The following is a 288,358-nucleotide window of genomic DNA, read 5'->3' as shown; positions in this document are numbered from 1 at the left end:
CAGGGGCGAATTCCGTAAACGAAGCCCAAAGTTCAATTCGAGAGTTGCAAGCAGCCCTAAGTGCCTCCGGGTTTCCGCTAAGAAAGTGGACCTCGAACAACAAAAGCGTCCTTAAAGACGTCCCGGCCGAACACCTCCTTCATAGCGAGTTCCTCGACATCGATGCCGAAAGCACGGCCAAGACGCTCGGTATTCGGTAGGGCAAAGTCCGACGAATTCTATTTCGTTCCCCCCGACATAGTTGTGGAACCCTCCTATACAAAGCGAGAAGTGTTGTCCCAAATCGCTAGGTTGTTCGATCCTGCCGGGTGGCTCGCGCCGTTCATAATCCGTTCAAAAATGTTCATGCAGGAGATTTGGTTGCAAAACTTAGGCTGGGACGATAAGCTTCCCACTGAAATGAGTCAGCGGTGGCAATCGTTTTTAGATGAGTATTCCGACCTCAATCAGATCCGGGTTCCGAGATGGATCTGGTACCAGCCTGAGGTAATCATAGAGCACCACGGTTTCTGTGACGCGTCTCAGAGAGCCTATGGAGCGGCTATATACATCCGCGTCGAGATGGGGCAAAAGATCCTGACTCGCCTGCTTACAGCCAAAACACGAGTGGCCCCGGTAAAAACCGTCTCCCTTCCTCGGCTAGAGCTCTGTGGTGCCGTGCTGTTAACCGAAATGGTGACAGCAATCCTTCCGCACATGCCCTCCGCCAGTTCAGATATCCGCTGCTGGACAGATTCCACAATCGTCTTAGCCTGGCTACGAAAGCCTGCGTGCAACTGGACCACATTTGTGGCCAACAGAGTTGCCAAGATCACGCAGGCGACGCCAGTCGACTGTTGGGCACACGTTCGCTCAGAACAAAACTCCGCCGATCTAGCCAGTCGAGGCGTATCCCTACATGAATTGGCAGAAAACCATCTCTGGTGGCACGGACCAGAGTGGCTGCAAGGGCCCCGAGAGCTATGGCCAGCACAAAGCGACACTCTTCCAGTGACAGAGCTAGAGCAGCGCGCGGTCAAAGTGCATTTTGTCAAGGGCCCGTCCATCGACTTTCTCGAACGTTTCTCCAAATTGGACAAGGCCCTGCGAGTTCTGGTCTATGTTCAACGCTTCCTTAAACGCTGCCGCAAAGATTCGTTCTTGCCCAGTTCACGACCTACAAGTGAAGAGATCCGAGAGGCAGAACGAACTCTGACCTCCATTGCGCAGCGCAGAGCATATGGCCAAGAGCTTCAGCATCTGACCGAGAAAAGGCCTCTTCCAGTGTCAAGTCCTTTGGTGAATTTGTTCCCGTTCATTGACCAACACGGCCTTTTAAGGGCGTGCGGCCGTCTCACTGCATCCAAAACCCTGCAATATGATGAACGTCATCCGATTCTTCTCCCCTATGACTGTAGACTGTCGCGCCTCATCGTCCAATTTACTCACCAGATTACTCTTCATGGCGGTAGTCAATTGATCGTACGCCTGATCCGAACAAAGTATTGGATTCCTAAAATCAAGAATCTGGTGAAGGCTGTGGTCAATCCGTGTAAGATTTGCACGATTTACAAGAAGAGACTCCAAACACAGCTGATGGGCGACTTCCCGACAGATAGAGTCTCCTTCTCGAGGGCGTTCACCTACACGGGTATCGACTATGCCGGCCCTTTCGAAATAAAAAATTATACAGGGAGAGCGTGTCTCATAACGAAGGGATATGTTTGTGTGTTTGTGTGCTTTTCCACGAAGGCTATCCATTTGGAACCCACTTCCGATCTAACAACCGAGAAATTTCTAGCGGCCTTTGCTCGTTTCGTAGCGAGGCGCGGTTGTCCTCAGCGGGTCCATTCGGATAATGGTAAAACCTTTGTGGGGGCGGCAACTTTGATTTCCAGGGACTTTCTCCAAGCTATCAAAGAGTCCGTGACTGATGCATATAGCCATCAGGGACTCGTATGGCGGTTCATCCCACCAGGGGCTCCACATATGGGGGGTTTGTGGGAAGCAGGGTGAAAAGCTTCAAAACCCTGTTCCTTAAATCGACGTCAGTCCGCAAATATACATTTGAGGAGCTGGCGACGCTTCTCGCTAAGATTGAGGCTTGCCTCAACTCTAGACCCCTCTCCCCTATGTCCGAAGATCCCTCAGATTTGCTGGCCCTCACACCAGGCCATTTCCTTATTGGAGGGCCGTTGCTTTCCACGGCGGAACCCGAGATAAAGGGCGAGGCCAAGTCGATAATAAATCGATGGCAACACCTCAAGGCACAACATCAGCAGTTTAGTGCACGGTGGAAAGAGGAGTATCTCAAAGAACTCCATAAACGAAGCAAATGGCAATTTCCGACCAGGAACCTACAAGCCGACGATTTGGTAGTTGTCAAGGAGGACAATCTACCACCGAACGAATGGCGGCTCGGCAGAATTGTTTCTGCCTTTCCAGGAGCCGACGATCGCATTCGAGTCGTTGAGATCCGTACGTCTCGCGGCACCATAAAACGCCCTGTCCACAAAGTTATTCTGCTACCGATGGAGGACAAAGAGTCCTCCGTTCCTAGGGATTAGGGCACTTCCCCCATTCCGGGGCCCAAATAGTTGTCGGCTCACACCAGAGAACTGCAGCCCGCCACTGGCACTCTACGTCCACCCGATAAACACTCGGTCTCTAGGCACCCCGTCTTTTTTGACACCCTACTTGCGGCAACAGAAAATATTCGGGTGTTTTACCAACGTTGTGTTTTTGTTACGAGTAAAAAAACCACCCGAGGCCTGCTGCGCAAGAGCCGTATGGGTGAGTGGACGCACAGTCAACGATCGGCCGCAGGTCATTTTTTGTACGCCTAAAATTTGTATGGGTGGAAGCGCGACGGGTATAAGAAATGAAGGGTAAAAGGGAATACCCAAGAAAAATTTCGTGCTCATGTCGGGTGCCACCCGTTTCGAATCATTGCCTTACTAATTTTTCACGAGTCGCTAGCTGAATACTCTAATGACAAATATTCTTGCATAAATTCATTTTTGAAATGAATTTTGTGACATTATGTACATAGATTCGGCTATTAGCATTATTACTATTACTATTATTTTTACTATAATTTACATTTAAATAATAAAAACGTTAATAATATATATAATATATAATAATATATAATATATATATATATATATATATATATATATATATTATATATATATATATATATATAATAATTAAATTACATATATATATATATTTATAATATATAATATTATAAAATATAATAAATATATATATATTTATAATAAAATATAATAATAAGATGAAGGGCATATTTTACAAAGTATTCGACAAAGTCTAGAGCCACGCCGAAAGAATAGTGTATAAACGTATGGAGTGTAAAACGTATGGAGTTACGCATCTTGTCTGTGACTCGACTATCTACAAGAGTAGATAGACTGATAGAGACTATAACCCGAGTATTTTTAGAAACACCCGAGTATTTTTGGAAACACCCATGTGTTTAACGGTAAACCCACAAGTGTTTTTGTCACTCATCCCTTTTTAGGCATTTGTCTTTTTCTGACTGTTTGTCTTCTCTACCCTCCGTTATGGGTGCCGAGTATGATCGGCACCCGCGACGCAGGTCACCGTATTGATTCGGGTGCGGGCACAACGGGGTGTCTTGTCTACATGTGCAGATGTATACTGTGTGTTTGTAAGTACCCGCGATGTGCGTGGCGGGTAGCACCCGCACACAAAATTGTTGGGTGTGAGTCGAGTGGCTAAAAATGCCACCCTTGCAGTTCTCTGGCTCACACTAAGCTTTTTCATTTCTTTATTGGCAGACTTACTCACTTCCTCCAATAATGGCTCCTCGTCCTCGTGCCACCCAGTCGTTGGAGAGCAGACGTACTCGAGGTATTAAATCCTACCGCTGCCGAGTCTGCTCTGGAATCCATCCTCTTCGAAAGTGCACGAGGTTCCACAAACTGAGCGCTGAAAAGCGCCTTCGGGCAGTACTTATTAATAAGTACTGCTCGAACTGCCTCGCCCATCAGCACTCAGGAGGAGACTGTCGCAGCCAAGAGGGATGCAAGAAGTGTGGAGGAGACCACCACACCCTACTCCACATGCACGAGGTCCTCCCCGCTCCGAACCCGGCAGCGCTACCAGCTCCGACACGCAGAGAGCGCCATCCCGCTGCACCTCGTCCGGTCCGGATTTCCAGGACTCCGCCACCAGCCCCAGTCGCCAACAATTGCCCGCGTCAGCAGCAGCAGAAGGCTGTCCCCATACTGCCTACACCCATCGTCGTGCTGGACACGGGCTCGAAGACCTTTGAGACCGGGGCCATGATCGACCCATGCATGCCGGTGAGCAGCATCGACCGGTCGTTAGCGGCTGCGTTCCGGCTGCCCATCACTCGGCTGGGAGGCAACGAGGTCTGCTCGGTGACACTCCGGTCCCGAACAAGCACCTTCCGACTCAACGTCGTCCTGAAGATCGAACCCAGCCTAAGGATCCGGACACCCATCCGAGCTCTGAGCGACGCCGCCAGGGCCAAGTTTGACGGTGTTCGTCTCGCGGACGAGCGCTTCCACCGGCCGGCCTCCATCTCCCTCGTGTTGGGATCAGATGTATATGCCAATTTGATCCAACCGGGGTTCCTAAAAATTGAGGATGGGTTGCCCGTCGCGCAGAACACGGTGTTCGGATGGACCGTTTCTGGAACGTGCACGAAATGAAGAGGCCGATCCTGCTGTCTAGCCGGCCAGGGATACCTTTGCCTACGCAAGGGGGGGGGGAGAATGTTCACGCCGGAAGGGCGCAAACAGTTGAGCGGCAGTGTAAGCGGCCAATGCTTGTACTCAAAGCTCCTCCACGGCTCGCAAGCACCGCTGCTCGCGCTCTCCTTCTCTCCTCTCGCTCTCCTCCTTTCCCGCAAGGTATTCACCTCTCCGCGGTCCCGCGGTATTTCCACTGTTAGTGTTAAGGTAGTCTTAATTTACAAGTGCGTGAATAAAGAACGAAAAGTTGAAGTCAACCCCGCGCGTTTTTAATTTCTGGAGGAATCCGCAGCAGCCGCAGCAACAACAACAACAAACATTTCCGCCCTCTACATTTCATGGGGTATGCAATTTATTTTTAATTTAAAAAAAATTTCGCTTTTTTTTTTAATTTTCAATAACTAATTTTTTTATTACTTTGTTCTGTTACTTTTATTTATTTATTTTTTTTTTTTCGAATTTACGCAACAGAAAAACAAACGATATGCAATATATTTCGAATTATAAAGTCTCGAGGGTGTCGCTGAGTTCACTCATCAAACTTACATGTTTTCCTAAATTAACTATCCTGTTAGGTTAAATTGGTTTTGTAGGCCTGATGGAGTTAGGCCTCAAATATCTAATCCTGTCCCGCGTCGATGTAGGAAGCGTGGCAGGTTGAAGTGTAGTCCAGCGACGTTAGCTGCTATCCATGAATTCTGCAGTAGTACTGCAGTTGTGGGGGCCAGTCTTCTTTTGAAGATTAGGTTGAAGAGTTTACTTCCTCTCTAATAACCGGCCTAGTGGCTCGGCAATTATGTCAATAATAAGAGAAGGTTTTACGGCAATGCCGGAGCTATATTTTATTGATGAAGCGTAAGCTTTCGTATCTTAGACAGAACTGAAGTACAAAATATATTGAAACATAAGTCTACCCTAGCTCCAATGCACCACGCAATAAAATCGTGGTCGGCACGCCGACTCAGCATTTCATGTATTGCAATTTGGCACTTCGGATATCGCGGGGTGCTGAACTCATCTTGTTCGCGTCAGCATTGTTTGTGTCAATCTACTTGGTTGCTAGGGTATTATTTATGTAAAACTACTTAGTTGCCGAATCAGATATATCGAGTGTTTTTTTCAGATGAGGTTGAGAGGTCGCAGAGGTTGAGTATGTTGTTATTCCGATACGTTACTCTGCGCGAAAGTTTGCCTATCCTAGTGCCTGCCTGGTTATATTACGTGGTTTTCGTGCAAAGTGGTAGTGCGCAGGTGTTCGAGCTAACGATCGAGATGTGGGAAAGTGCACGACATCATAAATAGTTGCAAGAAAATTAAATTTGCACTTCTTTGTTGTGGACGGTCCAGCTGTTTAGCCACCTATCAGGGACCTATCGCAGTGTGCAATATGGATAGATCAGTATTGCCAGACTATCGGCGTTGCCAGATCTCCGGTGGTGATCGATATTGCGCGAAGATAATTCAAATTCCAATTTGAATTCAATTTGAATTTGTTTTCAAGTGGACCATTACTGAGTAAGCGAATTTATTGTTAAACTCAAATTATTGGCGTGGACCGACAGACTGAAAATCATTCTCTCACCATCGCGATCAGCTCGCGACTGTGGCCGATCGAGTCCGAGGTATGGGTGGACTACTGTGATGCCTAAGCGCCCAACAAGTAAAGTGAAAACATGTATTGAACAATATCGCTCCCTTAGGTCGGAAGCAAATGCTCTAATAGGACAAAGCTACTACGACGACAACAATACATTAATGACCTCAAGATCCAACTCAAATGAATCAATTGCTTCACACACCTCAAACCTAAAAACAATAATAAACACAACAGACTCAGATGGCACTATGGATGATGACTCTCAGTCCTAATCCTCTTTCATATGCACAAACTCATACACACACACCACAAATTAATAATCATGACAATTACTATATTAAAATGGAACATCCACGGTATTTTTAATAATTACAACAAACTGACACTACTTATAAAAGACCACGCACCCGACATTGTATTTTTGCAGGAAACCAACCTTCCATGAAATTAAAAAAAAATTTTTTGCCCCAAAGAATATACTGGTTATTTCCACAATTTTTCTTATAACACCTCAGCCAAACAAGGCATTGGTGTTCTTATTAAAAGGAATGTACCACTTACATACCGTAACATTAACTCCAGCATACTCTGCTCCGCATTGCAGCTTAAATTTGAACAGATTATTAATATTGTTAATGCGTACATCCCACCAAGTCAAATCTTTTCATCCTCTGACACATCAGAAATTCTACAAAATCTTAATGGACCCACAATACTCCTGGGTGACCTAAACTCATGGAATCCTTTATGCGGTTCGCCGCGCACAAACACAAACAACACGAAACAGCCTAATTGTTCTTAACGACGGTTCCCAGACTCACCTTTCAACTCACAACACTTTCACTCACATCGATATCTCACTGATATCTCCACAGATAGGCAGCTGGTCTATATCAGATAATCTCCATGAAAGTGACCATTTTCCTATAACCATCCACCATGCCTAAATGCAAGACAGACCTAGCAAACTGTAAACGCTTTAATGAAAGTTGCGAAAAATCAGCAGCATATTGGACTGACGGTTGCCGAAATCAGCAAGTCGCACAAGTGACGAAAGTCATACGAGTAGCTGCAAACTGCATCATTCCCCAAACGAAAGGAGTAATCCACAAAGCCAAAGTGCCATGGTGGAACGCTAACCTTCAACAGCTTACGGACCAAAAGCAATGCTTGTTCTCGTCCTACAAAGCCAATATGAATGATACAAACCTTATCAGGTACAAAAGAGGAAACGCCCTTTTCAAAAAAGCCGTACTTTTGGCCAAGCGTAACTCCCTTAAAAAAATGTACTTCCAAATTTTCCCCAGTATCCTCCACAAAAAAAGTCTGGTCCGATATAAAACGACTAGCCGCCATCCCTCCCACACCGTAGAAATACATCAAATCAAACTCAGGTACTCTAACTGGATCATTAAATATCGCCGAGGAGTTTGCCTTATCTTGATCAGAATACTCTTATGACCAAACTTTTTCAACAGAATATATACGAGAAAAAAATCATTATCTTTCAGAGTCCTATCTCATCGACTCACTTTCCCCATCGGCTACATGCTTAGATTCCAAATTCACATTGCTTGAAATAAGAAATTCAGTAGCAAAAGCAAAAGGAAGAAGCCGACAGAGATACCCTATGCTCAAAAACCTATCTCTCCACCTAAAAAAAAACTTTTGGATACCTTTAATCAAATACTGAGCACTGGAAAATACCCACATACATGGAGATCGGCTACCATTATCCCTATCTCATAACCAAACAAACCTCCTTCCGATATTAACAGCTACCATCTAATTTCTCTGCTATCCTGCCTAGGAAAAACACTAGAAAAAATATTAGCACAAAGACATCTGGTTCATTAAACGCCACAACCTAATTTCCCATAATCAATTTACTTTCTAAAGAAATCATAGCACAATAAACGTGTTATTGCGTATCCAACACTTCGCGTCGAACGCTTTTTCGACCAAAAATCACGTCTCTATCTTGGCGACGGATTTTGAAAGAGCCTTCGATCGCGTGGGGATTCATGCCGTACTTTGTATTGGTCCAAAGCTTTATAACCCAATTAAAGCCTTCATGACCAATCGGTCCCTCAGGGTTCGAATAAACAATGTCACATCGAACTCCCACATTTTACACAATGGAATCCCGCAGGGTTCGCCACTTTCGGTGGTTTTATTTATGATAGCTATCGAAGATATAAAGGACATTGTAACTCGGCATAAAGATATTTACATCTCACTTTACGCAGACGATGCAATAATCTTTACAAAAATAAAAAATATTAACACAGTCAGAGAAAAATTCTTAAAAAAAATTTTGCAAGAAATTAACTTGTGGGGAGCAACCTCTAGATTTAACATTATTAAATTTCTATCATCTAAATATTCTTATATATGTCGGAGCACAATTATTACTTTCAATTTCACGCAGCCAGTTTCGAAGACACCGAAGGCCTACACACAATTAATTTGTGTCACTCACTTCTTCTCCGTGCTAACCTTCGAACCACACTCGGCGACAGCGACCACACGCTGCCGCCGCGCTGAAACGGGAGATGCTAAAGCTACAAAAATAGAGCCGGCCAATAGCAACGCAGTATGCAATAATGCAATACGATGAAATACCAATGATTTCCCAAAATGATGACATTACTATTCTTGTGAAATATTCTAGCACATAAACTAGCTTACAAAAGTATGCGCCGACACATACATATTAAGACTCTCATAGATATTACGCGCTCATTAATGCTATCTAAAATTGACTACGGACTGCCAATTTTCGGTTGGTGTGCTAAATCACACTTAAAAAAGCTACAAGCCCCATATCACGGAGCGGTCCGTCGCGCCATTCACGCATTTCCCACATCCCCAGTAGCGTGCACATTGGCAGAATCGGGTCTTCCGTGTATTCAATCACGCGTAGAAGAAACTACATTGATGCTTATCCCGAAGCTGTACACCACGTCCAACTTCCTGCTAACCAAAGACTTCGGAGCCATATATAAACAAAAACGGAAATTTAAGTGCATATCCACTCTAAGACGTTGCGCCAACTACACCAAGCTACTTGACCTTCCCCTCCCTAAGCCCAGGAGGCCCTTCAAATCGCCAGCACTTTGGGGTTCCAAACAGCCAAACATAAACCTTCAAATATACAATGCTGCCAAAAAGGATACAGGTCGCCTAGAATACCAAAAACGTTTTATGAGCGCACAAGATGATCTTGGTGTGAAAAACTGGATCTACACCGATGGTTCTAAAGTCACCGGCGCAACCACTTTTGCGGTTGTTGACTGTAACCGTAAAATAATTGCAGGAGGTAGGCTTCCGTCATACAACTCCATATTCACAGTCGAAGCTTTCGCCATTCTCAAAGCATGCCAATTCGCTTCCAAAAACAATAGTAAATCTGTTATCTGCACAGACAGCCTCTCCTCTCTCTCCGATATACGCAACTGGAACCATAATGACCCCACAACACAAGAAGTTAGGCACATCCTAAGTTCTCATCCAACGAAAATCACCCTACTCTGGGTTCCCAGTCATCAAGGTATCCATGGGAATGAACTTGCTGACAAAGCCGCCCAAGAGATGAGGCTTACACCATCAATCCTTTTCACTCCGTTTAACTCCAAGGATTTCAAAAGCCGAATCAAGCTATACCTCAAAGAAAAGAAAATCTCCGAATGGGCACTATACACAGGTACCAGTTTACTAACCCGAATTCCATCATGATAATTTTTTTTTAAATAAGTTCACCGAATTTGATTTTCAAATCCTTCCTTAAGCTTTAGCTTACTTATATGTATAACTGAAAATATAATTACTGTAGCATTGGTTAATCAAAATAAAGTTTTTTCAATGTCTACATACGAACAACCAATATGCCCCTCTGTCTGTCGGTACTGTGATCAAGCTAGAAAGTTAAGATTAAGCATGAAGAGACGTAAACGCATGGAAAATTTTCTTCAGAAAATTTCCACGGTCACACTAACCGCCTATGTATGCATTAACTAATTCATATTGTAAATTTCTTTTCTTTTTTTTTTTTTTTTTTTTTTTTAATTTATTTATTAAGGCATACGGGGAAGTCTTGAAGCCCCTTTGTGTCCTTCTTATCTATTAATTCAGCCCATTTGGGCTCGCCGGCTAACTATAGTTAGCTTTTTCAAATTTACAGTAATTTAACTACAATTACATAACAATCACATATAACAAATAGGATTTAAGATAAGCGTCAGCTTCTGCGGACCCTTGTCAAAGGAGATCGGGTAATGAGATCCCTCGGTTGCCTTCTATTGAGCCTCCTTGGTGGGCGAGATCTGTTTAAAGCTCTGGCCAGCCGATTTCTGTGGCGCTCCAGCCTGTCATGGTATCTGCTCGAGTGCTTGTTTATTTCGTCAAATACCGTTGCGAGTTTCAGGTCTCTGTGCAGGGTGGTGTTTCGAACAAACCACTCGCAGCCGGTGATGAGTCTTGCTACCTTATTTTGAATAGCCTGGATCCTTTTGATGTGGCTGTCGCAGGCTAAGCCCCAGATTTGGCACCCATACTTCCAGTTTGGTGCTAGGATCTGTTTGTAAATTGTCAGCTTGTTGGATAGCGACAATTTACTGCGCGAAGAAAGTAGCCAGTAGTGCTTCGCCACCTTAGCACGTAGGCGCGTTCTGATGTCGGTCACATGCTTGGAAAATGTGAGTCTGCGATCCAGAAGCACTCCAAGGTACTTTGCTGCGTTCGGCTGTGGTACGGGGACTTCCTCTATGTAGACGGGCGGTGGCGTTCTCCGCTTTAAAGTGCAGCAGACGTTGTTGGATTTACTGCTATTGATGCCAATATTCCATTGTCTTGCCCATTCCGAGAACCGGTATGCAAAGTCCTGGATACCATCGGCTGCGTGCTCGCATCGGGACCTGTAGGTGACGCACACGTCATCGGCAAATGTGGCCAACATAGATTTCCCGTAAAGGCTTACATCTGGCTGCGGCATGTCGTGGCTATACAGGCAGTAGAGCAGGGGGCCGAGGACACTACCTTGTGGAACACCAGCTGCCACGTTGTGCTCGGTGGAAATTGCTGAATGAAAGCGCACAGCGAACCTCCTTCCTTCCAGGTACGATTTTAGCAACCCAAAATATGGAGCAGGCAGCGTCTGCTTGATTTTCAGTTGGAGTCCAATGTGCCACACTCGATCAAACGCTTCTCGAATGTCCAAGAAGAGGCTGTTACAATATTCCTTACAGTCGTAGGCAGTCAGAATTTGGTCGACGACTCGATGGAGCTGCTCGACAGTACAGTGGCCAGCACGGAAACCGAACTGGTGCTCAGGGGTAATCCCCTGGGCTTCCATAATCCTTACAATCCGGACAGCAATCAGTCTCTTAAACACCTTCGAAATTGAAGGGAGGAGACTGATCGGCCGGTAGGAGGCGGGCTCCCTTTCCGGCTTGCCAGGTTTGTGGATCATGGAGATTATCCCGAGCTTCCACTGATAAGGGAAGTATTGCAACCTCCCAATAGCGTTGAAAACCAACGTTATGTAGAGGATCGCTTGTCTGGGCAGGGCCTTCAATGTGGCGTTGCAGATGACGTCATGTCCAGGTGCTTTGTTGTTACTCTGGCGCACAATGACTTCGGCTACCTCGCAGGGTTCAAACGGCGTGATTGGCATACCCATTTGAAGCGCTTGGTTCAGCTGGTCCTGAGTTTCTTCAACCTGTTGCAGGCTGCCAAGCTTGAATGGTTGAAATCGCTCGGCGAGGTGCGCAGCGAATACCTCCGCTTGTCCCAAGTCGGTCCGACACCATGTCCCGTTGCTATCGACTAGAGGCGCCTTCCTCGTGCAACGCCTTTTGATTGCGCGCGTGGCCTTCCACAGCGAATGCGTCGCTTCGCTTTCGACTCCGGTATTGGCAAGCCTTTCGTCGAACCATGCGGCTTTGTGCAGCACCAACGCGCATCGGAGCCTACTCAGAGCTCGATTCCATTCCGTTTTGTCCAACGGGTGCCGAGACCTCATCCACCTAGTGCGTAAGCGCCTCTTCTCAGCTATAAGCAGCAGGATCTCCCTGGGTATTGGGATTCGATCTGCCGCGGGCTGCCGAGATATTCTGCGAGTTGCCAATCTAGCTGCTGACTTGATATTGTTGGTGAGCAGTTCGATAGCATCATCAACGTCCTGTCCAGAGTTTATGGCAGTGTTGAGGGGCAGTGTGGACTCCAGTTGCGATTGGAATACCTCCAGGTTAGTACGCCTAGTGATAAGCCGCTCCATCTTAGGGTAGGATATTGCCCCCGCATCCAGCGTAATTACCAGAGGCAGGTGGTCGGAGCTAAGCTCAACAACCGCACTTATGTTAGCGTGGATGCCCAGCACACCCTTTGTCAGTGCAAAATCGATGTACCCTGGTGACCCTCTACTGCCGTACGGGTATCTTGTTGGACCTCCTGTTGCTAGCGAGTCCACCTCCGAATTTAGGACGAGATTCGCTAATGCAATGCCTCTTTGGTTGCTCCTTCCCGCACCCCAGAGCCAGTGGGACGCGTTCCAATCGCCTGCAACAATGAACTTCGTCTGGAACTCTTCCAAAATGTCCTTAAACTCGTCCGTAGTCCATGCAAATCTCGGTGGGCAGTAGACCGCTCCAAAGCTTATAGGACCAAGTGCCGTTTCAATAACCGCCGGCGCAAGTTGCACCTTGGCAGTGGCTATTGGTGTTAGCGGAAAGTGGGCAAGGCTATTTTTGATTAAGATAGCTGCTCCGCCTTTGGCGTTGCCACCACTCGGATCATTGGCAGTGTAGGCTACAAATCCGAATAGCTTAGGCGTCTCTGCCCCCTTGCAGTGTGTCTCGCTGAGCAGTAATACATCGATTTCGTGACGTCGCACGAAGCACTCTACTTCAGGCAACTTCGTGGATACGCCGTCGGCGTTCCACACTAGGATGCGCAGCGGCATCATTATGGCGCTTGACGCGCTTGGAGAGCAGTGAGCAGATTGATAATCTGCCCCTGCTGATGTGACTGTTGTTGCTGTTGCTTCATCATCATCATCATTAATTCCATTTGCTTCTCTTGAATCGAGCGCAAAGAATTAATGTTTTCATTAAGCGCCTGCAGGATGGCTTCAATGCTGCTGCTAGCATCCGTCGAGCGCTGGAGTGTACCCCTAGACGCCCTTGTCCGGCTGCGGCTCCTTTGACGACTGGGGCTTCCATCATAGGGCTGTTGCTGTTGCTTCTGTTGCTGGTGCGTCAGGCTCATTGGTTGCTTGTGGTGAATGGACCCTCTAGCCACATCTGCATAAGATATTCCGCCTCGAGAAGAGGGGATCTCCTTACCTCCAGCTAAGCCCCGTGGAGTTGGTCGCTCGCTTACTTCTGTTCTTCCAGCCACTCCACTTCTGGGTCTGGATCGCTGCAGGAACGCTTGTAGCTTGCTGCAACCTTTATAGTTTGCAGGATGCTGACCGCCACAGTTGTAGCAAGTGCACAGCTCGATGCGTGGCCTGGTACAGTCCTTGGCTGGGTGTTCGCCGGCACATTTCACACAAATGTGGGCCTTACGGCAGTATTTGGCTGTGTGGCCAAACTGCTGACAACGATGGCACTGGACAATAGCGTTACGCTTGCGGAGAGGCTCAATAACTACTCTCATATGGCATAGTGCCTTCACCGCCAGGATCTCCTTATTGTTTGCCGCAGCAGCAATATTTAGGAAGAACATATTGACCGGCGACGCTTTTGAGGTACCCGGTTCGTTTCGCCTAAGCGGTGTGTGAATATCGAGAACCTTGTGCCCGATCTTTTCCAGCTCATCCTTGATTTGGTGATGTAGCGTACTGTGGTGCAGGCCTTTCACGCATACCCTGTAAGGCCTGTCCTCTTTAAGCTGGTAGCAGTGGAACTCATACTCTTCGATCTCGAGCCAGTTCACTATGGTGCGAAATGTATTAGCGTCAGCCGCGTAAAGCCTTAGGACACCGCTCATTGACGCCCTAGCCTCAACCTTTTCTAGGTCCACTATATTTTCGATGCTCTGCATCATCAGGCATACGTCGTCCACTCCCTCCATTACTATAGGAGGTGGTTTGGACTGCGCCTTTTTGGTTGAGCTAGTGGTACCAGCGGAGGCTGCATCCCGCTTAGCGGCAGCAATTGCAGCTTGATGACTGGTACTGGGCTGGTCATACAGATCGCCAATTTCATTGCCTACTTGTTTGTCAGCTGTGAGATGCGCAAGTAAACCAAATCGGTTTGAATTGCCGCCATATCTAGGTTCTGTAGCCGAAGGGTTTTCCCCTTGTTTGCCGATGGTTGATTTGGATTTTTTCCTTTCAGTCTCCGGAGAAGCACGAGACTTTCGCTTTATTTTTTGAAAGCGCTGCGGGGCAGCACATTGGGGGCTCGAGAGAAACGCAGTATCCAACGATTCATCAGCCGCAGCGGTTTCATTTAAAGTGTTCATATTGAAGTGTGCACCAAATCACCAGGGTTCTAGCCAAAACTTGAACCCTGGGATAGAAAGCTTTAAGCTCGCAAACAGCTGTTTGTGCGATCGCGTGGCAGCTGGGCAGCGGAGCCCCAGGTCGAGAAACTTAACTTTGTATTTTTGAATGAAAATGTTTTCGTTTCACTATTATTTCACTGTTAGTGACTTGGGGGGTCACTATTTGCTATGTGTGCCAGTATTCTGGTCTTGTCCATAAGTTTATTACCGCGAAAACTAATTTCACTTAATCCACTTTGTCAGGTGCGTATTGTTAGACACGAACCTTTTCCGCGAACTGTAAATTTCTAGCTTTGTCTTATGTAGTCGAAATGGAGAATGACCTTTATGCAATTTATATAACAAGCATCCGAAGATACACCAATCTGCGCACAAATATATAATGATGTACCATCAGATAGCACCTCTGGAGCAATATATCCATGAGTTCACACTGAAGCAAGCGGTTTCTTTTTTAAGAAGTCGCAAGCCAATCCCAAATCAGAAATTCATATGTGTCCGTTTTCATCGAGCAGTATGTTGGCGGGTCTTAAGTCTCGGTACACAATGGAACGTTTATGCACGTTATCCAACCCGTTAATATAGCCCCAGTTGATAAACAAATTTCAAACTCTCAGCAGCATTTCCTGTGTCCTTGTTATTGTCGCCAGCACTTAACCACCCGATAAATAACAAAATTTAAAGTAAACACCAGTCAGCAAATTTCAATTTCAACATGCTTTGAAATAATTTCAGTATAAAGCTTTTATCCTAAACATATTTGAAAGTTCAAGAAAATTGTTGAGAAAAGCTTCTGGCCGAGGTTGAGTGTATTAGGATTAAGATTTAGAAGATCAGTCTGAATCGGGACGAGATCGGTAACAGTTTCAAATTAGGGATAAGCAATAAAAAATTGTCTTCTAACAGCATAATTGAAAAAGTCTATTACCGAATAAATATTAAATTATAATAAAATATAAATAATTTTTTAAACACTAACAATTTTGATAGGCACCCAAAGTGGGGCGGCTTAAAAGTTCAAAAAAAAAATATTAACGCCAATAAGTTAAATATAAAACATAACACGCGCCGTCAACAACTCATATTTTAAGTGGAATTATCAAAACATCCACACTAATCCAACGACATCTAACTACTGTGACAGTGATCGTGGGAAAAACTTAGTTTGATAATAATTAATGTAATAATCCAATTAAGAAGTTAATATTTAATAAGGTGGACTAAATACCTAATACAAATTACAAGAACACAAGAATAGTAAAATTCAGACTCAACAAGGAACACAATTAAAACCAAAACAAAATCTATAACCAAAAATATTCAAAGAAGGAAGGAAGAGCTGATGGCACTCCAAGACTAGAACTGACCTAATTTTAAAAAACATTATATATAAAATTAAGATTAAGTTTAATAAAAAATATTCTAAAAATATTCGGTATATATATTGTAAAATTATTAAGTTGACAAAAACTAGAAATATATACTAGAAACAAAAACTATATTTGCACTGTGCCGTGTAGCTTACGTGCCGTGCCACTAATGAAAAATTTGTATTTGCAAAATTTTCCATTTGCTTAGTTTAATTTCTAATTTATTTACAACTACAACTAAATACAAAAAATTGATGGAGGACCTAAACAGATAATAATCAGGACAATTAAACTAAGGGAAGAGCCCAACAGAAAGTAATCAGGAAAACTAAACGGAAGGAAGCCTCAGTCGGAAAGTATCGTGAGCTGAAAATAATATTAAGTCGTAAAAAAAAACCAAAATTTAATAAAATAAGAACAGATATTGGGAATACTATAAAGTTGAAAATTAAAAATAAATAGTTGAAAATTTAAATTTAACAAAGGTAACCAACCTTTTCTGCATGCGTGATATCCAGCGCCCCTAATCTGACAATGGAATTAGTTAACCGATTAATAAATGTACAATTGGGTGAAGTGACCAGAAAAATTGAAGTGATAGATGGGCAGTTAAACGCTTGCAAAAATGTAGTTAAGGATTATAAAATCCAAACAATTGACCCAACTACAAAATGCGAAACTACCTTAGAGGTAGTTAAGACTTTACCAAAGTTAACAGGTGACCCAATATGTATTCTGGAGAGAAGCAGCAGAAACTGTCATGAGTCTATCTTAAATTCAAATATTTTATCACTTTAACAATTATACGTAATAAAATCATGGGAACAGCACATGATGCTCTAACTGACCATGGTAAAGTTTTAAACTTTCAAGCAATTCTTTCCAGATTGAATTATATTTATAACGATAAAAGACCAATCCATATCCTCGAGTCAGAATTAAGCATCTTTAGAATGGGGCGCTCGAGCATTACAGAATCGTTGTACGTAGTAAACAAAAAAATGGCATTACTCATAAAGAAAACTATAATGACATATGGAAAAGACATTGAAATAACCAAAGAAACTAATAAAACAATTAGGAGCAACGCTCTTAGAATTTTTATTTTTGGATTGAAAAGTTCAATCTCAAAAAGACTCTTTTCCTTAAACTCACCAGACTTGCCAAATGCTCTGTCAAAGTATCAGGAACTAGGGTCTAACAACTTACGAGTCCAATTTGCAAATAGGTATTATAAAATTAGGAATGAAAATAAAAATCAGGGAAACAACATAAGATTTAATCCAGTAGACAGTTTCAGACAGAATAATAATATATCAAATAGATTGAATAATAATTGGAATAATAATCAGAATAATAATTGGCCGGTAATCGGGAACTTTGGACAAAATAATAATTGGAATTTAAATAACAATTCTGTATGTATGGTATGATAAGGTATGAATCTTCCGAATAATAACTACAATCGTCAGAGTAATAATTATAGACGGGGGTATAATAATAACAGACAGAATAAGAATTATAATAATTTTTTGCAAATAAATAATTTCAATCGATATCTAGCACAAAAAACTGAACTTCACATTCCATTAAAAAGGGATGCAACTGGAAAAGGAATGAGAATAAATAATATTGATGAAGATTATTTTTTAGATCAGAACCCTACAGGTGAATGCCTCATATAAAAATAATAGACAGACATACAAGAAAAACAACTAAAAATATTACTTGACACAGGAGCCACATCTTGCTATATCAGAAAGGAAATTTATGAAAATAAATAAACATGATCGAACAGAACATGTTCGAACAGAAAATGTTCGAACAGAACATGATCGAACGAAAAATGTCCGAACAGAACAAGTTCGAACAGAACATGTTCGAATGATAAATGACCGAACAGAACATGTTCGAGCAGCACAGAACATGTTCGAACAGAACATGTTTGAAAAGAACATATTCGAACCGAACATGTTCGAACGAAAAATGTCCGAACAGAACAAGTTCGAACAGAACATGTTCGAATGATAAATGACCGAACAGAACATGTTCGAGCAGCACAGAACATGTTCGAACAGAACATGTTTGAACAGAACATGTTCGAACAGAACATGTTCAAACTGAACATGTTCGAACTGAACATGTTCGAACCGAACATTTTCGAACAGAACATGTTCGAACAGAACATGTTCGACATGTACTGCTCGAACAGAACATGTTTGAACAGAACATGTTCGAACAGAACATGTTCGAATAGAACATGTTCGAACAGATCATGTTTTTTTTTTTTTTTTTTTTTTTTCGCACGGGTCCCACGGCCACACCTCCCGCCCAACCGACCGAGGGGCGCTGCCGTGTATCGTACGGCTCGATTCGCGAGAAGATATAGACGCGATATAAAAAATAGAATAGGAACGAGGAAATTAATAACTATGTTAAATATTAGTGTTAGTAGGATCTAATTATGTAATAGAAAAGATAAAATGGATTGCTTTAATAGCGGCAGAGAGTCAAGATTACAGATAATAGGATAAAGTCTATTATAGTCAGAACATAAAACTCTGAAAGGGTCATGCAACTCATAATTAGATCTACAATGATTTAAGATAAGGGGTATATAGTTTCTAGTGACTCTACTTGGAACCGAGAAGTTAAGCCGACTAATCAAGTCGGGACTCTCAACATCCCCACGAATAAGCTTACAAATAAAGACTGTTCCAAGCATAGTTCTACGGTTAGCTAGGGATGGTAAATTAATTAAAAGTAGTCTACTGGAATAAGGAGGTAATATATGGTTTGCATCCCAATTTAGGCGCCGCAAGGCAAAAAGTAAGAAGTTTTTTTGGATCGATTCAATGCGGTCCGAGTGGACTGCGTATTGTGGACTCCAAACAGGTGATCCGTACTCGAGAATCGGACGGACTAACGAAATAAATAAGGTTTTAGTCAAGTAAGGGTCATCAAATTCCTTGGACCACCTTTTTATAAAACCAAGCACACCCCTGGCCTTATTGACAATAGACGAAATATGGTCAGAAAATTTTAGTTTTGGGTCCAGAAGAACACCAAGATCATTAACTCGTGTTATTCTGTCCAGAGAGCACCCACTTAGAGTGTAAGTCGTGCGTATTGGGTTGGCACGACAAAAGGTCATAACTTTACACTTGGAGCTATTTAAGTCTAATATGTTATCACGGCACCATATTTGAAATAGGTCTAGATCGGATTGTAAGTCCAAATGGCAAGAAGTGTCCTTGTGCTGGAGGCATAATTTAACATCGTCTGCGTACATAAGTACACGCGAATGTTTTATTATTAAGGGGAGGTCGTTAATGAATAATGTAAAAAGAAGCGGACCAAGATGGCTCCCTTGTGGGACACCGGATGTGACTCGGAGAATAGAAGATAACGAATTTTTAAAGAGGACTTGTTGTTTCCTGCCATTCAGATAGCTTGAAATCCAATTTAGAAGATCAACAGGGAAACCTATAAGGTCAAGTTTTTTTATTAGAAGGTAATGATTAACAGAGTCAAATGCTTTACTGAAGTCAGTGTAGATGACATCTGTTTGAAGATTATTTTTGAAACCCTGTATTACGAAAGAAGTTAGCTCCAAGAGGTTAGTGGTTGTAGATCTGCGTTTCATAAAACCGTGTTGACACGGTGATATGATTGATCTACAAAGGTGCTGCAAATGAGGAGTGATAACATTTTCGAAAAGTTTTGGGATAGCCGACAATTTAGAGATTCCTCTGTAATTGCTTGCATCCAGTTTGCTACCTTTTTTGTGAAGAGGAATCACAAAGGACTCCTTCCATATATGAGGGAATTGTGAAGATTCCAAAGATAAGGTAAACAGTTTCAGTAGAGGCACAGTGGTCTGGGCACGTGAGGGAAGTTTAATTCCCACGGGCACCTTTTTCTTATTTTTGATCTTAGCTTCAAACTCTTTTACCACCATACTATCCGGCCAAAAATCACCCGAACATATGGTCGAAAAGTGCTCGTTTGGGACAGTTATCTTGAAAGATGATATGTCCCTAGCATAAGAGAAGTTAAATTTTTCCACTTTTATATTATCGACTTTTGTTTTGTCTTGTATATAAGACAATACATCCGACGATGTTTGATCAGGGGCAAGCCGAGAAACAAAAATTTGTTTCTTTAGTGGAACCACCGCGAGGGGTTTTGGCGCTGCAGATTGTATTTCTGAAGCGCCAACTTGTGCCGGTAGTCCGGACTCAATGTTCCCTTGTGGTGGTAAACTAATCGAGACAGATGGAATCACTGGTTGAGAAACCAATGCGGACAATTCGGAATTTTTAGCAATCATAGGGTGGGGTCCATCCACAGCTGATTGATCGAATTGCTCCGAATCTTTTTTAGCTGCCGATCTTAGCAGCATATGTGGATTTGCTGCGATTGACAGCTGATCAGTTGTGGAGTCCTGTTGATCATTTGCCCGTGGTTGCGGGGCCTTAGGCAGCCTACCACCAGCGGCTTTTTTGCGCTTTGGAGATTCATCTAATAGCTTAAGGCCATTAAACTGTGAATTAAGCGCGGAAAGAAGATCATCGGCTCGACGAAAACTATCTCTAGCTACGCCAAAACTGTTGATCAGTTCTTTCAAGCCACCTTTAGTTTGGCGCATAAACGATTTCATCTCGTTCGCAACCACAAGGCAAGCATCACAACAGTAATTTAGATTTTTACCCTTTGCTAGGTCATCACTTGTACGGCCATTAAAACCAGCGCACTTAGTATGCACCATTCTATCACATAGCCAACAAGTCATTTTTGGCTGCTCAGGTTTTATAACCTGGCAACAATTTTTATAAAAGCAGACAACATTTACGGTTTCCATATTTAACTGAAATCAGACCACTGTGCGTGCACGAAAACACAAAACCAAAACTTTCAATCCAGCTGTTAAAAGAACCGCACGAGAGCAGTCTGCACGCTGAGAAATTTAGATTTTGTGTGGGAGAGCGAAGGAGAGAGAGAGAGAGAGAGTGAGAGCGAAAAGTGCAGTTTATGTGCATGCAAAAAAACAACACCAAACACCACTGCGACGCACAAAAAGGGAGAGTAAACAAAACAAAGAGACGAAAAATGCAAGCTACTTTGTATATTTGTTTAAACTACTGCACAAATCACAAAAGAATCACTCGCGAAGCGAACGGATCATTAAAAATTATGTTTATATATATGATAATTAAAGAAAATTTTTTTAAAAACCGCGGCTGGTTTGACAAACACAAAGTAAAAACCGGGGATCAAAAAAAACACGACCGTTCGCTTTGAAAGCTATAGACGTATATGTTCAAGCAGATCATGTTCGAACACAACATGGTCGAACAGAACATTTCGAACAGAACATGTTCGAATAGAACATGTTCGAACAGATCATGTTCAAGCAGATCATGTTCGAACAGAACATGGTCGAACAGAACATGTTCGAACAGAACATGCTCGAACAGAACATGTTCGAACAGAAAATGTTCGAGCAGCACAGAACATGTTCGAACAGAACATGTTTGAACAGAACATGTTCGAACCGAACATGTTCGAACCGAACATGTTCGAACCGAACATGTTCGAACAGAACATGTTCAAACTGAACATGTTCGAACTGAACATGTTCGAACCGAACATTTTCGAACAGAACATGTTCGAACAGAACATGTTCGACATGTACTGCTCGAACAGAACATGTTTGAACAGAACATGTTCGAGCAGAACATGTTCGAACAGAACATGTTCGAACAGAACATGTTCGAGCAGAACATGTTTGAAAAGAACATGTTCGAACAGAACATGTTCGAACAGAACATGTTCGAACAGAACATGTTCGAACAGAACATGTTCGAACAGAACATGTTCAAACAGAACATGTTCGAACAGAACATGTTCGAACAGAACATGTTCGAACAGAACATGTTCGAACAGAACATGTTCGAACAGAACATTTTCGAACAGAACGTGTTCGAGCAGAACATGTTCGAACAGAACATGTTAGAACAGAACATGTTCAAACAGATCATGTTCAAACAGATCATGTTCGAACAGAACATGGTCGAACAGAACATGTTCGAACAGAACATGTTCGAACAGAACATGTTCGAACAGAACATGTTCGAACAGAACATGATCGAATGAAAAATGTCCGAACAGAACAAGTTCGAACAGAAAATGTTCAAACAAAACATGTTCGTACAGAACACATTTGAACCGATCGTGTTCGAACCGAACGTGTTCGAACCGAACATGTTCGAACCGAACATGTTCAAACAGAACATGTATGAACAGAACATGTTCGAACAGAACATGTTCAAACAGAACATGTTCGAGCAGAAAATGTTTGAAAATAACATGATCGAACGAAAAATGTCCGAACAGAACAAGTTCGGACAGAACATGTTCGAATGATAAATGTCCGAACAGAACATGTCCGAACAGAACATGTTCGAGCAGCACAGAACATGTTCGAACAGAACATGTTCGAACTGAACATGTTCGAACTGAACATGTTCGAACTGAACATGTTCGAAGCGAACATGTTCGAACAGAACATGTTTGAACAGAACATGTTCGAACAGAACATGTTTGAACAGAACATGTTCGAACAGAACATGTTCGAACAGAACATGTTCGAACAGAACATGTTCGAACAGAACATGTTCGAGCAGAACATGTTCGAACAGAACATGTTCGAACAGAACATGTTCGAACAGAACATGTTCGAACAGAACATGTTCGAACAGAACATGTTTGAACAGAACATGTTCGAACAGAACATGTTTGAACAGAACATGTTCGAACAGAACATGTTTGAACAGAACATGTTCGAACAGAACATGTTCAAACAGAACATGTTCGAGCAGAACATGTTCGAACATAACATTTTCGAACAGAACATTTTCGAACAGAACGTGTTCGAGCAGAACATGTTCGAACAGAACATGTTAGAACAGAACATGTTCAAACAGATCATGTTTAAACAGATCATGTTCGAACAGAACATGGTCGAACAGAACATGTTCGAACAGAACATGTTCGAACAGAACATGTTCGAACAGAACATGTTCGAACAGAACAGGTTCGAACAGAACATGTTCGAACAGAACATGTTCGAACAGAACATGTTCGAACAGAACATGTTCGAACAGAACATGATCGAATGAAAAATGTCCGAACAGAACAAGTTCGAACAGAAAATGTTCAAAAACAGGTTTTGTTCAAACAAAACATGTTCGTACAGAACATGTTCGAACCGATCGTGTTCGAACCGAACGTGTTCGAACAGAACGTGTTAGAACAGAACATGTTCAAACAGATCATGTTCAAACAGATCATGTTCGAACAGAACATGGTCGAACAGAACATGTTCGAACAGAACATGTTCGAACAGAACATGTTCGAACAGAACATGTTCGAACAGAACATGTTCGAACAGAACATGTTCGAACAGAACATGTTCGAACAGAACATGTTCGAACAGAACATGATCGAATGAAAAATGTCCGAACAGAACAAGTTCGAACAGAAAATGTTCAAACAAAACATGTTCGTACAGAACATGTTCGAACCGATCGTGTTCGAACCGAACGTGTTCGAACCGAACATGTTCGAGCAGAACATGTTCGAACAGAACATGTTTGAACAGAACATGTTCGAGCAGAACATGTTCGAACAGAACATGTTCGAACAGAACATGATCGAATGAAAAATGTCCGAACAGAACAAGTTCGAACAGAAAATGTTCAAACAAAACATGTTCGAACAGAACATGTTCGAACAGAACATGTTCGAACAGAACATGTTCGAACAGAACATTTTCGAACAGAACGTGTTCGAGCAGAACATGTTCGAACAGAACATGTTCAAACAGATCATGTTCAAACAGATCATGTTCAAACAGATCATGTTCGAACAGAACATGGTCGAACAGAACATGTTCGAACAGAACATGTTCGAACAGAACATGTTCGAACAGAACATGTTCGAACAGAACATGATCGAATGAAAAATGTCCGAACAGAACAAGTTCGAACAGAAAATGTTCAAACAAAACATGTTCGTACAGAACATGTTCGAACAGAACATGTTCGAACTGAACATGTTCGAACTGAACATGTTCGAAGCGAACATGTTCGAACAGAACATGTTTGAACAGAACATGTTCGAACAGAACATGTTTGAACAGAACATGTTCGAACAGAACATGTTCGAACAGAACATGTTCGAACAGAACATGTTCGAACAGAACATGTTTGAACAGAACATGTTCGAACAGAACATGTTCAAACAGAACATGTTCGAGCAGAACATGTTCGAACATAACATTTTCGAACAGAACATTTTCGAACAGAACGTGTTCGAGCAGAACATGTTCGAACAGAACATGTTAGAACAGAACATGTTCAAACAGATCATGTTTAAACAGATCATGTTCGAACAGAACATGGTCGAACAGAACATGTTCGAACAGAACATGTTCGAACAGAACATGTTCGAACAGAACAGGTTCGAACAGAACATGTTCGAACAGAACATGTTCGAACAGAACATGTTCGAACAGAACATGATCGAACAGAACATGATCGAATGAAAAATGTCCGAACAGAACAAGTTCGAACAGAAAATGTTCAAAAATATGTTTTGTTCAAACAAAACATGTTCGTACAGAACATGTTCGAACCGATCGTGTTCGAACCGAACGTGTTCGAACAGAACGTGTTAGAACAGAACATGTTCAAACAGATCATGTTCAAACAGATCATGTTCGAACAGAACATGGTCGAACAGAACATGTTCGAACAGAACATGTTCGAACAGAACATGTTCGAACAGAACATGTTCGAACAGAACATGATCGAATGAAAAATGTCCGAACAGAACAAGTTCGAACAGAAAATGTTCAAACAAAACATGTTCGTACAGAACATGTTCGAACCGATCGTGTTCGAACCGAACGTGTTCGAACCGAACGTGTTCGAACCGAACATGTTCGAGCAGAACATGTTCGAACAGAACATGTTTGAACAGAACATGTTCGAGCAGAACATGTTCGAACAGAACATGTTCGAACAGAACATGTTCGAACAGAACATGTTCGAATGAAAAATGTCCGAACAGAACAAGTTCGAACAGAAAATGTTCGAACAGAACATGTTCGAACAGAAAATGTTCGAACAGAACATAATCGAATGAAAAATGTCCGAACAGAACAAGTTCGAACAGAACATGTTCGAATGATAAATGTCCGAACAGAACATGTTCGAGCAGCACAGAACATGTTCGAATGATAAATGTCCGAACAGAACATGTTCGAGCAGCACAGAACATGTTCGAACATAACATGTTAAAACAGAACATGTTCGAACAGAACATGTTCAAACAGAACATGTTCGAGCAGCACAGAACATGTTCGAACAGAACATGTTAAAACAGAAAATGTTCGAACAGAACATGATAGAACGAAAAATGTCCGAACAGAACAAGTTCGAGCAGAACATGTTCGAATGATAAATGTCCGAACAGAACATGTTCGAACAGAACATGATGGAACCGATCGTGTTCGAACCGAACATGTTCGAACCGAACATGTTCGAACCGAACATGTTCAAACAGAACATGTTCGAACAAAACATGTTTGAACAGAACATGTTCGAACAGAACATGTTCGAACAGAAAATGTTCGAACAGAACATGATCGAACGAAAAATGTCTGAACAGAACAAGTTCGAACAGAACATGTTCGAACAGAACATGTTCGAGCAGAATATGTTCGAACAGAACATGTTCGAACAGAAAATGTTCGAACAGAACATGATAGAACGAAAAATGTCCGAACAGAACAAGTTCGAGCAGAACATGTTCGAATGATAAATGTCCGAACAGAACATGTTCGAACAGAACATGTTCGAACAGAAAATGTTCGAACAGAACATTCACCGGCGCAACCACTTTTGCGGTTGTTGACTGTAACCGTAAAATAATTGCAGGAGGTAGGCTTCCGTCATACAACTCCATATTCACAGTCGAAGCTTTCGCCATTCTCAAAGCATGCCAATTCGCTTCCAAAAACAATAGTAAATCTGTTATCTGCACAGACAGCCTCTCCTCTCTCTCCGATATACGCAACTGGAACCATAATGGCCCCACAACACAAGAAGTTAGGCACATCCTAAGTTCTCATCCAACGAAAATCACCCTACTCTGGGTTCCCAGTCATCAAGGTATCCATGGGAATGAACTTGCTGACAAAGCCGCCCAAGAGATGAGGCTTACACCATCAATCCTTTTCACTCCGTTTAACTCCAAGGATTTCAAAAGTCGAATCAAGCTATACCTCAAAGAAAAGAAAATCTCCGAATGGGCACTGTACACAGGTACCAGTTTACTAACCCGAATTCCATCATGATAATTTTTTTTTAAATAAGTTCACCGAATTTGATTTTCAAATCCTTCCTTAAGCTTTAGCTTACTTATATGTATAACTGAAAATATGATTACTGTAGCATTGGTTAATCAAAATAAAGTTTTTTTAATGTCTACATACGAACAACCAATATGCCCCTCTGTCTGTCGGTACTGTGATCAAGCTAGAAAGTTAAGATTAAGCATGAAGAGACGAAAACGCATGGAAAATTTTCTTCAGAAAATTTCCACGGTCACACTAACCGCCTATGTATGCATTAACTAATTCATATTGTAAATTTCTAGCTTTGTCTTATGTAGTCGAAATGGGGAAAGACCTTTATGCAATTTATATAACAAGCATCCGAAGATACACCAATCTGCGCACAAATATATAATGATGTGCCATCAGATAGCACCTCTGGAGCAATATATCCATGAGTTCACACTGAAGCAAGCGGTTTCTTTTTTAAGAAGTCGCAAGCCAATCCCAAATCAGAAATTCATATGTGTCCGTTTTCATCGAGCAGTATGTTGGCGGGTCTTAAGTCTCGGTACACAATGGAACGTTTATGCACGTTATCCAACCCGTTAATATAGCCCCAGTTGATAAACAAATTTCAAACTCTCAGCAGCATTTCCTGTGTCCTTGTTATTGTCGCCAGCACTTAACCACCCGATAAATAACAAAATTTAAAGTAAACACCAGTCAGCAAATTTCAATTTCAACATGCTTTGAAATAATTTCAGTATAAAGCTTTTATCCTAAACATATTTGAAAGTTCAATTAAATTGTAGAGAAAAGCTTCTGGCCGAGGTTGAGTGTATTAGGATTAAGATTTAGAAGATCAGTCTGAATCGGGACGAGATCGGTAACAGTTTCAAATTGGGATAAGCAATAAAAAATTGTCTTCTAACAGCATAATTGAAAAAGTCTATTACCGAATAAATATTAAATTATAATAAAATATAAATAATTTTTTAAACACTAACAATTTTGATAGGCACCCAAAGTGGGGCGGCTTAAAAGTTCAAAAAAAAATATTAACGCCAATAAGTTAAATATAAAACATAACACGCGCCGTCAACAACTCATATTTTAAGTGGAATTATCAAAACATCCACACTAATCCAACGACATCTAACTACTGTGACAGTGATCGTGGGAAAAACTTAGTTTGATAATAATTAATGTAATAATCCAATTAAGAAGTTAATATTTAATAAGGTGGACTAAATACCTAATACAAATTACAAGAACACAAGAATAGTAAAATTCAGACTCAACAAGGAACACAATTAAAACCAAAACAAAATCTATAACCAAACATATTCAAAGAAGGAAGGAAGAGCTGATGGCACTCCAAGACTAGAACTGACCTAATTTTAAAAAGCATTATATATAAAATTAAGATTAAGTTTAATAAAAAATATTCTAAAAATATTCGGTATATATATTGTAAAATTATTAAGTTGACAAAAACTAGAAATATATACTAGAAACAAAAACTATATTTGCACTGTGCCGTGTAGCTTACGTGCCGTGCCACTAATGAAAAATTTGTATTTGCAAAATTTTCCATTTGCTTAGTTTAATTTCTAATTTATTTACAACTACAACTAAATACAAAAAATTGATGGAGGACCTAAACAGATAATAATCAGGACAATTAAACTAAGGGAAGAGCCCAACAGAAAGTAATCAGGAAAACTAAACGGAAGGAAGCCTCAGTCGGAAAGTATCGTGAGCTGAAAATAATATTAAGTCGTAAAAAAAAACCTAAATTTAATAAAATAAGAGCAGATATTGGGAATACTATAAAGTTGAAAATTAAAAATAAATAGTTGAAAATTTAAATTTAACAAAGGTAACCAACCTTTTCTGCATGCGTGATATCCAGCGCCCCTAATCTGACAATGGAATTTGTTAACCGATTAATAAATGTACAATTGGGTGAAGTGACCAGAAAAATTGAAGTGATAGATGGGCAGTTAAACGCTTGCAAAAATGTAGTTAAGGATTATAAAATCCAAACAATTGACCCAACTACAAAATGCGAAACTACCTTAGAGGTAGTTAAGACTTTACCAAAGTTAACAGGTGACCCAATATGTATTCTGGAGAGAAGCAGCAGAAACTGTCATGAGTCTATCTTAAATTCAAATATTTTATCACTTTAACAATTATACGTAATAAAATCATGGGAACAGCACATGATGCTCTAACTGACCATGGTAAAGTTTTAAACTTTCAAGCAATTCTTTCCAGATTGAATTATATTTATAACGATAAAAGACCAATCCATATCCTCGAGTCAGAATTAAGCATCTTTAGAATGGGGCGCTCGAGCATTACAGAATCGTTGTACGTAGTAAACAAAAAAATGGCATTACTCATAAAGAAAACTATAATGACATATGGAAAAGACATTGAAATAACCAAAGAAACTAATAAAACAATTAGGAGCAACGCTCTTAGAATTTTTATTTTTGGATTGAAAAGTTCAATCTCAAAAAGACTCTTTTCCTTAAACTCACCAGACTTGCCAAATGCTCTGTCAAAGTATCAGGAACTAGGGTCTAACAACTTTCGAGTCCAATTTGCAAATAGGTATTATGGAATTAGGAATGAAAATAAAAATCAGGGAAACAACATAAGATTTAATCCAGTAGACAGTTTCAGACAGAATAATAATATATCAAATAGATTGAATAATAATTGGAATAATAATCAGAATAATAATTGTGCGGTAATCGGGAACTTTGGACAAAATAATAATTGGAATTTAAATAACAATTCTGTATGTATGGTATGATAAGGTATGAATCTTCCGAATAATAACTACAATCGTCAGAGTAATAATTATAGACGGGGGTATAATAATAACAGACAGAATAAGAATTATAATAATTTTTTGCAAATAAATAATTTCAATCGATATCTAGCACAAAAAACTGAACTTCACATTCCATTAAAAAGGGATGCAACTGGAAAAGGAATGAGAATAAATAATATTGATGAAGATTATTTTTTAGATCAGAACCCTACAGGTGAATGCCTCATATAAAAATAATAGACAGACATACAAGAAAAACAACTAAAAATATTACTTGACACAGGAGCCACATCTTGCTATATCAGAAAGGAAATTTATGAAAATAAATAAACATGATCGAACAGAACATGTTCGAACAGAAAATGTTCGAACAGAACATGTTTGAACAGAACATGTTCGAACAGAACATGTTCGAACAGAACATGTTCGAACAGAACATGATCGAACATAACATGATCGAACAGAAAATGTTCGAACAGAACATGTTTGAACAGAACATGTTCGAACCGAACATGTTCGAGCAGAACATGTTCAAACAGAACATGTTTGAACAGAACTTGTTCGAACAGAACATGTTCGAACAGAACCTGTTCGCACAGAACATGTTCGTACAGAAAATGTTCGAACAGAACATGATCGAACGAAAAATGTCCGAACAGAACAAGTTCGAGCAGAACATGTTCGAATGATAAATGTCCGAACATAACATGTTCGAGCAGCACAGAACATGTTCGAACAGAACATGTTCGAACAGAAAATGTTCGAACAGAACATGATCGAACGAAAAATGTCCGAACAGAACAAGTTCGAACAGAACATGTTCGAATGATAAATGACCGAACAGAACATGTTCGAGCAGCACAGAACATGTTCGAACAGAACATGTTTGAAAAGAACATGTTCGAACCGAACATGTTCGAACGAAAAATGTCCGAACAGAACAAGTTCGAACAGAACATGTTCGAATGATAAATGACCGAACAGAACATGTTCGAGCAGCACAGAACATGTTCGAACAGAACATGTTTGAACAGAACATGTTCGAACAGAACATGTTCAAACTGAACATGTTCGAACTGAACATGATCGAACCGAACATTTTCGAACAGAACATGTTCGAACACAACATGTTCGACATGTACTGCTCGAACAGAACATGTTCGAACAGAACATGTTCGAATAGAACATGTTCGAACAGATCATGTTCAAGCAGATCATGTTCGAACAGAACATGGTCGAACAGAACATGTTCGAACAGAACATGTTCGAACAGAACATGGTCGAACAGAACATGTTCGAACAGAACATGCTCGAACAGAACATGTTCGAACAGAACATGTTCGAGCAGCACAGAACATGTTCGAACAGAACATGTTTGAACAGAACATGTTCGAACCGAACATGTTCGAACCGAACATGTTCGAACAGAACATGTTCGAACTGAACATGTTCGAACCGAACATTTTCGAACAGAACATGTTCGAACAGAACATGTTCGAACAGAACATGTTCGACATGTACTGCTCGAACAGAACATGTTTGAACAGAACATGTTCGAGCAGAACATGTTCGAACAGAACATGTTCGAGCAGAACATGTTTGAAAAGAACATGTTCGAACAGAACATGTTCGAACAGAACATGTTCGAACAGAACATGTTTGAACAGAACATGTTCGAACAGAACATGTTCGAACAGAACATGTTCGAACAGAACATGTTCGAACAGAACATGTTCGAACAGAACATGTTCGAACAGAACATGTTTGAACAGAACATGTTCGAACAGAACATGTTCGAACAGAACATGTTCGAACAGAACATGTTCGAACAGAACATGTTCGAACAGAACGTGTTCGAGCAGAACATGTTCGAACAGAACATGTTAGAACAGAACATGTTCAAACAGATCATGTTCAAACAGATCATGTTCGAACAGAACATGGTCGAACAGAACATGTTCGAACAGAACATGTTCGAACAGATCATGTTCGAACAGAACATGTTCGAACAGAACATGATCGAATGAAAAATGTCCGAACAGAACAAGTTCGAACAGAAAATGTTCAAACAAAACATGTTCGTACAGAACACATTTGAACTGATCGTGTTCGAACCGAACGTGTTCGAACCGAACATGTTCGAACCGAACATGTTCAAACAGAACATGTATGAACAGAACACGTTCGAACAGAACATGTTCAAACAGAACATGTTCGAGCAGAAAATGTTCGAAAATAACATGATCGAACGAAAAATGTCCGAACAGAACAAGTTCGGACAGAACATGTTCGAATGATAAATGTCCGAACAGAACATGTCCGAACAGAACATGTTCGAGCAGCACAGAACATGTTCGAACAGAACATGTTCAAACTGAACATGTTCGAACTGAACATGTTCGAACTGAACATGTTTGAAGCGAACATGTTCGAACAGAACATGTTCGAAGCGAACATGTTCGAACAGAACATGTTTGAACAGAACAATTTTGAACAGAACATGTTCGAACAGAACATGTTCAAACTGAACATGTTCGAACTGAACATGTTCGAACCGAACATTTTCGAACAGAACATGTTCGAACACAACATGTTCGACATGTACTGCTCGAACAGAACATGTTTGAACAGAACATGTTCGAACAGAACATGTTTGAACAGAACATGTTCGAACCGAACATGTTCGAACCGAACATGTTCGAACAGAACATGTTCGAACAGAACATGTTCGAACAGAACATGTTCGAACCGAACATTTTCGAACAGAACATGTTCGAACAGAACATGTTCGACATGTACTGCTCGAACAGAACATGTTTGAACAGAACATGTTCGAGCAGAACATGTTCGAACAGAACATGTTCGAACAGAACATGTTCGAACAGAACATGTTTGAACAGAAAATGTTCGAACAGAACATGTTCGAACAGAACATGTTCGAACAGAACATGTTCGAACAGAACATGTTCAAACTGAACATGTTCGAACTGAACATGTTCGAACTGAACATGTTTGAAGCGAACATGTTCGAACAGAACATGTTCGAACAGAACATTTTCGAACAGAACATGTTCGAACAGAACATGTTCGAACAGAACATGTTCGAACAGAACATGTTCGAAAAGAACATGTTGGAACAGAACATGTTCGAACAGAACATTTTCGAACAGAACGTGTTCGAGCAGAACATGTTCGAACAGAACATGTTAGAACAGAACATGTTCAAACAGATCATGTTCAAACAGATCATGTTCGAACAGAACATGGTCGAACAGAACATGTTCGAACAGAACATGTTCGAACAGAACATGTTCGAACAGAACATGTTCGAACAGAACATGATCGAATGAAAAATGTCCGAACAGAACAAGTTCGAACAGAAAATGTTCAAACAAAACATGTTCGTACAGAACATGTTCGTACAGAACACATTTGAACCGATCGTGTTCGAACCGAACGTGTTCGAACCGAACATGTTCGAACCGAACATGTTCAAACAGAACATGTATGAACAGAACACGTTCGAACAGAACATGTTCAAACAGAACATGTTCGACCAGAAAATGTTCGAAAATAACATGATCGAACGAAAAATGTCCGAACAGAACAAGTTCGAACAGAAAATGTTCAAACAAAACATGTTCGTACAGAACATGTTCGAACCGATCGTGTTCGAACCGAACGTGTTCGAACCGAACATGTTCGAACAGAACATGTTCGAACAGAACATGATCGAATGAAAAATGTCCGAACAGAACAAGTTCGAACAGAAAATGTTCAAACAAAACATGTTCGAACAGAACATGTTCGAACAGAACATGTTCGAACAGAACATGTTCGAACAGAACATGTTGAACAGAACATGTTCGAACAGAACATGTTCGAACAGAACATGTTCGAACAGAACATGTTCGAACAGAACATGTTCGAACAGAACATGTTCGAACAGAACATGTTCGAACAGAACATGTTCGAACAGAACATGTTCGAACAGAACATGATAGAACCGATCGTGTTCGAACCGAACATGTTCGAACCGAACATGTTCAAACAGAACATGTTCGAACAAAACATGTTTGAACAGAACATGTTCGAACAGAACATGTTCGAACAGAACATGTTCGAACAGAACATGTTCGAACAGAACATTTTCGAACAGAACATGTTCAAACAGAACATGTTCGAACGGAACATGTTCGAACAGAACATGATCGAACGAAAAATGTCTGAACAGAACAAGTTCGAACAGAACATGTTCGAACAGATCATGTTCGAACAGAACATGTTAAAACAGAACATGTTCGAACAGAACATGTTCGAACAGAAAATGTTCGAACAGAACATGTTTGAATGATAAATGTCCGAACAGAACATGTGCGAGCAGCACAGAACATGTTCGAACAGAACATGTTAAAACAGAACATGTTCGAACAGAACATTTTCGAACAGAACATGTTCGAACAGAAAATGTTCGAACAGAACATGATCGAACGAAAAAGGTCTGAACAGAACATGTTAGAGCAGAACATGTTTGAACAGAACATGTTCGAGCAGAACATGTTCGAGCAGAACATGTTCGAGCAGAACATGTTCGAGCAGAACATGTTCGAACGGAACAAGTTCGAACAGAACATGTTCGAACAGAAAATGTTCAAACAGAACATGTTCAAACAGAACATGATCGAACCGATCGTGTTCGAACAGAACATGTTCAAACAGATCATGTTCAAACAGATCATGTTTGAACAGAACATCGTCGAACAGAACATGTTCGAACAGAACATGTTCGAACAGAACATGTTCGAACAGAACATGTTCGAACAGAAAATGTTCGAACAGAACATAATCGAATGAAAAATGTCCGAACAGAACATGTTCGAATGATAAATGTCCGAACAGAACATGTTCGAGCAGCACAGAACATGTTCGAACATAACATGTTAAAACAGAACATGTTCGAACAGAACATGTTCAAACAGAACATGTTCGAGCAGCACAGAACATGTTCGAACAGAACATGTTAAAACAGAACATGTTCGAACAGAACATGTTCGAACAGAAAATGTTCGAACAGAACATGTTCGAACAGAACATGATAGAACGAAAAATGTCCGAACAGAACAAGTTCGAGCAGAACATATTCGAATGATAAATGTCCGAACAGAACATGTTCGAACAGAACATGTTCGAACAGAAAATGTTCGAACAGAACATGATGGAACCGATCGTGTTCGAACCGCACATGTTCGAACCGAACATGTTCGAACAGTACATGTTCAAACCGAACATGTTCAAACAGAACATGTTCGAACAAAACATGTTTGAACAGAACATGTTCGAACAGAACATGATGGAACCGATCGTGTTCGAACCGAACATGTTCGAACCGAACATGTTCGAACCGAACATGTTCGAACAGTACATGTTCAAACCGAACATGTTCAAACAGAACATGTTTGAACAAAACATGTTTAAACAGAACATGTTTGAACAGAACATGTTCGAACAGAACATGTTCGAACAGAACATGTTCGAACAGAACATGTTCGAACAGAACATGTTCAAACAGAACAAGTTCGAACGGAACATGTTCGAACAGAACCTGTTCGAGCAGAACATGTTCGAACAGAACATGTTCGAACAGAAAATGTTCGAACAGAACATGATCGAACGAAAAATGTCTGAACAGAACAAGTTCGAGCAGAACATGTTCGAATGATAAATGTCCGAACAGAACATGTTCGAGCAGCACAGAACATGTTCGAACAGAACATGTTAAATCAGAACATGTTTGAACAGAACATGTTCGAACAGAACATGTTCGAACAGAACATGTTCGAACAGAACATGTTCGAATGATAAATGTCCGAACAGAACATGTTCGAGCAGCACAGAACATGTTCGAACAGAACACGTTCAAACAGAACATGTTCGAACAGAACATGTTAAAACAGAACATGTTCGAACAGAACATGTTTGAACAGAACATGTTCGAACAGAACATGTTCGAACAGAACATGTTCGAACAGAACATGTTCGAACAGAACATGTTCGAACAGAACATGTTCGAGCAGAACATGTTCGAACAGAACATGTTCGAGCAGCAGAGAACATGTTCGAACAGAACATGTTCGAACAGAACATGTTTGAACAGAACATGGTCGAACAGAACATGTTAGAACAAAACATGTTCAAACAGATCATGTTCGAACAGAAAATGTTCGAACAGAACATGATCGAATGCAAAATGTCCGAACAGAACATGTTCGAATGATAAATGTCCGAACAGAACATGTTCGAGCAGCACAGAACATGTTCGAACAGAACATGTTCGAGCAGCACAGAACATGTTCGAACAGAACATGTTAAAACAGAACATGTTCGAACAGAACATGTTAAACCAGAACATGTTCGAGCAGCACAGAACATGTTCGAACAGAACATGTTAAAACAGAACATGTTCGAACAGTACATGTTCGAACAGAACATGTTCGAACAGAACATGTTCGAACAGAAAATGTTCGAACAGAACATGATCGAACGAAAAATGTCCGAACAGAACAAGTTCGTGCAGAACATGTTCGAATGATAAATGTCCGAACAGAACATGATCGAACGAAAAATGTCTGAACAGAACAAGTTCGAGCAGAACATGTTCGAATGATAAATGTCCGAACAGAACATGATCGAACGAAAAATGTCTGAACAGAACAAGTTCGAGCAGAACATGTTCGAATGATAAATGTCCGAACAGAACATGTTCGAGCAGCACAGAACATGTTCGAACAGAACATTTTAAAACAGAACATGTTCGAACAGAACATTTTAAAACAGAACATGTTCGAGCAGCACAGTACATGTTCGAACAGAACATGTTAAAACAGAACAAGTTCGAACAGAACATGTTCGAACAGAACATGTTCGAGCAGAAAATGTTCGAAAATAACATGATCGAACGAAAAATGTCCGAACAGAACAAGTTCGAGCAGAACATGTTCGAATGATAAATGTCCGAACAGAACATGATCGAACGAAAAATGTCTGAACAGAACAAGTTCGAGCAGAACATGTTCGAATGATAAATGTCCGAACAGAACATGTTGGAGCAGCACAGAACATGTTCGAACAGAACATGTTAAAACAGAACATGTTCGAAGAGAACATTTTCGAACAGAACATGTTCGAACAGAACATGTTCGAACAGAACATGTTCGAACAGAACATGTTCGAACAGAACATGTTAAAACAGAACATGTTCGAAGAGAACATTTTCGAACAGAACATGTTCGAACAGAACATGTTCGAACAGAACATGTTCGAACAGAACATGTTCGAACAGAACATGTTCGAACAGAACATGGAATGAAAGCGAGCACGTATCATCATGATACCTAAAGCCGGAAAGCCGCCAACGCAGATCGATGCATATCGCCCAATCAGCCTGCTATCAACATTCTCTAAGATTTTTGAGAGAATACTCTTAGCCCGCCTGATGGAACTGCCGCAAGTAGTGAACCACATACCTCCACACCAATTTGGTTTCAGGAAGTCCCACGGCTGCCCTGAACAAATACATCGACTGGTAAACCAGGTGACGCATGGCTTCGAGCACAAACTCTACACGGTCGGCGTCTTTCTAGACGTGAAGCAAGCGTTTGACAAGGTGTGGCATGAGGGCCTTCTATACAAGATGAAAGCTCTCCTTCCTGCTCCCTACTATGCCATCCTGAGATCGTTCATCTCTAATCGGACGTTCGACGTTGCAGTGCGTGATGCTCGATCCAGCCTGGAAGAGATTCACGCAGGAGTTCCACAGGGAAGTGTTCTTGGGCCCTTCCTATATACCCTGTACACTGCTGACATGCCATCTCCCGCAAACAACGCCGAAGTCCCCACGGCTCAGCTGCTCCTGGCCACTTACACCGATGACACTGCCATGCTGGCGTCTCATCCTTTACTGCAAACTGCCTCCAACGCAGTCCAAGAATGTCTGCACGCAATCGAAAAATGGACTGCCAAATGGAATGTGGCCATTAACTCCTCAAAGTCAGCCTGTGTAACTTTTTCCCTGCGACCCGGAACCTGCACAGATCTGACCTTCGATGGAAGCCCTATCACCAATGCTAGATCGCACTGCTACCTAGGAGTTCATCTAGATCGGAGACTGACCTGGAGGGCCCACATCACGTCGGTCAAATCTAAGTCACTGGCGAAGCTAAAAAAGCTCGACTGGCTCTTCCACTCCAGCAAACTTCAAATGAGCTCTAAGGCTCTTTTAATCAAAGCCATTCTCGCTCCAACGTGGAGTTATGCCATCCAGGTGTGGGGAACTGCGGCCAAATCCCAGCTTAATAGGCTCCGTGTGGTCCAGTCGAGAGCTGCACGTCACGCATCTGGCCTCCCCTGGTACGTGACGAACATGGTCATCGAAAGAGATCTGAAAGTTACCCTTCTTGGGGATCAGATTAATTTCCACAGCAGCCGTTATGCCGACAGGCTTATGGCCCACCCGAACCGACTAGCAACTATCCTAGCTGATCCCATCTCCCTCCGAAGACTGAAGAGGGTACACCCCAGCGATCTCCTTACCCGGAGGATAATATAACATATTACATTTTAAGTAATTGATAACTAGACTAGATTTTTCTTTCTTTTGTACTTTATAATTATGATACCACTTGGTCTCATTTATCTTTATCACACATTAGGTTAAGTTCAGAGGAATTACTGAACGATTCCTTTTGAAACCTTAATAAATAGAATTAGTTACTAAAATAAAAAAAAAAAAACAGAACATGTTCGAACAGAACATGATCGAACCAATCGTGTCCGAACCGAACATGTTCGAACAGTACATGTTCAAACAGAACATGTTCGAACCGAACACGTTTTAACAGAACATGTTCAAACAGAACATGTTCGAACAGAACATGTTCGAACAGAACATTTTTGAACAGAACATGTTCGAACAGAACATGTTCGAACAGAACATGTTCGAACAGAACATGTTCGAACAGAACATGTTCGAACAGAACATGTTCGAACAGAACATGTTCGAACAGAAAATGTTCGAACAGAAAATGTTCGAACAGAACATGATCGAACGAAAAATGTCCGAACAGAACAAGTTCGAACAGAACATGTTCGAACAGAACATGTTCGAACAGAACATGTTCGAACCGAACATGTTCGAACCGAACATGTTCGAACAGTACATGTTGAAACCGAACATGTTCGAACCGAACACGTTTGAACAGAACATGTTCAAACAGAACATGTTCGAACCGAACATGTTCGAACAGTACATGTTCGAACAGAACATGTTCGAACAGAACATGTTCGAACAGAACATGTTCGAACAGAACATGTTCGAACAGAACATGTTCGAACAGAACATGTTCGAACAGAACATGTTCGAACAGAACATGTTCGAACAGAACATGTTCGAACAGAACATGTTCGAACAGAACATGTTCGAACAGAACATGTTCGAACAGAACATGTTCGAACAGAACATGTTCGAAAAGAACATGTTCGAACAGAACATGTTCGAGCAGAACATTTTCGAACAGAACATGTACGAGCAGAACATGTTCGAACAGAACTTGTTAGAACAGAACACGTTCAAACAGATCATGTTCAAACAGATCATGTTCGAACAGAACATGGTCGAACAGAACATGTTCGAACAGAACATGTTCGAACAGAACATGTTCGAACAGAAAATGTTCGAACAGAAAATGTTCGAACAGAACATGATCGAATGAAAAATGTCCGAACAAAACAAGTTCGAACAGAAAATGTTCAAACAGAACATGTTCGTACAGAACATGTTCCAACAGAACATGATCGAACGAAAAATGTCCGAACAGAACAAGTTCGAACAGAACATGTTCGAATGATAACTGTCCGAACAGAACATGTTCGAGCAGCACAGAACATGTTCGAACAGAACATGTTCGAACAGAACATGTCCGAACCGAACATGTTCGAACCGAACATGTTCGAACAGTACATGTTCAAACAGAACATGTTCGAACCGAACATGTTAAAACAGAACATGTTCGAAAAGAACATTTTCGAACAGAACATGTTCGAACAGAACATGGTCGAACAGAACATGTTCGAACAGAACATGTTCGAACAGAACATGTTCGAAAAGAACATGTTCGAACAGAACATGTTCGAGCAGAACATTTTCGAACAGAACATGTACGAGCAGAACATGTTCGAACATAACTTGTTAGAACAGAACACGTTCAAACAGAACATGTTCGAACAGAACATGGTCGAACAGAACATGTTCGAACAGAACATGATCGAACCAATCGTGTCCGAACCGAACATGTTCGAACAGTACATGTTCAAACAGAACATGTTCGAACAGAACATGGTCGAACAGAACATGTTCGAACAGAACATGTTCGAACAGAACATGTTCGAACAGAACATGTTCGAACAGAACATGTTCGAACAGAACATGTTCGAAAAGAACATGTTCGAACAGAACATGTTCGAGCAGAACATTTTCGAACAGAACATGTACGAGCGGAACATGTTCGAACAGAACTTGTTAGAACAGAACACGTTCAAACAGATCATGTTCAAACAGATCATGTTCAAACAGATCATGTTCGAACAGAACATGGTCGAACAGAACATGTTCGAACAGAACATGTTCGAACAGAACATGTTCGAACAGAACATGTTCGAACAGAAAATGTTCGAACAGAACATGATCGAATGAAAAATGTCCGAACAAAACAAGTTCGAACAGAAAATGTTCAAACAGAACATGTTCGTACAGAACATGTTCCAACAGAACATGATCGAACGAAAAATGTCCGAACAGAACAAGTTCGAACAGAACATGTTCGAATGATAACTGTCCGAACAGAACATGTTCGAGCAGCACAGAACATGTTCGAACAGAACATGTTCGAACAGAACATGTCCGAACCGAACATGTTCGAACCGAACATGTTCGAACAGTACATGTTCGAACAGAACATGTTCGAACAAAACATGTTCAAACAGAACATTTCGAACTTAACGTTGCAACAGCTGTTTTTAACACCTGATTTCTTTGTTTATTTCTGGTATGCAGAACTAAACATTTTTCAATTATGAATACATGTATTAAATTGACCGACATTCAGAAAGTGACTTTGGGACAGAAAAAGTGGGTTAAAGTGGGTCCCACATAGCCTAGTGGGAGTGGTTGTTGTGGTTGGTAATAGAGGAAATTGTGGAACGGGATTCGGCGCATATGAGGTATTTGCCTGGCATCTTGATGCAGATTTTAATAGCTACTATCTCGCTCGAAAGGACTGAGGAGAACTTACGCAGAAGACCCACGTTGACTGTGAAGGATTCGAAAGTGTTGTCATAAGATGCTACACCTCTGAATTTGGAGCCATAGGTGTATGTTAAGGGCTTTAAAGAGATGGTGGAATACTATTGAAGGTGTAGAGTTTTTATTGTACTTTGCTTGGGTGGTGTTGCTGGCTATAATGATATTCGGCGTGCTTTTGGGCTTCCTTGGTACGTCTCCAATTAAATCTTATTGGTAATCTCAATTATAAAATATTACCATATATTGACAATATATAAACGTCTATTTTAAGAAATAGAAGGTTTAGAATCCGTCTTATTAATTGGGGACCATCTATTAATGAAAATTGGAGCTAAAATAGATGCAGAAATAGAATAGATGGAATGTAATGGAAAAACGAAAAGCTCGGTTATTATGACAATGAGGAAAAAACGATTTGTGTTATATTGGGGGAAAAATCCTCTTCCATTAAAAGAATATTTTATAACAAAATACGTTGATGAACAAAAAGTATTCAAAACCAAAACGGTAATGGGTGACGGAAGTTTATGTATCCTTTATAATCTAAAAATAATTTCAAATCAAACAAAAAGATTTCGAAAATATGATTATGAATAAAACTGAAAAGGAGCATTCTAAAATAAATATGCAAAAAATTCGAACAGATATTCGATGAGAAATAAATACTGACAATGATATGGCAAATTATAGCAAACAATATCCTTATTCTATGTGAGACGCAGATTTCGTTAATAATGAAATCGAATGCTAAAACAAATTATAATACCAAGAAGCCCATATAATTCACCAGTCTTAATAGTACCCAAAAAGAGTCAAAATGAAGATGGAACTCTAAAGCATCGACTACACTGGTGGGAATAAGTATTTAGACAGGAAATATATTCAATATATTTGTTTGAAACTCATTGTTTACTTATTACTTAAAGGAAATTTTTTTAATAATTTTAGTAAATAGGTAGACAATCGTAGTTAAATTAAGTAAAATAAGCATATGGACAACTTAATTGTTGATTTAACAAATATAACGTTTTTACAAATTAGCAGTGGCATAAGTATTTAGACAAATTATTTAAATATTATAAATTGGAAAGAAATAAACTCAACTAAAAAATTATGATAAATTAATAAAAAATTTACCCTCCCTTAACATCTATCACCTTTTAGGTACGTTTTGGTACAGACTGTACCTAGCTGTGGATATACTCTATTGAAATATCCTTCCATAAGGCTTGTCTAAATATGTGTTTAGACATAAGTAGGCAAACTATAATTATGTTCTATTTATGGGCTGCAATAAAGATGTCACGGGACAGCATAAGTGGCAACTACAGATAAGTACGATTGCAGCGGCCTATTGCCGGAGTGTCAAGAGATATGACCACGCGGGAGGTGATAAGCGCGGTCATAGGCCTCAGACATAGATTTAAGAATAAAACTCAGCTGCATTTACCAACGCAGACTGCGGCGACTTACAAGCGCTGCATCATATAATTAGATGATAAGAACCTATGTAAGAATGAATAAAAGGCGAAGCCTTCGCAGCTTCGAATCAGTTAGATTCAAACACCCGAATTGAACTCATTAAGTGTACGCACAAGTTTATAGTGTAAACATTTTGGTCCTTCGAGAAATTCTGTTGTTTTCCCCCACCAGTGGTAAGAAACACAGAATAAAATAACAGCTCTTCAAAGTAAAAAGAGCAAGGCTATTCGAGTGATTCTGTTGTTTCCCCCACCAGTGGTAAGAAACACAGAATAAAAGACCACGCCTTAAAGTACTAGGACTATAAGGTGAAACATTGTGTTCTTGCTTTTCCTTGGCTGATCAATCAGCTGTGAGTCGAGGCACAGCTAGGTCAACTGGGCGACAAATCAAAAAATCCTCCAACGGATCACGCCAAAGAATACAAGCAGAAAGCATAAAAAAGTCACTGTGATTGTCTTCCCAAGATGTTGTCGGAAAGATCTGTGAAATTGATGCAAGAACAAGGAGAGCTGCAGAACAAAATACTGCAAGCCATCAAGGAAAAGGCATCTATATCAGCAATAGATGTATTCGTAGTCCGATTTACTACTAACAACAATGCGCTGGTAAAATTGGGTGTTGGCGATCATCTTTGGATGCAATCAAGGCCTACAAGGAGTCACTATTAAAGGTAGAGAGACTTGAAGAAATAAATATACCAAGCGGATCAAAATTATCTGATACCGCATCAGCTCGGAGCGCCAGTCCAGTTGATAATCTGGTTCAACTGGTGGATAGAAGAGCGGACAGGGTGAGGCAACAGATGAGCCTAATCTACGAAACCCTAGTGAGATTGAACTAGTAAAGCAGCTGGCAATGATGAAAAGTCATTGGTCCAACGTGACGGACACACTGAAACTGCTTGAAAACAAGTATGACAGAACTGCCTTTGATCAAGATGAGGCCGACATTCTGCAATCTGAAGTGGCCGCCTTAGAGATGGTACTTCAAATGAAGTTGGAACAGTTCAAAAATTCCAACTACGACGTGCCAGAACTCCCAAAAGTGGACCTTCCAACGTTCAATGGAAATGCGAAGGAATGGCCAACATTTTACGAGCTGTTCTCTGAGCTAATAGACAGCAGGAAGGATCTCAGCAACACAAGGAAGCTGGGATATTTAAGAGCCTGCTTAAAAGGAGAAGCTCAAATGGTGGTTAGCCATTTGATAACTGGATCAGCGGCTAGCTATACAGCAGCGTGGGAGCTTATCTGCATACGCTATGAGAATAGCAGAAAAATATTCTCCCAACACTTCAACAAATTAATGGAACTGGAGTGCTTGCTGCCCCATGATGAGAAAAATTTAAGAAAGTTTTTGGATACTGCGACTAAGAGCATATTCATCATAAAGGAAAAAGGAAAAATAGAAAGCTCTGCTGACGTAATTTTAGCAGAAATTCTACTGCAGAAATTTTCGCGAGAAGCCTTACAGCTGTATGAACAGCATGTAATAAAGGCAAGAACTATACAGTCCTTGCAAGACGTACTGGAGTTTATTGAGAAACAATACAACTCAGTAAATGCCATTACGAAAAGAAGAGTGCAAGTTAGATCGTGTGCCTTTTGCTCTAAGAATGGCCACGATATGATAAAGTGTCTCAAATTCAGAGCACAATCAAGTGAAAAAAGAAAAGAATTCGTTCAAAAGAACAGCATGTGCTTTAGATGCTTTGGAAAGCATAATGCTATCGACTGCAGAAAGGAATTTACATGCAATCGATGCTCCAAAGGACACAACAGCCTTCTTCATGAAGACACAAAACACAGTATCAACAGCAATAGCCTCAAGCAAGGCCAAGACACACTATTAGCTACAGCGGTTGTTTTAGTCAAAAACAACGCTGGAGGTTACAACGAGTTGAGGGCGCTTATTGACGGTGGATCCCAGAAGACGCTGATTTCAGAGGAAGCAGCACAAATATTAAGGATTCCCAGAATAAGAAGTACTATAGAGGTCGAAGGTATCTCCCAGGCTACTCAAGTATCAAAAAATAGCGTCCACCTGACGATCAAACCAACACTCCATAGAGCCCCTCCCAGCAAAAAGTTTGATATTGATATCAACAACGAGCCAAGCAGAATTGACATGGTGATAGGTGTGGACCTATTTCCCCTGAATATGATGGAGAAAATAAAAACCATGAATGGAGTCTTGGGTCAAAAAAACAGATTTGGATGGATTGTGTCAGAAAATATAACTCGAGCAGCAAAAAATAATAAGTGCCACTACAACAATAAATCTAAAGGATCTGGAACGCTTTTGGGAATTGGAAGATGAAGCCGATGATACGATTACAGACAATGCAGAATGCGAAAGAAAATTCCAAGAAACAACTGTCACCAACGAGAAGGGAAGATTTGTGGTTTCAATTCCATTCCACAAAGAGGCAAAGCTGGGAGACTCTCGCAAACAGGCAATGGCAAGGTTTATGCAAATGGAAAAGAAGTTTCAAAGAAACCCAAAGAACTGGGGTGCATACAACGAATTTATGAAAGAATACCTTAAGATGGGACATATGGAATCTGTAAAGACAAAGAGCCAAGGTAAATACTATTTACCCCATCAAGCAATCATCAGGCCTGGAAGCTTAATTACGAAGCTACGAGTAGTTTTTGACGCATTTGCAAAATGAACTAAACCTAAATGACGTTATTACAGCTGGTCCTAAGATTCAAATGGATATATTCGATATTCTAATTAAATGGCGCAACTGGCAATATGTTATGGTAGCTGACATTGAAAAAATGTATCGCCAAATAAAGGTTGCTGAGAAAGACCAAGAATACCAATATATCCTATGGAGAGATGAACCAAAATTGCCGATCAGTGAGTTTAAGTTAACAACCGTAACTTATGGCACATCGGCAGCACCTTTCTTAGCAGTCCGATGTCTACGAGAGTTGGCAGATCGCTTTTGCCAAGAGCAGAAACAATTAGAGACGACTTTTATATGGATGACCTCATAACTGGTGCAGACACAGTCAACGAGTGCTATGAACTTCAAAGGAAATTGAGACAAGTGATGAAGAAGGGCGGCATGCATCTGCGAAAATGGGTTGCAAATGACGAACGTATTTAAGCCGACATTCAGGACGACGGTGCTACGGAGAAAATCGGCATTGAGGAAAATGAATCGATCAAAACCTTAGGACTTCAATGGGATCCGAAGAAGGATACGTTTACGTTCTCGGCAGAAAACCCAATGCTAACACGCATAACAAAGCGGTTAGTGTTATCACAGCTGTCCAGAATTTTCGACCCACTAGGATGATTGGCACCTGTAACGATTCAAGGCAAATGTTTCATTCAGGAACTGTGGAAATTACCGATGACTTGGGACGTTGAATTGAAATCCAACTTAGCTAACTGGTGGATGGAATATGCTAAAGGTCTATCATGTTTAGAAGAAATTAGCATTTTACGCTGTACTGGATGCTCCAAAGGTATTATGGAGCTACATGGATTCTGCGATGCATCAGAGAAAGCATATGCAGCGGCTGTGTATACAAAAGTAGGCGACAGAGTTAGTTTGCTAGAAGCAAAAAGCAAAGTAAATCCTATAAAAAACAGCGAAAACAATTCCAAGGTTGGAATTATGTACTGCGCATTTATTAGCAAAGTTATTAGCGAAGCTGCAGGCTATATGGGGCAACAAGATCACAACGCATGCATGGAGTGATTCGCAAATTACTATTGCTTGGATACAGAACAAGCGCAGCAAAGATAAGTTCATCAGAACTAGAGTGGAAGAAATCAATAAACTAATTCCTAATGTCAAATGGAATTCCGTTAAATCGGAAGACAATCCAGCAGACGTGGCTTCAAGAGGGATATCACCGCAAGCTCTGAAAATCTGTGAAATTTGGTGGAGAGGGCCTAATTGACTAGCTATAGATGCACAACACTGGCACTGGAATCGGAAATTGTTGTGGTATCTACATTGATAGAATCCGAATATCTTCAAAATCTTTTATCGAAGTATTTATCGATCGACAAACTTCTTAGGGTAATGGCGTGTGTATTACGCTTCATAACAAAGCTGAGAAGAAAATCGCAACAGCCGTCACATCTTACGGTGGAGGAATTAAAGCTAACAAAGATTTCCGTGGTAAAGATACAACAACATCTGGATTTTGGACACGAAGTCAGACTACTCAAAAACAAAAGACCATTAGACCCAAAGAGTAAGTTACAGGCGCTAAATCCGTTTTTGGATAGTGATGGCGTACTTCGAGTTGGTGGACGATTGCAAAACGCAATGATACCTTATAATGTAAAACATCCAATTATAATGGATAAGTCACATTTGACTTGGTTAATTGCAAATAGAATACAGGAAAATATGCAAACGATCATAGAAAACGAAAAACATCTAATGGAATATGTTGACAATCAGACCTCGGTCATCAATGCCACGGAAGAATTAGTAAGAGCAACTACGATAGAAGCAAACCGGAATTTGGGAAAACTGACCCAACAAGTCAATATAATTGCAGAAACCATGAAGGAGCTTATGAAGGAGTTTATGGTATATAAGGAGTCAATTAAATTCCTTATGTTATCAAATCAAGTGTGAAACTGGATTGAAGAGGCAGAAAGCCTACAAGCAACAGCGATCTCAATGATAATGGACATTAGTGAAGGAAGAATCCATCCTACACTAATTGCGCCTAACAAAATGCTGGAGGAGCTCGAAAAAGTTAAGCAAAAATTAGGACGAAAACAAATGCTACCGGGTGGAAATTCAGTTATACAATTACCACTGATCTATAAACTGGTAAAGGCACAAGCCTTTACAATGTTGAAGGATAATGTCCTATTCATTGAAGCAAAATTGCCGATATACAACAATCAGAAAACAAATCTCTTTGAAGTAATCCCAATAGCACTGTGGACAAACGGAACAAAGCTTATTCCGAAATTGAATTCTAAATTTTTTGCGTTCAATACAGACATAAACGCATATCACCTAATGTCTGAAATGTAAATTAACCAATGCAGACAAGAAGATTCGACCACATGGCTTTGCGAAAAAAATTGGGCATGGAAAAACGCGGATGATCACTCTTGCGAAATATCACCATTGAAACCAAGCAAGGCACACTTATGCGAAATGATGGAATTCCAAGGCAATTCGTTCATCAAAGAGATAAGTGGATCCAACCGTTGGCTATTTAGACTGTTTCGGAATACAACAGCTAATATAACATGCAACGAACAGCATCAAGTTATAAGACTGCCCAATCAAGGCATTATACAACTACTTGCAGGATGCACAGCAATATTAGGGGATACAACAATAATTACTCCTCAAAAAGTAATTTCGACAGCGTCTGAAATGTCTATCTTTCCCAGTTTACGAATTATAGCTCTAGGGTTGACAACGATTATCATAATTATATTGGTCATTTATATCCAGAGGCAACGCATAGATGAGAGACGACTACTGGCCGTCACACTTCCCCGCCCCAAAAAAAGAATTTCCAAAAGCGTTTCTTTCGACATCTTTCGGAAACTGTTTAAGCAGTTTGGCCTTAACAGAAGGGAACATTAGTGCTGGAGTATGATGGACTCCCCAATCAACTTATCACCAGGGGGGACTGCATGAATATTCAGTATATATAAGTATTTTCTTTTCTTCATGTTCCATCAACAGGAACCAAAGCTCCCAAGGCAGTGAAGGCTACGCATCCCATAACATACTGGTGCCGCTTTTTTCCTTTATTGTTTCGGTAATTTAACAAAAATTTTTTTTTTTGAGCAGTGAAACTCAAAAGGTACTTCATCTCTTTACAAAACAGTATTCCAGAATGATGCAGGCTGGCCAACATATTTTTGGCAAAGTCGAGGCGCTTTAATTTATTTATAACTTATAACTCTGCTAACATATGTTCAAAAATCGGCTTCCTTGCGACGTCTTCGAACGGATCATTCACTGATATAGATTTCTGCTCCTTCTTTGGCAACCGATCGGGGAGTTTGTAGAACATTCTGCTTAAACTTCCGTAAAATATAACCATCGTCCTTTTGAGTTGTTTTACGTGGTCGGCCACTACGCGCAACGTTATTGGTTGTGAGTGTTTTTTATATTTATTTATTCGGTAATACACAGTTGCCCGTGGAATTTTGTATAAATCAATGATATTTTGTACCGAAATACCAGAGTTATACATAATTATTATTCTTTAATTTTTTATAAATACGCTCAGTTCCTTTGTTTTTCTAATGTTTAACAAATTTATGAATGAAATAAATGTAGGTAGTAACAGGTTATCAAGAACAAATGTTCAATTGATATAAAAAAAGTCAAAAATTTTATATTCTTCGAACAACAGACCAATGCGAACTAATTAAATGTGATGTCTAAATACTTTTGCCATCGCCCAACTCGTTGTCTGCCTAGCTTTCTTATCAGCAGACGGATAATTGAAATGATAAGCGGCAAAACATACCTCTCGCGTGCACTCTTTAGTTTATCATCAAGAGTTTACTATTTATTTGACTGTATTATGATAAGCTTGCAGTTGCAAGCTAATAGTGTCTATATACTTATGGCCACTAGTGTAGTTATTAACTAAAAAATGAAACGAAACCCCAATACCGCACAGATATCCGATGCAAGACCCGTCTGTAATATTATCTTACTTAGGAAGGTCAAAATAATTCTCAACAATTGATATGGAATCAGGATTTCACCAAATTTCAATGAAAGAGTCAGAAATTGAGAAAGCAGACTTTTCTATAAACAACGGGAATATGCTATTTGGGTTAATAAACGCTCCTAGAATGATCAAAAAGTTCCCGGAATTTATTCAGAAAATTAAAAATACAAGATTATACATCAAAATCGATATTGTCCCCTTCAAAGTACTCCCCATCGACTGCAACGCACTTATGCCAGCGCTTGATCCAATCCTTGAAACATTTTTCATATTCAATTTGCGGTATGGCCATCAAAGCCATCTCCGATTTTTCCATGATTTCATCCCGGGTGCTGAAACGTGTTCCACGGAGCGGTTTCTTGAGTCGACCGAATAGGAAAAAGTCGCAGGGAGCCAAGTCAGGAGAATTCGAATAGTACAAAATCGAGAACACGCACAATCGTAGATGTACTCAATACGGCGTCACTTTTACAAATGTCACACTATCAAGCTGAAAATTTTATAGAATGTCAATGAGGGTTGTGCCAACCTAAAAAAAAAAAGAGAACTAAAATCGGGTGACTGAAAGCGCCACACGGTGGTGATTCCGGGAACTTTTTGATCAAGGTATTATTTCTAAGAGCAATTGATGATATTTTTCAAATACAATTGAACATCATTATCCTCATCTAATTCAAATAATAAATATTTTACATTAAGCTAACATGAAAATCCCTCTTGAAAAATCTAAATTCATTAAATTAGAAACAGCTTTTCTTGGTTATATTGTTCCTCACAATGTAATTAAAAAAGATCCTGAAAAAATTTCCAAGAAACCGAACAACTTTAAGCCACAAATAAAAAAGAATTGTTAGCCATAGTGTGCGCTCTTAAAAATCTCAGTAACTATTTATATGGAGTAATCGGTTTAGAAATACAAACGAATGGCATTACTTTCCATTGAAACAGGCCCTTTCCTGGCACCGTAAATGCCGTATACTGCCGGCTCCCTGCTTCCAACGGAATCTGCTAGTATCGGTCCTTCAAGTCCAGAATTCTTATGTACTTTACCTCCCTTGACTTTTCCAGGATGTAGTTTATCGTCGGCAACGGGTACGCGTCCTTCACGGACCTTCCGTTTATCTGCCGAAAATCCACGCACAACCTCCATTGCCCTGTTTTCTTTTTCACCATCACTATCGGTGTGCTGTACGGGCTTCTAGACGGCTCGATACATCCTTTTTGTAAAAGCTCGTCGAATTTGGCGTTGATCTCCGTTGACCTTGTGCACTGCCACGGTTGATGTTCCTTATACGCTTCCTAAACTGGTCAACTCAGGAATTCGTCAAAATCTTTCTCCGAGAAGTCCGCAGCCCCCCGCTGAGCCAACTAGTTACGTTCAGTCCGTCGTAATTTATTCAAGCTCCCACTCTCGTTAGGAAATCCCAACCCAATACTAGAGCGTCGATTATATTGTGTAAGATCAGCAGTTGCATCCGAACGGTCCTCTTCCCGAGTCCTATGTTGACTTCGATCCGCGATGTGACTTCTTTATACCGTAAAACCTCTCCTGCCACCTGCAACCTGTCCTCCAGCTCCTCGCTAATAAAGCTAGCCGTGGCTCTAGTGTCCACCGTGGCCTTAATTTCCACTCCGTCTATGAGCACTGTGGCGGACAGTTGCCTTTCTTCCGCATTCAGGTTGACCATTAATTTTTCTGTGAGTCCGCTCTAGATCGAATCGTTCCCTTTGGGAGTGCAGCTCTTCGAACTCGTCGGCCAGGGCCATCAGGGCATTCAGGTGTCGGCACTCGTACGGGAGTATGAACATGCATAAGGCTGGAGTGTTGTTCTCCCTTATTCTCCCCAACGTCTCCATCTGCAATCTACAATCTACAATCCTAAGGGTCGCATTAGGGTCTGCATGTCCACCATATAGTCCTCGAAGATCTCGCCATGTCTCTGCTTCCTCTACCTGACCTGGTCCGCCAGCTTCGTCAGAAAGCCTCTAGGCAGGAAAAATTCCTGAAAGCTTTGTATGAACTCGGTCCATGTCTCCCAGAACTTAATGTTGGCAATGAACCACTTCAAAGCCCTGCCCTTTGGTAGTTCCGGCATCGCTCTTGGGATCTGCCACCTTTGCGTGATCCTGTCGTGCTGCCCTTGTATTCTCCTGCCTATCTCGGATGGCTTCCCGCCGCTCCCTTCTTTCGCGGCTGCCGTCTCGACGTTCCTATCTGATTTCTTGCCTTTCGGACAACGTCTTTCGCATATCCTCGACCAAACCTTCCAGCTTGATCCCAAGTGCAATTGTTACGGCGGGAAAGTCATCCTTCTTTAAGCTGTACAGCCACGACTTCCCCATCTTGCTCTATTTTCCTTATGCCCGGACAATCACGCTTGGGTGCCAGATGTAACGAACTGTTTTTGCTATTTCTGCTCGTTACGAATCGCAACGGCTAGCTCAGAGAGTTTGTGCGTTCGTCCCACCAAATTTATGACTGCCGCCGACTGCGGCGCTTCTCCTGCAACGCCTTGCCTTCGTTATCCTGTGATTCCTCGACAACGGGATTAGATTGTTATGGGGCAGGGTGTATTGTTTACGAGCGAGACAATGCTCGGCCTGGGACCACCTTTGCTGACCACTGACTCCACTGACCCTTTCAGACACGCCACGTCCTTCTCATCCACTCCCAGGATCACTCTTCACTTGCACTGCTCGTCATTCCGTGTCCTGCGGGCCTCTTACTGCCCGACGCTTCCACTGTTTGTTCTTTACCGACTTATCCGCTCATTCCCGTCCCGCTCCGTGCTTGCGCCGACCCTTTAAAGGCCGCAGTGATCCCGCTATTTCCCCTTTTGCGCACGGCCCGATCGGGTACAAGGTCCAACTATTGTACCGTTCATTCACTGTGCGTCCTCTTTGTCCAGTCGACCTCTGCGGCCTTGGACAGCTCGAGTCCGTTAGTTCACGGAGCGTCTTCTTTGCCGGGGTCCAAGGTCCATTAATTACCTTTTGACCCGACCGCCCTTGACTTCTCCTGCCTCGCGGCTGTTGCTAGGCCACTTCAGGAGATTTGTGGGGAGTTTTAAGACTCCTCACAAAGGCTTTATGCGACAATATCAGAAATCTACCGAATCGTTCTAGCAAAGGGAAAGGAGATGATCACGAAGAACTTTAGTCGGAAACAATGATAATGTACAATACGGCGATACACTCGATCACGAGTGTGGCACGGCTAGCCAGTACTCTTTGAGTGTTTTTTAGGTAGCGGTTTGAGCTTTATTCCTCTGTTTCTTGTTGTTATTTAAGAGATTTTTGGAACCGATTGGAGACTGATTGTCTTGGTGACGTTTTAAGTTTTGAAGGTTTGGGAGAGAGGATTGAGTTTTGTTTATTGCTGTTGGGTATTGAGGTTGCGGGCGCCATAATATTCGCTGAAGAAGAGCATGTCCGCATTGAAGCATAGAAAACTGTAGTTGTTGTTGCTATAGTTGCTGTAGTTGTGGTATTGGTTTCTGAAGTTGCTGAGAGCGGAAGAATTGAGAGTGGGGGAGCTGAGAGCGTAACTGCTGTAAGCGGGAGAGTTGAGTGTGTGTTTATTGGTATAGCGGAAGTTGTTGTTGAGAGTAACTTTTGGGTCTCCCCAATGCTGGAGAGCTATCACAAATTACACAACTAAATAGCAATACAGAAAGAAAGAATAAATTTAGGAACGAGAATATAGTCAGCACACATCAATAGAGACCAGGAGGTAATTAATAAATTTACTAACTCAAACCATAATAGAATTTTTAAAGAATTAAACACAGGAAAATAAATACATAGAACTGGGGCTTATTATACAAATTAAACAATTATTAAGTTATTTCAAATAATATTTATTTTTCTTTGTCAAGTGCATCAGAATAGGACTGATCACTTCTGAGCTTTGTTCAAAACTAAAGTATAATTTCATATTCAAATATTTATAGCCTCCTGACTTATCACACTACGACGTCCAGAAATGCTAACGCTGCGCCTGTGGGGACCGGTGGGTGTCCGTTTACAGTAACCGCAAATTCCTCTGATTTATCGCCATAGATTCGGACTGGGTACTGACTTAGCATTCAGTTCAGTATCATTGACCTTACTTATGATAACTTACATAGAATAGATATTAAAGATCTAGGTTGCTTGGTCCAGCGTGAGACGGATGACCATGCACATATGCAAAGAATTTGCGCACCAAATCTGTCTGTACGTTTGCATATATAATATATTTGAGTTATTGTGCCTGTGAGCACTAAATATGTACCCTTACCAAAAGCCGCAAGCCATCTACAAGTCCACAGCTCGCTGAATGTAATATTACTCATCAACAACACAGTAAACCTGACGATCACATCGAACTGCGCACCAAACAAAGTAGTGACCTGCTTGTTAATAGCAAGATATGACACATGTTCTATCCTGACAAACGGAACGAGATATGCCCACACTACGACCACAATAATAGACAAGGTACAGATGAGCAGAATCAAAGCCGAGGAGGTAAAGATTATATCCTTAGGAGAACCACTTGACCTACGAAAATTACACCGGAATATACTTAAAACCGAATGGGACGTCGCAAATGAAGCACAACGACGCCACCACACCTGACAATTATCTACATCCTGATTGCTAGCTCATTCGCATTGACAGTCGCCGCTGAGGATGTTAAATTATATATGCAGTATAAGGACCATTTTTGCCATTGGGAATTACAACCCGATCTGGATAGTTTTCAAATACGGCGCCGTAATAACGTACTAAGCTTAAATGGGTCCAAGTGTAAGGTTAATAACGTACTAAACTTAAATGGTTCCCGGTGTCAGGATATGACCTTTTGTCCTGTCAGCCATAATACATAATATGGAGATTATTATGAATCTGTTCAAATAACTTCTTCTTGTATATTACCTCCTTTTACCAGAAAACTTATGTTAAATAACTTACCGTCCCTAACTAACCTTAGAACGATGCTTGGAGCTGTCTTTGTAATCTTATTCGTGGTGTTGTTGATAGTCCCGACTTGGTTAGTCGGCTAAACTTTTCAGTTCCAAGTAGATTACGTACAGCTTATTTTCAATCACTGTAGATCTAATTATGAGATACATGAACTCAATAGAGTATTATGCTCTGAGTGTAATAGACATTATCATATTATCTCAAATTCTGACTTTGCCGCTTTTAAAGCGATTATTTCTTTTTTATCACAAATTAGAACTTACTTATTATACCCGATACTCGTAGAGTAAAAGGGATAGATTCTTTGAAAAGTATGTACCACGAAGAAGGAAGCGTTTCCGACCATACAAAGTATATATATGTAACAATAGTTATCGATAGGCGATGGTCGATAATCATCATGAGCGCAAGTAGTCATAAGAAATGGAACAAGCATAGAGAGAGTGGAAGTAGAGAAAAGCCGGGTTGAAAGTCGTTGTTAAAAAGATCTAAAAGCGGGAAGTTGTCGTGTCCGGAGTAAGACAAAGTTGCGTAATCGTCGTACGTCCGGAGATCAAGTGTTGGCACGAGTCTCCTTTTTATTTAATATCGAATATAATTAATATAATAAGCAAACTGTCATTGTTTAGCTATTGAGCTTTTTCAATAGCTGTTGCGAATAATAAAAAACCGAAGAAGTTTGTTTTTATTACGACAGTTTTTATTTTGCGAATTATTCTTCTTTTACGATAGCGACAATGGAATGCGTAAGTTTGGTCTTTTCCGAAACGCGATGAATTGGCAACTGGCGGGCAGGCAGCCGAAATGCAGCGCCCAAGCTTAACGTAGGTGGCTAACAACAACAAACAAGGAATGAGCGCCGTACAGATAAGTGCGTGCGAGAGCAGCGGTTTGCACTATGGGCATCGCAACTGCTACCACTGATTAATTTGACTTATAATATTAAAGAATATGATTAGTCTACTGCACAGTTTTGGCGGCTGCATGACCCAACATCCTCCCCCCATTGGAAGCTTGGCTTCCAACAGAGTCCTCAAGGGGAAGCAGACACAGCTTGTTCACTGCCTTGGTAACCGTCTTCCTCCCCCCAATAGGGCAATATTGGGATCGACTTGCATCCAGAAGAGCTCGAGGCTCGGCATGAAGATCGCTTTCATGGTAGTGCGAAATAATTGTTTTGTCAGGACAAACAGCTGTTGGCCAATCTCTTTCAGGCTCCGTAAGATAGGCGGGTCCATGCGCCCAGAGTGACGATTCGCTAGGCTCAGACGGCAGGGATCCTCTGGATAAGATGTCAGCCGGATTTGAAGCTGTTGGAACATAACGCCGAGCCGTGACATCTGTCAGCTCCTGAATGGCAGCAACCCTATTTGCCACAAATATGTTTTCCTTGCTGGCTGAAGAAGGAACGCGTGAAGCTATTAAGGCGCTACCGCAAGGGCGCGCGCAGCCTCCAGACACAACCCAGCCCAGACGAGTTTTTTGAAGCAGGGGCAGTCCTGGCAACAACTTTATCTGACCTACGCACAGCAGCTCATAAAACAGGCTAGCTCCTATTAACATGTCAACACGCTGAGCTTTATGAAATTCCGGGTCGGCGAGCTGCAGGTTTTCTGGAATCTTCCAGTCCCCGATGTCCACATTAGCACTTGGCTGGCGATCCGTGATATTGGGAGCGATAACTGCTGTTATGCTCGTTGAGAAATCCGAAGTGACAGACCGAATCGCAATTCCTACCGAGAATCCATCAGTCGCGAAATTGGAATGCCCGATTCCAGTGACGGAGCCGGACGACCTCGACCTCTTAAGTTGCAATTGATTTGCAAACCGAGAGGTGACCAAGTTCAGTTGAGAGCCAGAATCTAACAAGGCTCTGCAGGGAACGAACAGTCCCGATCGATTCTGCACTAGAACGGTTGCAGTGGCTAGCAGCACAGGGTCACTACCGAGATCCTGGGCAATTAGAGTAGATGAATTCGCAAGCGGGGCAGAAGGCTCAGTGTGGGAGCTTGAAGACACCGGAACACGTGGCTGCGAGGAAGGCCGACCATCCAGATGGAGCAGCGTATGATGCCTGATTCCACAGGTGCGGCAGCGGCTCGAGCTGCATTGCCGTAGCTGATGACCTGCCTTTAGCCAATTTAGGCATAGTGCTAGTCTCTTTGCCTCGCGCAGACGATCTACTGGCGCTAAGTCTCTAAATTGCTGGCAATGATATATGGCATGCTCTGCACTATGGCAAAGCATGCAACCAAGAGAATTTTGGATGGTAGCAACTAGCGTCGAACGATTTCTGCCCACCTGAACGCCTGGCGCATAGGTTGCCATGGCGCAATCCACGGCCTCCAAAGTCCTACATCGCTGTTCCAGGAATGCAGCCATCGATTCCCACGACGGAATAAGGTTGGCAAAGACCGGATCCTCCAAGCGCTCCTCCCACTTAGCTTGGCTCGCTGCATCCAGCTTTTGCAGCAGCACTTGCACTATGATGCAGCCAGCGATTTGCTCATTGGTGCCCAAACCCTTCAACGCACGAATGTGAGCGTTAAACTTGTCCGACAATTCGCGAAGCGATGCCACTGAATCATTCCGTACTAACTTTAAACCCAGAATCTCGGTAATGTGCGCCTGAAAAACGAGACGCCGATTATCAAACCTTTTTTGAAGCAACTCTAAAGCCGCTTCGTAATTGCTGTTTGAAATCTCCAATGATCGGATAGTTTCCAGCGCTGAATCCCTCAAACATGACCGCAGATGTTGAAATTTCTCAATGTTGGAGAGGTCCGGATGGCTGTCGATTATGCTCGTGAACACGGAGTAAAAATCAGCCCAGTTTGCGTATCCTCCGCCAAACGTTGGCAGCTGCACAGGCGGCAACGGCATCGGCCTCGGCCACGGCTGCGTTTGAGGACCACTACACTGGTGGGGCACAACACCTTCCGCAAGCGTTGAGTGCGGCGCGAAATGCACATTGCGTTTGGCTATTTCCGCGCGCACACTAGCTTTGAATTCAACGATGAATTCATCGAAAGACTCGCTCATTTCACTGCCAATTTCGTCGAGTCCAATTCCTCCAGTTCTGTATGCAGAACATTGAAGGCACTTTGCAGCTCATCAATCTGCTCCAGCCTCACCGTAAGAGTGGGTTCGTCGTATCCGCTTAGCGTCTCATTAGACAGCGACGTTTGTAGCCTCTGCAACCTGCTGAACAGCGCATTGGCTTTGCGCTTTAAAAAGGTCACCCTGTTTTTTTCACCTTCAGCGGGCATAGCAACAAATCGCCTTTGATTCGGTTCAGCGGGAAGATGAGCACAAAATAGATGCCGAAAATGCAAGCGGGGTCAATGCACGCAACGATATATGTAGCAATGTATGTATATATGCAATGCTAGCTCGCTTAAACACAGCCACTATCACCGAAATCTCCACTCACTTGTCCAACCGATTGCGTTTTAATGTATTTATATTTATTTATTAACGGGATAAGTGCATTAATTAATGTATGCAAATTAACACTATCACGTCGGGGTCACCAAATGTTTAGGTATTGAGCTTTTTCAATAGCTGTTGCGAATAATAAAAAACCGAAGAAGTTTGTTTTTATTACGACAGTTTTTATTTTGCGAATTATTCTTCTTTTACGATAGCGACAATGGAATGCGTAAGTTTGGTCTTTTCCGAAACACGAAGAATTGGCAACTGGCGGGCAGGCAGCCGAAATGCAGCGCCCAAGCTTAACGTAGGTGGCTAACAACAACAAACAAGGAATGAGCGCCGTACAGATAAATGCGTGCGAGAGCAGCGGTTTGCACTATGGGCATCGCAACTGCTACCACTGATTAATTTGACTTATAATATTAAAGAATATGATTAGTCTACTGCACAGTTTTGGCGGCTGCATGACCCAACAGTCATAATATAAAAATATTGCTAAGATAAACAATTGTATTAAACAATAAGTATCCTACATATATTCTTGACAAGGATCAATATCCGAGTCGATCCAGCCAAGTCAGTCTGTTCGTGTGAACGTCGAGATCTCAGAAACAATTAAAACTAGAAGGATAGAAGCATACAGGCAATACAAAATACAGACGCAGCGCTAGTAGCCCACAAACCCCCGGATCTACCACACTATTAAAAATGTTTTTATATTTTTATATATATTTTTTAGTCTTGTAATTTTCTATCGATTTGCCAACCAAATTTTGAAACGCCCACTCGCACAAAATTGCGGTGACCACACTTATACAGAGTGCTCTTATATTTTTTCATACCTTTATTGGAAATTTTTATTGATTTGCCAAAAAATTCGCCACGCCCTCTTTTACGCCTATATGATATTTTATCATATTTTTATTTGTCTTGTAAATATCCATCGACCTACCAAAAAAACTTCCGCGCCCACATCTTTGCAAAATCTTTTCATATTTCTTCACTTTTTTAAACAAACTAATTTTAACACGCCCACTCTGACGACCAAAAACCCCCGAAAATTGCCGTGCCCACACTTTTGCAGAGTGCTTTTATATTTTTTCATAGCATTATGGTAAATTTATATGGATTTGCAACACAAATTCGCCACGCCCTCTTTCACGCCTACAAACCGCCCAAAGCTTACACGCCCACATTTTTGCAAAATGTGACATTTTATCACATTTTTCTTTGTCTTGTAAATATTCATCGATCTACCAAAAAATTTGCCCCGCCCACAGGCCCCAAAAACTTCCGCGCCCACATTTTTGCAAAATGTTTTCATATTTCTTCATCTACAAACCGCCCAGAACTGTGATAAGTTTTCTTATTTATTTAGTCTTGTAAACTTCGAACGATTTTCAAAACAACTTTTTGCCACGCGTACTAATCGCTCAAAACTAACACGACTACACTTTAGCAAAATGCGATATTGTTTCATTTATTTATTTGTCTTGTAAATTTATATCGATCTGCAAAAATTCTGTTTGCAACACCCACTCCAACGACATAAAACCTCCCATAATTGCCACATTTTGGAAATTTTTTCATAATTTTATTAGTTTTGTAAATTTCTATAAATTTGCCAAAACATTTAGCCACGCAGACTCTAACACTCAAAATCTGCCCAAAACTGACACGCCCACATTTTGGAACAATCTTTAAATTTGTTTTCGATTTATTCACCAATATCTATAGATATCCCAGAAAAACTATGAAATTTTGAGTTCGCATTTTCACTAGCTGAGTAACGGGTATCTGATAGTCGATTATAACATTCTATCTTGTTTATATTATTATTCTTATATTTTCAATATTTTTATATACACATTTTTTAGCAAACTTTCAAGATTTATTATATATATTAAAATTGTTGTTTTATTTTTGAGTCGCACTAATGTCCCGTCAGTTGACTAAGGACAACGCCAAGAAATAAAAAAATAGTTTTTAGGAGAAATAGTTTCACGACTTTATTCTTTGGATCTCAGCTTAAGACTAAAAATCAAATTCAAATTGGATTGAGGAGAAGCCTCAGTATTTGAACAATATTTGTATTTCGGGAGAGCCTCGCTCTTGGGTTCTTAGGATTAGGAAGTGTTGAAAGAGGGCAGTCAAATATGCTTAGGTCAGGCTTTAGTATGTTTACAAGAACGGCTGCGCTGCCAAAGATAAACGAATGCTGCGCAGCTGGGATACATTATGGAAAATTACTAGAGTGCATTACTGTTTTCTTTGAAATAATAGAAGTGGCTGGTTTGGACCACCCAAACACGTCACTATATATACTCTCGAATTTGTTTATAATATTCTATATATTATATTATATTTATATTCAAAACCAACCAAACGGTTACTACCGATTCGAGTCAGTGCAGCTTCAAATTGGGCGCTCTATGACGGAATATGTCTCAATGCCTTGTAAGTTCTCAGTGATCCGGGCTAGGAGCCCGTTGACTATCGAACAGGCTCACGAAAGGGCAAAGTTTTATGTAATTTAATATAATTTTTATAATAATATAATTATAACATAATTTTTCTGGGATATCGATAAATATAGGGGAATAAAATGAGAAAAAATTAAACATTGTTTAAATTGTGACCGACTTTGAAAATCGATAGAAATTTAACCGACTAATAAAATTATGAAAAAAATATCCAACAATTTTTCAAAAATGTGGGAGTCTCAGTTTTAGGCGACCCAAAATGGGTCAACAAACTTTATAGTTCCTGAGATCTCGACGTTCATGCGGACAGGTATTTTACTACCTTGGACTTGCCAAGTGCGTTCCACCAAATCCAAATGACTCCCGGAGACACTGCCAGCATTCTCGGTTGAAAACGGCCACTATTAATTCACTAAAATGCCCTTCGGTCTCAGAAGCGTCCCTGCTACATTTCAGCGTGTCAAGGACAATATCCTGGGCAAATTAATTGGAGATGCCTGCCTAGTCTACCTGGACGATATCATGATATTCTCCGCCCGCATTTAGACGAAACCAGCACTGTTTTCAACCTACAAATCAAGTCGAATTTCTTCGGATAGAAGGACACGTGGTCTCCCAGAAGGGTATAAAACTGAACCCAAATAAAACTGTAACAATTATACCAATAACTTGGTGTGTGTGATGACCGAATATGCGTACATCAATCGCTGATGAGGCACCGGGATCATCCATAATCCATCCATAGCCGAGCAAAAATTCAACGAAGATACGAACTACGAACAATACGAACTCGGACGAAGACGCATTTGGGAGAGGCATACAACTTTTGTAATAAAGAGATTCATTCTCATTTCATACCCCAAATTGCTCAGTTGTTCTTTGAAAGCTTTCCTCCCTCGGCCACAGGATTGTAACTCGAGCAGAACCCTCAATGAAGCCGCAACCCGTTATTCAACAGAAGAAAGAAATTCTTTTTCTGCCTTTCCCCCTAGTTGACATCAATATGTCTATATTGGTTTTAGAACTGTTTTGTATAACACCACCTTGTAGTCCAAACTTAGTGAAGAGCGTGAGTTGATAAGCCAGTAAAACCTACTGGCTTTCCGCTTCAAATGCGATTTCTTGGCTTCAATTTGCCAAGTACGCCAAGTTAATCTTCTCTCTTGATGAACTCCGAGGTAAATGGCTTAATCACTTCGTGGAATTTGGACGTTATTTAGAGTTAATGGGGGACAACTATTAAGCGTAAATGTGACATGTTTGCATTTTTGCTCGTTGATTGCAATACTCCAGTTAGCCAGCCAATTCTCCACAACAAGTAGGTGACCAGCCAGGTGCATTTCGATCGGCTGATAATCGCGGTGTCATCAGCAAAAGATGATAGTGTTGTTCAATCAGATGTCAGCTGTGTATAGGAGATGATACAGTGTCGGACCAATAACGCTACCCTGATGGACTCCCGCTTCGATGACATGGTCCTCGGAGGTATTCGCATTGCACCTTACAGGAAATTTTCTTTTAAAAAGATAAGATTCAAGCAGCTTGTGTGTATTTGGTGGTAGGAGTGTTTTTATTTTATACATAAGGCCCTACAACCACACTCGGTCGAATGCTTGGGTGACGTCGAGGAACTCGGCTGTGCAATATTCCTTGTGCTCAAAAGAATTTCTGATCTCTGTTGTTATTCTGTTCACTTGTTCAATTGTCCCATGATTTTGATGGAATCCAAATTGATGCGATGGTTTGGTAGCTCCATAATCATTTTTGAAGATATTAAGTTATGGCCAGGTGCTTTTTTTGGATTCAGTTGTTCTCTGATAACTTTTTCAATTTCGTTCGGTGGAAAATTCAGTGGATCAGTAGGTTGTCAATCGGAGACGTGCGGGAGCGTAAAGCCATTTGTTGGTGGATTCGGCTGAAACACCTTTTGTAGATGAGTAGCAAATACCATTTCCCCATTTCCATTTATCCCGAATGGGCATCTCTGCTTTCATAGGCATACTTAGGCAAAGATTTGCCTTCCACAATGACTGCCTTGTGTTTGTCGGCGAGAGTTTCTCAATATACCGGCGATGTTCATTATCCTTCTCATTCTGTGTTCTGTGTCATTTCTGTGTTCTGTTCTGTGTCATTTGAGGTGTTGAAAGTCGCGATCGAACACTCTTTGAGTTTAGACGTGCCTAGTTTGTGTGGAAGCTTCTGCTTCAAAGTGATTGTGTTAGTGAGCACTGATAGTCCGTGCAATAGTCCATCAAAAGTTCAATCCATCTCTTGAAGAAATTCTAATAATTGCTGAAGTCTATGAGACAACCAAGACGATCGTGTCAGCCCTGAAAAAAAGAAATAAAACAACAAGAGAGAATGCTAAAGTCCAGTTCCCCGACTAGCAGATACCCGTTACTCAGCTAGTAGAAATGCAAACCCGAAAAAGGATCATTTTTCTAGGATATCGAGTAATCCGATCGACTCCTAAACAAAGAACTGATTGAATAAGTGAACGCTGTCGCTTCTCAATTCAAATGTAAGCAGAACGAGAAACTTGTAAACCTTAAGATCCAATGCAAAGTGAAATCTGAAATCTTCTGAGCAACAGATTCAGTAATCAATACGCAACGTACGTGCTGATTGCTAAACTAAAGCTGCCCCAATACCATTGCTGGAAAATTATAAACAGTGATGATTTTTGTTGCAAACCCAAGGAATGCTTCCAATTTCTTGACGTAGACTTCAACACTTCTTGTGTTTGATATAAAACAGGTTGAATATATTTTCCAGTCGAGCAAAGAAAAATAAGCCATAGGTGCCGTATTTTTATGGATTTATTTTGTATTTTGGAATTTCTGCCTTTTAAAAGCCGACCTATTGTAGCTACACAAAAAGAAAAGTTATAACAGATGGCGGTAGTAGGAAACCGAGCAAATTCCAGGCTGTCGTTTGGGGAGCACCTTTCGAAGCTAACAGAAAGGGTGACAACTTTGGCGATCGCGCTATCGAGTCTTGCTGAGTGCGTCGTCTGCAAGACGCTTTTAAGAAAAACAATATAAGCATAAAGTTTTATCTTCAAGGAGTTTCACATTTATTTTTATAAGATGTACCTCTACATTTTACATATTATAAATCTTTAGGCTTATAAACTGAATACAATTAAATATTAATTAGACCCGTTAGAAGTTTTCGTTGAGCAGTTCGCACCAAAAATATACATGGATTTGTTGACGTCTCTTTCACTGCCATATATTTTTCCAGCTTTTTTAGCCATTGATCCCAAGAGGTCTTGAGAAATTTTGTGTGCCGATCTTAGGGAAGATGACCATTCTTTTAATCCTATTTCATCCTAAAAAAAATATTGTATCTGCTTAAACGGTAAGAAAGAAAAGTAGTTATTTAGCTTACTGAGTTTGTCAAAATGATTCTGCCATCACGGGTTCCATCATTAATGCGAATTTGAATGCAATTCTCGTTTTTGTGCAGAATGAAATCCGATGATATATCTTCTACTTGGTCCATAAAAATTAGTTCTGGTTTATTATTTCCACTTTCCGAATGTAGCTCCAGCCTAAATGAAAAAGAATTTACTTAAAAAGAATTTATAAAACAAGGTGTCCTTTGTCAAATGATGCACTAAACAGTTTTCAAATTGTCTGTGCTCACAGTTACAAATTTTAAAGATCTGACGTATTAACGCTTTACCAAATGCCTCAGAAAAATATTTATGTCGCGGTTTACGTATCAATTACCAACAATAACAAACAACATTAAGGTATGCAAAATATTTAATTATTTTATTTATCATATAAATGATACATCAACGTTGCATGTAAAATTATTACATTAAAATTAGGACTTGATTAAGTTGAGCATGCATAATTGTGGAAATATAATGCACTATATATGGCTATTGTCAGGTCAAACTCAATACCAATAGCAATACTCAATAGCATTCGTCGGAACCGAATTTTTGAAATATGGAACTAACTTAGAATGTCCAGTGGACGTTGATCTTGGCCAATCCGGCTAATATTGTATCACGAGGAGCAACTACATCAGGATTCAAAGCATTTCCGTGGTCTTTAAACCATACATTTTGATGCAGTCATCTGCAACTTTGACAACTTCACCTCAAATCAAGGACATTTATGCGGACATTTATTGACAGTTGTTATTTGAAAATTAACAAAATCCGCTTGGAATGCTGGATTGTAAACGCTATAGATTTACCTTGTCGTATCATACACCCCTGTATGTCGTATGTTCACATAAGCACAAACTGGAAAACGGTTAAAGGGATCATTACCTGTTATACGGCAGCTTCCACAACAACCACACAAAAAAAGGGGCGGCGGAAACTCTTGTGGAGCAATCAACACAAACATACAAATTAGAGGAGAGGGTCTTAAAGTCTTATTTCGTCGTCTTTATTTTCATGGCAATGCTTTCAATTAATATCGACGGGGTTCATTATCTGTCGACCAAAGCATTTCTCGCACAATCGAAGAGAATAGTTTCATGGCGATCCTCCAAATGTTTTGGATGAAAAGGGTCAGCCGACTCCTAAAGCGAGCTACCAGGACGTACCGACTACAAAAGCGCGCTACCAAGACGAACAAAGTGGAAGAAACCAACACTAGAGTGGGCGCAACTGTCCTCATTCATGACGATAATCTTGCGCCTTACAATGAAGATCGGGCTAATCGATAGCGAACAATTATCCGAGTGGGCCACAATTAACCAGAAATGTATTATGCTGTCGACCTGTTGGTAAAACTTATTACACCTACTATTAACCTCGTTGTTTTTGAAATGTTTAATTGACTCTGTTATCCTTGTGTTCATATTTAGTAAGCTTCTCTGTGTTAATAAAGTCAGTTCGTTATGGACTTTGTCAAGCAGAACACAGAACCACCATGTTGTTATAAGGATTTACACCGTCCAGACTGATGTCTCATCCACCCCAAAAGAAGATGTGTGCCCTAAACAGCAATAATCGTGATAATATTGGGTTGCCCAAGAAGTAATTGCGGATTTTTTAAAAGAAAGTAAATGCATTTTTCATAAAACTTAAAATGAACTTTAATCAAATATATAATTGCCATTTTGTTCTTGGATTCAAGCGATAATGTTAAAATCTCTCTCTATTAATATCGTCTGCTTTCAAAACAAATGCCGCCAGGCTTGACCAGAGAAATATGACTTAGGTATGTGATACAATGGTGCACAGTTAGTACGCTGGTTTTATCGGCCGAACAAGGGATAACCTGTCTAAAGGCCCAAATCTAAAAAACTGTTGTGAAGAGGACTCAACAGCTGATCAGCTGTCGATCGCAGCAAAGCAATAATGCTTGTCTAGCGATTTCGAACGATTTGTTTTTATTGGTTTTAGCGAGCGAGGTTCTTCATCGATGCGATATGTTTCTCATTTTATTATTTGTCTTAAGTCACGTAGACGCCAGCAATCCCTAAAGATAACAAATTTGTAGACAGTTAAACTGTGCCGCACCTCAACCGTGCAGAAATATGTGCGTTAGCTAAGCTTCCCTCTCTCAAGTGCCCTCTAGTACTCTCGCACCTACACCTTTGACTTAGCGTTCCGCTGTTCGCTCTACATATAAGTAGTCGCTCATTATTATTTGCAATGATAGTCATTATTCATAATAATATCAAAACCCGGGAAAGATCGCAGAATTCCTTCATGTTACAGACCAATAAGTTTATTATCATGCCTTTCCAAACTGTTCGAAAAATGCCTTCTATCCCAGTCGATTATTTTGCCTTCAACGAAAATCATGGAACATGGAAAGCGATCTAACAGAGTAACATCAGAAATTCGTACAGCCTTCGAGAATAGTGAATATTGCTGCGCGAATTCGATGGTTATTAAGCCTTTGACTGCGTCTGGCTCAAAGGTCTCAATCATAAAATTAAACAAGACAAAATGCTACAGTCGAGTTCCCCGAGTTCTTATTTGTCGTGATGTTGATTGTCCCGAATTGGCTAGTCGGTTTATATTCTCTGTTCCAAGCAGATTCCCTAATCTTAAATCATTGTCGACCTGACAACGAGTTGCCTGACCCCCATAGCGGATCATGTTCTAACTAAAATAGACTTTATACTATTATCTGTAATCTCGACTCTCTGCCGCTCTTTAAAAAACAATTCCAACTTTTTTAAACTCATAATTAGATCATACTAATATTTATATTTATTATATTTATTTTGTCATTTCTATACACTTTTCTATATCGCGACTATCTTCTCGCGAATCGATTTGTGCGATACACGGCAACGCCTCTCGGACGGTTTGGCGAGAGGTGTCCGTGGACTCGCGCGTAAATTGATTTTTCCCTATGCTTTGACTGCGATTTTTTATTTTCTCAGAAGCAAATTCAATTGTTCAGCTTACAATGTCGAGCGCCGCCTAACAAGTGGGCCGGGTCTCGCAGCCACCAGAAATTGTTATTTGTAAACATGCCAATTTTGGAGACGCAGTAAAACTTTACAGCTTCTTCTTCGTTAGCTAAGCTCCTCTTAACCTTGGACTCTCGCGCTTGCACATTTGGCTTAGCGTTCTGTTCGCTCTGCAATTATCTTGCTCATATCACTCGCTTTCGTGCCTTTTGCATATACGCAGCGATGCAGACCCCGAACCCGACGTGATTTGTGCATAAACAATATATAGTGCAAATCATACAAAGCTGTTTACAACTTTAACTTTAATTAATTCGCTGTTGCTGCTGAGTGCTTTGTTGAACAACACATTGTGTCTGCAATATTAAAGGCAGTTAAAAGCGGGTTAAAAAAGGCAAAAGTTTTTTTTGCAAATCAAAAGAATATTACAAGCCTAAGAAAAATGTGAAAAAATGTTTGAAAACATATCAACACATTTTTAAAAACCGACGCAGGCTCTGTAGAAAATTAAGTTATCTACGCGCCAGGCAATCAGGTGGGAAATAACAAAACATCTGACTTGCGTAGGTCCGCTCTTTTTGCAACATATCTTAGCTATTCAACTTGTGTGGGAATCTTGGCCTCGCCTTTACCTCACAGCCAGGGGAAACGCTTGATTCTGACTAAGAACCCTCTGCATTGCCTGGATCTTAGTAAAGATGTTGTGCTTTGAAGAGCCTTTCTTGGAAAATCTCACTAAAGGATTCGCACAGCAATCTAGCTCAGGTGCCTCGCTTTCACCCTCTGTTGACCAAGATGGCCTTCGTCGAGTATATGATCAGCTAGAGAATTCTTCGATGGAAAACAATCAACGTGCTAAAGGATCATACAGCAGCAGGATCGACAGGGCGAGCAGCGAATGAGCTGCGTCTGCTACCCTTTAAAATTGCTATATAAACCTCGGGTTTTCATTGCCAAAGTGATTTGTGCATAAACAATTAATACTGCAAATCTTGCAAAGCTGTCCGCATTATTCAGTCAAAGTAAAAAGCAGTGAACATTGATAGGAACTTCTAGGGTTACGCAAGATTGGATATACATAAAAAATCAGAATTGTGCTCGTAAATAGCCAAATTACGGAAGCTGGTATAATTATAAATAATATTTAGTGAATACAGCATTAAAATATGAAAGAATCCTATAGTCGAGTTCCCCGACTTCTTATTCGTAGTGATGTTGATAGTCCCGAATTGGTAATTAATTAATTAAACAATTAATTCTAATTTTTTAACTCATGATTAGATCTTTCTAATATTTATTATATTTTTCCATCGATTCTATACTCTTTTCTATATCGCGTCTATCCTCTTGCAAATCCTAAGCCTTACAACAAACCATAAATACAAGTGAAACTCACACATAGCTAAACTTAAAACCGCAGAAGCAAGCGCTTCCGACTATATAAAGTACATATACTCCTGATCAGGATCAATAGCCGAGTCAATCTAGCCATGTCCGTATAAGCGTCGAGATGTCTGGAACTATAAAAGCTAGAGGGTTGAGATTCAGCATACAGATTCCAGGGACCAAGACACAGCACAAGTTTGTTGACTCATGTTGCCAGACCTACTCTAACGTTCACAAACCGCCCAAAACTGGCACGCACACACTTATAAAAAACGTGTTAAATTTTTATCGATTTGCAAAAAATGTTTATAAATAGTGCAATAGTGATTATAGTAAGCGCAATGGTAACAAAATGAGAGGGAAATTGTGACTAAGGAGTTTTCTTTATTTTGGGCCGCGTTGCTGATTTGTATTCTGTCAATGGAGATAGACTGAAAAAGACAAAAAACACTTATATAGTTGGACTTGCTTGAACCGCGTAATCTTCACCTAAATTATTTTGTGGCGCTATTAGATTTCGAAATTCTTACTGTTAAATGGACAGTCATCAATAGCTAGATCGCCTGAGTGCTTCCGATTAAAAATACTCTACAGGTTCGAAAACGTTTTCTTAAAACATTTTTACAAATTTGGTAAAGGGGTAACAAGAATTTGCAAGCTGAATTCTAAAGTTTGTTTTATATATATTATTTGCAGAGATTTTGACGCATAACTTAAGTATAACAGCTATATGATTGGTTCTGGTTAAGATTGAATTTTATCAATGTGATAACGTTTTTGATTACAATATTTTTCTTCATACATACCTATTTGGATATAACTTGGCATATTTTGTTTGCCATAAAGATGCAAAAGAGCCCCCAAGCTTTTTTATGTACCCATGTAATATACAATCGGATTCCTTTTCATCTGCATCGAAGTGCTGCTTTTGCTTTAATTTTCTTTTTTGTTCTAGTTTATCTGTCTCAGTGTTGACTGTATCAAATACTGTTTCAGAAACTTCCTGTTGCCACCTACAAGTAGATAAAGAGAACAAGAAATACAATTAATTCTTTTGAGAATTTTTGTGCTAAGGGTAATAATTTATGGATAACATATTATTAAATTGTGATTAAAGGTTAACAAATGAAGATTTTGATATCAATGTAAATATGATGAAATTAGTTAATAACTGCACCTATGAATCTATATTCTAAAATACATTGCCTAATAATAAGCACTATGTTTGTGGGAAAAACCAAAAACTCAGGTATTCTTAAAAATTCAACCTAGCGTGGGATACACAATTTTAAAATCAACGTTACATTTTTAGTTTACCTGGCCTGAAAGCTGTCTGTTATAGAAAAATAATGTCCCTGTTGCAAAGTTACTTAATACGTTTATAATTTCTGAACCATCTGACAAACTTGTGGTTTGTATTTAATAAATCGTTGTTATCTGTATTTACAAAATTTAACCGAGTCATTATATGTATATGTTATATGTCATTATATTATATGTTATTACAATCCAAAATTATTACCTGAATGTAATATTAGCATGTACACTAGTGGGCATAAGTATTTAGACACCATTAGCTTGCAACTGCCGGGCTATGCTTTTCATAGTACAGTCAAATAAATAAGTTAACTATTGATGATAAAACAAAGAGTGCCATTACAGTTACACGCGAGAGGTATGTTTTGCTTTTTACGTTTTTAATTTTCCTTCTGCTGATAAAAAAGGTAGACAGACAACAATTTATGCGGTGGCAAAAGTATTTAGACATCACATTTAATTAGTTCGCATTGATCTGTTGTTCAAAGAATATCAAATTTTTGACTTTTTTAGATCATTTGAACATTTGTTCTTGATAACCTGTTACTACCTACATTTATTTCATTCATAAATTTGTTAAACATTGAAAAACCAAAGGAACTGAGCGTATTTATAAAAAATTAAAGAATAATAATTAAGTATAACTCTGGTATTTCGGTACAAAATAACATTGATTTATACAAAATTCCACGGGCAACGGTGTATTACCAAATAAATAAATATAAAAAAAATCACACAACCAAAAACAAAAACAAAACAAAACAACTCAAAAGGACGATGGGTATATTTTACTGATGTTTAAGCAGAATGTTCTACAAACTCCCCGATCGGTTGCCAAAGAACTAAAAGGAGCAGAAATCGATATCAGTGAAAGAAAAGTTCGCAGACCTCTTAAGGAAGCCGATTTTTGAACATATTTTAGCAAAGTTATACCACTAATAACTCCACGAAATGAGTTAAAGCGCCTCGACTTTGCCAAAAAATATGTTGGTCAGCCTGCATCATTCTGGAACAATGTTTTGTGGAGCGATGAAAATTCTTTTGAGTTTCACTGCTAAGTTTCACCGAAGCAATATCGAAGCAATACCGAACCATGAATCAAAGAAAATATTTAGATGTCCTTAATAATCATGCATTCCCCTTTGGTGATAAATTGATTGGAGAGTCCTTCATACTCCAGTAGGATAATGCTCCCTGTCATAAGGCCAAACTGATTACGAAGTTTCTGAAAGATGTTGGCGTAAACACATTGGATTGGCCACCTCAAAGTCCAGACCACGACATAATAGAAAACCTCTGGTCATATTTAAAAAGAAAAAGGCGTGAAAACTTATCTAGAAGTCGCGAAGAAACGATTTTAGAAATTCAAACCTTATGGAAGGATATTTCAATAGATTATATCCACAGCTTGGTACAGTCAGTGGTACAACGTCTTCAAAAGGTGATAGACGCTAAGGGAGGGTATATATTTTATTAATTTGTCATAATTTTTTAGTTGACTTTTTTTTCAATTTATAACATTTAAAATAATTAAGCCACTGCTAATTTGTAAAAAAGTAATTTTTGTTAAATCAACAATGAAGTTATCCATATGTTTATGATATCTAATTTAACTACGATAGTCTACCTATTTACTAAAATTATTAACAATTTTGCTTTAAGTAAACAATGAGTTACAAACAAATATATTGAATATATTTCTTGTCCAAATACTTATGCCCACTAGTGTATGCTGGTGTTCTATAACGGGTAATGGGTAAAACCCATTTAAATGAAAATGTCTTGCCATTAACAAGAAAACGTTGTTCTGATCTATTTGCAGCCATTATATATTTATTACGCATTTATGTCAAAACAGATTTTTGAAAAAGGCATGTATAAAATAATTAATTTACGATTTGCGAGTCCCGGACTTTAATCAGCAAGGTTAAATATTCTTCCACCGTGACCAAAACATTTGCTGCATGAAGGCGATGCGCTTCGAGCCATTCACATTTGGCTCTATAAACGACGAAGACGATTAAGTTAAACATCAAGCTAAAACATCAAGATTAGATCGAGTCTAATGGTCGAGATTTAAATGACGCCGATATGTGGCAAGGAAGGGTATTCGGAGGTATGTATATCGGAGGTCAAAACTAATAATAAACCTATTACTGGCCCTAAAAAAGGTAGTCATTCGAGCTCGTTTAGAAACTTTCTAAATGTTTGTTGAAGCTTATCGATCAGCCTCACACAAAAAACGGATAAGTCAAACGAAACTAATTTTGAGCTTGATAAGGAATCCACTAGACGGGCCACTTTATTGCATATTGCAGTCATCTTGCACTTTAAAAATGTCACCCTGTGTGCGTCAGCGGTAACGTTTCCAGAATTTTCAGCAACCATGGGAATGGCTAACAACAACCCGACAAAACAGCTACTCGAAATTCGGCAATAGAGGGAAGATGAGCGGAATGAAAATAAGCTGCAGCAGTCCATTCCTTGACCAAGTAAGCTCCGAAATATACCTCTTTATGTATGCAATCTTGGGGGAATTACTTTTAATTTTGTAACGAACTGATTTTGTTGGTCTGCTCACTACTAGATACGTGCGGATAGCTTAGTAGATTTTGTGTGTTCGTCCCACCAATATATTAAATGTTAACAACCGGTTAACAATAACAGCACTTTGCAGTTCTCGTTTCGTTGATCTACACTTTGAGTGAATTTTCTTCCGATTGGGTGATGCTCCCCTGCCGCGCATGTTGGGTGCCAAGGAGATGCGCTGTTAGGCTTGACAAGCGTCACCGTACCCAGACTAGGGTAACCGGGTGCTGGGCTCTCAAGGCCAACGCCGCGCTAGTCGATACTGTGTGTCTTTCGCTCTGTCATGGCCTGTCCTGCCAGATGACCGTTCAGTTTCCACAAAATTTCTGTGCAATCGGCCCATACAAACGCAAACGGTCTTATTTGCTTGGTCTCACCCCCGATCACCAAATCCTCTTTCTCCAAGCTCCGTTCCTCCAAACTCTCGTTCGTTCCCACTACCGTTACTATGGACTGACATGTTGCGTAACTGGCAATATGCAGGCCTTCCTTCCGCAGTTGACATCAGCATTTGTGCTGTTAATCCTCACAATGTTCACTCCATTTAACCCGTTTTAAATGTTGGAGACAAACAGTTGAGAAAAATCCATTACTCGTAGAGAAGGGTATACTAGAATCGTTGAAAACTATGTAACAGGTAGAAAGAAGCGTTTCCGACTATATAAAATATGTATATTCTTGATCAGGATCAATAGCCGGTCGATATAGCTATGTCCGTATGATCCCAGGAACTGTAAAAGATATAAGGATAAGATTTAGCATACAGATTCTAGAGACAATGACAAAGCCAAAAGGAAGACAGTCATCTTCCCAACATATTCATCATAAATTTTCAAGTGAAAATGCTTCCTTACGAGGAAGACCTGGAGATCATACCGGCGAGATCAACCGGCAATATACCAGTGACAGCGGCGAGGGACCCCCTCTGCAGCAACCGAACTATATTATTTGGCGCCTAAATGTGAGGCCCACACTACACTGAATTATGTAAGTGAGGTACTCAACCCAAATTTACCTCCAAGCTGCATAATTAAAATATTTAAATATCTTTGCGGTTAAATAAAACTAAAATAAAAATGTACACTGCATTTTCATAACAATTAAAAAATCTGTGTGTTTTGTGCCGCTGCGCTGAAGAAATATTTAATTTTAAATATTGATTGACCTGGTGATGTGCATTTTATTCCAGTCTCGTGAATTACTTGAACACTGTCGCAAATTGACTTTGGGGTTTATATTTTATTGTGTGCATTTAATTCCACATTCGCATATGTCTGGACACTGTCGTTTTATTTGAACTTGAATTCTCTGCATTAGCTGCACAGCCGACTCGTCCTTTTTTATCGTTGCCCCGCTCCCCTTTGTTACACGAAACAGCAGCGCATGTATTGCTGCGGCAATTTTTTTGTCTTTCATATCTCTCTTTGTCTTTCCTGTTACGTTTTTTTGTCATTTATATATTTCTTTGGCTTAGCGGATGCCCGTTCCCCCTCACCTTACCGTTGCTGGACGAAGCAACGGCTTCGCTCAACGAGCCCTCGACCAATGTTATTAGAACGCCGACTCAGAATCGCGACCCCTCGCCGTACTGTGTACCCTATGGGCAAGACTGCTTGAGTATTTCTATACTCAGCTCCTCATGAGCAATTCATTCCGACAGTATAGGAATTAGAAACAATACGCCAGCAATGAGAGGTTCTTATGTTAACACCCACAACCAATAAACTGTCTTTTGGAGCGGAACAAACAGTTATTACGGCACTGCAAGAACAAGCTGCAGAAAGCCGTCGCAGAGAAACAGAACTGCGCCAAAATTTTGAAGAGCTTTCCAACCGAGTCGCGGCGGTACAGGTTAATCCTGCCCAGGTAGCAGCGCCTCCGATCAACTCGATTTCGGCCGATACACATTATCGAGCAAGAGCTAGGCACCCTTAGACAGGGAGACAGAGGTTAAGAAAAAACTCACCTTGCTCACCAACTAGGTGACTATGTCATACGAAGCGTCGTCAGCAACGGGTTTGTGCGAGAAGTTCCGGGATGACGCCTTGCGCGTTTTCGTCTCGGGACTCAGGCGCTACCTCAGGAATGTGCTATTTACGGCAAAGCCGAAAGACATGCCATTAGCGCTCGTCCTGGCGCAGGAAGTTGAATCCAACCACGAAAGATATACCTTCGCAACTTCATTTGCAAGAAGCCGGAAAGATAGGGACCCCAGACAGTATCCCAACGTGCAGGAGCGCCAACAAGCCCCTCCACAAGCCAACTCGCAGGGAAGGGCCAGGAAGAACCCACACTTTACTTGGCAGCACAGGGCACAAGTGCACTTTGCTCCAAGAAGCGACAGTGTGGCTCGAGGAAGCACACCGGAACCTATGGACGGAACGGAACGTTGGACGGTATGCGGTTAAAGAAATAAACATCTTTACCGACCACCAACCTTTGACGTTTGCGGTATTGGAATCAAATCCGAACTCCAAGACTAAGAGATGGAAAGCACAAGCCCGGAACGTCGTTGCAGATGCCTTCTCGAGACAACAACTCAACGTTGTTGGAGACCAGGAACAAGAATCGTGCGCGTCCACGGTTCACAGCGAACTTTCGCTTACACAAACGATCAAGTCCACGGACAAACCCGTGAATTCAGAACCAAATAATTTTAGAAGAGGCCCTTGGAAACTCACTTTTATACTGTTTGTGAATAAGAGGCGCCACTCGATCAACACCATTATCCCTAATAGTGTGAATGCCTTCCACTGTGATCTTCTCACGCTGGCACAAATCCAGGACGAAGTGGTTCGACAATTTCCGGCTACAATATTCTGTTATTGTAAAAAAAGAGTCACCGACTCAGTCGATTCAGTCTAGAACCATTTGAAAGCACCCCTCCTCCCATGAGTTGTAAGATGAATGTTTTCCCCAAAGCCAAAGCCGTCTACTGCGACAATGAGCCATCATTGAAATCGCAAACAATAGTGGCTATGCTGGAAAACCAATTAGGCGTCAGCATCTCGAATGCAGCGCCCGTCCATAGCGTCTCCAACGGACAGGGGGAACGCTTCCACAGCACGTTGATCGAACGATGTTGATCGTGCTGGCCACAGCCAGATATAACAAGTCTATCCACCCTGTCATTAACAAGAAACCGGACGAGGTCACGCGGGTAGATCCGGACGATCCACGGACGATCGGCGGAACAGAGTATTTCAGGTCGGCGATAAAGTCCTAGTAAAGTCAAACAGGCGACTAGGAGAGGAGAGAACCATCGAGGCAGACTCGGTGACCGCAGTCCTAATTAAAGGGAGGGTGGTCCACAAGGACAAGATCAGGTAACCCGAGCAGAGCCCAGTTGCGGTTCCCTCGGAGTTTTTGTATTTTCATTTTTCATAGCCACTTGGCGTAATATTTTTAGTATAATCAAATTTCCTACATCTTCACTTGGTGGTGGTCAACTGCTTACTGAGGCACGACTAATTAATGCACATAATAGTTAAATTGATACCAAAACACAAGTTCGAATTAACGAACTCACCGACACAGTCAATCAACTTTTAAAAGTTTCTAAAAGTGCACAAATTGATAAAGGCCATCTTTAAGAAATACTATTAACTCGCAATAGAATCATTTTTATGGAACAACAGAACCTTTTGTTAACAATTACACTCGCAAAAATCAACGTTATGCCAAGCTTCCTAGATCAGCCCTTCCTAGAGGAGCCCACTAACACCCCCATAAGGAATATTTTGTCCGTTGCGTCCGTGAAAGTCCTACAATCGCTTAACATTTTGCATATCATAATAAAATTCCCCCAAGACCACAATGGCCTAAGATCACCGTCCTTCCAGTGGCACAATATGATGCGATGTTGAGGTTAGAGGATAATTTGGTGCCGGAGTGCAACGGAGAAATCCGCAACACGAAGAACTGCTCCATATCACCCGGGGCGACGTTCTGCCAGTTATTTTCGGTGAGCTCGAGCCCCCAAGAACTCCACGCTGGAGTCAAAGACACTAGAATAACAAGATGCGTAACGGCCATACATTGGTTTGGCACTATGCAGCGACGGCCAAAATTGCTCTCTGTCCGCTCGCTTACGCTGAGAGCGTAAGAAATCTAAAAATAAAATTTGCTTCCTTGTGTGAGTAAAAACAAAAGACGAAAACGTGTATATGTGTGAGTACTTGTGCTAGAAGACGACTTTCGGGCCGAAATCAATTCTGATCGAAGAAACGAATTTACATGTTTGGAGTTTTGCCAAATATAAAATTGGAATATAACAAAAAAAAAAAAATGAAACTGAAAAACAACTGAATATAATGCGCATTTTAAATAATAAAAATTGATCATTTACATAAATCATATTAAGTCATATGACTTAATAAATAGACTAAATATTTAAAGCAAATTCAAAGGAAATTATTATAACTACTGTAATTTAAAAGATAAATTTTCCAAAAATAACACATTACATTGAGAAATAAATATTTCATAAAAATAATACGTAGTAGTAAATAAAATAAATAAAATTATGAAAACTGTTTATTCCAAAAGTCATATCTTGAGGCACGAAGTGCGGACACAAGCACTCAACAATCATTGCCTTATTAATTTTTCACACGTCGTAAGCTGAATGCTCTAATGACATATATTCTAATATAAAGTAATTTTTGAAATTTGTTTTCGTGATATTATGATTCCGGCTATTACTATCTCTAAGCTTTATTTAAATAATAATAACGTTAAGGCAATGCAAAACAAGAATTTTTCGCATGGTGCCAATTGATCAAAAGTAATATAGATTTAATGTCAAAGAACTTCTATGGTGAAGGGCATATTTTGTGAAATTTACAATGCATGAGCATACGTGTGCACACATACAGTTGTCTGGTATCACTGTATGCGTAGAAAAGAGCTCTCGCTCTGGAACAAAAATTCGAGAGAGCCTGGAGCCACCTCTAGAGCCGCGGCGAAAAAATCGTGTGCCAAAAAACGTATGGCGTTACGCACCTTATTATTCTAGTGTCTTTGCTGGAGTCATGGCACATTGCGACACACAACAGAGCGACCTACATCCGATCACGTCGATGGATACCGACTAAGTTATAGCGCTCATAGCGGGAGCAATTTTATGCGCCCTTTTCTGCTTCGGCCTAACCTGCCAGCGAGCCACGAGGGCCAAAAAATCCGCAGCCCAACTAAAGGAAGTCCTTGCCCAAAAAGGGTCGGCCGAGGGCGGCTTTAATCTTGAGGGAGGCGTAGTTAACTAAGTTAACCGGGCCGATCGATCGTCCGCTCACGTCACCGGTCAAAGCTCGCACAATGCCGGCAAAAGCATTGGCAGAGCCCGCTATGAGGCTTTTTCTATGTTAGCTTTTAAGTCAGTTCGTTTAGGGCAATCCAATAATAAAGGGCAGAAGCTCATAAAACCAAGTCCGGCAATCTGTCGTTATCATTATAAACTATCATAGCTATCTGAGACCCTAGGCCAGAAGCCAAAAGGAAGAGAGCCATCTTCACAACATAATCATCATAAATCTTCAAGTGAATTCACTACCCCTCCTTCCGTACGAGAAACACCTGGAGATCATCGACCAACCGGCAATAAACATGCAGCCCCCGAACTATATTAATTTGCATACATTTTGTTTTGAAAGTGCTCCAGAAACTTTCCAACGCTTCATGAACTTTGTCATAAAAACCTCATTAACAAAATTGCCTTGTATAGTTAGATAATGTTAACTACACAGCATCTGCCAGAGGACACTTAGAATCACTGTTGAACTTTTAACCTTTTTTATTAGCTAATATAATTTATTAGCTATGATTATGTTTTATTTGTTTATTTGAGCTAGATTTTGCATCGATGTGCATATGCATGAGTTACGAAGGCGAGAGTTGAGCGACTTAATTGAAGATCAAAAGCAGAACGCTAGGCCAAAGATGGAAGAGAGAGCGCGAGAGATAGAAGCTTAGATAATAAAAAATAATTGAACACTTTAGGTGCCCTAGAACTTAATTGTGTCTCATAAGTTGGCAAAAAACAAACATATGAATTAAGGCTAGGAACTGCTGGCGGCTTCGACACCCGACGCTCAATACAGGACTTTTTTTAGAAACTCGACTAGGCAATTCTTAAGCTACAGTTAGGCAAATGTGAATTTTTGAAAAAAATTCACACTAAAAGTGAAGACTACTCAATAAAGAGAAAGTAAAAGCAATCATATTACTTCCCATTCCTAAAACATAAAACAAAATTAAATCATTCTTAGGACATTACCGCAAGCTCTTTCCAGATTTGCAGAAAAACCAAAACCCCTTATTGGTCCTGATTTTACAAAAGCATTTTAAGTTACTAATATTGCTAGTAAATTCGCCATAAGTGCCGTCCTATCACAAGACCATAAACCAATAAGTTTTGCAAGCAATTTATGGTATAATAGATATTTACATTCGTCCATATTTATATGGATATTTTTTTTTAAATATGTACTAGGTCATCATCAACGACTTTTCATTAAAGAACTTAATATGAAACAAGAGAAAATGCTATAGTAGAGTTCCCCAACTATGAGATAAGCGTTACTCAGCTAGTGTGAATGTGCAGGCGAAATTTGATCATTTTTCTGGGATATTTATTGGCGAATAAAAAAAGAAATATTTAAAAATTCTTCCAAAGTGACCGGTTCGGCGTCTTTAGGACGTTAGAGTGGGCGTGGGATTTATCAAATCGATAGAAATTTACAAGACTAATAAAATTATGAGGAAATATCTAAAAATGGTTAAAAAATGTGGTCGTGGCAGTTTTGGGCGTAATTATCGGCGTGGCACTCAGTATTTCCGCACGCCGATAGAAATTTCAAAGACTAATAAAATTATAAAAAAAAATCTAAAAATATATTTCAAAAATGTGGGCGTGGCAGTTTTGTGCGGTTTGTGGGCGTTAGAATGGCCGTGGCAGCATGGGTCAACAAACTTGCGCTGGGTCTCTATAATCAGTATGCTAAATCTCAACCTTCTAGCTTATATTTAGTTGAATATTTAGTGAATACAAGAATGCTATAGTCATAACGGTTACTCAGCTTGTGTGAATGCGAACGCGAAATTTCATCATTTCTCTGGGATATCGATAGATATTGGGGAATAACATGAGAAAACATTTTAAAATTCTGCAAAAGTGTGGGTGTGACTGGCTTGGCGGCTTTAGTGCGTTAGAGTTGGGCGTGGCAAAAAGTTTTTTGGCAAATTATGAATAAATATCAAAACATTTTGCAAAAGTGTCAGTTTTTGTCGGTTTTAGTGCGTTAGAGTGGGCGTGGCAAAAAGATTTTTTGCAAACCGATATAAAAGACTAATATAAATGTGAAAAAATGTGTGAAAACATATCAACACATTTTTAAAAAGTGTGGGCGAGACAGTTTTATGCCGTTTAAGGGCGTCAAAGTGGGCGTGGCAACATGGGTCAACGCTGTGTCTTTGTCTCTAAAATCTGTGTGCTGAATCTAGCTTTTATAGAGTCTGAGATCTCGACGTTCATACGGACAGACAGACATATTTGATATAGTCGGAAACGCTTCTTTCTACCTGTTTTTTACGATTCTAGTATAGTAGTACTTCTCTACGGGTAACGGGTATAACAATGTTTAGAAACGTTAAAACCAATTAGCTTGCGCCCTAAAAAGACTCCCCTACTCGGAAAGAAGAAAAAATACAAAAATTGCTAGATGAATATTTAAAAGAGGGTATTATTCAACCTAGCGAACCAGAATATGCTTCACCAACCGTTTTAATCAAACAGAAAATAGGAGACATACGACCATGCATAGAATTTAGAAAATTAAACAAGGTGTTAATTAATAATTTAAAAAGCTTAAATTCATTAATCCTTTCTCAGATTAGCTCAAAACCAGACAATTTTTTTTTTTCGTACGACCTGTACACGGCCACACCTCCCGCCAACCGACCGAGGGGCGCTGCCGTTTATCGGCGCAATATAGAAAAGAGAACAAAAACGAAAAAATAAATATAATATAAAAAAGTGTAATAAATATTAATATTAGTAAGATTTAATTATGTATTAAAAAAGTTGGAATTGATTGCTTTAAGAGCGAAAGACAGTCAAGATTACAGATATAATAGGATAAAGTCTATTATAGTCAGGACATAATACTCTGTAAGGGTCATGCAACTCATAGTTTGATGTACAATAATTTAAGATAAGGGGTATATAGTTTTTAGTGAATCTACTTGGAACCGAGAAATTAAGCCGACTAATCAAGTCGGGACTCTCGACATCACCACGAATAAGCTTAAAAATAAAGTAACAAAAACAAATAAAAAATAAATAAGCTTACAAAATAAAGAATATAAAGTATTTAGGATTCATTGTAAATGGCCAATGCATTAGAGGTGATGATAAAGGCATATATGCCATAAAACATTTTTCAGTTCCAGACAGAATACAATCCGTTTAAAGTTTCCTAGGCTTATGCTCATATTTCCGTAGATTCTTAAAGATTTTTCAACATTGGCGAAACCATTATATGACCTTTTGAGAGAAGATGATTAATTTAAATTTGTAGAAAAGGAAATGAACTATTTTTAAACAGTTAAGGAAAAGATAGTGCAGGTACCGGTTTTAGCCGATTATAACTTTAATGACAAAATATAACAGCACTGTGATGCAAATGCTCTTGGTTTCGGTGCTGAGTTTTGTCAAAATAAAGAGGATAGAAAATTACACTCCATATTAAATTCTTCGAAGCGAACAAACGACACTGAAGCAAAATATCACCGTTTTGAACTGGAAACAATGGCAATCATTCACCCACAGCGAAGATTTAGATTAAGTTGTAAGAAAAACGCTTTAAAATCATTACTGATTTTAATTCTCTTACTTTAACGCTTAATAAGATTAACCTTAATCCGGTAATAGATAGAATAGTAAATTATTGATATTATAGTTAAAAATTAGAAATACACGGTTTAAAAATACATCGTTTATGTTTTTCTTATACAACTTTCGGTTTTACTCCACGCTTGCGACTGTCTCTATGAATTTCACAAAAGGAACGCCTTTTCTGTTCTCTCTTGTCTCCCTCCTTTTATTCTGCTGTCGCTTTTCCTGTTGCTCTGCTGTCGCTTCTCCTGCTGATCTGCTTTTACTGCTGCTTCCCTTGTCGCGCTCGGATCCTGCTTTTCTTCCGCGAACAATACTTTCCTACATTCAGGCATTTCTGACTAATCATCTGTCCGAGATGACCAATCATCCTCGTTGTCCTGGATATACTGACACAACTTCATCTAATCGCAGCTGGTAAAAGTATTAGATGGTCCTTCAAAATCTGTTGCTTTCCGAACGTCGTATCTACCATTCCGCTTGAGCCTTGAAACTTCGTACGGTCCCTTATATTCTCCAGCCAACTTCTTTCCCGCAACGAACTGAGTCCGGCGTATGGCGACTATGTCTCCTACTTTATATTCGACTGCCGGTTTCCGCTTTCCGCTGTCCACAAGCTCCTTATTCAGCCCTCCGGCTGCCGTCGCTCCGCCTCCCAGCTGATCCATCTGCTCCTTGCGCTTGCGCAGTTGGACGTCGAACTCGGCCAACTTCTTCTCCTTGTCCTCGATCTCCTTGCGCTCGCCCACGGTGGCCTTGGCCTGGTGGTCGATCTGGTCGCGTACCTCCTCCACCTGCTTCTGCTGCACGTCGTTGGCGCCTGCTCCCGCAAGGGCAGCATGCTGCAGTTGTTGCAATTGCTGCTGCAACTGTTACTCCTGCTGCTGCAGCTGAAGTAGGTACTGCTCTTTTAGCTCTTTGTAGGACTTGCAACTGTAGAGAGAGTTCCTAAAATTACTCCTCATGTTTAGGGCGTCCACAACAAATCGGATCATCGAGCGTTCTTCAATGTTGCCAAGTGAAGCAATCTTTTCCATCTGCCGTACGAATTCGTGAAATGATTACTGCTTGCGTTTCTTCCGATCGCGGAAATGTTTGTGCACACATATTGTTGGATGAACTCCGTCTCCAGCAGCATACGCATTTCTGCATATTGGTGTCCGAACGTATAATCTAAAAACATCATTTTGGCACGAGCCTGCATTCAGCTCAAAATTATCAAACCAATTCTTCGCCGGTATGGACTCCTCGTCCAACTCCAGAATGATTTTCGCAAAGCTTTCCGCCGTCATCTAGCACCGTTGTTTCGTTCATCCGCCCCATCTTAATAGCCAGCAGCTAAACTAAATCTATTAACGTTCTTGTGTTTTCCTCGATCGAACTTCTTTCAATTAAACCAGCTGCGCCACTTTGCTCACCACTTGCTGATATATACTCAACTTATAGTTTTGTTATAATAGTAAATTAATGATATTATACCATAGTTCCCAATTGAAAATCACACGGTTATTACAAAGTTTAGGTTTTCCTTTAACAACATTCGGCTTTACTGTCTTTCTGAATTTCACCGAATGCCCCATTTTCTCTCAGTTCTCTTTTGTCGCTTCTCATGCTGAACTGCTTTTACTGCTGCATCTCTGGTCGGTCTTGCTCAGACCAAAGACACTAGAATAACAAGGTGCGTAACGCCATACGCTTTTTTGGCACACGATTTTTTCGGCGTGGCTCTAGAGGTGGCTCCAGGCTCTCTCGAATTTTTGTTCCAGAGCGAGAGCTCTTTTCTACGCATACAGTGATACCAGACAACTGTATGTGTGCACACGTATGCTCATGCATTGTAAATTTCACAAAATATGCCCTTCACCATAGAAGTTCTTTGACATTAAATCTATATTACTTTTGATCAATTGGCACCATGCGAAAAATTCTTGTTTTGCATTGCCTTAACGTTATTATTATTTAAATAAAGCTTAGAGATAGTAATAGCCGGAATCATAATATCACGAAAACAAATTTCAAAAATTACTTTATATTAGAATATTTGTCATTAGAGTATTTAGCTAGCGACGTGTGAAAATTTAATAAGGCAATGATTGTTGAGTGCTTGTGTCCGCACTTCGTGCCTCAAGATACGACTTTTGCATTAAACAGTTTTCATATTTTTATTTATTTTATAAATTTTTATTTTCTACTACGTATTATTTTTATGAAATACTTATTTCTCAATGTAATGTCTTTATTGGGAAAATTTATATTTTAAATTACAGTAGTTATAATAATTTCCTTTGTATTTGCTTTAATTGCTTAGTATACTTATTAAGTCCTTCGACTTAATATTATGTATGTAAATGAACAATTTGTATTATTTAAAATGCACATTAGATTCAGTTCTTTTTCAGTTTCAGTTCTTTTTATATAGTATTCCAGTTTGATATTTTTAAAAAGTGCGCAATTTCATCATATTGCTACGAAATAGGCCAAAACTCCCCAAATATGTAAATTCGTTTCCGCGATCAGAATTGATTTCGTACCGAAAATCGTCTTCTTGCACAACACGCACACATATACGGGTTCTCTTCTATTGTTTTTACTCACAGAAGCAAGCAAATTCTATTTTTAAATTTCTTACGCTCTCAGCGTAAGCGAGCGGAAAGAGAGCAAATTTGGCCATCACCAAAAAAGTGGCTGCATAGTGCCAAACCAATGTATGGCCGTTACGCATCTGTTTATTCTAGTGTCTTTGCTCAGACCCTGCTTTTCTTCCGAGAACAATACTTTCTTGCATACATAGAGACGATAAAAGTATGCATGTTGATGCTTTTAGTAGATGCTCGAATATTTTGACAGTATAATCGAAAACGTTTAAAGTTAATTTAGTAATCTCCAAAGCTAACGATAAAAAAATTCAAGAAATTAAAAATGTGTGGGAGAAAAAAGAAGTTATTCAAAATAAGAAAGGGAGAAACAGATTATTATTTTATGTTCGTACAGACATGGAAGATTATATTACAATGAGGTCGGACACATAGGTAGAGAAAAAATGTTAGATGTCATTATACCCGTTACTCGTAGACTAAAAGCGTAAACTAGATTCGTTGAAAAGTATGTAACAGGCAGAAGGAAGTTTCTAACTATATAAAGAGTATATATTCTTGATCAGGATAAATAGCAGAGTCGATCTAGCCATGTCACTTTGTCCGTATGAACGTCGAGATTTCAGGAACTATAAAAGCTAGAAGGTTGAGATTCAGCATACAGATTCTAGAGACAAGTCCGTAGCGCAAGCATGTTGACCCATGCTGCCACGCCCAGAAACCGCACAAAACTTCCACGCCCACACTTTTGATAAATATGCTGATCGTTTTTTACATTTTATTAGTGTTGTAAATTTCTATTGATTTGCAAAAAAATGTTTGCCGCGCCCCGATAACGCCCTAGAGACGCCGAACCGGTCAAGCCCACACTTTGGATCAATTTGAAAATTTTTTCTTTTTTCATTCCTCAATATCTATCGATCTCCCAGAAAAATGATAAAAATTTCGCGTTCGCATTCACTCTAGCTAAGTAACGGGTATCTTATAGTCAGGAAACTCGACCATAGCATTCTCTCTTGTTTTTAAATCTTATTTGTGTTCATATAAAAAATTGCTTAAAATGTGTTGTGTTATCCCCTAAAACGAGTAGGAAAAGATTTCTGGTAGATCTAGGTAGATCCAAAAAACATATTTTTATTGTAAAAGACGGTTTTACGGTTCGTTTATATGCTACAAATATCACTAATACAGCAAGCCCTAATGCATCATTTCATATAGGAGAAGTTGTTTTAGTTCCAAGAAGTTCAATGATTTGTGTTCGAGTTTGATGTTAAGCATGTTGCAAGATTGCGACTGGATCACCCGAGGCGAACGGACAGGTTGAAAGGTTCAATATAGGTCTGGGTCCAATGATAGCGAAACTAGTAGGACCGGAGAAAGGTATATATATATTGGGCCACAGTAATAAATAAAGATGAGCACGAATTAAATAATACACAACACCGCATTATCAAGCAAACTCCAAGCAAAGTGATTTTGGTTTAAAGCAAAGGGGAAAAATACTAGACGAATTTAAAGAGAAGCTAAAAGAATAAGTTAATATTAAAAAATGTAGAAATTTGGGAAAAAGTAGAAGCGAAGCAGAAAAAATCAAAAAAAGCCCAAGCGTATAACAAACGAAATACAATATGATTAGATCGCCAGAAAGCCATCTGAATACAAAATGAGAGACAAAATGGTAAAGAATTTCGACAGCACAGCATATCATCTATAAAATGGATTCCAAAATGTAAAGGACGTACGTAACCCGTACCAAGGTGTCTAGAGAATTCAAAATATTAAACATTAGAAACGATCACACAATTAAGCACTAATAATAAAAAACAAATAAAGTATGTAAATATGTAGAAAAAAATACAAAAACATTATAGAACTACAAACAAGCAATTAAAACCGTGATAAGGGTATCAGTTAGTCAGGACGGCGGAGTTATGATAGGTAACTCAAAGACCCACTGTACCATGTATTTGCATAGTTTTAGGTAGAAATATGAATTATATTGTCATCTAGCTCTTACTTATAAGCTAGCATTTAGCAATAAGAATGTACATCTAGCTCACTTACACATACATACACATAGCATTCGGGGGCGAGTATTTGAACGGAGGGGTCAAATAAATGAAAATAAATGAAATGAAGACATCGAAACTATAGCAGCGTTCACATCAGATTTTGTTATATGTTGTATATAAGATGTTTGTATCAGCTGATGTTTGATTAGATGAAAGCCGAGAAACAAAAATATGTTTTTTTAGTGAAACCACCGTGAGGGGTTTAGACACTGCAGATTTTATTTCTGAAGGTCCCACTTGTGCCGTTAGCCCGGACTCAATATTCCTTTGTGGTGGTTAAATTGGTCCAAATCACTGGTTGAGAATTCCAAGCTGGACTCCCTCCACAACGGATTGATCAGATTAATTCGAATCTTTTGATTGACAGCTGATCTGCTATGGAGTCGCTGTGGGGCGTTCCCCTTAGGCAACCTACCACCAGCGGCTTTCTTGCGCTTTGGAAATTCTTCTAATAGCTTAAGACTATTAATCTGCGAATATAGCCCGGAGAGGAGATCATCAGATCCTCGAAAACTATCTCTAGTCCTTTCCAGCCATTACAACGGTTTTTTAAATTGGGGCCCTTAGCTAGGTCATTACTTGTTCGGCCGCTGGAACCAGAGCATTTAGTGTGCACCATTTTATTACATAGCCAACAAGTCATTTTTGGCTGTACATGTTATATAAACAGGCGGCATTTATTTTGAAAGCTGACAACATTAGTACTACCCATATTTTTTGGATTCGGACAAGTGTACAAAAACACAAAATCACATTTGCAAGCGAGTTGTCAAATGTACAGCATGAGCGCAGTCTGCGCGCTTAGAACTTTAGATTTTGTGTGATAGAGCGAGAGGGCGGGTGCATAGTGCAGTTTATGTGCATTCAAGAACAACACCAAACTGCGGACAACGCACAAAAGAGAGGGTACATCAAACACAAAGACAGATATATCAGAATAAAATTATTAAAGAATGTATTAAAAACCGCCACTGGTATTAACAAACGCAAAGGCAAATTCGAAGCGTAGAAAAAGCCCGACGTTCGCTTTAGAGTCTAAGAGAAAAGAAATATATTTGATATGCATTTGATTTGACTATTTTTCCTCGAACTCTATACGTGTTTGTCGACAGGTGAGACCGTCACATTTCGCACTGAAACCAAAAATGGGCATTCGATTAAAAATCTTACCTTTCGGATATAGTCAACGAAAACATTTTATATAGATCTTGATCGGCGTCGTTTAGTTTTATGCCCTTGGTATCTTCCTCATCAAATGATCCAATATCGAAGGCATCTGCGGCATTTACTTCCCCTCTAGGGGGTACTAAAGGTGGAGTATATTTTTGTATGTAAACCTGGTGCCAATCAATTCCACAGAAAAAATTGTGCATTTTTACTTCATCCGCGCTGAAAACCAACAGTAAGGGGTGACAAAAAGAAAATATATTAGTGCTCTGCGTTGGAAAGGGGAGCTTTACAATACGCATATTCCGAAAATGGTCACAAAAATTGTCCCTATTCCAAAACTCGGAGCAAAAGGAAATTTCGTAATTTGCGCAAATTTATCAACCATACTTTGGTTTTCATCAATGTAATTTTTTCCTGTTACACAATTATTCTTACCCATTTCCCATGCACCCAAGCCTTTTAGAGACGTCCCTTTGAAGTAACATTTCCAACAAATTCTTTAGTTCCAAAGAAAACGATTCTGGAAGTTCTACGTTCTGCAACAAATGAGGAATTATGTATTAGGATATACGTATTATCATTACAAAAACTTTTGAAGAAAGTTCATTTAAAACAAGAGGAAATGCTATAGTTGAGTTACACGACTATCAGATCCCCGTTACTCAGCTAGTGTGATTTTTTTTCATTTTTCTGGGATGTCGATAGATATTGGGAAATAAAATGAGAAAAACTTAAAAAAATTTTCCAAAGTGTGGGTGTGCCGGTTCGTCGAGTTTAGAGCGTTAGAGTGGGCGCGGCAAAAAGTTTTTTTATAAATCGATTGAAATTTTTACTATTATTATTATGAAAAAATATCGAAAAATGGTTCAAAACGGTTGTAGTTTTCGGCGGTTTTAGGGTGTTAGAGTGGGCTTGGAAATTTTTTTTTACAAATAGATAGATATTACAGGAAAAAATATTAAATAATAAAAATGTTGAAAAATATAACCATTTTTATTAAAAGTGTAGTCGTGCGGTTTTGTGCGGTCAACCAACTTGCGCTGCGTCTTTTTCGCTAGAATCTGTATGCTTAATCTAAACCTTCTAGCTAATATAGTTCTTAGATCTCGACGTTCATATGGACAGACGGATATGGTCGGCTATTGATCCTGATCAACAATATAAACTCTTCCTTCTGCCTGTTAGATACTTTTCAAGAAATCTACTATACCCTTTTACTCTACGAGTAACGGGTATAAAAAGGAAGCTCCGGAAATCAAAAGGTTTTATACCCTTTCAGAAACGGTCTATTTATTCCTGTCTAGGATCACTAGCCCTTTGAGTCTGTCCGACTGTAGGAACGGCAAGGTATCGGGAACTATAAAAGGTAGAAAGTTAAGTTAAGCATGTACATAGATTCTAGAAAATTTTAAAAACGTTTAAAAACTAGTTTTTTTCTTATTTCTCTTGCAAAATTTTTTTTTTCTTTAATATACCAAAAAAATTTTGGCAGAGCGCAGCCTAGCGCCAGTCTTACCAGTTACCATCGTCTTGTCTTACCAGTTTCTATCGATGTACCAAATTATTTTGGCCCACAAACCGCAAAAAGCTGTCTCACCATCAATTTTTAACAATGACTTTTTCCCACTCTAACCAAAGCTGCCAAAAGCCATCACGCATTTAAAAGGTATTGATTTTTTTCATGATATTATTTACCAATATTTGCCAATTTCTATCGATATCCCAACCAAAATTTAAAAATATTACTTCACACTTCTGAGCTAAGTATTGGGTATCTGATAGAGGAGGATATCGACCATAGCGTTCTCTCTTGTTGTGATTTTAATGATGAATTTTTTATATGAATCACAGGCTCGAAATTAAACCCGTTACTACTACTCATAAATTTGACAAAATATGTCCTTCATCTTAGAAGTTCTTAGACTTTATTAACTTTATTCACTTTATAGACGTTTATTACAAAGTTAAGTTTTCCTTTAACAACATTCGGCTTTACTGTCTTTCTGAATTTCACCGAATGCCCCATTTTCTCTCAGTTCTCTTTTGTCGCTTCTCATGCTGAACTGCTTTTACTGCTGCATCTCTGGTCGGTCTTGCTCAGACCAAAGACACTAGAATAACAAGATGCGTAACGCCATACGATTTTTTGGCACACGATTTTTTTGCCGTGGCTCTAGAGGTGTCTCCAGGCTCTGTCGAATTTTTGTTCAAGAGCGAGAGAACGGAGAACGCTACAGCTAACAGCTCTTTTCTGCGCATACACTGATAGCAGACAACTGTATGTGTGCACGCGTATGCTCATGCATTGTAAATTTCACAAAATATGCCCTTCACCATAGAAGTTCTTTGACTTTAAATCTATATTATTTTTGATCAATTGGCACCAAGTGAGTTTCTCGCAGAGCCAACAGTTTACCCCGTTGGGCAGGAGGAAGCGAAGGCAGATCTGTCATAAAGAGTACCGCCTCACCAGCAGACAGCAGCAAGAAGCTACAGTCAGCAATTGTTTAATGACTAGCAATGGTACCACCGAGAGCAAATAATTTTGGAATCCAACGAAAGACTGTTGGTATGTGATGCTTAAATTGACAACCTATCGAAGTTTAAAAACTGCTTCCACAGAATTCTTCAAGAACTGCTCAAGCCCTCGTTGGACTTCTCCCAGCTACCAAGAGCCAAGCCACGTTTTTTTTATTATACGAACTACGGTATGTGGCAAGCACGATTCATACGCCCTAGTGGAATTATGCCTACGTACTAAATCAAAAACCTCCCTGTGCTCTTCAGTCCTTACTCGCTCACCGGGACTGACAGTCAAGGTATGACTTCGATGAGCACGACGTGAAGCCAGAAGCCGGCCGGACTCGTTTCATTATATTAAGCTGTGTCCCAGCTCCCATGCCTCCCTGTTCGCCAACAATTGCTGAGCGGCACTGCTTTGCTGACGATGTGGCAATAAAAGCAGTCGCCAACAATTGCTGAACGCAGAACAGGCTTTGGGCTGACTCTACGTGGCTCCGGTCTTGTGCGCCGCGATTGCTAGCCCGGCTTTCTCGAACCAGTGGATGGCAGCTCAATCGTGGTGTTACATTTTTCTTGCAAGTCTGCAATTGATTTGGCGACTGCTTTTATTGCCACATCGTCAGCAAAGCAGTGCCGCTCTACTCTCTACTACTACTCTACTTTTTGGGCCAGCTTCCGTATCGTACCAGAGGGCACGGTCCCTAAAGTAGCTGCCAACGACCATCCTCAGGTACTTCGGGACCAAAATACTGTTCATGGCTCCGAGGATTACGGGCCATTTAGCGTTGTTGAAGGCGGTCTTTACTTCCAGAGTCTGAATTGCGCAGTATTCCTCTCTGTCTCCTAGCCATCTTTCACCAGGCAGAGGGGTCTTGGTTATGTTACTCACGGCCGAGAGAGCGTCCAGGGTACTCTATCTCTTCCGGAAGCCATATTGCTGACTTCGTTGATGGCCTCTAGTCGAGTATACAGTAGGCATAAAGGGCGGTAGCTGTTCGCAGCATGTGCTGGTCCCTTGCCTTTCGAAAACAGGACTAGTTTCTAGTTTTTTCACCTCGTTGGAAAGATTCCGCCAAAAAGACATTGCTGAAAGGTGGCCCTGCTTTAGGACTGCTATCGCATCGTTTGCGTTCATCAGCACTAATGATATCTGCGTCCCATCCCGCATCTGGAAATGAGCGGCCAGGCAGCCACTAGCTCCTATGTTGTCGTAGCCTCGTCCAGTCCGCTGCAGGATAGTGCTATTTATTGCGCACCCGTACGCACAGGGGCCAAATCTTTGAACGTCGCTTCTAGATCGCTCTTAAACTTGGAAACGCTTTCCGAGGCTATTCGCTCTACTTCGAGCAGCAGCTCACCTTGCTGAGTTCTCCGTATTTTGCGTACGTGTCTGCCCAGTTTGCTAAGGCTTGGGTCCGATCTTGGTTTCCGGAGCATCTCTGCGTACGAAGCCTCGCCCGTCTTCTTCACGATCAGTGGCTTTGGCTTTGCAGGCGCATAGGCTTCACCTTGGCCCAATCTTCAGCCGTGCAGATTCTGTCTTGGCGACAGATGCATAGCTGCCTTGCTTGGACTTGTTTGGTTGTCGGATTTCCTGCACCGTTGCTACCAGTAGTATGGTTGCTCGGCTTGGGCGCCTGAGCTTTGGGCACTTGCCCCTTTGGCACCTGCGCCTTCTTGCTAGGCTTTTGGACATCCGACTGGGTAGCACTGCTCATCACGGTGCTCGTTGGTGGTCCCTTCGTTCAGCTCTATCGTCCTGTTGTTAAGAGCTACGAGTTCAGATACTACAACCTTGGTCTCTCTTGTGACATGCCACTGGGTCTCAAAACCGGATAGCAGGATGTTTATCTTGCCAGTCATCCTTACGAGGATGCATTTAAGGTCCTCGTTCTGGAGTGCCGTGGTCAGGTCCGAAGACCAATGGGGATCCAGCTGGGGACCAGCCTTTTGCGATGGTACGGTAATCGTGGTCCAACTGCAGGAGCAAAGTTCTCCACCTCTACAGCAGCACTGATGTCGCTAGTCAACGGCGCAAGCCACCGCGGGAACCGCGATTCTGTCTCCCTGAGTCGGGTTTCGTCCAATAGTAGGGGATCTCGAAAGCCTATACGCCACCTATACGGGTCGTTGAGATTGGGGGACTGCCACCATTGCGCTATCCATCAACTCTAAGATGGCCTAAGGGGACGATTTTTGGTATGTCCGCGACCTTTGTGCCTTTTTCCTATTCTTAAAGAATGGTACGCACCAAAGGAACCAATATCAAATCAAATTTTAAGATTTTAATTTAAGTTCGAATTACGCGCTCTACGGTCGAAACTCAACACTGATCTCACCGTTGAGAGATCAGATCACTCCCACGATCACCCATTGCGAAAAGTTGCCAGCGCTATCAGCTGTTTTTATCAGCAGAAATGGCCAACTTAAAGTATGGCCTTTTACATGCAACGCACGGTCATTTCACTCGCCTAAGTAACGCGCAAATCTATGGCACAACTCCACCGTGTGGTTTTGTAAGTTTTCCGCAAGTACCGACCGAACCAACTCCGTAAACAACGAAAATTCGCGCAGCGTTAACACAAGACGTCCGTCTGCACGACAGTGTAGACTTGCATCTCGCCAAAACCATGTGTTCACATATGAACGTGACAAAGAATATTGGTTGCCTCACACCGTAAATTAAAAATAACAACAACAATAACATCTTATTTAGATCGTTCTAACATTTTGGTCCTTTGAACCAACTCTGCAGTCAGAACACAAGCACGTTAAAGTCTAATTTGTTGCGAGCGCATGATTAGCCACAGGCTGCTAACATGTCGGTTGTTTTGTTTTTCGAAATTCTCTGCAGTTTTTTCGCACCAGTAGTAAAAAACTCAGAGATTGCTAAAATTGTGGTTTTTTGCTTTTTTTGCGTAAGAAACTCAAAGATTTTAATCGAGAACCTAAGAGTCTGATTTGTTGCGAGCGCTCAATCAGCTAAAGGCGGCAAAAAAGTGAAAAAAATAAAAAAAATTACAAGTACAATTCTGGATGACAAAATAATAAACAAATTTCTTAGTTAATACACGGTTGTTGCGTGACGTTGGCGTTACGAAGGCCAGAAACTGTTCGGTGCGGCGGTGTTCAATAAATAAAAAGTTCAAAAGTGAAACACAAAAACTCCAAAACCCAAATAAAACGAGTTTAAAATTAATAAAAGAAAAGCAAGAGGCCGAAATTCTAAGAGATGAATATCTCGCAAACGACATTGAAGCAGCAACAACAAAACAACTCGCAAGTTACATTTTTAGTTCAACACCAATATCAAATTCAAGGCAACATCGAAGGAGCAAGGAAGATCATCTGTAACCACCTCCAACGGAAGCAGCAGATAAGTTAGCTTTTAATATATTTAGTGGACAAATTGAATTTATATCAGTATGCTATCTGAAACAATAATTAAGGTCCTAGCACTGGCAAGCCTAACAAGATAAATAAGAGTGATTTAATCTGGTGAAATAACTAGTGACTATATCAACCAAAAAATGTTTTCAGAAATTTTTAAAGTAATTGAAACCTTAAAGAGTAAATATTCGAGCCTTAAAGATATTTCTGGGACTAAAATAGAACCTAAGAAAATTGAAAGTGACCCAAACTAGTTGGCAGGGGTTTTCGACAAAAATTTCGACCAATTAAGAGAGTATTTAAAACTATAAAAAAAAACTATAAAACTCTTGAGGGGTCGCCGGGAAGTTTCCCTACTTAGAGCTAATAAAGTAGAATTTTTATGTAGTAGAACAAACAGTAAAATAAAAGAGTTCTACAAAAGATACAAAAATTATATCTCTTTTGACGAACCAGTCGAAGATTTAGAATTTGACGTCAAAAATATTTTAAACATACTAAACGAAAGGATGAATTTTTCCGAAATAAGAACCGGCACTAATAACGGGGTATTGGTAAAGAATGGAGTAGTTATGGATGGGATAGATGATACAAAAAGTATTACCAAAAATACAAGTTCCCACCTTTACTGAAGAAGAAAAAGAGTTGGACTTTTTCTCTGAATTATTTAAAAAATAAATCATACAAGATGATAGAGAGCATTTCTAAAGTATAATTATTTAAAACATGGGAACCAAGAGGAATAAAAATAGGAGAAAACAACACAGAATGCTATAGTTAAGTTACACGACTATCAGATTAATCAGAGTAATGGGGACTCAGCTAATATGAATGCGAACACGAAATTTCATCATTTTTCTGGGATATCGATAGATATGGGGAATAAAATGAGTAAAAAATTTAAAGAATCCGTTCGGCGGCTTTAGTGGCGGCAAAGTGGTTTGGCTAATCGATAGAAATTTACAAGTCTAATTAAATTATGAAAAAATATCCAATAATTTTTAAGAAATGTATGTGGCAGTTTTGGCGGTTATAGGACGTTAGAGTGGGCACGGCAAAAAGTTTTTTGGCAAATCAATTCAAATTTACACGACTAATAAAATTATGAAAAAGTATCCAACAATTTTTCAATAATATGGGTGTGGCAGTTTTGAGCCGTTAGAGTGGGCGTAGCAAAAAGTTTTTTGACAAATCGATATAACTTAACACGACTAATAAAATTATGAAAAAATATCCAAAAGTTTTTCCAAAATGTGGGCGGTAAACGAAGAATAATAGAAATACTATCCCTAAATTAAAACTTTGTGCTGCACATCTCCTCTCAAAATTAATAGATAAAGTCGGGACAGCAACTGGAGGTCAAACGAAGGCATATGGCTGGATTGCACGGATTAAAATGGGAATAATAAAGACAAATATATTCGACAGCAAACTGACGAGATTAGAAAAGTTAAGGAGATCGAGTGAAGACATGTTAAGTCCGAAGACAACCCCGCAGACATAGCATCTAGGGGTGTAAAGCCAGAAAAATTTCTAGATTGTAGAATTTGGTGGATGGTTATTTGGCTATGGTAAGCCAAGTCGAAAGAATACTGGCCAAAAGAGGTTGATTTAGATAGTATAATTATTAGTACTGCATTAACAGAAACCTTAAAATTATAGATAATTACTGTATATATCTTTAGATTTATTGAAATAAAATTAAAAAGCAAATCATTTCCCACATATCTTACAGTAAATAATATAGGTAGCAAGTGCATTAATAACAAGAAAACAGCAGGAAATTCAGTTCAGAGATGCATTGTTTAAACCACCAATAAGATATCGATACTAAAAACAAAATATTAGGATTGAACCCATTTTTAGATAAAGGCGGGCTATTAAGAGTGGGAGGTAGATTACAGAATTCCAGCGCTGAATTTGGAAAGAGGGAGAAGAGGATAATGTGTTTTCTGATAATGGAACAAATTTTGTGGGCACCGCCGGAAAATTGAATGAAAATTTGCAGAAAACTCAAAGAAAACAATAAAATTATTCAAATTTTAGAAAATGAACAAATTGAATGGCATTTAATTTCCCCGGCAGGACCTCATTACGGAGGTATTTGGGAAGCTGGAGTAAAATCTGTAAAATATCACCTTAAAAGAATAATAGGCGACAATAGTCAATAAGTACTATATTATTTATGAAGAGATGGCAACTCTTTTATGCCACATTGGAGCGGTGTTAAATTCAAGGCCTTTTTATAAAGCCAATAGTGACAAAGACGATTTAGAAGTTCTATTAACTCCACTACGGACGAAAAACTTGGAAGTTTAGATAGATAGACACTAATTCAGAAAATTATACGGGAGTTTTGAATTAATAGGAGAATGATTATTTAAACAAGCTTTACAAAGAAAAAAATGGAAAATATGTATGCATAATATTTATAAAGGTTATTAATAAAAGTTGAAAATCGTCACCCAGCAAGATGGCCCTTGGGGAAAGTAGAAAAAGTACATAAAGGAAAAGACGACCGGACCGAGTCAGGGTAAAGCTACAAGATGGATCACTTTAAAGGTTTACAAAGGTTTGCCCCTTAACTGGAATTGAGGCTAAGATACGGCCTATTCCTTTTAAAGAGGCAAAAGTTACTCGTAGTAGCTCCGGAATCCATAGGCTTAGAGTAATGGCTATAATGTTATTCCTAATGTTAATTTCCCAAGCATCGAATGCAACTTTACCTACACAAGGAAAACATATGTGGTCAATTGAAAAATTAAACAACACTAGTTCAATTTATCAATTTCTTCTAAATGAAAATGTATATTATAAAAATAATAATTCATTGTCGGTTTTATTGGTAGCGGCTCAGAAAATCAGCATTTCCCAGTTTGGATCCCTTACGGTAAACTATATCGAAGTTATTGAGGAATATAGAACGACATTCCGAGGAAAGCTTGTAATTGTTTTTTATATTTTGGTGTGGAAGCTTATTGAGTTGCTTTTATTTTGCCTCTAGAAGGCATTTATATTTAATAGATGGTTTACGAAAGTAACATTTATCTTTACGAAGGCGCAATACAGATTTTGCAAAACGTAATAAAACTTCCTTGAGTCCTTTACTAAACGTACGTATGTAAGTGTGTTGTCCCTTGGCGATCCCGCACGGCGACAGACGCGTTGTAGATGGCCTTTTATGCCGCATGAGTGGCAAAACACGAAATGGTCGCGCGACATTCGAAACAAAATTACAATTCCGTGCCAATGTGCGCAGTGCTGCAATGTAATTGTATGAAAATGGTAGAATGCGGTAATTTCGGAGGGGCGTGTGCCGAAATGATCTGTCAGTAATTTTAAAATTGTGATTAACTCCAGCTCACTCACTCTAGTTGGTGAGGATAATGATGCTGATAAGTCATATAGCGGCTCGCCGGCCAGCGTTTTATTTTCTTTAAATTTTGGTACGTTAAACTCTTTTCCACTGAGTTCCTTAGCCTTCATGGAAAATCCCAAGTGCTTCTACTTCAGCAAGGATTTCCAGTTCGTAACTAACTTTCTTTCGCCACCGGAAGTCTTTTTGCTCATGTAATATACAGGATGTCATTGATCATCGTCTGGGGATTTCTGTATCAAAACGGTGCCCAACCCCATATATAGTATGCAGCTCAGTCTCCTGCTGTTGAAGAGCAAGTTTAATTCCGTGCTTTTGTGTGATCAGCATCTAAATATTGTTGAAAGCAGACATCTCTGAATCATCAATGACATTTTTATACATTTTTGTATTAGTCTTATATATATATCTATCTATTCGCAAAAAAAAATTGGCACGCCCACTTTAACGCCCTAAAACCGCCCAAAACTGCAACGCCAGCATTTTTGAAAAACTTTTGAATATTATTTCATAATTTTATTGGTCTTGTAAATTTCTATAAACTTGTTGCCACGCCCACTCTAACGCCCTAAAACCGCCAAAAACTGCCACGCCCACATTTTATAAAAATTTTAAATTTTTTATCATTTTATTCCCGAATATATATCGATATCTCAAAAAAATAAAAAAAACTTCACTATAGCATTCTCTTTTGTTTAACCCGTTACCCGATCGATTCCAGAGACATAGATGCAGCGCAAGTTGTTGCCAAGCCCACTCTAACGCCCACAAGCCGCCAAAAACTGCCACGCCCACATTTTTGAAAAATGTTTTGTTTTTTCTTCGTTTTATTGTTTGACAAACATCACTATTCGCTTGCTGAGTAACGGGTATCTGATAGTCGGGGAACTTAATTATAGCTTTCCCTTTTGTTATTCCCCAATATCCATCCATCGATATACTAGAAAAATTATGAAATTTTTTGTTTCCGCTAGATGAGTAACGGGTATTTGACAGTCGGAAACTGGACTGTCTCTTATAAGGAAACAATAATTCAATTTATTTTTAATACTATTTGCCGATTTTTTAAAGCAGGCTTAGCGATTTTCATTTCCTCATTCGTCCCTCTCCATGGGATAAGTAAACTTTAGCTATATAACATATATAACTGTAAATATTATTATCGTAGCATTTGCCAATAAAAATTAAGATTTTTTGTTTTGTACATATGAATAACCAATATGCCCCTCTGTTTGTAGGTATAAGCACTGTGATCTTGAGAATATAAGCTAGAAAGTTAAGATTAAGCACGAAGAGGAGTAAATGCATCAACAACTTGCTTCAGAAAATTACAGGTTTTGTGGTTGATAAAAATATCTCAAAATATTAAATTAATGTATTTAAAGAATTTGTAAACATACCATAGTTAATGTCATTTTGTCAATTTCTAGCTTATCCTTTGTTTTATGTTGTCGAAATGGAGAATGACCTTTAAGCAATTTATATAACATACATCCAAAGCTAAACCAATCTGCGCACGAATCGTATGATGTTCCTTTAGATAGCACCTCTGGAGCCATATATCCATGAGTTCCCACTGAAGCATGCGGTTTCTTTTTTGAGAAGTCGCAAGCCAATCCCAAATCAGAAATTCGTATGTGTCCGTTTTCATCGAGCAGTATGTTGGCGGGTTTTAAGTCTCGGTACACAATGCAACGTTTATGCATGTGTTCCAATCCCAAAATCACCTAATATTTAAAAGGGGTTAAGTTGGAATAAAATATTTAATGGTATTTCTTACCTCAGCTGCATAAAATTTCATTTCATCCTCACTGAAAATACCATGTTGAGATAAATGGTAATGAAGATCACCACCGTTCATTAGGTCTAATATAAAACATAGTTTATCCGGCGTATGAAAGGCATACGTCATACACACTATGAACGGACAATCAATCTATGGAAATTTTTAAATTACTGAAGCACAATACTATTTATAAACGATCTTACTCCAGTGCTGACTGCTTGCAACATGTTTCTTTCATTAAGAGCTAGCATTTCTCCTTGTTTCATTTTAATCCGTTTTTTGTCCAAGCATTTCATAGCATACATTTTTCCAGTGTCAGCTTTTCGGCATCCATATACTTCTCCGAAACCCCCCCGACCTATTATTCTATGAACGCTGAAATCGTTCATAGTTAGCTGAAATATATCAAACGGCAATTGCGAATTAATATCTAAATAATGAAACACATGTACATAAAATAAAAAACATAGGGCGTAAAATTTAACAAGAGAGATTGCTATAGTCGAGTTCCCCGACTATCAGATACCCGTTACTCAGCTTGTTTACATGCGATCGTGAAATTTCACAATTTTTCTGGGATGTAAATCGATAGATATTGGGGAATAAAATAATAAAAAATTTAAAAATTTTTCAAAAGTGTGGGCTTGAGCGGCTTTAGGCCATTAGAGTGGGCGTGGCAAACAGTTTTTTGGCAAATCGATAGAAATTTACACGACTAATATATGAAAAAATTTCACACCCACATTTTTGAACCATTTTTCGATATATTTTCATAATTTTATTAGTCTTGTAAATTTCCATCGATTTGCCAATAAACTCCACGCCCAATCTTACGTCCTAAGCCGCACAAAACTGCCATGTTCACACTTTTTAATTATGTTTTGATATTTTTTCACAGTTTTATTTGTCTTGTAAATGTCTATCGACTTCCATAAAAACTTTTCGCCAGGCCCACTCTAACGCCCTAAAACCGACCGAAACTGCCACGACATATTATGTAAAATTGTACTTCTATTAGTTGCTTAAGATAATAGAAGATAATGATTAACAGAGTCAAATGCTTTACTAAAGTCAGTGTAGAAGGTTATTTTTGAAGCCCTGTAGGAAGATAGCTCCAAAAGGTTGGTGGTTGTTGATATGCGTTTGATAAAACCGTGATGATTTAATTTACACATATTTCTTGTTTTTTACACGTTCATCGTAGTGTAAAACGGTATAACTCGAAGAATACAAGAAAAATAAATTTTTAAGAGGACTCTTTGCGTTCGCCATTCAAATAATTTAAATTGCTATTCAAAAGATCAACAGGGAAATGTAATAAATAAAGTTCCCCTTCTAGAAGGGAATTATTAACAGAGTCAAATGCTTTACTAAAGTCAGTGTGGGTGAAATCTGTTAGAAACACTGTATTAAAAAGGAAGTTAGCTCCAAAAGGTTAGTAGTTGTTAAGCTGCTTTTCATAAAACCGTGCTGACATGGTTATATAATTGACCTACAAAGGTGCTGCAAAGTGATAACATTTCCGAAAAGATTTGGGATAGCCGACAATTTAGAGATTCCTCTGTAATTGCTTGAATCCAATTTGCTACCATTTTTATGAAGAGGAATTACAAAGGACTCCTTCCGGACAGGCTTAACATGATGAAGATCGTAAAACAGTGAGATTTTAGATTGGGACAAAACATTAAATTCGACTTTGATACCGCGTAAGAGTATAGCTGCTGGGTATGAGGTAACTTAGAATACGGTATTTGAAAAAACTTGGCAAATGGATCGGTTTTTGCCTGATCCGATGTTTTCGTAGTATTATCAAAAAACAACAAACAAAAACAAGAGGGAGAGAAATTGTTTTGCGCTTAGTGCTAACGAAATTAAAAAACTGTCTCGTATCCTGTGCTAACAGGAATTGTCGATTGTTTTCTTTGAAAGTGGGATAATATGAATCTTGAAGTTGAGTAAGAGATGCTACTCTGGACGAAACATACTTTCAGGAATTGTTCCAAGACATAGAAAAAAATCGACGAATATAGCTTCGAGTATAATTAACTTGCGATAACGATAAATCGAACAGACCGTCAGGAAAGTCATGTATATAGGGAAAAGGGATATTCGATTTTTCTTCTGGGGACCACATTAAGCCTGGTATATTCAAATCACCTAGAACTACCAATGGGCCCCTATCAGACCATCTATTTGAGACGGATTGAATAGCGGACAAATGATTTAGATATTCTGGGAATTCAGTAGACGGCGGCGGAATATAAGAGCACGTTACGTAAACAGATTTATAGGAAATTACAGCTTTCCACATATAAATTCTGAGTAACGGGACGCGTTAAATAGAACCTCCATAAACACGGTGTCCGCGGCCCTCCTTTCACCTACAAATTAGCCATGCATGCCCACACTTTTAAACAATTATTCAAGTTTTTTTTTCATAATCTTCCGCTTTAATATTATCGGCTTTTGTTTTGCCTTGTATATAAGACAATATGTCAGATGATATTTAATCAGGGGAAAGCCGAAAAACGAAAATTTGTTTCTTCAGTGGATCCACGTGAGGGGGTTTGACACTGCCGTACTGGCACTGTATTTCTGAAAGGCCAACTTGTGCAATATTTATTTTTGGTGGTAAACCGATTAAGAAACCAGTACAAATACATCGGAATCTCTAGCAATCCCAAGTTGGACTCACTTCACAACGGATTGATCGGATTGCTCCGAACCGTTTTTAGCTGCCGATCTTAGCAACATTTGAGGATTTGCTGTGATTAACGGCTAATCAGCTGTTGAGTCCTGTAGATCCCATGCCAGTGGCTGCGGGGTGTTCCCATTAGGCTGAAGGCAGAGTGCGCGCGAGAAGCGAAGCGAGACGCTATGAGCAAAAAAATTCAATAATTTATATAATGACTTAAGAAGCCACTCAAAACAGTTCTTTAACTATGCGCGAATATATATTTGTACTTTTGATTATATTTTATATAACGATGAATTACAAAAAGACGTGTGTTTTGAAAATAAACGAATACAACAAACATTCGTACGCTCTGAGCGACTTGAAGCGACAAAGCCGGTTGCAAACGGCTCTCTCGCTTTCTCTCTGACTCTGACAATTGCGCTTAAAAATACATGCGGTGGTTGATCCCTCGCTCTCACCCAATATTATCGCATCGCTTCGGATCCCGCGCGCACTCTGCCGTCAGCCTTAGGCAGCCTACAATCAGCGGCTTTCTTGCGCTTTGGAGATTCGTATATACCTAAACGCTACTAAACTGCGAATGTAGCGTGGAATGATGGTCATCAAATCGTCGAAAACAATCTCTTCCTACGCCAAAACTACATATCAGTTCTTTTAAGCCACCTTACGTTTCGCGCATACACGATTTCATCTCGATCACAAACATTAGGCAATCATCACAACAGTATTTAAGATTTTCGACCTTAGCTAGTTCATCACTTGTTCGGCCGCTAAAACCAGCGTACTATACACAGCGTATTAGTCTTTTAAATTTCTATTCTATCGATTTGTCAATAAACTTTTTGCCACGCCCACTCTAACGAACTACAGCTGCCGAACCGGTCACGCCCACACTTTGAAACAATTTTTTGCATTTTTTCTCATTTTATTCCTCAATATCTATCGATATCCCAAAAAAAATATGAAATTTTGCGTTCTCATTCACACTAGCTGAGAAAAGTGTATCTGATAGTCGGGAAACTTGACTATAGCATTTTATCTTGTTTCGTTTCGGATCACTGTACAAAGACACAAAATCAAAACTGGCAAGCGACTTGTTTTATTCCGCGCTCCCACTCACATTTAACAAGACAGTTCGCTTTGAAGTTAAAAACAGAATATGTTTTAATATGTTTATGCCGAAAGAAAATACATACATTGTCAGTTATCAGTTGTTACTTTTAGCTTGCTTTAGAAAAAAAGTGCGCGAAATTTTGTTTACATTTGTTTGTTTGGCGTCAATTTTAATATGGAGCCCACAAAGAAGCATTTTCGTCATATTTTACTTTATTATTTCCGTAAAGGAAAGAATGCGGAGCAGGTTGCTAAAAAGTTACGAGATGTGTATGGTGATGAAGCCTTAAAAGAAAGACAGTGTCAAAATTGGTTTTGGCCATCAAGGAGAAGCGACCAGAATTGGTCAATCGTAAAGGTGTCATATTCCACCAGGACAACGCTAGACCGCACATATCTTTGGTCACTCGCCAAAAACTGAGTGAGCTTGCCTGGAACCTTTTGACCTTGCCCCATCAGACTACCATTTATTACGATCTTTGCAGAACTACTTACATGGTAAAACTTTCGGCAATGATGAAGCTATAAAATCGCACTTGGTTCAGTTTTTTTGCATATAAAGGCCAGAAGTTCTATGAGCGGGGAATACTAAATTTGCCAGGAAGATGGCAAAAGGTTATCGAACAAAATGGCAATTATATATTTGATTAAAGTTCATTCTAAGTTTTATGAAAAATGCATTTACTTTCTTTTAAAAAATCCGCAATTGCTTCTTGGGCAACCCAATATTATTACGATTATAGTTGTTTAGGGCACACATCTTCTTTTGGGGTGGATGAGAAATCAGTCTGGACGGTGTAAATCCTTATAACAACATGTTGGTTCTGTGTTCTGCTTGACAAAGTCCATAACGGACTGACTTTATTAACACAGAGAAGCTTACTAAATATGAACACAAGGATAACAGAGTCAATTAAACATTTCAAAAACAACGAGGTTAATAGTAGGTGTAATAAGTTTTACCAACAGGTCGACAGCATAAAACATTTCTGGTTAATTGTGGCCCACTCGGATAATTGTTCGCTATCGATTAGCCCGATCTTCATGTAAGGCGCAAGATTATCGTCATGAATGAGGACAGTTGCGCCCACTCTAGTGTTCGTTTCTTCCACTTTGTTCGTCTTGGTAGCGCGCTTTTGTAGTCGGTACGTCCTGGTAGCTCGCTTTAGGAGTCGGCTGACCCTTTTCATCCAAAACATTTGGAGGATCGCCATGAAACTATTCTCTTCGATTGTGCGAGAAATGCTTTGGTCGACAGATAATGAACCCCGTCGATATTAATTGAAAGCATTGCCATGAAAATAAAGACGACGAAATAAGACTTTAAGACCCTCTCCTCTAATTTGTATGTTTGTGTTGATTGCTCCACAAGAGTTTCCGCCGCCCCTTTTTTTGTGTGGTTGTTGTGGAAGCTGCCGTTCAACAGGTAATGATCCCTTTAACCGTTTTCCAGTTTGTGCTTATGTGAACATACGACATACAGGGGTGTATGATACGACAAGGTAAGTCTATAGCGTTTACAATCCAGCATTCCAAGCGGATTTTGTTAATTTTCAAAGAACAACTGTCAATAAATGTCCGCATAAATGTCCTTGATTTGAGGTGAAGTTGTCAAAGTTGCAGATGACTGCATCAAAATGTATGGTTTAAAGACCACGGAAATGCTTTGAATTCTGATGTAGTTGCTCCTCGTGATACAATATTACAACATTTGTCAGACATATTGAGGAAAGTCGTCAAATTTGAATAGAGAGTTGCAGAAGGTTGCATTCAAACAGTTGAAAACAGCTTTAATCAGTAAACCAGTTTTGAAGTTGATCCGAAGTTGCCTGCGGAGATACATTCGGACGGAGATACATGTTGTAAAAGGATAGAGAAGACAGCCATTTACATACCGTCATGTACATGAGTCAAAAAACGAAGCCGTGTGAGGAAAAATATCACTCATACGAACAGGAAGTTCTAGCAGTCATTGCAGCTCTGACAAAATGGCGTGTGTATGGGAACACTGTTTAATATCGTCACGGATTGTAATGCGTTTGCAATGATGATGAAGACGAAAGAAGTTCCGTTGCGAGTAGCTAGGTGGGCAATGTTTTTACAAACTATGACTACGAAATCGAACATCGATCAGGAATAAAGATCAGGCATGTAGAGAGGCATGTATACGCTCTCAGTCGAGTGGAATGTTTTGTTTTGACAGAAAGCGGAATGCATTAACTAAGGGAAGCTCAGTTGGCAGATGATTGGATCAAGGCAGAAGCTTAGAAGCTACATAATAAATGAGATGTTGTTCCAGGATCCATGCAGAGAACTAATCGTCATTCAATATCAAATAGAAAGTGAAATCATTCAGACTGCTCATGGGCAAGGCTATTTTTCGACGAAGAAGACACAGGATCTGGTGGAGAAATCTTATCTCATTCCAATGTGTTGAGTGAATTTTAGTAAACTCAAAGCAGGTAGGCAGGAGGGATATCTCAATACAATTGATAAGGGAGACAAACCACTCGTCACTTATCATATAGATCACGTAGGACCGATGGAAAGAAACACGGGGCTAGAGGAGGTACTTTATTGCTTAGAGAGACAGGCGGTAAATTTTGGTAACCCATTCAGGAGTGTGTCAGACCGTGGTGCAGCTTTCACATCACATTTGTTCAGGGAATATTGCGAAAAACAACAGATTCAAATTTAAATTAACATTTCTTGGAGTTAAACTGTATTATTTCTTTGGCCGAGTGGAAGATTTGATTTAAACTGTTATATTTGATAAGCATTACCTTGATATTTCATATAGTATTCTAAAGTTATTTTCTAGAACTATAGTTAAGTTTGATAATAAACATGCAGGAGATTTTGACGAATTTGGTTTAAGGGTGTCATCGGCAGAGGTTCATCGTATACACTTCACCTATCGTACTTGTGGCGAAAATGAATGGAAAGAAACTTTTGTGCTGCACTATCGCAAATTGAATATCGATAGTTCAGATGGATGGCGTAATTGAGAAATTACAAGGAGGGACAATTTTCACAACATTGGACTTATTTCCATGTTTCGGTAGAGGCTAACTCCCAAAAGTATACCTCATTTGTTACACAAAAAAGGACAGTACAAGTTTTTGTACATGCCCTTTGTCATATCAAATTCACCAGCGGTGTTCACAAGATTTATAATGGTAGTTCTAAGATAACGTATTAAATCCCATGACTTGATAGTCTATATGAACGATATTATAATTCCGAGTAAAGTCGTAGAAGAAGGTTTGGAAAAGCTGAAAAAAATGCTGGTGGTGGCTGAACAGAACAGGTTAACTGATCGTTGCGAGTGTCAGATCTTAAAGAGCAGGTTAGAGTTTCTAGGGTACATAATCGAAAACAGTTAGATTTAGAAAAGATTTTTAGATTTTTCGAAATTATCATCAAGCCTGCACTACATCTCTACTTTTCTGAACTACACTCTTTCTACGTTCTGGAAAATAAGTCAGGAGAAGAAATTAGGGAAAACCAAAGAAACAGTTCGTCATGGCTTAAAGAATCGCAAAGCAAATATGTTAGGTCCCTCTGATTTGTGTGGCTTGAACGAATTTTTTGTCGACTAATGATCTAATCCTTGATGATATTTATAACTATAGCACTCTCTAGACTGGACCCATCATCAGCAAATAATTTTGGAATCCAACGAAAGACTGTCGGTACGTGATGCTTAAGTTGACAACCTATTTCAAATTATGGTATCGATGTCTAAAAACTGCTTCCATAAAATTCTTCAAGAATTGCACAAGCCCTCGTTGGACTTCTCCCAGCTAACAAGAGTCAAGCCAAGTTTTTTTTTTTATTATACGAACTACGGTAGGTGGCAAGCACGATTCATACGCCCTAGTGGAATTATGCCAACGTACTAAATCAAAAACCTCCCTGTGCTCTTCAGTCCTTACTCGCTCACCGGGACTGACAGTCAAGGTATGACTTCGATGAGCACGATGTGAAGCCAGAAGTCAGCCGGACTCGTTTCATTATATTAAGCTGTGTGGGAGCTGGGCCCATGCCTCCCTGTTCGCCAAAAATCGACGCAGAACAGGCATTGGGCTGACTCTGCGTGGCGGAACCGGAGTAGATAGGCCTGTAATCAGCCATGGTCCGTAAGAAATTGGGTTAGGTGGTAGTCCATACATTTGTTTTGGCACTGTGCCCATACCGCCAACTCAGGGAGGATAAGACCACCTCCCCGTTGCGACGTTTAACAACTTCTCTGCAACTCACCCAGCAGCAACTCGCGGGTAACCGGGATGTGCCAACCCGCATTACGCAGAGAGCCTTGATCTCCAGATCGATTGGCAGAGATATTGCCGCGTCTTCGGATATAGTCCTGCATCTTCTAATGAGGGCCATGGACCTTACAACCGAGCGCGCTCCTTTCAGGTATGATCCTCTACTAGTGGCGAAATGCAGCGTATAGCAGCGAAGCCTTTGCTACCGCCTCAAGCAGTTTCCTGGTTGGGTATCTTGGTCCACCGACGATGTGCATGAGTTTAGCCAAAGAAGAAGCTGTGATTGCTGCCTTCTTCCTGGTGTAACTCGCGTGGTCCTTAGTCTGTGGTTTATCATGACACCTAGGTACTTAAGGGACTCTTGTGAGGTCACCTGCGTCCCATTGACCGAGACCAGCATAGTTTCCACTTTTTTTCTGCCGTGATTGCTAGCCCGGCTTTCTCGAACCAGCAGCTCAATCGTGGCGTTACATTTTTCTTGCAAGTCTGCAATTGATTTGGCGACTGCTTTTATTGCCACATCGTCAGCAAAGCAGTGCCGCTCTACTCTCTACTACTACTCTACTTTTTGGGCCAGCTTCCGTATGGTACCAGAGGACACGGTCCCTAAAGTAGCTGCCAACGACCATCCTCAGGTACTCCGGGACCAACATACTGTTCATGGCTCCGAGGATAACGGGCCATCTAGCGTTGTTGAAGGCGTTCTTTACTTCCAGAGTCTGAGTTGCGCAGTATTCCTTTCTGCCTCCTAGCCATCTATCACCAGCTAGAGCGGTATTGCTGGATAGCAATAGATCAGCCGCCATACTCTCTGCATTTCCATTTGGTGCTACCAGGGAATCGATTTGGTATGCCAGCATGTCCTCATCGATCTTCCTGGTGTCCCATGCTTGCCCGGCTGTTCTTCTCTGCCGTCTCCAAGACGTGCCCTCCGGAGAAATACTAAAGGATATCTGAGCGTGGTCGCTCAGCTTTACGACGTCATGGACAATTCAGTTAGCGTTGAACGTCGCTTCTAGATCGTTCTTAAACTTGGAAACGCTTTCCGAGGCTATTCGCTCTACTTCGAGCAGCAGCTCACCTTGCTGAGTTCTCCGTATTTTGCGTACGTGTCTGCCCAGTTTGCTAAGGCTTGGGTCCGATCTTGGTTTCCGGAGCATCTCTGCGTACGAAGCCTCGCCCGTCTTCTTCACGATCAGTGGCTTTGGCTTTGCAGGCGCATAGGCTTCACCTTGGCCCAATCTTCAGCCGTGCAGATTCTGTCTTGGCGACAGATGCATAGCTGCCTTGCTTGGACTTGTTTGGTTGTCGGATTTCCTGCACCGTTGCTACCAGTAGTATGGTTGCTCGGCTTGGGCGCCTGAGCTTTGGGCACTTGCCCCTTTGGCACCTGCGCCTTCTTGCTAGGCTTTTGGACATCCGACTGGGTAGCACTGCTCATCACGGTGCTCGTTGGTGGTCCCTTCGTTCAGCTCTATCGTCCTGTTGTTAAGAGCTACGAGTTCAGATACTACAACCTTGGTCTCTCTTGTGACATGCCACTGGGTCTCAAAACCGGATAGCAGGATGTTTATCTTGCCAGTCATCCTTACGAGGATGCATTTAAGGTCCTCGTTCTGGAGTGCCGTGGTCAGGTCCGAAGACCAATGGGGATCCAGCTGGGGACCAGCCTTTTGCGATGGTACGGTAATCGTGGTCCAACTGCAGGAGCAAAGTTCTCCACCTCTACAGCAGCACTGATGTCGCTAGTCAACGGCGCAAGCCACCGCGGGAACCGCGATTCTGTCTCCCTGAGTCGGGTTTCGTCCAATAGTAGGGGATCTCGAAAGCCTATACGCCACCTATACGGGTCGTTGAGATTGGGGGACTGCCACCATTGCGCTATCCATCAACTCTAAGATGGCCTAAGGGGACGATTTTTGGTATGTCCGCGACCTTTGTGCCTTTTTCCTATTCTTAAAGAATGGTACGCACCAAAGGAACCAATATCAAATCAAATTTTAAGATTTTAATTTAAGTTCGAATTACGCGCTCTACGGTCGAAACTCAACACTGATCTCACCGTTGAGAGATCAGATCACTCCCACGATCACCCATTGCGAAAAGTTGCCCGCGCTATCAGCTGTTTTTATCAGCAGAAATGGCCAACTTAAAGTATGGCCTTTTACATGCAACGCACGGTCATTTCACTCGCCTAAGTAACGCGCAAATCTATGGCACAACTCCACCGTGTGGTTTTGTAAGTTTTCCGCAAGTACCGACCGAACCAACTCCGTAAACAACGAAAATTCGCGCAGCGTTAACACAAGACGTCCGTCTGCACGACAGTGTAGACTTGCATCTCGCCAAAACCATGTGTTCACATATGAACGTGACAAAGAATATTGGTTGCCTCACACCGTAAATTAAAAATAACAACAACAAAAACATCTTATTTAGATCGTTCTAACATTTTGGTCCTTTGAACCAACTCTGCAGTCAGAACACAAGCACGTTAAAGTCTAATTTGTTGCGAGCGCATGATTAGCCACAGGCTGCTAACATGTCGGTTGTTTTGTTTTTCGAAATTCTCTGCAGTTTTTTCGCACCAGTAGTAAAAAACTCAGAGATTGCTAAAATTGTGGTTTTTTGCTTTTTTTGCGTAAGAAACTCAAAGATTTTAATCGAGAACCTAAGAGTCTGATTTGTTGCGAGCGCTCAATCAGCTAAAGGCGGCAAAAAAGTGAAGAAAATAAAAAAAATTACAAGTACAATTCTGGATGACAAAATAATAAACAAATTTCTTAGTTAATACACGGTTGTTGCGTGACGTTGGCGTTACGAAGGCCAGAAACTGTTCGGTGCGGCGGTGTTCAATAAATAAAAAGTTCAAAAGTGAAACACAAAAACTCCAAAACCCAAATAAAACGAGTTTAAAATTAATAAAAGAAAAGCAAGAGGCCGAAATTCTAAGAGATGAATATCTCGCAAACGACATTGAAGCAGCAACAACAAAACAACTAGCAAGTTACATTTTTAGTTCAACACCAATATCAAATTCAAGGCAACATCGAAGGAGCAAGGAAGATCATCTGTAACCACCTCCAACGGAAGCAGCAGATAAGTTAGCTTTTAATATATTTAGTGGACAAATTGAATTTATATCAATATGCTATCTGAAACAATAATTAAGGTCCTAGCACTGGCAAGCCTAACAAGATAAATAAGAGTGATTTAATCTGGTGAAATAACTAGTGACTATATCAACCAAAAAATGTTTTCAGAAATTTTTAAAGTAATTGAAACCTTAAAGAGTAAATATTCGAGCCTTAAAGATTGTTGGGTCATGCAGCCGCCAAAACTGTGCAGTAGACTAATTTCATACTTGTTAATATTTAAGCCAAATTATCAGTAGCATGCCCATAGTGCAAACCGCTGCTCTCGCGTGCATTTATCTGTACGGCGCTCATTCCTTTGTTGTTGTTAGCTACCTACGCTAAGCTTGGGCGCAGCATTCTCGGCTGCCTGCCCGCCAGTTGCAATTTCTTCGCGTTTCGGAAAAGACCAACCTTACCATTGTCGCTATCGTAAATTATCGCTATTTCGCAAAATAAAACTGTCGTAATAAAACAAACTTTCTTGTGGTTTATTATTCGCAACAGCTATTGAAAAAGCTCAATAGCTAAACATTTGGTGACCCCGACGTGATTGTGTTAATTTGCATGCAGTAATTAATGCACTTATCCCTGTTATAAATAAATATAAATACATTAAATCGCAATCGGTTGGACAAGTGAGTGGAGATTTCGGTGATAGTGGCTGTGTTTAAGCTAGCTAGCATTGCATATATACATACATTGCTACATATATCGTTGCGTGCATTGACCCCGCTTGCATTTTCGGCATCTATTTTGTGCTCATCTTCCCGCTGAACCGAATCAAAGGCGATTTGTTGCTATGCCCGCTGAAGGTGAAAAAAACAGGGTGACCTTTTTAAAGCGCAAAACCAATGCGCTGTTCAGCAGGTTGCAGAGGCTACAAACGTCGCTGTCTATAGAGACGCTAAGCGGATACGACGAATTCACTCTTACGGTGAGGCTGGAGCAGATTGATGAGCTGCAAAGTGCCTTCAATGTTCTGCATACAGAACTGGAGGAATTGGACTTCGACGAAATTGGCAGTGAAATGAGCGAGTCTTTCTATGAATTCATCGTTGAATTCAAGGCTAGGGTGCGCGCGGAAATAGCCAAACGCAATGTGCATTTCGCGCCGCACTCAACGCTTGCGGAAGGTATTGTGCCCCACCAGTGTAGTGGTCCTCAAACGCAGCCGCGGCCGAGGCCGATGCCGTTGCCGCCTGTGCAGCTGCCAACGTTTGGCGGCGGCTACGCAAACTGGGCGGATTTTCACTCCGTGTTCACGAGCATAATCGACAGCCATCCGGACCTCTCCAACGTTGAGAAATTCCAACATCTGCGGTTGGTGCAGCGCGCGCATTTATGGGAGGACCTGCAGTCCCTAAAAACGCTGGGAAGAGTTTCCTCGTCTAGTCCCATATCATCGCTCTCGCCGTTCCTGGATCAATTCGGACTTCTTAGAGTTGGCGGTCGCCTCCGAAATTCGTCGTTGGACTTTGATGGCCGCCACCCGAATAACTGCCACATCTCGGCAGTTATTAACTCCAGACCTTTAGTTCCCATTTCAGAGAACCCTGCCGATCTAGATGTCCTCACTCCGGCGCATTTTCTCAATGGTGGTCCGCCTTCGTCGTTTGACGAGCCAGATATAACGGGCCTAAACTATAATCGGCTTGACTCTTGGCAGCGCATCTCCTTTCTTCAGCATATATTTTGGTCGCGATGGAAGGAAGAGTACTTGACGTTGCTCCAGCAGCGTTCCAAGTGGCGCACCCCAAAGCCTGGCGCAGCCGTGGACAACGTCGTTCTTGTTAAGGACGAGAATCTACCCCCAATGAGATGGCCTTTGGCGAGAGCCATGCAGTTGATTCCTGGCAGAGACGGCGTCGCTCGAGTTGCAGAATTGAGGACCGCGTCTGGAGTAATAAGACGGGCAGTGAACAAGCTGTGTCTGCTCCCCCTTGAGGACTCTGTTGGAACACAAGCTTCCAACGGGGGGAGGATGTTGGGTCATGCAGCCGCCAAAACTGTGCAGTAGACTAATTTCATACTTGTTAATATTTAAGCCAAATTATCAGTAGCATGCCCATAGTGCAAACCGCTGCTCTCGCGTGCATTTATCTGTACGGCGCTCATTCCTTTGTTGTTGTTAGCTACCTACGCTAAGCTTGGGCGCAGCATTCTCGGCTGCCTGCCCGCCAGTTGCAATTTCTTCGCGTTTCGGAAAAGACCAACCTTACCATTGTCGCTATCGTAAATTATCGCTATTTCGCAAAATAAAACTGTCGTAATAAAACAAACTTTCTTGTGGTTTATTTTTCGCAACAGCTATTGAAAAAGCTCAATAGCTAAACAAAGATATTTCTGGGACTAAAATAGAACCTAAGAAAATTGAAAGTGACCCAAACTAGTTGGCAGGGGTTTTCGACAAAAATTTCGACCAATTAAGAGAGTATTTAAAACTATAAAAAAAAACTATAAAACTCTTGAGGGGTCGCCGGGAAGTTTCCCTACTTAGAGCTAATAAAGTAGAATTTTTATGTAGTAGAACAAACAGTAAAATAAAAGAGTTCTACAAAAGATACAAAAATTATATCTCTTTTGACGAACCAGTCGAAGATTTAGAATTTGACGTCAAAAATATTTTAAACATACTAAACGAAAGGATGAATTTTTCCGAAATAAGAACCGGCACTAATAACGGGGTATTGGTAAAGAATGGAGTAGTTATGGATGGGATAGATGATACAAAAAGTATTACCAAAAATACAAGTTCCCACCTTTACTGAAGAAGAAAAAGAGTGGGACTTTTTCTCTGAATTATATTAAAAAATAAATCATACAATATGATAGAGAGCATTTCTAAAGTATAATTATTTAAAACATGGGAACCAAGAGGAATGAAAATATGAGAGAATGCTATAGTTGAGTTACACGACTATCAGATAGATCCGATTTAAGAAGGTTTAAGGGCGTTAGAGTAGGTGTGGCAAAAAAATTTTTGGCAAATCGATATACAAATTACGAAAAAATATACAATGGTTCAGTGGCTTTCGCGTAAGCCAAATTGATGGGCTGGGATTATGTTGTGGGCTCTCAGGCTGAAGGGAGAGATTCAGGTGGATTAAGTCGGATTAGCAGGCATTTTTTCAAATAGTTTCGATATACATGAGAGTAGACTTATTGCAGGATGAGGAAACTGTGTGGTCCTTACCAGACTTTGGAATCATTGTAATAATCGATCTCTTTCATCGTTGTGGAAAGTAGAAAAGTTTTGTGATGTCATTAAAGAGCTGCGTTAGGTAGCGAACTGCAGAATGATCATTTCCGGGGTAATAAGGTCGTAGACGGGAATTTTTTCGGGCTGAGATTTTCTTTTAATTATGTTAGATATTTCTTTTGGACGAAACACAATTGGGGTGTATTGCTGGTGGCAGTTTGCGGTTGAAGACGGTGGCGCAAATGTGCTAGTAGCCTCTACCTAGTACCTCTACCCTCTACCCTCTAGTACCTCCCGTAAATACATTTTGTAGGTGAGTGGCAAATGTGGTGGCTCTGTCTGCATCAGGAGGGGTCAGTATATGGGCGCTCGTGCGAGGTGAGTGTTGACCTCCAGCTGTATATTGATAGATTTGGCCTGAAGATGAATTTATCAGCAAAGTCTTTGTAAAAGTGGTGCTTCATACGGTTCCTAATCAGAATGCCGGTCCCACCGTGTACTCTACTATCGGGGTGATATTTACCATAGAAGTGGTAATCTCTTATTTGTGCTAAAATTCGCACAGCGAATCTGTTGTTATGTGCGGGCGCTTCATTGTTGATCAAGGTAGTATTGTCGCATATATTTTTCGGCTTGTTTTCTGTATCGGATTTTTTAGGGCTAAGCTTCCGCGTTATTGTAATCTAGCGGTCCATTCCAGTCTGCGAGGCCGACCCAACTTGTTTATTTGCGTTTTGTTTTGCTAGTTGTGCAGCAGTACCGTTGACTCTTGCGCTTTTTTTTTTTGTTTTCGCTGACTCAGTAAGAGCGTGTGCGGGTGCAGCCAACGGCGAAGTTGAGCGTGCTGTCGATTTTGCTCCAGTTGTTGCAGATGGCGGGGCTTGTGTCGGGGCTAGAAGTGCGGGAGAGCAAGAGCGCGAGAGCAAATCTTTCTTGATTTGTTGATACAAGAAGGTTCGTTGGGTTATGGTAAAGACTAGAATAACAAGATGCGTAACGCCATACGATTTTTTGTTACACGCTTTTTTCGGCGTGGCTCTAGAGGTGGCTCAAGGCTCTCTCGAATTTTTGTTCAAGAGCAGATACAGATTGAGATCTTCTGGGGATTCTGACGACATTGACTGCGCGTCGATCGGGATCTATTTACTAAAATAAATAATTATTCCATATTGCTATGGCAATTGTTAGATTAGGACTTACAACAATGAATCAAAACGACTCACGCACTCGGCGGCAATGTGAACAAGACGAGTACCGGCTCTCTTTACAACGCAACAATGCATACTTTGCTTTTGTCTCGCCGCAAATCGATGATCGAGCACCCTCACCTTCAACTAACTCGAAAAAAACTTTTGCTCTCTGCGAACGATAGACCGCGTTCTTGCTCTCCCTCTCTGCCTGCTTCGACACACAAGTCGTGGAGCGAAGAGACCGCCTCTCCTACCCCTCTCTGCATTCAGCACCAAACGAACATTCCGGGAAACTGTAATACTGAAATAACAAGTGTCACTGCTACCACAACAACAACTTCGTCAGAGGCTCAACTAATTATCGGTGTGCGAGCTGTTAGTATTTCAGAAACACCGACTATTGGCAACACGCAAAGAAAAACAACACAACTAAAACAGAAGACGATTCCGACTGTGCAGACTCAAGAGAAAACTCAGCCCGCAAAACAATAAAGCGGGTAATCAGTCGACCCGAAATAAATAAAGGCAATGAAAACTCTGCAGTTAACAATTCAAACCGATATGCTATCTAGGCGGATTCTGCGACCGAACAATGCAACGAAACAACGGTTGGGGAACCAAAAAAGACCAGGCCCCACGCCCTATATTTATACGAAAATAGAGTACAAACGCACTCGTAAATAAACTCGTTTCATTAGTTGGTGACATCAAATTCCACATTATCTCGCTTAAAAAAGGAAATATTCATGTAACAAAACTACAGATTTAAACAGAAGCAGACCACCCTATAGTGAGGTATTTAGGTATTTACTAAATTAAGATGGTAAAAACTACTACACCTACCAATTAAAATGTGGCAAAGGGCCACGGCGATGGAACCGTGTCGGGACAAAACTTTGCAGGAGCCCCCATGAACGGGACCACTGGCGCTCCGCTATGACATTAACTAACTGAATGGCGTGCATTTTAAAAAAGGAAGTTATCCTGCCGCACCCTGTAGTACTTAAGGGCATTGAAGCAACAGTGCCACCTGCAGAAATAATTGAGGCTCTGAAGGTCAGAAACTTTTCTGCAAGAACAGTTATAAATATTTTAAACAAAGAAACAAATTTCCGCAGCTACTATTTAAAATAGAACTCGAACCAGAGGTCCAGGCACTAAAGAAAATAGAAATGCATCAAATATAAAATTTATAGTCCTTGCTACATCGGAGGATCACCGTGGAGGAGCCGCACAAACGTCTCAATCCAGTTCAATGTACTAATTGCCAAAAATACGGCTACACCAAGGCATACTGCACCCTTAAGTCCATATGTGTTGTCTGTAGCGAATCTCATACTACCACTAACAGCCCCAAAATTAAGTAAGATAGGTCTGTAAAGAAACGCAGTGACTGCGGGGAAAAACATACTGCAAACTACAGAGGCCACCTAAACAAATGAATTGTGAAAGCACATACAAACACACAATAAAGTTAATTTCTGCTCTCCACAACCGATGTTTCAACCACCCTTAACTGTCCCAAGCACTACTCCTGGAATTTCCTGCCCGCCCCATCGACAATAACTGCTCATTCCAAACATACGTTGTCAAATATCCAACAGACACAACAAAGTGGCATCGAAGCTATGATGTTTTGCATGAGCTCATGAAAAACCAAAATATCCTGATACAACTTCTTGTATCTTCAAAATTCCCATAATGGCTTCCCTACGGATATCTCTTTGGAACGCAAATGGCGTTTCACGGCATACACAAGAACTCACACAGTTCATTAACGAAAAAAAACATCGACGTAATGCTACTATCAGAAACGCACCTCACAAATAAATTCAATATTCATATACCAGGATACTTGTCCTATGGTAGAAATCATCCGGACGGTAAAGCTCATGGAGAATACTCATCAGAAATCGCATAAAACACTACCACTTAAACAATTTCGACCAAACCCACTTACAATCTACGTCCATGGTCTTACAACTCAACAATGGATCAATGACTCTAGCCTGCCCACCACGCTTTCCAATCCCTGAGAATCAATTCATGGAAATTATTAAAACACTAGGGGACAGATTCATCGCAGCGGGTGACTTGAAACTAGCCAGACTTTGTAGGCCTACCCGGGTAGGCCTACATACTGGCCAGCAGACCCAAGAAAAATCCCAGATCGATTTTGCAATTACTAAAAAAGTCCAACGAAACATGGTCACCGCTGAAGCACTAGCAGATTTATCAATTTTTAAAACAAACTGGTAAACTGATATAAAAAGTATTTCTGTTTACACATAGAACTATCGCCGGCATCATCTACTAAGGAGAATATAGACAAGTCAACGGACATTCTTGAAAATATTCTAGTTTTGGCTGCAAAGGCTTCAAGCAAGCCAGTGACGTATGCAAAACCAAACTACACAAGAACTAACCGAGAAATCGAACGGCTAGTATTAAACAAACGACGCCACAAATAGCCACACGCAGGCTTGCCAATGCTCTTAAACAAGAAGAAATAAACATCCAACGTTCATGTATCGAGCAACTTTCTCCCACCATCACCAGCACCCTTTATGGAGAACTCACAGAAAGACTCCAATAGCTTCAATTATGCCACTACGAAGACCCTCTGGGAACCATCGAACAGGCAAATCGAGTCACGTCAGAAATTCGTACTGCTTCTGAGCATCGAGAATATTGCACAGTCATTTTTCTAGACGTCGAACTGTTGCTTCAAAACACACATAAGCTTTTGAAGTCGTGCCTATACAACAGAGTATTTGCAATAAGATGCAATACAAGCACAGACTACAATCCAGCTGATAATACAGCGATACTCAGACGCTCCAAATGCCGAACAAAAGCCACGGCACTCCTATTCCGACAATTAACATCTGTAGAACGATGGCTTGCCGACTGAAGAGTCTCAATAAATATACAAAAATGCAAGCAGGTTACCTTTACCTTAAACAAACAAACATACTCATTACTGGTCCTGAATAACATATGCATCCCACAAGCGGACGAGGCAACATATCTGGGTGTTCATCTGGACAGGCGGCTCACTTGGCGCAAACATATAGAACCCAAGACGATACATTATAAATGCTCGCTCTCTATGGAGTTCAAAGCTCTACTATAAAACTCCGTTTTAAAACCTATCTGGATTTATGTCTCCGAGCTGTGATGCAACGCATTCAGAAGTAACATAGACATTATTCAGTGAGCACAGTCAACAAATCTGAGAACTATTACTGGAGCGCCGTGGTACCTTCGGAACGAAGACATACGCAGAGACCTAAAAATCAAATTAGTAATCGAAGTAGAAACTGAGGAGAAAATTAAATACCTAGAAAAGCTGACCACCCACCCAAATCCCGTCGCAAGAAAACAAATCCGAGTATGCAGTCACAGCCGGCTGCACCGCAACGACCTCCCAACCCAGAAATAAACTTATTAAGGCATAAATCACAAATACTTACACTAACTTAAAGTTAACTAAGCTAGATTAAGATTTGTATATGTCGGAGCACAATTATCACTTTCCATTTCACGCAGCGAGTTTCGAAGACACCGAAGGTCTACAAACAATTAATGTGTGTCACTCACTTCTTCTCCGTGCTAACCTTCGAACCACACTCGGCGACAGCGACCACACGCTGTCGCCGCGCTGAAACGGGAGCTACAAAAATACAGCTGGCCAATAGCAACGCAGTATGCAATAATGCAATACGATGAAATACCAATGATTTCCCCAAAATGATGAAGTTACTATTCTTGTGGAATATTCTAGCACATAATGCAATATGATGAAATACCATTGATATCCCAAAATGATGGAATTACTATTCTTGTGAAATACTCTAGCACATACACTAGATTACAAAAGTATGCGCCAACATATACTTATTGTTAGAAAATATAGATTTATACTATCTATATATAAAACAAAAAGAAAAAAATGATACACACAAATTTCCTTGTAACCAGGATTTTGGAGTTTTTTATCATGGCTTGTATTCAATGACCAACAAATCGATTACTCTACAGGCAGTTAAAAAGCGTAGGTCTAAAGAGTCTGGTCATCTATGCTGCTATACTAGGCGTGCCGGATTTGTCCTCTATGATCAACCGACAAAATTGTCATTGTCAAAATTCTGTTCTTGCACAAATTAAGTAATTTTAATGTCAGCTCCTCCATTCGTATTTGGTACTTGAATTTGAGTGTACCTTGCATGCACGAAAGTAATCGGATATTCGTCCAGTTCATCAGTTTTTTGTGCCAAGACTCATACCACTCACGCTTTGCATACGTCATACTGTGCAAACAAATCAGTTTGCGGAGCAGCAAACGAAGCAAAATTGTTTATAATTTTCCGGGATCGGGAACTCGGCCATTGCCGATATATTTTCTGGATAAGTTCGTATGACGCCTTTTCCAATTAAGGAACCAAATATTTCACCGACCGTATACAAACGTGGATTTTTTCTACGCTTTGAGTCAACCCAGCCATCTCAGCTTGCTCTGCTACTTGGATAAACTTTGCGATGGGGAGTCTATGCATCCCTTTTTCGGCACAGCATTGCGATTATCTAGACACAGGCGGACATTTCCAGGTTTCAGAAAGAGACCTACTGGTTACGACCAAGCACTCTGTGACTTTTCAATCAGCACCATTTCCAGTAACATTTCCTATTACACTTCCTATAACATCGTGAGCTTTCCCATCGGATGTGAAAGCCACTATTGTATTGATACACTACTGCCTTTCCACCAATGGATTGGTTGTAGTGCCGACTGAGCTGCTGGTAGCCAACGGCTGCTTTTTCCAGGCAATCACGGACGAAAAACGGTAGCTGGTTTACGTTACACAAGCTCCGACGCAGTAGACCGTTTCTTTGCCACAATTCTGCACACTCACGCGGTTTCTTGTTAGGATTGGGCTTGCTTGTTCAAACATAATCGCACGCTTCAGGCAAACACCAGGGTCTGGTCTCGATTTGCGGTGTAGTAGGGCTTCTAAGCCTAGCTATGCTTTGTTTTAATGTTCCTCACCTACCTGTGTATCAATCTCGAACGTCTCGACGTAGTGATCTAGCTCCTAGTTTCCTTCGTGTTGTTCACTCGAATTCTCTTTTGCCTAGATTCTGTGTCTCCAAACATTCTTTCCCCAAGCTCCCGTTTTGCACTACCGTAACTGGCAACAGGCAGTTATTTCTTTTCTTACGCCATCATCGCCGTCACATAAACTTCTTTCCAACAAGGGAATAACCTTCTTGTTTTTCTATTTAACTCAATGCTAAGTATTAACCACTTCCCCTCTCAATGGAAGTGTGCCGTGATAACGATAATAGAAAAAGAGTCAAGAATATTCAAAAGAGTATTTTTAAGAAGAATATTGGGAGTAAGAAGCGTGTAGGATGCCCACCATTTTGGTTTTACAAGCAATACTGCTGTTTTCCTTGCTGTTAAGAAAGCTCTTGACCAGGGAGTGGAATGATAGCATACTTTATAAATTTAAATCACTACTCCCGACTGACAAATTTCTTAATCGAAGCTTTGTTATCGTGGTGAGGGAAGATCATTCAAGGGAATGTTCACTTGTTCACTTTAGAACTGCCGTGTCATATTGTAGCGGGAACTCCTTTGGAAACATACGCTAACGGCACTACCTTCCTCGCGAACTCATTCTGTCGAATCGAAGCGTCAAGACTCGCCCAGGAATTTCAGTACTCGTACGGCAAGTGGTCAAACAGATGAAATATTTCTTTAAATGGAAGGAAGTCCCAACACTGTAGGATGGGCTTCACGACGTCACCATCACACAATCATCCCAGTTGCATTACACGCGGTTCACCTGGAAACAGCGTTTCAAATCAAAACTCGAAGGCCATGAAAAAAAAAAAAAAAAAAAAAAAAAAAACCGGGCGCTAAGCATGATTGGATTGGTGCATCAGAAACGGCGGTCAGAAGAAAGGTTTTAGCAAAGACAAGAAGTCGAAAAGTCTTGAGTCCTAAAGCGTAATTTGTAATGTGTTTTTAATTAATTATTTTAATTTAATTGTTATTAAAAGTGTTTTTCACTGTTCTGTTATATATTCACGTTCGATATTGTGGTCATAAAGATGGTTATCGGCCTTTGATATGACACTGCTCAATTCAAATCAATCTTTGTTGTATACTAGCACATTAAAAACTGGTTTATTACTACTTAATATAAGAATTTGAAATAAATATAATAAAGAAATATAACAATGGCTACTAGAGCAGCTGGATCTTGCTGGACTTTGTGTCGGCATACATGCGGTTAATACACATTTTGTTAACTCTACCCAAGGCTAGCTTTCCGCATTGTCTCAGATTTTTAAAAAGCATACGCCCATTTAAAAATTCCTATTTTGTCCAAATCAGTCCAAACCAGGAAGGTAAAACAGTGATTTTTTAAATATCTACTTTGTGGCCGTTAGCTTGATGACTAAATGCTTGATAACTTCGAGGTTTTTGTAATTTTCCGAAACATTGGTGTTTATTTATGTAACGGACAATGTAGCCAGATATCTTGTAGATTAGTGCCACCTAGCAACGATTTACGACGGTATCCGATACTACGTTTCGCAACAGACTTGCATTAGCGTTAACGCTAAAAAACTTTCCGTAGTCCATCTGTAAAGATCGATCATATGGTGAATCGAAAATAGGATACTTCCTTCTTCCGAATCTGGACCTGAGCGCTCGCTCGTCATCCTAAGCAGCTAAAGACAGTTTCTCGAAAACGTGCGCTAGTGGTTTTGACCAGAACCTGGAGTTATAGGATTGGCTCCAGCCAGTTAGAAGATGTGTACATGCACCCTCTACCTTCGAAATACCTCAGCCTCAGATCCGTTGGCAGCAAGGGGATTTCCGTTGGAGCAAATCTAAAAGCCTAGGGCGTTCCAGCGCCACAATCAAGGGCAAGAGGAAGAGGTTATAAAGTTCGCATAAACCCAGAAAGTGAAATAGAAGCTAATCCATTTCGAATCAGAATTAAACATCCTTAGACAGGGACGCTGAAGCATTACAGAATTCTAAAATGAAGTAAACAAAAAAATGACATTACTCATAAATAAAACTATTATGACATATGGGAAAAGGCCATAACCCAGAGAACGGATAAAACAATTAGGAGCAACGCTCTCGAATTTTTATTTCTGTATTGAACGGTTCAATCTCCGAAACACTCTTCCCTAAACCCACCAGACTTGCCAAATGCTCTGGAAAAGTGTCAGTCTAACAACTTTCGAGCCCAATTTGCAAATAGGTATTATGGATTTAGGAATGAACTCTCATTGGCAAATAAAGTTCGCCTGTATAAATCCATCCTGACCCCAATTATGAAGTATGCGTTGCAAGTATACGGAATTACGACCAGAACTAATCTGAATAAAATAAGAGTTGCTCAAAGTAAGGTCGTTAGATCACTATGTAACTCCCCCTGGTACATGAGAACCAGTGATATAGAAAGGGATCTTAATATTCCAAAGATAGGCGATGTATTGAGGACCCATACGGAAAGTTATATGCGGCGATCTTAATATTCCAAAGATAGGCAATGTATTGAGGACCCATGCGGAAAGTTATATGCGGCGACTCGGTTCCCACCCCAACAACCTGGCGAGAAGGCTTATCCATCCCCCGAGAAAAAGAAGGCCTAAAAGATTTCACCCACATGATCTCCCATCGAGATTATAATAATTATTTTTTTAAGGAAAACAAGTCAATTAAATAATGTTAGAGTAGCTTAATTTGTAAGGTAATGTATATATTGGTATGCCTATGCTGTAGAATTTTATGTAAAACCTGGTAAGGCTGCCACATAGGTGGAAGTAAACTTGTTTAATTCCAATAAATAAAATGTAAAAAAAAAAAAAAGGAAACAACTTAAAATTTAATCCAGTAGATTTTAGACAGAATTATAATATAACAAATAGATTGAATAATAATCAGAATAATAATTAGCCGGCAAACGGGAAATTTGGACAAAATAATAATTGGAATTTAAATAACAATTCTAAGGTACATCCCCCACCAGAACCAATGCAGGTAGGAATTCGTATGTGTCCGTTTTCGTCGAGCAATATGTTGGTGGGTTTTAAGTCTCGGTACACAATGCAACGTTTATGCAAGTTATCCAACCAGTAAATATAGCCCCAGTAAATACACAAATTTCAAACTCCAATCTCAGCAGCATTTCTTTTGTCCTTGTTATTGTCGCATGCACTTAGCCACCCGATAAATAACCAAACTTAAAGTAAACACCAGTCAGCAAATTTCAATTTCAACATGCTTTGAAATAATTTCAGTATAAAGCTTTTATCCTAAACATATTTGAAAGTGCAAGAAAATTGTAGAGAAAAGCTTCTGGCCGAGGTTGAGTGTATTAGGATTAAGATTTAGAAGATCAGTCTGAATCGGGACGAGATCGGTAACAGTTTCAAATTAAAGATAAGCAATAAAAGTCTTGTAATAGCATAAATAAAAAAGTCTATTACCGAATAAATATTAAATTATAATAAACTAAAAATTATTTTTTTAAATAATTAAACAGAAACAATTTTAATTTATGTGCGCATTTCGCTGTTTGAATTTGAATACTAAATTAAAATATTTTTGAAATGACACCTAGAAAGTCTTACTTTTGAATTTTCTAATTTTTTGCGTATCTTATGGTATCACACAAGTGCACAATTATTACAAGAATTAAAACTTTTATGTAAGCTAGGTGTAGAATTTAAAATAAATTGCGAATATTATTAAAGTTTATGTTACAATTATTGTTATTATCTACACTTATTAAATATAATACATGTATAATGTTTGAGTAGAAACACCAATTTTTAACTCCATGCTGACCCGAGCATATCCGTAGACCAACTGTAAAAAAAGGGGCCAATGCAGAATAAATTTGAAATGGCGTTGGCCATATCAGGGTGGGCAATTATCACGCCCACTGACATCTTGGGGTGTGTACTCCCTATAAATCCTTCAATCCTTTTGCATAACTACCACTAATGTCGAGTGAGCACGCATAAAATGTTAATTTGTATAGATATTAGTGAGCACCCATATGCTGCAACCTCAGAAGATCACCACGACACTCGCTGTCGAGGTAGAATCGGATTAAAATGCGTGCAGGTTTAGCGGCAGGGAATACCACCAGCTCAACGTTGTTCGTTACATTTAACACTATCGATGTTTTAGGTTCATCAACTATTTTAAATAATTCAATTTTAATTTTTTTTCCGAAAGTTCATTAAGTAGTAGTGATTAAGCAGGCCAAATCATTTCCGATCGCCGAACTCTATTAAAAGCTTATGTGGTGGTCAAACTTATGTTATTCAACAAAAATTTGCTCAAAAAGTGATGAGACAAAATGAAGATGCTCAAAGTACACATATTAGAGGCGACTGTTGAAACAGATTTAACTGATTTTTAATTTTCTATTATTACCATTTATACCAGTTTAAGATGCATATGTAATGAATTCAAATTTTTTTTAGTTTGTAGCATTTTTTTTTTCTTTATTTGTTTTCTATTAAATTTCATAGGAGCACGGCTAGCAGCTTCTCCGAGTTAAAAAGTAGTTGCGTTGGAACGCACTAAATAATTTTCTGTAATATTCCAGTACTCGCACTTGGCCGAGTTGATTTTGACTCACCACCGTACCTGCATGGTTGGATGCGTCTGTGTCAAGGATGAATAAGCCCTCCGGGGGCTTTAGAACAAGTGGCGACGTGAGATTGACTTTTAGCGTGTCGAAGGTATCGTGAAACGTTTGTGGTCACACGAAGGAGCGTTTAACTTCTGTTAGCTCATGTAGTGTGCGGGCAATGGCGATGGGTAGCCAGTGGCCACTCTGTCGTGAAGTACCAACAGGCGTCATGCATGGTGGTCAAGATGTTGCCAGCTCTTGGAATGGGGTAAGTGCTTTGCGGTTACGACGTTCAAAAGTCTATAATCAACTCTGAACCATGTGGAACCGTCCATGGGATGCAGGGCACTGGTATGGTTTGAGGTGTCCACCTAGGCACTACCGAGTAAAACCTTGGGAAACAACTGAGATTGAGCTCCACGGTTAAGTAGAGCAACAGGTAGCAGCTCCTCGGTCGTGAATTGGACCGTTAAGTGAATGTCGTTATATGGCATGATACTAGTAGGCGCAGTTGAAGAAAGTAAATTACGCTGCTCTGTAGATGGGACATACAGCGTCAGATTTCCCCACGGCAGCCGTAGTTAAAGCTCTTTCAAATCAACGGTGGCCTTATAATACAGAAAGATGTCTATACCAAACAGGTTTTCACTGACAGATTTCTGGCAATGAAGAGTTTGGCGTTGACTCGAGCGGTGGAAACAAATTGCTTGTTTAGGTCCCGGTCGTTTAGAAAAGAAACGGCGGCCCCAGTGTCGATGAAGAGTCCTGTGTTGCGTTTCTGTAAGAATATCTATGCGTAAGTGTTGGCAACCAACGGCACTATAGGTGTCTGGCATTGGCCGCTTACCGCTATCGTCATCACCCACGGCGTCTCCTATTGTCTGCACCTTTGAAAGGGTTGATGTCTTATTTCCGGACTTATGTTCAGCGAAGAACCTGCCTAATATGGAGGCTATGTGATGTATGTATGTTCGGTTTCGGCGGAAGTCCTTTTTCTGGTTCAGAGTTGGAGGCGTCACGGATAGAAACTGCTGGGGTTGGGACTGGCGCCGTTAGTACTCGGTTTCATCGGAAGGCGGTTCCGGAATCAGCTGTAAGCAACCCGCCGGTCTACATGCTGTGCAGGTGAACCATGTTGCTGCAAGCTCGGTTTCCTGAGCGCTTGTTGGGCGCTTTCTTTGAAAGGCGCCTCCATCTGGAGGAACACTCCGTGCTGCGGAGGGGCGTCAAAGATGTTCCGCTCGGATTTAGTCACCCAGGTACGTGGTGTGTATGACTGAGGGGCCGCCTCTGTGGCAGTACAATGGGTGCTGAACCCCTGTTAGGAAACGGAGAGTGCGAGCAGCTGCTCGCTAGGGCTTTGGGGGTTAACCGCCCCGCGAGGCTAACGGGAATTAGTTTCCGGCAGATGATGCAGAATTCAATTAGGATCTCGGGTTTGTCGAGTTATTCCTTCGCGATCCAAGGGTTCCTGTTCTTGGTGAGCCTAAGAGATGACCGGCGACATCAATGGTCATAACTGTGGCAGCGGTTCGTCGTCGGCACTGGGCCTCAATGCGGACCGCCATGTCGAGGGCGTCCGAGAATGATCGCGGGTTGCTACTGAAGATAGGGACCTGATATCCTGTATCTCGGAGTCCGTCGATAGGTCCCGTCATGGCAGGTAATTCGCCGAGCACGGCTCTGACCAGGCGTGCCAGCTCCTCTAAAGACTCTCGTGGTCCCTGCATTAATTTACGGTATGCGTGCTGATGGTGAAGTACTCGGTATGAGGCCATTCTGTATCCGACACTTCCAGAATCCCCGAAGGTTAGGAAAAGTCGCCGGTTAGACGCCGTGCATGGCCGTTGGACCGCGGTTCAGTGTCCGTTGGAACACTCGAGGGGAGTGATTTGGAGGTATGTTGTGTTTTTCCACTAGACGTGGCGTGCCGACGAAATGTCGAACTTGGTTCGCGCCCTCGTCGTCGCGGACCATATTACCTCCGATTTATAATCTTGATCATGATCAATATCCGAGCCAATCTGGACTTGTCCGTCTGTCCGTATAAACGTCGAGAACTCAGGAACTATAAAAGTTAGAAGGTTAAGAGTTTGTTCACCCATTTTGCCACGGCCACTCTAACGCCCACAAATCGCCCAAAATTGTCACGCCCAAACTTTTGAAAAATGTTAGTTAGTCATGTAAATTTCTATCGAATTGTAAAAAATATGTTGACACTCCCACTCTAACGTCCTAAAGCCGACCAAAACTGGCACGCCCACATTTTTGGAAAAATTGTTGAATAAGTTTTCGTAATATTATTAGTCGCTTTAATTTTTTATCGAATTGCAAAAAAAAAATTTTCCACGCCCATTCTAACGCCTTTAACCTCCCAAAATTGCCACACCCACAAATTTGCGAAATGTTTTGATATTTCTTCATAATTTTATTAGTAGGGTAATTTTAATTTATTCTCATTTTATTCCCAAATATCTATCGATATCCCAGAAAAATAATGAAATTTCGCGTTCGCATTCATACTAGCAGAGTAATGGGTATCTGATAGTAATCGAACTCGACTATAGCATTCTCTCTTCTTTATAATCTTTTCGAACGAAATGTCAGTGTCAACAGCATAAATGACGATACTGATTGTGTGACTTGTATAGGTCCGAAAAAATACGCAGAGAAGCCCTAAGCTTGAATGGATTTTAACATAGAGAAATGGCCGTATTGTAGCACTGTAAACTGGGGGTCCTGTACAAAACTCTGAGCAATTTCCAAGAGATGGACATTTTTTTCTGTTGATTTTATATATATCACTATTCCACCTATATTATAATCAATTAAATAACAATAGAATAATTTTGTTTTTTTATATAAAGTAAAAGTCAGAATAATAGACTAGACTAGATTTATTCGTGTGTTATTGCAGATAAAGAATGTACATATTAAGACGAAAATATACGAGAAGTAAAAACTCTGCACAGTTTGGATTAATAGGGAATAAGCTATGTCTTAAATACTTACTTGTATGTTCAGTTCTAAATTTTTCCACTGGCAAAACCTAGTAAATTTATCGCTGGAAAATAGAATGACAAATAGATTAATTATAATTTTATAATTAAAAAAAATATTATGAGCTAGGATATTTCACTCTATCCCAAAATACATAAGAAGTTCGCAATTAAAAGCGTTTATTTTACACAATACACACGGACTTAAGACATATTGTGACCGCTCGACAGTATCGATAATAAAAAATGGAGAAAGAGTTGCTTTCCTTTTTTCCAGTCCTATTACTTCGATTGTTTCTTTATAGAACTGAAATCTCCCGGTACGAAATATGTACGGCTAGCTTAGTACATTTAAAGCAAGAAGTCCTAGACCACTCTGCTTCTTATTCTCGATAACTATCCCGCTTTTATGTTATAGGCCACTGTTTTACTTTTTGTTAGGTCTAGAGTTTAGTCAGCTTTGTACCTAAACTTCCTCCCAAGTGCAACGCAGACAAACCGACTCTCACCCACACGTATAAAATATGTTTCTCATTTTATTATTTGTCTTAAGTCACGTAGACGCCAGCAATCCCTAAAGATAACAAATTTGAAGACAGTTAAACTGTGCCGCACCTCAACCGTGCAGAAATATGTGCGTTAGCTAAGCTTCCCTCTCTCAAGTGCCCTCTAGTACTCTCGCACCTACACCTTTGACAGCGTTCCGCTGTTCGCTCTACATATAAGTAGTCGCTCATTATTATTCGCAATGATAGTCATTATTCATAATAATATCAAAACCCGGGAAAGATCGCAGGATTCCTTCATGTTACAGACCAATAAGTTTATTATCATGCCTTTCCAAACTGTTCGAAAAATGCCTTCTATCCCAGTCGATTATTTTGCCTTCAACGAAAATCATGGAACATGGAAAGCGATCTAACAGAGTAACATCAGAAATTCGTACAGCCTTCGAGAATAGTGAATATTGCTGCGCGAATTCGATGGTTATTAAGCCTTTGACTGCGTCTGGCTCAAAGGTCTCAATCATAAAATTAAACAAGACAAAATGCTACAGTCGAGTTCCCCGAGTTCTTATTTGTCGTGATGTTGATTGTCCCGAATTGGCTAGTCGGTTTATATTCTCTGTTCCAAGCAGATTCCCTAATCTTAAATCATTGTCGACCTGACAACGAGTTGCCTGACCTCTATAGCGGATCATGTTCTAACTAAAATAGACTTTATACTATTATCTGTAATCTCGACTCTCTGCCGCTCTTTAAAAAACAATTCCAACTTTTTTAAACTCATAATTAGATCATACTAATATTTATATTTATTATATTTATTTTGTCATTTCTATACACTTTTCTATATCGCGACTATCTTCTCGCGAATCGATTTGTGCGATACACGGCAACGCCCCTCGGATGGTTTGGCGAGAGGTGTCCGTGGACTCGCGCGTAAATTGATTTTTCACTATGCTTTGACTGCGATTTTTTATTTTCTCAGAAGCAAATTCAATTGTTCAGCTTACAATGTCGAGCGCCGCCTAACAAGTGGGCCGGGTCTCGCAGCCACCAGAAATTGTTATTTGTAAACATGCCAATTTTGGAGACGCAGTAAAACTTTACAGCTTCTTCTTCGTTAGCTAAGCTCCTCTTAACCTTGGACTCTCGCGCTTGCACATTTGGCTTAGCGTTCTGTTCGCTCTGCAATTATCTTGCTCATATCACTCGCTTTCGTGCCTTTTGCATATACGCAGCGATGCAGACCCCGAACCCGACGTGATTTGTGCATAAACAATATATAGTGCAAATCATACAAAGCTGTTTACAACTTTAACTTTAATTAATTCGCTGTTGCTGCTGAGTGCTTTGTTGAACAACACATTGTGTCTGCAATATTAAAGGCACTGAACATTAAAAGTAACTCCGTTGGTTACGGAATATATAGCATAGCATAGCATATACATGAGGTTGAGCTGAGGAGCTAATCGATGAGATTCAGCATTCATTTAAAACATTTAAAAGAATTCTATAGTCGAGTTTCCCGACTTTCAGGTACCCGTTACCCAGCTAGTGTGAATGCGAACCCGAAATTTCATAATTTTTCTGGAATATCGTTAGATATAGAGATGTGGTGCGGTTTGTGGGCGTTAGAGTGGGTGTGGCAACATGGGTATTTGTTTCTAGAATCTGTATGCTGAATTTCAACTTTCTAGCTTGTATAGTTCCTGAGATATCGACATAATCGAATATAAATTTTGTTTAAAGTTTTAGACAATATTTGTTTGTGTGAGTATACAAATTATAATGGAATTTATTTATGGCATAAGCAATATGTAAGTGACTCCAGTTAACTCCTCCCTTACTAAGATGAAGGATGTCCTCAGTCCTTTCATCCTGGTGATCGGTGCTTCGTTAACGTTGGCGTTGGTGGTCTTGTAGTTTCGTCATAATGTGCACGTTGGATAGAGTAGTTGGTGGCAGAGAGCTCAATGTATTTTGGTGATTGAATTGTCCATTTGTTCTCTCCGGTTGCCGCAATCGGATATGTCGTCTATGCCAGTAAGATTTAAGAGCTTTCTTTAACGCTTTGCTTAAATAACTATAGAATACAATATATATAAACTGCAAGTACGTTGGCAGTTAATAATAGTGATAATATATAATAATGTCCAACGCTCGTTGATTAAATTGTTGTTTTATTATGATTTTAAAATAGGACGAAGAAGGCCATTAATAACACTTATTCTGAGTTATTGTTCTGTAAGCTATGCTTTATAATTGTAATGTCTATTGCTGTTTTGCTGCTTAATTTTTGGTTCAAAAGATTCCTGTTGCATGAATTTAAAGTTTTAGAAATCCTTAGAGACGGTCGTTCAAGATTCACTCTTAGGCTATACCAAAGAAGTTGTTGATTCCCTATATTGTAGTGAAAGTTTGAAGTTGTTGCCTTAATTTAATAAGTGTTTAGGTAAATCAACTTTTTTGAAAATTGACACTACTAAAATATAATTGACAGACTTAAACAAAGAAAATAATAATCCTAACGTAAATTATCTTAACGAACACCCTCCTATTTATTAAGACACTTGTCGTTTGTTTTGCTTTACAAAGACAGGTTCCTGGAAAGTTCTGTCACATCTTGATTTATTATTTCTTAATTGTATTTCTTGTGCTCTGTCAATTTATTCTGAGATTTCCTCTGCAAGTTCTGGGGGCATTGTATGAATTAAGTCGATCGGCTTTTTATTAGTGACTGAATTTACGGTTTTGTTGTATTCCACGGGTGCTCAAATCATGAGATTTACCGTATCAACTATGACTTTTTCTAGTTTTAGGCATCGTGCTGTTTCTATGTGCTGTGGAACCTTCTCACCTGTCTATTTGAAGGTGGTGAATTTTCCAATTGAACATTGAACTGATTTGATAAGAGTGACCTGATTGACTCAGATGGCTCATTGTCATTATTCGTCAATATCCACAACATCCCTTGTTCGTAATCACTTTCATCTGACTCCTCTAGATCTTCTTGTGCTAAATTGTTCACTCTTTGATGTTTCGGTCCTTTAAACCTGGCAGTGCCACTATTTGGTCTTTTTGTTATATATTCATAGTCAATTTGCCTGAACAGGCCTTGGGTTATGGTATTGTTGCTGTCGAGTTGGCCAAACATTTTGAAGTTGGGGTAAGTTACACTGGTTCAAAATTTATGCTTGCCTAAGTTGGTTTGATCGAATGGTTTGCATAGATACGTCAGTATCAAACCGCTGAGTCGCTGCCTGGACTGGTATTTGACCTGTTTGTCTGTCAAAAATGGGCACAAACTGGCGGTGCTAGAGCAAAGGCTGTTGGTAAGTCCTTGGCTTCTTTGGCAGACAGGATATCACTCAATGACTTCTTTTGCCTCTTGCTCGATTAGGTAGATGTGCCTTTTGTCAGCGTATGTAAAGTCAAGGCGATTAATTATTGCCTTAAAATTCAACGGTGTGCTGAACGGTGTTTTGAACTCCCCTTGTATGATTCATAAACATTAAAAGCGACATGAGCCGCTTTTCTCTACGACACATATGTTTCGCTTTCGCCCTTAAAGTCTGTCAGCGACTTTACTATTTCTACAGATTCATTACACACTACACCTGGTATAATTTCAGAATCTGTGTAAGTTTTAACTTCTTTGGTGTTCACTGTAAAAATTTCCTATACGCTCTTTAATAGCGCATAATTCTTTGTCAAATACTTGTCTTTGACTTGCAAGCGCCCCTATAACGGCATTTTCTACTAAAGCTTTCAGTTGATTTGCTGATAACTCCATTTCACTAGTTTTGCTTTCTGATTTCGCGTTTTTTCGCTTGCGGTTTCTAATTGTCTAGTTTATTCTATTCCAATATTATTATATTAAAGCGTCTTTCTCTTTATCACTGTCACTCATCAATGTGTTACTTATAACCTTCAATAAAATTCATGTGTATATGAACAATTTATTTTATTTTTTAATAATTAATCAAGGGGCGTTGTACTTACAATTTGTGTGATGTTTTCCATTATCTAGTGTTTTTTATTATTTTTTATAGTATTCTCCTCTTGACTAGGTCTGCTCCAGCTTTTGTGTTCCTCCTTTTAATATCGTGTGTTTTAGATTTAGTTGTCTCCTTTTCATATCGTAGGCGCCAATTTCGGTTAAAGTTTGAGACAATATTTATTTGTGTAAGTATACAAATTATAAAATAATTTATGCGGTCTGAACTTAATGAAGCGAATTCGTATTTTTGTGCGTGGCGATGACCGACGCTTCTAATCTCCAAATATCGGCAACTGGTTATAAATTAGATCTCTTAAGATTACACTACGTTCTTCAGCAAAGCTTAGCCGATACTGTTACAGTAAGGCGGGCATAAGCAATATGTAAGTGACTCCAGTTTTGTGTTTTTGTACAGTTGTCCGAATCGAAAAAAATATGGCAACTAATGTGGTCTCCTTACAAAATAAATGCCGCCTGTTATGTTACATGCACACTAAATGCGCTGATTTGAGCGGCCGAACAAGTAATGACCTAGCTAAGGGCCCCAATTTAAAAAACCGTTGTAATGGCTGGAAAGGACTAGAGATAGTTTTCGAGGATCTGATGATCTCCTCTCCGGGCTATATTCGCAGATTAATAGTCTTAAGCTATTAGAAGAATTTCCAAAGCGCAAGAAAGCCGCTGGTGGTAGGTTGCCTAAGGGGAACGCCCCACAGCGACTCCATAGCAGATCAGCTGGCAATCAAAAGATTCGAATTAATCTGATCAATCCGTTGTGGAGGGAGTACAGCTTGGAATTCTCAACCAGTGATTCCAAATGACCAATTTAACCACCACAAAGGAATATTGAGTCCGGGCTAACGGCACAAGTGGGACCTTCAGAAATAAAATCTGCAGTGTCTAAACCCCTCACGGTGGTTTCACTAAAAAAACATATTTTTGTTTCTCGGCTTTCATCTAATCAAACATCAGCTGATACAAACATCTTATATACAACATATAACAAAATCTGATGTGAACGCTGCTATTGTTTCGATGTCTTCATTTCATTTATTTTCATTTATTTGACCCCTCCGTTCAAATACTCGCCCCCGAATGCTATGTGTATGTATGTGTAAGTGAGCTAGATGTACATTCTTATTGCTAAATGCTAGCTTATAAGTAAGAGCTAGATGACAATATAATTCATATTTCTACCTAAAACTATGCAAATACATGGTCCAGTGGGTCTTTGAGTTACCTATCATAGCTCCGCCGTCCTGACTAACTGATACCCTTATCACGGTTTTAATTGCTTGTTTGTAGTTCTATAATGTTTTTGTATTTTTTTCTACATATTTACATACTTTATTTGTTTTTTATTATTAGTGATTAATTGTGTGATCGTTTCTAATGTTTAATATTTTGAATTCTCTAGACACCTTGGTACGGGTTACGTACGTCCTTTACATTTTGGAATCCATTTTATAGATGATATGCTGTGCTGTCGAAATTCTTTACCTTTTTGTCTCTCATTTTGTATTCAGATGGCTTTCTGGCGATCTAATCATATTGTATTTCGTTTGTTATACGCTTGAGCTTTTTTTGATTTTTTCTGCTTCGCTTCTACTTTTTCCCAAATTTTTTCCTTTTTTATTATTATTTTATTCTTTTAGCTTCTCTTTAAATTCGTCTAGTATTTTTCCCCTTTGCTTTAAACCAAAATCACTTTGCTTGGAGTTTGCTTAATACTGCGGTGTTGTGTATTATTTAATTCGTGCTCATCTTTATTTATTACTGTGTCCCAATATATATATACCTTTCTCCGGTCCTACTAGTTTCGCTATCATTGGACCCAGCCTTATATTGATCCTTTCAACCTGTCCGTTCGCCTCGGGTGATCCAGTCGCAATCTTGCAACATGCTTAACATGAAACTCGAACACAAATCATCGAACTTCTTGGATGTAAAACAACTTCCCCTATCTGAAATGATGCATTTAGGCTTGCTGTATTAGTGATATTTGTAACATATAAACGAAAGAACATTGCAAAACCTCCGATGACAATAAAAATATGTTTTTTGGATCTACCTGAGTCGACTGGGCCGTAATGATCGATGTGTCTTAGTTCAAACGGTTTGCTACCTTTCGGAATGCAGTGCAGAAATATTTTCCTACCCGTTTTAGCGGATTTTTATGGCTGTGGCTTTTTATATGGCTGTTAGTCAGCTAGTGACAGTGAAAGCTTAAAGGTAGAACATGTTCTGGATTACCAGTAGAACTTAGAAAAAATCGTATATATACTGCGAGTCACCAGGCGTAGCGCTTCCTGAGCCAAAATTTTTGAAAAAAAATATATATTATTCACTTCCCAGACGAATGTGTGAAGTCCTTGGAATCAAAGGAGGTTTATAAAAACTTTTTATTATTAGAATTGTTAAACTTTTAAGGGAAAAGAATTTCCAAAGCTCTCGCTCAAAACCGTTTTTCCAAATATCACACATCAAAATTTTTTTTCAGCGGGCGCTAACCTGGTGACGCGCAGTGTAATTCAACAATAAGATCAACATTTTTCATATGTGAAAGTTTTGGATAGCTTATTCCAAAGACGTGAATTGCGTTCACGTGAGAAAATTTGATGTTTTTCGAGGACACGGTGATGCTGGCCAACGACATCAACATCAATCTGGAGAAGCTCATGGAAAACATAATAAAATGAATTGCAGCAATAGCGCTGCGTAACCAGGCTCGCATATTTTTTCGGGCTTTCTCGGAAACCAAAGAGGGAGCCGGATTTTTCTATGCCTGTGGGACGTTTGGACACTTCGTCGGACAGTGCCCGCAGCGTAAGAGCGCCCATATCAACAAGTATGTAAGACATGTTAAGATTTTTACTCACAAATAGCTATATAAATTCAAGTTAAACATTTTTTAAAAATGCAAGCGTGGCAGTTCTGGGCGGTTTTAGGACGTTAGAGTGGAAGTGGCAAACAATTATTTTGAACATCGATAGAATTTTACATGACATCAAAAATTGCCCAGACTTTTGAAAATATTTTTTTTATTTTATTAATATACCCGTAACTCGTAGAGTTTTTACTACCTTTTGGTATACTAGATTCGTTGAAATGTATAAACAGGTAGAAGGAAGGGTTACCGAACATACAAAGTGTTTATATTATTGATCAGGATCAATAGCCGAGTCGATCTAAACATGACCGTCTGTCAGTATGAACGTCTCGATCTCAGGAACTATAAAAGCTAGGAGGTAGAGATTAAGCAAACATATTCCAGAGACAAAGACGCAGCGCAATATTGTTGACCCATGTTCTAACGCCCAAAACCCGCCCAGAACTCCCACGCCCACACTTTTGAAAAATGGTTTTATATTATCTTATATTTTTTTCCATATCTATCGAGTACCAAAGTGACCATCACCGCCGACAACATTGGTGAGGGACATACCAGTGCTGGAATAGAGACGGCTGGCAGTGATGAATAACTCCAGAGTGCAACCGTAAGCAAACTTCTTGAATCTTCGCTTGCCTTGGCAAAAAAAAGTCACAATGGATTACGAAGGCAGCGTATGTGCGCGTAATTGGGTCACCTAGCTTCACAACATTGGCAAGATCAGCTGTATGAGTAGCTATCCATGCCATTTGTAAAAATGTCAAAAGGAGAGCTAAGGATTCTGCATTGACACCCACTTATGAAGAAACTGTTAGAGAAATTTTTAACATTGATTGTAGAGGTTGAATGAATTACATGTGAGCAAAAAGATAACCAAGCCTTAAACTGTCAATTAAATAAGATTAAATGCAATTGTAGAAATGTAGAAAAGCCTGTCGAACAATAAGTCAAGTGTTAAATAAAGCAAGAGAGAATGCTATAGTCGAGTTCCCCGACTATCAGATCCCCGTTACTCAGCTAGTGTGACGGCGAATGACCGATATCGATAGATATTGGGGAATAAAATGAGAAAAGTGCGGGCGTGACCGGTTTGGCTACTATAGGGCGTGGAAAAATAAAATTTGGCAAATAGATAGAAATTTAAGCTACTAATAAAATTATGAAAAAATATTCAACACTTTTTAAAAAATGTGGTCGTGGTAGATTTCTGCGGCTTTATGGCGTTATAGTGGGCGTAGCAAATCGATAGCAATTTACAAGACTAATAAGGTCAAGTCAGTTTTAGGCGGTGGGTGGCATAAATTTGTTCTTGGCAAATCGATAGAAATTTGTAAGACTAATAAAAATGTGAAAAAATGGCTGACTACGTGTTCTCACTCCAATACCCCGTATTAACTAGCGTTCTCACTTGCTGATCTCTTGGTGGCAGGGCCGCAAGTTGCATCGTTCGTAAGGTCAAACCGAAACTATTCTCAGAACCACCTTTTCCGACCAAAGACTTCACTGTCTCTTCTGACCACACCAGGCCCTTGTTGTCTATGACAACGATCTTCGCGCCGACTCGAGTGAGACCAAGGATATTATTGGCAGGGCCGAAGGTGTATCGCGAGCTTGATCCAAAACTATTACCAGAACCACTTTTGCCAACCAAAGAATCCACAGTATCTTCTGACCACCTCGTACTCTTCTGTGTCTTCGCAAAGTGTATCTCTGCCTCGCTCGGCTCCGCCACTTGCCACACTGCTCCAAAAAATCAACGCGTCGTTGCTTTTGGTTAAAAGTGAGGTCGCGCGGCACCCACCACTTTGCACAGAGCAACACGCAAAATTAATTTTTATTAATTTTGCACACTTACAAAAGTCGCTTCCCTCACCGACAGCTGACAATTCATACAAGTACCTTTTAAAGGGTTGTGACTAACTAAAAACCATATGGATTTAATTCTAGTCTAGCCATATATATGTCAGGACGGGAACTTATAAATTGACCTAATGCCTATTTACATTATTATTCATAGTTTATTATACAATTGATCCTATGATAGGGGAGGATTCTAATGCGGCCTTATAATTTTCAATCTTTCCTTTTCTGGAATTGTTGGGTTATGTTATATTAATGCGGTTGTATTACTTTTAACGTCTTCTTCACATACCTTGTTTAGTAGTCTAACAATATTAGTTTATTATAATTTCCTTTATGTATGCAAAAGCTTATTGATAATTATAAAAATTATCTTATAAACAATGAAGATTAATTGTTTGCTTACCTGTACGCAGTTTACTATGTTATATGTTAAACCTCTATTCAATTCCAAAGACCCATTAATCATTATCATCTTTATTGTTTCCGCAATTTTACTAAGTTCTTCAAGAATTAAAACATTTAAATAATTTGGTGTATATTTGAACTACAATTTGCCCTATAATTGGAGTGATACAAATATACTTTGAAACAAAATGGATGAGGCAATAATGGCCAGCACTGCGAATTACCAAGTAGCGCCAAAAATGACGCGTGCCTTTACGGTGTCTAGGTATAGTTCGAGTCAGTCAGAAACTGAAAGAAGAAGGCTGTTCAAAATGTCACCGAGCAAACGCAAGGCCACGATCCGAAAGACACAGGAGGTAGAAATGCTTGAGCCTGGCCTTCTGACTCCCAAATATACATGTCTAATCATCTTTACATTGCCGTCCCACTCTCGTATTTGTCCGCGCAGCGTTCTACAAGCAATAACGATAGAATGTAGTGAGTTATTCTATTTCGTGTGCACATCCTTTACGCACAGACAGATACTACCCCTCCCCACTCTTACCAGCGACCTGAATAATTTGGGCAGAAACTTTGGTTGTCCGACACGCTTTAAACGAATTAAGAAGGCGACTACATGGCGCGTGCCAAGCAGAAACACAAAATTGCTAGAAATGTCATTATATTTAAATGATCTGCGACATATTTCGTATGGTTGTAAATGTTTCCTTTATTGAGTTACAATTTACCTCTCTGGAGGGTGTAAAATTAGGTTACTTTAAAAATGAAAATAGGTTGAAGTAAAAAAAAATTATGTATAATTATAATATTATATTATAATATATATAATTATATTATTATTATAGATTATGTATTGAATAAACGTTTTGTTTGTAGCAATTTCGACAGATAATGTTTTACTTGTTTTACATGAATAAATTGCACAACAATAGAGAGCGCGCGAGAGGGGAGAGATCAGATGGTCATGCAGCTTCTCTGCATAGATAACAAAAGGTGAAATGCCATAGAAACTAATTGTGTCTCCAATGTTGGCAATAAACAAAAATATTAATGTAGGAACTGCTGGCGTCAGCAAGATGTATGATGTTAAATCATTTGGTTTTAAAACTCACCTTTCTAAAAATTTTTTAAATGGCTTTCCTTTAAGTTGTGTAAATATTTCTTCCAAGTATGGCTGAAAAAAATCATATAAACAAACATTTTTATATATTAAAAAGCATGCCGTTTGCAAACAAGTGAAACAGCTACTCAACTCTTTCAAGTAAAGCAATTAAAAGAAATTTTGTAAATAAATTTAAATATAAATAAGAGAGAATGCTATAGTCGAATTCCACGACTATCAGATAGATCCGATTTAATAATTTTTCTGGTATATCTATAGATATTAAGGAATAAAATAGGAAAAAATGTAAAAAAATTTTAAAAGTGACCGTTTTGGACGCTTTGTGAATGAAAGGATGGGGGTTTCCAAAGTGTTTTTGGTATACCGATATAAATTGGCAAGACAAACAAAATATGGAAAAAAAATCTAGAATGGGCGTGGCAGTTTAGGAAGGTTTAAGGGCGTTAGAGTAGGAATGGCAAAAAGTTTTTTGACAAATCGATAAAAAAATTATGAACATTTTTCAAAAAAAAAAAAACTGCGTGGCCGTTGCAGATTTGGCGGTTTTAGGGCGTAGGAGTGGGCGTGTCAAAGATTTATTTTTATTAAATCGATAAAAATTTATCTTTGCAAGATAAAGTTATGAAAAAATATCAAATGATTTTTAAAAAGTGTGGGCGTTGAAGTTCTATGCGGTTAGTGGGAGTGGCAACATTGACCAATAAACTTGCGCTGCGACTATGTCTCTAGAATCTGTATGCTTAATCTCAACCTTCTGGCTTTGATGATTCCTGTGAACAAGATGTTCATACTGAAAGATGGGGCAGATTGACTCGGCTATTGATCCTCATCAAGAATATATATACTTTAAATGCTCGGATACGCTTCCTTCTGCTTGTTGCATTCTTTTCAACGAAAGTATACCCGTTGACGAGTATAAAGAATTGTAATAAGAAACAACGTTGCTGAACTAGGAGCATACTAATTTTTTGGGGGGCAAATGTATACCGAAGACGCATATTTTGGGCCACATTTTGGTTTCTTAAATGATTATTTGTATTTGATCGCTTACCATCTAAGCACCATAATATAACGATATTGTATTACAATTCGAACCCGCAGTGGATGGATGGAGATTCGCTCGGCAGCGGGCTGCCGTGATGGGCTACGAGTAGCCAGTCTTGCGGTTGACTTAACTATATTAGTAAATGAGCTAATGGCGTCCTCAATGTTTTGACTAGTGTTAAACGCAGTGTTTGTGTCCAATGTAGCCTGAAGGTGATCTTTAAATAGTTCCAAGTTGGTGGTATTGATTAAGCGCTCCATCTTAGGGCATGCTATTTTTTGCGCAGCCACAGTTATTATAAGTGGTAGATGGTCGGAGCTCAGATCAGCAATAGCAAGCACGTATATCAACATGGATACCCAGAATACCCCTCGTCTGCGCAAAGTCAAGATATCCTGGTGATTCTCTTCTGCCGTACGGATATCTCGTTGGGCCACCTGTTGTAAGCACGTTCACCTTCGAGGCTAGTATGAGATTCGCAAGCGCATGTACTCTATTTTTGCACCGTCCCGCTCCACAAAGCCAGTGGGCACATTCCAGTCACACGCGACTATGAATTTAGAACGGTGAATTTCCAGAATGACATCGAATTCGTCAAAAGTACATATGAATCACGAGGACAGTATACCGCTCCAAAATTAATAGGACCGAGTGCTGTTTCAATAGCTGCCAAAGCTAGTTGCACCTTGTCAGTGTCAGTGGCTATTGGTGTAATAGGAAGTTGGAAAATGGAAGACCTGATGAGAATCACAGCCCCTCCTTTCGCGTTGCCAGCGCTCGGATTTTTGGCAGTATAAGCATCGTAACTTAATAATTTGGATGCTTCCGTCCCTGAGCAATGTGACTCGCTGATAAGCAGGACATCTATATCGTGTTGCCGCATAAAACATTCTAGTTTGTGCAGCTTCTTGGATACGCCTTGGAACTGGCGGAGAGATTTGATACTCTCATTAAGCGACTGCAGAATTGCTTCAATGTTGTTGCTGGCAATTGTAGAGTGTTGGAGTAAGTCCCTTAATGTCCTTTGCCGGCTTCGATTCCTGCCGCTGCAATGTTGATGTTGTTGGCTGCTACTGGTGTTGTCTTGCAATGTCTGCCTCGGAAGGTGGTTATCGGTCTGCCTCCAGTGGTTTCAAGTGACATATTACGCTCATTGCCCTCCATTCTCGTGCCAAACTCCCTTTTGGGCTTGGAGCGTTGAAGGTACGCCTGCTGCTTGGTGTAGCCTAAGTAATTGGCAGGGTGCTGTTCACCACAGTTGTAACAGGTGCACAGCCCTCTGGTCGGTGACAAACCTTGCCAGCATGCTCTCCAGCGCATTTCACACATATGTGTGCCTTGCGACAATGTTTGGCTGTGTGGCTAAACTGCGGACAACAATGTCATTGTACTACATCAGTCCGCTTACGGAGTGGCTCAACTATCACTGTTATTCGACACAGGGTCTTGACTTCAAGGAAAAATATGATGGCAGGCTTAGCTGTGGGCGTGCCTGGCTCGCTACGCTCTAATGGCGTGTGGGCATTGAGCACGTAGGGCCTCATGATCCCACCCATCGATGCACTAGCATGGACCTTGCTCACATCAGTCAACCTCGTCATTACACCTATTGGTGGCATAGGTTGCGCATTGTCGGTAGTACCGAGCTTCTCAGCAGATATAGCAGCTTGGCGGCTGCTGGGCTGATTGTAATTTTCCATTACAAAGCTCGCTTTGAAGATGTTTGCGCTGCATGCTTTTTGGCAGCTAAGTTTCCAAATTAAAACTTAGCATTGGGAAACGTTATAAAATTAATTTGTTGTCAAATTACGCTTAGAATAGCGGCGACAACAACAAAGGTATTTGGCTGCGAAAAAGTTCGCCAACAACTATAGAAACGAAAAGTGAGTACGTATAAATGACCGACGCTGCTGACTTCACCGACAAGGAGTCATTACTCAATGACCTTGCGGATGCAATAGTCCTCAAGGGGGCGTAAACGCCCTTCATTGCGATTTGCACACGTTAGCAACGGTGCAGGAAGACGACTACAAAATTCTGGCACTGCAAAAACCGTGTTCCATATATTTTTGGGGTCGATGAAAGGAGTGAAGTCATTTTAGCAGAACACAACAGGGCCCACCGGTCGGACCAAGAAAATATGAAACAGGTTCTCACAGAGTACTACTTCCTAAAAATGTCCAAACTGGCCAATGAAATTGTCCAGAACTGCAAAGCATACGCGAGAGCTAAATATGATAGGCATCCGAAGAAACAAGAGATCACCGATTCTTTCTCATGTAGGAGAAATGCTACACATTGACATTTTCTCAACGGATAAAAAATATTTTCTCACTTGCATTGACAAGTTTTCGAAATTCGCCGTCGTACAGCATGTGCCGTCAAGAACAATTGAGGATATGAACCCGGCCATGTTACAGGTCATGAATTCCTTCCCAAAGGCCAAGGTAATTTACTGCGACAACGAGCAATCGTTAAAATCGTACACGGCCATGCTAGACAACCATTTTGGCGTCAGCATCACGAATGCGCCACCCCTTCAGTGTCTCAAACGGGCAAGTGGAACGTTTTCACAGAACTCTACTAGAGCTCGCCAGGTGACTGAAAATTGACAAGGGCATAAGTGATACTGTGGAGGTAATCTTGTTAGCCACTACCAGGTATAATAAATCAATCCATTCGGTAATTGATAAGAGGCCAGTCGACGCAATACAAGAATCCACGGACGACACACAAGAACGGATTGTTGACAAAATTAAGAGTTCACAAGACGCGCTAAGGTCTAGAGAGAATGCATCTCGACAAAACAGAGTCTTCGAATTGGGCGAAAAGGTTTTGGTCAAAACTAATAGAAGGATTGCCAATCAACTCACTCCCTTGTGTGAGGAAAAAGCCATACAAGCAGACCTGCGGACCACGGTCCTCATTGAAGGAAGGGTGGTCCACAAAGACAACTTAAAATGACTCTCTCGCTTAATTTTAAGCTTTTTATTATTACTAGCCGTTTGGCAAACTTCCATTTAATAGACTTTAAGTACGTTGCCAAAGGCACGATGTTTTAGGTTTTAGGATAAAATGAATTGGTGATGGCATAAACCTCAGCGAACAAGAAAAAGCAACTAAAAAATAAATTTCCACAGTCGCAGAATTTTCATCCTCCTCTCACGGTGATTGGTGTAAGGGCACATCACTAACTATTCACAAGCAAGGTACATCCCCATCATAGATGGAGAGATCCTGGTGTGGGAGAAACTCGCGTACGTGACCCACTCGGCAAATCTTTCGGAATACATGCTCGTAATAGAAGAAACAAGCAGCATGAACGAGATGTTTCCACAGTCTCACATGGGGAAGTTGCTAGAAGTGGACACCTCGCACCTTCGGGACACGCTGGATTCGTTAAGAGTCCACCACATAATCGCAAGGAGTTTAGATTTTCTGGGCTCAATGCTAAAGGTAGTAGCGGGGGCAGTTGACACAGTCAAACAATAGGCAAATCAAAATTAACAACCACTGTAAATCAAATCATACAAACACATACAAATACAAAAATTGACACCGGCCATTTATATAAGACACTGTTGGCTAGGAATAGAATACTGATGATGAAGTTACAAAACTTAATGTTGGCTGCATCACTGGCGAAAAAGAATATTGTCAGTCCAAATATCCTAGATCATGTAGACTTAAAATCAGTTTGGCTGAAAGAACCCATCGCATCGTCTGTAAAAATAGTACAATCCTCTAACATAATACACTTCATTATCAAATTCCCCAAAATAAAATTATCTTGTAAGAAGTTCATTATTTTCCCGGACACTTGCAAAGGGGTTATGCTGCGAATAACCGACAACATGGTAGCAAAGTGTGGAGAAGAAGTCCATACAATCAAAAACTGCATCCCAACACCAGGGGCTACCTCTTGCCAACTATCAACGGAAAGCTCATGCGCCAGGGAACTACACGCAGGCGTTCTAGCGCATTGCGAGTCACAACCAAGCGACCTACACCCGTTTACCTGCGTGGATGAGGGAATCATCATCATCAATGACCGGCCAGCCAGGGTCACGGTGGACAACGGAACAGAAGTCTATCAACGTGGCACACATCTCATCACCTTCAATGATCGCGTCGTGATAAATGACACCACCTTTATAAATCACAACAAGGACTAAATACGAGCTCCAGGGGTAGCTAGTTCTCCTTCATTGAATATTTATTTAACTTCTCTTACGCTAGGGACATATCATCTTTCCAGATAACTGTCCCAAACGAGCTCTTTTCGACCATATGTTCGGGTGATTTTTGGCCGGATAGTATGGTGGTAAAAGAGTTTGAAGCTAAGATAAAAAATAAGAAAAAGGTGCCCGTGGGAATTAAACTTCCCTCACGTGGCCAGACCACTGCACCATCCGCCTCTTCATCTTCTTCCTCTTCAAAAAACTAACTACAAAACTTACTATCTCCCATCAAAATGTTAGAGGCTTGCGTAGCAAATTAATCAAATTGTATTGTGATAGTCTTTCATTTGCATCCCATATTATAGTGCTCACAGAGACTTGGTTAAAGCCGGAGATACTTAACTCCGAAGTCTTCCCAGGTATGTACACTATATATAGGTTTGACCGTCCCTCCAGACGGGGAGGTGGAGTCTTAATTGCGGTTAGATCTACCCTTGCGTCGGAGGAGTTACTTTTGGACGATTCCCGTAACTCGAAATTCGTATGTGTAAAGCTGTCTTTTTCCGACAGATCAGTTTATTTTACGTGCTCCTATATTCCGCCATCTTCTGAATTCCCAGAATATCAGAATCATCTGTCCGCTATCCAGTCCATCTTGAATAAACTTCCTGACAGGGACCAATTGGTAGTTCTAGGTGATTTTAATATACCTGGCACAATGTGGTCCCCAGAAAAACAATCGAATATCCTTCTCCCTTTAGCACAATATGACTTTATTGACGGCTTGCTCGACTTATCGCTGTCGCAAGTTAATTATATTCAAAATTCTCTTGGTCGACTTTTGGATCTATGCCTTGTGCAAGCCTCTACTGAAACTGCTTACCTTATCTCTGGAATCTTCACAATTCCCTCATATATGGAAGGAGTCCTTTGTGATTCCTCTTCACAAAAAAGGTAGCAAACTGGATGCAAGCAATTACAGAGGAATCTCTAAATTGTCGGCAATCCCAAAACTTTTCGAAAATGTTATCACTCCTCATTTGCAGCACCTTTGTAGATCAATCATATCACCGTGTCAACACGGTTTTATGAAACGCAGATCTACAACCACTAACCTCTTGGAGCTAACTTCTTTCGTAATACAGGGTTTCAAAAATAATCTTCAAACAGATGTCATCTACACTGATTTTAGTAATGCATTTGACTCTGTAAATCAGTACCTTCTAATAAAAAAACTTGATCTTATAGGTTTCCCTGTTGATCTTCTAAATTGGATTTCAAGCTATCTGAATGGCAGGACACAACAAGTCCTCTTTAAAAATTCGTTATCTTCTATTCTCCGAGTCACATCCGGTGTCCCACAAGGGAGCCATCTTGGTCCGCTTCTTTTTACCTTATTCATTAACGACCTCCCCTTAATAATAAAACATTCGCGTGTACTACGCAGACGATGTTAAATTATGCCTCCAGTACAAGGACACTTCTTGCCATTTGGACTTACAATCCGATCTAGACCGATTTCAAATATGGTGCCGTGATAACATATTAGACTTAAATGGCTCCAAGTGTAAAGGTATGACCTTTTGTCGTGCCAACCCAATACGCACGACTTACACTCTAAGTGGGTGCCCATTGGACAGAATAACACGGGTTGATGATCCTGGTGTTCTTCTGGACCCTAAACTAAAATTTTCTGACCATATTTCGTCTATTGTCAATAAGGCCAGGGGTGTGCTTGGTTTTATAAAAAGGTGGTCTAAGAAATTTGATGACTCTTACTTGACTAAAACCTTATTTATTTCGTTAGTCCGTCCGATTCTCGAGTACGGATCACCTGTTTGGAGTTCACAATACGCAGTCCACTCGGACCGCATTGAATCAGTCCAAAAAAACTTCTTACTTTTTGCCTTGCGGCGCCTAAATTGGGATGCAAACCGAATATTACCTCCTTATTCCAGTAGACTACTTTTAATTAATTTACCATCCCTAGCTAACCGTAGAACTATGCTTGGAACAGTCTTTATTTGTAAGCTTATTCGTGGGGATGTTGAGAGTCCCGACTTGATTAGTCGGCTTAACTTCTCGGTTCCAAGTAGATTCACTAGAAACTATATACCCCTTATCTTAAATCATTGTAGATCTGATTATGAGTTGCATGACCCTTACAGAGTTTTATGTTCTGACTATAATAGACTTTATCCTATTATCTGTAATCTTGACTGTCTGCCGCTATTAAAGCAATCGATTTTATCTTTTCTATTACATAATTAGATCCTACTAACACTAATATTTAACATAGTTATTCCACATTATATTCATTTCCTCGTTCCTATTCTCTTTTTTATATCGCGTCTATATCTTCTCGGGATTCGAGCCGTACGATACACGGCAGCGCCCCTCGGTCGGTTGGGCGGGAGGTGTGGCCTTGGGACCCGTGCGATAAAGAAAAAAAAAAAATATCACCGCCAACAGAGATATTCTGAGATTCCCCTATCTTCACCAGCTGAGTGAACGTAACTTGGACTTCATCAAAGAGTTCGGGAGAGAAATTGATACCAATCATTCACATCGCATAATATTTATCGCAGCATCGATTTGTTGTGCATTGATTTGTATTGGCATCACCTGTCTACGGTTCATCGGAGCGCGGAGATCTGCAATCCAATTAAACGGGATGATCGCCGAATTAGGACCAGCCGAGAACGGCCGTAATCTTGAAGCGGGAGTAGTTAACACAAGCCAACGAACTAGAACAGTTGGCTCAGTGTATGAAACATAATATCAAAGTGCTGACCCAGCATTGGGTCGGAAACCCGTGTGCAGCCGGCAAACACAGCATATTTGCGTGGCCGCTGCGAGTCTTTGTTAGCTTTAATAATCATTTTAAGTTTCAGTTTGAATTTGCATTTACCAGAAAAAAGATCGGGAGCTCGTCAACTCAGCCTAAGCGTCGTAAAACATATTTTTATTAATTACTCTGCCAGACCACAAGGCTGGCAGTTAAAAGAGGAAAGTTCCTCTCAATGTAAATAATAATTTTCTGCTCCCCGGACTCCCCGGAGCAGCCACCGAAGGAAGCCCTTCACCTCTGGAGAAATCCTGACGATAACAGTTTCGCAAGGCGGTCCGATAAATCTTTAAATAATTTACACAACTTGAGGCATGTCATCCTGGCCAACGCATTGGGGGAAGATTCTCGTTCTTTACCAGCAACAAATCATTTATACCAAGAGGTCGTCTTGGACAGAATCTTTGAAGTTTATTGCATTTTGTTTATAACCTCAGAAATTGAGTGCCACCTGAAGTTAAATCATCTATGTAGAAATCCTAGCAAAGCAGACCCATTAGAACCTTCATCTCGAGCAAGTTGGTGCATTGCCCGCACTGACAAGAAGGAAGCCTTCTTGGTTCCATATGTGACTGTGTCCATCTTGAACCCAATAACTCCTCCTTAGGGGAGTCTATCCGCACGATGCATTGGTAATAATTATCTGGATCTGCATCTGCATATGATCGAAATCTTATTAAAATGTCAAACAGCTTAGATTGTATGACAGGTCCTGCGCTTCATTAAAAGATTGGCCAGACGAAGTGATAGCTAATCCGTCAAACACCATGCGATGCTTAGTCGTTGTACTATCCAACTTCTAAAACAATAAAACAATGGGAAAATACATGCACGAAAACATATTCGCAGAGTTAAAGGAATAAAGGCCGAATATTGTCTTCTGATGCGATGCTGCCGCTCTAGTTAGCTCTCCAGATTTAAAAATCTACGGTGAGCTTGCGCGTAAAATTTGGCTAAACTTGTTACCAGAAACCACCCAACCAAGAAGAGTTTTTTGAAGAAGTGGTAGTCCAGGAACGATATTGATCTGTCCGACGCAAAACAATTCATAGAACATGCATGCTCCAATCATCAAGACTATATTCTGAGACTTGTTGAAGGCATGATCGGCTAACCGAGTGTTGGCTGAAATATTCTAGTCTTCTATGTTCAAGGCGATGCTGGGTAGCTGTTGTGCTGGGGTAATGAGCGTGGTGAGAGATGTTTGAGATTGTAAGCAAATATCGACTGTAATCCACATGAAATCCGCATACTCCGTGTATCCGTGTTTTAATTTGGTCAATCAGATGCAAGCGCAAATCTAAATAAATCAAATTGACTGAACCAATTTTATCCACCGTTACTTCACTATCTAAGGTTATTTCCGATCAAAATAATCCATCATCAACATCTGAAAGAGACATGTTTTATTGTAAAACTACGTCTCCGCTTTACAATTTCTACTTATTCGGACGCAAACTTCTTCGACAGACTGTATATTTAAGCACTAAAAATGTGACAATTAAACGCTTGTCTGTATGTTTGTCCTCAGTTATGCGCGGTCAAACAGTGAAGAGAAGAGGCAATGTGCTCGCAAATAAGGATCAATCAGGATCCGTCTGTCCGTCCGTCCGCATTAACGTCCAGATCTCAGGAACTATAAAAGCTAGAAGGTTGAGATTCAGCATACAGATTCTAGAGACTAGGACGCAGCGCAAGTTTGTTGTTGTTGTGATGCCACGTTCACTCTAACACCCACAAGCCGCACAAAACTATCACTCCCACACTTATGAACAACGTGTTGATTTTGTTTTTTTTTACATTTTTATTAGTCTTTTAAATTTTTTTAAATTTGTAAAAAAAAAATAACTTTTTGCCACGCCCTAAAGCAGCCTAAAACTGACACGCCCACATTTTTAAAAAATTGTTGATTTTTTCTTTCGTAATATTAATAGTCGCTTAAATATCTATCGAATTGCAAACTTTTTGATACGCCCATTCTAACACCCTAAAACCGCCCAAAACTGCCACGGCCACACTTTTGCAAAATGTTTTGATATTTCTTCATAATTTGATTAGTAGTGTAATTTTCTATCGACTTGCCAAAAAACATTTTGCCACGCCCACTCTAACGAAAAAATGCCGCCGAAACCGGTAACACCCACACTTTTAAATAATTTTTAAATTTATTGATCGGATGGCACCGAATCTTGTTTGGCAGCCTATCACCAGCGGCTTTTTTTGCGCTTTAGAGATTTCTCTAATAGCTTAAGGCTAATAAACGGCATAAACGATTTCATAGCTAGGGCATCACTTGTTCGGCCGCTAAAAAAGGCGCACTTAGTGTGCACCATTTTATCACATAGCCAACAAGACATTTTTGGCTGATCAGCTGGGATGCCGTAGGGATAAATTTTTTTTAATTTAAAATTAAGCGAGAGAGTCATTTTAAGTTGTCTTTGTAGACCACCCTTCCTTCAATGAGGACCGTGGTCCGCAGGTCTGCTTGTATGGCTTTTTCCTCACACAAGGGAGTGAGTTGATTGCCAAGCCTTCTATTAGTTTTGACCAAAACCTTTTCGCCCAATTCGAAGACTCTGTTTTGTCGAGATGCATTCTCTCTAGACCTTAGCGCGTCTTGTGAACTCTTAATTTTGTCAACAATCCGTTCTTGTGTGTCGTCCGTGGATTCTTGTATTGCGTCGACTGGCCTCTTATCAATTACCGAATGGATTGATTTATTATACCTGGTAGTGGCTAACAAGATTACCTCCACAGTATCACTTATGCCCTTGTCAATTTTCAGTCACCTGGCGAGCTCTAGTAGAGTTCTGTGAAAACGTTCCACTTGCCCGTTTGAGACACTGAAGGGGTGGCGCATTCGTGATGCTGACGCCAAACTGGTTGTCTAGCATGGCCGTGTACGATTTTAACGATTGCTCGTTGTCGCAGTAAATTACCTTGGCCTTTGGGAAGGAATTCATGACCTGTAACATGGCCGGGTTCATATCCTCAATTGTTCTTGACGGCACATGCTGTACGACGGCGAATTTCGAAAACTTGTCAATGCAAGTGAGAAAATATTTTTTATCCGTTGAGAAAATGTCAATGTGTAGCATTTCTCCTACATGAGAAAGAATCGGTGATCTCTTGTTTCTTCGGATGCCTATCATATTTAGCTCTCGCGTATGCTTTGCAGTTCTGGACAATTTCATTGGCCAGTTTGGACATTTTTAGGAAGTAGTACTCTGTGAGAACCTGTTTCATATTTTCTTGGTCCGACCGGTGGGCCCTGTTGTGTTCTGCTAAAATGACTTCACTCCTTTCATCGACCCCAAAAATATATGGAACACGGTTTTTGCAGTGCCAGAATTTTGTAGTCGTCTTCCTGCACCGTTGCTAACGTGTGCAAATCGCAATGAAGGGCGTTTACGCCCCCTTGAGGACTATTGCATCCGCAAGGTCATTGACTAATGACTCCTTGTCGGTGAAGTCAGCAGCGTCGGTCATTTATACGTACTCACTTTTCGTTTCTATAGTTGTTGGCGAACTTTTTCGCAGCCAAATACCTTTGTTGTTGTCGCCGCTATTCTAAGCGTAATTTGACAACAAATTAATTTTATAACGTTTCCCAATGCTAAGTTTTAATTTGGAAACTTAGCTGCCAAAAAGCATGCAGCGCAAACATCTTCAAAGCGAGCTTTGTAATGGAAAATTACAATCAGCCCAGCAGCCGCCAAGCTGCTATATCTGCTGAGAAGCTCGGTACTACCGACAATGCGCAACCTATGCCACCAATAGGTGTAATGACGAGGTTGACTGATGTGAGCAAGGTCCATGCTAGTGCATCGATGGGTGGGATCATGAGGCCCTACGTGCTCAATGCCCACACGCCATTAGAGCGTAGCGAGCCAGGCACGCCCACAGCTAAGCCTGCCATCATATTTTTCCTTGAAGTCAAGACCCTGTGTCGAATAACAGTGATAGTTGAGCCACTCCGTAAGCGGACTGATGTAGTACAATGACATTGTTGTCCGCAATTTAGCCACACAGCCAAACATTGTCGCAAGGCACACATATGTGTGAAATGCGCTGGAGAGCATGCTGCCAAGGTTTGTCACCGACCAGAGGGCTGTGCACCTGTTACAACTGTGGTGAACAGCACCCTGCCAATTACTTAGGCTACACCAAGCAGCAGGCGTACCTTCAACGCTCCAAGCCCAAAAGGGAGTTTGGCACGAGAATGGAGGGCAATGAGCGTAATATGTCACTTGAAACCACTGGAGGCAGACCGATAACCACCTTCCGAGGCAGACATTGCAAGACAACACCAGTAGCAGCCAACAACATCAACATTGCAGCGGCAGGAATCGAAGCCGGCAAAGGACATTAAGGGACTTACTCCAACACTCTACAATTGCCAGCAACAACATTTTGCCACGCCCACTCTAACGAAAAAATGCCGCCGAAACCGGTAACACCCACACTTTTAAATAATTTTTAAATTTATTGATCGGATGGCACCGAATCTTGTTTGGCAGCCTATCACCAGCGGCTTTTTTTGCGCTTTAGAGATTTCTCTAATAGCTTAAGGCTAATAAACGGCATAAACGATTTCATAGCTAGGGCATCACTTGTTCGGCCGCTAAAAAAGGCGCACTTAGTGTGCACCATTTTATCACATAGCCAACAAGACATTTTTGGCTGATCAGCTGGGATGCCGTAGGGATAAATTTTTTTTAATTTAAAATTAAGCGAGAGAGTCATTTTAAGTTGTCTTTGTAGACCACCCTTCCTTCAATGAGGACCGTGGTCCGCAGGTCTGCTTGTATGGCTTTTTCCTCACACAAGGGAGTGAGTTGATTGCCAAGCCTTCTATTAGTTTTGACCAAAACCTTTTCGCCCAATTCGAAGACTCTGTTTTGTCGAGATGCATTCTCTCTAGACCTTAGCGCGTCTTGTGAACTCTTAATTTTGTCAACAATCCGTTCTTGTGTGTCGTCCGTGGATTCTTGTATTGCGTCGACTGGCCTCTTATCAATTACCGAATGGATTGATTTATTATACCTGGTAGTGGCTAACAAGATTACCTCCACAGTATCACTTATGCCCTTGTCAATTTTCAGTCACCTGGCGAGCTCTAGTAGAGTTCTGTGAAAACGTTCCACTTGCCCGTTTGAGACACTGAAGGGGTGGCGCATTCGTGATGCTGACGCCAAACTGGTTGTCTAGCATGGCCGTGTACGATTTTAACGATTGCTCGTTGTCGCAGTAAATTACCTTGGCCTTTGGGAAGGAATTCATGACCTGTAACATGGCCGGGTTCATATCCTCAATTGTTCTTGACGGCACATGCTGTACGACGGCGAATTTCGAAAACTTGTCAATGCAAGTGAGAAAATATTTTTTATCCGTTGAGAAAATGTCAATGTGTAGCATTTCTCCTACATGAGAAAGAATCGGTGATCTCTTGTTTCTTCGGATGCCTATCATATTTAGCTCTCGCGTATGCTTTGCAGTTCTGGACAATTTCATTGGCCAGTTTGGACATTTTTAGGAAGTAGTACTCTGTGAGAACCTGTTTCATATTTTCTTGGTCCGACCGGTGGGCCCTGTTGTGTTCTGCTAAAATGACTTCACTCCTTTCATCGACCCCAAAAATATATGGAACACGGTTTTTGCAGTGCCAGAATTTTGTAGTCGTCTTCCTGCACCGTTGCTAACGTGTGCAAATCGCAATGAAGGGCGTTTACGCCCCCTTGAGGACTATTGCATCCGCAAGGTCATTGACTAATGACTCCTTGTCGGTGAAGTCAGCAGCGTCGGTCATTTATACGTACTCACTTTTCGTTTCTATAGTTGTTGGCGAACTTTTTCGCAGCCAAATACCTTTGTTGTTGTCGCCGCTATTCTAAGCGTAATTTGACAACAAATTAATTTTATAACGTTTCCCAATGCTAAGTTTTAATTTGGAAACTTAGCTGCCAAAAAGCATGCAGCGCAAACATCTTCAAAGCGAGCTTTGTAATGGAAAATTACAATCAGCCCAGCAGCCGCCAAGCTGCTATATCTGCTGAGAAGCTCGGTACTACCGACAATGCGCAACCTATGCCACCAATAGGTGTAATGACGAGGTTGACTGATGTGAGCAAGGTCCATGCTAGTGCATCGATGGGTGGGATCATGAGGCCCTACGTGCTCAATGCCCACACGCCATTAGAGCGTAGCGAGCCAGGCACGCCCACAGCTAAGCCTGCCATCATATTTTTCCTTGAAGTCAAGACCCTGTGTCGAATAACAGTGATAGTTGAGCCACTCCGTAAGCGGACTGATGTAGTACAATGACATTGTTGTCCGCAATTTAGCCACACAGCCAAACATTGTCGCAAGGCACACATATGTGTGAAATGCGCTGGAGAGCATGCTGCCAAGGTTTGTCACCGACCAGAGGGCTGTGCACCTGTTACAACTGTGGTGAACAGCACCCTGCCAATTACTTAGGCTACACCAAGCAGCAGGCGTACCTTCAACGCTCCAAGCCCAAAAGGGAGTTTGGCACGAGAATGGAGGGCAATGAGCGTAATATGTCACTTGAAACCACTGGAGGCAGACCGATAACCACCTTCCGAGGCAGACATTGCAAGACAACACCAGTAGCAGCCAACAACATCAACATTGCAGCGGCAGGAATCGAAGCCGGCAAAGGACATTAAGGGACTTACTCCAACACTCTACAATTGCCAGCAACAACATTGAAGCAATTCTGCAGTCGCTTAATGAGAGTATCAAATCTCTCCGCCAGTTCCAAGGCGTATCCAAGAAGCTGCACAAACTAGAATGTTTTATGCGGCAACACGATATAGATGTCCTGCTTATCAGCGAGTCACATTGCTCAGGGACGGAAGCATCCAAATTATTAAGTTACGATGCTTATACTGCCAAAAATCCGAGCGCTGGCAACGCGAAAGGAGGGGCTGTGATTCTCATCAGGTCTTCCATTTTCCAACTTCCTATTACACCAATAGCCACTGACACTGACAAGGTGCAACTAGCTTTGGCAGCTATTGAAACAGCACTCGGTCCTATTAATTTTGGAGCGGTATACTGTCCTCGTGATTCATATGTACTTTTGACGAATTCGATGTCATTCTGGAAATTCACCGTTCTAAATTCATAGTCGCGTGTGACTGGAATGTGCCCACTGGCTTTTTGGAGCGGGACGGTGCAAAAATAGAGTACATGCGCTTGCGAATCTCATACTAGCCTCGAAGGTGAACGTGCTTACAACAGGTGGCCCAACGAGATATCCGTACGGCAGAAGAGAATCACTAGGATATCTTGACTTTGCGCAGACGAGGGGTATTCTGGGTATCCATGTTGATATACGTGCTTGCTATTGCTGATCTGAGCTCCGACCATCTACCACTTATCATATCAATACCACAACTTGGAACGATTCAAAGATCACTTTCAGGATACATTGGACCCAAACGCTGCGATTAACACTAGTCAAAACCGTGAGGACGCCATTGACTCATTTACTAATATAGTTAAGTCAGGCGTAAGACTGACGAATCGTAGCCCATCACGGCAGCCCGCTGCCGACCGAATCCTCATGACCAGAGATACTTTGCTTCTCATAGCTCAAAAGAGGCGCTTACGCACTAGGTGAAGGTCTCACCAACCGTTGAACAAAGATGAATGAATATAAGCACGTCAATGTATGGCCCCACATCACCCTACCACTTAAATGCAGAAATTCCCAAAAATTCGGACACCCTACTAAATTCTGCAAAGCCCAAAGATATGCAACAATCGCTCAGAACCCCACTATTCTTAGGATGACAGTTGCAACTAGCCAAATTTTGCTCAAATTGCAAATACTTTTCTCTGGGTAAAAACTGCCCAACATTCCTAAAACAGAAGAAAATTGTAGCCATAAAAACAATTTAAAGAGTAGACCACAAAACTGCATCAAAGCTATACGACTAACCCAATTCCATCAGCCAGAGTGCTTTAAAACACTGGAAGAACGTCCAAAACCTGTGATTTCAAGAAAACAAACCAAACTTAATTCATCACACTCAACTTACCAACAATCGCAACTAATCAGGAAACCTACTAGCTACGACGACATCCTCTGGCAAACCGGAACACTCCCAACCAGCTACTACAGACGATGATATGGACACTAGCACAACAATATCACTAATATATACCAAAAAGAACACGATTGATTCGGTGCGTAAGCTCAAATCCCACACAAAAGAAAAATCATACGTACTCAGTAACCCACTTAAATCGAAGGACAAAACAGAAAAAAAAGAAAAAAAAAGAAATTCCCAAAACAGCAACCCTTTCAACAAACTACCACACTAATAATTTAACTAGATTATAAGGAAACCCTGTACAGTACTCGCCCAATGAGGCTTAATAGAAGGCAACCGAGGGACCTCAATCCTCGATCTCCTTCAAGGATTGTCAGTAGACACTGACATTTATACAACTTTTATTTGTGATTGCCCCTTTTTGCTATTGTTGTAATTTATAAGTTTAGATACAGCTAACTTTTGTTAGCCTGCGCGCCGAAATGGGCTGAAGTAATAGTTGCCAAGGTCACAAAGGGGGAAATTCTCCCTATGCCTTTCGAAAATAAAAATTAAAAATAAAATAATAAAGCACCTTTTCATCCAAAAAATACAACACCAACTGTTACGTCGACAAATCAAATTTTTCCGTCATACCGTAAGTCAACGGATATTAATTCGACCATGTGCCCAGATTTACCTTCTCCCTAGAAATTGCGACCAAAGAAGTGGCAAAAAGCACTACATTTTCGATATTGTACCGCAAGCGTAGAACCTTAATGTGGTCCTCCTTTCTCTCACATGTCCAACGCACTAGCCGCGAGCCAACATCAAATAATAAATTCGATATTCTCTAACTGACATTTATATTTACCCAAAATACTTAACAAATGGAATAATAACTATGCAAAATCTGGAAATAAGAGCAGCTCTAAGAGCTTTCAGAACAACACCAACGAATAAACTAATAATTTAATCGCAAATAAACACTATGAAACGCAGGATAGAAATCCTGTCGGAAATTTACCAGCAACCACCTACACTCATACGACGCTCACCTTAAAAATCTAGTTAAAACGCCCCATAAGAAATTTAAAATCCCCAACACTACAGACCGAATAATACACACATGCCATAAACTCAATGTCCCCTTTTCACCAATAAAAACTATTCCTAGTAAAAAATTTAAATTCGGAATTATACATAAAGCTACCAACACATCTCTATCAAAATACAACAAATCCAGCACACCCTCCACAACAATCAAACTAACTACACTTTCAATCCCTAAATTCTATTTCCAACCAAAAACTCCTTTACACAGATAGATGGAATAGTAAGCTAAAGTTTAACAAGCGAAACCAGAAAAATCCATTTAGATATTCTTCGGCCCTACTCCTCAGTCCTTTTAAGAGAAATAATATCCAGAAATACATGACATATCATGTAACGAATACGCCTTACCAATGACCACTACATGAACACACCCCTTCACAGTTTGACGTTTGTGAACGCTGTCTTGATCAATATGGCTTTATTCGACCTTTCCGTTAAAGAACTCGACACCAAACAACGCGTTTGTGTACGTATTTGTGAGTTAGCTGGATATACATTTTTATTGATTAATGCTAGCTTATACCTCAAAATTTGATAATACATTCTAAATCTTCGCAGTGGGTTAATAATTGCCATTGTTTCCAGTTCAAAACTGTGATATTCTGTCTCAGTGACGGCTGTTCGCTTCGAAAAATATAATATGGGGTGCAATTTTCTATCCTCTTTCTTTTGATAAAATTCAGCACCGAAACCAAGAGCATTTGCATCACAGTGCGGTTCTATTTTGTCATTGAAGTTATAAACGGCTAAAACGGATGCCTGCACTATCTTTACCTTAACTTAATTAATTTTAATTTTTATCTTTTCTCAACAGATCATAAAATGGTTTCGCAAATGTTGAAAAATATTTATGAATCTATGGAAGTATGAGCATAAACTTATGAAACCTTGAAAGGATTTTATCTTGACTGGAACTGGAAAATGTTGTATGGTGCCTATCCCTTTATCATCACCTCTAATGCCTTCGCCATTTATAATGAATCCTAAATACTTTATATTTTTCTGGAGGAACTCACATTTATCCATTCTTATCGCTAATTTGTTTTGGGCTAATCTGAAAAAGGATTAAAAAATTTAAGCTTTTTAAATTATTAACACCTTCTTTAATTTTCTAAATTCTATGCATGGAGACATACGATCCTATTTTCCTTTGACTAAAACTGTTGGTGAAGCAGATTCTGGTTCGCTAGGTTCAATAATACCCTCTTTTAAATATTCATATAGCAATTTTTGTAATTTTTCTTTCTCCGAGTAGGGGACTCTTCTTAGGGCATAGCTAAATGGTTTTGAAGTTTCTAAACATTGTTATACCCGTTACATCTCGTAGAGTAGAGTAGAAGGGTATACTAGATTCGTTGAAAATAATATAACAGGCAGAAGAAAGGGTTTCCGACTATATACCGTATATATGTATATTCTTGATTATACTGATATATATTCTTAAGTCGATCTGGCCATGTCAGTCTGTCCATATGAACTATAGGAACTATATAGGAACTATACAAGCTAGAAGGTTGAGATTCAGCATAGAGATTCTAGAGTTATAGACGCAGCGATTCATGCTGTCACTCCCACAAACAGCACAAAACTGACACGCCCGCACTTTTGAAAAATGTGTTGATATTTTTTCACATTTTTAGTAATCTGGTAAATTTATATCGATTTGCCAAATCTTTTTGCCACGACCACTCCAACGCCCTAAAACCCCCCAAAACTGCAACTCCCACATTGTTAAAAAAACTTTTCGATATTTTTTCATAGTTTTCTTAGTCTTATACATTACTATCGATTTGCCAAAAAACTTTTTGCCACGCCCAAGAAAGCGCCCTAAAACCTCCCAAAACTGCAACTCCCACACTTGTGAAAAATGTTTCTGACCAAAACGGTACGCCCACACTTTAAAACAATTTTTAAATTTTTTCTCCCAGAAAAATGATGAAATCTTGCGTTCGCATTCCCAGTAGTTTAGTAACGGTTATCTGGTAGTAGGGAAACTCGACAATAGCATTCTCTCTTGCTTCATTTATACCATACCATATTATACCATACATTTTTTTTTCCACACCCACTCCTACTCACCGCCCATAACCCCACGACCACACTTTTCTACTTTTTTTTTTCATGTTTTTCACCTTTTTTTTTTTTTTGTACCAATTTCTATCGAAATGCCAAAAAAAATAGCGTTAGTTGCGTAACAGGTCATTGATAGTCGAGAAACTCTAGCGACTCGACTCTAGCGTTTTTTGTGATTTTTGTTTTTAATAAGTTCTGAATTATTCCTACAACGCACTATGGTCCAGAATTCGTTTTTTTTGGCATAAAGTCTAAATTTTTATGTCAATATATCGTCCTCTAGCAATTATTTTCTAATAGAAAATTGATCATATAAATAAAAACAAAAAACGAAATTGACCGAAAGCTTCACTAAATCGTTTTATGAGCTTTTAAAGTTGAAGTGTTAAAAAGCTGATTGAGAGAATGCAATTTCCGAAAAATTACTTGCTTACTTTTGCATGTGGTATGATCGTTAATACGCATCCAAAAATTATAGTAAAATATGGAAAATAAATGCCAAGGTATGATGTTTTTAACTTATGTAGGTAATATATGTATAGTTGTACTGTTTTTATGTTGTGTGACATCCAATTTATGTGTATTTTAACAGAAAATTCTAACGTGTCCCCTGTGTTTCGTGGAGTATAACTAATTTTCTGACAATTTCTGACAAAAGTTAAAAACGTCAGTTTGTACCTTTAACTATTGTCTTTCACGGTAAAGTAATATCTTTTGCCCATTTTTGCTCGTTTTCTTAAAAATTTGATTTTATATAGGCAATTTTGAGTTCAGACATAGCGACCTCCTGGACATTTGGAGGCGTAACAATAGGCAAAAAAGTTATGTTTCAAATTACGTTTATTCCGCAATCAACAACAATAATCAGGAATCGAAAAAGACAGAAAAGATTGACAAAAAAATAGTAAATTTTGAATTATTTATTAAAAAAAAACTGCCCGAGTGTAACAGACAACTAGACCGATTTATTTTCAAGCATACCAAGTAGATGGCGTCAAAGATAACAATTCTTGTTAGTGATTTTGAAAACTCCAAGACACCGAAGCAAATGGGACGCCGAAACTTATCTTACCAAAATGAAGGAGAAAGATTAAAAAGGAAACTGAAAATACGAGTGAAGCCCGGAATAAGCTTTACAAAAGGGACCGACTATCACATGCAAAAAAAGATATTCGGATCAATAGGATGAGTGATATTTTCCACAGAGCGATTGATAACTCGGACCCACTATTATCAACAATTAGTTTAAAAGAACGAGAGAGAAAAAATAGGAAAAACCACTTCCGAAGGCAGTAATAAGTCTTTTGGAAATACAGTCTAATTTTAAACCTGATCCATGAGACAAAATATTGGATTCACAATCTGATTCTGATTCGAATTCAGATTCGGAAATTTAAAATGTAGAACTAGAAAAAGAAAAGGGGGATTATTTTTAAAACAACAACATACACGACTTTAAAAAAAAAAAAAAAAAAAAATGATATTTCGTTGACTCCTGAGCCATACCAGTAGTTAATATGGGAGGCAAGAGAGGGCGTGGTCGCACAGACTTCAAATTTTCTGTGCAAACTATTTGTGATTTAACAACAAAATGTACAAAGTTTCAAGTCTGTAGCTAAATTTTTAGACTTTATGCCAAAAAAATCGAATTCTGGACCACAGTGCAACGGTTAACATAAAAATATCACCCAAAAACCATCCATAGAATTATTGTATTGTATATTGCTTTAATAAAATAGCTTACTTCAAATAAGTCAACCGGGACCTCATTTTTTAATAAATATTTTTGTACACTCGCAACAGCATGTTTGGAGTATTCCTATAAATATAAGTTGAGAAATTAAATTTGAGCAATTTTGATTATTGGTTACTTGCATAGGTGTGGGACAGCATTTCCTCCATTATAAAATTGTCATAAATATCCCTTGCCATTTTTTTTCGCTCATCATAACATTCTGTTTTTTCAAAGAGTTTTATCTAAATAAAACAAAAGTTAACACAAGTTTAAATAAGGAAAAGCTACCGTACCTGTTCAAAAAACTTAAGTTGCTGTATAGGTTCTTCTGAGTCGTTTTCACAAAAGTCTTTAAACAACAAATAGCCTGTGAATAATTTATCATAGTTAGAAATATTTTAAATTACGTATGTACACGCATACTTACCCAAAACTTCGTTAAATATTTTATGAAAATTCAGTTCGCCTTCTTTTTCCAAATATTTATACATAACACTTCTAACACTGAAATAAAAAATATGATGATTATACACTCAAATTAGCAACGATAAAATCCTCATTTGGCTACAGTATACTTAAAATTTGTATATGTTAATTTAATAAGCGGTAGCAATGATTTAAAAAAATTTGGAATTTTCAAACGGTTGAGGCTAATATATTGTCTGTTTTCAGTTTTCTACCTCCTACCTACATGTAATCTCGAAATCGAAAAGCTTTTGACAACGAAACTACCACGTCGGTGATATGAAAAGGTATCTGCTGAGCTGCTGCGACAGTTGGTAGTAATATATGTTATCAGTTTATTTTATGGAGAGAGGGAACTACCCTATTTGAGGCAGACTTAAGTATTGCCATCGGAGCTATTATTATTGTTATCTTAATATAAAAATTGAACTGGATACCTTTTCCGACTTAAAACGAACATAAGACAAACAGATTTGCAATTGTAGCGATTCGATTGTAGCTCGGCTTCGGACACTCGATTGAATTTAGGAGTTAGTCAATGTCTGAGTTCACTTTAATTAAACCCCTCAGTATCGAGCCGCCCCCGGTCGACCATATTTCGGTGATTTCCTTCTGAAGCTTGCCCGCAGATCTTCTGGTCGATGATGTTAAACCGCTAAACCGATTGCTTCTGATTTTCTCTCTGAACTTCAAAACATATTCCGGGTTAGGTTCTCTCAAATAATGAAGGTAAGGCAGACATCGATATTTTAACTATTTGTGACTATTTAACTATTTAACTATATGATTTGTGATTTTAACTAATTGCGATATAATAAAATATACCAAATAAGAATCGATTTTATTATTAAAACAACGAAATTATTGTCATTCCTTTTTTTTTACCGTTACACATAGGGGTATAGTAGATTCGTTGAAAAGTACAGGAAGAACAGGAAGAAGGAAGAGTTTACGACTATATAAAGTATATCTGGCCCTGTCTGTCCGTATGAACGTCGTGATCTCAAGAACTATGAAAGCTAGAAGCAAAAAAATTCTAGAGACATAAACAAACCGCAAGTTTATCCGTCCGAAACTGCTACGTCCACACTTTTGAAAAAATGTATATTTTTTTCTTATATTTTTATTAGACTTGTATATCTCTCGATTTTTGCACACAAACCGAACAAAACCTCCACGCCAATACTTATGAAAACACTTTGGCGACACCCCTCTTACACCACACAAACTGCCAAAATAGGTTCCTCCCACACTTTTAAACAATTTTTATATTTTTATTACCCATTACCTATCGATACCCCGGAAAAATGATGCCATTTCGTGTTCGCATTCCCACTAGCTGAATAATAGGAAACTGATAGTTGGGGAACTCGGCTATAGAATCTTGTTTTAATTTAAATTGTCAGTATCAGTCCGAACTTCATAGAAGACAGACTTGCTATAGAGATCATCTCGCCAAAACTCACAGATTATAACAAAGCCCCAAACGGATAGAATCAGAAAGCAGAACACTAAAATCACAACACCTTATGTATCCAAAGGAATAATATATTCAAACCTCCCAACATCTTTGCTTAAATTGCAAATACTACTCTCTGGATAAAAACTGCCCAACAATCATAAAACAAAAGGAAATTGTAGCCATAAAAACAATTTAAAGATTAGACCACAAAACTGCATCAAAGCTATACGACCAACGCCATTTCCATCAGCCAGAGTGTTCCAAAACACTGGAAGAACGTCGAAAACCTGTGATTTCAAGAAAACAAACCAAACTTAATTCATCATACTTTTTTTTTTATTTTATTTTTTTTTTTTTATTATTATTTTTCTTCCAATTACAATCTGCTTTTTTTTTTAAATTAATAATAAGTAATTGGTTGACTATATGTGAAAAAGAAAAGTAGGAGCCCTTCCCAGTGCAAGGATACGCTAATACATTAATAATTTAATAGTTTAATTCTGTTGGAGTACTGCGTTTTAATCTTCTTGGTTCCAACCCTGTCATCGGTATTTGTCTCAAGTTTGAGTTTTGGTGGCTAAGTAGTTGATTTGTGTGTTTTTTGCTGCTTTTTTAATAGTTTCGTTGACTGTTTCTATGTTTAAATCATGTACCATTAAGCTTTTGTGATTATTCTGAGCATTTTCGATTGCGTTTGCTGAATTAGCTGTAAGTGGGACTTACTGGCAGTTCCCCAGAGTTCTATTCCATACGTCCATTCTGGTTTTATTATCACCTTGTATATTGTGTAATTTTATTATGTAATTCTAATTTTGAGTGTTTTCCCATTAGCCAGTTAATTTGTCGAAATTTGTTTTTTATTTAATTTCGTTTATTTAGAATGTGCTGTCAATAGTTAGTCCAAGGTACTTGTCATTTGGGTGTAATAATATTTGATTGTCATTGATTTTAATTGCGACGTTTTTGGGTTGTCGTTTTATGTATATTACTTGTTGAGTTTTGTCTTTATTTATCTCGATACCCCATCTCTCAAAGGATACTGTTTGTGTCATGATTTGTTGTAGTGTACTTGCAGCTGTTTTTTCGCACGCGCTTGACGACATTAACACAGTATCGTCTGCAAACGTCGCAATCATTGATCCAGGGGTAGTTGGCGCTGGGATATCGGAGGTATAAATCAGGTATATTATGGGCCCAAGCACACTACCTTGGGGAACACTCGCTGACACTGGCATATTATCTGATCATACATTGTCGTATTTAATATAGAAATATCTGTCCGTTATATAGCGTTGAAGGATGGTATATAGGTTATATTGTGGTATAATTCTTAGCTTATGCAGCAGTCCTTTGTGCCATACTTTGTCAAATGCTTTAGCAATGTCCAAGTACACAGCATAGGAGAACTTCTTTTTGTCAAAATCGACTGTTATTTTGTTAATTACTCGATGGACCTGTTGGACAGTCAAGTGCTGCTTCCGAAAGCCGAATTGGTGAGGAGGTATTATGTTTTTTTGCTTTACGATTGTCTCGATTCTATTAAATAGGACTTTTTCAAATACTATTGAGATGACAGGTAATAAGCTTATTGGTCTGTACGAGCTTACAGTATTGGCGGTTTTGATTGGTTTTGGAATTGCTTTAATTTGGCCTACCTTTCAAGTTTTGGGAAAGTACTGCAAAAGAAGGATTCCGTTAAACAAGTTTCTAATATAGGTGATTATACCGTCCGGTAGTTCTTTAAGAATTTTTCCTCCGATTAAATCATATCCGGGGGCTTTCTTGTTTTTAATTTGTTTTATGTGAGATTTAATTTCTACCTTTGTTATAGTTTTAATTGCACAATTAAAGTTGGTGATTTGTCTTGGAAGCTCAGCATTGTCGTTGTCCATGATCTTGCCCATGTGTTGTTGTTTCTTTTTATAGGTGGCTTGTGTATAGTTGAGTAAATTTAAATTGGTCGGTTTCCATAGGGAATAGTTTGTAGATAAGGAAGTTCCAAGTTTGCTAAGGTAGTATTGAAGCCGGTCTTCCCTGAGAGTTCTCTTGAGCTCGTCTGTTGCTCTATTAAGTTTGTTTTTATCTTCTGGATGCCTAGACCTTTGCCATATCCTCCTAAGTTTACGCTTTTGTCTCTAATAAAAGCGGGAGTTTTCTTTAATGCGATCATTTTTATAGTTGTCGATTGCGTTGATGCATAAATGATGTTGTCATTTAAATATGCTACTGCAGAGTCCAGATCGTTTTTTGTCTTTAGAGATATTTATTTCCATGTTCTGTTCCAAAATGTCGCGAAACATGTTCCAATTTGTTTTGTGGTTAAATAAAGGGGAGTCGTTTTCGTTTTCTTCTAGCCCACCATGTAATGTAATTAATATTGGGGAATGGTCGGAAAAGAGGTCTAGGCATGGTTTTATTGTTAGGTTCTCGCATGTTATATTTCTTGTAATGCAGAAGTCAATTAAATCCGTTAGTTTAGTTGTGTCAGTTGGCCAGTAAGTCGGGTCTCCTGTGCTTAAAGCACGGCTATACTCAACTTACCAACAATCGCAACTAATCAGGAAACCTACTAGCTACGACGACATCCTCTGGCAAACCGGAACACTCCCAACCAGCTACTACAGACGGTGATATGGACACTAGCACAACAATGTCACTAATATATACCAAAAAGAACACGATTGATTCGGTGCGTAAGCTCAAATCCCACACAAAAGAAAAATCATACGTACTCAGTAACCCACTTAAATCTAAGGACAAAACAGAAAAAAAAAAAAAAAAAAATTCCCAAAACAGCAACCCTTTCAACAAACTACCACACTAATAATTTAACTAGATTATAAGGAAACCCTGTACAGTACTCGCCCAATGAGGCTTAATTATATAATTATAATAAAAGTCAACCGAGGGACCTCAATCCTCGATCTCCTTCAAGGAGGGTCAGTAGACACTGACATTTATACAACTTTTATTTGTGATTGCCCCTTTTTGCTATTGTTGTAATTTATATGTTTAGATATAGCTATCTTTTTTTGGCCTGCGCTCCGAAATGGGCTAAATATATAGCTGCAAAGGTCACAAAGGAGGAGTTGGAAATCCCCGTATGACTTTTGAAAATAAAGATAAACAAACAAGATAGAATGCTATAGTTCCCCTTATGCATCTATATATAAAGGGTTTCAAAGGAACAGTCAGAATATTAATTGTAATAAGAGTGCGTGGCAAAATTTTTTTTTTAAATCGAAGAAATTTACAAAACAAATAAGAATTTGAAAAAATATGTGTGGGAGTGGCAGTTTTGTGCGGTTTGTGGGTGTTAGAATGTACGTGGCAACATGGGTCAAATTGCGCTGCGTCCTAGGGTAAGGTTCCTGAGATCTCCGCCCTCATACGGACAGACGGATATGGTCAGATCGATGGATATGTTCAGATCGAACCCTGATAAAGAATAAAGAAACTTGCGCTGCGTCTTTGTCTCGAGAATCTGTATGCTGAATCTCAACCTTCTAGCTTTTATAGTTCCTAAGATACTGATAAAAGAATATATATACAATCTATATAGTAGGAAACGCTTCCTTCTGCCGGTAACATACTTTTCAACGAATCTAGCATACCCCATTACTCTACGAGTAACGAGTATACAAATGTGCTGAAATTTTTTCACATTTTTATTAATCTTGAAAATTTCTATCAATTTGCAAACAAAAAACTTTTTGCCGCGCCAACTCTAACACCCTAAAACCGCTGAACCGGTCACGCACATACTTGGAATTAGTTTTTAAATTTTGTTCATTTTATTCCCCAATATCTATTGATATCCCAGAATAATGATAAAATTTCGCGTATGAATGAGTAACGGGTGCCTGATAGACGGGGAACTCGACTATAGCATTCTCTCTGGTTTGGAATTGCACTTTTATGATAAATAACTTACAACGTAACTCGTAAAATAACTAAACGGCAAAACAGTGGCCGATTTTAATATAAATTCAGAAATAAGCCAGCTTGAAATTAAAGCAGTTCTGTGCAGTGGTTTGCAATAGTTTCGCAAAAGTGTTTTTAGTGTGGTAATAAGCACATACATATATATACGTATACAGTTTTTTAATATATTAACGATTTCAGTATAAAAATTATCAATCATTCCTAAGATAATGATCTGAAACATAAGCACCGTATTTTCAGTTACATATATGGTTTATTGTAAAACATTATAGTCATGAATAGCTGTTGATCAATTTCGCAAACTAATATCTAAACATTGATTAATAGAATTGGTACATTAAAGACTACGACTATATATTTAATTGTTACTTTATCAAAGAAAATAAATACCTCGGGTCGGGTAAATTTAATTTCTTGCTTGCCCTTGCAGCTGGAGTACATTTGGACTTTTCCATTGCCATTAAATAGCTGACATCAGCCAACACTGCCTCCAAATCAGCCATTGCCTTCACTTATTTGTAACTTTCGCTTGTTATATCATATGAAGTTGCTTATATATCGTTTTTCCACATACTAACTTTGAAACAACACGTTTTTCAATTCATTATGTCAATTTCATTATTGTCAACAAAAATAAATAGTATGTATATTCAAGTACTTTTCGGCCTCATCTAGTGTGACCGTGTGGAATGCAAAATAAATATATCTAACTCATATTGCCAAATTATAACCTCTTCTCACAGATATCCATTCCTTTACACCAACCTCTCAAAAAATGCGAAGGGTTAAGGTTTTCAGATATGTACATAATAAATTGATACTGTTTAGTTATTTAAAATTAATAATTTTTATATAATTATATATATTTTTGGTGATAAACTTTTTCACTTATACTATTGCAAGACACTCTTTTTATCCTTAATTTGAAACTGTTTACGATTTTGTCCCGAATCAGAGTGATCTAAGTCTTAATCCTAAATCAATCAACCTCGGCCAAAAACTTTTCTTTCTTGAACCTTGAAATATGTTTAAAGCTGTTTAAAAGATAAAAGCTTTATGCTGAAATTATTTTACTGCAATGTGAAATTGAAATTTGTTGACTGGTGCTCACCTTAAGTTGGTAATTTATTTGGTGGCTAAGTGCTGGCGACATCGGGTGGCTAAGGACAAAGGAAATGATGATTGGATAACTTTTCCCCTTCTAAAATGACGCGTCCCGAATCATTATGAATTTCGCTTAAACGCTCTCTTAATTCTGTTAAAAATTCTTTCTCAGTATTCGTTTTTTCTAGTTCCAACCGTTTTTGTTTGGTTACAATTATAATATTTCTCAATTTTGTTATTAATCTAGTAATCAAATGATTAAATTAATAATATAAATGAAATTGATATTTTCCAATTATAAATTTCAATAAATGGGTTTAAAATATTAATGATATTAAGAGTAAGTTCTGAGCTGTTGGCTTTTATATAATCTGATATCTCCAGATTAGTGTATGATATATTAATTATTGTTGTTGTGCCGTCGAATGTTATTAAATATGACTCGTCTAAATGAGAATTGTTTACATTATTATTTCCATTAGAATGGCACATTCTTGAATAATATCTATATTCTTATTTTTGTCTTGTATTTCAGTGCAAGTTTTATCGTTACTTATAATACCATAGTTATTTAAAAGTTCGTTCTTAAAATTAGATATTTCTTAGAAAGTATTTTCGCATTTTGCGACCTGATAGCTTATTAGTAATTTTCCATCATTATGTGAAATGGATCTGGCATAATAAATTTCGAATCTATTTGTTATTATAGGGTATTTGATATAAATAATAAAGAGTTCGTTATGTAGTACAATTTTGAATACGGAGATATTCATTAGAACTGCAATAATTATAGGCTTTTTTTGGCTATTCAATATATCTTTAATGTCTTCATTATATAACATTTATGTGTTAAATACATACATTTTTGCCAGTGTAATAGTATCAATACTGTTTTGCAAGTCAAATGCTAACAATCGTAAACGATATTTTCTTATATCGTTATATCTTAACGGCAATTCTAGATCAATAAAAATGTTTTTAAAGTGATTTTTCTCGTTAAAACATTTGGAATTGATAATAAATTGTTAGTTATTGTTTTCGATTAAGGCGTTTATATTTTCTGTATTTTCTGTATTCTGTATAAGCAGTGCCTAACTCCATTATTCCCCTTTTTGATCTAGTTGATATCAGCTGTGACAAAATTAATTCGATTAATTTCCAATTGTGACCTTTTATTTGTATCCTTTTTTATATATCCTGATTCTAGATCGATTATATCTTTATAACAACCTAAATTAGTTACGTGGAATAAGTCGGCATATGATTCATAAGTAAGAACATCCTTTTTGACTTTGAACAAGAAAAATTCGTGATTGGAGTAATAAATTATTTCTGAAGTGGCTATCATTACGAATGGTGTTAGAAGTAATAAGAAATGCATCTTCTATAATTTTAAAAGAAATTTTATTATATTTATATACCTTTACATATTTATATGCATTTACGAATTCAGACCGGGAATTTAATAAAAAAAGAAAACAGTTGGGTTTTTTATATATTATTACCCATTTTAATTAATTCCAATATAGGAAGAACTAGAGCCATTGATTATTACAGGCTGTATAATGGACTGCGCAGTTAAAGTGGGCTTAGCAGGGCTATTGCAATTGATAGTGTACTCAGTACTGAACTACTTCATGGAGACATGTTTGCGTTTATATAGGCATTTTGGTATTGCCTTAAGAGCAAAGTTTAAGAGAATGAAGTTAGAAAAGTCTATTCTCCCGTAAAGAGAGGAGCTCCCGAAAAATAGGAGTAATTGGAGAATCCTGAGACGACTGTGTGGGCGGAAGTTTTTGTTATTTCAGTTGGCTCGCCAAGTGATCGAATGTCATGAATGATCGAATTTAGGGTTTGATTTTTAAATTTTACAATTAACTTTTTGGGTATAGTTTTATATTTATAGATAAAGTACAATCTTACAATAATAACTATTATGATTAATGTTGTAAGTGTTATTATTTGAAAGATATTATTCGTCTTATTGTGTTGTTCGATTATTTCTTTTGTCTGAATGTATTCGAGTGGTTCAAGTTTTGTTACATCATTGATTAAATAGATAGTTTGAGTATAGTCTAACATTGTGTTGGTAATTAATATTTCTTCTAATTGGACAGAACAATTAAATGATTTTATCATGTTATTGCCTTCTATTGATACAGTTTTGGTTTAGGATAGTCTTGGGAAGGTTCCAAGATGTGATTATATTAGGTTCTAAATATTTTATTTCAAAATCAGAATGTGTTTTACTGTATCTACATTGTGTTGGGACGTGGTTTAGTATACGAGTTATACATTTATTTACAACTAAGCTTTGAGAACTTGCCGTTTAAGTTTGATTAGTGTGTGAAAAATATTTGTCATGTTGGTTAGTATGTTACTTTTTCCGTCAGGGTAGGGTATTATTTTAAAAACTGGTAATTTGGTTATTTCTCTTGGAATGTGGGATATTATCAGAATTTCGTTCGTTTTAGATTTAAGCCAAGCTGAAGTTTTAATATTAAGAAGTTGTTCAGAATTGACGTGGATTAATGAATCGTGATTAAAGATACTTAAGCGTGTCAGTTGCAAACCAAGCTCTATGTCTTCAATGTATTCAGTGAATTGTTGTAAGTTGAAAACTGTTAAATTTATCATTTGTTCTCCTGCAAAGTTATTATTTAAATGATTGGTCAATTCGATTCCTTGGTTAATGACTTCTATTACGTGGTTAAGTTCGCTTATTTGTACATTATTTTTAGAGATGTCGGCTATTTGTTGTTTTAGTTCTTTTTTATCTTCTTGATCTAAAGTACCGAATAAGTATTTGTAAATTGTTCCCATAAAGTTAACAAGACCGTTCATTTCTCTGTTAAGTTTTTCTACTAGATACTGCATTTGTGGTGAGTTATTAAAAGGTTGAGTTTGTTTAATAAGTTTTTCATAAGTATTTTCGGCTTTAGTTAAGTTAATAGATAAGTAGTGATATTCGTGGTTTATCGGTAAATCTATTGATCCGGTTTGAAAAATTAGGTAGCCGTTTTCGGCCTGGATAGGGGTTACTTCTAGGTATTGTGTGCTAATTGTCGATAGGAGGCATAACATGAGTATCATGCTCGGGAGTAAGCCTGAAATTATCGTTATTATATTCACTTTTATTAATTTTCTTTTTAAACTTAGACTTATAGCGTATTACCTTCCTACCTCTATTTGTTTCTTCGAAATGTTTATCTTCTATTTGTCTTAAATTTAGGATATTTAGAATAAATGTCAATATATTATAGGAATTGTTTATTGTTTACTAAGTAAAAATCCATGAAATACTTGTCTCTGCGACTAAAGGTTTCTGGGTATGTTTCAATGGTTAATTTTGTGTTTCTATGTTAGGTTTTAGCGATGTTACAGATCACACATTCGCTTATGATGTGTTGGATAAGTTTTTGATAATCAGGGTAATAGTAAACTTTTTTGAAGTGAAGTGTGAGTTTTTCTAGGGTATTAACACTGAATGTTGGTATTTGCCTAATTTGGCATACAGCTTGATTCAGATGGCGTTTCACTTGCTCGGTTGCTATGCTTAATTTTTTGGTTTTTATTTTGGTTTTATCAGAGTTTTTGTTTTTTTTTTTGTTTTTACGCTTTTATTGACCGTATGCAGTAGGTTTAACTATTGTGTGTCAACTACTGATTATACGTAGTTCTTTTGCGGGTAAAAAAAAGGTTTAATTGTATTTCGATTTTATTTTCACTTTAGCGACGATTCGCGCAGTTCAATCTTAAAAGATGCGCTTGGATCTTTTGTCACTAGTTTGATATTTGTAAACTACTTGTACAATAATTCCATTTTTATCGCAATTGATAGCGTTGTCAGTAGTATACTAACTCATGGAGACATGTTTGCAGATTGGTATAGCTTAAGAGCAAAGTTTAAGAGAATAAAGTTATAAACGTCTATTCTCCCGTAAAGAGAGGAGCTCCCGAAAAATAGGAGTAATTGGAGTAATATGAGTTGGCTCGACCGACAACTGATCGAATGTTTAGGGGACGTTGGCTTGCCACAGAGTCTAGACTGTGGAACATGATGCTGTGTGTAAATAACAGCTAAGCTTAATCGAAGGGCTTTCGATCTTTGATTACATTTTGTACTTAGACATTAATGTAATTGATGATGGGTGATTGTACTTTTTTTTTTTTTTTTTTTTAATTCGTTCAGTAGACGTTTAATACCAAAATTAAAAAGAATAACAATGTAACAACATGGAGGGCAATTCCAGAACCCACACACATCAGCTGCGTTAGATGGAACGCTATTTCGCCATGCTTCCGTTCTATCCACGGCTTGAGATTAAAAATCAGCTTCTGCGTCAAACCCGTTGTTCCACCTGTGCTGCAATGTCTCGAGGGTATCTTGCTGCTGCTCGTATTGACCTCTTGGCGCAGGGGGAGAGGCTTCTACCGTGGGTTTGGTTAAAGACCACTTTGTTTTCCTGCGGTAATAGGTCTAGAGGCGGTATACCTGCGATCACCAATGCCGCCTCGTTGGACACTATTCTGAAGCAGATACATAGTGGCGACAATCTATGGGTAGCATTTAGGCCCTGAGTGTAGCTTTCTATTTCAAGCGCTTTTGCCCACACCGGGACGGCATATAGCATGGTCGCGCGGGTGACGCTCGTCAGCAGCCGTCTACTCGCCTGTTTTGGGCCTCGAATGTTCAACATTATGGTTGATAACGCCCGATTTACTACTGCTGCTTTCGAACTAGCGAAGGCTAGGTGTTCACGGAACGAAAGCCTGCTGTCTATCATGACCCCCGGTACACCGAGGTACTGCCAACTTCGACTCTTCACTGCCTTCGTGCAGCTAATCAAGACAGCCTTCGTCTGCTCCGGCGCCAGCACTAGCCCCATTGAGTTGAGGCACGATGTTGGCTCTGCTCTTGGATCTCTGCTCTTTATCCTCTTGGATAATTGCTCTCAAATGCTGACAAAATTTTATTTATAATCATGTGACATTGCTCAGGGGTTCCGTGGAATCTTCTGAATCCAAACTGGTGTTCGGGTATGATAGCAAATTCGTCCTATATTGGCCACATTCTCTTTAAAAGTATTTTTTCAAGTATAATGGGACGGTACGACGTCACTTCATTTTCTGCCTTGTTTGGTTTAAGGATCATTATAATTTCTGCACATTTCCATTGGCTTGGGAAGTGGTCAACTCTTAACATCGCATTAAATATAAACGTTAGAAATCGTACACACTTTGGTGGTTCTTTTTTCACGGTTATGCCATCTATTTTGTCCGAACCTGGAGCCTTTTTACTATTCAGCCATTTAATATCTGCAGAAAGTTGGTGTTGAAAATATGTATGTAATAAGGTCAATGCACTGTGTCTCCCTCTTTTGGTCGCGGTAACCAAAAGCTTTTTTCTCTTATTGTGAGATTCCCTTTAGCATGTAATTTGGCTGCCTGCGTGCAGTAATATTGTACTCAAGATCAGTCACAATAAATATTTGAAGCGAATAGGTTATGGGCCCAGTTCACGCGGACATAAAAGTGAATATTTCTAAACGGATTAGAATATTCGGTATCTTTAAATATTGTGATTCGGAGATTTAATGCGAAAAAATTATCGAAATAAAAATGAGTTCATCAATAAACCAAATAGAAAAGCTTGATGATGAAAACTATAGTGCGTGGGCTGTACAAATGAAGAGTGTCTTAATTCATGCGGAATTATGGGGGGTACTGTGTGAACGTGTGGTTAAAAACGAAAATGATAGTGCTGAGCTAAAGGCTTTGTTCGACGCGAAGGACGAAAAATGTCTGAAACAGAAGTTGTTTCAAGTCATGTAAACAATTTTTGTGCGGTTGTCGAAAAATTAAAAGAAATCCAATTGGTGATCCAAGAAGAGGTACTTAGTATTCTCCTGTTGTCCAGTTTGCCGGCATCGTTTGAAAGTTTCGTAGTTGCAATAGAAACGCGCGATGAATTTCCCACATTGAAAATGTTAAAAATAAAATTACAAGAGGAAGGGCAAAGGCGTATGGCAAATGAAGAACATTCTGCAAAAAGCGAACGAAAGTGCATTTGGAATTCGGTCTGCGAAACAAAAACCAAAAAGTGACATGAAGAAGAGTGTGCAAGTAAATAATCAGCAACTGCCTAACGGAAAAAGAACAGTTAATTGTTGGAATTGTGGTCGCAGCAGCCACAAAGCTGTAAACTGTAGGCAAAGGAAAGGAGAACATAGAGAGAGCGAAAACTTAAATACCGAGAAATCATTCTCTGAGCTCTGTTCAACTGTACAGCTTTGCGAATTGCCAATAAATATGTGGTGCCTTGATTCAGGAGCAACGGCTCATTTGTGGAGTGAGAGATGGATGTTTTAAAACTTCAGAGAGCATAAAGAGCACATTCTTTTGGCTGGCGATAAATATATTATGGCTGACGGTCGTGGTACAGTGAATATAACCTGGCGCAACTCATCATATGAATTGATCGACGTACTCTTTGTAAAGAATTTACAATGCAACTTTATGTCGGTGTCGAAGGTAATTAAAAACGGATTTCGTGTGTCGTTCGAAAACGGTCGCGGAATTTGAAAGAATGATAAGAATAAAGTTGTTTTGATTGCTGAACAGCAAAGGGATTTGATTCTGTTCCAAAATGAAAGAAAAGTTGAAAGTGCATGTTTCGTTGCACAGACAAATTTGATGAGAAAGTGGCAGCAGAGATTCGGTCATTTAAACTTTGCAAGCTTGAACAAAATGATCAAACAAGAAATGGTACTCTGGTACTCTATCTGTGGTCCAATGCAAGCGACGTCTGTTGGAGGTGCACGCTATTTTTTCACCTTTTTAGATGACAAATCGAGATACATGTTTGTGTATTTCATAAAGACGAGAGATAAAATACTGGCTAAATTCAAGGAGTTTAAAGCATTTGCCGAAAACCAAAGCGGCAAGAAGTTGAAAGCATTAAGGAGCGACAACGGGCGTGAGTATTTGAGTAAAGCGTTTCAATCTATCTTGACAGAAAACGGCATAAAGAGACAATTGCCGGTACCGCACACCCCACAACAAAACGGTGTAGCGGAGCGCGCTAACCGAACCCTGGTCGAGATGGCAAGGACTATGATGATTCACGCAGGCGTCGGCGACTCACTATGGGCTGAAGCTATCAACACTGCTGCTTATCTACGGAATCGCGCTGAGACGTCAGCATTATCTGATGTAACACCGTTCGAGTCTTGGACTGGAAGAAAGCCATATGTGTCCCACCTGAAGAAATTTGGGCCGAAGGCTATCGTGCTGAATAAATCCACTAAGAAGAAAATTACTGCGAAGGGCGAAGAAAATATTTTGGTTGGATACTCTGATGCTTCTAAGGGATATCGCCTGTTCAATCCTACCAGGAAGAATGTCTGTGTTGCTCGTGACGTAATTGTATTTGAAAACGACCAGGATGATGGTATGACGGCAGGGCAAACATTGCCTTCTCCCGATATTCAACTTGTGGAGATGCAGCACCTTCCAATCTGTGTTGCTGAGGGTAAGAAACAAGATGATGTTTTCCATGTGTCAGATAAACACGATGACGACGTTGCGTCTGTCGAGCAACACGATTCAGAGGGAGAAGCGTCATCCACTGAAGACAATGAAGCCACCGAAGTCAGAGGACCTGGACGGCCGAAGAAGATTTACACTGGTAAACCTGGAAGACCGCGAAAACAATACAACATGGTCAACGGCATGAGTCAAGGAGGCTTTAACCATACGAAACTCTGAGGAATGGAGAACCTCAATGCAGAAGGAGTTGGAGAGCCTACGTGCGAATAAAACCTGGTCATTGGTGGATTTGCCGGCAGGTGAGAAGGCCATTGGGTCGAAATAGGTCTTTGTAGTGAAGCGTACGTTCAATTTCGATAACAAGATGGTCGAGGTCGAGCGCTTTAAGTCTCGACTTGTTGCAAAAGGGTGCGCTCAGCGATACGGCGTTAACTTCACGGATACGTTCTCATCAGTGGCACGCTACTCATCAATCAAACTAGTAATTGCTTTGGCTGTGGAAAACGGAGTCTGCATGAACCAAATGGATGTCTCGTTTGCACAATTGAATGGTGATCTTCACGAGCGGCCGAGAATGGAATAAACTACTGAATGAAGTACTGCAAAGGATTGGGTTTTCTTCGTGCCCTAGCGAGCCATGTGTTTACACCCGTAATTCTGGAAAAAGTAAGAACCTTGTTGTAGTGTACGTAGATGACCTTATCATAGCTAGTTCAAGCAAGGAGGAACTGTGCGATATTAAAGCATCAATTTCAAAAGAATTCGATGTCGTAGACGGGGGCGAGCTAAGACATTTCCTGGGTATCGAAATTGAACGTGACGGAGAAACTGGTGGCATCAGGATTGGCCACAAGCACTATATTGAGAGCCTTCTCAATGATTACTCAATGCAGAATTGTAAGCCGAATCTCATCCCACTAGAAGCAGGCTTTAAAGTAAAATGTGACAAGGCCAATTGTCAGAAGGTGAATCAAGACAGCTTTCAATCGCTGATTGGTTCATTAATGTACCCGGCAATCACAACTCGACATGATATTATGCATTCGGTTATTAAGCTATCACAACGGAACGCTGACCCACATAAAGAGCACGAAGCCGGTGTAAAGCGAGTTCAGCGATACTTGAGGGGAACAGCTGATTTGCAGTTACACTACGAGCGTACTGGTGTGCCTATACACTGTTATATTGACGCGGATTGGGCTGGTGACACCACGGACCGAAAATCCTTTACTGGATGGGCATGTATTGCTGTAGGAGCTGCCTTTACGTGGGACTCAAAGAAACAATCAGTGGTTTCTCTAAGCAGCACAGAGTCGCACTTTCCATGGCAGCAAAGGAAGTGGCGTATGTTCAGAAATTGGTCAACGAAATGGGATTTGGTGAAACCCAGGCAACTAAGGTTTATAGCAACAACCAGAGTGCCCAGTGCTTGGTGAAAAATGACACTTTCCAAGCACGTAGTAAGCATATAGACATAAAATATCATTATATAAGGGAACTGTATAAGAACAATATAATAGAAGTTAATTATGTACCCACAGAAAACATGATAGCAGATGTTCTAACCAAAAAATTTGAATAGATTTAAACATGAAAAGTGTATCCAAGGGATGGGTTTAAGCTAACAGAAAAATATATTTTGAATTTGGAATTAAAATAAAAAACATTATCTGTAAGGATTGACATATTGCATTAAGAGGGAGTGTTGAAAATATGTATGTAATAAGGTCAATGCACTGTGTCTCCCTCTTATGGTCGCGGTAACCAAAAGCTTTTTTCTCTTATTGTGAGATTCCCTTTAGCATGTAATTTGGCTGCCTGCGTGCAGTAATATTGTACTCAAGATCAGTCACAATAAATATTTGAAGCGAATAGTTGGGAAGTTGCATATTTATTTTAGAATGCTCCTTTTCAATTTTATTATTTATCTTATTTTCGAAATCTTTTATTTGATTTTGGCATTATTTTTAGATTATGAAATTTTTCTTTGTCGGAAAATTCAACGAGCTATTACTTTTTTTTGTTAACGGATAATTCAACGTCGGCGTGCTGGGGATTGCATGATTCCACGATATTAGTCTTTTGTTAACAAAGTTCCCGTTTGGCGTCCAATTGTTATTCTGATTATTATTCCAATTATTATTCATTATATTTATGTATTATTCTGTCTGGAATGTACTGGATTAAATCTTAGGTTGTTTCCCTGATTTTTATTTTCGTTCCCAAATCTATAATACTTATTTGCAAATTAGACTCTAGTTCCTGACACATTGCCAGAGCATTTGGAAAGTCTGGTGGGTTTCGAGAAAAGAGTGCTTCTGAGATCAGACCCTTCAACCCAGAAATAAACACTCTAAGAGCGTTGCTCCTAATTGTTTTATTAGTTTCTTTAGTTATTTCGCTTTCATTTCCATATCATTATAGTTTTCTTTATGAATAATGTAATTTTTTTGTTTACTTCGTTGTATAATTCTGTAATGCTCAAGCGTCCCTGTCTAAGGATGCTTAATTCTGATTCGAGAATGTGGATTGGTCTTTTATTGTTATAAATAAAATCCAATCTGGAAATAATTGCTTGAAAGTTTAAAACTGTACCATGGTAAGTTAGAGCATCATGTGCTGCTCCCAAAATTTTATTACGTAGAATTGTTAAAGCGATAAAATATTTGAATTTAATATAGACTCATGACAGTTTCTGCTGCTTCTCTCCAGAATACATATTGGGTCACCTGTTAACCTGTAAAGTCTTAACTACCTCTAAGGTAGTTTCGCAATTTGTAGTTGGGTCAATTGTTTGGATTTTATAATCCTCCACTACATTTCTGCAGCGCTTAACTGCCCTTCTATCACTTCAATTTTTCTGGTCACTTCACCCAATGTACATTTATTAATCGGTTAATTAATTCCACTGTCAGATTAGGGGCGCTGGATATCACGCATGCAGAAATAAAATGTTGTTCGCTTTGAATTTAATATAGACTCATGGCAGTTTCTGCCGCTTCTCTCCAGCCTACATATTGGGTTATTTCACTTTGGTAAAGATTTATATACCTCTAGGGTAGTTTCGCATTTGGTAGTTGGGTAAATTGTTTGGATTTTATAATCCTCCACTTAATTTCTTCTAGCGTTTAACTGCTCTTCTATTCCTTCAATTTTTCTGGTCACTTCACCCAATTTTACATTTATTAATCGGTTAAATAATTCCTTTGTCAGATTGGTGCCGAACCTCCGTTTGCCATTGTTAAATATAATTTTTGAAACCTATTTATAAAATTTTCCAGATTGTTGTCTTTAATTTATTGTTAAAATTGATGCTGTAAAGTTTAATTTTAAAACTTTATAGTATTCCCTGTATCTCACTCTTATTTTATTAATTTATTTCAAAGACTTAATATTTTTTTCTGTTCACGATATTTTCCGTTGGAGTCTTCCTTCCGTTTAGTTTTCCTGATTACTTTCTGTTGGGGTCTTCCTTGAGTTTTATTGTCCTGATTATTATCTGTTTAAGTCCTCCTTCAATTTTTGTATTTAGTTGTAGCGAGGGATTGCCCTTAGCTCTTCCTTCCTTCTTGGCGTTGATTTTTTTATTTTTTGAATATTTTTGGATTTGGATTTCGGCTTGGTTTTAATTGTGTTTCTTGTTGAGTCTGATTTTTATTATTCTTGTGTTCTTGTAATTTGTATTTAGTATTCAGTCTACCTTTTTAAATATTATATTCTTAATTGGATTATGCATTAATTAATTTCCAATTAAGTTTTTCCATGATCACTGTCACAGTAGTTAGATGTCGTTGGATTAATGTGGATATTTTAAGTTTTCCACTAAAAATGTGAGTTGATGGCGGCGCGAGTTCCGTTTTATATTTAACTTTACTTAACTACACTGCCCCACGTTGGGCGCCAAATAGAATGGTTACTATTTTACTATTTAGAAAAATAATTTTTATTTTTTATTATTTAATAAAATGATTTTTATTTTTTATTATTTAATAATATAATTTTTATTTTTTATTATTTAATATTTATTCGGTGATAGACTTTTCACTTATTCTATTACAATACACTTTAATAATACCTTATCTTTGATTTGAAGTTGTTCACGATCTCTTCCCGATTCAGACTGATCTTCTAATTCTTAATGCTGATCCAATCAACCTCGGCCAGAAGCTTTTCATTTGAAACTTTTTGAACTTTCAATTATGTTAGGATAAGAGATTTATGCTGAAATTATTTCACTGTATTGTGAAATTGAAATTTGCTGACTGAGCAGTTTGATTTAAGCGCAATAAGTTGATCATGGCTTGGTCTCCAAGTGGAAGTTGTGTTTACTTTAAGTTTGGTTATATATCGGGTGGCTAAGTGCTGGCGACAAAAACAAGGACAAGGGAAATGCTATCGAAATGGGAATTTGAAATCTTTATCAACTATGATATAGTTCTATATTTACAGGTTGGATAAGTTGGATGATATAGTCGTAGCTACCAAAACTGTAGAGGAAGAAATTAAGAAATTCTAAAGAAATTATAAGATCGTATTAGTGAGAACAACCTAGGGATTAACCTAAAAAAATGTGAATTTTTTAAAACCTTAATATGAATTCCTTGGTTATAAAATGAAACGTAGTGTTATTACACCTAGTGAAGGACACCTTGATGCATTAACAAAATTCCCTGTACCGCAAACTTGAACACCCTTTATTCGTGCTTGGGATTTTTCTCATATTTTAGGCGTTTTGTATTATCCTTTGCAAAAATTTCGAGACCTTTAAGGGATTATTTAAACAAGGAGGCCAATTGCCCCTTAAGGAAGTACACTTATATTTTAAATCGTTGAAAACTCTTTTATCAAATCCTCCAGTATTAGCGATCTTTATCTTTAATCGTATGACAGAAATTCGCACAGACGCTATCTCGCATGCGTTTGGTGTCGTCCTTATGCAGAGACAAGATGATGTCTTGTATAGTTTTATTCAGGTAAAACTAATGCAGCATACTCTAGGTATCATAATTTCGAGTTAGAAACCCTAGAGATAATTAATGCATAGACATTTTGGAATAGTGACCGATTCTAATTCTTTAGTGCAGACATTGAGTAGGAAAGCCATAAACCCTAAGATAGCAAAATGGTAATTAGAATTCATCGATAGTTCACATACGATAGTTAACCTGCCTCATGTTGACACGTTAAGTAGACAAGTTGTAGTATTAGATGCCCTTAGAGATAGAAGTGATAACGCCATAGAGCCCCTATCTAAATCCATAGAGAATAGTGAATATATTAGTAATACCGTAGAGTCTGTAGCTAAATCCGTAACCCAGAGAATAGAGCAGGAAAGATATAACCACATTTATTAAATACAGAACCTGGGAAAATACGCAACACTGTGAAATTAGCAAGCAGACTCAGTCAAATATGTTAGAAGACCATAATTTTCGCATGAAGGATAGTAAAAACAGCGGGGGTGTAGACCCAGATGAATTGGAGCTTAGAGAAAAATTCATAATTGAGTCGATTAAAGCAGTGGTAGTAGTAGGAGCAACACGTAAGTACCTTATTATTGCAAACTAACGCTTATTTCGCACACTGAACAAATGCGTGACCCTGAAATAATCAAGATAAGAACAGCTGTAGATGACGGTAATTGCACTTAATTTAAATTATTAAATGGGGTTATTTAAAAATTAAAATTAATTAATTAAAAATTAGTGCCGAATCTTTATGCCTGTATGCTCCGAGTTTCATGGAAGAATAAATAGATACGTTATCCCTTAACGTCCCTTAACTGCTATAGAAATGAAAAAGGAGATTTAATTTATATAATGACTTACGAAACCACCCAGAAAGGTTCTTCACAGAATGGAAAAAAACAAAACAAAAAAAACGTGTGTTTTCAAAATAAACGAGTTGAAGCGATAAGTTGCAAACTACTCTCTCACGTTTCTCCTGTGCTTGCAACTCACTTCGCTCCCACTCTGACATCTTTAAACGGATTGCACCTAAAAATGCATGCAGTGGTTTATCGCTCGTTTTCGTCCAATATATTAGCTTCGATCCGTTTAGCTTCGCTTCTCGCTCGAATTATAGGTTGGAGAACAAGGGCTTTCTGCGCAGATTTCCTTTTGGATGTGACCTTAGGTGGATTGGTTGACTCCTTGTCAACTGTGACCCTCAATTATCCTCAATGAATTTACCAGGAAAAGGTTTATTTTGAAATGTTCTTTATTAATTAAATCTGTCTGTTCGGTTGGATAGTTCGCTTCAATCTGAATCTAACGGAGTCGAAAAGTGTTTTACTTTCTGGTTGCTACGACGTGAATCTGCTGACCCGGCAGATTTGGGGAATCTCTTTGTTTATGTTTTGCTGAGCTGTTTCCGCCCACGATGTTACACTATGTTGCAACATGAGAGGGCGACGAACAAACAGCTCAGCCGTGGTGGTTTGAGGGGTGAGGGAGTTGACGTAAGGATTGCTGATGTTGTAACCCGCGCACTCAGCCGTCGCCCTAAATAGAGTATTTGAAAATTACCATTTGAGAGTATATTGGAAGCAGCGAGATTGAAACATTGGCCAAACGTCCCAAACCATACCATAGGATTAATATTGGAGATTGAGGTCGATCATTAGCCAGGTAGGCCGAATGTAAATTATGTATAAATATAAAATACTAGTGACACTTATATCGATTGAATTTATTGTATAGTCTTGAAAACAATTTGAATTGAGAGCTTGAAAGAGAAACAACGTGAATAAAAAAAACTTAAAAATATTTTTACAATATATGTATAGATAATATATGGAAATTCAGTCACCGACTATCACTCTTCGAGTGCGGACGTCTGTGTCTTTCCAATTGTGTGCGCTTTGCTTATCGCGTAATTACCATCGCCGTTACACTGATATTTATCATCTTATCTTCTTGATCTTCTTATCAACGCGTACATGCAAATCCAAAAACATTCAATATCCATAAATTTATTAACCATGGCCCCCGGGCCACTCAATTTGGGGGATAATCGCTTTGCCAGTCTCAACGTTAGCCCCAAAGCTAAGAAAAAAGGACCCTTTCAGAAATTACAAGTTGATTTCCCAGACCTCCCTGAAACGCAGTGCAAAAATCCGAGACATTTAATGGTCTCATCAAAAAACTCTCCGAAAACCATATCCGACTATAACTGCTTTGCCGTCTATAGAGCCCTTAAGTATATCAGCAAAGACATCACATCCATCTCTTATCTTCGCGATGGTAACCTTTTCTTGCTGGTTAACTCCAGGGAAGTAAGTGACAAATTTATCAAAGTGACCTCTTTGCCTGGCTTATGCGATATCGAGTGCAAGCTCCACAACACTCTTAACTTTGTCAAACGCACAATTTACGCTCCCTGTCTTATTACCATTCCAGAAAACGAAATTGTTGAGGAACTAAAATCTCAAAATGTACACAGCGTATTTAAATTCACCAAAATGATCGACGGCACCCACAAACCTTTTGGAAAAATTCTCGTAACGTTTGACCGTTTCACTCTTCCCAGTAAACTAACGGTTTCCTGGCACACAGTTAAGGTGTCAGAATATATACCCAACCCGATGAGATGTAAGTCTTGTCAATTATTGGGCCACACATCAAAGCACTGCAAGAACCCATCCGCCTGTGTATCATGCAATCTCGCTCCCAACCGTCCCGTGCCATGCACTCGCATTTTCTGTGCAAACTGCACCGGCGAACACCCAGCCTCCTCACCCGAATGCCCACAATATCAAACACAAAAACAACTGCTTTACATCAAAACAAGCAAAAAATGCAGTTTCCATGAAGCTCGCACTATACTAAAACAACAACAAAACACAACAAATAACCCCACGCTTACCTACTCACAAACCAAAACACAGCATCCGTTATGCTTGTCAAAAAATCCCGATACCCAGACACGATTACATTACGATTACTCTCACCAACGTATACCACTTCTCGGACGAACTCTTTGAATCTCGAAGAGAATCTTACTTCCTCCCCAAGCACCTCTGCCAAAACTGTTTTCTCTTACTTAAGAACACCAAGTAAACTGAAAACATGCAATTTTAATCATGACAATTACTATATTACAATGGAACATCCACGGTATTTTTAATAATTACAACGAACTGACACTACTGATAAAAGACCAAGCACCCGATATTGTATTTTTGCAGGAAACCAACCTTCCATGTAATTCTACAAATTTTATTTGCCCCAAAGAATATAGTGGTTATTTCCACAATTTTTCTTATAACACCTCAGCCAAACAAGGCATTGGTGTTCTTATTAAAAGGAATGTACCACTTACATACCGTAACATTAACTCCAGCATACTCTGCTCCGCATTGCAGCTTTATTTTGAACAGGTCATTAATATTGTTAATGCGTACATCCCACCAAGTGAAATCTTCTCATCCTCTGACATATCAGAGATTCTACAAAATCTTAATGGATCCGCAATACTGACCTAAACTCATGGAGTCCTTTATGCGGTTCGCGCCCAAACACAAACAACACAAAACAGCCTAATTGTTCTTAACGACGGTTCCCAGACTCACCTTTCAACTCACAACACTTTCACTCACATCGATATCTCACTGATATCTCCACAGATAGCCCATATGCACCTGGTCTATCTCAGATAATCTCCATGAAAGTGACCATTTTCCCATAACCACCCACCATGCCTTAATACAAGACAGACCTAGCAAAATGGAAACGCTTTAATGAAAGTTGCGAAAAATCAGCAGCATATTGGACTGACGGTTGCCTAAATCAGCAAGTCGCACAAGTGACGAAAGTCATACGAGCAGCTGCAAACTGCAGCATTCCCCAAACGAAAGGAGTGATCCACAAAGCCAAAGTGCCATGGTGAAACGCTAACCTTCAACAGCTTAGGGACCAAAAGCAATGCTTGTTCTCGTCCTACAAAGCCAATATGAATGATACAAACCTTATCAGGTACAAAAGAGGAAACGCCCTTTTCAAAAAAGCCGTACTTTCGGCCAAGCGTAACTCCCTTAAAAAAATGTACTTCCAAATTTTCCCCAGTATCCTCCACAAAAAAAGTCTGGTCCGATATAAAACGCCTAGCCGCCATCCCTCCCACACCGTAGAAATACATCAAATCAAACTCAGGTACTCTAACTGGATCATTAAATATCGCCGAAGAGTTTGCCTAATCTTGGTCAGAATACTCTTATGACCAAACTTCAACAGAATATATACGAGAAAAAAATTATCATTATCTTTCAGAGTCCTATCTCATCGACTCACTTTCCCCATCGGCTACATGCTTAGATTCCAAATTCACATTGCTTGAAATAAAAAATTCAGTAGCAAAAGCAAAAGGAAGAAGCAGACAGAGATACCCTATGCTCAAAAACCTATCTCTCCACCTAAAAACAAAACTTTTGGATACCTTTAATCAAATACTGAGCACTGGAAAATACACACATACATGGAGATCGGCTACCATTATCCCTATCTCAAAACTAAACAAACCTCCGTCCGATATTAACAGCTATCGTCCAATTTCTTTGTTATCCTATCTGGGAAAAACACTAGAAAAAATAATAGCAAACAGACTCATCTGGTTCGATCGCGTGGGGATTCACGCTGTACTTTGCAGACTTGAGCGCTGGGGCATTGGTCCAAAGCTTTATAACCTAATTAAAGCCTTCATGACCAATCGGTCCTTCAGGGTTCGAATGAACAATGTCACATCGAACTCCCACATTTTACACCCGCAGGGTTCGCCACTTTCGGTGGTTTTATTTATGATAGGTATCGAAGATATAAATGACATTGTAACTCGGCATAAAGATATTTACATCTCACTATACGCAGACGACGCAATAATCTTTACAAAAATAAAAAATATTAACACAGAGACAAATTCCTAGAAATATTGCAAGAAATTAACTTGTGGGGAGCAACCTCTGGGGCCTCTCTTGCCATTGGGGATAATCTTCGACTCCAAACTACTTTTTAAACAGCACTGTCAGACTCTAAGAAAACAACTGGAAACTAGATTTAACATTATTAAATTTCTATCATCTAAATATTCCTACATACATATTAAGACTCTCATAGATATTACGCGCGCATTAATGCTATCTAAAATTGACTACCGACTGCCAATCTTCGGTTGGTGTGCTAAATCACACTTAAAGAGCTACAAGCCCCATATCACGGAGCGGTCCGTCGCGCCATTCACGCATTTCCCACATCTCCAGTAGCGTGCACATTGGCAGAATAGGGTCTTCCGTGTATTCAATCACGAGTAAAAGAAACTACATTGAAAGCCTAACATAAACCTTCAAATATACAATGCTGCCAAAAAGGTTACAAATCGCCTAGAATACCAAAAACGTTTTATGAGCGCACAAGATGATCTTGGTGTGAAAAACTGGATCTACACCGATGGTTCTAAAGTCACCGGCGCAACCACTTTTGCGGTTGTTGACTGTAACCGTAAAATAATTGCAGGAGGTAGGCTTCCGTCATACAACTCCATATTCACAGTCGAAGCTTTCGCCATTCTCAAAGCATGCCAATTCGCTTCCAAAAACAATAGTAAATCTGTTATCTGCACAGACAGCCTCTCCTCTCTCTCCGCTATACGCAACTGGAACCATAATGACCCCACAACACAAGAAGTTAGGCACATCCTAAGTTCTCATCCAACGAAAATCACCTTACTCTGGGTTCCCAGTCATCAAGGTATCCATGGGAATGAACTTGCTGACAAAGCCGCCCAAGAGATGCGGCTTACACCATCAATCCTTTTCACTCTGTTTAACTCTAAGGATTTCAAAAGTCGAATCAAGCTAAACCTCAAAGAAAAGAAACTCTCAGAATGGGCACTCTTCATACACAGGAACCAGTTTATTAACCCGAATTGCATCATGTTCAAGCCACCAACGAACGTACATAAACGGGAATGCGCGACCTTCATCCGTCTACGCATCGGGCACACCCCGTCCACACATCAACACTTACTGAAGAGAACGGCGCTACCAACATGCCAACTATGCGGGGACGAGCTCACCGTTGACCATATTCTCGACGCCTGCAGTCAATTGCACTCAATCAGATCTCAATTATTTTGTACACATAGTCTTTCGAATTTTAAGTAACCCATCCTGTGAAAATATCTCAAAACTTTACAAATTTGTTCAGAAAGCTAAGTTTATTATATAAAGCAATTAACCCATAAGTCTCGAGTCAAAGGACCCCGTAGCTAGTACTCATTAAATTTAATTAGGTTTAGTATTGTATACTATATTTAATTTTGTTAAATAAATAAATATATGGAAATTATGAAAATTATTTAATATTGGTTGATGTACAATAAATACTACCATTGTTATTTTCAATAAAAAATTCTTGATTAATTCAAAAGTTTTTCTCGAGTCATTTTCCAACTACTTATAGTATATTAGGTTAAATGTATTACATGTAATACAGCTTACGATATTTCTAGAAAGTACAGAAGTTTTTATGTCCATTAAAATTTTGCAGTTTACATTACCAAAGCTGTCGTGCTTTAGAAGTTTTGAACTAAATATTCTTAATCGTGTAAGTTGTGAACCCACTTCACTGGCTTATTATACGAACTAGTTACAGGATGATAACGTCATATTTTCGGCAGCTTGATGCGCGGTGGACGAGTCGCCTGACGTGCTGAGTACTCGACCGAGGATATTCTATCGGTGATCAAATGTTGATCTGACAATGCCGTGTGTTTACAGCTCTAACTAATTTGGGCGCGATACTTTGAACATACACAACACTCGTTAACACCCGGATGGATCATATACTTCCGGATGTTGTATGCTACGCTTGGATCTACGTAGCGCGGCTACCGGCGGTTGCACTGATAGTTGATCACTAGGTGGTACTGTCTCCGAAGCAGCTGGAGTAGATGGGTGGTCAGGGTCGGGTTCTTCGATGGTTTCGGAAAATGGATCATGGTTCCAGAGGTATTCGAAGTCCTCGATTGTGTTCGCATTGCCGCTGCTCTGTAATGACGTCTGTCGACTACGAAGTGCGATGGTCGGAAAAAACGAAGATTGTACGAAATGGGTCCGGTTTGGGTCGCAACCCATCCTCTTCCAATTGGGACCTGCAGCATAGTTTCTGATTCATACATTAACGGCGACTTGCAATCATAGGGAACTATCAAATTGTCGGAAGTAATTAGTTCCTTTAGCGCAAAGAAAACGTCCTCAAGTTGGCGCTACTAGGTCCAATTAGTAGTTTTGTAAAGTAACCGATGTAAAGGCTCAGCAAGTGTTGACTTGTGTGTTTTGTAATTGTTATTTTTACCGAGTGCCTAAAACCAGTTGCACCCTAGCAACTATGAGCCGCCACCTTCAACAATAACCAGTGGCAGATTTCCGATATGTTTTTGATTGCAGCAAATAGAAACATAGATGACTCCATGCAATAGATTTTGATTCTTCTGAAAATCGTTTCACTCCAAATCGCATCTATTAAGGTATGCCCTTCCGTTGGGCCAGATATAGTGGAATGTTGATTCCTTCATAATAGTCACTGGAGACCCCGAATCTACTTTGAATGAATACACACAGGTGCAGCCGTTTATAATGTTAGATATGGACCTCTTTTGGTTTGTCAACGGCAGTATATTATGAATTGCGAATTCCCTGGGAATGTAAAATGATACGTACTACGTTGTCCCTAGGCGATTCAGACAGACGCGTTGTAAATAGCCTTTTATGCCGCATGAGTGGCAAACAGTCTCGAGATGAGACTTCGCTTAACTCCAGCTTACTCACTGTAGTTGGTGAGGCCAATGATGTAAAAAAGCCATACAGCGGACCGCCGGCCAGAGTTAGGAAATCCACAAACCATTTTTTGCTCTTCGTCCTTGACCTCATTTGCCAGCAGGAACAAGTTGAAACGCTCTAAATACGATGTCCACTTGGCTGGATACGTCAAGTCAAAAGTTTCTAAACTTCCAAGTCCAGCTATTGTATATTTTTAATTTCTGCTTACTGTGTTCCCTTGTTACAATTGCTCAGAATCGCGAGAGTCTATACAAGCTTTCGATGTAGTATACTTGTGCTCTTCTTTCACGTGCTTTTCTCTAAAGCTACTCGAAATGTTATTGCTGTCCTTATCTTCCATGTGATTACGCAAGTTTGGCAATTTAAGTTATTTTCGATGTTGTCTGTTTTAAAGACAGCAAGTATAAGCGAAACTCCTGGATCAGCTTATGTAGCGCCAACTCGAAAATTTCATAAGCCTTTTTGGAACTTTGGTTCATAAAGACACCACCAGTTATCAAAAAATTTAACCATTTAATTTCTTTCTCTGACGAATCTTTAGGAACAATGAAAGCTTACCAAGTCACTGAGAGAAATTACGAAAAGGCACTGACCAGTTCAAAAAAGGCTTACGATAACGAATGCCTAATCTTTACGAATAATATTTCAACATTGTTTAGTCTTCCGAAAACATCGCAACAGTCCGCATCCTCCTTGAGAAACCTTATCGGAACTCTTTTGTCGATTTATGGTTCTCTGTTTTTGATAGGAATTTCGAATGCAATGTTGATTTATTTGGTATTGAATAGAGTCAACACAGTGACCAAACGAAAATATGAGGAACAGCTCGATTATGAGACTTTGCCGCATTGGTCCGATTTCGAAAAAATGTTCAATCGCCGATATCATTATTTATCAGCTGCAGAGTCGCATTCCAAATTATTGTCAAGGAAGTCACATCGTAGCTCATTTTCGTGTTCGTCCTCCAACAGCAAGCCTCAGCAAACTTGTAGCTTTCGCAATGCAGAAGATCATTTACTACGAAACTTTAGCACGTTTGGGCGTCTCTCTGCGATCAAAAGTTCGAGTTTGTTAAGTCTGCCTCCCTTTCCGTCGTGTTCGATACCTTCTGCAAAACAGCGTCCTAGTCGACCTTAAATGATATCCTGATGGTGGGGCCAACGATTCAAGAAGAGTTGTACTTCACTCTACTCCGCTTACGGCTGCACAGGTATGCAGTAAGTACCGATGTAAAAACGACGATGAAACCGGTCGGAAGTTTCCACTCATAGTGTGGAGGAGTCCCCTCCGAATCCTTGAGATTATACAAGCTCAACGCCGTCACATGTGGTAATGGAACATCCTAATTCTGGCTGATCGGTGTATAAATATGTTAAGTGAGGCCTCAAAATGTTCATACCCCAGAGCTTGTGATAGTGCTGCAGGCGTACAGGAGATAAAGACGAAAACTGTTGCCTGGGACCTTATGGTCAATCGCTACAACAATCCAAATTTTAGTTCATGCAAATTATAAAAGTCGGTTGGTTGATTATTTATTATTAATCCTTTATTTCCACACACCCGTTAGGGTGAGGGTAATTTCTAGAATATGTTATTTCGGAGCTTATGCTCTGGAGTACCAATTATTACTAAACTAAATTACGATCTAGCTGCAGCTTGAGGGCTCCGGCCCGCTGCAGCGCTGCTGCCAAAGAGCCAGGTCAGCAGTTCTTCTTCCAAATTTCTAGATTCCAAATTTCCCTTTTTACTCCGTGAAAACTGCTTGGGTTAACTTGCATACTATGGAGGCACTGTACGGACTCGAACCAGCTTACAAAGAGGTTGCTGAATGTCTCAGGAGGGCGATCAACTTAGCTTACGACATCAGGGACTAGCGTCGCTTAAAACTAATCACAGGTGCACCACCTGTTAAGAAAGCTTACTGGTATCACTACAGAAGCTTGGAAGGACTCTTTTGGACTCTTTTTCCCACCTTTGACATATTGGAGAAGTTCCACAAATATACACAGAAATAAACGCTTGAGGACAAATATAAATCTAAAAGGACTGGGAGTGACATATTCATTTTTCATATTAAAAACTTAAACATAAAAAATACACATCAAATAAATCTAATAAATATATAAGCAAAATATATATTTGTTAATAATATTAAATACTTAAATATTTAATTATATATACCTTTTATGGTCGGAAACGCATTTTTCTACCTGTTACATACTTTTCAAAGAATTCAGTGTACCATTTAACTCTACTAAACCGTTATTCTTCACAAAAAATCCATCATCCGCCTTAGATCGGTCCAAAATCTGCTGCACAGCAATAGTTTATTTTTATTGTTACTATTAGAGGCGACCCATGAAATTATGTATTTTGCCTGTACTGCGGGCGCAATAAACATTTTCTAATGTTCCAAAATTACAGGGGCAACTTAAGAAAACATTTGAAGACCGAAAGTCCAGAACAGGATAGCCAAGATGTCTGAGGAAAGAAGAGGAAAGAAGCCCTTCAAGTTGTGACTAACCGCACCCACCCAACATGGGATGTCCGGGTGATTTTACGGAAACCACTCATTATGAATACTCCCCTATAGTGAGCCTTTACTCAAACATTCTCGAATGTGTTATAAAAACTGCTACTATAACCTTAGTAACAGTCATGTATACTGGAGCTGTAAAATAGGACTTACAAAATTATGGCTGGGTTCGAAAGTTACGCCGAGATACTTTATTTCGTTGACTTGCCTGTTACGAGTGAACGTTACACATTTGTTATTTTATTTTAATACAACTCAGTTACCGTGAGTTGGTTGACGAGTTGGGTTTTTGCACGGACTGGGTATCTGGACGGTTGAGGATCGCAGTGTAGTCGGTCAATCGTGGGAATATCCGCTGTGTAAAGGACCTTTAGAGTTGGGCCAAGTGCGCTGCCCTGTGGTACTCCTGTTTCAGTGTAGTTGTCGGATATTATTGTGTTGCACCTCATTTATTGTGAAACGCGACCAGACTACGTTCGTCAGAAACTCTAACGGTTCTCTGCGCGCACCAAAAGAATAGAAAAGGCGCCTGCATGGCGGGTGCCAAGCAGAAACGCGCAATTACTAGAAATGTCGTTACATTTAAATGATCTGCGACATATATAATATACATACATAATATATAATATACGTACATAATGAAAATGGAAAAGTCCTTTGTATATCTATATAGTCATATTTACCATATTAAACAAAATTAGAAAAGGTTTAGTCTAACAATCAGTCCTGTTTGACTCGGCTGTCTATCTAATAATAATTCATTGGAATTATATGTTTGCATATTACACGAATTATTAATAATCTGGTGATTAGTTGAGGTAATTTTTAGCCCAGTAGAGGATGAGTTAACACTTGTTATTGAGATTTGTCTTCCGATGGGCTGATACTCGTTTTTATGAAAAGTCACCGCGGCTGGTGGAAATCACCGCAGCTGATAAAAAAAATTAACAAAAATAAAACAAGAGACAAAAAAACGAGTTCCCCGACTATCAGATACACGTTACGCAGCTAGTGTGAATGCGAACGGGAAAATAAATTATTTTTCTGCGATATCGATGGATATAAAATGAGGATGGGAAATATAATGAGAAACGGCGTTAGAGTGGGCTTGGCAAAGTTTTTTGGCAAATCGACAGAAATATAAATGACTACTAAAATTATAAAAAATGTATTCAAAAAATTTTCAAAAATGTGTGGCAGTGGTAGGCGTGGCACAAATTTCTTTGGAAGATCGAAAGAAATTTAAAAGACTAATAAAATTATGAAAAAGTATCAAAACATTTTGCAGAAGTGTGGGCATGGCAGTTATGGGCAGTTCTTGCGTTAGAGTGCATGGAAAAAAAGTTTCTAGCAAATCGATAGAAATTTACAAGACTAATATAAATGTGAATAAATATCAACACATTTTTAAAAAGTGTGGGCGAGACAGTTTTGTGCGGCACCAAACTTGCGCAGCGCAGATTCAAGATCTGTATGCTAAACCTCAACCTTCTAGCTTTTACAGTTCCTTAGTCCTTGACGTTCATACAGACAGACGGACATGTCCAGATCGACTCGGCTAGTGATCCTGATCAAGAATGTACCTTATATAGTCGGAAACGCTTATGGAAGCTTTCCAGTGTGACAGCCCGAAAAATCGCTGGTTTTCGCGATTTTTTTTTTTAAGAAAAAATAATATCTAATCGTTAGTCAGTAATTTTTTTTGTATATTAATTGGGTGTTAAAGAATACAAAACAATTTTTTAAAGATGGATTTATTTATTAATTTATATCTATAAAAATGATGAAACAATTGTTGCAGAAAATGCCCTAGGATGTGGTGTCCACGTTGGGGGTCACAATTTTGATCTGACAAAAAACACAAAAAGATTATTGATCGGTATATAATTGGCTTTCGTGCTATGGAGGCTTTTTTTTAATTTTTTTTGCTAAAATGGTGCCGGTTTGAAGAAAAAGTATCGATTTTAGCATTTTTTTTTAGCAGTTTTTTTTACAAAAAAATAGGAAGATGTCAAAAAAAAAAAGCTTCCATAGCACGATAAACAATGACGTTAAGAATATTGTGTAAAAAATTCAACCCGATATCTTTAAAACTCTGCCCTCCAAATCCGACACCGTTTTGAAAAATGCTGTTTCGAGAAAAACGCGTTCAAAGTATCAAGTGAGGAAATTTTAGGTAAATCGTTTACTTACAGTCAATCAGCGATGCCAGGTCCATACAATATCCCTTCTGCTTCTTCGAAAAGATCGTGCTCAATGGATTGTTCAGTCCGACGAGCTGTCCTCGCCTCTTTGCGATCCAGGGACGCCCGGCGGTTTGCTTGGGTGATGCGCGCATTCTTGTACTTAGAGGCGAAATCTGCGGCGCTCGGTCCTATCATCCCATCGTCTCAAAAATTTTTAAAATTGGGTCGTAACCTTCATTGAAGGTGCACACAGCACACTGCGTAGCGATTTCTACTATCTGCTTGCCGCAGAATACGTGCTTTGGGGCTAGTTGCCACACACAGTGATTGAAGCTCTCGTTATTGTTTTGAGTGTTCGCGCCCGTACATCGTTCTAAGAGATCCTCCGTTGTTAGATCATCGTAAATCGTAAATCGGCTTTAAAACTTGTTGTACGTCTTCGTCGAGTGCTGGTGGATGGGTGTACTCCTCTCCTGTGGCCTCGGCCTTGCGCCATCCGCACCACGAATCTTCTCCCGGAGGGCAATACTCATGCTGAGGATTTTCATCAGTTGAGCTTTTGTGATGAAATGTAGCCCATATGGCTTTCCTCATATTTTCCACGGAATTGAAATTTCGCAAACTGCCAAGCCATAATATTCTGAGAGATTTGTCAATAATTTTAACGTAAATTAACTCTTTTCGGTTCAACAGCAGTTTTTTTGTTTGATTTTTTTTAATTTTCGGAGTACTTGAACGAGATCCTTGTTTTTCCGGTTCACTCTCCATTGCTTTGTCTTCGATTTCTTTTTGCCCTTTTTTAGTTGAACTAACCTTTTTCTTGCTTCGTTTCCCCTTTTATATACTCGCTCACGTGCAAAACGCATTCCTTTTTTTTTTACCGTCAAATCGTCATCGTACGGCTTGGCTTCTAATAACATATTGAATGTTTTTGTATCTATATACCGTATATAACCGTATTTCGCGTTGTGCAATTCTTCTGATCTCTTGAATTTTTCGATTATACCGTCGACTTCCATTTTTCCCGCGCTGTCTTCGTGATTGACGTTGCATTCGGATCCATGCGTCTCAAACCACGCCTCGTACTCGGGTGTTCCCTCTTGTCCTTTCCAGAATGCACAAGCCTTGCAGAAGCTTGATTTGACAGCAACATCCAAAATTTTGTTAGTATATTTTCCAATCACGGACACGATACCCATGCGCGACGTGAAACCGCGTTTCGACCACGATCCATCACCAGACACCGTCAGAATATCGCCCCGATTTTCTGCTTCCAATGTTTTTTTCTTCTCTTCGGTACCTGCTTTTTTCACGACGGCCTCGTATATTGATTTCGCTGAAATCTGCAGGATTTTCACTATTCCATAATTGGTGTTATTATTGAAGTTTGCAGTTAAATCAATCAAGGCGATAAAATTTCTAATGCCATTTATGCCGATGCCGACCAATCGCATGACAAAGCAGAAACGACGATTGATTTCATAAGTATTTTTTATCAAAGGACAAGAATCTATCTCGGCCGGATCTGGACACGAACACTGAACACAAATTTTAAAGCCCAATCCAAAAACCAAAAAGAACTCCTAAATCACATAGCTAAACGGACTATTATTGAGAATTTTGCTGCCGAAGTGCTCGCAAACGTTAGATCCGTTTCGATATCGTGTCGATTTGTTCCCTTGAAACCCGCGGATCTTTTTCGTTCATTTCGCGGATGTCTGCTTCTCGAGCCTTTTCTATCCTGCCACGTACATTTCTCTTTCGTAGATCTATCCATTTTGAATGCCGAAACCGAACTGAAAGACGAACCGGACTCACGTTGAAAGGTACACGAGCTGGTAGGAACGAGACAATAGAAATAACGGTCGCACGGGCAGAAGGCCGACGCGGCAGCTGTAGCGCTCCATTGCCTTCTTCCAAGAAATGCTGTACAGTAACCGAAATAATATGAATTTCGGCATGAAAATTTCAGGGAATATTCGGAAGAGTGTATACTATTCGATAAAAAAAAAAAAAAAAAAAAAAAAAAAAAAACATTTTTTGAAAATTTCACTTGGAAAGCTCCCTTATGCTCCCTTAAATACTTTTCGACAAATCTAGTTACACCTTTAATCATCGAGTTACGGGTATAAGCATACTTCTCGCAGAGATTATTCGCAGTCGAAACTGATATATGCGATTACAAATGCTCCCTTTATTGTGTTTAATAGCTTATTGTGTTTACTAGCTAATTGTGTTTACTAGCTTGAAACTTAAAACTTAGGCCTCATATCAAAAGCGACCTTGGCCATTGCATAAAAACACATGAGTGTACTTTTCTTTTTCCTAATTCAGCAAAAACTTGGAAAAGAAAATGAAATCTCCAAACAAACTGTGGACCAAATTTTCAATTTAATTTTATTGAAATACTGTGCCTTTGAACACGATCTGTGAGCGGAGTAACAAATATTTAAGGTTAGCGTCGGTATTTTTTAAACATGCGTAATTAAAAACATGCGTATACATGTAGTAATTAATATTTGTAGTTAGCATTGGTATTTATTATTCATGCAAGTTGGTTGATAGTTTGCTTAAATTCAAAAAATGCAAACTTCTCGGAAGCTATGGTCCAAATTGTTATGAAACTCTTTGCATAAATAAATAACAAAATTACAAAACATTTGAGATACCGATCATTTTGAAACAGTCTGTGTGAGCGGAGTAAATAATTTTTAAAGTTATCTTTTATGTTTAAAGCGGTCATTGACATGAATTGGCTGTGGTACTTGTAGAGGCATTCTTAAATACCTTTGAACTCCTTTCTGTATGGTCTGGTTTATAGCTGGACCCACTGTTATGCCATTATCTCAAAAACTGTTTATATTTCCTCTATGAAAAATATTCTAAAATGTGCTTTAAGAAATGTCCTTTAAGGTGGTCCAGCTTGCATTTTGGAACAGGCTCTGCGTGTGGGAGATGTCAGGAGGGGGTTTCAATTGCATATTTTATATGCTTTCTTTAGTCCTATAAACTTAAGTAGTATAAAAATAGTTAGAACTTTCTTTTCTTAAGATTATTACATTGCTATTTTTTGAAATTCACCTCCAAATAATATAAATAAATAACGTTCCCGTGTTACTATTTCCACCGTTCCTCCAATACCACTTACTCATCGACGTTTATTTGATGCACAAACTTGTAAATCAGCTATTTGGATGTATTGTGCAACAGTTTTGCTATTAACCTATCATACAGTTGTTATCGGTAAAAAACAAGTTTTACGTTATCGATTACGGCTGTTATCAATCGAAATGATTTAAGAATTACAAAAAAAATTTCGAGCATTTAATTTAATGCTGAGAAGTGTCAAAACAAAAATGGATTTTTTAGAGGAAGGTAGATGGAAAGATCCGTTTGATGAACTTTTGGACTCCAGAACGTAAGAGTAAACACATTTAATGCGTTTGAACTGAAATAATAGACTTGCTTCTAGGAAACTAAGTAAAATGAACATAGTAAAACAAAATGTAAGAGTACCCTATAACATTGACTCCAGTGTTGAAAATAGCAGCTACATAGAAATAAAGGAACCAAATTACGAAAACGAACCTTTAACTTTTGAAGATTGCTCTATAAAAGTGTACTGCCCCAGTGATTCTATATCAACTCCTTGCGATAAACGATTAGGAGGCACAGTATTATTTCAATCCGATCTCTCTCCAATTACTCACTTAAAACTTGAAGGGGTTGAACACAGTAGAGACAAATGCGCTGATACTAAAGAGTCAGATTTATATGTAAATGTTGATATTCCTTTTCAAAACATAATTGCCAGTCCAAAAAAAGGCCCTAATTTCGGGAAAAAGCGATTAAGTAACTCAAATGAGATGGTTACTGTTGTGCACCCTTCGATTTCATTAAATCCAGGAAAATGGAGAAAATCGCTAAACAATTTTATCAGATCTAAAATAAACGAAACAAATTTCACGAAAAAGGTAGAACATCGAAGTTCAATATGCCAGGATCGAAAATCATTAGTTTTGAAAGGTGAACATAAATTTGAGAATAAATGTGAAGAAGATGTTCTTAAATATTGCCATCAGTGTACACCACTTCCCTTTAATGCTACATACGAACAATATAAATTATTGAATTCTAAAAAGATTGGCGAGGGGGCTTATGGAGAAGTATTTCGTTGCTCGGCAAATCAAAAAGTATTAAAAGAGCATATCTCTGATATTGTATTAAAGATTATACCTTTAGAGGGTTCCACTGTAATAAATGGAGAAAAGCAAAAAACATTCAGTCAAATTTTACCAGAAATAATTATAACTAACAAAATGTGCAGCCTTCGAACAAGTAAAACTAATTCTACGAATGGATTTGTGAGCATACGCAAGGTAATTTTTAAGTGTTTTAAGCTTACTTTTATAAAAGAAGATATAAAATCATATTTATAAGCTAGTTCTAACTAACTGACTAAACGTGTTTATAAAAGTTTTCAATTTTTCTTCAAATTAATAATTATTATAACTAAAGGTATTTTTAAGAAACTGTAGAAATTGGTGATCGCACTTAATAAAATGTGCATTCGCTTGGATCGTGTTTAATAGTGTTATGGCAAAATTGGCATTGGTTCTCGATGGTAGTGAAAGTAATGTATTCGTGTGGTATTCTGGTATGTCGAAATCGTAGTCTTGTAGTCTTGAATTGTAGTTCCTTTGTGTTGCTAGCTATTCTAATCTAAGTGTTGAAGTACGGGATGGAAGTGTAGCTTATAAGTTAAGTAGCAGTAAGTAGCAGCTATTGCTGCATCGTCAAATTCATTTCCTGGAACCGCATGGTGGCATTGATATTGTTTCCTTCTGCCTGTTACATACCATTCATCGAATCTAGTATACCCTTTTACTCAACGAGCTACGGGTATAATAATGCCTTAATCTTTTTAAATTAATATTTATAAGGCACTGACGGCAAACTTCAAAAGGGGACTTAGAGCAGTATTTTTTTATATCATTAAAATTAAGTTCATCATTACTTCAACTTATAAATAAAATAAAGTTGTGATCTGAAATTGTTTTTATAACTTTTGTAATTTTAAACAAATTTTCCAAAAAAAAGTAAATACATTCTTCAAAATATATTTCATAAAAATAATACAAACATACATAGTTAAAAACAAGAGAGAATGCTATAGTCGAGTTCAGCGACTATCAATTACCGGTTACTCAGTTAGTGTGTATGCGAACGCGAAATTTCATAATATCGATAGATATTGCGGGCGTTAGAGTTGAAGTGTCAACAATTTTTTTTGGCAAATCGATAACAATTAAAGCGACTAAAAAAATTTGAAAAAATTACAATTTTTCAAAAATGTGGGCGTGTAAGTTTTGGGCGATTCTAGAGCGTTAGAGTGGGCGTGGCAAAATGTTTTTTTTTTTTGCAAATCGATAGAAATTTACAAGACTAATAAAACTGGAAAAATATCAACGCATTTTTCAAAAATGTGAGCGTGGCAGTTTTGGTATGTGGCGGTAGAATGGGCTTGGCAACAAGGGTCAACATCTCAGCCATTTAGCTTTTATAGTTTCTGAGATCTCGACGTTCATACGGATAGGCGGAAGTGATGATGATGAAATTTCGCGTTTGCATTCACACTAGCTGAGTCACGGGGAACTCGACTATAGCATTTTCTTTTGTTTTAAATTGGGGAAATGTGCTTTTTTGAAGACCAAAACTATACATAGCAGATATTGCTTATCGTCGACTTCCGATGAACTGTAAAAATCTAAGGATTTGAATTCAGGTCTAAACCAACGCTTGTCTTCTTTCGTGCACTGTCGATAAACACTTCATCACAATTGTTTACATATGTGGAGCTACATTAATGTTGGCAAACTTGCTGCGCATTCTGTATAGAATTAACATAAACTATTATTTTGTTTTTGCCAGGGTTCCCACAGGGGGTCTGGATTTTGCTCCTGCCGATGAGACCTACGCCGGGTGGGGGGTCGCGCAGCTCCGTCACTGGTTCCGTGTCGTCCTGGGGCTGGGAAGAGAGAGTAGGACAGGTGCTCCAGGGCCTGTCGCGATTAACCGTACCTGTGGAATTGTCGAGGTCCACCGCGAGAGTGCCGTTCTAAACGTGCCTAAGTGCCCCGATTCCGCTGTGCTGTGGCATTCTGTGAGTACCTGTTGGATCTCCTCTTTTGTCACGCATAGCTTTCAAGGTTATGGATCTGTTTTGTCTACGCTCAGCTTATAAAGTCTGTCCCCTTTTGGTCGATACTCACTTTATGGCCATCCAATCCACCGGCTGGGTCACTATCTTTACCTCTGCCTATGGGGCACTCGACAAGGCATCCGCCACTGCGTTAAACCTGCCTTTCAGGTATTGGACGTCGAACTGAAATAGCTGAATGCTACTCCTACTGGCGATCGAGATCACGTTCTCACCGCCGTCCCCGTCCTTAGTCAAGACTGCCTCTATTCCAAAATCACTGGCGTTTGTTTGCAACTTCAACTGCCTCGCATGACAGTACCGGCGCCTTGGTTAAGCTGTCTTTTGTTAGCTCAAATGCTGCTTTGTGTTTCTTTTTCAATTCGAACTTCTGCCCCTTCCTAATCAAGCTCTGCAGGGCTCCGGCATGCTCCTTTAAATTGGGTATGAACCGCCTACACTAAGACGCCACCCTCAACAAACTGTCGGGTATCCTTGTATTGCCGCCACCTTCGCTGGGTCAGTCCGGATGCCTTCCCCCCTCACCATAAGTCCCAGATACCTCAGCTCCTTTTGGAAGAAGTGGCATTTATCCGAGATGATCCGTAGATTCGCCGCCTGCAACTGTCTAAACACCACCTTTAGATTCTGAAAATGCTCCGATTGCTTCACCTGATAACCACGATATCGTCGAGGTATGCAAGGGCGAATGGCTCCATGTCCGTGTCCTATTATTGTATCCAATGCCCTCTGGAACTTTGCCAGGGTCGTTGTTAGTCCTTTCCATTGGAAGACATCCCGAACTGGTACAGTGAACACTATGATTTCGCGGATAATTTCGCTGCTTTATTGGCTTGTCATCCTTGATGTATATTTTGTGTTTCGTAATGTTACGTCATGTCTTCCGGTCTGTACACTTTTTGTTGGTCCTCCTTGTCTTCCTCCTTGCCTGCCACTGTTATTTCCAGCTCTAGAGTTTTCAGCATATCAGTCCGCTGTTAGCTCCTGCCAGGAAATCCATGCCCAAAAGGATATCCCCTGTCACCTTCTCCAGTATCATGAACGATATTGTGAATGACCTTCCTCTAAACCGGATTCTTCCGAACCGGACCTCCTCGTGTATATGCGGTCCTTCATGTTTATGCGGTCAAGTTTCACTTGTTCCGATAACCTCGTGAACCGCATTAGTTTCCGCAGTTCCACTTCCTAACGGGTTCGGTGTCCCGCTGTCTCAACTGATTAATTCTGGTCTACAGTTGTTTCTTATATCTTGGTTGCAGGAAGTATTCCTATTGCCCCGCCGTTAATTGCGCACATGTACCTATCTCGGACGGCGTTGCGTTCCACTAGTTGATGGCAGTTTCTTCCTCCAAGATTCCGAACTGCCCAATGTTCCATTTTGCTCAGCAATTCCAATGGGTTAGTGTTCGCTTGGTGCCCCAGTTGCGAAATCGGTCCACGATCTCTGTTTGCATCCTTTTTTCTGCTTTCCTCTCATTTGCTTCCTCCATCTCCATCTTTCCCACATGACATTTCTCTGGCAGGAATATAAACTTAGTCGTGGCCATGTAGTTGTAAAATAAATTTAATTGGAAAGGGATGGTATCATAAGTTAGACATTTTTTTGGAGCTCTGATCCGATTAGTCTGGCAAGAACGTAACGAATCTCGGATGTGCGAGGCAACTGGCAACGGGGGTTATTCCGGATCGTACTCCGGGTGGACCCGGACAGTAAACTATGAGATTATGTGGTTTCGGATATAACTGAAGTAAGATGACAAGGTTATAGAAGATTCCGGTTATATTCGTCATCTATGTTACCAAGTAAGCAAAGAGGTAGGTAAAATAAAAAAAAATGTTGCGAAATTTATAGAAAGTTACATGACTAATTAAATTATGAAAAGATATCCAAAAATTATTCAAGTTTGAGGGTGTGGCAGTTTTGGGCGTGTCCATTTTATGCGGTTTGAGGGCGTTAGAGTGGGCGTAGCGACATGGGTCCACAAATTTGCCAAATTACTTTGGGTTTTTTGAAAAGTGTGACCTAGCTAAGCGTCCACACCTACAATACTGTTGTGAAGCTTGGCTAGGGGTTGCGAACGAGATAAAATCGTATGACCAAACTAACTGTGGCGCGTTTGTACAAGGTTTTAAGAGGTGAAATTATTAAAACAAGAATTAGGAAGTCCGTCGGATAATAAATTGTTTGATTGAGGTTTGCCACATTAATAAATTTATTAACCCTTATATACCGTGAGGTGCTTAAAATAATTTATTAAAATATATAAATCGAAATGACAGTCGAAAATTATAAACTAAGCCATACAAAATCAAAATTTGAAAGTAGTGAAATGTAAAAAGACTGAACTTTCTTTAAGGTATCACTAGTTAAAGGAAGGTATCCACCACATTTTATAAATCTTTGGGAAAAGTATGACAACGAAAAGGGATCTGAGAATGACCATCCGGAACTTTTTGGAGACAATCAACTTTTTGCAGTCCTAGAACTAAAGTTTGCAGGAAGTGACATGGCAAATTTTAAATTTTTAAATTCCGAACAATCATATTACGCTTTAAAACAGGTAACGCGTTTATATATTTTTAAAATATAATAGATATGTAATTTAATAACTTTATTTATAGATTATTCTAGCGCTTGCTGTTGGTGAAGAAGCGTATCAATTTGAGCACAGGGACCTTCATTTGGGAAACATATTAATTGAATACACCAATAAGAAGCACGTAATTTGTACATTCAAAAACACTAAATTAACTGTGCCTTCAAAAGGAGTGAACGTTACTATTATTGACTACACTCTTTCAAGAATTACAATTAATGACTGCTGCTATTTTAATGACCTCTCAAGAGATGAGGAACTTTTCCAGGCAACAGGAGATTATCAATACGATGTCTATCGAATGATGCGGAATGAGGTTAAGTACGTAAACCATGAAAAGAAAGTGGCGTTTTTATTATAATTTTAAGAGAGAATGTCCAGGGTCTGTGTTCTGCATAATATTTTCTATAACATTTCTTTGCGAACACACATTACCCCATTCAATCGACAACTTCGCTGAACAGTCGGAATAGACGTCGATTTGATTTAATTAACAAATATTTCTTCTTTTTTACACGTTCATCGTAGTGTAAAACGGTATAACTCGAAGAATACAAGCAAAATAATTTTTAAAGAGGACTCGTTGCGTTCTCCATTCATATAATTTAAATTGTTATTCAAAAGATCAACAGGGAAATGTAATAAATAAAGTTTCCCTTCTAGAAGAGAGTTATTAACAGAGTTAAATGCTTTACTAAAGTCAGTGTGGGTGAAATCTGTTCTGAAGCACTGTATTAAAAAGGAAGTTAGCTCCAAAAGGTTTGTAGTTGTTAAGCTGCTTTTCATAAAACCGTGCTGACATGGTTATATAATTGACCTACAAAGGTGCTGCAAATAAGGAGTGATAACATTTCCGAAAAGATTTGTGATAACCGACAATTTAGAGATTCCTCTGTAATTGCTTGAATTCAATTTGATACCTTTTTTATGAAAAGGAATCACAAAGGACTCCTTCCATATATGGGGGAACTGTGATGTTTCCAGAGATAAGGTACACAGTTTCAGTAAAGGCTTGCACAGAATCTGAGCAAACATCCAGGAATTCCGTCGAGACCTGGCGAATAGACAAGTTTAACACGCTAAAGATCGTAATGCAGTGAGCTTTCGTTTAGAGTGGGGCAAAATATTAGATTCGACTTTGATGCCGCTTAAAAGTATGGCTATTCGGAATGAGGTAACGTAGAATACGTTGTTTGAAAGAACTTGGCAATTATATCGGCATATCAGTATTAAAAAAAAGCATGGAAGGGTAAGAAATGAATTTGCGCTTAGTGGTTACGAAATTATATAACTGTTTTGGATCCGAACTGGAACTTAAAACGGTTTAAGAAGCTCTTGTAACACTGACCTCGGTAAAATTTAACAAAGGCATGTGTTTGTGTGTGTGAGTGACTTCTGTGCTTCTCCGACACCGCGTATCATCTCCCCCTCTTCATCAAGGAGTTTCTGTCTGCCGTTTTCTGCACTCGGTGTCCTCTGGGGCAAAGCGCCTCGTCTTCACCTTTCTGGTCGATGCGTGCTCCGGATGTAAATCACTTGACAAGTGCATTTTTTAATCCTGAAGGGCCCGTCTTTTGCGATCCAAACCAAGGGACAGAGGAGTTAAAAAATGATTTAATTGCGGTATAAAAAATATTTATGGCATCCGTCTTTATGTTGCAGGAGTAAAGAGTCAGCTATAAAAATATTAGCCTCAGAAAGTTTATCTTGCGAAAACAATGAATTCGTTTGCTAGACTTTTCTGGTCTCTCTATTATTACGGTGCCTATGTCGATTATCACCTCAAAATAAAGATGATATGGATTCACTAATTCACTAAATTTGCCAAACTTTTTCCTTATAATCTAAATCTAAAAGACTGGTAGAGGCTCTTCACTATTTTATTGTCCCAAAAATTGTAGTGTCAGACAACGAGAGGGGACTTCTGTGCCCAACAGTCCTGAACTACGTGCGAACGCTAGATATAGAACACACACCCCAACCCAGAAGAGCGAAGTTAATGGCGAAGTCGAAAGGTGTCACTACATATTATTGGAAATATATAGGTGTCTCAAAAACGATCAAACAACATTCATGAATGCTGGGTTAGTCCAAATTGCAGTAGAGAGATACAACACTTCTGTGCACTCCATGATTAACAAGAAGCCAGCAGACATCTTCTTCGACAGATCTAGGGTAAACTATCCGGAATTGGATAGTTTTAGAAGGCAAACGTTAGAAGAGGTCAGAGGGTTGATAGAACGCAGGAAGAACTTAAAAAATCCAAATTTGAGTAGGGGAAGGCAGAAACCGGTCGTCTACAATCCAGTCGAAAAAGTTTAAGTGGCCAACAAGCAGATTAAAACTAAGGAGAAGCCGCGGATTCGGACCGAAGAGGTCTTGAAAGACACAGTAACGACTAAAATGAAGTCCGGATAAATGTTTCATAAATCCGATTTAATGAAGTGAAACAAGAAATCCGGGCTCTCCCTTCTCGACAAAAGTAATAACTTTTTTTTTAAATAAAAAAAGACGATACGTTTCACTAGCTCCAGGTAACTAACATCAAAAATAATAAAAAGCGATAAAAGACAAAAAAAAAAAAAAAAAAACAAAAATACCAAATCAAACACTTGAATAAGAAACAACAGATAACAAACTAACATAACAACATAAAAACATAACACATAAGCAACATAACATAAACACTCAAACAAACTTGCAAAAATACCATTGTTAACACAATACAGCATACAATAAAACCATATTTATTGTAAGCTTCGCTCTGACCTGCACATCTACAATTTGAAGGGCTGATTGTCCCGCTTCAACACGGTAATATCTGGGGGATCAACGGCGTCTTCAAGACGCACGTCGTCTTCGCACGTCGTTGGCTTTGGAAAAATGCGACAACTTATAGAGGAAATCGCTCAAGAAGCCGCTACCCTGGCGGACAGGAGTCCAGTACTATCTCAATGACCCCAGGTTGGGGTCTGGATGGAAATTGGTAGCTGGGACTCTCGACGCAGCTGACAGGAACGCGATTCTGGCAACTCAGAAAGTGGACTCGAAGAATATCGACGAACAACTGAGGATAAACTCCAGACTCTTTGACGCCACCCACGAGTCAATTACGCGAATAAGCAAGGTCATCGCAAAAGTAAATGCCATCGATGGGGACATCTACGCTACGACTGGTCTCCTAAGCAATGCTATCATCGTTGCTAACAAGTCTCGGAAGACACAAGGGCTTGCCAGCTAGCTAAGACGGGAATTCGAATCTGTTGGACCTTGGGGAGGTCGAGAACATACTGGAGGATGAGGCTAGCAATTTGCCTTACCAGAATGCCATCGAATTCTCCCGCCCCTCGATCATGACGAATGGGACCTTACTCTTGTACATACTGGCGTTCCCAAAGGTAGATGAGAAACTGTATCGACCTGTGCAGCTACATCCCGCGATCCACGAAGGGAAGCACTTAATGCTGCAACACCCCAACAAGACCTACGCAATACTGGGCGTTTGTCTGTCCATTGGCAACACAATGGTTCATCAGGAAAAGGAGCTGCTACAGCTGGAGGAAGACGGAGGCATTTCCCCCTTTCGAAGGGTGGTCACGCTACTTGTTCCTACCAGAAAAATAACCGACAACTTATTGAAGCAGTCGACAAAGGATCGCTGTTCTGACCACTTTAATGGAACTCTGGAAGCTGCCTCTGTGAAACATCGACTAGTGGGGACTTTTGTTGTCCAATATGACGACGAGGCCGTAACAGTTGGTGGCCGAAATTACAAGAGCTACTCAACCAGCCACCAACTGCAAATGACTGCAGGCTTTCTCTGGAGTACGTACATGACGTGAGTTTGAAGAACTTGGAAAATATTTTCGAGGGAGTAGTTGTCCTCATTCCTAACGGAGCCAGCATTAGCTCTGCTCATCTTTTCTCTCTTGTAATTCCTGTGGAGGAAATTGACCTCTACCCATGGACTACCGAAACCAGGAAATATCACCGTGATCCCGGATTCGCCCGTTACCTCCGGGCAGACCAAGATTACTTAATCTGCGGGACGCAGATCTTGAATATCTTGCACTTGTTTCCCCTTCCCAGCCTAGCTCGCTGCCACCACTGCAGCTGAGGTCATTGTTCTGCAGGCGGAGCAGTTCGTAGCCCGCCTCCATCGCAGCGTCAGCATCGGACAACAGGCTAACAACTCTGGAAACGGTGGTCGAATTTCAGCAGCGGAGCGGAGCTAAGAAAAGGAACAAACCTTGTAATTCAGTGCAATCGATTAAGTCTGTCCGAGCAATCTGAAGAATCGAAGCTTTTATTTGATACCATTTAATCCCAAGAACGCATGGAGTTATTCCAAGGAAGTATTCGTAACTGCCTTAACTTTAATATTACCAAATGGATGCTTGGGGTCCGATAAAATTTATTCAGAGACGGCTGATATTAGTTTACCTAAATAAGTAAGTCAAATTTACATTCACGCTGTATTTAAATTGTACGTGCTTACATTTTCTGTAAGTAAGTATTCTATTTTTTTATTTTTTCCCTGTATTATAAATTTGATCAAACCACTTACATGTTCTTGAGTCGTGGATTATATTTTAAGTAAAATCGTAAGCCGCAACCTGTTGTGAAGGGGGGTGGAGGTGTAATAACCGAAGTGGCCGGCTGCTCTGTAGGAGTTCGGAGATCTTTTCTCCGGGTTGTGCGCTGTCCGACTTTTTGTGAGCTCAGCGTCGTTCCTGCATATGTTTGGAGAGGGAGAGAGACGACATTGGATACATATTTAAGATAAGAGCCGATAAAAAGGCGCAGATGAGGTGCCGTACAACATAATTATGCTTACAATGTTTATAAAGATGATTTTTATGATCTGCACCCCGCTGAAAGAGTGACTTTCACCTGCTGGTGTTAATTCCTTACATTTTTTACGTGAGCCAAAAACAAATTTTAATAACGCTTTCGGTCGTCTATACATAAATAATAGCTTATTGTGCACACGAATTTATTGCGAACTAACATAGAAATTAGGTATTTTATTAAAGACATTCATAGTTACGTGGCTGGCCGGAAACATATATTATATACGAAATATTAACATTTAAATATGTTAGACCTTTAACCAATGTTGTAAATAATTATTTTTTTATTTTCTATTCTTTAAGGAACAACTGGTCATCGTTTTCACCAAAAACAAATATCATATGGCTGTCATATGTTATCGTTAAGATACTGGATAGCGTGAAATACAAAAGTATCAATACGAAGGTTCACAGGATGTACATTAATAAAATAAAGGAATTGCAAAACATTATAATGACATTTCAAAGTGCTTCTCAATGCGCAAATTATTTGTTTAATTTAAATTAAGATGTATGTTACTGATTAAAAAAGGTTTCAAAATATATTTAAAAGTGAACTTAAAAAAATTCAACATAAAACAATCTCTTAGGAATTAAAACGACACACGCACTCATCGGCAATGTCAACAAGACGAGCGCCGGCTCTCTTTACGCAACAATGCATACTTTGATTTCGTCTCGCCGCAAATTGATGATCGAGCACCCTCACTAACTCGAAAAAAAACTTTTGCTCTCTGTGAACGATAGACCGCGTTCTTGCTCTCCCTCTCTGCCTGCTTCGGCACACAAGTCGTGGAGCGAAGAGACAGCCTCTCCTACCCCTCTCTACATTCGGCACCAAACGAACATTCCGGGAAACTGTAACACTGATTTAACAAGTGTCACTACTACCACGACAGCAACTTCGTCAGCGGCTCAACTAATTATCGCAGTGCCAGCTGTTAGTATTTCAGCAACAAAAAAGAACCAAAACAAAAGCAGAAGACGATTCCGACTGTGCAGACTGGTATGGATCGCTACATCGAAATCAAGAAAAAACTCAGGCCGCAAAACAATAAAGCGGTTAATCAACCCGAAATAAAAAAAGCCAATGAAAACTCTGGAGTTAACAATTCAAACCGATATGCTATATTGGCGGATTCTGCGACCGAACAACACAATGAAAAACCAAAAAAGACCACGGCCTCCACCTATATTTATACGAGAACAGAATACAAACGCACTCGTAAATAAACTCGTTGCATTGGGTGGTGACAGCGAATTCCACATTATCCCGCTTAAAAAAGGAAATATTCATGAAACAAAACTACAGATTCAAACAGAAGCAGACCACCCTATAGTGACTAAATACCTAAATGAAACAGCGTGTGGCTATGTAAAGCATGTGCCTTGTAGTTGGTGATCTATTGGACTGCCACTCCTTTTGTGGGCGTTGTTTGTCTAATACCAGCCGTTCGACTTCCGAAATCATATCCCCGACGGAGCAGGGACCCACCCACCACTGGAGATCGAACTAATATGTAAAGTGAATTAAAATATAGATCAAGAAAACGAAAAGTGTTTGGTGTCGTTACTGGTACCCGGGGGATCACGTTTAATTTAAATTTGGTGGGACGAACACACGAAATCTTCTGAGCTAGCCGCACATCTCATGTAGCAAGCAGACCAATAAAATCATTCCGTTACACCTTTACGAATAATTTTTTTTTTAAATTAATTTATTTATTAAGGCATACGGGGAAGTCTTGGAGCCCCTTTGTGTCCTTCTTATCTACTCAGCCCATTTGGGCTCTCCGGCTAACTATAGTTAGCATTTTCACATTTACAGTAATTTTACTACAATTACATAACAATCACATATAAATAGGATTTAAGATAAGCGTCAGCTTCTGCTGACCCTTGTCAAAGGAGATCGGGTAATGAGATCCCTCGGTTGCCTTCTATTCTCCTTGGTCTGTTTAGAGCGCTGGCCAGCCGATTTCTGTGGCGCTCCAGCCTGTCATGATATCTGCTCGAGTGCTGGTTTATTTCGTCAAATACCGTTGCGAGTTTCAGGTCACTGTGCAGGGTGGTGTTTCGAACAAACCACTCGCAGCCGGTGATAAGTCTTGCTACCTTATTTTGAATAGCCTGGATTCTTTTGATTTGGCTGTCGCATGCCAAGCCCCAGATTTGGCACCCATACTTCCAGTTTGGTGCTAAGATCTGTTTGTAAATTGCCAGCTTGTTGGATAGCGACAATTTACTGCGCGAACAAAGTAGCCAGTAGTGCTTCTCCAACTTAGCACGTAGGCGCGTTCTGATGTCGGTCACATGCTTGGAAAATGTGAGTCTGCGATCCAGAAGCACTCCAACGTACTTTGCTGCGTTCGGCTGTGGTACGGGGGCTTCCTCGATCTAGACGGGCGGTGGTGTTCTCCGCTTTAAAGTAAAGCAAACGTTGTTGGATTTACTGCTATTGATGCCAATGTTCCAACGTCTTGCCCATTTCGAGAACCGGTATGCAAAGTCCTGGATACCATCGGCTGCGTCGTGCTCGCATCGGGACTTGTAGGTGACGCACACGTCATAGGCAAATGTGGCCAACATTGATTTCCCGTAAAGGCTAACATCCGGCTGCGGCATGTCGTGGCTATACAGGCAGTACAGCAGGGGGACACTACCTTGTGGAACATCAGCTGCCACTTTGTGCTCGGTGGAAATTGCTGAATGAAAGCGCACAGCGAACCTCCTTCCTTCCAGGTACGATTTTAGCAACCCAAAATATGGAACAGGCAGCGTCTGCTTGATTTTCAGTTGGAGTCCAATGTGCCACACTCGATCAAACGCTTCTCGAGTGTCCAAGAAGAGGCTGTTACAATATTCCTTACTGTCGTAGGCAGTCAGAATTTGCTTGACGACAGGATGGAGCTGCTCGACAGTATAGTGGCCAGCACGAAAACCGAACTGGTGCTCAGGGGTAATCCCCTAGTCTTCCATAATTCCATAAGTTTGTGGATCTTGGAGATTATCCCGAGCTTCCACTGATAAGGGAAGTATTGCAACCTCACAATAGCGTTGAAAACCAACGTTATGTAGAGGATCGCTTGTCTGGGCAGGGCCTTCAATGTGGCGTTGCAGATAACGTTATGTCCTGGTGCTTTGTTGTTACTCTGGCGCACAATGACTTCGGCTACCTTACAGGGTTCAAACGGAGTGATTGGCATATCCATTTGAAGCGCTTGGTTCAGCTCCTTCTGAGTTTCTTCAACCTGTTGCAGGCTGGCAAGCTTGAATGGTTGAAATCGCTCGGCGAGGTGCGCAGCGAATACCTCCGATTGTCCCAAGTCGGTCCGAAACCATGTCCCGTTGCTATCGACTAGAGGCGCCTTCCTCGTGCAACGCCTTTTGATTGCGCGCGTGGCCTTCCACAGCGAATGCGTCGCTTCGCTTTCGACTCCAGTATTGGCAAGCCTTTCGTCGAACCATGCGGCTTTGTGCAGCACCAACGCGCATCGGAGCCTACTCTCCAACGGGTGCCGAGACCTCATCCACCTAGTGCGTAAGCGCCTCTTCTCAGCTATAAGCAGCAGGATCTCCCTGGGTATTGGGATTCGATCTGCCGCGGGCTGCCGAGATATTCTGCGAGTTGCCAATCAGCTGCTGACTTGATATTGTTGGTGAGCAGTTCGATAGCACCATCAACGTCCTGTCCAGAGGTTAAGGCAGTGTTGAGGCGCAGTGTGGACTCCAGCGTACTAACCTCCAGGTTAGTACGCCTAGTGATAAGTCGCTCCATCTTAGGGTAGGATATTGCCCCCGCATACTGCGTAGTTACCAGAGGCAGGTGGTCGGAGCTAAGCTCAACAACCGCACTTATGCTAGCGTGGATGCCCAGCACACCCTTTGTTAGTGCAAAATCGATGTACCCTGGTGAGCCTCTACTGCCGTACGGGTATCTTGTTGGTCCTCCTGTTGCTAGCGAGTCCACCTCCGAATTTAGGACGAGATTCGCTAATGCAATGCCTCTTTGGTTGCTCCTTCCCGCACCCCAGAGCCAGTGGGACGCGTTCCAATCGCCTGCAACAATGAACTTCATCTGGAACTCTTCCAAAATGTCCTTAAACTCGTCCGTACTCCATGCAAATCTCGGTGGGCAGTAGACCGCTCCAAAGCTTATAGGACCAAGTGCCGTTTCAATAACCGCCGGCGCAAGTTGCACCTTGGCAGTGGCTATTGGTGTTAGCGGAAAGTGGGCAAGGCTAGATTTGATTAAGATAGCTGCTCCGCCTTTGGCGTTGCCACCACTCGGATCATTGGAAGTGTAGGCTACAAATCCGAATAACTTAGGCGTCTCTGCCCCCTTGCAGTGTGTCTCGCTGAGCAGTAATACATCGATTTCGTGACGTCGCAGGAAGCACTCTACTTCAGGCAACTTCGTGGATACGCCGTCGGCGTTCCACACTAGGATGCGCAGCGGCATCATTATGGCGCTTGACGCGCTTGGAGAGCAGTGAGCAGATTGATAATCTGCCCCTGCTGCTGTGACTGTTGTTGCTGTTGCTTCATCATCAGCATCATTAATTCCATCTGCTTCTCTTGAATAGAGCGCAAAGAATTAATGTTTTTTATTAAGAGTCTGCAGGATGGCTTCAATGCTGCTGCTAGCATCCGTCGAGCGCTGAAGTGTACCCCTAGACGTCCTTGTCCGGCTGCGGCTCCTTTGACGACTGGGACTTGCATCATTGGGCTGTTGCTGTTGCTTCTGTTGTTGGTGCGTCAGGCTCAGTGGTTGCTTGTGGTGAATGAACCCTCTAGCCACATCTGCATAAGATATTCCGCCTCAAGAAGAGAGGATCTCCTTACCTCCAGCTAAGCCCCGTGAAGTTGGTCGCTCGCTTAGAAGTAAGCGTTCTTCCAGCCACTCCACTTCTGGGTCTGGATCGCTGCAGGAACGCTTGTAGCTTGCTGCAACCTTTATAGTTTGCAGGATGCTGACCGCCACAGTTGTAGCAAGTGCACAGCTCGATGCGTGGCCTAGTACAGTCCTTGGCTGGGTGTTCGCCGGCACATTTTACACAAATGTGGGCCTAACGGCAGTATTTGGCTGTGTGGCCAAACTGCTGACAACAATGGCACTGGACAATAGCGTTACGCTTGCGGAGAGGCTCAATAAGTACTCTCATATGACATAGTGCCTTTACCTCATTGTAAAGGTGCCTCTCCTCATTGTTTGTCGCAGCAGCAATGTTCAGGAAGAACATGTTGACTGGCGACGCTTTTGAGGTACCTTGTTCGTTTCGCCTTACATTGTAAGCATAATTATTTTGTACGGCACCTCATCTGCGCCTTTTTATCGGCTCTTATCTTAAATATGTATCCAATGTCGTCTCTCTCCCTCTCCAAACATATGCAGGAACGACGCTGAGCTCACAAAAAGTCGGACAGCGCACAACCCGAAGAAGAAGATCGTCGAACTCCTACAGCCGGCCACGTTGGTAATTAAACCTCCACACCCTTACATATAATATACACCCAACGTAAATACATTTTTGCATAATATTTTTGCATTAAAAGTCAAAAATAAAATTTATTTTCACTGTGCAAACAATTTTTTGACAAACGGTACCGAATCCACGACTCAAGAACATGCTCAAATTTATCAAACATACACGGAAATAATAAACAAATAGAATCCATACAAATTACACAAAAATTAACAAACGTACAATTTAAATAAAATAATATCAGCCGTCTCTGAAAAAAAATTTTATCGGACGCCAAGCATCCGGTTGGTAATATAAATGTATCAAAGCTAAATTAATTTTTGTCGAATTAAAATATTCGGCCTCACAATAACTTGAGTCTGTTACCCAGCTAGTGGCCTTATGATATTCTCGTTCTCATAAAGGGAAAATAAAAGCGGGCTGGGTGGTGATAGCGGGGAAGAGCCAGAAAAGCTCCAAAGAGACACCATTAACAAAGCCCAACTCGAAGCGTTTATTTAGACAGAATTAAATAATCAAGAACAGAATTTCCACGCTAATGGAAACATGAACCTTGTTTGGCTACTTAAAAAATATATTACACTACAAGAACAAGAGAGATTGCTATAGTCGAGTTGCCAGACCAAAGATACTAGAATAACAAGATGCGTCCTAACGGCCATACATTAGTTTTGCACTATGCAGACACTTTTTCGGTGACGGCCAAAATTGCCCTCTGTCCGCTCGCTTACGCTGAGAGCGTAAGAAATCGTATAATAGGATTTGCTTGCTTGTGCGAGGAAAAACAACAGACGAGAACACCTCTAGAGCCACGCCGAAAAAATTATGTCCCAAAAAACCGTAAGACGTTACGCATCTTGTTATTTCGACTCAGCTAGTGTGAATGCTAACTCCAAACTTTTTTTTCTGGGATATTGATAGATATTGGGGAAAACAATTTTTTTTTTAAATCTTATTAATTGGAATTAAACAAGTTTACTGTCACCTATTTGGCAGCTTTACCAGGTTTTACATACAATTCTACAGCATATTCTATATTCTGCATATTCTATACATTCTATATTGGTAGGCATACCAATATATATGTCGGAGCCCAATTATTACTCGCCATTTCACGCATTCCATTGGAACTGCTTTCAAAGATATTGGCCTTCTCCTGACTGGAGCCGCACCAACCACCAGCCGGATTTCTAATGGGAGCCTTTGGAATAACTTGTCTTTTAAGGTTATTCGTGAGTTTCCACAGCAAGTAGTTAGTCGATGCATTAGGACTTGCATTTTCCAGCATTTGGTCAAAGTTTGTTAAGACGATTTGATAACCTTTTGTAAATGTTGTGGGCGCGTGCGTCTCCTGTTCTGGAAAATTCTCGTCTAGCTCTTCGTTTGAGATGTATGAGAACTGAAGCGTTTTGTGGAAGTATATTGCGTCTATTCTGGGTAGGAGAACTTCTGCTTCCTGGTGTAGCAAGTGTCGCAGCCACGTGAATTTTTGTCCATGAACATCACTATAGCATCTTCGATGTCTTCTGGATAATTTATGTCCATGTTTAGGTTAATACTCTGTCTAGGACATTCCTAAATGTTTCGACAGAGGAGACGGGAGCTAGTAAGGATTTCTTTCTGGCTTTATATTGGGGAGTGTGGCTTAATGTTGCTACTATAGGTAGGTGATCTGAAGACAGATCGTATTTTGTTTCAATTGAAAGTTTATTTATTGGCACCCCATTTACGACAATGAAGTCCAAAGCTGTTGGCGTCAGTCTAGTGTTAGATGAGTAAAAGGTAGGTTCACCTGTAGCTAGAACTTCGCTAGAACTAGTTATGATGGCCTCTTGTAGTCGTTTTCCTCGACTGCATGCCCTTAGGTTGCCCCACCATTGGTGCTTAGCATTGTAATCCCCTCCTGCTATACACTTGGGGCCCAATGTGATCATTAGCTGATCAAAGTCGGCTTTAGTCCAACGCTTATTTGGAGGAAGATACAGAGAAGCTATTTTGATAATACCACCACTCGTTGGTACATCGAGACTGGGGACTTGTAAATCAGTGCGCATTGTTGATTTATTTTGACAGTGGCGAATATTGGCTTTTATGAAGATTGCAGAACCGTCTTTGGCGGTGTTACTTGGATGATTGGCATAATATTGTTCATAGCCAGGAGTGTATACTTTTAGTCCAGGGCGCATATGAGTTTCAGTAATTAGCATGATGTCTATAGAGTGGGCAATAAAAAAAAGTCGAAGTTCTTCATTCTTCTGTACTAATCCTCTTGCGTTCCATAATCCGATTTTAAGATATAAGACTATCATTTTTTAGAAATCAGAACGTGGACTAGGTCACGAAAAAATTTGTTGGACTCAATTGTTTCCATGACTAATTTAAAAAGTTGATCCAGTCTGGCGTTAATGTCCAAGATTGCCTTCTCAAAAGTGGCAAGGTTCCTGTTAGAGTTGTATTGCTACCCAGTATTTAGAGTGATTGTGTTCTTAGCAGGAACGCTGTAGTTGTTTTCAGCTTTAGTTCTTGTTATGTCAGCATAGGAAATTCCATTTCTGACAGCTGACGACGACGCGTATTGTACATGGCGGATTTCATTATTTCTGTTAATGGTGTAGTTGGGTGCTCTAGGCCCTGGCTTTAATTTGTTACTCAATTCTATTCTGACTTTGCAGCCTTTAAAACTGGCAGGGTGATTCTCCATGCAGTTTGCACATACGTATTGATTGTTTAGGTGTGTCTCACATGATTTAGAACCGGTAGGATACTCACCCGCACAATTCCCGCAAACTGGTCTTAAATGACAGCGATTGCGGGTGTGGCCAAAATTTTGGCAATTGTAACATTGAGCTATGTCCTTGTTGCGAGTAGCCTTCTCCACTGTAACCCTGTGCCTTCCAATACGGCTTACTTTTAGAGACTCGGCCACATTCGGAGTCGGCTTAAGATTGACAAAGAACAGATTTTGTCTAGTTTGTGCATTAATGGCTTCTTCGTCGTCGTTCCCACCAGCCAAGATTTCATTCCAGCCAGGCTTCCTTGGGGAGTAGATGTTCAGAACAACGAAGCCTTTGTCTGTGAAGTAGCGCTCTATTTCTTCTCTTGGGACAGTTGAGTGTATGTTCTTCAGCACCAGCCTATATGGTTTTTCCTCACGGAGTTGATGATGCCAAAACTGGCAATTCAGGGCAGTCAAGTTACGAACCAAACTTCTGAATGACGTTGCATCTGCTGTGTGTAGAGATTCCTGCTCTGGAAGTACGTATGTCATATTTATCTTCAGAGATTACCTGGTTGAGGGTGCTTTCTAGCTTACTGATACTGTTAACATTAGGAACACATATTGGAGGAGGTTTTGGAGCTGCCGTTTGACGCGGCTGGTCAATATTTGAGTTGTCAGCGCTAAATTCAATTGATTCCTCATCAGTTTCCATATCTTCGGTAAGGCTTATTTCTTCAGCTAAAGGTACGAAACGGTTGTTGCACAGACTTGTTGAGGGCGAAGCTTGTTTTGTTTTTCCCGTAGACGCACGGGAAATGGTTTCTTTGCTTTTTCAATATTGTAGGATCTTTTCCAGAATCGGTAGGGTTCCGCTTCCTGCGTCCAGAAGGGGGGATGGTCTGAAACAAGCACCCCAGACGGGGAACCCCTGGAACCTGTGGACGCTTATTACAGAGGAATTAACTGAAGCAGTTCTTGTCGAAGCTCCGACAGTGTATGTTGTTGTTGAACAAACAAGAGAAGTGGTAACTGTATTTGTTACTGTTGAAGCAGAGCTGGTTTTACCAAGACTTGCTTGTGAAAGGTCAAAAGAATGGTATTGCCTTGAGGCAATCATGGCTCGTATCTCTGCTGGAGTATGTCCAGCGATTTTCTTCATCTTCTCGAATCCGTCCAGCTCTTCCGAGAGCGGCGGATTAAAAGGTGTGTTTTTATCCATTTAATAATTAACTAAATTTTCCACTCGGAAAAATTAGAAATCATTTTCTTATCTCTCGCCGGCCTGTGCGTTAACAACAGGCACGTTGCTTGTTGCCTCCCTTGTGCGGCTACCACGTGGTGAGGGGCCCAATGGGCAGAGAATGCAAGTTTATCGCACCTTATCCACTGTTGTTTGTTGTTGTCCATATGCCGACTCTGCAAGGCAGATTCCACAGTTTAGAATGCGTGCTGTTTTGCACAACAACGAATGTAGGTTTGCGACTTAATGTTAAAGTGATTTATAATCTTATTTTCGAAATTTTTTATTTGATTAAAAATTATTTTTAGAGTATGAATTTTTTCTTTTTTGACAATCATCTTTTGCTGTGCTGACACGATTGAACTGGAGAAATAAAATGAAAAAAAAAATTAAAATATGTTTAAAAGCGTTTTGTAGGTGAAAGGAGGGGCGTGGCCACAGTGTTTTTGGTATGCAGATAAAAATAGGCAAGACAAACAATGAAACGAAGAAAAATCTAAACATTTTTCGAAAGTGAGTGGGCGGGGCAAAAAGTTTTATGGCAAATCGGTAGACAAGACTTATAAAATGATGAAAAAATAAAACAATTTTTAAAAAAATATTTAGATTTTAGGGCGTTAATAATATTATGAAAAAATATTAAACAATTTTTCAAATATGTGGACGTCAGTTTTGGGCGGTTTTAAATTAAAAATTAAAATTTTTTGCCAAATCGATAGAAATTTACAAACTAAGAAAAATATTAAAATATATCAACACATATTTTTAGGGCGGTAATTGAAAAATTATGGAGAAATATGGATACTATTGTTGTCTCTTTTAAAAATGTTGAATATATAATGAACATATATGTATAATGAACAACGATGTATGTATGTAAGAATCACTCAATTACTTGTGTACCCAAACACTCAAGTCGCCTGCGAGCAACGGTTAATTCCTTTTTGAGTGTTTTCGCTACCAATCGGCGATCACTCTTTGTTCGCATATTTTGACGCTGCCTGTGTGCAGCAAGTATACATAATTTGAATTCAGTTACCAATAAACTTCTGCGCTGTAAACACGTTTAATAAAAAACATATCCCGCCTGGTTTAAAATGTTGAGTTAATAATCCTTTTTATTAGCCTTTCTAAAAAAAATAAGATTTTTATGATAGCGCATTCAAGCAATTTAAATAATAGTCCTTAAAAAATTTTGGCAGCGATGCGCAGGCTTTGGGTACGAACAGGCAGGCGAGAGTACAAGAGATCGCGAAAGAGGGGAGCCTAGCTGCTCACGCAGCTTATCTGCACAGATAGAGCTGAGGTGCCATGGACTAATTGTAATCCGCGTAATTATTGGAAGTGTTTCTTGCAACGACTTCCTTAAGGGAAAGCAGATACAGCTTATTCACTGCTCGCTTTGTCAATCCGGTTGGTGTCCTCAGCGCAGCAACTCGGGCGACTCCATCTCTTCCAGGCAGCAGCTCAATGACTCTCTCTAACGGCCACTTCAGAGGCGGCAAGTTTTCATAATTAACGAGAACCACGTCATCCACAACTAACCCAGGCTTGGGAGTGCACCACTTCGATCGTTAATGCAGTACGGTTAAATATTCTTCCTTCCACCGGTAACAAAAAACGCAGTTAGGCGATGCGCTGCTATCTTAGCGATTGACGTTTAAATTTGTTACATCTGGTTCGATAAATGATGAAGGCGGGTCACCTTTCAAAAAATTTGCCAGAGTTAAAACATCAGGATCGGCAGGGTTTTCTGGAAGTGATACTAAAGGTCGAGAACTAACTACCGCAGATATGGCAAGGAATGGATCTCAGGGCATCGAAAGTCAAAATGGAAGAGCCCACAGCAAAGTAAAAGTGAGTTGGTGCCAGTCACTTCAAACACATGAGATCCATCGAGACGCACCTTTGGCAGATCCGCCACTTTGAACGTCAGTCACAGTAAGCCCAGGCCGAATGCGCTTGCATAACTTTTGAATGTAACGTACGCTGCAAAGCAGCATATGAATTCGCATATTTGGAGAATGGAACAATATCAGTGTATGGAGATTTTATAAGCAAGACCCTTCGACGAAGTTCCAGCACTGGCTTCTCAGTTACTACTGTTTGTGGACAATAAGTTATGGGGCTGCTCAGAAAAGGTGGTCCATGAGCTCCTCGCGAAAGAATATCTGCCGGATTTAAAGCAATGGGATGAATGTATTCCATTGTACGCATCACCGTCAATTTACGGATTTCAGCTATAAGCCGAACTAAGAGTTTAGATCCGCAAAGCTGAAGTTCTGGAACGGTTAGGGTTTTCAAAGGAGCCAAAGTAAATGGCTGCTGTACGATTGCCCCCTAGAAACGGCATATATACACAGGCTCCATATGCTTCAATGCTGGCATCGCGAAAACCATAAATCTCTAATTCAAAATCTTTTGCCAAAGGAAGGCTTTCGTCGCAGGACAACTATTCCTCGCACACCAGCTATAGAAAAATGTAAGTCTTTATGATTACTGGGCCAACCAACCAAGAGGATCGTTGAACAGAGAGATATCGGATAAATCTGAAAGTCGCCCAGGCCTTGCTGTTGATTGAGAACGATAGCTTATCAGACACCGGATCCCAGGCCAGACCTAGCGTTTTTGTAAAATCACCTCCATCGCCTTCAAACTTCAAGAAGAACTCCTAATCAACTTAAGGAACTCCTTACAAAACAGCCGGAACATTTGATCACCACTTCTTTAGTTTAAAATGAGCGCGGACGTGCTGCATTATGTTGATGTCTTCTTCTTTGGAGCTGGCGACAAATATCAAATCATCCACACAAAAGTCACGGCGAAGAATCTCCGCACACACTGGAAATTTCGCACCTTATACATAGACAACTGATGCATCCACCTCACAGATTGGTAGGAAGCAGGCTTCGTGCCATACGTTACAGTATCCAGCTTAAACCCACTCAGATCTGGAGGAGAAGCAGCACCTCAAGACGATCCAGTTTGGTTTCCTCCTTGGGCAAAACACCCGCGCATGATGATATTAAGGATATTAAAGGCTTGCCATTGCACCATGGTCCAGAATTCGTTTTTTTGGCATAAAGTCTAAATTTTTATGTCAATATATCGTCCTCTAGCAATTATTTTCTAATAGAAAATTGATCATATAAAAAAAAACCAAAAACAAAATTGACCGAAAGCTTCACTAAATCGTTTTATGAGCTTTTAAAGGTGAAGTGTTAAACAGCTGATTGAGAGAATGCAATTCCCGCCAAATTATTTGTTTACTTTTGCACGTAGTACGATCGTTAATACGCATCCATAAATTATAGTAAAATATGGAAAATAAATGCCAAGGTATGATGTTTTTAACGTATGTAGGTAATATATGTGTAGTTTTACTGTTTTTGTGTTGTGTAACATCCAATTTATGTGTATTTTAACAGAAAATTCTAACGTGTCCCCTGTGTTTCGTGGAGTATAACTAATTTTCTGACAATTTTAGTTTGTACCTTTAACTATTGTCTTTCACGGTAAAGTAATATCTTTTGCCCATTTTTGCTCGTTTTCTTAAAAATTTGATTTTATATAGGCAACTTCGAGTTCAGACATAGCGACCTCCTGGACATTTGGAGGTGTAACAATAGGCAAATAAGTTATGTTTCAGATTACGTTTATTCCGCAATCAACAACAATAATCAGGAATCAAAAAAGACAGAAGAGGTTGACAAAAAATAGTAAATTTTGAATTATTTATTAAAAGAAAACTGTCCGAGTGTAACAGACAACTAGACCGATTTATTTCCAAACATACCAAGTGGATGGCGTCTAAGATAACAATTCCTGTTAGTGATTTTGAAAACTCCAAGACACCCCAGCAAATGGGACGCCGAAACTTATCTTACCAAAATGCAGAAGAAAGATTAAAAATGAAACTGGCATCAAATATGGCAAGTGAAAGTGACCACGACACAAGTCTTTTGATTCATGCAGCAACTGTTGCTGCTAGAAAAGAATGCAAGAGGGACGTTGCCTTTGTTCTTAAAGAAACTTTAAAAACACCAGAATTTCCAAGCGAATCGAGCATGCAAATTCAATGGCAAAAACCAACTCCTCTTTCACCAGATGAAGCTCTAGCTTATCTCCTGGAAAACACGCTGACAAAACAGCAATATATAAGCACCAGGCTTTTAAATAAAAGCCATGACAGCGATATATATATACGCCGTATAATGAAGTGATCGAAGCTAAATTACAGTGCCGACCAGAGGGTATAGAAGTAATGGAAAGCACTGCTCAAGTGCCATTACAAAATCTCTTGGATCATACAGCGCAAAGATTAATTAAGTTACAATCTGATGTTTTCAAGGAATTTCCAGATATCTTTAAAATCAAATTAATTTGCAGCTACGGATTTGATGGGACAACTGGTCATAGTGCTTACAAGCAGAAATATGAAACTGAAGCACTTGGCACACCAATTTCTGATCAATCTTTATTTGTAACTTCTGTCATACCCATAGAAATTATAGATTCGTTTAATCGGCATATCTGGATAAACAGCGCCGCAGTCCATTCGATTTTGCAGGCCTCTAAAAATTAAGTTGATAAAGGAAACTGCTGTCCACATAATGATGGAAAAAAATCAGTTAGATAATCAAATTAATAATCTTACGCCATTCACTTATAAATATGATGAAAATCGTGACATAGAAGTTAGATATGAAATGCACATGACACTTATAGATGGAAAAGTCCTAAACGTATTAACAGACACTAAATCTACTCAATGTTGTCCGATCTGTGGAGTCAGCCCAACACAAATGTTGAAAATTTCAAATTTTAGTTCAGAAACCTTTGTACCAGAAGTAAAAGCTTTACAATTTGTGGTAAGTCCACAACATGCTTGGACCCGTTTTTTGAATTTTTTTTAAACGTATCATACAGAGCTGAGATAAAAAAGTGGCATATAAAAGGAGTGGACAAATGAGTATTCGAAAAAAATATATCCAGGAGGAAATGTGGAGAGTAAGCATGCCGAAGCAGAATGGCAGCGGCACTAGCAATGATGGTAATACGGCAAGAAGAGTTTTCGCAAGTACCAAATTCTCGTCGATCACCATTTTTAACGAAAATCTTTTGGAAAAGTTTCACATTATTTTAGTAGCAATATCATCCAACTATTTTATAAATTCCGACAAATTTCGTTCTTTTTGCGATATAACTTTTCAATTATACCATATATGCAATCGTATCTTTGGTATCCTATGTCACCAACGATCCATAAAGTACTGGTCCACGGATATCAAATCAATAATTCGGCGTTGGTTCCACTTGGATGCATAGGCGAAAATGCGAGTGAAGCCCGGAATAAACTTTACAAAAGGGACCGACTATCACATGCACGGAAAAATAGTCATATCAATACGATGAGTGATATTTTCCACATAGCTATTGATTCCTCGGACCCACTATTATCAACAATATGTTTAAAAGAAAGAGAGAAAAAAAATAGGAAAAAACCACTTCCGAAGGCAGTAATAAGTCTTTTGGAAATACAGTCTAATTTAAAACCTGATCCATCAGACAAAATATTGGATTCACATTCTGATTCTGATTCGATTTCAGATTCGGAAAATTATAATGTAGAGCTAGAAGAAGAGGGCGATTATTGTTAAAACAACAATGTTCACACTTTTATTTAAAAAAAAAAAAACTGAAATTTCGTTGACTCCTGAGTCATACCAGTAGTTAATATGGGAGGCAAGAGAGGGCGTGGTCGCACAGACTTCAAATTTTGTGTGCAAACTATTTCTGATTTAACAACAAAATGTACAAAGTTTCAAGTCTGTAGCTCAATTTTTAGACTTTATGCCAAAAAAATCGAATTCTGGACCACAGTGGTGTGCTTGAATTTGCCTGTAAATTATGGCGGAATAATTAGGACAACAATTGTTCTAAGGGCAAAGCTTGGAAGAAGCTGAGTAATTTCGTATGGATTTCTGGCGAGTATTCGAGCATGTACTAGCAGTCGTGGGAAAATTCCTGTCGAGCCCGGTGTATGAAGCAGCAGAAATCTATGCAAGACAAATGGAAAGAGTTCCTCCACCTTTAAACGGGATGGCCATGAGGTGTCTAGCCTGGAAAAGCATTTTATCGAGCTAGTTGAAGAAGCTCCAGTCTTTAAGGATGGACCCTATCTATCTCTAGCGAAGCAAATGGTGGTTAACGATGCAGTAATAAAAAGCACCGCCAGTTGCGTGGAAAGTTTTTTGCTTGTTTAGTAGCTCTTTCAGACCATTTATACTCACTGCTATGACCATTCCTACGCAGCAGTCAGTGATCAAGGTAGATCTCAGAGGCTGGTTTGATATGAATATAAATTATGTGAGAATTAATTAATGTTCTTCATGCATATTTGACCAAACAAGCTCCAAATTGAAGCTATCATAGTCGTCTGTAGCGACTCCGAGTAATTATAAGGAGTGATTTTCCGTAAAATCCCACCCTGTCAAACGCCTCCAATTTTTTCATTATTCGTTTCTTGTTCGATCTTGAATCTTTTGCTTACCTTTCTTAATATTTAGAGTTCGAAGGTGTTTAGTGTTGTGATATGTCGATAGTTATCGATTGGTTGCGCGCTGTGTCGCACCGAAAAAACTAAGCCCTAGGCAAACTCGAGCTAGAGACACTGCCAAAAAAAAACAAGCAATTCGTAACATCTAAAATAAAAAAGAAGGCGAGACAACAGCGCGTCGGTCCTGATGGCCTTAGCGACGTCATCGCATATGGTGGCTTGCAGCCAATCTCCAATTGCACCAGAAATGGTGACGGAGTAATTAAACTGCTGCATTATAGACCGGACGGGAAGCGGTTCAGCAAGATCTGAATAATGGCTCCTGGTACCAAGCAAGGCGATCCGATGCTTTTTGGCGGTAGCGAAGGAATTACATCACTAAGGAAAGCCTAAACAAAACAAAAATATTAAATAAATACAAACAACGAAAGCCCGTGAAACTCCATATTAAACAATATACAAATATTTTAAAAAAACAATATTTCCACCTCAGGTTTAGTATCAAGGGAAAAAGAATTCCGAACGCGACACTCAGTGTATGTCATGGCAAGAGCCCATGCCGGAATACATCCGATGCATCCCGGTGATGCAGTTTGATGAAGTATACGACGGCAATTCTGTTGAGAAAATGGTTTTCTGTCTGGAGTTTCTGCAGCGTAAACTCCGGTGTCCGCGTGAGGATGTTTAGGGAAACTTCAATGTCTTCCTATCGGAAAAGGGGAAGGAATGGTACTGGTTTCATGTTCGCCGACGAAACTTGAGAGGATACAGGAGCTGGTTCAACGCTAATAACAGACAAGGAAGAGCGCGGATATTTACGTCCACTCCGTGCAACAACTCGCCTCACGCCAAAAAAAAACCAATGCCGAAACGGCAATTGGTGAAGGTATTTAAGAAAGGCTTAAGAGACAGAATAGCGCGATTCGTTTACGCTTTTACAGATTTGTTCACTGTAGATGATCTTTGGGAGGAATGCGTTGGAAGATATCCGCGACAGACATATTGGGACAGTGCGGTCCTAAAGCATAGTTTCTAGGATTGTCCAGCTGTGGAAAGGCGTCTGTTTTGCAATTTTTTTTATATTTAAAAGGTCCCATTCCTATTCCATGTATGGAATATGACATAATTCAAATAACCGTCACGGCTTCGACTAATGGTGCGGACACATGAAAACGTCCAGCGGTGTTAAATCTCACGATCTTGGTGACCAGTTCACGTCGCATCCGCGCGAGATGACCATGTCCGGAAATTGCTCGTGCAGAACATCCATCGTAGCGTGTGTTTGTAGCACGTAGCACCGTCCTGTTGGAACCACATGTTGTCCAGATCCATAGTCTCGATTTCAGGCCAAAAGAAGTTGGTTATCATCGACCGGTATCACTCACCATAGACGGTGACGGCCACACCATTATCATTTTCGAAAAAATACGGACCAATCACGCCTCAGGTCCAAAATGGGCACCAAACAGTTACTTTATGCGTATATTCAATATACAATATCTAATACAATGCGCTTAGGCGCTGAAGATGATTTTTTGCCGAACGTTGAATAAAGTGCAAATCATAGCTCAATCTTGGCGAGCATTGTGCTTTAAAGTAAAGATTCCTAAAGTGTTAAGTCCTAACATCAATAATTAAGAGTCATTCCGGAGTCAGAATCGCAAGTCCAAAATGTCCTCGTCGTGCCGACATCTCTCAATTGAGTCCCGAATCAGAAGAAGTCGGACGGAAAAACTATAATGCATATACACGATTTCGCACGACTCGTCCTAATATTAGGTTTACATCGAGTAATCTTGTTAAGGTTACATTATATATGGTGGTACAGATAGGATATTTTATTGTTTTTAAGGATATTTAATGGCGTGGGATTTGAAAGGAGATCTATTAGGTTGGTATTGTTAAAAATGCTGCATCTATGTTTTTTTTACATGAATACAGGTGGGCAGCAGATGTTCCAGTGATAGGTTGTCGTTTCAGAACGGGCAGGTTGTCTGTTGGGTTTGGTCGAGGAAGTGCTTCTATGCTATTTGTGTGTGTCCGAGTCTGAGCCGTGTGATGGAAGAGGCGAGGTCGGAGTTAATGTTCGAGTATTTTTCTATTAGTCATGTAATTTTGGGACCAGTTTTCCAAGCTACAAGATGGTCTAGATAAGAGTGTATCCCTATACGGTGGAAAGCATTTGCAAAATATAGTGATATTATGGATGTATGGTTTCTTCTAGAGAAGTAGATTAGAATTTAAAGTAGTATTAGTATTAGACCGATTTCCCTTTCGTAAAACCAGTTTGACTGTTGTGGATTAGTTTGTCGTATATTACATACAAACAAAGTCTCTTAGCTAAAATTTTATCCAGAACTCGGGCCGACGAAAGTTTGTAAGTATGTTGTGTGTGCTGAAGTGTGTTGGTGACTTGTAATTTAGTAAGATGTAATTAGATTGGGCGATACATTTTTCTACTGTTATGCCTTTTGTGGCAACCGTTAAAATCTCCAGTGACTAGGGTGGGTCTATGTGAAGTGTCTAAAACGGCTTGATGATGAGAAAGATTTGTTTGGTGCGATGTTTGCTGATATATTTCTAAATGTTTTTGGAGGAAGAGATCCGAAACGGTATCCTCAACTTAAAGAAAAAAAGCCTGCCGCCGCTGCTGAAGGACCTGGATCGTCAAGCACAGGTTCAAAACGGACAGACCGACCACGAATCCTGTTTTCCACTATCGATTGTTGTTTGCGCGTATGGTCCAGCGGAGATTAAACTAGTCATGGACTCTCCAGAAGATGAAAGCAGTGTTAGCTTTGAACTGGAATTCTGAATGACCCATACATCCGGGTGGACCGCTGGAGAATATTAGTAAATGGCGAGGACGACCACAGTTCAAATGAGGACTTTTTAGCCTTCTGAATATTTTGCAGCGTTAACACGTTCGACGACGGAGCTCGAGAGGAAGCACGCGTTGGTTCATGGCGAATAACAGCCGAGGGAAAGAGCGAATTATTGTACCTACTTCATTCACGCCTGGAACAACCAATCTCGGACCGGCAATTTGCGAAGGCAGTTGAGAAAGGCTTGAGAAACGGAAGAGCGCGATTCGCTAACGCGATGGATTTATTCATCGTAGATGAATTTCGGGAGGAATGCGTTAAGGTAGAACGGAGTTTCGGACGCCGAGGATGACCTACGTATGGGTAGCAAGGCTAGATTATGGTAAATGAGGTCCTTAGTAAATCTCAGGTCTTATGGGTGGATGAGATCCGCAACAGACACAGAAACGCAGCGAGAACAGGATGTTGGAACAGTGCAATCCTATAGCATAGCTCCTGGTATTATCCAGCTGTGGAAACGCGGCTGTTTTGCTATAGTTATGGACAACCCAACCGTGCTAGGAAAATGACTTCTCGAAGCACGAGACCGGGAGGGATTCGCCCATTTAAGAATCCCGAAAAGTAAGCACAGAGACAGAACTAATTAACCACTCTGATAGTTGTAGGTCGAAGCTAATTACGAGCGGAAGGAAGTATGCGACCCTACTTAGAAGTCCAAAATCGAATCTTCACAGAACATCAGGTGAGTGGAATGCGTCTAGAATCGAGGAATGTTCTGAAAGCGAGGGACCGCAACAAGATCACGAGATCTGAATAACGCGAGGTGGTGGATACCAATAGGCGCATTGGTGTACAATGTACAATGTACGAACAAGGTGTAGGAAGCATTCGGTGAAGACATAAACGAAGTGAAAGCGGATTCCTGAAGCCAAATGTCAGAGTAGGAATTAGTTTCTTAGCTTTGAACGGGATGGGATTGCGGTGTCTAGCGTTAAAGGGCATTTAATCAAGCTAATGAAAGAATCTCGAGTCTTCAATAATCAACCATATTTATCTCCAGCGATGCAAAAGCTGGTTGAGGATGGCAAAAGTAACTTGATACCAAAAGCACCGATTACACGGCGTTCGCGACTACTGGAAGACACTCGATTATCCTGGCTACCGATTTCCAGATGCACCTAAGGTACCTGTTTTACGTAGCACAAAGTCTGAAATCAGCTGGTTTAACAAGTGGTTTATTCAGGAATTCAGAGATTTCCATACCCGAGTTCTATGAAGAATGTAAGATCAAATCAAGAGACTAGCCCGACCATCAGATACCCGTTAATCAGGTAGTGTGAATGCGAACACGAATTATCAAAATTTTTCTGAGAAATCGATAGATATTGGGGAATGAAATGAGAAAAAAATTAAAAAATTGTTTCAAAGTGTTTGCGTGACCGATATATAAATATAATAAATCGTTGGAAAATCGATATAAATTTACAAATTTACATAAAAATATCGGAAAATGGTTCAAAAATGTGGGAGTGGCACTTTTGGGCGGCATTTTATTGATTCGAACTGATTTCCCGCCATTTGACTAAGGACAAAACTAAAAAATGAAGCACAAGAGAAAATGCTTTGGTCGAGTTCCCCGACTATCAGATACCCGTTACTCAGCTAATGTGAATGCGAGCACAAAATTTCATCATTTTGTCTGGAATATCGATAGATATTGGGGAATAAAAAGAAAACAAATTTATAAATTGTTCCTTAATGGCGTTGGAGTTTGCGTGGCAAATAGGTTTTTATTAAAAAATATCGAAAATGGTTCAGAAATGTGGCAGTTTTATGAGATTTTAAGGCGTTAGAGTGGGCGTGGTAAACATTTTTTTTGCAAATCGATAGAGATTTAAAAGACTAATAAAATTATAAAAAAATATCGAAAACTGGTTAAAAAATGTGAGAGTGGCAGTTTTAACGCATAGCCGGCTATAAAAAAAGCAGGCTTCGCATCCGTGTACACTTCATGATATTTCGTTGGGTCGTACAGGGTCAACACCTGCTTCGATGCTAAGGCTACCTCGTTCGTCGTCGTTGAAACGCCTGTTCTTGACTTTCTCCCCATACGATATCCACATCCTTTTTTTTAATAATTTTTAAATAATTTGCTCTTTCGCCCGCTCTTGTCAATTAAGCTTTTCGTCGTCCGATAGATATGATTGCGTAAAAGTATTCGATGACGATTATTGCGTCGCTTGCGTACCATCTGTACACATCGGCAGTGCTCACAGCACTTGAAAAATTGAGTGCGAATGCGGATTTGAATTGATCTCATATACGATATACATGTTTTTGCAACTCCGCGCTTCTTATGTTGCACTGCAAACAGCATAGCGTCACTTGTCCACGTATTTACCTCTTTGTGGGTTGCGAATCTGCCTAAGTCTTCTCAAGAAAATACATGCATATACAGGACTTCGCTCGTCACTTGGAGCCCTGCTGAATAATGTGATATACGTATGGATGTTGGAACTACATGTCCACTTTTATTGTAGTAATCAAAAGCACTGCCAATTGTGGGCCTAGTTTTCCGACATGTTTTGTAGACTTATATACTTACCGCATTGACCATTCCAACCCCTCCCTGGGAAGAACCGAGTTCGCGGCACTGACAAAAGATAACAATCAGTTAATAAAACAATTGTGAAACATAACTATCAATGTTTTGGAAAAACATTGTTCGATTAATAATTCCCCACATCTAAAATAGAGCTGGAAAACAATCGATGGTTGGCACTATCGATGGTGTCGATGGTTTTCTAAAAACATCGATATTATCGATAGTTAAAAAAAAATGGAACTATAATTTAACGTGAACCGAAGTTTATATACCCTTGCAGAATAAAAAAATATATTACAGTATCCCTTTAGAAATATGCAGAAGGGCCTGCAAAGGATTTAAAATGCATTTTTTAAACAAAAACTAAAACGTTTTATTTGCTTCAATGCAAACTTTATTTAAATTAAGACAGTATTCAAAATATTTAGTAATAACAAAATAATGTTTTTTTATATTCATAATAAGACAACAAGAGATCATTGTTTCTGGTTTTTGTTCACAAATAGTAGCATGTCTACTACTTTTGGTTCAGATACAATCTGAACAGCTTTACTGAAGGTTCTTTCAGATTCTGTTGAACTGGCCGGAATGCACAGTTACTTTTTACAAAGTTTGGTTATTGGCTTCAGACTCTCACTGTTTGCCGGAAAAGAGATAAATTCATGAATATTTAATTTAAAAAGTAAAAATTATATTCTTACCATCCAATAAGCAAGGGGGTCCTTATCCTCCGATTCATTAGGTCTCTCAAAATATGTCCTCAAGAGCATTCTGCTGTTTGAGTGAACTTTATTTGAAATTTTATTTTCTAAAAAAGTAAAGAAACTGTTTCTTTTTTCTTGTGGAGTGTTTGGTGGTGTTGAAATATCAGGTGTGGAAGGAACTCGGGACAAACTTGAAAATAACTCCAACTGCAAAGCTTTCGCGGCTTGCTCTGAGTTCGATGTAAACAAAAAACCGTCCTTTTTAAATCTGGGATCCAGTAATGTAGCAATTCTAGTAACAGTCCGAGTTTCGTAATGCGAGAAACGCTCTGGCAATCGTTTTTTTACTGCCTCGCAAATATCAAGCGCAGGCTGTGAAATTACTTGGCTGTATACTTTGCATGATTTTTGGTGAAATCATAAATAAGAGGTATTATTACGGAAATCGAAAGAGTTTTGTTTGTCGATATCTGCACTGTGGCTTCGTGAAACGGAGCTAGAACTTGACATATCTCAACCAGAACGATCATTTCGTCCGCTGATAATGGTCTTGGAGCTTTGGTTGAGTTAAGAAGCACTGCAGAAAGCGAGTCATTTACTAAAATAATCCGTTGAATCATATAGTACGCGCTATTCCAACGCGTTGGAACTTCTTGTATAAGGTCCATAGCGTGATTCAGAAGTTTGTGCATTTTTAAGTTTTTTTTGTTGCGATTGAACTCGATTTGAAAAACGATACGATAATCTTACACTTTGCTAGTAAGGGAATCTATTTTTAGAAGATCTTGCACTAATAGATTAAAAGTATGCGAGACACAAGGTAAATTTTTCATTTTCATTAATTCGCACTTTTCTTTCATAGACGCGTCGTTGTCTGTTACAATCGTTACTACCTTATTAAAAAGGTTACACTCATTCAAAACGGCGCTGAGTGAGTTCGCAATATTACTAGCGCAGTGGTTAGTTGCATCTACAAGTTTTTGCATCGACAAAACTGCTGATTTAAGTCCATAGCATTCGTTAATGAGGTGAAGTTAGATACGTCTCATTAGCACGCGAGGTCCAACAATAGTAATTATAGTTAAAGTAATAGTAATAGTAGTAATGGATACATTGTCAACGTAACTTAAATCCTCCTCCAACTTCAATTTTAAACCTACATATTCACGTGGAAGATCAACATTTCTGAGATGGCTTTTATTGGGTACCTTGTACCTCGGGTCTAGCTTTCGAATCAAATCGCAGAATCCCCTATCTTCAACAAAAAAAAAGAGGTGGACATCCAGCGCGATCATACGCATTACTGCCTTGTCCAGATCCGTTTTTTTTTTTGCTGACCCATTTTTATAAGTGAGGTCAGTTTTTAGGAACCGTTCCAAACTAGTGGAAGGAGCAACCTTTTCAGCTTCCAGATATTCGGGATGTGCACGTTTTAAGTGATCCAATAAATTGGATGTGATCCCAGAAGTTTTATAGAGCTTACCACATCTGTTGCAAACCGCTCCCTGAGCATCCTTAGTTTTCTTAAAATGGTCCCATACCAGTTAAATCTCCTTTTGAAGGTTTGGAATCGTGTTATCCACAGTTGTTAAAGGGTCTGAAATCAAGAATACAGAATACATAAATTTAAAAAACACGTGTAAATGCATATTTTGTGGCTACATGCACATATATATAAATTATCATTTTAGTAGATTTTCCATATATTTATTAGCGTAAGTTTATTAATTACAATAGGGCTTGCGCGGTCTGCACTTAATGAGACGAATAGTAAGTACGTGGCGATGACCGACGCTTCTAATCTTCCAAAATCGACTAACTTAAGTATAGCAAGAGTTCTTATCTCTAAAGCTTAACAAGTTACAGTTTCTTATAGGTAAAGCTCGATCTATAGATGGGAAAAGCACTTGAGGCTTACGACTATATTTCGGGTGTTTTGTGATTGTGTTAACTCCTCCCCTTCTAAGACGAAGGCTGTCCACAGACTTTTTACAATTGGCAAATCTATTTGAAAGCGGATCTTACGGGTAACATTGGTTGTGCACTAAGTTCCCATACTGCCAACCTGGTACTGCGTTAAACCATCGAAGGGAAGGCAGCTCTGCGTGTCTGGATGATCCGAGAAGTTCGTAAATGCTGCTGATTCTCCATGTCATGGGTTCGCAACAAGGTTCTGGAGATGATCGTAGCGAACTTGGAAAAAATCTTTATTGTAACCGTCGACTTGTTGACGACGATGATGCTGATGTTGGTTGAACTAGTTGACCATCAAAACGTATGTGTTGAACGCACTCTGGTTGGCGTCTGATGGCAGACATTATTCAGTTCGTCGTTTCAGTACCCAGGCGCAGAAATAGTTGCCGCATCTTTACGTCTTTAGCAGATACTACGTTGATAGATCTTAATTCCCTCTTCTACTCTTCTCATCTACTTAAGAGGTAGTTACAGTTTTAATACTAAAGTTTTGACAATAATTAAGTATAACAATTATAATTTTATAATAAAGTTCATTCAGATATTTTTGATATTAAAGTATGTAGTAAAACGCTTATTGATTGCAAGTATTGATTTTCCTATTTAGTTGAACAGAATCAGGAAAGGGTATTGATAACATTAGTGTTTTTTTTTTTTTTAATCGGGAATTTGAAATCTAATTAGAGTGAGTGCGCTATACTGTTATTATGCCGTTTTGGTAATGCATTTATTTTCTATGGTAGTTTCAGGAAATATTTGTGGTTGCGTGGACTTTAAGTTTTCAAATCATTCGGGTCTAGCATTTCATCACATACCTTTAAAATTTTCTAAAGAGGATGAAGCGGAAATAATACAAAATGTTTAAAGATTAAATAAGAAGGATTTGACAAATATTTAATTGAAAAATGTTTGCAAACTCTTTTACTAGTGTTCAGATTTCACGTTTGTATTTTGCTAACTTGGCGATGGTCACAAAAGGAAAAGAAATACTAAACCTAGCGTAGATTATCTTTATGAACGACCCTCCCTTTTATGAGGACCGTTGTCCCGAGGTCTGCTTCGATTAGTTCTTCCCTATACCGTGGGGTTAGTTTATTTCCCAAGCGATTGTTTTGTTTTACCATGACGGTTTCTCCCACCTCAAAGGTTCTGTCTCGTCTTGTTACATTTTCTCTTCTTAGCTGTTTTTCCTGAGCTTCGTTAACCATTTCTACTATCTCGTTAGCCAATTCGGGAGGAGTTGAATGAATAATGTCGATCGGTCTTCTATTGGTGACTGAGTGCACCGTCTTATTGTATTCTATTGTTGCCTGAAGAATAAGGTTGACTGTATCATTCATTCCACTGTCAAGTTTCAGGCATCGAGCTATTTCTAAAAGCGTGCTGTGAAACCTTTCAACCTGTCCGTTTGAGGTACTATGAAGTGGAGGTGCGTTCGCTATGTCAACATTAAAACGATTTTTCAAAAGTGACTTGATTGACTCGGAATTTATGGACGGTTCATTGTCACAAAATATTGTCTTTGAATGGGGAAAAAAGTTCATTAGTTGCATAATTGCAGGTTCTAAATCAGTTATCGTTCGAGAGCCGATTGGTTGCACAATAGCGAATTTGGAAAATTTGTCAATACATGTCAAAAAGTAATTCCTGTCCGTAGAAAATATATCAATATGCAATGTCTCGCCTACATGTGACGGAATAGGTGTTCTCCCGAGGATTTGCTTTTGCGGATGGCGGTCGTATTTGGCTTTTTGACAAACCAAGCAGTTAGCAACAAAGGTAGCGGCTATTTGTGACATTTTAGGGAAAAAGTAGTATTGAAGAATTTGTTTTACATTCTCCTGTGCTGCCCTATGCGCTCTGTTGTGCTCCAAAGACACTATTTCCCGTTGCTCAGTTTGATTAAAAATGTCGCTGACCATTTTCATAGTGTGTCGGAAGGTTGTTGCTGGAAAGTCATTTACAAGACTGTTTTGAATGAAAGCTAGTACAGGTAATTCGCAGTGTATCGCATTCACTACATCCGGCTTAACCACATCACGAATTCTTCCGATTAAGGTCTCTTTGTCTAGAAACTGTATTAGATGCCTTGTCTTGCTTCCGAAAATAACAAAAGTTCGAGTTGAGTCTGCGGTGCCCTCATCTATCACAATTTGGTTTCTAAAACAGTTAACCGGCTTGTCGATAGTTTCGATTGTAAAAGTCAATGAAATTTCGCTATGTATTGTTGCAATGTCTGACTGGGGTTCGTCCTCTAGGACATGAATAGCCTGCCTGGATAGTGCATCGGCAACATAGTTCTCCTTGCCAGGTTTATAGAAAATTTTAGCATTATGTTCGTCTATAAACGCCTTCCATCTCTTGATTTTTGCATTTGGATTCCTATCTGACACGGCGTATGTTAACGGCTGGTGATCTGTAAAAATGTTTAAGTTTTTGACACCATATAGATAGTTCCTAAGAGACTTTAAAGCCCAAACGATGGCCAAAAGTTCTCGTTCATTTGTTGCGAAATTAAGTTCTCTATCCTGTAAAGTTCTCGAAACCATTGTAACAGGCTTGCCATCCTGTGATAAGACTGCCCCCAGGCCAAAAGCCGAAGCGTCTGTTGTTAAGTCAAAGGCTTTTCTATAATCGGGATACAATAACATTACATTTTCGGAGACAAGAACATTTTTAAGCTTCTCAAAAGCAGAACATTGTCTTTCATCGAAAGAAATTGGTATCTTTTTAGACTGGCTTGCGGAAACCTTTCCGTTTTCACCCTTCAGAATGTCAGTGAGTGGTCTAGCAATAGAGGCGAAGTCCTTAATAAAGCAGCGGTAATAACTTGCTAGCCCTAAAAACGATCGAACACTAAACAGATTAGTAGGTTGATTATATTTCTGAATAGCCTCTACTGTGCTAGGACTGGTTGTGATACCTCCACTTGACACCATGAATCCGAGATACTCGACGCTTTCCTTGAAGAAAAACGATTTCTCTTTAGAAACCCTCATGTTTGCCCCAGACAGTCTGTCTAGTACCCAAGCAACGTCGTTTACGTGGTCCTCAATTCCGTTTGAAAATATTATTACGTCATCAACGTAAACGTAACATGACTTTCCTATACGGTCCCTAAGAACATCATCAATAGCACGTTGACAAATACTTGGGGCATTTTTCAAGCCAAACGGCAAACGGCAAAACTCGTATTTTCCATTTCCTACTGAAAAGGCAGTTTTCTCTCTATCCTTTTCTGCGAGCAGAATTTGGTGAAACCCCGATTTAAGGTCAAGGGTTGTAAAGAACCTGGCTTTTCCCAAATTTGACAAGATGGATACTACGTTTGGTATAGGGTACTTGTCGTCGATTGTTTTTAAATTTAGTTTTCTAAAATCTATAACCAACCTTTTCTTAGTATTTCCCTCTTCATCTGTACCTTTTTTATCGACTACCCAAACCGGATTGTTGTAAGGTGACGACGAGGGCCTGATAATTCCGTCCTTTAACAAAGCATGTGTCTCCTTATTCACAAAATCCGATACGCCCATGGGGTACGGATAGAGTTTTGAGTAAATGGGTTGGTCGTCCTCAGTACGTATTGTGGCAACAATGTTGGTATTATACGGCAGTGCTTCTTCCGGTTCCGCAAAGACGGCCAATCGGTTTCGAAGCATTGTATGGAATTTATTAGATATCTGATTTGGAACCACAATATTCTCTATGTTGGTGAAATTTACGCTGTCACATCTCAAAAACTGAATAGATTCCACTTCATTGTTGATATTCAACGTTTTGTTCTTAAAATCTAACGTTGCATTTCCCTGTTTCAAAAGGTCAAGTCCTATTATTGCGTCAAAACTAGAGAGACTTGGAAGAATAAAGAATTGAACAGATGTGTTAAATAGCTTAATAAAGCATTTCTGTTTGACGGTGTTGCAACCATGAAGCGATTTTACCGTGAATTTATTTTGTACCGGCATTATGTTTTTTAATTCAGGGAGGGGCTGTATGTAATTTTTCGAAGCCCCGGTGTCAATCAAAAGTTTTATGGTTCTCCCTGCTATCTCTCTTTCTATGTACGCTAGCAGGGATTTGTGGCTAAAAAATGAACATGATCGTAATTCACTAGTTCGTCCTCATAATCATCAACCTCCGCTTCTGCCTCCTTTTGATAACCGTCTGTATCTTCCTCACATTGACCTTTCTCATGAGGTAAGTAGTTGATCCTCTGCTGTTTTGGCCCTGTAAACCTTGCACTGCCACTCGTTGGTCTTTTTGATGCTTGCGCATACCCAAAATGTCCCTGAGCCTGACTTGTGTTTTGCTGTTGGGGTTGCGATGCGAATTGATTTTGTGTTCGAAATGAATTTTGTTGTTGGGATGGCCAAGAATATTGTTGTTGAGATGGCCAAGAATTTTGCTGTTGGGATGGCCAAATATTTCCCTGAGTCGGAAATGGAGCTTGTCCAAAATTTCCAGTTCTTCTAGATCGCATGGATACATCAGGATTTGTTAACTGGACTGGATCTTGTCTTTCCTGGTTATCATAAGTATGCACCTGACGCTTGCTAAAATATGGGTTTTTAGTTTGCATGGGCATGATTGAGTTTCTATCCTTATCGCTGTGCTTTTGTTCGATTTTCTGACCCCTGTCTCCAATATTTTTAGAATAAATAAGGGCGAATTGGTAACGCTCATGGTTCGACTCGACCTCTTGCGCTAAAGCGAGAGCAGTTGGTAAATCTTTTGGACCTTTTGCAAAAAGAATGTCGCTCAACGATTTCTTAGCTCCGGTTACAAATACACGTAACGCGTCCGTCCTGTACTTTTCATTCAGTGACATCGCCAAGGCACTATCAAATGTCATTATTGTCTTGTTGGTAAGTAGGGTCAGTTTTTTCTCGACTTCATCGTAGAATTCAGTAAGAGTCATGTCTCCCTGTCGCAAAGTTGATAGCTCTTGTTCGATTAGATAGATCGGCCTTTTGTCAGAATATGTGAAATCAAGACGGCTGATCATTGCTTTGAAATGTAACGGAGTATTAAAAGAAGCCAATACTGTATTCGCTGGACCTTTTATTTTATTTCGCATAATACCAAGAGCTTGGTAAAATGTTGAACTTCCCTCGTAATCTTTGAAAACTTTAAAAGCGACATGAGCCGCTTTTCTCCACGACACATATGTTTCACTTTTGCCATCAAAATCTGGCAGAGATTTAATTATATCTAGAGGCTCGTTACAGACAATACCTGGTCTAATTTCAGCATCTACATAAGTTTCCACCTCTGGGGTGTTCACTGTTAATTTCCCGATTCGCTCATTCATCTCCTGCAATTGCTTTTCAAATGATTGTTTTTGGACTGCGAGCGCACCGGCAACAGCACTCTCTACGATCGCTTTTAACTGAGCTTCAAATTCCATTTCGCTAGTTGTCTTTGTTTTTGACCACCAATTATCTGATGACTTATTATTTTTTTCTGCACTGTTTTGCCTACTTGCCTGGTGCGCTGACCATTTATTTAAGCTTGACACTAGGTTGTCTAAAAGGTTATCACTGTCACTCATGTATTTTTATTATCAATACTCTTTGCATAGGTTATAATATAATAATAATAATAATATTTTTAATTCGTTCAATAAGCGTTATACTTACAATATAATAATAGTGATTAACAAACAATTTTAAGGTAGATGGTCTTAGTAATTAATATTATATTTTATGTAATCACGAAATTTTTATTTCTTAGGTTAGAGTTAATTAGCCAAAGCCGCTGGTTTTGTCTCCGGATCCTCTTTTTGTTATTTATTTATAATTATTCAGTTATCGTAGGTTTTTATATCCGTTTGGGCGCCACTTTTCATTTTAGTAGATTTTCCATATATTTATTAGCGTAAGTTTATTAATTACAATAGGGCTTGCGCGGTCTGCACTTAATGAGACGAATAGTAAGTACGTGGCGATGACCGACGCTTCTAATCTTCCAAAATCGACTAACTTAAGTATAGCAAGAGTTCTTATCTCTAAAGCTTAACAAGTTACAGTTTCTTATAGGTAAAGCTCGATCTATAGATGGGAAAAGCACTTGAGGCTTACGACTATATTTCGGGTGTTTTGTGATTGTGTTAACATATATACATACACATGTGCACATTGTACGCGAACGAGTCTGATTGAGTGTTTGCATTAAAAGTACTTACTTTTCAAGTATTTATCCATCTCCAACCTCTTCCAACCCCACCAATCTTCTCAAACAGTTATTTCCTTTCTATAATCTGAAAAAGAAAACTATAATTTCCATTCCGTATAAAATTTACCAAACTTACATGTCTCTCTCGCTGTATCAAAGCGTTAGTGACGCCAGTGCGGATTGTTCGATTGTTTTCGAAAAGCATCGATGGTTTGAAAAAACTTAAAACCATCGATAGTATCGATAGTGCCATCGATGGTTTTTCAGCTTTACATCTAATGCTGAAGTTTTCGATAAGTTGAAGCCATGTTTCTAGAAGGTTTTATACGTTTGCGTGTGCTAAAGTTGTCGTTAAATTTTTTCTGAATCAAGCTTTCCCAGCGTAATTGGAAGCAAGAATAAGAAAGAATGCTATTGTCGACTTTCCCGTTTCTGATATACCAGTTACTTAGCTAGTGGAAATGCGAACGCGAAATTTCATAATTTTTCTATCGGAAAATATTGTTCCGATCTGAGGGCGTGGGAGTTTTGGGCGGTTTGTGAGCGTGAGAGTGGGCGTACTAACATGAATCAGAAAACATGATTTTAGCGTTCATACGGACGGACGGAAGGAGAGACGGACATGGCCAGGTGGACTCGGCTATTGATCCTATACCTTATATAGTCGAAAACGCTTCCTCCTGCCTGTTACATACCTTTCAGCTCTAAAAAGTTAGATGTTATTCATCTGTGAGAAACAAAGCTCTAACACCCATACTTTTGGCATACAATTGACATGATAAATATATGTAGGTTTCAGTAGTAACATAGCAAATACATTTGTATATAATTAATGTTCCTTACCGCCCGTTTCACAATTACCGGTATGTGTCGACGCTAGCTTGGCTTACTGCACTAAATATTTGTATAATTTCAGAAGACGGTTTGGTTAATATATAATATAAAAAGTTAATTATTATTTATTACGAATACCATGTCAAGGTTGAGTACAGCCCTGCAGCTTACAGATATAGATGATTTTATTACGCCCTCACAGGTTTGAAACAATAATATACCAAAAAAGCTTAATTCCAATTTAATTGTACTCAGATATGTATTAAGCCCGTGCAAATAGATAAGGCAAGGTCAAAAACTGGGGCAAAGATCAAGATAAAAGGTGACAGCTGCTTTGAGGAATCAGAGGTAAGCTTTTCGAGGGCGTCCATTTTTAATTGATTGAAATGGTTTCGTTACAGAGTGGAAATCTAAAACTTAATAAAGTTGATATTTCCCTGCAAGACTGTCTTGCGTGCTCCGGTTGCATCACTTCAGCTGAAGAAGTTCTGATCACGCAGCAGAGCCAAGAAGAGTTGCTTAAGGTCCTTCAAGAGAATTCAAAGAATAAGGCCTCTGAGGACTGGGATAATGTGCGTACAATCGTAATCACCCTTGCCACCCAGCCTATACTAAGCTTGGCCCATCGCTATCAAATAGGTGTGGAGGATGCTGCCCGTCATCTTAATGGGTATTTTCGCAGTTTGGGTGCGGACTATGTTTTGTCCACTAAGGTGGCGGACGATATCGCGCTGCTCGAATGCCGTCAAGAATTTGTAGATAGGTACCGCGAAAATGAGAACTTGACCATGCTTAGCTCCTCTTGTCCGGGGTGGGTTTGTTACGCGGAGAAAACGCACGGAAACTTCATATTGCCTTACGTTTCCACTACGCGATCTCCTCAGCAAATAATGGGAGTGCTTGTGAAGCAAATCCTTGCCGATAAGATAAATGTTCCTGCGTCACGAATATACCATGTGACCGTGATGCCTTGCTACGACAAGAAGCTTGAGGCCTCTCGCGAGGACTTTTTCAGCAAGGCAAATAACTCACGCGACGTAGACTGTGTAATCACTTCAGGTTGTTTGAGAGCCAAACGTACAATTTGACCTAATATTAATATAATATATCTTTGCAGTTGAGGTGGAACAATTGCTCAGTGAGGCTCAGCGTCCGCTATCGCAGTACGATCTCTTTGATTTAGACTGGCCATGGTCTAATGTACGCCCAGAATTCATGGTATGGGCTCACGAGAAGACGCTATCTGGCGGTTACGCAGAACACATATTTAAGTTCGCCGCAAAACATATTTTTAACGAAGATTTAACAACAGAGTTGGAATTCAAACAGCTCAGAAACCGCGACTTTAGAGAAATTATACTTAAACAGAATGGCAAAACTGTGCTGAAATTTGCTATTGCTAATGGTTTCCGGAACATACAAAACTTGGTACAAAAACTGAAGCGTGAAAAGCTATCAAACTACCACTTTGTTGAGGTAATGGCATGTCCCTCAGGGTGCATAAACGGAGGAGCACAAATACGCCCCACTACCGGACAACACGTTCGCGAGCTTACTCGGAAACTGGAGGAATTATACCACAACCTTCCACGGTCCGAACCCGAAAACTCATTAACAAAACATATTTACAATGACTTTTTAGACGGCTTTCAAACTGATAAATCGTATGAGGTGCTGCACACCCGTTATCATGATGTAGTATCTGACCTCAGTATATCGCTTAATATAAATTGGTGAACGTATTGTGCTTGATTATCTCTTTCAGTATATCGACAGTTTCGGCAAAGGAATAAGGCACGCAAACAAATATTTCAAATTAAAAAAAACTCATTTAAACGGGGTGAGATAGTGACAATGCCCTCTTGAACTCAAAAACTGTAAGATATCGAATAATATGATAAAATAGATTTCTTATTTATTTAAGAAACTATTTTCGGGAAATCAAAAATTTAAAAAAAAAAAAAAAATTGTTAAGTATGGGCTGTTTAATAAAAACTGGAGGTGCCAGGACTGAAGAAGAATTATTGAATATTAATTATTTTTGTTAAGGAAAATAAAAGCTCGTAGTTTGCCGATTTCATATATTTTTACAATCATGCACATTCGGGTACAAGCCTAACCACGTTTTGTCTACACAAACTGTTTGCATAATTATTACAATATTTTTTTCAGTTATATTTTTTATACAATGTCCTCATTTTAAAATTGTGAATATAAACATACCTCTTATTTTGAAATGCATTCTCTGGTCTCGCAGCCGCCTAAATTTGTTATTTGTAAACATGCTAATTTTTCAGACACGTTGCTATTGCTCAAAAATATCGGACAAAAAGGCTTATTAGTTCATTATGCAAACATACATATTTTTTACAATAAATGTGTACGCACATACATCATACAAATATGTTAAACAAAATCAAAAGTGTGGGCGTGGCAGTTTTGTGCGGTTTGGGGGCGTGGTAACATGGGTTAACAAACTGCCGCTGAGTCTTTGCCTCAAGAATCTGTATGCTGAATCTTAACCTTCTAGCTTTTATAGTTCCTGAGTTCTTGACGTTCATGCGGTCAAGGCTAGATCGACTCGGCTTTTGATCCTGATCAAAAATATATACACTTTATATAGTCGGAAACGCTCCCTTCTGCCTTTTACATACTTTTCAACGAATCTATCTTGTTTTTAACGAATCCCTTTTACTCTACGAGAGACGGGTGTAATTATATATTTTTTATAGTATTGAATACCTAAATATTTATATTATAATTTTATACCTAAATATTAAATCTGTAGTGATTTGAAAATCAGGTGAAAAGGTAACCTTCATAGTAGTTATTACAATTAAAAGTGACTGAATCGACATCCGCCCCAAGAACCTGTTTGAACCTTATTGTATTAAATCCCCTTATTAATTGCCCACTTCATAAAGTAAAACCGCGACTAAGGTATATAATAAAATATCAAAGCGGTCTGTGAACAAGAACACACTAGTGTGGCCGTTACATAACTAAAAACGTTTTATAATCAAATAAATCTAAGATAACATTATCCGTTGATAATCTATACCAACTTCTCTGACAAATACGCCTATTGCCGCAGTTCTCTGGAGAGCCAACCAGCCTTAGTTCGTTTATCAGACGAATTGAATAGCTGCTCAGCCTACACCAAACAAGCAATACTCGACAGAAATTAGTAACTTAATCCCTTACACGCATACTGTGCGATCGGAAAGGAGATGTCGCCAAACTAATAGCCTATATGCGGGAACGTGTCAACTAGTCGTTGTTTGAAGCTCTCTGCAATTAATTTTGTAATATTTTATGCACGATTAAATTTTTATTTACGACTGTCACACACACCAACTGAAGAGAATGCTTGCAGGAGAGTTAAATAATCGCACGGACCTGCAGATGCGTTATTTTCGCGCATAAATTTGCTTAATTTAGATGGAATAAGGTGCGAAGACTTCTTGCTGGAATATTTATATTAATTAACCTTATAAGATAAGAACTATCATCGGTTCCGTTTAACATATCATTAACAAACAGCAGCCCCATACATTTCATTTCATCATTCAGAAGCGGCTCAAGACTATTGATTTGGACGGGGGTAGTAGGGCTTCAAATAATGGAACCATATTCCACCCTAGAACGGACAAAAGCAGAGTACCCAGATAGACGAGAGTACGAATCTCTAAGCAGCATGGAATTTCGCCTAAATTTCAATAATAAAAATAACAAAAAGCAAAGGGCTCAGAGAACTACCTTGAGGAAATCGTGAAGTAGCTTTATACGGGTCGGAGTGGGCGTGCCAAAAAAATTTTTTGCAAATCGATAGAAATTAAAAAAAAAAAACAAATAAAACTATGAAACAATTTCGAAAATTCTTTCAAAAGTGAGGGCGTTGCAGTTTTGTGCGGTTTGTAGGCTGTTTAGCTATTGAGCTTTTTCAATAACTGTTGCGAAAAATAAAGAAAACCTAAGAAAGTTTGTTTATACTACGACACTGTTTATTTTGCGAATTGTTTAAGGCAGCTAAGGCCTAAGCTAAGTCTTTTCCGAAACACGACGGCAGACAGCCGAAATGCAGCGCCCAAGCTTAACGTAGGTAGCTAACAACAACAAACAAGGAATGAGCGCCGTACAGATAAATGCGTGCGAGAGCAGCGGTTTGCACTATGGGCAGCGCAACTGCTACCACTGACTAATTTGGCTTATAATATTAAAGAATATGAGATATCATGCGGCTGCATGACCCAACATCCTCCGCCCATTGGAAGCTTGGCTTCCAACAAAGTCCTCAAGGGGAAGCAGACACAGCCTGTTCACTGCCCGCCTTATTACTCCAGACGCGGTCGCCAAAGGCCATCTCATTGGGGGTAGATTATCGTCCTTAACAAGAACGACGCTGTCCACGGCTACGCCAGGCTTTGGGGTGCGCCACTTGGAACGCTGCTGGAGCAACGTCAAGTACTCTTCCTTCCATCGCGACCAAAATATTTGCTGAAGAAAGGAGATGCGCTGCCAAGAGTCAAGCCGATTATAGTTTAGGCCCGTTATATCTGGCTCCTCAAACGACGAAGGCGGACCACCATTGAGAAAATGCGCCGAAGTGAGGACATCCAGATCGGCAGGGTTCTCTGAAATGGGAACTAAAGGTCTGGAGTTAATAACTGCCGAGATGTGGCACACCAGCGTCCTCAGCTCGTCGAAGGTCAGAACCGCCGTACCCACAGCGCGGTAGAAATGATGTTTGGCCGTTTTCACCGCTGCTTCCCAAAGTCCACCGAAGTGGGGCGACCGTGGAGGGATGAACCGCCAGTCAATCGTCTCCGAAAGGCAAAAATTCTGAACGGAGCCTTGATGCTCGCTGCTGAGAAATAACCTTCGAAGTTCCAGAAGTTCATTTTTGGCGCCGACAAAGTTGGTGGCGTTGTCTGACCAAATTTGCTTCGGCTTCCGCCGGGTGCATATGATCCTCTTGAGTCCGCACAGAAGCGCAACTGTCGAGAGATCCTTGATCAGCTCCAGGTGCACTGTCTTGGTTGCAAAGCATATAAATACGCAGACGTAGCATTTAACCGCGGGCTTGTTGCGACTATCCGACTTGTGAGAGAAGGGTCCACAGAAGTCTATACCAGCAATCTCAACAGCGTGAGATCCTTCCAAGCGCTCCTTGCGAAGGTCCGCCATTATGTGCTCTATCAGCCGCGGCTTAATCCGAAAACATCTGATGCACCTTTTCACGGCCTTGGTAACCGTCTTCCTCCCCCCAATAGGCCAATATTGGGATCGACTTGCACCCAGAAGAGCTCGAGGTCCGGCATGAAGATCGCTTTCATGGTAATGCAAAATAATTGTTTTGTCAGGACAAACAGCTGTTGGCCAAACTCTTTCAGGCTCCGTAAGATAGGCGGGTCCATGCGCCCAGAGTGACGATTCGCTAGGCTCAGACGGCAGGGATCCTCTGGATAAGATGTCAGCCGGATTTGAAGCTGTTGGAACATAACGCCAAGCCGTGACATCTGTCAGCTCCTGAATGGCAGCAACCCTATTTGCCACAAATATGTTTTCCTTGCTGGCTGAAGAAGGAACGCGTGAAGCTATTAAGGCGCTACCGCAAGGGCGCGCGCAGCCTCCAGACACAACCCAGCCCAGACGAGTTTTTTGAAGCAGGGGCAGTCCTGGCAACAACTTTATCTGACCTACGCACAGCAGCTCATAAAACAGGCTAGCTCCTATTAACATGTCAACACGCTGAGCTTTATGAAATTCCGGGTCGGCGAGCTGCAGGTTTTCTGGAATCTTCCAGTCCCCAATGTCCACATTAGAACTTGGCTGGCGATCCGTGATATTGGGAGCGATAATTGCTGTTATGCTCGTTCAGAAGTCCGAAGTGACAGACCGACCGAGAATCCATCAGTCGAGAAATTGGAATCCCCGATTCCAGTGACGGAGCTGGACGACCTCGACCTCTTAAGTTGCAGTTGATTTGCAAACCGAGAGGTGACCAAGTGCAGTTGAGAGCCAGAATCTAACAAGGCCCTGCAGGGAATGAACAGTCCCGATCGATTCTGCACTAGAACGGTTGCAGTGGCTAGCAGCACAAGGTCACTACCGAGATCCTGGGCAATTAGAGTAGAAGAATTCGAAAGCGGGGCAGAAGGCTCAGTGTGGGAGCTTGAAGACAACGGAACACGTGGCTGCGAGGAAGGCCGACCATCTAGATGGAGCAGCGTATGATGCCTGATTCCACAGGTGCGGCAGCGGCTCGAGCTGCATTGCCGTAGCTGATGACCTGCCTTTAGGCAATTTAGGCATAGTGCTAGTCTCTTTGCCTCGCGCAGACGATCTACTGTCGCTAAGTCTCTAAATTGCTGGCAATAATATATGGCATGCTCTGCACTATGGCAAAGCATGCAACCAAGAGAATTTTGGGTGGTAGCAACTAGCGTCGAACGATTTCTGCCCACCTGAACGCCTGGCGCATAGGTAGCCATGGCGCAATCCACGGCCTCCAAAGTCCTACATCGCTGTTCCAGGAATGCAGCCATCGATTCCCACGACGATTCGGTAATGTGCGCCTGAAAAACGAGACGCCGATTATCAAACCTTTTTTGAAGCAACTCTAAAGCCGCTTCGTAATTGCTGTTTGAAATCTCCAATGATCGGATAGTTTCCAGCGCTGAATCCCTCAAACATGACCGCAGATGTTGAAATTTCTCAATGTTGGAGAGGTCCGGATGGCTGTCGATTATGCTCGTGAACACGGAGTAAAAATCAGCCCAGTTTGCGTAGCCTCCGCCAAACGTTGGCAGCTGCACAGGCGGCAACGGCATCGGCCTCGGCCGCGGCTGCGTTTGAGGACCACTACACTGGTGGGGCACAATACCTTCCGCAAGCGTTGAGTGCGGCGCGAAATGCACATTGCGTTTGGCTATTTCCGCGCGCACCCTAGCCTTGAATTCAACGATGAATTCATCGAAAGACTCGCTCATTTCACTGCCAATTTCGTCGAAGTCCAATTCCTCCAGTTCTGTATGCAGAACATTGAAGGCACCTTGCAGCTCATCAATCTGCTCCAGCCTCACCGTAAGAGTGGGTTCGTCGTATCCGCTAAGCGTCTCATTAGACAGCGAGGTTTGTAGCCTCTGCAACCTGCTGAACAGCGCATTGGCTTTGCGCTTTAAAAAGGTCACCCTGTTTTTGTCACCTTCAGCGGGCATAGCAACAAATTGACTTTAATTCGGTTCAGCGGGAAGATGAGCACAAAATAGATGCCGAAAATGCAAGCTGGGTCAATGCACGTAACGATATATGTAGCAATGTATGTATATATGCAATGCTAGCTCGCTTAAACACAGCCACTATCACCGAAATCTCCACTCACTTGTCCAGCCGATTGCGATTTAATGTATTTATATTTATTTATAAACGGGATAAGTGCATTAATTAATGTATGCAAATTAACACGATCACGTCGGGGTCACCAAATGTTTAGCTATTGAGCTTTTTCAATAGCTGTTGCGAATAATAAAACCGAAGAAAGTTTGCTTTTATAACGACAGTTTTTATTTTGCGAATTGTTTAAGGCAGCTAAGGCCTAAGCTAAGTCTTTTCCGAAACACGACGAATAGGCAATTGGCGGTCAGACAGCCGAAATGAGGCGCCCAAGCTTAACGTAGGTAGCTAACAACAACAAACAAGGAATGAGCGCCGTACAGATAAATGCGTGCGAGAGCAGCGGTTTGCACTATGGGCATCGCAACTGCTACCACTGACTAATTTGGCTTATAATATTAAAGAATATGAGATATCATGCGGCTGCATGACCCAACATAGCCGTTAATAAATAAATATAAATACATTAAATCGTAATCGGTTGGACAAGTGAGTGGAGATTTCGGTGATAGTGGCTGTGTTTAAGCGAGCTAGCATTGCATATATACATACATTGCTACATATATCGTTGCGTGCATTGACCCCGCTTGCATTTTCGGCATCTATTTTGTGCTCATCTTCCCGCTGAACCGAATCAAAGGCGATTTGTTGCTATGCCCGCTGAAGGTGAAAAAAACAGGGTGATCTTTTTAAAGCGCAAAGCCAATGCGCTTTTTAGCAGGTTGCAGAGGCTACAAACGTCGCTGTCTAATGAGACGCTTAGCGGATACGACGAACCCACTCTTACGGTGAGGCTGGAGCAGATTAATGAGCTGCAAGGTGCCTTCAATGTTCTGCATACAGAACTGGAGGAATTGGATTTCGACGAAATTGGCAGTGAAATGAGCGAGTCTTTTGATGAATTCATCGTTGAATGCAAGGCTAGTGTGCGCGCGGAAATGGCCAAACGCAATGTGCACTTCGCGCCGCACTCAACGCTTGTGGAAGGTGTTGTGCCCCACCAGTGTAGTGGTCCTCAAACGCAGCCGCGGCCGAGGCCGTTGCCGCCTGTGCAGCTGCCAACGTTTGGCGGAGGCAACGCAAACTGGGCGGATTTTTACTCCGTGTTCACGAGCATAATCGACAGCCATCCGGACCTCTCCAACATATTTGTGTCAAATAGGGTTGCTGCCATTCAGGAGCTGACAGATGTCACGGCTTGAGCGTTAAATCCGGCTGACATCTTATCCAGAGGATCCCTGCCGTCTGAGCTTAGCGAATCGTCACTCTGGTCGCATGGACCCGCCTATCTTACGCAAACGGTTTTCCTATTGCTCTCAAGATAATCTTCGCTTGGGTTATTGCAGGTTCGTACCCTGCTTGTGATGCTCACCCAGCTTCTGCTGCTACTCATCTCGCGGATCTTGACACTATGGTGCACGAATTCATGGAGATGGACAGTATTCAGCTTAGCCAATCTCTTTTAGACGCCAGTGTTCCCACGGAGCGACATTTTGCGGACACATACACGCGCTCATTGGACGGTGTCTACGTTGTCGATTACCCCTTTCAGATTAAGCCCACACAATCATTCAACGTATTGTTTGGAGTAAGATTGAGACCATCCGATTGCTTGACTTTCTCCTTTGACGGTTACCTACGGTTTGGCGCCACCCCCTTTCTGGTGGTTAGAGTTTTAAAAACAACTGGCGGACGACCACCTCCAGGAGTATCTTGGAGCAGCCAGCGCATTCGCGTACGATGCCTATGTCGAAGATATCCCAACAGGATGCGCCTGAAGAACTTTTGGTATTAAAGGAAAAGATGATTGGACTGCTAGAAAGGGCGAAATTTAAATTACGAAAATGGACTTCAAACTGTTCTCGCCTTTTAGAATCCTTGCCAGAAAAAGATCGGTGCACGAATCTGTACAGCCCCTCAGCAGCTCAAAGTCTTAGTCAAAATCCTTCAAATTCAATGGAACCCAGGTAAAGATGTTCTGTGTCTGAACATAAAGAAATTCAGTACTGCTCGTACGGCACACCTAAGCTTCCCGATCCACGACCCGCTTGGGCGAGCCTCACCGACAACAGTCTTACTCAAGCTAATATTTCAACAATGGTGGAGAACAGTACTACAATGGGATGAACCAATTCCGGAAACCTTAAGCACGTGCTGGAAAGCGTTGGTTGAGGATCTCCCGTCGCTCAAAAGCACAGTCAATCCAATATAAATTCCGCGCTTAGTATTGAATGCTGCGCTGCTGCTGATCCGGTTGTTAACCATGGTAAACAATTAATTAACAATTCCTATTTTCAACAACAGCTTTGGACAGATCCAGCTAAACAGCGAAACTGGAATACATAATTTAGCCTCCGAAATCTGCTGCTGGAACCATGTACGCACTAAAGACAATCCTGTGGATTGCTCCTCTCGAGGACTTTATCCAAGCATCTGAAGCATCCTTCATGGCTCCGTCATGTTTCCAATGTAAGTTCTGCTTCCTCCAACGCAAGAACACTAGTCATCAATCAATCAATCATAAAGAGACCAAGGAAGGAGGCCCACGGACCAGAAAGGCCTGGCTTGCAATTTTTCTATACTTAACCTATAAGGTAATTCGCATCGAGGTAGTTAGCGATCTAACTAACAAAGCCTTCAAGAGGTCCTTTAAGGACCTTTACTCGGACAAGAGGACTACATTTCATGGCAGCATTTTTTTTTTGACGACATAGGACGGAGGGTCATTAATCAGGCCAAGGAAGAGAAACAAGCTAATTTCTCATTCCTCCGTCTGCCCAACATTTTGGGGAAAGCATTAAGATTTCAGAACTGTATTGACGCAAATTGAAGCCATCTTTAACAGCCGCCCGCTTTGTCCAGAAATAATACTTTAGACCCGCTTAAGCCGGCCCAATTCTTGACCGCAGCTCCGAAGCATACCGCCTGGAGATACCGTATCACGGATGTTCATGCAGGTCAAGGTCGTCCGGGTCGTTTATGTTGCCAATTACTAAAGTAGCTGTACTGACCAAGTGCTTAACAACCGTTCAGGTGGGCCGGTGTGTTTGGGAACAAGACATTCTGTTTTCCACTCTTTATTTACCTTTGGATAATTCGTTAGATTCTATGAGTTCTTATCTTATATATCTGCTCATTGTCACATGTATCGGTTAAGATGTCACATTTTTGTCCGCGCATCGCGGTTTCCGAAGTCCAACTGTGCGAAGTTCAAACCAATAATAATTATAAAAACAGATTCACTAACGGCGTGCCTGTAATTTATTACTTCGAAATATTCAGATCCAAATATTCTGACGAGTTAAAGTAAGTGCTTAACTATGTTTAACAAATATAATGATTCTATCTCAGTTTTCTGTCTTAGTTCTTGTAATATCCGTTCTCATGCAAGCTGCAATGGGTGGTGTTGATAAAATAGAAGCCGGTTTGTAGACGGAAGTCACAATGCATTCCCATGTAGGAAGTGAGTATGGAGTGCCCAAAGTTTCCTTCGAGAACTCTGCGCAGGATGTCACCGCTTATTAGTATGGGCTACACAAATACATAGTTTAAGCCGCTGGCAGCATAAAGATTGAATGTAATCACGCGTTGATAGAGAAGGCATATGCCAGTTCAAAGAGTAGCGCCAAAACTGAAGAGAGTGAAGAGTAATAGATGCAAAAAGAAGCAGACGGAGCAACTCGAAAAGTGCACATGACACGAAAGCGACGAAACATGAAATGAAGACGAAGAGAGCTCTGTGTGGAAGGGCCACAGCTTCAAAATGCATACAAAAGCCATCCATGGCAAACGTTGGAAATATCTTCAAACGATGTCTTAAGAAGTATGCGTCGAGAATAAAGCTGTTCTCTCCCTTTGATGCAGGGATTAATGAAATCTGATTCAGAAATAAGTTGAAGGACAGATGGCCAAACTGCTGATCGTTGAAATTGTTGTTGTAAATGGAGCGTTAATTCGAACAAAAGAGAACTTTGATACAAAAGAAGGCAGAATGTGAAGTCAAAGCCAATGGCGCCGTTTACTAAGATTTCTTTGGTGGCGCTTTGCCGGAAGTAGAGGTCCGTAATATCACCTTCAGAAAAATTAACAACCGTAAAGTAAAAGGGTTACTTCTCCTTATGGATGAATTAACTCGCTCTAAACGATTGATTTGGGTAAATTTTCGATGTTTGTGGTAAACTGAGTGTTTAATTTTGCAGCCCGCAGCCAGCAGCAACTCATTATTTAAGTTATTTTATTTATCACTCTTATACATTGCTCTGTGCAGCAATAGATTTTGCATTCCCCTTTATGCTATGTTCCTCTCTCTCAATACAGAGCGAGCACAGCCGTTCGTTTAATAGCCTACAGCCCTGTTTATAAATTGCCACACCATTTCTTAAATTCAATGAAAAGGCTCATTGCCGAAACATTTGGTGACCCCGACGTGATATGTAACATTTCTTTATCGTGATCTCAAAAACAGTTTAATTAATTTCGGTGCACATTTGTGTGCTGCCAGCAACTCTTCCGAGGTACGGAATCATGAACTGTTCCTTTGACGAGAACGAAGAGTTAATGACTAACCCCTCTGCAGTTTTGTCAGGGAAAGTGTGCAGCTGCACTTGATAGCGTCCCGAATTGTAAACTTGCTTCAGCTTAAAAAAACAAAGCCATCTGCTTGTGTTAACGGAATAGGTGACTCTAGTTTCGAGACAGATGATTTGCCAGTTCACTTAACATTGCGATCTCGAAACTCTGAGTACTCAACATCTATCACTGCTGTCATTGCTTCCAATATAACCGAACATCAGCCCAACTCGTTTAGGCTGGGTTGTTTCCGGAGGCTGCAGTCTCTTCAATGGCAAGGCTTTAATATCCTTAATATCATCATGTGCGGGTGTTCTGCCCAAGGAGGAAACCAAACTGGATCGTCTTGAGGTGCTTCCTCTCCTCCAGATCTAAGCGGTTTTAAGCTGGATGCTGTAACGAATGGCACAAAGCCTGCTTCCTACCAATCTGTCAGGTCGGTGCATCAGTTGTCTATGTATAAGGTGCGAAATTTCCAGTGGGTGCTGAGATTCTTTGCCGTGACTTTTGTGTTGATGATTTGATATCTGTCGCCAGCTCCAAAAAGAAGACATCAACATAATGCAGCACGTTCGCGCTCATTTCAAACTAAGGAAGTGGTTCTTCTTGAAGTTTGAAGGCGATGGAGGTGATTTTACAAAAACACTAGGTCTCGCCTGGGATCCGGTGTCTGATCAGCTATCGTTCTTATTTTCCACCCTTCAATCAACAGCAAGGCCTGGGCGACTTTCAGATTTATCCTAAATCTCTCTATATTCTTTCGCGAGGAGCTCATGGACCGCCTTTTCTGAGCAGCCCCATAACTTATTGTCCACAAACAGTAGTAACTGAGAAGAAAGTGCTGGAACTTCGTCGAAGGGTCTTGCTTATAAAATCTCCATACACTGATATTGTTCCATGCTCCAAATATGCGAATTCATATGCTGCTTTGCAGCGTACGTTACATCCAAAAGTTATGCAAGCGCATCCGACATCCTGGGCTTACTGTAACTGACGTTCAATGTGGGACTTCTCTGTTGTTGCATATGGTTCAGCGTGTTCATTTTTGGAATGACCTTAAATCCTGCTGAGCAAAGGGGTAGTACCGCCGTCTAGTCCACTTGCCTCGCTGTCACCCTTCATTGACTTCTGCAAGTAGATGGTCGGTTGCAGAACTCTTCGTTGGGTTTTAATGGCCGTCACCCAATCATCCTACCAAAGGATCACCTAGTTACTATGGCTATTATAAATCACGCTCATGAGCTCAACCTACATACTGGTTCTCGTGCTCTTCTCAGCATAATTCGATCCCTATATTGCAACAGGGAGGAGGAAAACCGCAATCAGGGCAGTAAACAAGTGCGTCAGGTGTTTCCGAACGAAACCTCGCCCAATTCAGTAGATAATGGCGGATCTGCCAAAGGTGCGCCTCGATGGATCTCATGTATTTGAAGTCACTGGCACCAACTCACTTTTACTTTGCGACTCAGACGCAGACCATTCCGGCCATCTTGGCTTAAACGCAGAATGGGTTTTTATTATGCTGCTGCCCGGCTGGTCAAGAGAACACGACGCTGCTCACATTGGCTTAGACGGGCCGTGGTTGTTTGTGAAGGGGAAGTTGCGACGGTGGGAGACATACCGCTCCAGCTCGGTCGCCAGAGCTTCGGATTTGGCTATTGGTCTGCTCCTTGACTTTTTACACTCTTATTTTCCTTCTCATGCACGTTTATGGTCCTCTCTAAGTTACCATGGGATGTTGCCAAGGGTACCCGTCAGCAGCTTAGGAATGTATTAATATTTACGATGCTCATAGATTTTGTCAGTGAGTACACTCATCGAGAAAGCTCCACCTGTGCCTGGAGAGTCATGCATCCGATCAGCGACACCAGACCGGGGTGCGTTGGCCGTTTCCCAGCACTGTTTTTACAGCTGCCTGAGAAATCAGCTGGCGTAACCGGCAACTCTGTATGGTAGCAGCCACCACGCAAAGAGCAAAGAAAGCCGACTGAAGCGGAAGTTCTGAAGAGAAAGTTCGCTGCTAAGTTTTCTCATCCTGACCTGCCCAATAGTCCTGAAGATCGGCGCCGGTGGGCGATCCATGGATACTTGGAGCTATATCTATTAGCTTTCAAAGCGAACGGTCGTGTTTTTTTTTGCTCCCCGGTTTTTATTTTGTGTTTGTCAAACAAGCCGTGGTTTTTAAATAATCTTCTTTAATTATCATATATTTAAACATAATTATTAAAGATCCGTTCGCTTCGTGAGTGATTCTTTTGTGATTTGTGCAGTAGTTTAAACAAATATACAAAGTAGTTTGCATTTTTCGTCTCTTTGTTTTGTTTACTCTCCCTTTTTGTGCGTTGTTCGCAGTGGTGTTTGGTGTTGTTTTTTGCATGCACATAAACTGCACTTTTCGCTCTCACTCTCCCTCTCTCCCTCTTTCTCTCTTTCGCTCTCCCACAAAAAATCTAAATTTCTCAGCGTGCAGACTGCTCTCGTGCGGTTCTTTTAACAGCTCGCTTGAAAGTTTTGGTCTTGTGTTTTCGTGCACGCACAGTGGTCTGATTTCAGTTAAACATGGAAACCGTAAATGTTGTCTGATTTTATAAAAATTGTTGCCAGGTTATAAAACCTGAGCAGCCAAAAATGACTTGTTGGCTATGTGATAGAATGGTGCATACTAAGTGCGCTGGTTTTAATGGCCGTACAAGTGATGACCTAGCAAAGGGTAAAAATATAAATTACTGTTGTGATGCTTGCCTTGTGGTTGCGAACGAGATGAAATCGTTTATGCGCCAAACTAAAGGTGGCTTGAAAGAACTGATCAACAGTTTTGGCGTAGCTAGAGATATTTTTCGTCGAGCCGATGACAAGTTGGCGCTTCAGAAATACAATCTGCAGGGCCAAAACCCCTCGCGGTGGTTCCACTAAAGAAACAAATTTTTGTTTCTCGGCTTTCCCCTGATCAAACATCGTCGGATGTATTGTCTTATATACAAGACAAAACAAAAGCCGATAATATAAAAATGGAACAATTTAACTTCTCTTACGCTAGGGACATATCATCTTTCAAGATAACTGTCCCAAACGAACTCTTTTCCACCATATTTTCGGGTGATTTTTGGCCGGATAGTATGGTGGTAAAAGAGTTTGAAGCTAAGATCAAAAATAAGAAAAAGGTGCCCGTGGGAATTAAACTTCCCTCACGTGGCCAGACCACTGCACCATCCGCCTCTTCATCTTCTTCCTCTTCAAAAAACTAACTACAAAACTTACTATCTCCTATCAAAATGTTAGAGGCTTGCGTAGCAAATTAATCAAATTGTATTGTGATAGTCTTTCATTTGCATCCCATATTAGAGTGCTCACAGAGACTTGGTTAAAGCCGGAGATACTTAACTCCGAAGTCTTCCCAGGTATCACTATATATAGGTTTGACCGTCCCTCCAGACGGGGAGGTGGAGTCTTAATTGCGGTTAGATCTACCCTCGCGTCGGAGGAGTTACTATTGGACGATTCCCGTAACTCGAAATTCGTATGTGTAAAGCTGTCTTTTTCCGACAGATCAGTTTATTTTACGTGCTCCTATATTCCGCCATCTTCTGAATTCCCAGAATATCAGAATCATCTGTCCGCTATCCAGTCCATTTTGAATAAACTTTCTGACAGGGACCAATTGGTAGTTCTAGGTGATTTTAATATACCTGGCACAATGTGGTCCCCAGAAGAACAATCGAATATCCTTCTCCCTTTAGCACAACATGACTTTATTGACGGCTTGCTCGACTTATCGCTGTTGCAAGTTAATTATATTCCAAATTCTCTTGGTCGACTTTTGGATCTATGTTTTGTAACAAGTCCTGAATGTGTGTTTCTGTCCAGGGTAGTACCTCTCACTCAACCTGAAGATCAATATCATCCTACTTTCGATGTGGAAATCGACTTAGGTACGGTATTAAAAGTAAATTCAGAGAATTCAACAAAGCGAATTCCCTGTTTTCGCAAGGCAAATTTTCGGAGGCTAAACAATTTTATAGCTGGCTTTAATTGGTCCGATCTTTACTCCTGCAACATAATGGCGGATGCGATTAATATGTTTTATACCGCAATTAAATCATTTTTTGACTCTTGTGTTCCGATTTACTATCCGTCAATCTCTAAATCTCCTTGGTTTAATAAAGAGTTGACACACCTAAGAAATGTAAAGTCCAGACTCTATATGAAATTTAAAAATACCGGTTCTCAGTCCATCCTTTGTAAATATTTAAGCGCTCGGTTAAACTTTACCGTGCCTAATGCTCAGTGCTACAAAAATTATTTAAACCGTTGTAAGTTCCAGTTTGCACAGGATCCGAAACAGTTTTATAATTTCGTTAGCACCAAACGATAACAAGTTCTTACTCTTCCTCGCTATTTTTTAAAAACACTACGGTTACATCGGATCAGGTAATAGCCGATCTATTCGCCAAGTTTTTTCAAACAACATATTCAACTTTACCTCATTCCGAACAGCCATACTCTTATGCGGTATCTAAGTCGAATTTAATATTTTGCCCTACTATAAACGAAAGCTCACTGCTTAACGATCTTCAGCGTGTTAAACCGGTCTATTCGCCAGGTCCCGATGGAATCCCTGGCTGTGTGCTCAGATTCTGTGCGGAAGCCTTGTGCAAGCCTTTACTGAAACTGTTTACCTTATCTGTGGAATCTTCAAAATTCCCTCATATATGGAAGGAGTCCTTTGTGATTCCTCTTCATAAAAAGGTAGCAAACTGGATGTAACCAATTACAGAGGAATCTCTAAATTGTCGGCTATCCCAAAACTTTTCAAAAATGTTATCACTCCTCATTTGCAGCACCTTTGTAGATCAATCATATCACCGTGTCAACACGGTTTTATGAAACGCAGATCTACAACCACTAACCTCTTGGAGCTAACTTCTTTCGTAATACAGGGTTTCAAAAATAATCTTCAAACAGATGTCATCTACACTGATTTTAGTAAAGCATTTGTCTCTGTTAATCATTACCTTTTAATAAAAAAACTTGATCTTATAGGTTTCCCTGTTGATCTTCTAAATTGGATTTCAAGCTATCTGAATGGCAGGACACAACAAGTCCTCTTTAAAAATTCGTTATCTTCTATTCACCGAGTCACATCCGGTGTCCCACAAGGGAGCCATCTTGGTCCGCTTCTTTTTACCTTATTCATTAACGACCTCCCCTTAATAATAAAACATTCGCGTGTACTTATGTACGCAGACGATGTTAAATTATGCCTCCAGTACAAGGACACTTCTTGCCATTTGGACTTACAATCCGATCTAGACCGATTTCATGAGTTGCATGACCCTTACAGAGTTTTATGTTCTGACTATAATAGACTTTATCCTATTATCTGTAATCTTGACTCTCTGCCGCTATTAAATCAATCGATTTTATCTTTTCTATTACATAATTAGACCCTACTAACACTAATATTTAACATAGTTATTCCACATTATATTCATTTCCTCGTTCCTGTTCTCTTTTTCATATCGCGTCTATATCTTCTCGCGAATCGAGCCGTACGATACACGGCAGCGCCCCTCGGTCGGTTGGGCGGGAGGTGTGGCCGTGGGACCCGTGCGAACAAAAAAAAAAAAAAAAAATACTTTCTGCTGATGAGTACTCGGGTCGACACTGAATGTTAGAGACAGCCACTCCTGTCTCGATCAAGTCGCTGCGACACGGAACATTTTGGGGTTTTCTAAGAGCACGAACTCGATTCGCCATGCTACACGTGCGTCATCCGTAGGCGGGGGAGTACCACATATGTATGTGTGTGTGTGTATGTTTTTTTTTTAATATATTTATTTGTCTTGGAATTATTCTTATTAAATTAAAAAAAAAACGAAATATAATGGCAAGTCCAGAACCCTCCCGTGGTATGGCCGTGAAGCATTACATCACGAGAACGATCTAGATCAGCGCACTCGTGAACCTTCCTGACTCTCTCAGCTGTCCTGAGCTGAAGCTGTTGGAAGCTTACCATTCCACCTGCCCCTGCAGCATGAAGATTATATTATCCGCACTCAGTCTTCTGACAAGTTCAGCTTCCCCGGATCTCCTTTCGCTCGCATGTTTTTCGCACGAGAAAAGTACATGGTCTGGGGTTTCGCACCGTCCACTTCTGCACCATGGGCATTCATCCGACTCGTCTCTTCCAAAGGTAACTGCGAAAGCATCTGTGACCACTTAGTTTGCTTCCGTCGGCTGCTTAGTCTTCAACTCTGTCTTACAATGGTAGCTAAAACTTTTAACCAGGGGTAGTTATCTCTGCGGGGCTCTCTACCGCATCATCCATATTCTCCGGAGATTGGATGCCCGGCTAAGAATCTATTTTTTCTTTCAGCCAGCTTTTGTAATTGCTGATATTTGTGTTGCGCCTTATAAGCTTCACTGCAGATGAGGTCCCTATGTACGAACTTTTAAAGAGGATCTTAACCATCTTAACCATCTTGGCAAAGTCCAAGAGATATGTAATCATCGTGGAGTCAGTAGGCCAGTAGGTGAGTTCCCCAGTTGAGTGGACACTGCAACCCATAGCCCTACATTTGATAAGTATGCTTCCTTTGTGATTAACAGTCCCTGAGCCCCACCATGCGTGATTGGCGTTGTAGTCTGCTTAGCTGCGACGACAGATCGGAGCAGCTTATTGTAAACTGTGCCGGCAAGTATAAAACCAGCTGCACAGGCTCCAGCTCCTCATATTTTATACCATTCCTCACAATTACTGTGGCTCCTCCTCTGACCCTGTCAGCGGGGTGCAATGCATTTATTACGTCATAGCTACGGATTTTGAAATACGACCTCGCGGTGAAATGTGTCTGAACTCAGCATTATGTCCACCTGGTTTGTTTTAAGATAATGCTCCACTTCGGGCTTGTTCCTCGACAAGCCGTTAGCATTCCAGATTACTAACTGAGTGTTTACGGAAATTGGGTTCTTCTCTGGCAGGTGTACATTGCCATCATCTCCTTGATCTGGCTGAACATGGTAATCATCATCTGTTCTATGCACTTTATCTGCCTTTTCTTCATATCTGCCTCACGAACACTAGGGTCATGTTGATTGAACTTGTGGCTGTAGTAACATGTAACCTGTTCCCAGGTTAACAAACATACAGTGCTGTTGCTTAATTAAGCAAAGACCAGAAAATCGACTGCAGATAGGCAGGTTTGTCACATACGGATCGATAAACGATACGAAGGCGGGACACCAATTAAAAAAAGGGCTGGAGTTAAAACATCAGGATCGAAGGGGCTTTAATACTACCGCCGATATGTTGCAAAGAAGGGTTCCCACGCACGTTAAAGCAAATGCTTTCTTCTCTTCACAGCAGCCTCCACATACCACAAAAGTGGAGTGATCGAGAAGAAATAAAACAAAGCCACCGCCAGGTAAATCCGCCATTATGTGCTTTATTATTTTTTCCTTTTAATAAATTTTTCTTTATTTACATCCTCCCAAGGGAAGGAACAGTAAGTAACAGTAACAGTTTTAATTCGCTTATTTTCTATAACTTATACTTATTATATATAAGAAACAATAGAAAAACAATTGGAGGGCAAGTTCTGAATCCCCCGTGGTATAGCCGTGAAGCATTCCTGCGAGGACGTTTTAAGTCCGCTCAATCGTGAATCATCCTGGGTTTCTCAACTCTCCTGAGCTCAGTTATTAGTTTTGTGGCGAAGCTGTTGGCTGCTTGCTGGCTTCCAGGGATCTCATTTCGCTCGCATATTTTTCGCACGAGAAGAGAACGTGCTCTGGGGTTTCGCATCGTCCACTTCTGCACCATGGGCATTCATCCGACTCCTCGTGTCAAAAGCGCTTCAGGTAGTTGCAAATGCAGGCGTGCCCACTGATCAGCTGTGTTAATTGGAACGTCATGCCGACTGCCACGCCCACATTTTTGCAATATGTGATATTTTTCCATAGTTTTATATGTCTTGTATCTTTCTTTCGATATGATAAAAGTTTTTTTGCATCAAACACTCTAACGCCCACAAAACACCCACGCATATAGAATTTTTGTTTTTTTTTTTTTTAACCTATTAACTTAAAATTAAACTTATTATTAAATTATCTTGTTATATAACTTAGGTTAATTACAATTTGTAATAATTTTATTAGACGGAGACCGTACTAGGATTTCTTTGCTGGGCTGGAGAATCTTTGTGCCTTAGTCGTCTTTGACTACAAACACGCGCAAGCGACTTCGCGAGAGGATTTTCGTGTGCGACAAGCATTTCTTATTGTTTATTTTTTTCCATTTGGATTTCCTCGTAGACGAGACTTATGGGGAGGTCTCTATGGATTTTTTCGCTGCGTATGTACCCCATTGATAGTGTGCAGAATCGTTGACTGAGCTGTATAAATTGCATTGTTTTTTGGAGCGTTTCCACATAGTATGCAGTATGTCCAGATAAGTTTTAGATAAGGGGAGAGTTGCAAATTATAGCCTTTGTTAAGCTTTATATGAGTCCTTTTAGACACTTTATGTCGCCGCCAGGTGAGGCGTCTATCTGGGTGAACGCCGAGATATGTTACTAGGCCTGATTATGGGATTTAGTCAGTGTAAATGTTATATGCAGTGCAAACAGCAAGCAAACAAGAGAGAGGTCGCAAGGGAGGCGAGCATAAATGCTCACGTAGCTGATCTGCTCGATATTGCCAATATTACTAAATATTACTATTGCAATTACTAAAAACATAAAATTTGGTGCTGCTAGCAGCTGCGAGACCCGACATACTCAACCCCTTGGAAAAATGACTTTCTATAGCACACATAAGGGGGAGCCGACACAGCTTTTTCACTGCCCGCTTCCTCAATCCTCTTGATGTCCTCAGCACAGCAACACTGGCGACTTCATCTCTTTCAGGCAGCAGACTTTCGCTTAAGGACATTTCAGGGCGACAAGTTTTCATTCTAAGCGAGGACTATGTCATCCACAACTAACCCAGGCATGGGAGTGCTGCACTTCGATCGCTGGTGCAGTGAGGTTAAATACCCTTCCTTCCATCGGGACCAGAAAATCCTTTGCAGGTAGGCGATGCGCCGCCACCTATCCGAGCGATTGAAGTTTATGTTTGTTACATCTGACTCGATAAACGATAAAGGCGGGATAAATGGACAGGTATTTCTGAAATTGATACTTAAGGTCAAGAATTAACTACCGCAGATATGTGGGAAAGAAGGCTTCTCTGCTCATCGAAGGTCTAAATGTAAGAGCCCACAGATCAGTAAAAGTGATGCTTTGTTTTCTTTACTACGGCTTCCCAAAGACCCCCAAAATGAGGTGATCGAGACGAAATGAACCGCCACTATATTCTCCGCCAGGCAAAGCTCCTGGTCGTCGCTGAGGAATAAACGCATCAGTTCAAGCGAATCGCTCTTTGCGCCATCAAAGTTAGTTGCATTGTCGGACCAAATTTTTCGTGGGCTCCTTCTTGTGCATTTTAACCGTTTTAGGACGTGCAAGAAAGCAACTGTATAGATATATTTAATAAGCTCTAAATGCATCACTTTATTTGCAAAGCAAATGAATACAATCCTGTCTGTTTTCACTGACCGTGCCATTCTCCGTACATTCTAGCTGATTGCGACCTTCTCCGCGCGTTCTAGAATACTGTCACCTTCGCCTTGCGTTCTAGCTTACTGTCGCCTTCGGACTATGTTCGGACTGTCTGACTGCACAGCCGCGTCCTGACCGTGTGACTCGCGCCGTACTCTTCTCGAATATCCTTGTGTACGTATGGCTCCTAGCGTGTTGCAGGGTCCCTTTACGGACCGCGGGGATCCCGTTGATTCCCCTTTAGCGCACGTCCCGCTCGTTTAAAAAGTCCAACTAATGTCCTGTTAGTTCACGGTGAATCCTCTTTGTGCGAGTCCAAAGTCCGCACCGTTCGACCTTCGTACCCTTGGCCAGCTCGAGTGCAAGGTTCAGAGCGGTACCGTTAGTTCACGGCCTCTCCGTTTTGCGAAGTCCAAGGTCCATAACCTCCCGTTCGACCTGACCGCCCTTGACTCTTCTCGCATTCCAGACGTCTTCGCTGCTGCTAGCCGTTCCCCTGCACTCGGATTTGTGAGGAGTTTTAAGATATGTTTCTAAACTATTCTGAACAACTGTATATTCCGATTTAAAAATGTCTGATCTAAATCTTAAGGGATCGTTTATTCCTTGAGTGAGATCAATAAGTAAATACCCATGTGGTTGCTGTGTGACTTCTTTATATATTCTAAATAACTCCATAGGGGTTTCTAGATATATTTGTCTTGCCACACATTGAAATTGAATTTTGTCGCGAAGACTTTTAACTTATTTAGTGTTAAGTGAAATATCTCTGGTATACGATGATTTGTGAAATATATTTAGAGTAACTAAAATAACAGATAAATTTCAGTAATGGAAACCTTTAGTGAACAGTTTCCATTTTTGTTAAAGCAAAGTCATCAAGTCGTGCAGTATCAATCGAATAGGCTTATTAGTTTCATTTTCGATGGTTTTAAGATCGCCTTTAAAGTATTCAGTATTATTAAAATTAGGCTTAGCACTCTCCTCGTCATAAAACTAAATAATTTGATCAATTGAAACACTAAAAAGATCTTTCTTCTTTCTAAAAATGTTGTTTTTCCAAACCCTGGGGTTAACAAATAAACATTGTGAATAAATTTGGAACGTGTCACAAAATAAATTGATGGAAGGCAAGGGAACCTGTACTTGAGGGTGCTCGCTTTATAGTCCGGCTCCAGATAATGGCGTTGGCTGTGGTGGTCTTGCTTGTACAGATAGCTATTCGCTACAGACATAAATGAATAAGATCAAGAATTGAGCGTGCTTGCAACAACAGAATAGAGGAGCTAGTATACAAAATCAAAAGAAGCAAATTAATATATTCGGAAGGAGACAGTTCTAAAAGAGAAGGAAAAGCTTGAGAATTTGTTGCCTACGAAAAACTGGTGTAATCGTGTTCGCGGAGTGCCTGCCCTACGTATTACAACTTTCCTTAAGAGCATCTATTAAGAGCTCTATTAGCCCCTTTGGTACCCTATGTCCGGTAACACATCAGCCGAGTTCAGTATTTAAGTTTTTAGAAATTCATGTTCTCTGTATTCATGGTGGTGACTTATAATTAATAACAATATTTATAACTAATAATAAATACATAATAAATTAAATAAGTACATAAATAAATACAAACTAAAGTAAGTTGAGGAGATATGGTATAAGGCAAAGGGTTTTTATTTTTTGCCGTGAATTCAAAAAAAAAATATAGAAGTTATTCAATTTATAAGTTATGATAATAATATAAAGTTATAATTAAATGGATGCGAAGGGAATAGGCTGCTAAATATATTTTAGATGGGAAAATATAACTTCATTTCTCTCAGTGCAGAATGGCGGCTCGGTGATTTTTTATTTTTCCGATTTAGGCTTAGGTCAGACAGGGTTCATCAAGCATTTTCATTTATATTTTTTATTTTTTTTATGTTCACTTCATCAGGAACTTCTCATTGTGTATTCTTGTCCCCTAACCCCACTATTTTCACCCGCGCTTTTAACCTCACTTTGTGGTTTCTTTTAATTATACAATTTTCTGGCAATTAATTTAAATACACATCCCAGGGTCTCGATCACCGAACCGCTATTCTGCACTGAGAGAAATGAAGTTACATTTTTAAATATAATATTACAAGGTTATATATATGGTATGTGTACCCGAGGAGGAGATTTAGTTTACATCACTTTTGTATTTTTTAATTTTATTAAAATTGAATTCCTTTTAGTACTTACTATTTTTATTTAAATTATATATTACAAGGTTATACAATAAGTTATAAAAATGTTTACCCGAATACAAAAGTGATGTAAACTAAGTCTCCAGTTTACATCACTTTTGTATTTTTTAATTTTATTAAAATTAAATTCCTTTTAGTACTTACTATTTCTTATTTTATATAAGCTAACCTAATCTAATTATTTTTCTAGGATGAGTACATTTTCAATCTGTTTAAAGTCGTTTGTTTCGAAATTCGAGTGTCAGTATCTGTGCGTTCGTACATTTTCAAAGTATTCGTAGAAAATGCCACGCTTCCATTTCATCTCATCTGCGCCAGGATATCGATCTTTCGCCGAGGAGTAAAAAATTAGAATGAGTTTTATTTACAAAAAAATGTTTATTGGAAATGACACACGAAATACACTGAGAAAAATTACGATAAGTTAACAATTTAATGGCGAACAAAATTTTATTTTTAAATTATAAACGGCAAAGATCATGGAAGCTACGTCCGTTTGACCGTCTGTCCGTATGAACGTCAAGATCTCAGGAACTATAAAAGCTAGAAGGTTGAGATTCAGCATACAGATTTTAAACACAAAGACTCAGCGCAAGTTTATGTTTCCACGCCCACTATAGCCCGCTAAATCCGACTAAAACTGCCACGCCCACATTTTTTGAACAATTTTTCAAAATTTTTTCATAATTTTATTAGTCTTGTAAATTTTTATCGATTTGACAAACAACTTTTTGCCACGCCCAATCTAACGCTGCCTGACTTGATCTACTTCGCAGTTACGAAAATTATATCTCGCAGCCTGGTTAGAGCTTAATATTTGCCAGACCTGTCACTCGCGTGTACTAATTCACCTCCCCCGGCTCACCTTACAAATTGACTTCACACAAAACAAACTGGATCAGGTATACAAAATATATAAGCTTACACATTGAGCTAAACCCAAAACTCAACAATGAATCTAATATAGAGATCTGCACAGGTGCACTAGAATCCATTCTTGCAGCAGCAGCTCGTACTGCACCACCTAAAATTACAACTGTTAGTCCGAATAAGACGTACAAATAGGGATCTCTTCTATATCTCCTTCTGCAAAAGAAAGGCTAAAAATAGTCACACGGAAATTGGCTAACGTTCTGAAACAAAAGGATTCCAAACAAGAGGATTCCTGCCACATTCCGCATTTCGCCACAGCTCTTCTCAGCCGTTCAAGATCCCCAATCCAAGCTACAGCTACAGGCACAATCAAGCCAAAATAATTAATCTTAAACTCTAACCCAACTACTTACACTGGCTCATCAACGCTATCTCTCTGTTCAGACCATGTGGCCTTACTCTATAATTCTATATTGAAACCTACCTGGCTCACAGCTATAGGGAAATGCCAGCAACAGCAATATTGACATCATACAAGGAGCACCATCAAAGATTCTGAGAACATCACGGGGGCATAGTGATACCTTCGGAATAAAAATTTCCCAAGAGGCCAGTCATCGATGCAATTACGGAACTTTAGAAAAATTTCATAGCAAGCTGCGAGAAATCGCACCTTAACCATCTAGCGAGGGGTCTACCAGAGCTCAGCAGTCGATCCCGTCTCCGACGAAATGAGAACCAGCCCAGCGAAGAAATTTTTAGGGACGTCTAGCAGAACAAAAATAGAAAAACTGTTCACAAAAATTTGTTATCGTTAAGCTTTTGAACTTATTGTTAGTTCTTATACAAGAAGATTCAATAAATAGAAGCAAGGAAAGAGATTTTTGAGATAGTGTGGAGGAGCTGAAATAAGTTTCCCTAGGCCTGGCCAGACATTACAACACGTGGAGAAGGCGATGGAATCCAAGAATCGGTTACATTGTTTGGGCTAAACAACCATGTGTCAAAAGCGTCAGAGGGCCAAAGTGACATTTCTCAGACCTATTGGGAGTTCGAAAGTTTATTGATGTATTTAGAAAAAGTTTGTTTGTTTTAAAATTCATGGAAAAGTTATTGTCGTCTGCTTCATGCAACCATAAGTGGTTGTCGCCAGTGTTTGCTCAATAAAGCTGGTTTCGGAAAAATCGAATTTTTGAATTTTTTGTGATATAAAGCTGGAATTGTTATACCATGTCTGCCCACCAATTAGTTTTTTGCCCACGTCCAGTGAGGTCTATAAGTTCGAAAAAGTTCGAAAATCAAAAAGTAGACTTTATATTAGACCCTTTAGAATTTTGAAACAAACTATACTTTAGAAAATATAAGAAATAAAAGGCAATTTTAGAGAAAATGACTTTTGCCCGTCTCTTAAAAATAAATATTTTCAATTAAAAACGTTTGCCCACCCTTAAAAATATTTAATTTCGTTAGACCACTTCCTAAAAATAAATATTTTCAATAAAAAAAACGGTTTCTCACCCTTTCAAAGCAATTTTATCGTTTGCCCACCTCTAAAAATTAAATATTTTCAATTAAAACCGTTTGCCCACCCTTTTAAGAAAAAAAAGTGTCTCGTTTGCCCCCATTAAAAATAATTAATTTCGTTAGGCCACTTCCTAAAAATAAATATTTTCAATAAAAAAAAAACGGTTTCCCACCTTTTAAAAGCAATCGATTGCCCACCTCTAAAAAATAAATATTTTCAATTAAAACCGTTTGCCCACCCTTTTAAGAAAAAAAAAGTTTCTCGTTTGCCCCCATTAAAAATAATTAATTTTGTTAGCCCACTTCTTAAAAATATATATTTACCCACCTACCTATTAAAACCTAATTTTTACATATGTACATATGTATGTACGTATTTACTGTAAGTTGTGGCGCCAATTTACATGTTTTAGAACCGACGGACAGACGCAAATACTTACATAAGCAAATTTATGTACGCATACATACATATGAATGTACATAGCTCGCGATCCGTAACATTGATTATTTGAATATTTTTAAATTGTTAATCATTCGCTTACAATTGCTACATTTTATTCCAGAATTTTCTGGATCAGAATCAATATCCGAGTCGATTTAGCCCTGTCCGTCTTTTTGGTTTTACGAGTCCTAAGAATTGTTAGGTCAGTTTTGTTTTTGCTTTTTTGTTTGTGATTTTAAATTCATTCTGCGGAGCATCTTCTGTTAATGACGTTGTGAGGGCTTGAGGTGGTCTTATACACTTTTCGGTAGTGTTTGGATCAAGGTGGCAGTCTTCTCTGCAGTTGTAGCAAGTTTTGATATTTTTACAATTTTTGTATAAGTGGCCACAGCAGCTATTGAATATAGTTGGCAAAGAGATACATACAGAACGGGAAATAGAGGAGCAGTCTGTTCTGCTGGCGGAAGATGCGGATGAAGACAGGCAGCGGAACTGTGATGTGCGAAAAGCTGCGGACCAGCGGTCGACAAGCGCAGCCGGCATTTTAAAGAGATGGAGTCGAGTTGCTGTGCTAAGGGCGAAGGAGGATTGACGAGGATTGCCACTTAGTAATTCTGTTGAAAGCCACTTCCAACGGGGGAGTATGTCGGGTTACGCAGCCGCCAGAAATTCCTAAGTCTATACTTTGTAAACATGCCAACTTCATAACATCTAAACTTTGCGGCGCCTCAGCTGTGCAGCAATATCTTCGTTATCGAAGCTCCCCTCTCTCACGCACCAAAGACAAGACACTAGAATAACAAGATGCGTAACGGCCATACATTGGTTTGGCACTATGCAGCCACTTTTTTTGGTGACGGCCAAAATTGCCCTCTGTCCGCTAGCTTACGCTGAGAACGTAAGAAATCTAAAAATAGAATTTGCTTGCTTGCGTAAGTAAAAACAAGAGACGAGAACGCGTATATGTGTGCGTGTTGTGCTAGAATACGATTTTCGGGACGAAATCAATTCTGATCGAAGAAACGAAATTAAATATTTGGAGTTTTGGCCAATTTCGTAGCGATATGATGAAAAAAATAATAATTAAAAATTCACGCCCTGACAATTATACTTTTATAGTTTTTTAAAATCGTTTGTTACAATTGCCGATCGAATTAGCTACCGTTTACATATTTATATAGTAAAATTGTTGTTTTATTTTTGAGTCGAACTAATGTCCCGTCAGTTGACTAAGGACAACGCCAAGAAATAAAAAAATAGTTTTTAGGAGAAATAGTTTCACGACTTTATTCTTTGGATCTCAGCTTAAGACTAAAAATCAAATGCAAATTGGATTGAGGAGAAGCCTCAGTATTTGAACAATATTTGTATTTCGGGAGAGCCTCGCTCTTGGGTTCTTAGGATTAGGAAGTGTTGAAAGAGGGCAGTCAAATATGCTTAGGTCAGGCTTTAGGATGTTTACAAGAACGGCTGCGCTGCCAAAGATAAACGAATGCTGCGCAGCTGGGATACATTATGGAAAATTACTAGAGTGCATTACTGTTTTCTTTGAAATAATAGAAGTGGCTGGTTTGGACCACCCAAATACGTCACTATATATATGTTGATAATTAATTATGTGTAATATATATAACATTCCATGATAAGAACCATGAACCATGATAAGAAACCACTACTTTCATTTGTGCACTTAATGCATTGCTCAATAATTAACTTTTTTATACACATTTGTTTTTCATTATTTTTTAAAATATTTCAAAAACTTGAATGTGTATTTTACAAATATTAAAAAAAAGATCAGATGGTGCCATTAGTTTCCCGAAATCCGAGTCTATTGAGTAATAGAACACAGAAATACGAAAATGCCTGTTAAAATTACACCGAATCCTGAACACTGTCGAGATAAATTTGTAATAGACATCTATTCATCTGAAGGCAAACACTACATTAGTGGTATCGACGTTTACTTGAAATTCGCCACCCTTGAACAAATTAAAACAAAGGATTAGAAATGTAGTGTAGAGTGTAAAAATTGCACAAATGCAAATTTTTAACAGTTGGGCAAGCCCATATTGTTAAAAGCAGACAGAGACGTCGCATTCCCCAGCTTGGCCCTTAAGCGATAGAAAAAATAAATAATGACAGACAAGAATTTGATATAGACACTCTATATAGAAAAGGTCCTCTACAGAAGGGAAAATTGGGGGGGAAAGTGTACGGCCAGTAGTCGTCTCTCATTTATGCGTTGCCTCTGGATATAAATGACCAATATAATTATGATAATCGTTGTCAACCCTAGGGCCGTGTGTCCGCCTGCCGTGTGGAAAATCAAGTCATCAATGTGAACCTTGTTATTTTTCAGAGTCTGTATGCGCATTTAAAGATTTTGCAGTTCATTAGTGTTGTTGACAATCAAGTGCTTCAGCGGGACCATGTTCCATGTCTCCTTGTCGTCTATAATTCGTAAACTGGGGAAGATAGACATTTCAGACGCTGTCGAAATTACTTTTTGGGGAGTAATTATTGTTGTATCCCCTAATATTGCTGTGCATCCTGCAAGTAGTTGTATATTGCCTTGATTGGGCAGTCTCATAACTTGATGCTGTTCGTTGCATCTTATATTAGCTGTTGTATTCCGAAACAGTCTAAATAGCCAACGGTTGGATCCACTTATCTCTTTGATGAACGAATTGCCTTGGAATTCCATCATTTCGCATGAGTGTGCCTTGCTTGGTTTCAATGGTGATATTTCGCAAGAGTGATCATCCGCGTTTTTCCATGCCCAATTATTTTCGCAAAGCCATGTGGTCGAATCTTCTTGTCTGCATTGGTTAATTTACATTTCAGACATTAGGTGATATGCGTTTATTTCTGTATTGAACGCAAAAAATTTAGAATTCAATTTCGGAATAAGCTTTGTTCCCTTTGTCCACAGTGGTATTGGGATTACTTTAAAGAGATCCGTTTCCTGATTGTTGTATATCGGCAATTTTGCTTCAATGAATAGGACATTATCCTTCAACATAGCTTGTGCGTTCATACGTTTATAGATCAGTGGTAATTGTATAACTGAATTTCCACCCGGTAGCATTTGTTTTCGTCCTAATTTTTGCTTAACTTTTTCGAGCTCCTCCAGCATTTTGTTAGGCGCAATTAGTGTAGGATGGATTCTTCCTTCACTAATGTCCATTATCATTGAGATCGCTGTTGCTTGTAGGCTTTCTGCCTCTTCAATCCAGTTTCACACTTGATTTGATAACATAAGGAATTTAATTGACTCCTTATATACCATAAACTCCTTCATAAGCTCCTTCATGGTTTCTGCAATTATATTGACTTGTTGGGTCAGTTTTCCCAAATTCCGGTTTGCTTCTATTGATGACCGAGGTCTGATTGTCAACATATTCCATTAGATGTTTTTCGTTTTCTATGATCGTTTGCATATTTTCCTGTATTCTATTTGCAATTAACCAAGTCAAATGTGACTTATCCATTATAATTGGATGTTTTACATTATAAGGTATCATTGCGTTTTGCAATCGTCCACCAACTCGAAGTACGCCATCACTATCCAAAAACGGATTTAGCGCCTGTAACTTACTCTTTGGGTCTAATGGTCTTTTGTTTTTGAGTAGTCTGACTTCGTGTCCAAAATCCAGCTGTTTTTGTATCTTTACCACGACAATCTTCGCTAGCTTTAATTCCTCCACCGTAAGATGTGACGGCTGTTGCGATTTTCTTCTCAGCTTTGTTATGAAGCGTAATACACACGCCATTACCCTAAGAAGTTTGTCGATCGATAAATACTTCGATAAAAGATGATTTTGAAGATATTCGGATTCTATCAATGTAGATACCACAACAATTTCCGATTCCAGTGCCAGTGTTGTGCATCTATAGCTAGCCAATTAGGCCCTCTCCACCAAATTTCACAGATTTTCAGAGCTTGCGGTGATATCCCTCTTGAAGCCACGTCTGCTGGATTGTCTTCCGATTTAACGTAATTCCATTTGACATTGGGAATTAGTTTATTGATTTCTTCCACTCTAGTTCTGATGAACTTATCTTTGCTGCGCTTGTTCTGTATCCAAGCAATAGTAATTTGCGAATCACTCCATGCATGCGTTGTGATCTTGTTGCCCCATATAGCCTGCAGCTTCGCTAATAACTTTGCTAATAAATGCGTAGCACATAATTCCAACCTTGGAATTGTTTTCCCTGTTTTTTATAGGATTTACTTTGCTTTTTGCTTCTAGCAAACTAACTCTGTCGCCTACTTTTGTATACACAGCCGCTGCATATGCTTTCTCTGATGCATCGCAGAATCCATGTAGCTCCATAATACCTTTGGAGCATCCAGTCCAGCGTGAAATGCTAATTTCTTCTAAACATGATAGACCTTTAGCATATTCCATCCACCAGTTAGCTAAGTTGGATTCCAATTCAACGTCCCAAGTCATCGGTAATTTCCACAGTTCCTGAATGAAACATTTGCCTTGAATCGTTACAGGTGCCAATCATCCTAGTGGGTCGAAAATTCTGGACAGCTGTGATAACACTAACCGCTTTGTTATGCGTGTTAGCATTGGGTTTTCTGCCGAGAACGTAAACGTATCCTTCTTCGGATCCCATTGAAGTCCTAAGGTTTCGATCGATTCATTTTCCTCAATGCAAATTTTCTCCGTAGCACCGTCGTCCTGAATGTCGGCTAAAATACGTTCGTCATTTGCAACCCATTTTCGCAGATGCATGCCGCCCTTCTCCATCACTTGTCTCAATTTCCTTTGAAGTTCATAGCACTCGTTGACTGTGTCTGCACCAGTTATGAGGTCATCCATATAAAAGTCGTCTCTAATTGTTTCTGCTCTTGGCAAAAGCGATCTGCCAACTCTCGTAGACATCGGACTGCTAAGAAAGGTGCTGCCGATGTGCCATAAGTTACGGTTGTTAACTTAAACTCACTGATCGGCAATTTTGGTTCATCTCTCCATAGGATATATTGGTATTCTTGGCCTTTCTCAGCAACCTTTATTTGGCGATACATTTTTTCAATGTCAGCTACCATAACATATTGCCAGTTGCGCCATTTAATTAGAATATCGAATATATCCATTTGAATCTTAGGACCAGCTGTAATAACGTCATTTAGGTTTAGTTCTTTTGTCGTCTTTGCAGATGCTTCAAAAACTACTCGTAGCTTCGTAGTTAAACTTCCAGGCCTGATTATTGCTTGATGGGGTAAATAGTATTTACCTTGGCCCGTTGTCTTTACAGATTCCATATATCCCATCTTAAGGTATTCTTTCATAAATTCGTTGTATGCAGCCCAGTTCTTTGGGGTTCTTTGAAACTTCTTTTCCATTTGCATAAACCTTGCTATTGCCTGTTTGCGAGAGTCCCCAGCTTTGCCTCTTTGTTTAATGGAATTGAAACCACAAATCTGCCTTCCTCGTTGGTGACAGTTGTTTTTTGGAATTTTCTTTCGCATTCTGCATTGTCTGTAATCGTATCATCGGCTTCATCTTCCAATTCCCAAAAGCGTTCCAGGTCCTTTAGATTTATTGTTGTAGTGGCACTTATTATTGCTGCTCGAGTTATATTTCCGGACACAATCCATCCAAATCTGTTTTTTTGACCCAAGATTCCATTCATGGTTTTTATTTTCTCCATCATAATCAGGGGAAATAGATCCACACCTATCACCATGTCAATTCTGCTTGGCTCGTTGAATCGTGGATCTGCTAGCCTGTAGCCCTTCCACTCGTTGTTGATATCAATATCAAACTTTTTGCTGGGTAGGGCTCTATGGAGTGTTGGTAAAACCAATGCTTCCGTTGATGTTTTGAAGCTGCTTGGAATTTTTGGTTTGATCGTCAGGTGGACGCTATTTTTGGATAATTGAGTAGTCTGGGAGATACCTTCGAACTCTATAGTTCTCCTTATTCTGGGAATCCTTAATATTTGTGCTGCTTCCTCTGAAATCAGCGTCTTCTGAGATCCACCGTCAATAAGCGCCCTCAACTCGTTGTAACCTCCAGCTTTGCATTTCACTAAAACAACAGCTGTAGCCAATAGTGTGTCTTGGCCTTGCTTGAGGTTATTGCTGTTGATACAGCGTTTTGTGTCTTCATGAAGAAGGCTGTTGTGTCCTTTGGAGCATCGATTGCATGTAATTTCCTTTCTGCAGTCGATAGCAATATGCTTTCCAAAGCATCTAAAGCACATGCTGTTCTTTTGAACGAATTCTTTTCTTTTTTCAATAGATTGTGCTCTGAATTTGAGACACTTTATCATATCGTGGCCATCCTTAGAGCAAAAGGCACACGATCTTACTTGCACTTTTCTTGTAGCAAGCTGAGCGGTATTTTTCGTAATGGCATTTACTGAGTTGTATTGTTGCTCAATAAACTCCAGTACGTTTTGCAAGGACTGTATAGCTCTTGCAGTAGAATTTCTGCTAAAATTACGTCAGCAGAGCTTTCTATTTTTCCTTTTTCCTTTATGATGAATATGCTCTCAGTCGCAGTATCCAAAAACTTCGTTAAATTTGGGCAGCACGCACTCCATTAATTTGTTGAAGTGTTGGGAGAATATTTTTCTGCTATTCTCATAGCGTTTGCAGATAAGCTCCCACGCTGCTGTATAGCTAGCCGCTGATCCCGTTATCAAATGGCTAACCACCATTTGAGCTTCTCCTTTTAAGCAGGCTCTTAAATATCCCAGCTTCCTTGTGTTGCTGAGATCCTTCCTGCTGTCTATTAGCTCAAAGAACAGCTCGTAAAATGTTGGCCATTCCTTTGCATTTCCATTGAACGTTGGAAGGTCCACTTTTGGGATTTCTGGCACGTCGTAGTTGGAACTTTTGAACTGTTCCAACTTCATTTGAAGTACGATCTCTAGTGCGGCCACTTCAGATTGCAGAATGTCGGCCTCATCTTGATCAAAGGCAGTTCTGTCATACTTGTTTTCAAGCCGTTTCAGTGTGTCCGTCACTTTGGACCAATGACTTTTCATCATTGCCAGCTGCTTGACTAGTTCAATCTCACTTGAACTATCTAGGGTTTCGTAGATTAAGCTCATCTGTTGCCTCACCCTGTCCGCTCTTCTATCCACCAGTTGAACCAGATTATCAACTGGACTGGCGCTCCGAGCTGATGCGGTATCAGATAATTTTGATCCGCTTGGTATATTTATTTCTTCAAGTGTCTCTACCTTTAATAGGGACTCCTTGTAGGCCTTGATAGCATCCATAGTTTTCAAAAATATTTTATCATTAAAATATTGATGATCGCCAACACCCAATTTTACCAGCGCATTGTTGTTAGTAGTAAATCGGACTACCAATACATCTGTTGCTGATATAGATGCCTTTTCCTTGCTGGCTTGCAGTATTTTGTTCTGCAGCTCTCCTTGCTCTTGCATCAATTTCACAGATCTTTCCGACAACATCTTGGGAAAACAATCACTGTGACTTTTTTGTGCTTTCTGCTTGTATTCTTTGGCGTGATCCGTTGGAGGATTTTTTGATTGGTCGCCCAGTCGACCTAGCTGTGCCTCGACTCACAGCTGATTGATCAGCCAAGGAAAAGCAAGAACACAATGTTTCACCTTATAGTCCTAGTACTTTAAGGCGTGGTCTTTTATTCTGTGTTTCTTACCACTGGTGGGGGAAACAACAGAATCACTCGAATAGCCTTGCTCTTTTTACTTTGAAGAGCTGTTATTTTATTCTGTGTTTCTTACCACTGGTGGGGGAAAACAACAGAATTTCTCGAAGGACCAAAATGTTTACACTATAAACTTGTGCGTACACTTAATTAGTTCAATTCGGGTGTTTGAATCTAACTGACTCGCTGCTGCGAGGACTTCGCCTTTTATTCATTCTTACATAGGTTCTTATCATCTAATTATATAACGACGTCGCAGTCTGCGTTGGTAAATGCAGCTAAGTTTTATTCTTAAATCTATGTTCGAGGCCTCCCGCGTGGTCATATCACTTGACACTCCGGCAATAGGCCGCTGCAATCGTACTTATCTGTAGTTGCCACTTATGCTGTCCCGTGACATGTTTATTGCAGCCCATAAATAGAACATATTTATAGTTTGCCTACTTATCATGTCTAAACACATATTTAGACAAAGGGAAACAAAATTATTACAGTAAAAAAACACTTACAGAAACAAATTATTACATGTAGAATCGAAATTGAAAACATTATCTTAAGTAAAAATTACTTTACCCCAGAAATAGACCGAACACCGTTATACGCACCACTAGATATAATTAAGATAAAGATGATAAAGCACAATGACGTTGTGAAACTAATATCAAAAAATAATACCATATTTTATATTATCATAACACTTATTATTATTGTACTTATTATACTATAGGGATTATCTAAATATGTAACCTATAACCCATTTATAATTTTATTTACGAAAACAAGAAAACAACCGAAAACAAAAAAAAAACAGCCTCAAGAAATAGAAATTGAACGAAACCCGTTACCCCCCTTATGGTACCAACAGCATCAGCCGATACATAGGCTTCTCTTTAAGGGAAGGGAAGTAACGTAATTATGCCTTCCTCATAATTCACTTATACAAAAGTTCTACCGCGGTGGTCCGCCGTATCGATTCCTCGTTAAATAAACAAACATTTCTCGAAATTGCGCATCCACTCAATCTGCAACCAAAACCCAGCCACTAGGCAGGCATAGTACATAAGAATTCATTTTCCATATATATGCATAAGCAAGAAGTGCTCCCGCGCAGATCAAGTAAACAACCACTAACCAAAGACACTAGAATAATAGTAATAGCCGAATCATAATAAAAATAACTTTACAGTGGAATATTTGTTATTAGAGTATTTAGCGTGCGACGTGAGAAAAATGAATAAGGCAGTGATTGTTGAGTGCTTGTGTCCGCACTTCGTGCCTCCTTTTGACTTTTGCAATAAACAGTTTTCATATTTTTATTAATTTTAATAATTTTTATTTTCTACTACGTATTATTATTTTTTATGAATTATTATTATGAAATATTATTTTTTTTATTTATTAATAAAATTATTATTTTTTAATGAAATTAAAAAATAAATTTTATTATTATTAAATATTTATTTCTCAATGTAATGTCTTCTTCTTCTCCCCGTGGTGTTCCCTGGGTACCGATTATTACATAAATGACACATAATTAATTAACATAACATAATATAAATAAAATAAAAATACATAAATATAAAAATGTAAACGGTAGCTAATTCGAGCGGCGATTTTAACAAACGAATTTAAAAAACTTTAAAATTATAAAAGTCAGGGCGTGAATTTTTAATTATTATTTTATATCATCATATTGCTACGAAATTGGCCACAACTCCAAATATAAATAATAAATTCGTTTCTTCGATCAAAAATGATTTCGGCCCGAAAATCGTCTTCTAGCACAACACGCACACATATACGCGTTCTCGTTTTTTCTCTTGTTTTTACTCACACAAGCAAGCAAATTCTATTTTTAGATTTCTTATGCTCTCACCGTAAGCGAGCGGAAAGAGAGCAAATTTGGCCTTCACCAAAAAAGAGGCTGCATAGTGCCAAACGAATGTATGGCCGTTACGCATCTTGTTATTCTAGTGTCTTTGCACTAACCCAGTTCATCAAAGATTTTCTCACACCATTTGATTCAGACTTAAGCCGACATTCAATCAATAAAAACGCAAAGCGGCAATAAAAACGCAAAGCGGCCTTGATCTTAGTTCAAACACGGATCATTTTTTCGAATCAAAACAAAAACTATTTTACTATATGACCTTTAAGTTTATTTTTCATTACTTTCCTAATGCAACAAAACGACTTGAATATAAACTTGGTTATATATGGAACATTCAAGAAAATCGAGGAGCTCTGCGTATGATCAATTGTAAGCAAACGGATAAAGAGAAATTTAAAGGGAAAGCTTTTCTTCCCACCCAAAATTGCGCATTGTTAAAAATATCAAATGGGAATATAACAAAATAATTCAACTGAATCTAATTTGAATGTTAAATAATAAAAATTGATTATTTACATACAATATTCAAATAATTAATTCAAATTACTTAATATATATACTAAATAATTAAAGCAAATGCAAAGGAAATTATTATAACTACTGTAATTTAAAACATAAATTTTCCAAAAAGAAGTCATTACATTGAAAAAAAAATTATTATTAAAATAAATCGTAGTGGAAAATACAAATTTATAAAATAAATAAAAATATGAAAACTGTTTATTCCAAAAGTCATATCTTGAGGCACGAAGTGCGGACACAAGCATTCAAAAATCATCGCCTTATTAATTTTTCACACATCGCAAGCTGAATATTCTAATATAAAGTTATTTAAAATTTTTTTTTTATAATTTTTTATGTACATAGATTGGTTTATTACTATTTCTAAGCTATATTTAAAGAATAGTAACGCTAAGGCAATGAAAAACAAAAATTCTGCACATGGTGCCAATTGATCAAAAATAATATAGATTTAAATTCTAAGGTGAAGGGCATATTTTGTCAAATTTACAATGCATGAGCACACGTGTGCAGACATACAGTTGTCTGCTATCACTATATGCGTAGAAAAGAGCTGTTCGCTGTAGCGTGAAAGAAAATTCGAGAGAGCATGGAGCCACCTATAGAGCCACGGCGAAAAAATCGTATGGCGTTACGCATCTTGTTATTCTAGTGTCTTTGCTCGCACCTACACCTTTGCCTTGGCGTTCTGTTCCTCGCTTTGCAATCAAGACGCTCATTGTCAATTGTTTTCGTTACCTACGCATATATGCATCGATGCAGAATCTCGCTCTCTAAAACCAATAAAATCATATTCGTTTGAAAAACCTACACACAATTCGTCTTTCATTGCTAAAAATTGGGTATAAAAAAGCTTATAAGCTCAAAAAACCTAAGACACTACTGATCTCAAAAAGAGTGCGATTGATTGATAGACTTAAACATTTAATATCAACTAGTTAAACATGGGAAAAAATATGTCTTTTAAAATAGGCGAAAAAAGTGCAACTCAAGGACACGAAACTGACATAGGGAAACGGGATCCTAAAACTGTCAGAATGCAATGTACCTAAAATCAGCATAATCAATATGTACCTGGAATCAGTTCCTAAAAATGTCTGATTTCTAATTTGTAAGTGTCATCAGTATTCAATAAACCAGAGCAAATCCAAATAAGATTTAAGCTGTTTAATACGGTAAAATATCAAGCTGTTCAATACAAACAAAATATACATAAAAATACGTGAATAAACTATTTAATTGCAAAACCAATAACTCAGTGCTTAGAGAAAGAAGCTTAAATAAATGTAAACGCTATGCTGCAGCGTTGGGAATATGGAAAGCTTTTATTAGTAGCGATCTAATTCGCACATATTGGAAACAAATATCGATATCAATGCAAGCCCATATGGTGCCTTAGTATCCCGAAGATAATTTCCCATCGGTTTTGTATTAGAACTTTCATTAACCATTGAAAAAGCATTACTAGGCATACTGTGACAGATCTCTTCATAAGAAGTGTATAAATAAAATAAAGTACATTAAATCGAAGTAAATGTAAACGAATAAATTGAAAAGGTATTGCAAACTAAAGACGATATACACTATCCGTCATATTTAAACGAAATGTTCTGCTTCTTTTGAAACTCGCTTGCGCTTGATACCGATAAAAAAAAAACAGTGCGAAAACGATGAGCAATGCAAATAATGAATATAAGCTTAAAAGGTTGAAAATTGCAAAGGAACATTTAGACAAGCCAAAGTCGTTCTAGAGTATAAAAACAAAACAATTATTGTAAGATCGCCAATTCGCAAAAGGCAAAAAATACGGCTCGCTTGGGAGCCATGATGGTGTTGGCTACAAGGGTTCGGTGACCTGGTCCCTGTCTCCGGCTCGATGAACCCAATGCAATATTTAACGACCCTAAACGAAAATGCATTTCGTTCTGGAGATAGGCTGATCGGCGATCATTTATCCTGCATAAAGATTATGTTGCCTACCACAAAGACTGAATTATAGCTAAGGTTCTAAAGGCTGTTGGCGTCACTGTCTTGAACTGGCCACATCAACGTCCAGATTTAAATATAATTAATAACTTCTAGTCTCCTTTAAAACGCAAAGAAACTGTTCCGTTACGCAAAACTCGCGAGGGCGATTTCTGAAATCACTTACCTTTGGAAGAGATGATCCTTTACAATTTGGAGGATTTAGTAAGGGTTAGACTCCATAAAGTTATTCATGCCAAAGGGGGATATATTTATTAATTATTTCAATACTCATAAGCTCCAGCTTCATTAAACCAGCTTCATTAAACCTTACAAAAATAAAAAAAAAAAGCAAGAAATGTTCAAAAGCGCACAGAATTTCATTAGAACCGTAAGAAGCATTTAAAATACCTCTGTTTATAGGCCTTACGTAGTTAAAATTCCTTAGAAACTGTGGAGAAAGAAAATATCGTTTCTTTTAGGCTTTTTTCAAGATTTTCAAAAAAAGATTGACCTTTTTAATAAAAGTGCTTTTATGACTCTGTAGCTCTATAGGAGTTTTAACTTACCGCTACTATAATACATCAAATATATTAATTTTAAAAATTAAAATATATAACAGCACATTGACCACATTAAGCCTAAAAAATGAATTGAATAGCCTTCTTTGAGGCTTAAAGAACACAAACAAACGCCCCTTAATACATTACGCATGCCGTAATATTTAAACTGAACTTTAACTTTATTAAAACGAAAACACCTCTAACAAATATATCGAAGGAAAAATTTCAATACTAGTTGTAAGTAGTTGGGAAACTACATTTCAAATTATTAGTTAGCAGTTACTCTGCTATTCATGTAAAATTGCTGGGCGGAGAGCAACAAAGTCAAAACATAGATACATGCGGCAATCCAGCAGTTGTAGGCATTCTGAAAAAGAAAAATTACTTCACATTATTGGGCGTATGTACATATGTTGTGAATAGAGAACATACCTGATTGTATGCTCTATTTGCAGCTGCATAAAAATCTTCCAACGAATGGTATTCCTCTTCAAGAGGTAAGTCCTCAATGAGGGCTACACTATTTATGTAGAAGAATAGACCCATTAAAACCTGTAACATAAATATGTAAGTGGTTAATTTTTGAAAATGTGAAGAAGTTAGAACTTGAATACTCACCAATTGGACAATACCCCAAACAGAGATAATAAGACCACAAAGAGATAGCTTGGGACCACAGATTTTCATTTTTTTAATTTTTGTTAAACCACTTTTAGGAGAGAACAAAGTTTAAGAAAACACAATTCGTCAGAATTCCTCAATGAAAACTGTGATTTTGTCAGGTGAACATATCATGTGACCAAACTTTCTGTGTGGCTGTGCACAAATAAATTTAAAATACTGATACAGATGTAGGCGATAAAAGAATATGTTCGTCAAACTAGCTTCGGTAAGCTAGTGACGATTTGGGAGCGGTGGAAATAGAACATATGCGGATTTCTTCATAAAAGAAAGATCTAAGTATACATATATGGACAGGGTCATATTACCCTGGTAACACACTCTTTGGCAAAGCGTGTTTCCAAATGCACTCGCACCACAGGGAAATCCGTGTCACAAATTATTATTATTATTATTATAAAATTATTAACTATTTTTCCCGAAAGTTTCATTAAAACTTGATTCACAGTTTTTATGGAAATGGCGTTTTTTTAAAGATGTTCAATTAAAATAATAGAGAAATAAATAATATAAGAAGATATATATATATATAATATAAATAAGAAGAAGACACTAAACGGAAAAAACGCTGAAAAAAACTTCAAATAAAAATATTTTGAAATAGTTGCATTTTGTGCTACTTACTTGCAATATACGAACCTTAAAGCAGTCGCTAAATTTTTAACGATTCAAAATTAAAAAATTAACTGAACAGAAACGCAATAGAATAACAACAATGCATCACCCTTCTTTTTTTGCTTCTATACTTTTAGTGAGTACCGCTAGTTTAAAATGTACTTGACCTTCTTTCTATTGTTATCGATAATATAGTGTCCGGTGATGTAAAAAAATACACACTTTTACAGAAATGATTTCATCAACTCAATAATTCTTATATTGTTGTGATTTTTATTTTCATATTTGTACGACGTATGTTAGAAAATACGTGTATGTTAATATTCACAACTTTACGAAAGGGGGATTTTATATCATGATTAACTGTCTTATTTAAAAAAAATCTATAAAATTTGAATAGAACAAAATCGTTTAACTAATTTTTATTTGAATATCAAATACTAAAACTCATATGTTGGAATGCCAAGTTTTGAAAATGGTTGTCTATTGATATCTCACTACGGGCGAGAAACGAGCTTAACTGCGTCTTCTTTGGCTTCTCAAAAAATTTTGCCAATCTTTAATTTCGTTCAGCTTGCCTTGTCTTGTCTTATTTTTTCAAAGGGTTTTATTGTATCGCTATCGCACTCCTAACTATCAGCGCATGTTCAGCAAAATTGGTCTCCCTTGCACAAAATCGCGTTCGTTCTATTTACTCGCACACATTGATATTATATACGAGTACATATGCCAAGAAACTGTTTACACACTGTGAAAAAATTTGACTTTTTGACTTTAAAGGTAAAAATAAAGAATTATTTGCTTTATTAAACGCAAGTTTTAAAATGTTCTCATGCAGCAAATAATAAAAAAAAATTACCCCTATCTATTGGGTGACGATGACAGAGGGCAGATCAGCATTAGATTCGTATCTCATCCGCTTAGGAGCCGGACCGCCCACAGGCCGTGGATAACAAATCTACAATTAAAAAAAAAAAAATTATATTTATAAGAAAACGTTTAATCAATTTGTTGGAGTTGGAGTCGATAATAATAGGTCCTCATTGAGGACCTATTAGCACGATAATAATAGGTCCTCATTGAGGACCTGGTAGCACGATACGGGGAGGGTTTTACTGGCGCTGTGGATCTTGGCCGCAGCCTCTACGGTTAGGAACTCAAAGGGTAGCTAATGTTTCCTACGCACGTACGTTCCTCGCTCTTTTCCTCCGCCGTGGTGGTAAACCTTTTCGGTGGCCGCCACCACTTGTCGCTCGTTCCGCGTAGAGGACTCCGGTCTCCACATTTGGGGTCTCCAGGCTATGTTGGCGCTTCCTAGAGCCCGCCTGTCCTCTTCGACTTCTTGCGAACGATCGGCACGCAGCAGTTGGTTAGGATCCTAGTCCACCATCTTCCCCGAGGGCGATCCAGATACCGCCGGTGGGTACGTTACAAGCATCCCAGTAGCTGAGCGTAGGGAGGGTGAAACCTCCTTTGACTTAATTAGAATTTTTAGCTAATTGGTTAAGACTTTACCGCCGTCAACAGATACCGCTAGTCCTGGCGCTGAAATTTATTACTCAATTAGACTTATTATTCCCGTTGCTTCTAGAGTAAAAGAATCGCTTCCGCCCAAAAAAGGTCCACTAAAGAAACAAATTTTTGTTTCTCGGCTTTCCCCTGATCAAACATCGTCGGATGTATTGTCTTATATACAAGACAAAACAAAAGCCGATAATATAAAAGTGGAAAAATTTAACTTCTCTTACGCTAGGGACATATCATCTTTCAAGATAACTGTCCCAAACGAGCTCTTTTCGACCATATGTTCGGGTGATTTTTGGCCGGATAGTATGGTGGTAAAAGAGTTTGAAGCTAAGATCAAAAAGAAGCTAAGATCACGTGGCCAGACTACTGCACCATCCGCCTCTTCATCTTCTTCCTCTTCAAAAAACTAACTACAAAACTTACTATCTCCTATCAAAATGTTAGAGGCTTGCGTAGCAAATTAATCAAATTGTATTGTGATAGTCTTTCATTTGCATCCCATATTAGAGTGCTCACAGAGACTTGGTTAAAGCCGGAGATACTTAACTCCGAAGTCTTCCCAGGTATCACTATATATAGGTTTGACCGTCCCTCCAGACGGGGAGGTGGAGTCTTAATTGCGGTTAGATCTACCCTCGCGTCGGAGGAGTTACTTTTGGACGATTCCCGTAACTCGAAATTCGTATGTGTAAAGCTGTCTTTTTCCGACAGATCAGTTTATTTTACGTGCTCCTATATTCCGCCATCTTCTGAATTCCCAGAATATCAGAATCATCTGTCCGCTATCCAGTCCATTTTGAATAAACTTTCTGACAGGGACCAATTGGTAGTTCTAGGTGATTTTAATATACCTGGCACAATGTGGTCCCCAGAAAAACAATCGAATATCCTTCTCCCTTTAGCACAACATGACTTTATTGACGGCTTGCTCGACTTATCGCTGTTGCAAGTTAATTATATTCCAAATTCTCTTGGTCGACTTTTGGATCTATGTTTTGTAACAAGTCCTGAAAGTGTATTTCTGTCCAGGGTAGTACCTCTCACTCAACCTGAAGATCAATATCATCCTACTTTCGAGGTGGAAATCGACTTAGGTACGGTATTAAAAGTAAATTCAGAGAATTCAACAAAGCGAATTCCCTGTTTTCGCAAGGCAAATTTTCGGAGGCTAAACAATTTTATAGCTGGCTTTATATTTAAGCGCTCGGTTAAACTTTACCGTGCCTAATGCTCAGTGCTACAAAAATTATTTAAACCGTTGTAAGTTCCAGTTTGAACAGGATCCGAAACAGTTTTATAATTTCGTTAGCAATAAACGAAAAACAAGTTCTTACTCTTCCCCGCTATTTTTTGAAAACACTGCGGTTACATCGGATCAGGCAATAGCCGATCTATTCGCCAAGTTTTTTCAAACAACATATTCAACTTTACCTCATTCCGAACAGCCATACTCTTATGCGGTATCTAAGTCGAATTTAATATTTTGCCCTACTATAAACGAAAGCTCACTGCTTAACGATCTTCAGCGTGCTAAACCGGTCTATTCGCCAGGTCCCGATGGAATCCCTGGCTGTGTGCTCAGATTCTGTGCGGAAGCCTTGTGCAAGCCTTTACTGAAACTGTTTACCTTATCTGTGGAATCTTCAAAATTCCCTCATATATGGAAGGAGTCCTTTGTGATTCCTCTTCATAAAAAAGGTAGCAAACTGGATGTAACCAATTACAGAGGAATCTCTAAATTGTCGGCTATCCCAAAACTTTTCAAAAATGTTATCACTCCTCATTTGCAGCACCTTTGTAGATCAATCATATCACCGTGTCAACACGGTTTTATGAAACGCAGATCTACAACCACTAACCTCTTGGAGCTAACTTCTTTCGTAATACAGGGTTTCAAAAATAATCTTCAAACAGATGTCATCTACACTGATTTTAGTAAAGCATTTGTCTCTGTTAATCATTACCTTTTAATAAAAAAACTTGATCTTATAGGTTTCCCTGTTGATCTTCTAAATTGGATTTCAAGCTATCTGAATGGCAGGACACAACAAGTCCTCTTTAAAAATTCGTTATCTTCTATTCTCCGAGTCACATCCGGTGTCCCACAAGGGAGCCATCTTGGTCCGCTTCTTTTTACCTTATTCATTAACGACCTCCCCTTAATAATAAAACATTCGCGTGTACTTATGTACGCAGACGATGTTAAATTATGCCTCCAGTACAAGGACACTTCTTGCCATTTGGACTTACAATCCGATCTAGACCGATTTCAAATTTGGTGCCGTGATAACATATTAGACTTAAATGGCTCCAAGTGTAAAGTTATGACCTTTTGTCGTGCCAACCCAATACGCACGACTTCACTCTAAATGGGTGCTCTTTGGACAGAATAACACGAGTTGATGATCTTGGTGTTCTTCTGGACCCAAAACTAAAATTTTCTGACCATATTTCGTCTATTGTCAATAAGGCCAAGGGTGTGCTTGGTCTTATAAAGAGGTGGTCTAAGGAATTTAATGATCCTTACATGACTTAGACCTTTTTTACTTCGTTAGTCTGTCCGATTCTTGAATATGGATCACCTGTTTGGAGTCCACAATACGCAGTCCACTCGGACCGCATTGAATCGGTCCAAAAAAACTTCTTACTTTTTGCCTTGCGGCGCCTAAATTGGGATGCAAACCGAATATTACCTCCTTATTCCAGTAGACTACTTTTAATAAAATGCATGACCCTTACAGAGTTTTATGTTCTGACTATAATAGACTTTATCCTATTATCTGTAATCTTGACTCTCTGCCGCTATTAAAGCAATCGATATTATCTTTTCTATTACATAATTATACCCTACTAACACTAATATTTAACATAGTTTTTCCACATTATATTCATTTCCTCGTTCCTATTCTATTTTTTATATCGCGTCTATATCTTCTCGCGAATCAAGATTAATAGCCAATCCTGATCCTGCACCGGACCACCTTCTGGATCCGAAACCCTACCACCTGCCTACGCAAATCATCTTTTAGCTGGCCAGATAAGCGGACGGCAGGTCGCTGCATCATAAACATATTTTTTTCATACACATCATTTCTGCCTGATGAAAAGTATGTCTATTAGGTAGCAAGAAAAAGTAAAAAAGGCATTTATAACATTAGACAGAACAAAAAAAACTATGAATGCATAATAATAGCATAAGTAAGCTAACATAAATTATATATTATTGAAATTAGTTCGCAGTCAGAATGTCCTGGAAAATCTCTATTTCCTGGCAAGAGTCCTGGCATAATTTATTACTGTCTCCCTCGAGATCATCTGGTTGAAGTTCGCACCGGCGCGTCATCTTATCAAACATTTAAACCGACTTGTAGTGTCTTTGTTTCAGTTTAAAGTTTGGAATATCTCCTACTAGATATCTGTCCGTTGGCAATATACCTTCATAATAATGAAAGGTGCTTTATAGACAGGCTCCAGTTTTCTTGATGTTCCAGTGCTGAACGGCTCATTCTCTACCAACACAATATCACCAAACCGACAGATCATCAGTTGTTACGGCGGAGTTTGTCTCAGTATAGTCCGCTCATTATCCGTTAGCATCTTTTGATCCTGAATTTGAATTACGTTTCTCAAGATATTCTTAATATTTCGGGGCTCATAACCGTACACGATCTGAAAAAAATGAACATTTAGTGGTACTATTTATCAATGCTTTTATATTTCACTGGATGGAGCGCATTTGTATATCACAACGCTATTTATGTAGCGCTTTACAAAGTTGCGCATTTTAGAAAACCAAAATAGATTTAAAATTCGAGAAATCGTCTTCTCGGTGCTCATGGGTCTAGCCAAAGACACTATAATAAGGTATGTAAATGATCCATTTTTATTATTTAACATTCAAATTAGATTCAGTTGAATTATTTTGCATTTATCGTGAGTGCACTTCGATCGTCAGCTGAATATTCAACTCTAGCAAGAACTCTTTAGAGAAGTAAATAGTTAGTATCATAAATATTTCGCAATGTAAAATTGCTATTCATTTTATGTACATTTATGTAAAATAGACAACGAACAAATCGATCGTTCTAAAATGAGCCAACGAGAATTGCGCGCTCAGAGGCAAAAAGAGCAAGACAAGCGCCGACTCTCTTTGCAGCGGAACATACTTAATGCATAATCATCCACCCGGTCAATGACCTAGCACCTGCAGAATGCAAACGATCGCGGTCTTGCTCACCAATGCTTATGACTCCACGAAGTGAACCCGAACGCACTGAGATCGTGAGTGAACCTCAAGTGCGCTGGTTAACAAACTAGCTGCAATTATTGGATAAAACAAGTTCCATGTTATACCTCTTACTAAGGGTAACATACAAGAAACGAAAGTGCAGACTCAGGATGAGTCTAGCCACCGATCAGTGACCAAGTACCTGGACGAAGCTGGGAAAAGTTACTAAACCTACCAGCTGAAAAGTGCCAAAGGATTGCAGGTTGTCATTAAAGGAATAGAGTCATCAGTGACAGCATCCGAAATTATCGCGGGACTAAAGGAGAAGAACTTCAACGCCAACACGGTGATCAACATTCAACAGGAACAAAGAGCCCCAGCCACTCTTTAAGGTCGAACTGGAACCATCGAGTCAGAAAAACAACAAAAATGAAGTACATCCTATATATAAGCTACAGTATCTACTGCACCGAAGAATAACCGTAGAAGAGCCACACAAGCGCAGGCAACCTGTGCAATGCACCAACTGCCAAGAATATGGCCACACCAAAGCGTACTGCACCCTAAAATGCATCTACGTCGTTTGCAGCGATGCCCACAGTACTGTTAACTATCCTAAGAATAAAAACGACAGTTCAATTAAGTTATGCAGCAACTGTGGCGAAAAACACACAGCCAACTAGCGAGGATGCATTGTTTACAAGGAACTCAAGAGTCGCCTAAACAAACGAGTGGATTCAGCTTGAGATCGTATCACACCAACAACTCACAAAGTAATGGAACCGACTGCAACTAACATCCCTTCGTCTGCCAGCCACCGAACAATGCCAAATTCTTCCTTTGCAAGTGTACTAAAATCAGGGATCCAAGTACCGACAGCAGTCACCTCCAGCGTCCAGCATAATATTCACCAATTGGCGTTGAAGCGATTATGCTCTCGATGCAGCAAACCATGAAAGACTTCATGACCTTCATGCAAGAAACTATGCAAGAGCTTATCAGGAACCAAAACATCCTTATTCCAATGCTCGTTTCTTCTAAAACAGGATAATAACTCAATTAATAATAGGTACCTGGAACGCTATTGGCGTTCTTCAGTTCTTAGCCAACAGAAACATTGACGTTATGCTACTGTCAGAGACTCACCTTATCGAAAAGTAAACCTTCCAAATACCAGGATATAAATTTTACTTTACGAATCACCCGGATGGCAAGGCCCATGGAGGCACTGGGATACTAATACGATTGCGAATTAACCACCACTTTCTTGGTAATTGGCAAGAAGACTGCTTACAATGTACCTCTATAAAACTCCAATGCCATAACGGTGCTCTCAATCTGGCTGATGTCTATTGCCCACCTCGCTTAACAATCTCTGAGGAAAAATGCACAACACTTTTTGACTCGTTTGGTAAAAGGTTTGTTGCAGCTGGCGATCGGAATGCCAAGAACATGTTTTGGGGATCTCAGATAGCGAATCCTAAAGGAAAACAGCTGTACAACTCAATCATCAAACCGCAACACAAACTTAACTATGTTTCCCCGGGAGCGCCTACATGGCCATTAGATCCTATGAAGCTTCCAGATTTGATTGACTTTGCCATCACAATAAGGATACCCCAATCAATGATTACAGCTGAGGCATTTCCAGAACTCTCATCTGATCATTGTCCGGTGCTCTTTCATCTTTTATACCAGCTACAACACATCGAGCGACCGTTTAGGCTTACAATCAATAAACTGACCAACTGGGCGAGGTACAAAAAATATGTTTGTTCCCATACCGGCTTTTCTAGCCCCCTGGAAACCAAGCAAGACATTGATCAGTTTGCTGGTGATATAGAATCAATACTTGTCGCAGCAGCAAAAGCGTCAACTCCACAAGACAACCATGTATGCAGTATAAAGTTTAACAAGACAAGTATTGAACTGCTTGTGCTTGAAAAACGACGACATCGAAGGGAGTGGCAGGAGCGCAGATCACATAACGCAAAGAGTAAATTAAAAGCAGCTTCTCGCAGACTTACCAAAGCGTTTAAAAAAGAAGAAGCGGACGCACAACTAAGGTACATCAAGAATCTCCCCCCACAGGCTCAAGGAACTCGTTGTGGAACTTGCGTGTACCTCTCCGTAACTCTACCGGAAACTGGTCTCGCAGTGACACGGACAGAGCAAGAGTCTTCGCTGATCATCTTAAAAAAGTATTTCAACCAAATCCAACCACTAACTCATTTACTCTCCCGCCTTTAACTGCATCTGACTTAGCACCACAAGATCCTGTAGAATTTCGGTCAAGGGAGATAACGAAAGTCATTAAAGAGCAACTGAATACTGGAAAATCGCCTGGCTACGACTTAATAACCCCGAAAATGATCATTGAGCTCCCAATGTGTGCAGTTCTACGAATCTGCTTGCTCTTCAACGCAATTACTAAAATTGGATACTTCCCTCAAAAGTGGAAGAAATCAATTATAACTATGATCCCTAAGCCTGGGAAAGAGAAAACACAGCCATCATCATACAGGCCAATAAGCTTACTACTTGTCTATCCAAGTTATTTGAAAAAGTCTTGCTGATATGCATCAGCCCCCACCTCAAAACACACAACACACTCCCATCGCACCAATTTGGTGTTCGGGAAAAACATGGAGTCATTGAACAGGTTAACCGCATCACAACAGAAATTCGCACTGCCTTTGATCACCGTCAATACTGCCCAGCTCTTTTCTTATATAAAAGAGTGTTCGCGGTCAGATGCAGTACAAGCACTTCAAGCGATTGTACTATAGAAGCCAGAGTGCCTCATGGAAGTGTTCTGGGCCCAATTCTATACACCCTATACACGGCGGACATCCCAACAAACTACCAGCTAACGATATCCACATTCGCTGATGACAAGTCGATCCAGATGCCCAGTAAAAACTACGATGCAACTAGCACGCCAACTAACTTGTGTAGAACATTGGCTTGCAGATTGGCGCATACGAGTAAATGAAGAAAAGTACAAACAGGTAACATTTACCCTAAACAAACAAAGCTGCCGTCCTTGATAATGAACCAGACGCGCATCGCACAAGCTGATAACGTAACATACTTAGGTATTCATCTGGACAAGCGGCTCACCTGGCGGAAACACATAGAGGCCAAGACGACGCCCCTCAGTCTAAAAGCAAGGGATCTACACTGGTTTATAAACGTTTGCTCTCCACTAGGCTTGGAGTACAAAGTCCTCTTATATAACTCCGTTTTAAAACCCACATGGACCTATGGCTCCGAGATATGGGGCAACGCATCGAGAAGCAACATAGACATAATACAGCGAGCACAGTCTAGGATTCTGAGAATCATTACTGGAGCTCCATGGTATCTTCGGAACGAGAATATACACAGAGACTTACAAATAAAACTTGTCATTGAGACAATAGCAGAAAAGAAAGAAAAATACAATTTTAAAAACTATAAAAAACTCCAAACACGTAAATTAGTTTCTTCGATCAGAATTGATTTCGGCCCGAAAATAGTGGCTGCATCATAGTGTAAAACCAATGTATATGGCCGTTACGCATCTTGTTATTCTAATGTATTTGGTATAATGTAGGCACTGGTTTTGTGCGGGTTTTATTACTTGTTTTGGTTCTTGATTATTTTAAAAAAAAAAAGGTTAGTGTACAAAAATTTTAATAGGACAAGAAAAATTATAATAACAGTAATTGAACTCCTGGGCATCTGTTGAGACCTCTGCTGGCTGCGGGACCCCGAGACCGGTTCCGGACTTTCCTGCCAGTATAGTTTCTCCCCTTCTTCACTAACGCGTTGTGACCGCCTGCATCTCAGGTAGGTGCACATGCCTCCCACAAAATTCACATCTGTGTATGTGAGCTGATACGGGTATGCGCTCCAGTTCCGACCTTTATATCTGTGTTTGCCGTTCTCCATTACGATATCGTTTGCTCCAGGCTGCAGTTCACCGGTGACGGCGAGATTTTATACTTCACCGCACCAGCTTGTACATTTCCCTTAGTTTCTTCACGGTACTATTGGCGCTTTTCGTCGGGTACTCCTGTGGATTGTATGAAGCCGTTTGATTGTGTCGCTCCCCAGCTCCTATAGGAACCTCTTGAACGCCTTGCTTATGAACTTAACTCCGTGTTAGGTTATCAGCACTTTTCTACTATCACTCGCACACGGTCCTCTGCAGAGGACAATATCGCACCATTTCGCGAATCGAACCGCCCCATTGTAGGTCCAACGCCATCAATATATAAATAATTATACCATCAAAAATTTACTTATTACATTACATTAGTAATAATGAAAGTGAATTACAATTGAGAAATCACCCAGAATAAGTACATTTTAGAAAGAATCATCATAGCTGCAGAAGAGTTAACTTTATTCTTTTAATCATTTCCTTTTAATTAGCACAATGATGTATTTTTCTGAATCAATTGAGAATTTTTATATGTGATGTGTTTCGTCTGAATGATAGTTTAATGCTCGTTTGGCTGTTCATGGATACTTATATTAAGTTACAAATATTTTAATAATACATGTGATTTGCTTAACTTTATCTTGATATATATTTATTTTGAATATTTAAATCTTTACCGTCATATGTAATGTCCTCATAAAAAAACTTTCGATTCGAGCGACATTGGGGACCACACCTGGTAGAGCCACAACTTCGGCAATTATACCAGCAACCATCACATTCTTGATTCATACAGTCGCCTGATATACGGGTTTTATTAATTTCAACCTTGTAAAAAGTGATTTGTACTTACAAATGTCCATACCGTTTGAGCGAATATTTCCGTATTCATCATATGCGCCATTTTGACATTTCTTTCTGCCTTTTTTTTTATTTTCGGAATCTAAATGATGTGAGTATTCGTTAGAAACTCCCTTTTTTCTATGTCTCTGACGCAAGTTGCGACTAATGGAATAATCTGAATCTAAATACGGCTTCATATCTTGGCGAGATATTCTTATACTAAAATGCATACCCTCGTTTCAAAAATGAATTTAAACTACGCTAATAGGGTGCAATTATAGTGTGCACACACTGCCGTATTATTATATTTATAGGGTGTCTACACTGAACTTACGATTCACTTGTGCCTCGTTATGTCACTGATTTAATCAATGATAATTACCATCTCGGAACATATTATAATCGTATTATATAATTGGGTTGTTTTGCACTAGGGGATACCTCAAGCAATAGAAATCAATTAATTATATCAGCAAACATACCAAGCATCCCAAAATACCAAGCCAACATTTAAATTACATGAGACTGTGTCCCTAATTTTTATACCCGTTATTCGTGGAGTATATAGTATACTAGATTCACTGAAGGTAGGTTAACAGGCAAACGCTCTCTATTTGTATTTTTTTTGGATATTCCTTCATAATTATATAAGTCTTGTAAATTTCTATTGATTTGCCAAAAAACTCTTTGCCACAACACCATAAATCCGCCCAAAACTGTCAAAAACTAATTGTGCCAATTGTTTGTGCGGCATGTAAACAACAATGTATAATCAACAAAATAAGATACTCAGCGCACTATACGTTGTTGTTATCTTTTCAATATCAGGGCATTACAGTTTCACAAGACAAGAAATTCAAATGAAATACCACAAACTCTACAAAACCATTTATTGTGTATATCTATAACGTCAATACCAAATTCTATGTCAAACCATCTGCTGGAATACATGTACGCTATCATATACCACAAAACCTCATACGCATATGGTTTATAATTTCAGATATCCACTTTTACGTATTTCTAGTTAATATATTTAACACATACTTGTTTTGCCAATGAGTATCAGCTTTAAATATAATTTTTATTGTATTATTTAGTTGCAGGGGCTTTAAAATAGAAGATTTTATAAACGGGTTGCAACTAGTAATGCTTAGCTTCGGTTACGCCACCCACATTTTCACATTACTCTTACACGAATTTAAGCTAAATTAAATTCGTAACTTCTAAGCGATCATTTAAATATATAGGAACTAAAAATATTTAGTGTTTTGTAACACTGCCGCCAGCCATTCCTAGTATTGTAATTTGTTTACATATTAACTTTGTAGACACAGTACAACTTTGCTGCACCTTATATGTGTTATCTATGCAAATTACCTTCGTTAGCCTCCAAGCTCTCCCCTCGCTATTGCGATGCCATCATTATTTTTGTACCTGCTACTCATGAGTAAAATGGTATACTAGATTCGTTGAAATGTATGTAACAGGCAGAAGGAAGCGTTTCCGACTATTTAAAGTATATATATTCTTGATCAGGATCAATAGCCGAGTCCATCAAGCCATGTCCGTCTGTCCTTATGAACGTCGAGATCTCAGGAACTAGAAAAGTTAGATGATTAAGCACAAAGATTCTAGAGACAAATGTGCAACTCAAGTTTGTTGACCCATGTTGCCACGCCCACAAACCGTACAAAACTGCCACGCCCACATTTTTGGTAAATGAGTTGATATTTTTTCTCAATTTTATTAGTCTTGTAAATTTTTATCGACTTGCACTAAAAACTTTTTGCCACGCCCACTCTTCCTCCCTAATTCTTTTTAACTTAATGCATTTTTTATAACTTAATTAGTCTTAGTACTCAATTCGCCGTTCACATATTTATATTTATGTTAATAATTAATGATGTCCTATATTTATATAACCTTCGAGCATATTTTTCACTACTTTACTATTGCAAAAAACGACTTTAATTGAACTTTACGTTCGGTTATAAAGCGAAAATTTCTAAAAATCGAGGAGCTCTGCGTATAGTCAACTTTAAGCAAAAGGATTAAGAGAAATTAAAAGAAAAACCATAAAGTTGGAGCTCTTTTTTTCACCCAAAACTGAGCGCTTTTTAAAAATATCAAATTGAAATATTTCACTGAATCTAATTTGAATTTTAAATAATAAAAATGGGTCATTTACCTACATTATTGTTGAAAATATGTATGTATTAAGGTCAATGCACTGTGTTTCCCTCTTTTGGTCTCGGTAACCAAAAGCTTTTTTCTCTTATTGTGAGATTCCCTTTAGCATGTAATTTGGCTGCCTGCGTGCAGTAATATTGTACTCAAGATCAGTAACAATAAATATTTGAAGCGAATAATTATTATTAAGTCAAATGACTTAATAAATATTCTTAATAATTAAAGCAAATGCAAAGGAAATTATTATAACTACTGTAATATAAAACATAAATTTTCCAAAAAAAAAGTCAATACATTGAGAAATAAATATTTCATAAAAATAATACGTAGTAGAAAATGAATATTTATAAAATAAATAAAAATATGAAAACTGTTTATTGCAAAAGTCATATCTGGAGGCACGAAGTGCGGACACAAGCACTCAACAATCATTGCCTTATTAATTTTTCACACGTCGCAAGCCGAATACTCTATAGACAAATATTTAAATATAAAGTCATTTGTGAAATTTATTTTGGTATCTTTTGTACATAGATTCGGCTATTACTATTTCTAAGCAATATTTAAATAATAATAACGTTAGGGCATTACAAAACAATGATTTTTTACTTGGTTGCCATTTGATCGAAAATAATATAGATTTAAATTCAACGAACTTCTGAGGTGAAGGGCA

General features: G+C 39.6%; 12 protein-coding genes and 2 long non-coding RNA genes across 24 annotated transcripts; 4 read left to right on the top strand and 10 right to left on the bottom strand.

The window, feature by feature from the left end:
- Positions 1-339: 339 nt before the first annotated feature.
- LOC123327163 lies at positions 340-1,995 on the top strand. The gene has a single exon (XM_044922765.1). It carries the CDS (start codon positions 340-342, stop codon positions 1,993-1,995), a length of 1,656 nt encoding a protein of 551 aa, XP_044778700.1.
- Positions 1,996-62,966: 60,971 nt separating this feature from the next.
- On the bottom strand, positions 62,967-164,144 carry LOC6739534 (G protein-coupled receptor kinase 1). 6 transcript variants are annotated; one of them, XM_039292444.2, is made up of 15 exons: positions 163,824-164,143; positions 157,989-158,065; positions 157,855-157,928; positions 157,702-157,803; positions 157,571-157,645; positions 136,487-136,548; positions 125,724-125,775; positions 97,624-97,815; positions 97,415-97,570; positions 97,035-97,361; positions 86,781-86,881; positions 86,346-86,564; positions 68,517-68,723; positions 63,313-63,475; positions 62,967-63,253 (listed from the first exon to the last, which is right to left on the bottom strand). In XM_039292444.2, the coding sequence occupies exons 1-15, from the start codon at positions 163,934-163,936 to the stop codon at positions 63,071-63,073; spliced, it is 2,103 nt and encodes a 700-aa protein (XP_039148378.1). In that variant the 5' UTR covers positions 163,937-164,143; the 3' UTR covers positions 62,967-63,070. The 6 variants fall into 6 exon arrangements, with proteins under 6 accessions (XP_039148378.1, XP_039148382.1, XP_039148380.1 ...); XM_039292445.2 differs by lacking the exon at positions 62,967-63,253 and having other exon boundaries at positions 63,395-68,141; positions 163,824-164,144; XM_039292448.2 differs by lacking the exons at positions 97,035-97,361; positions 97,415-97,570; positions 97,624-97,815.
- A 14,810-nt stretch (positions 164,145-178,954) lies between these two features.
- On the top strand, positions 178,955-180,072 carry LOC123327162. Its single transcript, XM_044922763.1, has one exon. It carries the CDS (start codon positions 179,029-179,031, stop codon positions 180,070-180,072), a length of 1,044 nt encoding a protein of 347 aa, XP_044778698.1. The 5' UTR covers positions 178,955-179,028.
- Positions 180,073-183,293: 3,221 nt separating this feature from the next.
- On the bottom strand, positions 183,294-186,207 carry LOC120284400. The gene is made up of 2 exons (XR_006541567.1): positions 185,479-186,207; positions 183,294-185,388 (listed from the first exon to the last, which is right to left on the bottom strand). It is a non-coding gene; the product is annotated as an uncharacterized LOC120284400 (long non-coding RNA).
- A 3,319-nt stretch (positions 186,208-189,526) lies between these two features.
- LOC120284408 lies at positions 189,527-191,588 on the bottom strand. Its single transcript, XM_039292029.2, has 2 exons — positions 190,456-191,588; positions 189,527-190,282 (listed from the first exon to the last, which is right to left on the bottom strand). The coding sequence occupies exons 1-2, from the start codon at positions 191,094-191,096 to the stop codon at positions 190,039-190,041; spliced, it is 885 nt and encodes a 294-aa protein (XP_039147963.1). The 5' UTR covers positions 191,097-191,588; the 3' UTR covers positions 189,527-190,038.
- A 1,285-nt stretch (positions 191,589-192,873) lies between these two features.
- On the top strand, positions 192,874-204,869 carry LOC27208212 (serine/threonine-protein kinase haspin homolog). 4 transcript variants are annotated; one of them, XM_039291387.2, is made up of 5 exons: positions 192,875-193,060; positions 193,115-193,148; positions 198,220-198,423; positions 198,485-198,780; positions 203,616-204,869. In XM_039291387.2, the coding sequence occupies exons 1-5, from the start codon at positions 192,975-192,977 to the stop codon at positions 203,818-203,820; spliced, it is 825 nt and encodes a 274-aa protein (XP_039147321.1). In that variant the 5' UTR covers positions 192,875-192,974; the 3' UTR covers positions 203,821-204,869. The 4 variants fall into 4 exon arrangements, with proteins under 4 accessions (XP_039147320.1, XP_039147321.1, XP_016026066.1 ...); XM_016183823.3 differs by having other exon boundaries at positions 193,115-194,021; XM_044922395.1 differs by lacking the exons at positions 192,875-193,060; positions 193,115-193,148 and adding an exon at positions 195,494-195,805.
- A 29,591-nt stretch (positions 204,870-234,460) lies between these two features.
- On the top strand, positions 234,461-236,673 carry LOC120284354 (probable cytosolic Fe-S cluster assembly factor GD17698). Of its 2 annotated transcripts, XM_039291468.1 has the most exons (4): positions 234,461-234,634; positions 234,688-234,780; positions 234,834-235,491; positions 235,550-236,673. In XM_039291468.1, the coding sequence occupies exons 1-4, from the start codon at positions 234,572-234,574 to the stop codon at positions 236,167-236,169; spliced, it is 1,434 nt and encodes a 477-aa protein (XP_039147402.1). In that variant the 5' UTR covers positions 234,461-234,571; the 3' UTR covers positions 236,170-236,673. The 2 variants fall into 2 exon arrangements, with proteins under 2 accessions (XP_039147402.1, XP_039147403.1); XM_039291469.1 differs by lacking the exons at positions 234,461-234,634; positions 234,688-234,780 and having other exon boundaries at positions 234,864-235,004; positions 235,072-235,491.
- Positions 236,264-239,619, bottom strand: LOC123327160. Its single transcript, XM_044922761.1, has 2 exons — positions 239,019-239,619; positions 236,264-236,307 (listed from the first exon to the last, which is right to left on the bottom strand). Exons 1-2 carry the CDS (start codon positions 239,617-239,619, stop codon positions 236,264-236,266), a joined length of 645 nt encoding a protein of 214 aa, XP_044778696.1.
- A 16,763-nt stretch (positions 239,620-256,382) lies between these two features.
- On the bottom strand, positions 256,383-265,897 carry LOC123327159. Its single transcript, XM_044922760.1, has 2 exons — positions 265,623-265,897; positions 256,383-256,491 (listed from the first exon to the last, which is right to left on the bottom strand). Exons 1-2 carry the CDS (start codon positions 265,895-265,897, stop codon positions 256,383-256,385), a joined length of 384 nt encoding a protein of 127 aa, XP_044778695.1.
- Positions 265,898-266,435: 538 nt separating this feature from the next.
- LOC123327158 lies at positions 266,436-267,284 on the bottom strand. The gene has a single exon (XM_044922759.1). The coding sequence runs from the start codon at positions 267,282-267,284 to the stop codon at positions 266,436-266,438; it is 849 nt and encodes a 282-aa protein (XP_044778694.1).
- Positions 267,285-267,575: 291 nt separating this feature from the next.
- On the bottom strand, positions 267,576-268,310 carry LOC123327157. The gene has a single exon (XM_044922758.1). It carries the CDS (start codon positions 268,308-268,310, stop codon positions 267,576-267,578), a length of 735 nt encoding a protein of 244 aa, XP_044778693.1.
- A 5,517-nt stretch (positions 268,311-273,827) lies between these two features.
- LOC6739532 (ribonuclease kappa) lies at positions 273,828-274,499 on the bottom strand. Of its 2 annotated transcripts, none has more exons than XM_044922539.1 (3): positions 274,286-274,499; positions 274,100-274,219; positions 273,828-274,051 (listed from the first exon to the last, which is right to left on the bottom strand). In XM_044922539.1, exons 1-3 carry the CDS (start codon positions 274,352-274,354, stop codon positions 274,049-274,051), a joined length of 192 nt encoding a protein of 63 aa, XP_044778474.1. In that variant the 5' UTR covers positions 274,355-274,499; the 3' UTR covers positions 273,828-274,048. The 2 variants fall into 2 exon arrangements, with proteins under 2 accessions (XP_044778474.1, XP_002076431.1); XM_002076395.4 differs by having other exon boundaries at positions 273,828-274,034; positions 274,286-274,495.
- A 1,289-nt stretch (positions 274,500-275,788) lies between these two features.
- On the bottom strand, positions 275,789-280,575 carry LOC120284463. Its single transcript, XR_005543734.2, has 3 exons — positions 279,926-280,575; positions 276,154-276,508; positions 275,789-275,921 (listed from the first exon to the last, which is right to left on the bottom strand). It is a non-coding gene; the product is annotated as an uncharacterized LOC120284463 (long non-coding RNA).
- Positions 280,576-285,090: 4,515 nt separating this feature from the next.
- Positions 285,091-285,750, bottom strand: LOC27208348 (ARL14 effector protein). Its single transcript, XM_016183939.3, has 2 exons — positions 285,503-285,750; positions 285,091-285,449 (listed from the first exon to the last, which is right to left on the bottom strand). Exons 1-2 carry the CDS (start codon positions 285,720-285,722, stop codon positions 285,286-285,288), a joined length of 384 nt encoding a protein of 127 aa, XP_016025988.1. The 5' UTR covers positions 285,723-285,750; the 3' UTR covers positions 285,091-285,285.
- Positions 285,751-288,358: the final 2,608 nt, after the last annotated feature.

Source organism: Drosophila simulans, chromosome 2R, assembly GCF_016746395.2.
Source record: "Drosophila simulans strain w501 chromosome 2R, Prin_Dsim_3.1, whole genome shotgun sequence".
Lineage (NCBI taxonomy): Eukaryota > Metazoa > Arthropoda > Insecta > Diptera > Drosophilidae > Drosophila > Drosophila simulans.
Note: the sequence above shows the minus strand (reverse complement) of the source record. Positions and strands in the feature narration are given on the sequence as shown.

Excerpts from the sequence above, each read along its gene's own strand:
- LOC120284408 (XM_039292029.2), bottom strand. The coding sequence starts at position 191,096 with ATGCGATTGGTCGGCATCGGCATAAATGGCATTAGAAATTTTATCGCC. Across the intron at positions 190,283-190,455 it reads GGAAACGAAGCAAGAAAAAG|AATATTATGGCTTGGCAGTT; the intron begins GTTAGTTCAACT and ends CAAATCTCTCAG.
- LOC120284354 (XM_039291468.1), top strand. The coding sequence starts at position 234,572 with ATGTCAAGGTTGAGTACAGCCCTGCAGCTTACAGATATAGATGATTTT. Across the intron at positions 234,635-234,687 it reads ATTTTATTACGCCCTCACAG|ATATGTATTAAGCCCGTGCA; the intron begins GTTTGAAACAAT and ends AATTGTACTCAG. Across the intron at positions 235,492-235,549 it reads AGACTGTGTAATCACTTCAG|TTGAGGTGGAACAATTGCTC; the intron begins GTTGTTTGAGAG and ends ATATCTTTGCAG.
- LOC123327157 (XM_044922758.1), bottom strand. The coding sequence starts at position 268,310 with ATGGATGCTATCAAGGCCTACAAGGAGTCCCTATTAAAGGTAGAGACA.
- LOC27208348 (XM_016183939.3), bottom strand. The coding sequence starts at position 285,722 with ATGCATTTTAGTATAAGAATATCTCGCCAAGATATGAAGCCGTATTTA. Across the intron at positions 285,450-285,502 it reads CTCAAACGGTATGGACATTT|GCGACTGTATGAATCAAGAA; the intron begins GTAAGTACAAAT and ends CCCGTATATCAG.
- LOC123327160 (XM_044922761.1), bottom strand. The coding sequence starts at position 239,619 with ATGGCGGACCTTCGCAAGGAGCGCTTGGAAGGATCTCACGCTGTTGAG. Across the intron at positions 236,308-239,018 it reads TTCGGCGCATTTTCTCAATG|TTTTTGAGTTCAAGAGGGCA; the intron begins GTGGTCCGCCTT and ends GATATCTTACAG.
- LOC123327159 (XM_044922760.1), bottom strand. The coding sequence starts at position 265,897 with ATGGATGACCTCATAACTGGTGCAGACACAGTCAACGAGTGCTATGAA. Across the intron at positions 256,492-265,622 it reads CTAACACGCATAACAAAGCG|GGGAACGGCTAGCAGCAGCG; the intron begins GTTAGTGTTATC and ends ATCCGAGTGCAG.
- LOC123327158 (XM_044922759.1), bottom strand. The coding sequence starts at position 267,284 with ATGTGCTTTAGATGCTTTGGAAAGCATATTGCTATCGACTGCAGAAAG.
- LOC6739534 (XM_039292444.2), bottom strand. The coding sequence starts at position 163,936 with ATGGCTGATTTGGAGGCAGTGTTGGCTGATGTCAGCTATTTAATGGCA. Across the intron at positions 157,929-157,988 it reads AATATTTAACGAAGTTTTGG|GCTATTTGTTGTTTAAAGAC; the intron begins GTAAGTATGCGT and ends AATTATTCACAG. Across the intron at positions 68,724-86,345 it reads TCGTTGACTATATCCGAAAG|GTGGCAACAGGAAGTTTCTG; the intron begins GTAAGATTTTTA and ends ATCTACTTGTAG.
- LOC6739532 (XM_002076395.4), bottom strand. The coding sequence starts at position 274,354 with ATGAAAATCTGTGGTCCCAAGCTATCTCTTTGTGGTCTTATTATCTCT. Across the intron at positions 274,220-274,285 it reads TTTGGGGTATTGTCCAATTG|GTTTTAATGGGTCTATTCTT; the intron begins GTGAGTATTCAA and ends TTTATGTTACAG. Across the intron at positions 274,035-274,099 it reads CAAATAGAGCATACAATCAG|AATGCCTACAACTGCTGGAT; the intron begins GTATGTTCTCTA and ends TTTCTTTTTCAG.
- LOC27208212 (XM_016183823.3), top strand. The coding sequence starts at position 192,975 with ATGCTGAGAAGTGTCAAAACAAAAATGGATTTTTTAGAGGAAGGTAGA. Across the intron at positions 194,022-198,219 it reads GATTTGTGAGCATACGCAAG|GTATCACTAGTTAAAGGAAG; the intron begins GTAATTTTTAAG and ends ACTTTCTTTAAG. Across the intron at positions 198,424-198,484 it reads CATATTACGCTTTAAAACAG|ATTATTCTAGCGCTTGCTGT; the intron begins GTAACGCGTTTA and ends CTTTATTTATAG.
- LOC123327163 (XM_044922765.1), top strand. The coding sequence starts at position 340 with ATGTTCATGCAGGAGATTTGGTTGCAAAACTTAGGCTGGGACGATAAG.
- LOC123327162 (XM_044922763.1), top strand. The coding sequence starts at position 179,029 with ATGCAAATCCAAAAACATTCAATATCCATAAATTTATTAACCATGGCC.